Genomic DNA, 274,598 nt, shown 5'->3' with positions numbered 1-274,598 from the left:
AAGGTAGAAGATCTACTCTGATTTTTATTAATGAGGCTTCCATCCTTAGTGCTGACAGTATAGGTTAGATGACAAAGATAAATGGAATTTTCATTGAGGGCAACAGAAAGAACAGGGATGATGTCATTCTCCTCTGCTTTTTTTTTTTTTTTTAATTGAAACACATTTCCAATGAATTTCAATTATAATATGAAAAGGAGTGTTAAAGCAGGAGTGAGAAGTGCTTTAAAGCTTTTCAAGGTAAATAGGTAAGAGTAGAGGCTTTTCCTTTTCCGCTGATTACCCCCACCCCCCAGATTTGCTGCTAGATATTTAATGTATGTATCTCCAAAATTTTACCCTCTACCTCGTATGTGTAAAATATGCTATAGGTGAGGTTGTGCAAATTTGTCAGCCTCTGTCCTCAACTAGAACAAAATATTCAAATAGCTATAGTGCCTACCAGACCATAGTGATTCCAATAAAAGCTATAAAGTATTAAAAGTGTTAGAGAAAAAGCATGTCTGGTTGAGGAAATTTTTTTTTTTTTTAAGCTTCATGGAGAGGGAGACATTTGAATGTCAGTAGAGATTTGACAGGAGGGAATGTGTAGAATATTTTAGGCAAAGGGAAAACCTTGAGGGAAGATATAAATGCCCAATATGTGCTTGGGAGGTAGCCAGAGGGACAGTTTGTCACTTGAAAAAGGCAGAAGGAGAGCTGGGTGAGATAACACTAGATGGCCTGGTTGGCCCAGATCATGGGTGGTTAGGATTCAAGGCTGAGGAATATATTTAGTAGGCAAGGAGGAAGCACTCAAGGCTGTTTGGGGTTGGAAAGTGATGTTCTGGGAATGATTCTTTAAGGAGATTTAGTGGTAGGCTCTGTCCAGCAGAGGGTGAATTCGAATTTGGAGAGCAGTTCTGTAGTATTATAACCTCAGGGAGGTCTAATGGAGTAGATCTCAGGTCAAACTTCAGTGCTGGAATCAAGTCGTCCTGTAACTTGGGCCAGGAAATGAAGCTTTGTGGCCTCAGTTCCCTCAGATATTGATGACCCTGCTCTAAATGATCTTCCAATTCCTTCAAGCAATAACATTTTATGATTCAAGGTAATACAGAGCCTGGAGTAGTACCACAGAATTGGAGTGGAAAGTGGAAACTGAGAATGAGAGGCCTCTGAAGAGGTGGATTCTATTCATATTTCTCGGTAGGGCCACTCTTAATATTTTGGGTTCCACAGTTCTTCAGTGTGAAAAAATCCTCCCAGCCCTGAAGGGATTGCAGCACCTCTTGCCCTTTCCCACTAAGTCTGAGTAACACCCCGCAGTCATCACGGCAATCCATAAACCCCATAGAGTTCCAAATTTTTCCTAGAGGACTATGACCCCTGGACTTCCCCCATCCACCATCCTGTGCATAATCATCATTTAATATTTGAATAGGGTAGAGAACTGAAAGTCTGTTGGTGCCACGGATAGCCATAGAGAATTCATGTTGAAAAAGATTATGATTCATATTGGGTATATCGAATTTGAGGTGTCAGTAAGATATTCAGACACCCCGTTGGTATATGGGGAGTAAGGAGATTAGAGGAAAGGAAAAAAAACCCAGCAACAACAGTTCAATAATTTGTCTACTGAACCTTGAGAGATAGAGGAGATGTTCCTTGTTCAGATAGTCAGATGTTTTATTAAATAAAAAGAAGTGTTTTGGCCTTGCTGGAATCTGCCTGTCTGCTCCTCGTCCACTGAAACGTATGGCATCTTGGGCATCTACACGTATCCGATGCGTGCCTGGTGTTTCATACACTCATATATTTTACACTGTCACTGTATCTCAGAGAGGTCGAGTACCTTGCTCAGACGCAAACAGTGAAGTAGCACAAGAGGAGGATTCAAACCCAGTTCTACCCAGCTCCAAAACCTGGGTTCTTTTCTCTACAAAGTGACAGCTGATTTGAATTTTAAAAGTCCATGTTGCCATGCAAATTGGTATTATATATTCATGTATTACTCCCACAAGGCCTCCTGAGGCACTATTACACTTAAGGCAGAGTGACGGGTGGGGATTCTAGGCACCACACTAGGTGGGTCAGTTGCAAACGGTTCTGCATTCTCATCAGGAAACACAAACTGCAGTTTGAACAAGGACGGGATTATTTAGACCTGTTCGTTTCACTTACAGTACCTTCCCCGTGACAGAAATAGATCCTTTTGGATCCTTGTAGTGAAAATTTCAGATCAGGAGACATTCCTTGGCATGATGGGGGACTGTTTTCCCTAAGCTTACTGTTAAGCACAACACACATTTGTGCGTCCCCTTGCTTCCTTAGGTATGGCTTTATTCCATCCATTTCTACTTGACCATGGGTGGTGTTGATGTGATTCCTGTATCCACGTGTCATGCCTTGGAGGTAGCAAGGGCTCCATGACCTTTGTGATTGTTGCTTTATGGCCTTAGTTAGATTTAGTAGATGTTTTTTTAAAAGATTTTATTTATTTATTTGAGAGATAGAGAGAGGGAGTGCACAAGTCGGGGTGGGGGAGGCAGAGGGAGAGGGAGAAGCAGGCTCCCCACTGAGCTGGGAGCCAAACATGGGGCTTGATCCCAGGACCCTGGGATCACGACTTAAAGCCAAAGGCTTAATGGACTGAACCATCCAGGTGCCCCAACATCTACCAGATGTTTTAAGATCAACTTCAGTAACCTCTATTTGCCATTTTCTATTGAATTATTTCTCTTTGGCTTTTTCTTTCTCTTTCTCTTTCTCTTTTTATTTCTCTTTCTTTCTCCCTCCTTCTCCTCCTCTTTCTCTTTCTCTTTCCTCTCTCCTTCCTTCCTCCCTTCTTTCTTCTTTCCTTCCTTCCTTCCTTCCTTCCTTCCTTCCTTCCTTCCTTCCTTCCCTCCCAATGGCATCATGCAGCACACACACATCTAGATTTCAATTCTGGGTTTGAGCACTGTCTTTAATGCTGTGCTGTCATCTAAAGCAGTGCATTAATTTGCTTTCTTCTCCTGTAAAATTGGTGGTCATCATTTTTTTTTTTTTTTTGTCCTTTTATTCCCTTCAATTTAATAGATCCTAAGGTCTGGACTGAACTCCACTAGTGTGAGAGGAGAGGTATCCAATAAAAATAAATAAATGTGATTGATTTGAATCACCTCTCTACAGTCCCACTGGTGGTTAATATTAATACTTATTTTCAATGTTTACAAAGCAAACCGTGGGTGCATATATAATACAAACAACAAACTATATATTTCAATACATTTATGAACATGTAGGGGTTACAAGAGGGCCAGGTTGAGTTCAGTTGGTTGATAATTTCCTTTCTGCTTTGTACAATGGTTTACTGAGGAAAGATATATTTTTAAAAATTACTCTCCTGGAAGAAACATCTGTCTTGTGATGGTGTCGGGTGTCTTGCATAATACCTATGATACAGTAAATCACTCAATGAATGCTTGTTTCTTGAAGGATACGATTTGGACATAAAAACATTTATGTGGTCCAGGTTAGAGGATAGAAAAAACACAGCTGCTTTTGTCACATGGAGCAGTCCACATGAAGATTTAAAGAGGAGAGAAAAGAAAACCAAAACATGTTTTCTCATTTTCAGAAGTCACAACAAAATGTGATTATATAATGAGTTTATATAATCATATGAGTTTATATAATTATATAACTCATATAATATATGAGTTTATATCTGACCATTTCCAAACAGGTCCACATCCCAAAGAGAAATCTAAATGGAATCCAAAACAGGTACTTCTATCCTTAGAGAGACAGGTAGATAAAAAGGACTTTCAAAGTGATAGCTAACCTTGCTAATTCTATCAGGTAAAAAATGCCTTGATCTTGGGCGATGTATCAATTAGTTCAATCTGCATGTATGAGCATATATGCTGTATGTATACACTTTCAATCATTCGGATTTTGACTTATTTCCTGTCAAAGAATGACGCATATTTTTGTCTCACTGCAAGTAACAATTGTAACTTCCCACTGACTGCTAATGCAAAAATAACCTAATTAAAATATCCCTCTAATAAATTTAGTAGTGCACTTCCAATAAATAATTTCTGACGGTCTTTCTACATGAGCATAACGGACTGGAAAAAAATCAATATTTTGTTTCAGATATGCATTTTTCTAGGACAGACCTACTAGCAAATGATTTTAAATGTGTAAGATTAGATGTTAATTCGGAAGGTCAAACTTTTAGAATTGTGATATTGTGTTTACACAGCAATAAATATTCAACAAATAGTATATATCATTACTGTCATTGATACATTATTTTCTATGTATCCACGCCATATATACATCCCGAATATCAGCTGCTGGCCGATGCAAAGCATCCAATATTTTGAGATGCCTTGTCTTTCAAGATTTTAGTAAAACTTTGTCTCAAAATCCTACTCGCAATGTCTCTGGGGATTGATGGTATGGGCTTGGTCAGACTTACATTTTTCCTAGACACCACAGTTCTGCATTTCTTCTAAATCTTTAATTACCTTCATGTCTTATAGCTTCCAGCTATCCTGCTCTCTCTCCCCTGTGTAGCCCAGTTATAAAACAAAGCCCCTTTTCTTGATTACTTTAACACACCACACACAGAGAGTTATGAGCTTGTATGTTAAGAAAATCTGAAGGTTTCGTCTAAGTGTTGCATAATTTCAAGCATTTTCCTGGTAAATAGGAGACATTCCCACTGCCATTCTCATCAACTCGAGCATCCCACTAGCCAACTCTTTTCTTTTATATCCTCAACAACCACACCTCCTGGTACATCCCCAGACCCATCCCCAGAGTCCAGCTTCTTTCCATCTCCAGACCCCTTCTTCTCTTCCTCTTGGCTACCTCTGTAAGTGAAAATGTATTATGCAGAGCCTCCCACCTCTTTTTGTAGAACTCTTGCTGCATTCTAGTAACGTGCAGAGGGCTATCATTACAGAACTAATACAGACCCATATGTTATTTTGAGAAACAAAATAAAATTATCTTTTCTAAGATAATTCTGATGCCATCCTTGAACTAACAGGTTTTTCTCCTCTGATTAGATGTGCATTACCCAAGGTTATACATGCATATGAATGAACTGTGTACGCATATATATTACACTTCCATCTTATTTTTATTCCACCCTCTAGCATTGCATCCCTCTATAGTTAATTCCTGCTAAAAAATGTAAATGTTCCGATTTCCTTAAGCTTTATTTAAGTTACTAACTTGGTGATGCTAACGCTCGCTATTGCACTCAGTCTGTTTTCTCCTTGCCCTTAATGATTGAGCATTCTGCTGGTGCTTCTCCTTACCACGTTGTCCTTCCTTAATCCTCTTGGCTTGGTCTCTGTGGTGCCACTCCAATGAAGAGACTCACTAATTCATCTCTTCTAGGAAAATCCTTTTTTTCCCTTTTTCCTCTCTATGAACATTCTTTTCATTTTGAAGCTCTTCTGCCCTGTAGTTGCTCTAGTATTCGGCACTGGTGGTTATCCTCTACTTGATCTCAGTTTCTTATATTTTACCATACCACACTCTTCCTCCTGCTTTCCGTGATTTCATTGTCTAACATTCTTTTACTTCTATTCTTACTCATAAATAACTCATCCATTTGTTTTGGTCCAACTGCCACCTCTAGACAAGTACTTCCCAGGGTTACAATTCCAGTCTCAACGTCTTTTCAACCTAGCATTTCAACTCCGTCTAGATAAAATATGAAGTATCAAACATTAAACTCATTATTTTCTCAAACAAATCTACATTTCATACTTCTTTCATTTTTAAAAAGATTTATTTATTTATTTATTTATTTATTTATTTATTTATTTATTTTAGAGAGGGAGAGAACGTGAGTGCATGCAAGTTGCGGGGAAGGGCAGAGGAAAAGACAGAGGAAGAATCTCAAGCAGACTCCCCACTGAGCACAGAGCCTGAGGCAAGGCTTGATCTCAAGACCCGAGATCCTGACCTGAGCCAAAATCGAGTGTCCACCACTTAAAGGACTGAGCCACCCAGGTGCCCTTGTACTTATTTCTTTATTGTCATTGCTCTTTCTGCTCAATTTATTCTCAATGCCTTTGTTCTATCAATTGATCAAGTCCATGGGCTGTTCCTTTAACTGCCTATCGTGTTAAACACAACCTTTAACTTTTCTTCTTCTCCATTTCTACAACAACCACACTAGCTCATACCTAATCACTACACGCTTTAGTCTTTATATTTTCCTCATTGATAGCACTATTTCTCATACTAATCTCCATTAAAAAATTACTACTTAAATTTTTCTTTATATGCACTTATATGATCCTGCCGGGATCATCTCACTATGTTACAATCGGCACCCATTTACCTGTATATTTTGTCTCAAATGCAAATTTAATCACACCATTTTCTGTAGTCTGAGATTAAATTTCCATTGCCAGTTTGCCATTTTGGTCTGCTCTACACACTTTAAGGTCCTTTGTCAGGGAATTTCCCTTCCTCCTCAGCAGGAAAACTGGTCTCAACAGTTTTTACACATTTGCTGCTTACTACCCCTAGTCATGATATTTTCCCTGTAGTGACCCTTCTCACCATGTCCTTCTCTCCAGCTGATTCCCTCAGTAAGGATTTTCTCAACATTTACTTATTCCAAACAGCCTATGCTGAACATGTGTTCTCCAAGATGACCACTTTCCATCTTCCACTTTTCCTCTGCACGTGGTGAATGATTACCACATATCACATCCAATCTTTATAAAGAATAATCCTTCTAGATTGCAAACTCCACGGGGCAAGGAGTATGTCTCCTCCATACTTTTTAAGCCTTATTACACCAAGTACAGTGATGTGTATCCAACAGGTGTCAAATGACAAGTGAGCTACAGAACTAAGCAAAATGCAGTCCAATGGTGAGTCATTAAGAAAGTCACACAGTCTTTTCCTCCTATAGCTTGATGCTCTCCCCCTGACATATCCCACCCCATCCCACCACCTGCTTTTAAAGCTCAATTATTAATTTGAAATAAATGAACAGTCAGGGAAGAAGAAATACTAAAAATCACTATTCATTCTGAAGCCCACCCAGGCTGAGCAATGGAGAGGTGACACTCTGCATCAGCCAGCATATCTTTAATTTCTCCCCACTCCAGCTCCTATTATCTCTCTACTGCCACAGCTGCATACTGCTATTGTCAGTGGTAAAGATGAGACATCTCTAATTAGAGGGCAGGGTAAATTGCTTTTATCTACTTTTAACATGCTTTTACATGGCACCTGGTACACAAGCCTTAGCTAGGCAGCCATAATTTGAAAAGCAAATGAATGCTCAGAGAAGTACGATACGTTTTTAAAAGAAAATTAAATATATAGAGTAGCAAAATCAACATGCTGGAGACTGCAGAGTTTTAGAGCTGTCAGAGTCTTGTACACTTATGCATTACAGTGAATTAAAATAAGCAGTCAGGGGCCATGGACCCTGCCGAGTCCAGTGGCCCTGTCTTTCTTTTTCTGTTGGGAATAAATGGTGATATTTAAAGTCTAGAAAAATTATCAGTGCAAATAGCAGACTGATGAAATGGTGAATGAGCTAGAGTGATGGTTAATCTTAAGTAACATTTTTTGGAGATAAGCTTCTCTTAAAGTTATCTCCTTGGGGGTCTAGAAAAGTTGATTTTCAGGTGAAAGAGAGAATTCAACAGAATTACTTTTTTTTTTAACTTACAGACAACTAATCACCTTCATAATAAATAAATCTACTGTGTATGAGTTTCTATTTCTGGTTTTAGATTCAATTTTTATTTCTTTAGCAGTCCAGAACATTTTCAACAACCAGGCAATTTATCAGATTTGAAAAATAAAACAAAGAGATTTCAACCACAGTTAGAGCCGTGGTGTGTTGGACAGTAATGTCATTCAATAAAATATCTGACATTTATTATTGGTTAGAATACAGATCCTATAGTTTGGGGATTCTGAGTCTTATACAAAGTCCACAGGCTCCTCTCCTTCTGATCATTATCAGCAAAAATGCATCAAGTGTTTCCCTCCAGCAGCATCATGGAGATCATGTGCTCTGCACTCTGTGCCATCATTATAGCCCTACCTCATGCATAAGTTCTGTTACTACTACAGGAGCAAGGGTATTGCCCTCCAAACTTTGGCTACTTATTTCCTTGGAGATTCCTTGATTACTGACTATAACTTTCAGGCTATAAAATCTGGCAGCTCTAAATAATAACTGGGCCACACTGTTTATTTATTGCTGCCTTGAAACAGAAAAACAACCAGAGTCCTTTAGTGCATTGGGTAAAAAGGACTTTCAGCTAAGAGAACTGTAAACACGGTGGTTCTGGCCAGGGAACTGTCTGATTAAAGATCCCTAGTTTCTTCAATTCCCATACGCAGGCCTCTCTATGCATATAGAATTGTGAATTTCTTTTATTTTTAATTTACTATAAGTGAGAGGTTACAATTTAAAAGGCTAAAGAGGCATATTGTAGAAGTATCTCTGATTTAATTAATTGAGCCACACGCAAGATTAGAACCTGTGCTTCACCATATTAAACACTCCTTAGACTGCATTGATTCCTATTTTAATCTTTATGGTAGTCATTAGCATGGTTGCTTAAAGAGTTCTCTGCCTTCCACACATAAGTCAGGATTGCACTCTCTGGCCCTTCCAGAGAGTGTGGGTGTGCCCACGTGATGATTTCTGACCAGTGATGCATGAGCATAAATGGCAATTAGCGGCTGATGGGAGGCCTTCCAGAGCTCTCTTCCTCTTTCTGGCTAGGCAACCACTAGTGTTCAAGATGGTGGCTGGTCCATCAGTTTGGATCCCGGAGTGGAAAACAACATGAACAACTCAGAACTGCAGTGTTTGTCATGTAGCATAAGCAAGAAACAGAGTTTGCTGTTTTAAAGCACTGAGACATTAGTGTTTTTTGTTATCACAGCATTGTTTTGCCCACACTAATAACTATGCTGTTGTTACTCATTTCACACTCTTAGTGTGGTTCCACCTACTGTACTTTTAATTTAGTTCCCCCAACACACTTTGATTATGGTACTTAACAAGTAAATTGCATTTATTCCCTCCTCTATTGGTTTATAATATTCTTGAGGTCGGAGGCCTCTCACTCATCTTTATCTTTCCAGGCCTTACATTGCTGTTTTACAATAGATCCTCAACCCTGGATTTGAACTGAATTCATTTTTTAAAGATTTTTTATTTATTTATTCATGAGAGACACAGAGAGAGAAAGAGAGGCAGAGACACAGGCAGAGGGTTCTAGCCTGTGGGAAGCCCTATGAGGGACTTGATCCCAGGACTCCAGGATCATGACCTGAGCCAAAGGCAGACGTTCAACCATTGAGCCACCCAAGTGCCCCCAATCAAATTCAATTTATCCTGTGTCCATGTTTCAGCTCTGTGCTCAAGTGGTCAATGAGCTAGAGCAATGGTTAATTTTAAGGAATTTTTTTGGTTTTTTTGGATATGTACCTCTTCTAAAGTTCAAAAAAGCAAAAGTGATAGAGTCAGTTGAATGGAATAGTATCTATATGAAATTTAACAGGTTTGGCTTTAATTTCTGATTCTAGCTAGGTGACATCCTATGATTTGTTTTGGAAAATATTTATTAGTCACCCACTGTGCTATGCCAGACAATATTCTAGACCCTGAAAATACTAAGAGTAATAAGTGCTCCTGAAGAATCCACAAGGTCATGGCAGGTCACATGAGTTAGATTCGTATCCTCTAATAAGTTCGACAATAGTATCTACTTTACTTACTAGATTTGTTATAAGATTTGAAATAAATGAGTTTTATGAATTTCAAATCACTTTATCAATGTAAACATATGATATTTTATTTTAAAATTTTGAACAATACTTTTTTACTAACAATTACCCACATGGGTATAGTTTAATAGTGCACTATCCCATGTATCTGATGATTCATTTCATGTGACTAATTTGGCCCACAACAGAATAATTTTTATGCTATTGTAAATTTTAGATTAGTGTTTTAGTTTGGAAGGGGATGTATGTCTAAAAGAAAAACAAGAGCCACAAATTTACCTTTCATTTGGCAGAATGCAAGTTCTAACTTCTAATTAAAAAAAAAAAAAAAAGACAACTGCCTCCTGGAAATAGGAATTAGGTAATTAAGAGTGGGTAAAAGGGTAGGAAGGGAGAAGACAATGATTGGGTCGACCAGGTGATATAAATTATAACCTCTGGACATAAAACGATTGCTACAGATGCATATCATTCATTTAAAGAAGAAACACTTTGACTCTAAAGAAACAACAGATATTCAAAGACACATTTGTGCTTAATGTGCCAGAGTCAACTAATACATATATAAACACCTACCAAAAAACCACCTTCACTTTTCCGGGCAGCAGATTTAATGGCGCATTGCCTAAACTGTAGTTTATTTCATAATATTTCAGCAGCAGGAATGAGCCTGCCTCACATGCTCCCAGGAAAATACGCATGCTCTAACTGATATATCCAACACACCAATTTATTTATTGTGCTTTTTAGATATGTCATCAATAATGAGTCTTCAGGATTTACTCATTTGTTTATTCAATTGTTTATTGAAAGAAATGTTAATTAAGAGTCCTATTCCATTCCAAATGTTGTGCCGGGCCCTATAAATACTAAGGTAAGTTTCACAGTTTCTGGCCTCAAAGAGCTCGTGATGTTTTACAAATGTTTACTGCTTTGTACAAAGACATATATTGGGTTGAACTTGGTGACATTGCTACGGTCATGATAAAATTTTTTTTAAGACCTGTAAAATGAAGATCTAGCTCTTAAGAAGACTAAAAATCTAGCTGGACACAAACGAAACAACCAGATAAGTGTGTGGCTTCTTCATACTTTTAAAATCTTATTACAAGTAATAAATTGACCACAGTTTAATAATCCAGCAATTTTTTTTCTGTGCTTGTGTATATTCTGCATAACAAGGCTAATCTGTCAGAGAGTGTAGCCAAAGAAACAGGTATGTCCAATAACACATGTAAATTCACAGGAGAATTTGGAAAACTTGACCTGATAACGAGATTTAAAAAAATCTTCCTTTTGTCTGAGACAGGTAGTCAGCAGTACAGCTTAGCCTGAACTCCGTAGATAAAATAAACTGCCCTGAGTTTGGGGGTGATGGTGTGAGTTGACTTTGTTATGTGAAGGCTGGGCTAGAGGTGGCAGGGAGCCAGGCAGGGACACAGTTCCCTGTAAGATTGCAGGACAAGTGTGGAGACCATTGCTGTCCATTCCATTCTGTCTGCACGTACAGCAGCCTTCTAGATGAAATGAATCTGACCCTGTGTCCACTGTCTGAGTGAGTCCAGATTGGCTGGGCTATTAGGTAACTTCTCAAAGTTACTGATTCAGGGGTCACCTGGGTGGCTCAGTGGATTAAGCATCTGCCTTTGGCTCAGGTCACCATCGCGGGATCCTGGGATAGAGCCTTGCATCAGGTCCCTGGCTCAGTGGGGACTCTGCTTCTCCCTCTGCCTCTGCCCCCACTCATGCTCTCTCTTGCTCTCTCTCAAATAAATAAATACTCTATTTATTTAATATTTATTTATTTATTTATTTATTTATTTATTTATTTATTTATTTATTGTTACTGGTTCAGGAATGAGCTTGTAAGCCAGGCCTGAACCAATCAGTCACAGTATTCTCCTAGTTATAGGGTTTGGTTCAGGGAAGGGCATATGATCTGAATCGCTCTAATCTGAGACTCCCACTTGGTGTTTAGAGAAAGAGAAGATATCTCCCTCCTTGGAGGTGAACCACAAGCACGTACGTCTGAAATCAACGAGTAGTCATCCTGTGACAAGGGAGAAGCCATAGTAGGAGAAACAGAGGAGGGTAGAGGCAAGAGAGCGACAAGGCAATGAAGCCAAAGACCTGTGATACTGTGAACTCTTGTTTTCCCACCACCTTCTAATGCCAACAAAGTCTTGTTAGTTCAGTAGTGCTCTGCATGAATTAGAGACAGGTCTAATTGGGTCTGGGACAGAAAACATGGTGTCCCCTCCCCATAGCTGCTAACCAGTAAAACAACGATGCTCACCAGGATGGTCACTAATTGTTAAGAGCTACCTGGTGACACAGCTGGAGGGGGAAGAAGGAGAGACACTGCCCGTCCCCCCCACCCCAGCAAGTATGTAGCCCAACCCTAGAAAACTCTCAGACTTATCTGGACAACACTTGGTGAACAAAGTTAATGGGGCACGTGCCATTATACTATGAACTACCCAAGATATTATTGTTGAGAGAACATTGGTTTTCAATCCGCTATGTATGTAATCTGTGTACTTTCTACAACTCAAGCTAATTTGTGTCTTTTCTTCCTCCTGGAAACTTAATGCAGTCAATTCTAGATTTTCCTATTTAAAATCACTGAAGGATTTTTCCTTTTATATAATCCTCTTATAAATCCTTCCTCACTAGGTGTTAGAATCTCTTTAAGTTTTTTTTTTTCTTTTTAATTTATGATACTTTACAACTCTTCTCTTTAAGATTACTTTACAATATTTACCTTCTCTCCCCTGCCCCCCAGCATTGTGGAGTGAAGAACAAGGAGATCATAGGTGGGTATGATCCTCAGGTATGGCCATTCCCTATACCCAGATTCTGGTGACATGGCTGCCTTCTGCAAGCCTCCACTCACTGGTACCCATACTCTATCCCTCGGTCACGGCACTGAAATACCGGATATGGTCTTTCAGCTTCTTTCATTCTTCCTAGCCTTTCCTTCTCTTCTCCTCTCTTTCTCCCCTCCCCTCCAAGACCAGAGAGAATTAGAATATAGTTTTGTTTTGTTTTTTCCTCTCTATGCCATAGTAAAAATGAAACTCATTATGAAAATTCTTTATTTCCTCCAAATCCATGGCTTATCCATCCTAGGAAAATGACAATCAACTTAATTTGTCTTCCTCTGCATTTGCCTGTGCCTCACTTCTCTGTGGTGCTGGAGTCCAAGGTCTAGTTTACAAGAGTGTGTGTGTGTGTTTGTGTGTGTGTGTGTGTGTGTGTGTGTGTGTGTGTATAATTTGGGGTGGAGATAAAAAGGTGTTTCAAGGATTAATAACATCTTTTGTAAATATTATACTACCACAAGCTATACAGTAGTGATAAAATATTTACAAAATGCACATTAGTGCTAAAATCCATGGCATAGAGATAAATGTTCTAGAATGTCACAGAGAAAGAGGAATTCAGTGAGACCCAGGGCATCAAGGAAGTTTTCATAGAGGACAGGGGAATTCAGTGAAATTACAGTAGACATATCTAACATGTCAGGGAATTCTAAGAAAGAAGAGCAATAGATGCAAAAGCACAGATGAGGGAATAAATGAATGTGCCCTTGGAAAAGTGAAAAAGTTCACATGAGTCTCTTGGTGATATTTGGTGGACGGAATCAGGAAAGCATATATGTGGTTGCAATGGGTTATAAAAGATCCTGAAAATAAGGCATATTGGTCTAGATTTCATGAAGTCGACATTTAGTATATACTTGAAAAATTTTCTATATAATTATAGCTGTCTTTTGAAGAATGCATATGTCGTGTTTAGTGAGTTGCTCTTCAGTGAGTACCTCATTAAAAAAAAAAAATTAAGCAAAGATTTAAAGAAATGGCAAAACTGTGGGAAAGTTACCTAAGCCTCTGTAACAGATACAATGTAGCCCAGCTTCTGGTCAGCAAGGACCAAAGTGAACTTGATGTCTGTGTGTTCTGGGTCAATATTGCATCATTACAACTAACTCTGGCTGTTCCTTAGATCAGTCATCCAATGGCCAAAAGTTAGAGATGTTCCCCTACTTTTCTTCAGTGAACCCAGACAATTCCCATATTAGAGACCTTCTATCCAGCCACACCTTTACAAACTATAAGTAACGATTCTTCTAGAAGCATGAGTTGTTTGCTGTACTTAACAGGCGACTTTTATGACAAAGTTGTTTTCCGCTTATTACTTCAGTTTTTAAAGTTAACATTAAATGTGTTAAAGATATAAGCTCATAACCTAGTTCTTCCTTGACTGCTTAAATTCAAATTATATAATAAAACTTAAGAACTACTGCATTAGAATTAACACTAAGGTAGTTAAAGCTGATCTCAAATTATGAAAACTGACCATGTTCCATAAGTGAGGTTTTTGATAGGATGTACACTAAATAATGTTATAGTATTTAGCAATCAGTGTTAAAAGGGCTTTTTAACTTGAGTAATTCACTTTACTTAGACATTTTGAGCTGCCTTAATAAATTCAATGTTTTAATTTCCTTGTCAAGTAGTTCACATTTTTTGATTAACAAATAAAATCTACTTGAGTAGTTAAATAACACTTGTAGAACTAATACATTAAATTTATGGATATGATGAGTCTGAAGTTATCTTCTATGTTCCAGAACTCTTTAATGTATGGAGTCTCATAACTTTCAAATAAAAACAACAACCAAAAGCCATCACTCAATCACATGTTCAAATTTAAATCTGTTAGAAAATTCACTGGGCTAAATTCTCTTAAATAGTACAAGTCCCTAAGTCATCAAAAACACATAGATCACTCCTTATCACAAAATATTGAGCATATGAGTTTGATTTGGTTCATCATTTCTCCATGCTTAAAAATTATTCACTCAGGAAACCAATTGTGTCACTCCAAATAGCTTGGAGTTACCTTTTTAGACAAATTCTCAAAGTTGCCTTCTCAGTTAGTTGGGTTGTTTTCAACCAGAGATTGTAGCTAATGTGAGATCTGGGGATGCAGATGTCTGAGGATAATATCCTCAACATCTGGAAGGACAGACTGAGCTGCAAATGAAGAGGTCTCTGGCTTTGGGTCTATAGTAAAGTTGCACTTTGCTAAATTCTCCTTTTCATTTAAAGAAGCTGGCAACCATCCCTGAAATTAACTAACTTCCTTCATACTGCAGGTTTTTAATTTTTTTATTTTCTTTGGCTCTTTTAAGATATTAAGTGACATCAGATTGGATTTAGCATTTTCCTTCTACTTTTCTGGCTTCATATCATACTTTCTAAGATCATTCTAACATTCAAATGACAATACCAAATGGTGAAATGTTGTCTAAGCAAAGTGTAAGATAAAAATCTGCCCGTATTTTATATTCCTTTAATATACCAATAAACTCATTACACATTATGCTCTGATCAAATTCAATGTATCTTGAGAATATTATGGTGAACAAAAAATAGTTCTTGTCCTCAAGGCATATGTGAGGTTAGGGAAATAGACAAGCAAAGAAAAATTTGCAAAGCCTCATATAAGTGCTTGCTCTGGAACTAATAGGAAAGAAGCCTGAGTCTTTTTTTGGAATCATCAAGGAATTCTTTCTAGAGGAAACACCTTTGGTTGTTGCATTAACCCTTCAAATCATGTTAAGGCTTTCTATTGGCATAGTGCTGAAGAGTATGTTCTCAGAGTGCAGTCCTCAACTTGAAACAACATGATCATTACCTGGAAACTTGTTACAAATACCAGCTTATCACCTCACCTACGGAAACAAAAAATTCTTAGGTGGGGCCCTAGAATTTGTATTTAATAAGTTCTCCAGGTGATTCTGATGCACACTGAAGTTAAGAAACTATTGCATTAAGAATACCACTAAGGTAGATATGGTTGATTTCAAATTATGTGCATTTGAGAATGATCATGTTTGAAAGTGAGGTTATATATGGGATGTAAACACTGAAGAGTCTTATATACAGCTGACTCCTCAGTGAAGACCACTAATTCTAGTTTCAGATACTGAACTTCACTGAAACTAAAGTCTGAAAAAAAAATGATGCATGTTTCTCAAATGATCAAATGTGTATTTAAAAAATAAAACTTCAGTGCTCATTTATAATTTGTAATAACCCAAAAAGAGTGAGTTTAGTTTCTAAGACTAATTCCCCTTTTTACCAGAAAATCTTGATGTTTATAGATAAGACAATGTGATTCTTACTACATTAAAAAAAAATACCTTTCTGAGAACACCCCCCCAAATATGCACTTATGTGTCAATACTTATATTAGTAATTAGATTTCCTGATCAAATCAATATGCATACAAACTCCTGCATGGAAATAGTCCAGTGTAGAAAGATAAAGAAGCCTCTGTACAAGTTACAAACAAGAGTTTCTCTGGGTTTCAGCAAGAATGTTTACAGGTTGAAAGAATAAAGTAGTTTCTACTCTCTTCCTATGAGCAGTATTACTATGGCAATTGCTGTCAGCACAATGATAGCATAAGAATCTCTAGAGCCCATCCCCTCCTAGAAACATCAATTTGAACAACTGGCCATCCATGAAAATACCTTCAGAAGAGTTAAGAATGCCAGGTGAGGGATTACAGCCACAGGGCAAAGCACAGAAATAAGAAAAGACACATGAAGGAGGATAGGAAAGATGGATTCACATCACCCCTATTGCTCTCCTACAGGCACATGTAGCCCAGCATGGAGAGAGTCAGCCTGGTGCTAAAGCAGGCCAGCACTGGATTCAGTGGTGAATCGGGCACTTGCTTCACTCACTTCACTCATGTCCCATATACTGGGCTGTTTGGGCTCAAGTGGCTTCTGTAATATTAGGTTCCCAGTGGGCTCCAGCAAATCGAGTCTCCCAGCCTGTATGGAACTAGATTCCAAACTGGCTTCCTTGTACCTAGGCTCCTGGCCCATTCCAGCATCAGGCTACCCTCTTCAGCCCCAGCATCAAGGCTTCCTCTCATACATCCAGACCCTTGGATGGCCCTAGTCCCAGACCAGCTTCAAGAGACCCAATCCCCAGCCAAGCCATTCAGGGCCTAGGTTAAAAGCTGAATCCCAAGCTTTTAGGTTTATCCTGGCTCTGTCTGGCCTACATTATTCTAGCCTGTAGGCCAGCTCCCACAAAAACAGGGTTCCAGCTCTTCCTGATATCAGACTGGCTCTTATAGACCAAGAGGCCAGGCCTGTTGCAGTGGTCCTTGGTGCCTCATTGACCCCTGTGGACTCAGGCCCAGGTCTACCCACATAGACCCAGGTCCAAGCCCATTTCCACTAATTCAAGCACCAGGCTACTCAGTGAACCCAGGCTCTGGCTCATTCCCAAAGACCCTTCACTCACTTCACTCATGTCCCATATACCGGGCTGTTTGGGCTCAAGTGGTTTCTGTAATATTAGGTTCCCAGTAGGCTGGGAACTTATTAATAAGTGGGAGGACTTATTACCCAGTTAATACACTGGCTGTTCCCTGGTATTCAAGTGTGAGGCCTGCCCATCCAACCCAAGAATACCAACTGAATACTGGTCCTAGGATCTCAGCAGAAAGCCTGCCTTCGGATAATACTAGACAGCCCACCCAGAATCTCTGGACAAGCCAACTGATGAAGAGCTTTGTCTGACAAAGTGAAGTCTGTAAAGACTGGAGGAGGTGCCTACATTCTCAAATGTGGAGGCATAAACATAAAATCTTAATAATTATGAATAATGAAGGAAATATTTTTTTAAAGATTTCTTTTTTAAATTTTTTTAAAGATTTTATTTATTTACTCATGAAAAACAGAGAGAGAGAGAGAGAGAGAGAGACTGAGAGAGGCCAAGACACAGGCAGAGGGAGAAGCAGGCTCCATGCAGGGAGCCAGGATCAGGCCCTGGACTGAAGGCAGCGCTAAACAGCTGAGCCACCCGGGCTGCCCTAATGAAGGAAATATGATACCACCAAAGAAGCTAATGAAGCTTTAATGACCTAACAGAATGGAGATCCATGAACTATCTGACAAAGAATTCAGAATGATACTCTTAAAGAAATTCAGTGATAGGAAAACACAGACAATTAAATGGAATTAGGAAAACAAAGCATGAGCAAAATGAGAAGTTTAAAAGGAAATAGAAACCATTTAAAAAGAAAATCCAAATACAAATTCTAGAGTTGAAGAATATAATGAATGAATTGAAGAGTTCAATAGAGAGCTTCAAGAGAAGACTCAATGAACAAAGGAAAGAATTCATGAACTAGAAGACAGATCATTTGGAAATCAACCATTCAGAGGATTGAAGAGAAAGAAGAATGAAAACAAGTGAAGAGACCTATGCGGAAGATGGGATACCATTAGGAGAAACAATCTATGTGTTATTAGAGTTCTAGAAGAAGAAAGGGAGAAAGCTTACCTAACAAACTAATGTCTGAAAAGTTTCCAAGTCTGGGGAATGATCTGGACACACAAGTTCACTAGGGTAATAAGTCTTCCCAAAATCTCAACCCAAAACAATCTTTTCTAAGACATATTAAAATAAAACTTTCAAAAATTAAAGACAAAGGAAGAATTTTAATAGTAATAAGAGACAAAAGAATCCTTACATATAAGAACCTAAATTGGCCATCAGAGGATTTTTCAGAAATATTGTAACCCATGAAAGAAAGAATGATATACTCAAAAAGCTGAAAGAAAAAAAGGCCAACCAAGACACTTTATCTATCAAAGCTGTCTTTCAAATATGGAAGAGAGATAAATACTTTCAGAGCAAACAAAAGTGGAGGATGTTCAACACTTGCCTTACCAGAAGTAGTAAAAAGAGTTCTTCAAGCAGAAATAAAAAGACAACAGTTAATAATATGAAAATATAAAACATACTGCTAAATTTAAGTGTAAGGTCAAATTCAGAATATTCCAATACCATAATATGTAACATTACCCAGGATAGATCATATGTTAGGTCATAAAATAAGTCTTAGAAAATGTGAGAAGATTAAAAACATGCCAAGTATCCTTTCCAACCATAGTGATATAAAACTAGAAATCAAAAATAGGAGGAAAACTGAAAATTTCACAAGTATGTGGAAATTAAACAACATACTCCTGAACAACCAATAAGTCAAAGAGAAAATCAAGAGAAAAAAAAATGTTTTCAAATCTTAAGACAAATGAAAATGGAAACATAACATACTAAAATAAATGGAATGTAGCACAAGCAGTTCCAAGAGGGATACTTTTAGTGATAAATGCCTACATTAAGATTTGCATGGAGCTACAAAAGACCCTGAATAGGCAAACTCATCCTGAGAAAGAAGAGTAAAATGGGAGCCATCATAATTCCTGATTTCAAATTTTATTAAAAAGTGACAGTAATCAAAACAGTATGGTGTTGGCATAAAAACAAACATAGACCAATGGGACAGAATTGACAACAGCCCAGGAAAAAAATCTATGCGTATACAACAGACATTTGACAAGGGAGCTGACAATACCCAATGAAGAAAGGGCAGCCTCTTCAATAAATATGCTGGGAAAACTGGACAGAAACATGCAAAAATGAGACCATTATGCTGGATGAAATAAGTCAGACTGAGAAAGACAAATACTGTAAATTCCCATCTACTTATGGAACCTAAGAAACGTTGGACTCGTAGAAATAGAGGGGCAGTTGCCAGGGCCTGGAGGGTGGGGAAATGGGAAGATGGTGGTCAAAGGGTACGACCTTCCAGCCCTAAGATGAAGACGTTCTGGGAATCGAATATAATGCATGGTAACTACAGCGTTGTACTATATACTTGAAAGTTAAGAGAGTAGTTCTTAAATGTTCTTGCCACAAAAAAAGAAAAAGGTGGTTCTATGAGAGGATAGAGAAGTTAGCTGACTTTTCTGTGGTAACCATTCTGCAGATGATTCTATTATGCAAAATCACTGCATTGCACACCTTGACATTCATTACAATAACACCTTGGTAAAGCTGGAAACAATGATTAATATGACAATGTTTAGGTGGGATGGCTTTAATGTGTGATAACATTTGAGGCCTTTAGAAGTTTAGAATTTATTATCCCATTTCATGATTCAGTGCGGAACACAGTCCTTGGATTAGTGAACTCACTTTGGGTTACCTCTTCATTTAAGAGTTGTGTCAGGGGTATCAGAAAAGAATAGAAGGGCGCCTGGGTGACTCAGTCAACTAAGCATTAGTCTTTGGTCAGGTCGTGATCTCTTGGGATCGAGCCCTGCTTCTGCCTCTACTTCTACCCTCCTGTCCCACGTGCTCTCTCTCTTAAACAATAAATAAAATCTTTAAATAAAAGAAAACATGAAAAGAATAGAGCAAGATTTTGTTACAGCCTTCAAAGTACAAAAAAGAGGGCATTATATAACCGGCTTATAAACCTTGTTTAGATTGCAACTGAATAACTGTTTTTCCGATAGAGTTAAGGCACATAGGCACACCCGAAAGCAAGGAGGAGATTTTTATCAATAAATAGGAAAATCACTTCTATACTGTGAATAGGTAATTCTCCATCTCATAGAAGCTAACCCTCCCCACCCCAAATCTATTACATAAACACAGCATATTAATTTCTGACACAGACCACATTAAACATATTCTATCATGTTCCGATTTCTATACAATATATTCTGACATGAACTATAGGAACCAAAAACAATTAGTCTATAATAATAAACAGTATTGCTATTTAAGTTCGAGCGCCTAATAGGTAGCAGTGAATTAGCTCTATGATGGACAGTAAATAATGAAACTTGCTATTGCTCCTGCAGTGATATTTTAATAAACACCATAAGGGTAGATGTCCAAACTAAAACATTCTGTGTGAAAGTTATTGAATGACATCTTATTCAAACCTGTTTGGGGCGAGATAAAAAATACGCCAGATTTCTTCACATGCGTCTCTCATATGGAATTATTTCCCACAGAAAGCTGCCACTCCCAAAGGAAAACACTCCTTTGCCAAGTTGGTCCTCTTTCTGGAATGGCAGGGGTGCTTCAAAGCTTACTGCACCCCAAATAATGGATCTCTGCAGTTTGCACAAGCTAATTCCCAGGGCAGCCGGAGCTCCCAGCTCTTCACATCCATAAACTGAAAATTAACAGCAATTTTTCATTATGACACCGGGACTCCAACTGTGCTCATAAGTGTTTCCGAAAAAAAATACAGCATGATATGATTTCCATACATACACATATTTTTTTGAGGTTTCAAGTACAGCATTTTTCAGAGCCACTTATGTAAATACAATGATACTCTAATAGAGGGGGAATTATCATTATATTTCATTTTAAATGTTTAAGAAAGAAAAACCTCATAGCACAAGTCTGAACTAGCGCATTGTTTTCTTGATTTACAGGGTTTGAAGAGATACTGAATGAATAGCCCTCCCTAAAGCAATATTTCATGTACTTTCTATAGGTCTGTGAAATTTCTATAATGCAGCAAAATAAGCCTTGCCTCAGGTTTAATGTCTTCTGTTTATTAGCAGAATACGGTGCACCTGCTCAAGACACCTGCACACTTTAACTTAGCATTTTAAACCAAATTCAATCAAGTATGCATTAGCACACTGACTCACCATCTAGTACATTAAGGATTTAGGGTTCAATTCATAAATTGCTTAGCAAGATGGATGTCCCCTCTCGCCTGCCTCCTTGTTGCTCCTCCGGTCCCACCACCCCATGCGGGGGATTATCTATCACAGTGGAACAGTAGCTTTATCCTTACTGTCAAGTGGAATTAGGAGGTTATTTAACTCTTGGAGGCAAATCCATAAGACTCATGGTCTGTTGTTCATGAGACAACAGGAATTTTATTTGTGATTATAAATAGGCATATTTTCAAAAGGAAATGTCCATCAATCACGAGAACATGAACCTTGTGCATGACAATTTTTCTTTTCATTTGTAACAGCAGCTGCCAAGTCCGTTTCCTATAGGTAGCAGAAAATAAAATAAAATTTAAAAACCCTGGAAGCCCCTTTTTATTTCCTCTAAGTCAGGTTAATTGTCATTGTTGTGTGCTTTCTCAGAATATGTGTATTTATTTTTTTCAAGTAAAATATGACGCATTAGCACAATATGGTATTTCTTATTTGAATACATTCTCTCACTTCTCTTCCCGCATCTGTGAAAACTCATTTTTGGTTTCCTTCATCAGATACTGCTTTTTTTTGTCTACCTTTTATCATCATTCATTCAACAAAAATAAGTAAATAAAATTTAAAAAAATACACACACACATATATATACATACATATATATGTATGTGTATATATATGAATATATATATAAATATATATAGAGAGAGTTATTACTATCTTCCCATCACCATTATAGGTGCTGGTATATCTACAATAACATCCAATAGGATTGAAAATGTTCTTTGCCCCGGTATTAACTTGCATTCCGGTGGTGATGAAGGGTGAAAGCAAATGAGTAAATTCATTCAATAAATGAGTGAATAAGCAGATACAAGCTTAAGATGTCAGTTACCATGACGGTAAGTGATATGAAAAAAATAAGCAGAGCAATACAATAGGAGGACACTAACTTGAGTGGATTTCACAGTTTCTTTTTTTAAAAAACTTAATTCAATTAATTTGAATTTTATTTTTTATTGTGTACACTGACTTTGAACCATGTCCTGTTTGATAATGAGTCTCCAAAGGTAAGTTGATTTGACCTGTACCTCGACAGAACTTACATTCCAGCAGAGAGAGGGAGAGATGTAAACAGTTACAATAGCCTGTGACAAGGGCTAATAATAAGTTCTCCACGGTGAATGGAGTGGGGAAACCCTCTTTCCAGAGTCAAGGACAGTCGAACCAGTGAAGGAGCAACCAGCATTAATTCTATCCTGAAGTTAAAGAGCATTGTGGGTGGACATGCAAACGCGTGCACATTTACACCATGTGCATTTGAGGTCTCCTGTTCAGTATGTAGAAAGAGCATCACCTTATCAGGTTTATCGGGTCACAATCATTCGCACTTTGAAATGTTTGCACTTTGAAGGGAACTGGTGGAGGATTTTAAAAAGACTAGAAGTGAGATCATATTGGGGTTTTAGTGAGATCATTCGATCTACTTGGAGGAAGACATCATCCTAGGAATGGATGGAGGCTGGGGAAAGGCAGAGGCCATGGTGAGGACACACCGTGGCAAGTGCAGGCAAGATCCATAGGCTTCTAAGATGGCCCGCACGGTGATGTCTCTCTGTAATTTTTTTTAAGAGAGGAATAATAAAATGAATGCCTGAATTAAAGGAGGGCTAGATAAGAGAGTGATCTGGGGATGAAAAGGGCTTATTGGTTGAAATAAACTCACTGATGGCTTGTTCTAACGCAGCCTAACGTGAGTCGTAGTCATAAGCAGAAACACTCATGGGTGGAATGTGCTCAAGTGCTAGTCCTGGTGCAGTGGTTTTCAACTAAGGGTGACTTTGCCCTTCAGAGAACATTTGGCAATTTATGGAGACATTTTTGGTTTTCACAACCTGGAGGCACATGGAGGTGCTACTGGCGTCTGGTAGGTAGAGGCCAAGGATACTGCTAAGCATTTTACAATGCACAGAACAGATGCCCTGCCACAAAGAATTATCTAGATCAAAACGTTGGTAGTGGTTAAGAAACCATCGTTTAGAAGAATAGTCTCACTGGGTGTGGGAAAGCCTATTTAGTGTAAAGTTCTAGGAGAAAAGCCATTGCACTGAGGGTGATGTGTGGAAGAGGTCTCATTCGAAGATTTGAAAGGACTTTGATTCCAGGTCCACAAGCTCTGTTTGAGCCAGTCGGGTAACGAGGCTGATTCCTTCGTCCCTGCCCTTATTTTCTACGCCTTCAGAAAAGACACGGCACAAAGACCTCTGTAGGACACATCTCTGTGTGACATTTACTTCCTTGTAATATGCACACATTTTGTTCCCGGTCATGATGCAATGGAGGAATTTGCTGAGCACTCTGGGGGAGAAAAACAACAGTGCATCACATACACGATAACTAATAACACTCAGGCTTCAAAACATGTGTTTAAAAGTGTGATGCAATCAATTACCAGAGAGGGACTCAATAATGGAATTGGAATATCTGCGAGGGCTACCATTAACAATGACAATGGCTACTATTTATTGAGTACCTCCTTCTACAAGTTCATGCGTGCTGGCTCACAAATGCTTTTCACTTGTATAAAAAAAATCTAGTTGTTCCTAGAAATGAAATGGGAACACCCATGCAATGGTGTCACAATGTCTCCTCAGGAGATTCCATTGAAGAATCCAAATTTGGCAAGTGACTCTGAGATCAAGGGTTTGTCATTCTCCCCCCGATCATGCACACTGGTGGCGAGTGGGTGGATGATTTCACTTGGAAGCTGAGGGGACAGCTCTTCCTGATTTCCATTGAACAGGAGAATTCTTAGCTGTCAGAACACTTGAAATAAAAGAAAAATGGAAGCAGTTTCTTTAAAATTGAAAAAATAATATAATATTGCCCCATGTAAATATTGTGTAGCTTCTTTGTTTGTGTGGTAAACCTTTTGAAAGTGAAAATACATATAGCAATGAAGAAAAATCCATATAGGAATTAAGCCTTGTTGGAACCTACAAAGCTGGCAATAGGTAAATTCTGTGTTGATTCTGTCTCTATGGATAAGTAAGTACGGAAACCAAGCATATAATGCATTTATAAATTAGGCCCCCCAAGTACAAAACACTTGGTAGTGATAATCTTGAAAAAATATATATTTTTTAAAATCTTGATCAAAGTAATAAGACTGTGACAAAATTTTGTTTTCTGTTTTTCTTTTGGAAATTATACTTCAATGGTTTATTTTAAAAAATGAAATAAAATAAGTTTGCCGCAGCCTTTACATATTCATGGTTTTCTCCCAGGGATACAAAAAAAACCACAAATGTTTTGATAGAAAATGGGCAACTTTAAAGTAATTCACAGAAGTTCCCAGCATTTGGCATACAGTCTAGCACATAGTAGGTGGAAAGTTTTCTCACAAGTTTGAAGCAATAAACAGGTAAAGGTCCGGTGTGAGATCAACAGAATGTTGTATCTGAGAAGGATGAAGGAGAACTCTAGGAATTTATCAGTAACTTGACTGATTTGCCTAAACATTCAGTGGCAGAACTGAGGTCAACGTCTCCAGAAGCAACTAAGGCACACGTCGTAATGACGTTTCACGTAATTCACCATGAAGCAAATTCACCCAGATGATTTCACATAGACCTCTCTTGTTCTTAGAAAGGCGGGGTTACAAGTATCCCCATTTTATAGACTCGGAAAGGTTCAATAACCACCCTCATGCCAAAAGAGAGGATGTGAATCTTGGTCCTCAATTAAGCCAGCGTGGCCTTCCACCTTAGAGGCTTTCTTTACACATTTCCCTTAGGCCATTCGGACACCTTCTTATTTTTCAAGGGAGAACACTCACTTCTACCTTCATTTGGGCATTCTCCACTCAAGCGTGAGAAGCAGCCCAGAGCTTCAGGAAAGCAAAGGGACTCAAATAACTTTCCACCATCTCCTCCCAATCCTGCAGACTGTTCTAGCAACAATCCTTCTGGTTTTAACCATCTTGGAAACCAAGCTGGCAGATTTATGATGTCATCCAGCAAATAGCTCTCTTTTATCCATTTCAGAGCTTGTGGTTTTCTCTAATCCCTTGCACTTGAGTGGTCGGTGAGGCCTCGTTTGCTCTGTGCATCCCGACTCTCCCCCATCACAGGTCGCATCTTTGGAGCAGGACCTAGAGGAAGGTGTTTGTTGGCACGTCCCAGTGCCGTGTCCAGTGGCACGATGCTGGCATGGTCACACTCCTCAGCATCGGTTCAAGCAGGTGAGGCCGGTCTCTTTCACAGTTAGCTGGAAAAGAGCTTGCTGGTTTGGGGGATGCAAGGGGTGGTGGTGTGACATTATGGTGAGCGCTTTTCTTCCCTTCCTGCTCACGGAACACATCATATATTCCAAGCTGTTCCCTGTACTGAAGGAGAGGGTGTCTGTGCCTCTAGATAGAGGGGACTTGCCCTCTTTAATAACTTTACCAGGACCATCAAGGAGTGTCTTTTTCTTATCCTCTCTCTGTTTTTTTTTTTAATTTTTCATTTTTTCTACTTGAGAATAGGAAAAACAGACAAAATTGCCCACAAAATATATGTGCACAGTAAAAATTATGACAAGAATGCTCTCCAAGATAAACAAGCCATGGTTCCATTTCCGCTGAAAATCCACCTCTTGCTGTCATACACTGGTAATTCAGGCTTACCTCTTGGAATGATTCATGAATCAATGCCTTCAACTGTAACTGATTTAAGAAACCAAATGGCAAATCTCCACTAGAGAAGTTCAATGTGGTTGTTCAAAAATAAGGTAAATTCTGAACTAAAGCAACCAGAAACGGTCCCATTGGGAAGCCTTTTCTTTTACCAAGTGAATATTTAGATAATAGATATTTAAATATTTCAATGTTTATGTTAAAGCCTGCCCATTTTAGATTAAATTTGAATTTTCCTAGCTGGGAATCTGCATTATTGACTGCCAGCTAAAAATAACACAGAATAAGAACATCATGGGAAACAAGTCAAGGCAAGATAGAAACATGAAAGATTACAGGTTTTTTTTTTTTTTTTTCAATTTCTCTCTTTGGGGACAATAGAATTTGAAGTGAATAGACATTCTAGGGATGGGTACACTATTTTGCCCCCTTTAAGTCTGATCATTTTATTTTTAGTAAGCAAGTATTCTTAAGATTTTTTCTAGTGCTTTCTTCAAAGAAATAATTGGAATTGTTCTCTTTCATATAACAATGGGAAATGACTTGAATGCTCGTTTTACTAAACCTGTGTTTAGACTCTCCTGTTGCGAAATAAGAGGACAAATGGCTAGGATCCTATGTTTAATTCCTGCTTTTTCAGCCCACTTTCTGATATATGATAGCTGGAGTTCATATGCTGCAATTAGTTCACTATAACATTACCTTGAAGAGGCAGTCAAGTCAAGGAGTTAGAAAATCCATGATTTGAAAGAATTTGAGATTCTGTGGTTTGCTTATTGTGGGTATAATTGATTTTCTTTTAATCACTAGTATTAGAAGGCTTTAATGAACCTTAAAAGCTAATCATATTGTGATAGATTTTCATTATGGAGTGGTTAAATTTCAAGGAGTCAGATTTTAAAAATTCATTTGATCCCAAGGTGAGTCCCAACTTTTCGCTCCCATCTCTCTGACCTTGGCTCTACTTGTGTCTACCTTTAGCTCAGTATTGATAGGACACATCCACAAACACTTTAGGATCTTTGATTCATAGAATTTAAATATACGGTCGTGTTATTTAAAGTCAAATATCAATTAGAACCATAAGAATCAAACTAAAGCTACTCTAATAGGCTGTCTCTAAATATTTAATAGTCTTAAAATATTTAACTAGTATTAACATTATGAGTCTTCAGAAAAATTTTATTAAAGACATTATTAAATTGGTCTATAGGCTGGATTAAATACAGCATAAACTATTATCTATTTCATATGAGTTTTTTAAAGACTTTATAGTTTAAGAGTGAAAAAATACATCTACGGGTTGTTATTTAATCTTTTTACTGTGAAAGAAGATGAGAGGCAGAAAGTGAGTCCTTCATTTCAAACTTTTAAGGGAAAAATCCTAGAAAAGGAACCATCAGGAAAAAGTAAAGTGTGTTTTTAGTAGACCTATCAGACAGTGTCAGGCTTGACTCATTCTTCCCAAATCATTACAAAGACAAGGTGGCCCTGGACTCAAGCCCACAAAGTTGGCATCAATCTTCAACCACGCTTGAGACTTTTAGGATGTTTCTCCTTTCCATATAATGCTAGTCTCTCCAACCAATTATTGTACCTACCATACTTAATCCCTGTCTCCAGGATCCCTCTGGTTAAATATTAAAAACACAAAGAAACTGTTATTTTATTTAAAGGCTACTCCAACGGCCGTGGGCAAAACTGTTCCCTGGATCTTCTGCTGAGCTACTAAGACATCTTGCTCTTAAAGTATGTAACTTTTGACTCTACTACTAGGCTATGAACTTTTTAATGGTGATGAACCATGTTCATGGAAATGCCCACATACGATTCTCAGTAAATGCATGAACAAATGAGAACAATTCCAAGAGACTTTGTCTTGTTTGAAAATGCCTCTGAAGATTTTTTTTGCCTGTGAAGTATTTGACTATCTGTAGAGGTGGTGAAGCATTTCAGATGTTCCCAAAATGAGATTCAATTTCAAAAACACATGATTTATAGATGCTTCAAGGTTAGGCATGAGCAAAATACGTAGCATACCTGTTCACCACTTAGCGACTCAAAGAATATTATTTAGATCCTTACATTTATTGATGAGGATGAATGGAGACAGATTTTTGAAAAGCAATTTGGTAAACTATGTATTTTATCTACATTACATAAGTAAAAAAACTTATGCATAAATTTTAGTTTTCAATGAAGTATTACTCTAAGCTGAAAGCAAAATATATAAACGACTATCTAACAATAGATAATAAATTCATGAGATGGAATATCAGGGAGTTTTTAAATAATTTGTATGGAAGTGCTAATGCGATGATATTATGGGCAAAGAAAATTTTTACATACACTGTGATCATAACTGTCCAAAAAATTGTATGGGAAAATGTTGATTAAAACAAAAATATAACATGGAAAGATTTCTTTTTGCTTATTAAATCTGATTTTTCCCTTAAAACAAATTTATGTTTTTTTACTGTTAAGCAAAATTTTAAAAAATTTGAACAACAAAACATACCATTAACTTCGGAGTATTTTTCTAAATAGAGTTCTAAAATATTAAAGTTGTAGTGGAAGTTAAGAACAGGAGTTTGCGGGATCCCTGGGTGGTGCAGCGGTTTGGCGCCTGCCTTTGGCCCGGGGCGCGATCCTGGAGACCCGGGATCGAATCCCACATCGGGCTCCTGGCATGGAGCCTGCTTCTCCTTCTGCCTGTGTCTCTGCCTCTCTCTCTCTCTCTCTCTCTCTCTCTCTGTGACTATCATAAATAAATAAAAATAAAAAAATATTATTGGGGTTATAAAAAAAAAATAAAAGAACAGGAGTTTGCACACTTCTTTGAGAAAAATTCAGGTCTCCCATAGGTGTGGGAGCATGTGGTGGGCAGTGTCCAAAGTTGCAGCCTCTGTCCCCCACCTTCCCATTCTATCGGAACACCTTTATCTATTTTATTTATTATGGGTCTGTCAACTCTATTATTTGAAATAAGAATTCTGCCCATAAGATCAAATATGCTTGAAACCTAATTTGGGCACAGAGGTCTTAAAAGTTACAGTAAAGACATTGAGTCCTGGGAAGACTAAGGTAAGTGACCCATGGTTGTTCACTGAGATTAATGGAGGTGGTGTAGGAAGATATTAGACCTCTTAATTTTCCAGTTCATCATTGTTTCCATTACACCCAAAGCCATGCTTTTCCCTGAACTACTGCACCAGCCTCCTCCACACATTACTCTGTGGGAGGAAAAAAAAAAAATCACATCAACTTAATCTAGAATCTTAAGTGTCATGTCAGGATCTGCTTTCTTGATTAACTCCTCTAAACCCATCCAGTGTGTAGAAAGTTTCCTTCTGAAATGCAAATTCACTCTCCAGTAAGCTCCACAAGCTCGACAAATGGCCCAAGTCCTCTTAGGTAGTGAAAGGCGAATTCGCAGACATTTAACAAATGAAAAGAGAAAGAGAAAATTGAAGTCGGTTATATAAAATATCAAACCACAACATACTGAAATGATGTTTCTGATACTGATGCTTTCAAAAAGATCAGCTTTATTGAGGTATAATTTATACACGATGAAATGTATCCATTTTAATTACTCAGGGCAATGAGCTTTGATAAATGTACACACTTGTGTCATCACTGTCACAACAAAGGTAGATCACATTTCCGTTACCCCAAAAACGACTTTCATGCCTCTTTCCAGTCAAACTCGTCCTCACCCCAGACGTGAAGCAACCACTGATCTCTTTTCGTTACCATTGATTTGTTTTGTCTTTTTAATAATTAGCTATTACTGAGGCTGTTTCCATGTTGTTCCAAAGGCATCAGTTTAATAGTATGTTATGTATAGATTGTGCCATCATCATTAAAGCACAATTAGGCAATAGCTGGCACTTGCTATTTAGTTATGAGTCACATGAAATGCTAGAGAGGCCTGAACACCAGTCCATCAGCCCAACGGTTACAGAACCACTTCAGGGACTGTGCTCTCTGGCTCCGACATTGGGACAGGTTGGATCCAACCCAGGCTAAGATTTTCCCCAACCAGCATTTTGCATGGAGTTTCATACTAGAGAAGACATCTCTCCCCCGTTCTCAAGTACAAAAATGTAGTTTAGAATGTGACCCAGCGTTGAAAATAATCATAGGGCCCATCTATATCGTCGAAGAAGGACATTTACAATCAACTATGAAATGACTCTGCTTCCCCCCACCAACTTCTCATATTAAAATATTGCCAATTGGTTTTCAAGATTTTCTCCTACTGCAGCAACTTAAAAATAATTTGGATATCAATTTTTTTGCTTACTGTTGTGTTGTGATTCTTTCCTCTGTTGTCACAAGTATGAATATCAGGTAATGGGCACCATTCATTTTTGTGCTTAGCAGTTTTCCTGGGGTGCCAGTGACAGGAGAAATGTATGCATTAAAACAAGCGTGATGAAAAGCAGCTCTCTTTATAATTTCAGCCCAGCTGCTGTATTGATGGATACAATCTCTAGCACATGCTCCAGGTGGCTTCTAATGCCTGACTCCCTGCAGAAGCCTCTATTTGCACATCTTAAACCACTTATTGGATTTGAACAGGATTTTTCAGCCTGAGTGCAGTAACAGTGTTCACTTGTGTAATATTTGTAAATCCTGGCTTTACATTTCACTCACCAAACCATCGTCAGAAGACATTCAACAGTGCTTTTGTGCATCCTCGAGTCTCTTCCTTGGTTTAGATGGTACCCATTTCGTGTGACTAAAAAGTGTATTGATAAATATATTTCCGTCACCGTTGGCATGCACAGTGAAGAGCAATTCAATTAATCAGCCTTCTCGAATGGTGCTTTTCTTTGTCTCTCAAACTTATATACAATGCTTTCAAGGGTTTTGTATTCGGACTGCACAAAGTTTAACTTTTTATTCAAAATACGTATCTCCAAACGCTCTGCCCGACGCATTTGCCTTTGTTCAAAGCTCTACTTACTCTTATATCAGTTGCTCGGAACCATGTGCTTAGGACTTTCGTTCAATGCTGACAACAATTTAGAATGACCCCCTGTAGCCGGCACAATTTGAGGCTTTTCAAGTTATGAGTGGGAGCTGGCAATGACTAAAGCAAATGCCCTCCTTAAGTGTGAACTGAAATTCAGCACAGCAACCTCCAGGCAGGTATCTTGCTCTGCTCTTTGTAGGCAAGTCGTACAAATTTCAGGATTCCCCAGTATAACGGATCTCTCTGCTCACATATCTAAATCGTGTAACACTTAAGAGACTTGTTAATAGGTTAGTTCACCAATTAGCAGGAACGGCACACACCTGTGATTTATAGGCACTGCTTCACGTGTGATTATGTTGCCGAACCACAGAGAAACCTTATTCCTTCACTGTATGCCACCAGAATTAATTGTACGGCAACAGATTGGTAGCTCTGAGCCTGGTAGCTAGTTAAGGATTCCTATCCCTGAGAGGTTGGGCCTCTTCCATCTGAAGAAGGTCTTTTCCTGGTGAACACCATTGGTATTCAGAAGCACTGTACGTCACGTGGGTGATAGCACAGCGTCTCTAGGTCCTCTGTGCAGGATAAAGACGTATCCTCTCGTTGAGTGGTGCTTGCGAGTTGGTATTCCAGAGCAGTTGGCTTGCATTGTGACCTGAACTCAATTACGCGACTGTGCGACGTGGATTATTCCAACAGGATACCCTGAAGAGTGCTGGGGAGATAGAGGAACAAGAATTGGGACCTAATGATTGCATTTAGCTTTGGAGTGGGCTCACATCAGTGCTCTTCGCTCAACTCTCCAAAGCACAAAGGGGAAGCATGCCTGCGTGGTTGCGGGCTGGATGTAATGAACCAAGGAGCCTGTATACATCGTGGGGGGCAATAATTCTTGGGCTGAGAGGGATTTGCATCCTAAGAAGAGCTGTGCCTTCACCAGTGCTACCGTCTGCCAGGTTCAAAGTCTACTTTCGGAGAGATACTAACACACAGTCCAGTGTGTGACTCATGTTATCTTTCCAGTTATTAAAGTATCCATGAAGCACGTAAACCTAAGAGAATCCCCAATGTGTTTTGGGACCTTTGGGAGTTTGGTGGGGGGAGAAACAAATAAAGCACAAGATAAAACTGCCACATAAAACATGAAAAAGTAAGTGTGGTGCTTCTCAGTCCCGGGAAGCCCTCTCATGTTACGTGTGAGCTGGGTCCACATGGATGTGTACACTCTATAGCTCACACGCTTTTTGCAGTGAAAGTTTCCCTGGCTTAGGTGGGACTTTTTAAAAATAAAACGGAGTGAAAAGCCTGCCTTCAAAGTGATTTGTGTATGAGTATAAACTATGTTAAGCCGCACAGCTAGGCACTTCTATGAGGCTCTCCACATTCTGAACTGACTACTTGGGACCGAGTTAGCTTTTATGATGTCCTTCCCTATCAGTTGTGACCATATCCTGCTTTTTCCTCAGTCACAGAGGCCTGAAATTCGTCAACGGTATTATAATTACCCAACCATATGACTTGGCATAACAAAGTCACACATCAGGAGTAAGAATCCACGACGAGTTAAGTGGGCCAATAAGGATTTCACATTTGTTTCTTCTGAGTCTTATCTGCATCTGACATAAATTTCGAATAAGAATTCTATTTTCTCTGGTTGATGGGGCCAAACACACCGAGAGAGATTGGCTCCAAACCAGGCCATTCTTTACTGTTTGGAGAATTCCAGAATACCACTCTGCTTAAACCAGAGCCATGAGGCGGTGACGTCCTTTCCTATCAGTTGTGACATACTTTGCTGAGGATGAGATGGCACTTTTGACACATTCCTTCCTCATACGACTGTCACTTAAGGGAACTATCCGGACAAATTCCACTGTACATCCTTGGCATTTGTGTATTTTTAGCCACTCCAAAGATACCGTCGTGCTCTACCTTCACAGTCTCGTGATAGTGGCTGCTACACACATCAAACTTCCAGCACGGACAGGTCAGTGTGTCTTTCCAAAAGCCACACACTCATCGCCTCATTATCATTCAGCAAGGCAGAGGAGAAAAATTGCTTCTCATTCAGAGTAGACTAGACAAATGGCTGTTAAGTCTTCTCACTAAAGACCAGTGAGCAAAAAATGGGAGGGTAAAACCCTGTAATTACTCCAGTGCCACAAGCCAAGATAACCACAACATTTTAGACAAAATAATACAGCGAGAGCCACCATATGCTGAGACATGCTTCAGAGAGCTGATTTAAGTGCCATTATGACCAAATTTAGAATTTGGGAGGATTCTTATAAAAGGCACTTTGCCACTCTGTGTCCCCTGCTTTGCCTTAAGACACCATTACGTCTAACCATATTTAATAAAGATGAGTTTTGAAACCTGATCCTAGTTATGCATGTTTTTCATAATCAGTCTTCCCTCCACTACACACACACACACACACACACACACACACACAGAGTCATCAAACAAAGCAGCGCAGAAGAAAGAACTACACATTCACGAGAACACTAGAGCCTGTGCATTGACCAGGGGATTTCTACTCTATCCGAGGCAGTTCAGAGCTTCACTTTAACTTTGCAGCCTTCGTGAAACAACTCATCAAGCCACAAAGATCTGATTCTATTTCATCACGTACACACAGACCCATGTTGATGTCTATTAGAGAGCAAGAATACGGCACCACAAACAATGGTCTGTTAAGAGACTGGCTCCCTGGGCTGCTAACTCAGAAGCCACACTTTCCCATCATGTTGCCAGGAATCTCAGTTTTCCATCATAATGGGTGTCTACACAATGTAAACCTCTCTTCAAGGTACACTCTGTTCTTCCAAAAAAGAGTTTTCATTATGGCCATCGAGAAGTCGCCCTACAGTGAGAAGTCGTCTTAAAGTGTGCTTAGTCCAAAAAAGAAAAATAATTGGGGGGGGGGGGTTGGTGTACATTTCTATAGTGAAATCTACAGAATCATGATAGGATATAAGAGAATCAGTATTGGGTAAAGTCCTCCAAACAGCAAACAATCCAGAAAAGGGTAAAAGACACAAATGCAAGTCAACAATTACGGAAAGCAGTCGAACATAGGTGTATTTAGAACTTGCTGGCCTGGAAGTACAAGTGCAACATATGTGAGATTGGCTAAATGAAAACAAAGTTTGCAGACACTGCAGAGGGGTTAGAAAAATATGTGCATTTGCTGTATCAACCAGTCAAGGACTGATGTTCTCATAGTTCCTCACCCTCCTACGTTACTGTCTTCACAACATCCCTATTCAGTGATTGGGTATAGTAGCCATTCATATTGTTATCTCCTACGTACCCTGTGGGGTTGCATTTCCTGATCACATGATGTTTGGAGTCAACTGGCTGGCTCTTGCCAACGAGCTGTACGTGGAAATAATGTGTCACTCACAGGCTGCAGCATTTAGTTGTCCATCCATAAATGTTTGCACCACATTCCTTTTTCCTCAGCCATGATGATGGGGCAACATTCAAGATGATGGTTGTTCCATCATCTGGGTCCAAGTGACTCAAGTGGTCAAAGCATCCCTGCCAACCCATGATGGATACAGACAGTGGAAGACATTGTTTGGAGTCCTTGAATTTTTTCAGCATTTTTCGTTATTGCAACATTTCCTCATTTTTTTTTCCTGATAGATGCAGTAACCTCTGCTAAGAAAAACTCAGTGATCGCAAAGACATTATTTAAAGAGGCACCCTGTTCCATTTTTTGGATTTCTCATAGGTTTAATTCTCATCTATCTGGTATTGAACCTCTACTTGTCTTCCTATGATGTCCTATTACAAGCATAGTTTTATTTCTGGAGAGTATACAAGACAAGCCTAATTGGCCTTCACATGATTACCTATCATATTCAGTTAGCTCTTCATTCAGCAAACAGTACCGACCATCTATTACATGTCTGGTAACAAGGCAGGTGAATGGCACCACCAATAAGATACAGACCCTGCCTTAGAAGAGTTTACACTCTAGTAGGCGTCTTCCTAGCCTCATATGCAAACACCACAGAGTGGTGGGACACGGTTGGGATAATGGGCCTGACAGCCATGCCTGTGCTGGCTGGTGCTTTAGGGCTGTTAAATTGCCTTGGTAAACATTATCCTACTCATTATTATCATCATTACTATGACTGAGAGCTTCCCAAATCATGTAAAGAGGGAGACTAGAAAGATAATTTTATGATTAGTATTATTATTATCTACCTTTTAGACCGATGAGAAACAGAGTTAGATGGACGTTTGAGTGGCTCAGTGATTGAGCATCTTCCTTTGGCTCAGGGTGTGATCTCGGGGTCCTGGGTTCGAGTCCCGCATAGGGCTCTCCCAGGGAGCCTGCTTCTCCCTCTGCTTTGTCTCTGCCTCTCTCTGTGTCTTTCATGAATAAATCAATAAAATCTAAAAAAAAGAAAGGAAAGAAAAAGAAAGAAAGAAAGAAAGAAAGAAAGAAAGAAAGAAAGAAAGAAAGAAAGAAAAAAGAAAAGAAAAGAAAAGAAAAGAAAAGAAAGAAGAAAGAAAGAAAGAAAGGGAGTCAGAATGGTTAAGGGATGTGTTCACACCCTGATACGTAATGACTTCTGAAGGCCAAGGCCAAGCTTGCCACCCAAGATTTCTAGCTCCAAAGAAGGCACTTTCCCCGGGACCCACGCTTCTCTGTCACTCTCAGGGAGTTGCACCAGACTGGGATGCCAACCAGCAGAAGGTGGAGCAGACATTTCCAGGTCATAGCATGATCCATGGAAAACTGTTGGAAGAACCAAAATAGACAGTTTGTTTTATTCACCAGAAACTGTAAAGAACTTTAAAGGTACTATGGGGAAATCGGAGCTCTTGTCATTTTAATTTTTTTTCTGTCTTTTTACATTTGTTGTTGTCTATTTTTAAATATCCCTCTGGCATAGCTTGATAAGGGGGCTTTGAAACAAGGATCATTGTTGACTGGAGGTTGGGTGAACAGCCCAACTGGCCTAATGTTGAAAAGTTTTCAAGCCAAGGAATAGGATTTTGGAGAAAATTCCTGCAACCCTTGTCCACTGGCATCTTTGGTAAAACGCTTACATGACATCGTGATTGCCAGAGCTTTTTCTTGTGACAGCACAGTCTGGTGGAATATATATACACACTCAGTTGTTTCCTTCCACCCAGCTCCTCCCTCCTCACCACCCCTTCCCTCCCATTGTAGCTGACATGCTTCCACGCATAAAAATTAATGTTCCCATTTCAACTAACTCATTTGGCAGGAACAAGTTTGTAAGCCAAAGCAAACACGGAAGGAGGGAAAGAAATAAAGCATAGACCGAGAGGCATGGAGAGGACATCTAGAGACTTTACAAAATGAGTTCCTGAACTATGTACTTTACAAAAACAATGACAAAAAAAAAAAATGTTTACTATTTCTTAAACTCTTATAAAACTGATGCTAAGCAGTTCACAACAACAAAGTCATCAACCAAAAATAAAGAACATTAAAATCAAAGGCAAGAAATAAAGTGTTTATAGAATCACCAAGATATAGGGGACATAGAATTTTAGATTTCCTGTTGGGGCTATGTATTTTTTTTCCATTAGAAATTTTATCTAAAGATTAATCATTCTAACTTTTTTTTAATCCTTGCCCATTATAAGCTTTACAAAATTTTCATTCTAAAATTGTCCTGTGTACAGGCCTCAACCAAAATAGGAGTTTAACTTAAAGTGCTAATTCTACTTATTGTCATTTCCTTCACCCTGAAAAAAACTGATATTTTCCACAGTTATGAGAGCCCCCGAAAGAGTATACTATGGCCCTTCAATTACACAGGGAAAACTCAGTGGGTGGTTTGCTTGCAGAACACCAGGAGACTAGCACACAGCAATGCAGGTCATTAAAAATAATAGATATGGAAAGTATAATTTTAACATTTTATGTAGAATAATTATAAAATACACGGATAATAAATAATCTCAATTAAATAATTATTCGCATTTGGACTCTGCATAGTTCCTATTAGATTTACCATTTAGCAGAATGTCTAGTAACAATAGCTAATTATTAGAATTACAACTACAGGAAAATAATATTCAATATCATTTATGTATATGTTTAATGAAGAAAAATAGATTAAGCAATTTACCGGCTATACCTATTCTTGTTTCAAAAATTAAAAATAAAACCTCCCAGAGAAACACTTAGAGATGTGAATAGAAGTTCAATTAGCTGCCCAGACTAGGGCATCCCAGGTTATGCCCAGACACCACACAGAGTTAACCTCAGCATGGATATGTTGCCCTGTTCCAGCACAGTGTCCTCCGAGGTCATAGAAATAAGGCGTACTTTTCTCCAAAAAAAAAAAAAAAAAAAAACCAAACTGAAAATTTATATCTCTCCCCTGTCACATCCTATTCTCTTAAGGAGCCTAAACAAAATATACGGCACAACTAATGCCAGGCCCAGTATTTTTATTCCTATATATGCCGATCTGTAACCGCAGCAGTAAAACTTTCAAAATCAAATGACCCTTTTTATGTCTACTTTTATTTGTCTTGTATTCCAATTGCAAAGAAAGTCTATAAAGCAGTTGCACTCTGTAACTGGTGATATTCAATTCGAGTTGTCAAAATAATGAACGAATGGCTGTCGTTTAAAAATAGATTTGTCCGTGACCATTAGCGTTAGGTGAAAGAACTTCATTATGGAAAGAAACTACGCTAATATATAAAATTTATCTGGACTTAATTTCTAGGCAAGGAAACACAGAATTCAGGACATCCTATTTTGTACAATCTGATTTCTAATTAAGTGTTTTCTAAGATTTTGCTAAAAGTCAAAGATTAATTTATTTAATTAATTAAAAAAATGTTTTCCACTACTCCAGATCTTAGAGTTTTCTTTTAACATTTTCTAGAATTTTTATGAGGTAAATGAATGAATAATGCTGCATTTAATTTTAATTTCTCAGCAAGTGACCACATTGTATGATCAGCAAATAGCACAATTAGGAACGTGTCAATAGAATATAATGTTGTGAGCAAATAAAACCTACACAAATCAGTGTGTGGCACAGTTTACCTACACAAGCAAAGTCACAACTGTACTGCATGGTAGTCATTAAAATTATGCAATTTACAACATTGACTCAAAGTCCGACTACGTTTGCACATCAAAAGAAGATGTGTGCCGTTTCCTTTCTCGGATATTTCTAGAGAATTTGGTTTGCTTGTTTGCTTGCTTTCTTCATTTGATCATTTATTGGCTTGGGATACAAAAGTTCAAACCACCTGTCTCAACTCCGACACAAACGTTGCTTCTGAGCCTCTCGTTTCTTATCTGTGAACTAAGTGGCTCAATTAGCTAATCCCTGAAGCCACTTCCAGATCTATGACTCAAGAATACTTGATTAGACCATAATGTCTCCACCTTTCCCAGCTATAAAATGTTATGTTTTTCAATACCTCATGCTCTTAAATTCTTACAACAGTAGCTAATCCACAATTTATCTCACAGAAAAGAGTGAACACTTAGTACCCACCCCCCAAAGTGATCCCCAATGATCCACACCTCTAATATCTATAACCTTGTGTAGTCTTGTCTCAAAATGAATCAAGACAGGCCCTGTGTGATTGAATGAAGAGGGCAGAAGCAACAATGTGTGAATTCTGACAAGAGGTCATAAAAGGCATGCAGCTTCTGCTTTGGCTTCTTGGATCACATACTCTGGAGGAAGCCAGGTGCCATGTGGTGAGGGTACCCAAGCCACCCTACATATATTGGCATTTAGCCAACACCCTGGGAATGAGGATCCTCAGCCCCAGTAGAACCTTCAGACAACAGCAGGCTTCTGACTTCCATCACTTAACCCCAGTGAAAAATGCACTGTCAAGTCCTTCCTCAATACCTATCCTACAGAATCTGCAAACATAGAAATAACTGTTATATCATGAAGATTGGAGTCATTTTTGAAATAACTATAGGAATTGGTATACAGGAACACAGGACATTTATTTTTAGATAGCAGCAGGAAGAAGAGAAAATTATAAAAGGGAGGAGACAAATACCTTCCTATCTTATCAATTCCATGTTACTCTAAAGAAAATAAGTAAGAATTTCCTTAGTGCAATTCTGATAAGTAGATATAATACATATTCAAAACACATTAGTTGCCTAGTATTCTAAAATATCTTGAGATATGTATTTGCACAGAGAAATCACAATCACTAAGATGTCATTGTTAATCTTCAAGTATGGTGGAATGGGAGAGGCAGGATTTTGTACTATTGTTCCCAAATCTCCCTTCTCCATAACCACCACACAACTCTTACACACTATAGACAATTGCAGTTGAGGTTCTCTGACTTTCTCAGCCTCCTAAGGAAAGTGCTATTGTTCCCTGAAATTTTCAAATTGCAAAATCAGGAGGAAAAAGGAGAGATGAGGAAGGTAAAAGTCAAATGGAACAGGACACGTCAAAGACTCTCCAGGAAGTTTGGAAGAAAAAGGTGTTGTGGAGTGTGGATTGTGAGAAAACTGGAAAGAGAAAAACTTGGGAGGATGGGTTCTGTGTATGAGAACTGTCTTTAGCGTTCTCCAACAGACATAAGAAAAACAGGATTTATTGTATTGAATGATTCTTGGCCAACTGAACTGTACATCTTTTAATACTGTTATTCCAGTACCGCAACCTTTAAAAATTTTCATAATAATAAAAGCAAGAAAGTATGAAACATAGTGGAGGCAGAGTGTTTGAGACTACTGCAGAAGGAGCTGCCAACTGTTCCCAGAGCCATCACCAGGGGCCACAAAGGGGAGGTGACTACTAAACCAGGAGTGAAGTACCCACAGAGTTTGGAGGTAGAAACTCCCACTAGACAAGACTAAATATATGGAAGTGGAGAGAGACAGGCAAGAGTAAGTCTGGAGAGGGTTTGTGTATTTTGCCTTTTTTTCTGGCAAATGCTGGTCCATGGACTGGTTTCATCAAAATTTCTAGGATTAGATTCTGAGCTCATCAAGTGCATGCTGAACCAACATCTTCAGAGACAAAGAGTTGGACCAGGTGAGTGTCATTGGGACTTCTGCTGAGGCAATGCAACACTATTAGATCTCTGAGCACAAGAGTGGCATGATTGGAGATGTTTTTTGGGAAGCTCATTCTAGATGCAGTGCAGATAATGAGACATAAGGAAAGGAACCAAGCAAGCTAGGAAGCAAGGAAGGAAACTTTTCAGAATTTCTGGTGGCAAGTGATGAGGCCAGGAATCAAAGCAGTTGTGCTGAGGATGTAGACAGAAATAGGAAAAGATTGCTGGTTTAGAATCAATAACTGTTTGGGACTAATAGGACGTGGAGCACACCTCTCCACTAACTGAAAGTCTTTTAAATGGAGGAAGTGCATTTAGTTTATCATTATTGCAAAGAGTTTAAAATCTAACCATGCCTGGTTGAAGAGACACAGTGCAAATCATTCACAGACACAGTGCAAATCATTCACAGACATACAAAATTAAGTAGAATATCAACTAAAAAGTGTGATAAACTGACATTAGATTACTTCTCCTTTAACTGAAGACTGATTACAAAGTAAGAAGATATTAGGAATAATAAAAATATATTGCATTGATTTCATAACTTTACCCAAAAGAATAAAGAGAAGCTATGCTGATTTGAAGGGATATTGATTGTCAATATGGTAAATATCATCTTATTGAGCTCAAAACCTAAACTCTCATTCAAATTAAAAGTTGATTTTATGCAATGTTAGGCATTTACAGGCTAGAATAATATCTGAATATTTTGAACAAAGACCTTGCCTTGCTTTATTCTCTGTGCTGGGAATTTTATCACCTACCTATATTTACTTATCTACTTATAAGGCACTTACATTGTACCCAGAATTACTCTAAATTCTTGATAAATGCCATTCCTTATAATGCTTCATGAGTTTGGTATTAGCAGTAGTTACAGTTTTTCCATTTTACAGAGGAAAAAACTAAGGCACTAAGAGTTTAAGTAATTTTCCCTGACTCACACAGCTGGCAAGAGGTGGAGCTCATTTGAACCCAGAGAATCTGGCTCCAGAAGCTGTGCTCTCAGCCACTTCCATAATATATGCTCCATTATTATTGCAGAAAGAAAAAAGAAAAAAAGAAAAGAAGAAAGAAAGAAGAAAGAAAGAAAGAAAGAAAGAAAGGAAGGAAGGAAGGAAGGAAGGAAGGAAGGAAGGAAGGAAGGAAGGAAGGAAGAAAGAAAGAAAGAAAGAAAGAAAGAAAGAAAGAAAGAAAGAAAGAAAGAAAGATTTAAAAAGAAAGAAAGAGAAATATCGATTCACCACATGGTCCATACAGCCATTAAACAAATATTTTGAATTCCTATTTGGTACCAGGTGCCATATTTTACCTTACCCTGCAATATGGTCATTTTTTAGACAATACAAAAATATGCATGAATGATGATGATAGCAGCAGTAGAGCAGGATTTGCCTGAGCTAAATCTGTGAGATTATTATTCTCAATCCATGTAAATGGAGTCTTCCAGAACCTTTTCTTTTCCTTCATTAACTTGAGGGTAAATTATTGATTTCCTGGGTTTGTTTTTTAAAGCACCCATAGTGAACCTTTGGCCATAAATATGTAAGATCGATACTGACTATTAATAACAACATGGATTACCTTTTCTCTTTAAAGGAATCCCTTTATTTAAATAAACAGGTGGTGTTTTAGAGACTAGAAATTTAAGAGGTACCATTTTCATGAAGAGCTGCACTCAAAAAATTGAGTTTCCAAGGAAAGAAGAGTCTGAAGATGTGTATTTATTTACTGATCTGATTAACATCTCCAAAGTATTAGGGATGTTAAAGAAGTTTAGGCAACACAGAAGATGTTATATGGAGACATCAGACTATAAATAGGATGTTCCAGAAACAGCCATTATCATCAGTAGGAGAGTCAAACTTCAGTTCTGAAAACCTGAGACATGAGCATTTACTTGGGCTTCAAGTTGGTTATTTTATACATAGATGATGAAGATATCTTTAAAAAAGATAAATATAAAATCCACAATCTGGTTTGCTAAGAGAATTCTTAAGATCTTGCCTCCCGGTTAATCCATAGAGCTCTTCACTTACTTTTCCCACCCATTTTTACCAGCCCTTATGTCTGTTAACAATGAGTATTAGATTGTAAATATAAAGAGAAGAAAGTGCTCAGCGATATATCATACTAGAGAGCCCAGAAGGCAATGTTATCCGATACGTGGTAAATAAAATTATGCTTGGATATCATCTTGTTGTGATTATAACTCTACAACTTTCAGTGCCATCTCTCATTGGGGATTTTTTTCTTTTCTTTTTTTTTTTTTTTAAACCATTGCCTCATTAAAATTGCTTGGTTGGAGGAGTGGAGAAACAGATTTCTTTTATTTCCCTTGGAATATTCTGGGTTACCTATTTATCCGCAGAACTTTGAAACAGATTCTCTTTGCTACAATGAATATGAGGTAGCAATTTAGTACCTGGTCTATACCAAGAATTATTTATGACAACACTGAATAATGTATGAGTTTTGACTGTGACAACAGTGAGATGTCTTTGGATGACTATAATGAAGGAGCATTATTATAGAAGAACACCTTAGAAGCTTGTGAAAGAAATTCCAGCCTAATAGAGTTATGAGGAAATATCAAATATAAATGAGTTAGTTAACGTGAACTGGGGGGGAGGGGGCGCTAAGTGCTTCCAGTGTCAGAGAGGTTTGCAATTTGGGTGATTTTATTCTTTCCTGTCTCTACTCTCTTGTGAAATGCTGACGGATCACCCTTTAAATTAGATCAAATCAACTTGAGATCTAAACCTAAGATGAACCTGGGGATCTTGATGACAACAAATGGGTTGATAAAACTCCAGCATCATTTCCCAACCTTGTTGCTCAGAGGGTTTTTTTTTTTTTTTTAACTTTCTTTCCATAGTGATTTCTTCTCCCTGAGAAATATTTTTTTTTAACACGGGTCTACCACTGGAAAAAAGGCATAGTTGAGATGCGTGCAATTTAGAAGTGTAAGTTAATATTTTAATATTAGTAATTAGTGACATATCAATATTTTAAAATTATTTTAACGTGTTTTAATACTTTAACATTAATAATTAATACGTTTAATATTAAGAAGTCATTGCAATATTCAGTCAATGGCGTTAAAACAGACAGTAGATTCCCAGATTACATCCAAAACTATGAGAATGAAGTGGGTTTTTCAATCTATCAGTTCTCCTACGTATTCTGAGGACCACATAGATATTGGTTCTTCAAGCTCTGTCTGCAGGTTTGCAGAGTTTAAAATGAGGACAGATTATTGCCTTTCCAATTTCTTTTCCTCTGTTCACAACTAGAGGTTCACTCCTGGTTTCTCTTCTTTCTCCCTCTAAGTTCATTGAGCGCAACTTAAAAGAAATTCCTAACTCTTTTTTTTTTTCTTTATCAATGTCTCTTCTCTAGATTTTTTTCTTCCTGAAAGGAAAAGATTACACTGCAAAAAGTTTCATGGCTGTTATAACCTCTAAAGGAGGAAAAAAAAAATCAAGCTAATGCAATGAAAGAAAAAAAAATCAGTAGTTCCATGATACATGTCAGATTTGTGGGGTGAAAAATTGATGTTATTTAGACATTTAATACCTTTACTGAATGATTTCTTTTACCTCTAGAATGCTAATGCAGAGCTTGATATGACATCATGAAAAGTCTATTTAATATCAATAAATTGTGGCTGCTGCAAGCCAGGCCTCATACACACTCTGAATCAAGAGGCTTAGTTACAAAGCTAATCACCTCAGAGTGCAACTCCATTGCAGGCTTTCATTTCACACCCAGGGAGCAGACATGAAAATCCCAAATGGAAGAGATATACAAACAGGTTTCAGTATGCACACACTGCTACCCTGGGGCTGGGTATGTTGCATATTTGTGTACACAGTATACGAATGTGTGCGGAGCAAGTGGGGATTACAGCTGAAATACAGCATAACTAAATACCCTGCTACAGGAAAAACTTTGCAAGAACAAACTAAGAGTGAAAAACACCTTTTCGGGTGCGTTTCCAGGTGAAATGCGACAATGTTTTCTAATTATTACGATGTGAAAAACATTAGAATAAATAGAAACAAGCTTACTCCCCCCCCTCGACGACAATACACAAGCTACAGATAATAGCCTTTTTCTGTTGTCACCACGCAGCCACTTCGAGCCAGTGTTTTAGCAGTCCACCCTCTCCATTATATTATGCTATAAAACCCAGCACAATTCAGCACATCAGAGTATAATTTCCCCAAGGTTTTATAAAAATCATTAATATGAAACATTAATGTGAAGGACCTGTAGGCCTTTTTTTCTTTTTTCTTTCTTTTCTTTTTTTTTCTTCTTCTTCTTTTTTTCTTTCTTTCTTTTTTTTTTTTTTTTTGGTGAAGAGTTTAAATCCATTGACTTGTAACTGGCTTTTAAAATGACATTTTTCCTTGCTGCCTTCAATTCAGTCCAAATTAAAAAAAAATAATAAAATAAAAAGATGCCAGATGTCACGAGGCCAATAAGCAGGTGGGCTGAAGCTTCTGTACCAATTCAAACTGGCACCGCATCAAACCTGGTGGGTATAACCTTTAATTCACTGCTTCCCTGGCACCAGATCTAGCTCCATCTGCTCAGCCTTGCTAAGCTGTGCTTGTTTCTGTGCAGGGACGATGCCAACAATGCAAACTGTCTCCTACATGTGCAGGGAATCATCAGTGCAACTAGTTTTTCGAGACCCATATGGTGGCATCTGCGAATGCACACTGTCAGCATCGCTGCCTGTACCACCCTTCGAGTTTTAAGAATGGGAGGAGAGAACGCCAGTTTGTAATTCACTATCGAGAGCCAGGAGGAAACTTTTTCCTTCCTTCTGAGTGCTTTTATTAGGGTCTTTTGAAGTGAAGACCCAAGACATTGGAAGAGGCTTGGCTTTGTTTTAGCTCAGAGGCTAAGAACTCTGGGAAGACCCTGGTCTCCTTGTGTCCTGACTCAAGAAGCTTGGCTCGACAGAAACCAAAGTCTTCCCCATCCATGCACCAACATTTGAGAAGCTATCTCTCGCGAATTCATTCTCAGTTCCATTAAGATCTCAAATACTAAGATTTAAATAGATTGGGGGCGGGGGGGCAGAGATAAATCTCATTCTACCAGAAAATAAATGAAAATGGGAAAACAAATTTGTTTTATCACTATCTGCACTCAGCATGCCTTAGAAATACTGAGCATCCTGGAACTCTTATTTTTTTTAAATGACAAATGACCCTTAACCTACTTATCCATTTTGTATTATTTGCTGAGCACTGATGAGGTGATTTGAAGGAAACGTATAGGGGTGCACAGTTGTGCTTTGTAAAATGGTGAGAAAGGCCTAAACTGCGGGGTACAGCCAACTGCCTTGGAGCCCAGAGCTCCCAAATGAAACAGTGAATTTTCTAGATCCATGCCTACTGACAATTTCCCACTCTGTTCCATTTCTCGGTACAAAGGCCCAGAGTCTGATTTCCAGTAGCCTTAAGGCAGGAAAATCCCTGATCAGCACTCTACTGCTAACCAGACACAAAAATATGCGGATTTGTTACTTTGCTTGTTTACTATCTATTTCTCCCACTGACCACAATTTCCATGAAAAGAAGAACTGTACCTAACTCACCATTCCAAACTCAGCTTCTAGCGAGGTATCCGGCACAACTAAAGTAGTTGTAGTTACACTGTAGGTATAGTTATTCAATAAATACTTAACAAATCATGAATTTATAAACACAGAAAATTCTGTTTTTAGATAGTGTAAGAGAAAACATTTATTCCAGAATATACAAGATATAGGGACCAGGAACTGGATTGACCTTGCTATTAACAAGTAATAAAATACCAATAATACGACTTACAGAACCCAGATTCTAAGCTAAACATTGTGCTAAGCAGTGCACATTCTTTACCTTATTTTATAATTTCAGCAGCCCTATCCGTTACGAAGCCGATCCCCATTGTACAGATGAGAAAACCAGTCCTGCAAAGTTTAGCAGCTAGTAAGCAACAGAAGCAAGAGCCAAATCCAGCTCTGACTCCAGAGTCTAAGCTTTTAATCACAACATTAAAAGGCCTCCCCTCTATCAAAATATTTGGTAAATTCAGTCTAAATCAAATGGAAAAAAAAGTGTCAGACAAATAGGTTTATGTTTCTACCATATGTTAGGTATTATTTTGAAAATCTCCTCTCCATCAAACTATTGTTATTATTATTAGGTTAATGATTTGGGGCAAGTACATATTCAACCTTTTATTTGTTTAAAAGACATTCATGTTATATCATACATGAAACATATAATATCTTACCAAGAATCCTAAAATTCACAAGTATGAAAAATATAATTCTCACTCTGTTAACACCCATCTCTGATGGTTACATTTCTGCATATATGGGAACTCTTGATTGCTGTATTAGTGATCTCAATACCATCTGGCAAAATAAAGATCTTGAAATACGAGGCAGAAGCATTTAGGGAAAGGATCATGATAATTGTAGTGCAATATTTATCACACACACACACACATTTAAGAATGTTAATTCACCTGATAAATGTTAACACACAACTGAAACTAGGAAAATAATACCTTTCCTAAACATAAAAGTATTGAAAATTCTTTTTATTTTCACTGATTTTAGTTGTCATTGTATTCCATGAAATGATTTAAGCAGCGCAACGAGAGCCTGATGACATTGCCTCACCGAAAGAAATATGTCCCATAAAACCATAGTTACTATAAATACACACCTACGTAGATCCCACCTTTAACCTGTAAGGATCTCTTTGGGAACTTGATGATTTCTTCACTTCACTTCAATTCGATCCATCCTCTTCCTTATGCCTCAACCCAACCTTTCTTTAGCCCATGTGTGCACGCGGGGCCCAAACACGGAAACACACACACACCTTTTTTCCCTAGAAACAAAAGGAAGGAAGGGAGAAAACAAGGAAGAAAAATGTTAGTGCCTACGCATAGGGAGCATTTCCAACGGAAATTCCACCAAGAGTCCAGTACCCCGGTGCATTTCTTCTCAATCAGTATCAGAGGATAGGGAGATTTTTAAACAGGCAAATGGATTATGAAAAAGTAAAATTTAAATAGCAGAGCACAAACACTGCAAACAGAAGGGAGGTCACTGTACCCAAAGCACAGGAGCACACACTCTAAACGAGTGCTAGTGACCGTGGGTTCTGTAAGAATATGGTTAATCTCAGGCTGCAGTAATTTTTCTAGTTCATTGAATTGCTTCAAGGATCAAATACGATAATGGATATGACACTGCGTTGTTCAATGTGGCATGCGACACAAATGTAAGGTGACTTTTTATAAGCATTATTATCATTCCTTATTGCCAGTCATGGCCCAAACACTTCTGTCAACACAACAGGGACGAGCAAGACTCTCATCACCAGGGAAGTCTGACTCCAAATGGCAGATGCCTTGAAAATGACCACTTTGCACATTTAAGTTCCACTTCATCTCACACCCGAGCTGCCAGGTCAACTGACTTGAGCTTCATAAACCTAAATCAGCACATTTTGGTTCTCAGTGACCACCATCCTCATTTGCATTCAGGTAGGTCTTGCAACTTGGAATCTGTTCAGAGTTCAAACCTCAATGGAAAAAATTTCCTTGACGGAGATTCATTGCAGGAGCTTAAATATCACCCCAGGGCAGCTTGGTAAAAAGTAGGACTGAAGGCATACCCCCGTGTAGAAGCCCTGTCCTCCCTTCTAACTCCAGCCCTAACCTCGACTGCCAAGACCATCCAGGTTATACACAAAAGTAAGAAGAAATAAGCAAGCTTGTGCTCTGCTCTTTCTTCTAGCCTCGGGTACGCCATCTTTGCCTTCCTTGACCTTCCAGTGCCTGTTCTTCCCAACTCCTTCAGTCTCTTCACAAAACCGGGCAAGTGATGGCACCAGCTCTGTCCAGTTCCAATATAGAATGAGAACGTGCTCATTAACCAAAACATTGTAAGAGGAACATAGCTGAAAACTTATGTACCAGACCCGGTGCCCAAGCACTTCATGTATTTCATCCTCATAATAATCCTGTTTAACAGATGAGAAGACTAAGGCTTGAAGAGGCAAAGAGATGGGTCCAAACCTGGATATGTCTGAAACCCACACTTGAGCTCTGGAACCCAGTGCTGGTGCTCTACAAACTGGGGAAGACGTGGTAAACTGGGAGGTCATGAAGCCTGGAATCACATGGCACATCCTGCAAGGCTCTTTTACTTGAAAACTTTTTGTAAAAAAAAAAAAAAAAAAATTATATCAAAATAAACAGGATGTATTATGGAGTAGAAAGCCATGAGGACATGAATTTTTAATTTTAAGGATGTAAGAATTCAAGTAATTGCATGCACATCATGGCCATCTTGTCACAGAAGTTTCTGCCCTTCTGCCCAGTGAAGGGAAGACAGACTATGAATATGGCAGGGGCCCCTCACATACCACTAAACTATTCCTCTGTGAACTAGTGGGTCTCAAATCTGTCCATATATTGGTATCATTAAGGTTTTTTTTTGTTTTGTTTTTTAAGTACTCCTGTGTTGTAAGCTCTACCCTCAAACAATTTGATTTAAGTGGTCTAGAGTGGGTCCAGACATCCATAATTTTCCAAATTCCCTCAGAATGACTCCACAGACAAAAAGCATGTGTCACATTATCAATTAAATAAACACGGTTTAAAATGCTTCTCAATCATTTCAGACATACCTGTGTATGTCTACCTGAGTGGGGCTCTGGGCTAGGCCCATGGTACTTGTAACCAGTACAGAAATTGGGGCCTGAAATATGCTTCCTGTAGGTCTGAAAGATTATAATTAACTGAATTGTCTTGTTACTTTTCATTGCCTCGCTTCTGCCCTCAGGTAGACAGTCTTAATAGTAGTGTGAATAGACTCTTTTTTTATGGCCCTTATTTCTACCTGGTGGCAAATAAAATGGTAGAAGGAAGAAAGACATAATTCCATCCTAATGTCATCAGGAGACAAAGCTATTATAGGATCAATCTAGATGAAGGCAGGATAGAGGCAGAGGTAACAGAGAAAGGAGGAGGGAGGGGTATGGGTCACCTGCTGATGCACCATACTGAATTCCAAATTCCTCCAGGTCAGGTGTTGAATGATCAGTAAGCCATAATGAAATGAAAGATCACTGGTGTTAAGTCCATAAGACATTTGTCCCAAGCCAATAGTTCCAGTGGTGACAACCAGAGTGAGAACAAAAATTAGCACAGGAATATAGGGAGAAAGAGAGAGGGAGAGAGGAGAAAGAGGAAAAAAAAAAACATATAAAAAGACACCAACAAAGGAATTACAAAAGTTTTTTGTCATTTTTAGGAATTTGTGCTTTGAGGTAATACTAAAAGAAGACGATGCATGGCTATTCAGATTGGGAAGTTCCTAGTTCCAGTTTCCAGCATTCATAAACAGATATTTTGCGGGATTTTGATTCATGAGTTTAGGACCCATTCCACCTTCCAGGTGTCTGTTTCCAGCTTGGGATTTGAAGCGACCTAGTTAAGTGGAGTAACACAGATAATCCAGGCATTTCAACGCATCCTTGTGTTTCCTGACAGATGATAATAACTGCTGTACTCTTTTGAGCCCCTTTATGCGTGGGGAACTGTTCTAAATGCATTTTATGGATTAAACTTTTTGCTTGGCTAGCTACTCCCAGCTCCGGGTGTCATGCAGGTGTGGTCAGATGGTGGCTGGAACTGGAGCAGCTGGGAGCTGGCAGGGCTTCTCTCCCTTCATTTAGCCACAAAGATTCTCCATGCGGTCTCTGCACATGGACCAAGCTGGACTTTCACAGCATGGCAGCCTCAGGGCGGTGGCCCTGGCTACGCGGACACTTGTGCACCAGCACGGGGTTCTGTGCCATATTCCCTTTCCTTAGCAAGCGTCGGAAGGCGTGCAGCATCACTTCCACCACATTCTCTTGGTTATGAGCAAGTCGCAGTCCCACTCAGGATTTAAGAAAGGCCAGTTAGGCTCTACCTCTTTCTAAGAAAATGTCTGGGTTCTAGAATAACATATGGCACTGTTATGGCCTCTCTGGAGAATACAATCAGTCACAGATAGATAAGATGGGGTATGTAGATATAGATGTTTGAACCTATTGAATGCATCAATCTATTGAACTTGTATGTCTATTACACACACACACACACACACACACACACAAGTATGGTCTGAAGATCCCTTCCAGTAATAGAATCATCTGAGTGCAAAAATTGTTTGACGGTCATGCTATCCTCCCCCTCCCCCATTGGTTTGCGTTTCATTTTCCTTAAGTTGCAATCAATTCTGGTCTCGCCCTATCTGCAGCAAGGTGTATGACTGTGGTATGATAAGAATTATTTCCACTTGACCCTGGAAGCCCAGGCTGAGAGTCTTGGATAACGGTATCAACCCTGCCCACTCCCGCTGCCCCACCACCCCCTGGGAGAAACTAGACGGGATTGATTCCCACCCTCTTCTTTCCATAGTGGAGGTGGCACCTTAACTCCGTATGTCATAGAGTCAGTGTCTTCTTTCTCCCTACAAGAGAAGCTGTAATTTCCCCCCGAAGCCTCCAAGTTCCCAGGTTGACCACCCTTTATTACCAGGCAACTCCCATAAATAACTGGCACCAAATAACTTGGACTCCTTGCTCTATGGCAGCTTGCATGTCCCAGTCACACTTACTTTCAACCTTAGAGATCACTGAGAAGAAAGGTCCCTGTCCTGGAACACAGATTCACACTAGACACTGCATCACATCTAATAAATCCTAAATCAGGCCATCCTTTGTTCTGGCCATTGTGATGTTTTCTTTCCCAGAGACCTTTAGAATGCCCATTTATTTTTGGAAGTAGAAAACTATGCCCACTAAAGTTTGCAAATTCTGACATTGCTCCTGTACAAAGAACATCGGTAAGAAAATGAAAGTGATTCCCTAAGAATCCAGAGTATAAAACCAAATAATAGTGGCTTCCTTGTTTATTATCTCATTCACCTTGATGACTGGCAGTCACATTATGCCTAGATGTTTACTTACTAAGTGTATTGATGTGGCTCAGTCAGCAAAGCATGGGACTCTTGATCTCAGGGTCAGAAGTTCAAGCCCTATGTTGGGCATAGAGCTAACCTAAAAAAAAAAAACAAAAAACAAACATTTAAAAAAAGTAAACAGATTGATTATTTACTAAAAAAAATGTTGGTCTTTATATTAGAATTCTTTACTTGTAGGTCCCTCCAATTTGATATGTTAATGTGTCTGAGCATCAGAAATTGCAAATTGCAAATTTCACCAGACAAATGCAACTTACAGTTATGTTTTTGTGGCCTGTAAACTTTTTAAATATTTAATAGCCAGGATATAGGCATAGAGGGATAGCTTTAAAAATTAGACTTCTAGCTTCTCTTAAAAACAAAAAAATCACTGGAGCTGGCACCACAAGGCCCATGTTGCTTTTTGCCAATTATCAGTTAGTTGATGCTGAGTAGCTGTTCTCTTTGCACCTGGCTGGTGGCTAATCTGCTTTACTTATTTTGCATAACCTCCTTGGCCCCTGAGGGCATTAAGTTTGAGACACTTAATAAATTTCATATCGAAAATATTCAGCTTATCAAATGATAGATAGTAATAAAGCTTGTATTATAATTGGCATATCTATTGAAATACAGAGAAGCAATGGAAAATGTCAAGAGAGCTACTCAATGTACAATCACCCAAGAGTAATAGTAGAGCTATTTGGTGGTAATTTATCTGTCAACCTCAATACATACCTAGGATCAGGAAGGGAGATAAAGAAGCATCTGAGCAGACTGAAAATATGGCATGAAATTCATGCAATAGAATGCATGCACGTTCCTCATAGATGAGTACCCTAAACCCTCATTCAACACCCATTTGCTTTTCTTTTAGATCATGTAAGTAGAAAGCTTAGAGTGACAAATATTCTACAAATAACCCATAATCCTTTCATAGAGAATACTGTTCACAGTATACTATACCATCTAGGCAACTGCATGCAGATTTTTAAAAATATCAGTACCACGTCATGTATGTACATGTATATATACTATATACCATCATTTTTAAATATTTTATTTATTTGAGAGAAAGAGAGATAGTGAGAGACCATGAACAGGGTAAGCAGGGAGAGGGAGAAGCAGGCTCCCCCCTGAGCAGGAAGCCCACTGTGGGGCTTGATCCCAGGACCCTAGGATCATGACCTGAGCTGAAGGCTGACGCTTAACCAACTGAGTCACGCAGGTACCCTACGTATCATCTTTTATAGCATTTCTTTTCAGTTAGTGCATCCTTAATATTCCCTTTGTCTTATTTCCTTTCACATGTTTTTTAATAACTGCACTATTCGACAACATAGATCCACTATGTTTTAAGTGGTGTAGCTTTTTAATCTAACTTTTATTACTATTGACATTATTTAATAAACAACCTTGAAGATGAATTTTCCCTCTATGTTTATGATTATTTTCTTAGTAATGCATGAATATAAACACTTAATATAAAGTACAAAAACTGGAGATTGCTCATTCAAATGATATGCTTATTTCTAACATTTTTGGATACTTACTTTGGAAATATCTCTTAGCTTGTTTGGGCTACTTTAACAAACTTCCATAGACTTAGTGGCTTATAAACAACAAACATTTATTTTTCACAGTTCCGGAGCCTGAGAAGTCCAAGATCATAGTGTCAGTCTGAGTGTTGTTTATAAGGCACTAATCCCATTCATAAAGGCTCACTCTCATGACCTGGTCAGTTCTCCATGGTCCCACCTCAAAATACCATTACACTGGGGATTAGGTGTCAACAAATGAATTTTGGATTTCAGCTGTTACACAATTGGTTTGTTTTTAAATAGTGAAGTGAATAAATATGTTTTTCTGATCTAAGTTGTAAGATTCAATTGTCTGGAGAAATTCTCACCAAAGTTCAACATGTTATTCACCATTGATAACAGATAAATTAGATATTACTACTTATGAGATCTCTCCAAATTATACCTGCATTACTCTATAGACTACAAAGGTATTCTGGTGATAGCGTTAATAAGTGTGCCATTGTTTTTGGAGAATCCCTATGCATATCAATTATCCATTGCTACGAGAATGCTACATTAGAAATGACCACAAAACTGGGGCACTTGCGTGGCTCAGTCAGTTGAGTGTCCATCTTTTGGTTTCATCTCATGATCATGGGATTGGCCCTGCATGGGGGTTTGCACTCAGTGGGGAATCTGCTTAGGATTCTCTCTCTCCCTCTCCCCTACCCCAACCTCCTTAAATAAATAAATAAATCTTATAAAAAATGACTACCAAACTTAATGGCAAACAATAATAAATATTCACAAAACCCATGAGTTTGTAGGTCAGTAATTTAGTCTGGGCTTGGCTGGGAACCTCTTGTATGGAATTAGCTTGCTCACATATCTGGTGGTGAACATCACGTGAAGTCTTGGCTGGGTGGATTTACTACCTGGCTTTTCCCCACATCTACCATCCTCACACAGTCATGTTCCCATGATGTTGCAAAAGGAAAAGTATCAGCATAAATGCTCAAGTGCTTTCTCTAGATTCTTTGATCACACCTCATTGGCCAAAGCAAGTTGCATGGCCATGCCCCAAGGATCAGGAAGAGACACAACAGTTAGACAGCAATGGCAGTGGTTTCAGAGAGGTGTGATAGATTCAGCTTTTAATGAAATAAGTCTTCCATTCTATAGAAAACATTTACAGGTCTTTTTTTTTTTTTTTTTTTTTAGATGGTTATCCCTGAGCTGGTGTTATTGTTAACACACCCTTCCGGTATACTTGAGAATCCATTAAACCTGAGAAATGGCTAGCAAGTCTGATTCCTCTTCATAACTCCATATTATAGGGCCAAACCAAAAAATTCTTGTACCCAAATGGAAAAAACATTATGGAAGAAACATCTATTGGGATGCAGCTGGACAAATCTGATATAGCTGGGGAAAATTTCTCTTGGCCTTAACTGACATGTATTCATTTCAGAACCAAAAATTGAAAAGAGCATCTGGTATTTTATAACGAGTCTTTGTTACAGTTTATTTTTAAGCTTGCATTTTATCATCCAACACAAAGTTAATTTCATACAAAACTAATTCCATGAGAGCATCGGGATGGATAAATGCTCATTGAGTAACTGAATGCTGGATTTAATCAATTGATATTTGAATTATGTCCTACAAATAATTAATAGTAGAACTCGCTCTGTTTTATAATTCATCCAGACAGAAATGGACTTCATATGCTTTTTCATTTCTCCCCAACATCAAAGTAATTTTTCTTATGGATAGAAAGAATGAAAAAATAGATATGTTATTCCACTCAAAAATATGTCTTATCATCTGGGAAGTCTTACTAATATAAGTTTGAGGACAGTATTAGATAAGGAAACTCAGGAGATGAAATGTAGAAGGCTGTTAGTGGTAGGAGGGTACCCATATTTTCTCTACAATCGCCCACTGAGATAGCAAGATGATAATGTTTTAGAATTAGAAAACACATGTTTATATAACTTGTTTCATCATTAAAAGTAAAGACATAACTGAATTCATTTTAAACTTTAGTATGTGAATTGATCTATAATGACATTGTAAAACAAAGAAGCTATTTGTACATTTTTAAAAGGCAAAATTATCTTCATTATTATAAGAAGGTATAAAATCTTTATACATGAAACAACATGAATGAAACGTGAAGCATTATACCAAGTAAAAGAAGCCAGTCACAAAACACCACATGTTGCATGATTCCATCCATAAGAAATGTCCAAAATAGGCAACTCTACAGAGATAGGAAGGTTAGGAGTTGCCTGGGGCTGGGATAGGGAGTAGGAATGAGGAATGACGACTAGTGGGTACTGTTTCTTTGGGGATTTAAAAGAGTTCTAGTACTAAATCATAGTGATATTTGCACAACGCTAAATATACTAAAAAGTCATTTCTCTATACATTTTAAGTAGGTGGATTGTATGGCCTATGAAATATAGCTTGAGAAAGTTGTAAAAAATGTAAAGTTGAAAATCTGGCAGATACTTAGAGAAGAGGCAAACATGAAGAAAACTGGATACAAAGAGAATATTAATCATTAATAGTTTAAATCAATTGGAATTATTTTACTGAAATTATATGAAAGATTTAAAATAAATCATAATATCACTTAGATTTAAGTAAACCGAACTAAGAATCATTTTTATCATTAGTGTAGTGAAAATTAGATACATGGAGTTTAAAAAAGACAATGAGAAAAAAGAGAAAATAGATCATTGAAATATAATGAAGGGACACGGGTAAATTCCAAAGAAGGAAATGAAGGCATTTGAAAAAAAGGAAAAGATCAAATAGGAAGGAAAGAGGCCTGACAGGAAAATAATGAGTCCTACCTCAGGACTCAAGTTTCCAGGAACATTATTAGCATGATGACTGGGGTAAGACAACATTCTCTTCCAAGTTGAATTATCACAGCATAGCTTCTCCTTTGTTTTAAATATTTTTTTTTCCTGAAAGAACCACGCGTGTCTATAGTCACAAAAATTTGTGAGACAAATATAAATAATATACCTAATGTCCTGATCATATTATGTGTTTATAGATTCACAGAACCTACCTAGCTGAGGGAGACCTGAAGAAGGATAGCTAATTTACGGGGAGTCTCCAAGTGTAGACTCATCGCTCCGTATTTTTGTTTTTGACTTTTCTTCAAGGTTCTCCTGTTTGTCTTCGTAATTCTCTAAAACACGTGAGATCCTTTAAGAGTCAATGCAGGTACTAACATACCTGATTACAGCAAGCCACACCACAGGCACGCACATTGATCTCTGAACCAAAAAGCTGCATTACGGACAGTCAGCTCTCACAACCTGCTTCACTTCGCCTCAGAACACCCAAAGATTCTGGAATAAGAATCGATCTCTATCACATATCCCCAGTCACTTTTGTTGAAATCACAGGCCCATGTCACACACAACATTCATATCGAATTACTTATTTCTTCTCTGTCAAGCAACAGCTTAACCTTGGATTGACTTCTTAGCTTACAAGCTACGCAAAGTTATTATGTGACCGAGAAAAGCTAAAGTACATGCGAAGAAAGCAGACAGGGAAGGCCACCCAGTTCAATCAGAGCCAAGGAAGCCAAATGACAGTTCATAGCTTATATTGTCCAAGGTGAAACCTTTTAATCGCAGTCAGTCTTCAGTGTTCTGAGCTTTGGAATGCATTTCAGGAAATAAAAATTTTTTAAAAAGGTAGGTTAAGACTGAATATTTAAAGTACACTAAATGAGCACCTGGTAACAGCAACGGATGAACCCAATAAGGATTTGTCCTTGTCCGGAACATTTTGAGTGTGCTACACCCTGAAAAACTGCTGAGACTGATATGAATGGTGGTGAGGCAACCTAAGAACTCCTTCTGGAACGTTCTCAGACATAAAGTGAGACCGATCTCTTGGCATCTGCATTGTCGACTCCTGTTAGCTCTTCCTATTCCTTCTACTCTTAGGATCCACTATACTCAGACATGGCTTGATCCACTTTGGGAATACTCTTATCTTACTTCTTTACTTATTTCTAGAAGACACGTTTCTGTTCACCACCTTACCCCATATCTCAAATAATAATAAAAACGTGTTTACGTTTAATGGTAAAAATAAGTGGTAAACATTTCGGTGATGACATATCCTAAAGAGAACAGCAGAGAAGCAAAGTTAGTAGTGAAGTTATATAACCACTCAAAGTAATCCTTTCTTATTTGATGGAGTGAAAGATTTCAATTTGTTGCAATTAAACAGTGTCTCTTTATTTGCATTGAACCAGATGTATTCTTTTAAGATTTTTTTATTTATTTGAGAGAGAGAGCAGGGTGTGAGAGAGAGAGAGAGAATCTCAAGCGGACTCTCCACTGAGCATGGAGCCCCATGGGCTCGATCTCACAATCCTAAGATCATGACCTGAGCTGAAATAAAGAGTCCGTCACTTAACCGACTGAGCCACCCAGATGCTGCTAGCCAGATATATTTATGCTACTGAGCCCACTTGAATTTGGCTCTCTGAAATACAAACTGCAGAAACATGCTAGGAATACAGCATTTAGGTTCTGGGAAGCATCTGGGAAGTTTACGTTTGCATAGCTTGATTCATATAAAGCAGACCTAAACATTCATTAGAAAATTAAACGTGGCTTTAGAGGGTAGTACTAATGAACTCTGGAATGAGAAATAGAAAAACATAGTTCATATGAAATGAATGAGGGAAAAATAAAATCAAATGTTAGACACACGGGAGACAGAAAGGAAACATTGCCAGAGTTATTGTAAAAAGAGTGACTAAACATGTCAAGGCATTTTAGAGATAAATGGAGTTATTAATAGAAAGCCTTTCAAATAGCCTTGGTGCAGGATTTTAGATATGGATAGGGAAACCCAGAAATCAGAGAAATGATAAATAAAAACTTTTTACATTGAAAGAGAGATACACACACAAAGGGAGTGTGTAAATTGTATCACCTCATCTCATATCACTTTTTGACAAGGTAGGATATAAGCGATAGCTAATTAGTTAGGAGGAGACCACTGAGATGCTCTAGTGACAGTACTCGTTTTTAAGAAAGAAAGGGAAGTGTTAGAGAAAAGTGGATATTTTAGATTATTCTAGGAGCAAAAAGATTTACTGGAGATATAATCTTGGAATCACTTCGTTATTGTTAGGTATAGTCACCGAAATAAAATCATATTAAGAATGAAACAACAGTTTTATACTATGCATTATCATTTATATACTATATTATGGAATAGCACAACATATCTTTTTACATATGACTTCTACTAGGATAAAATTTCACTACAATTCCAATTTTTTTCAAATGACAATATGACAAGAATCTAGATTTTTTAAATTTAGAAGTAAATCTTGGATCTAAAGCCAACTTTACAAAATTCAGATGGAAAAACAGCTACTAGCTCAGCCACCTGAGATATTTGCCAAGAAGCCAGGTGCTTTGTGGGAACCTCTTCCATAGCTTAGCATCTGGGTTTTCTAAGTTGTTACCAAGGGAGGAAAAGGGAAAAAAATCCACCACAGTGTGTAGTGCGGAGGTTACCGGCCTCTTCAGAACAATCATATGAAAATGTTTTCTTTTCAACAATGAGACTTACAAAATGGGAATAGACATCCAAAGGTAACAAAATATTATATGCTTTAAAATGTCTTTTCTGCATTATTTTTAATTTATGTTAAGACTGTATTAGCTTCAGAGTGTTTATCTATGTCCCCAAGAGAGGATTAGCTAGGAACATTCTTTGAGATAAACTAAAAGAACTATTTGGTGCTGGCACTGTTAAATTTTTCCGATGTGCAGGTGTTTGTAGTATTTGTACAGTTGCCTGATTGGTTTCCATCCAGGTAAATCCACAGAGAATAAGGTTTATCGTTTCAGGATGGAAGGAGCAGAGGCTATTGCAGGGTAGAGTGAAAACCTGCCACTAGCCACTTCCGAGCTATTTTCTAAGAGTTTCATGTTCTGACTCTGAGAACATAAGCAAGCCTTCACTTGCTCATTAAATGTTTCTTGCTGATCTTTGCTGAATCCCATTCATCTTACTTCCCCCCCCAACATCTTTCACAATCAACTCCGCATTCATAGCTCTTCATCAGTATTACAAAGTAAGAATATATATTGTTACTGACAAATAAGAAAATACACCAAGAAGCCTGTTATTTTTACATATGCTTTAGCAGAGTACTGGGAAAAAAAAAAAAAAAAAAAACAGTCCATTCCCTCTATTCCACTGACAAAATTTTGTAGAGTGTCTGAAATTTTTCAGGCACTGTGCTCGGTGCAGAGGATAGAAGAGTGATAAAACCAGAAATGGTCCCCTGCCTTCGTGGAGTTTATGGTTCACTGGGAAGGCAGAGAATAACTGAACAGCAGATTAAAGGTTTCAACCATGACAACCAATGGAAATGCAATGCTGCTTTCCACAGGATGTATTAGACCCGCAGGCTGAATTAATACACGATTTAATCAAAACTCCCTCACCCTTGAAACTCTTCATCCACAGCAGAAGCCATTGAGTTGGAGGTTGGGAAAAGATTTGTTAAGGTTTCTTTGAATCTTGCTATGAGCTCCCCAGACCAAACAAACAAACAGAATGGTGGAGATCAGAGTGTCCCTGTCTTTACCTCAACCTTTGAGGCACAATGGATTGGTGGCTAACTGTAACCTAGAAAGCCAGATTGTAGGAACAGGCTAGCCAGCTGCTTCTTGTAACAGAATGAAGAAGAATTAATGCTGTATTGGGATTGTGTTGTTAATCCAGAATTTGTCCTGTAAAAGAAACCTAAGACTGTTTTTATCAGAAGTGGGCCAGAGGAGAGAGGGCTGGTCAGGAGTTGTTCTAAATTCTACATTAGAGGGCAATGCAGGAGGCTGATAGGACCCCAAAGATAAATTCGATGTGGTATAGACATTTTGTAAATTTTTATTATTTTTTATTTTTTTGTTTTTAAAGATTCTATTTATTCATGAGAGACACAGAGAGAGGGAGAGAGAGAAGGAGAGATATAGGCAGAGGGAGAAGCAGGCTCCTTGCAGGAAGCCTGATGTGGGACTCGATCCCAGGACCCCAGGATCACGCCCTGAGTCGAAAGCAGACACCCAACTGCTGAGCCACACAGGCATCCCAATTTTTTTTTTTTTTTTTAGAAGGTGCTAAGAGGTATGTGACCAACAAGAGAAAAATGCATTTCCTATCTCAGGCAGTACAGAGAATCAAGATTGGAACAAGGTGATATGAAAAAGGCACAAAATTTAAGGGGGTACCAAAAGCAAAAACTCAGTAATCATGATAAGTAATACTTAATGAAATATTTTAAAACATCAGAATTAATGCAAAGCAATCCATGATGAAAATAAATAAATAAATAAATAAATAAATAAATAAATAAATAAAAAGTTTAAAAGAACAGGAAGGCTCTAACCCTGTACTTATAGATCCCTGACTCATTTGCCTCAACTTAATCTTGGCCTTGCAGGGAAGATTCACAGAGAGGCCCTCTGAAGAATCAAAAATCACCCAAGAAAGAATCACCTTTAAACATCTGGCAGACCCGGAAGGAATGAAGCTCTCTTATACTCGTACCAGCTGGCAAGACTAGACCGCTTCCCTTGTCTTTTATCCTTCCTCCTTTGCCAATAAGACCATCAGTTCTCATTCCTGTTGGGGTCCAAAACTATTGTAAGTGGAGAAGATGAGCAAGAGCTGCGTGTAAGGAGGGTTGATGAAACCAAGTTGAGTCTGTCTTCTGTGTCTTAGCGTAATCACAGGTTTTTGTATATTATTTAAGAGTTACAGTTACTCTCAGTTTTTTTTTTTTTTAATCCATTGTCCAGGAAAAGGATAGCCAAATGAGCAATCCAAGGGGACTATAGGAAACAAAGATTTTCTATTTGTTCAGTGTAACAGTTATATGAGAACATAAATAAGTTTATAATTACAAATCAAAGCACATGTTCTATGGAAAACAAACATGGTGTTAAGCTGGGTGAGAGTGGGGACTCTTTGAGATAAGCTGGCTGGGAACAGTGTATCTGAGCGTCTCTGAAGAGATGCCAGGCATCGCAAGAGTTGGAGGAAAAGTCCAAGGAAAGGCCCCACAGCAGAAGATGGCATGTCTCCTTCCATATCCTAAACGCCAGATTGACTACAGTGTACCCATTGGTGGCATTAGATTAGAAGGCGGAAGACAAGGGCCAGAACATATGGGTTAAGGCAAGGACTTTGAACTTTTTTCCTAAGTTCCATAAAGGTCAAATTAAGGGCTTTGAGGATAGGAATGATATGGTCTAGTCTTACCATTGAAGTCCTAGACAGTGCAATAAAGCAAAATAATAATAATAATAATAATAATAATAATAATAATAATTAATAAAGAAACACAAAACATGAAGAATAGAAAGAAAGAAATAAACTGCCTCTATTCACAGACAATTCAGAATATCCTAAGGAATTCTTAACTAGTAAAGAGAATTAGTAAATGGATTTAGCAGTCACAGAATTTAAAAAAAAATTGTTAAAAAAACTACTTTTGTTTCTACACATTAGCAGAAAAGACAATTGGAAAACAAAATTTACAAAGCAATATTGCTTACAATAGCCTCAAAAACCATAAAATACTGAGAAATAAAATTAACAAGAGATGTAGAAGACCTCTTCAATAACAAGCACAATTAAAAGAAAGTAACAGACCTGAATAAATAGAATTATGTCAGGTTCAAGTATAAAGAGACTCAATAACATCAACATCAATTCTCCCTAAACTGATCCATATATTCAGTGCAATTCCAATCAAAATACATTAGGTATTTTTGTAGAAACTGGAAAAATAATTATAACATTTCTGTGATACAACCAAAGACCTAGGATATTCATAACAATCTTGAACAACCTTGTAAGATTCACAATATCTGATTTTTCAGTTACTTTCACACCTATAGTAATCAAGACAATGTGGTATTGATATAAGTACAGGCAAACAATGGAATAGGCCCAAATATATATAATCAATTAATTTTTAACAAACGTGCAAGTTAAATTCAATGGGGAAAGGAAAATCATTTCAATAAACAATCCTGGAATAACCGGATAGCAATATTATACACACAAAATTAACCTCAGCCTTTTATACCATGAACAAAAATTAACATGCCGTGGACCACAGACCTAATATGAGAGCTAAGATTACAAACTTCCTAGAAGAAAACTTATGAGAACAATTTAGAAATCTTGGATTTGCAAAGTTTTCTTACAGAAGACACACAAAGTATTAATATATGGATAGATTGGACTACAACAAAATTAAAAATTCGGCTAAAAGCACTCTATAAAGAAAATATATGATATGCCATATGCCAGGAGAAAAAAAATTTTTAGGAGAAATTTTCTTAAAACATATATTTATGATCTTTACCTTTAAGTAAAGAACTCTGATAAAGCCATCACCGAAATACAAATGGCCAATAAAAAATTGGACAAAAGAACTAGTATAAGAAGATGTATCCATGGTTAATAAGCACAGGAAAAGGTCCTCAGTGTAATTAGTAGTGATGAAAATGCAAATGAAAAGCGAAATGAGATTTCATTTCCCACCTACCAGGATGGCTAAAATGAAAACTAACGACAACACCAAATGCCGATTTGGACGCAGTGGACCTACAGACTCTTACCCATTACAGGAAGGATGCAAATGGAACAGCAACTTTAGAAAAAAAGTTTGGCAGTTTCTTATTAAGTGAAAAATACACCTACTCCGTGACCCAGCAGTTACACTTCTATACACTCACCCACAGGAAATGAAAACATACTTCCACACAAAGAAATGTGCATGAATATTCATAATACCCAGAGATTGAAAACAATCCAAATGCCTATCAACTAGTGAAAGAGTAAATAAGATGTGTTACAGTCATACAGAGGAATAATACTCAGAAATTAGAAGAATACATTTTATGCGCACGCATACCCAATGAAGGCTTAACCTGTTGTGTTTTTTGCTGTCGTTGTTGCATTGCATCTAGATATCTACACAGTTTTGGAGGTTTCAACATAACTTACCTATTCATGTTCTAGAAAAAAAAATAAAAATATTCACCCTTGCGGTCATCTCAACGGTAAGAATATAAGGCTAGTGTAATAAACCAAATTCTACATCTTCTCTTACGTGCTTAAAACAGTAGTTTGAACCTAAGTTTCATGTATTTTAATGTGAGAGATTGAAGTGAGGAAGAATGCTATTAAAACATAATTATACTAAAATAAATCCTATTTAACTATAATATAATGGATCACTTAGATTTTATAACAGATGAAAGTTACATGCATTTGTGACTTTTGTTTAGAGTCTAAATTAGAGGGAAACGTACGTTTACCTCTGTGAATAAAAAAAAAAAACTAATGAAACTGGGCTTAATAGGAATTAAGGGGAAATCAAAGAAACACGATTTACCAAAACTTATTATTTATTTACAATGGGTTTAAGCCTTTATATTATATAAATTATACATATCAATAAAGGGCCTTTCGGCTTCTCTCCAGGACCCTTGGCACACCTATAAATTTGAACAAATCTTTCAATGTTCCTTTTTTTTTTTTCTGACGAATTCTTTCACTACAAATTAAATACTTATTGTAAGCAAGTAATATTTTATGTAGTTATTATATTTCTTCATTTCTTCATTTCATGAATGCGTGTATGCCTGGGATTCATTCTAGACAATCCCCATATGGGGTGTGTTACAGCTTTTGTTAATGTGTAATTATGTACCATTAAAATAATAACAGCTGTCACTTATTGAGTACCTCCGCTACCTGACGCTGTGCTAAACACATTACCTACATTATCTCAATTAATCCTCGCAACAGGCCTAGGAAGTAGGGATAATAATTAATCCCCATTTTACAGATGAGGATTCGGTAGCTCTGAGAAATTAAGAAATATAACCAAAGTCTCACTGTTAAGAAATACTGGCATGTGGTTCGAACTGAGTTCTGCAGGACTTTGAAGCCTGTGTTTTTAAATGCCAGAGTATTACCGACCCTCGCTTCTCATAACTTGATATACATTATTTGTGCAGAACTCCTGTTGCCCAAAAGGGTGTGAGAGCAGATGTCCTAGAAAACACAAAGAGAAATTGTCCACTGCTGTAGGCAGCTCTTCCCACAGCCCTGGAGCTATCTGGCTGAATGGCACTAAGCAATATAAATACTGAAATTACCTAGATGTAAACATAACCTGTCACTAGGCTTCAGCTACAAGTAATTTCTAGTTGTATTTTACCTTAAACTTTGCTCATAAAGACCCTATTACCCAAATGTCAGATTGATTACGCACTTATTTCTTCTGTATATAAAAGCCCTGTGTGTGGAATAGTCAATGTGTTTAAAATGGGTTTAACCTGCGAGAACAATAAGAGGAGATGCAACAGAAAAGGAGGCTTTGAAGATGGAAGAGGGAAAGTAGGGATTTTTTTTTAAATTGCAAAATAGGGAAATTGACATACGAAATTGTATTTGGAATAAAAATCAAAGAAATCACATGGCATTGGAACAAGGAGACAAAAATACAAAAAATATAAAAGGAATGGTAATAAAAATGTCCTGATATCTATATATACTTCTAGAAAGAGAACAGAAAATAAAGAAGAAATGGTCCCATGCAAAACCCAAGAAGTTATTTTAAAAGTGAAACACACAAATCCCCAGACTCAAAGTGAGTCCCAACCAAGTGAGTGGAAAAAACAAAACAAAACAAAACAAAACAAAACAAAACAAAAAAAAACAACTCACTATCCCAAAGCATCCCATCTTGAAATTTCAGGATGCTGGAGACTGAAAGTTCCCAGAGGAAATAAAGAAGCCTCGTCAGAGGCCCAGGAACTCAAGTGGCATCAGCTTCTTAACAGCAACATGGGTTTTGGAAGGCGATGCAGTCATGTCTTCAGCATTCTCAGGGAAAAGTTATTTTTAACCCCAAGTCTTACGTACAAGGGGAGTGTGAAGGCAAAAGAAAGGGATTTGCAAGCGTGCAAGCATATTGCATTGGGTATGCTGTTGGGACATTAGTGTTTGTTACAATAAGACAATACGAATATGCGTGTTTCGTACTTACATATGCATTGACTCCAATATAATAGTATTATTCCTCATCCTTCTCACAGGTGATAGGAGGTATTCGTGCTGCTGAGCAGGACATTTGTCTCTGCGGCCGTTCAGGAGACCCAGGCTAGAGGAGGCCCTGCCCCAGGCAGCTTGCAAGGCCACCACCGTGTCTGCCTCCCCGTCCACACTGTGCCGAAGTTGCCGGAGGCCCACCAGGAGAAGTCCTCCTAGAGCTGAAAGTGGCACCTGTCACTTCTCAGAGTCCACGCATCATCCTTTAGTTTCATGGAAGCCCTGGTCTAGTCACAGGCCTGGGAAGAAGAAGACACGGATTCTGGTGAACGGCTAGCAGTCTTTGCTATCAAAGCCTCCATGCTATGCTTCCGATGCTCATTTGTTTTTTGTAGAAAGTGAAAAAATAATTTAAAAAAATAAATAATTAATAAATAAATAAATAAATGAAAGAAAGTGGAAAATGTGAATTCTGTCTATCGATGTGAACAAGGCTGCTCTGTGGTTACCACCAACTCTTGGGGAATATTTGTTCTCCACTCAAAGAAATTTCGAGACGGGCAACTTTCCTCTTCCTCTTCCGGGGTGCAGAAAAGGCAGTTGTGTTCTAGTTCGTTTCTTGCGGTGACAGTGTGACCCCAGTGGTGCTCTCTGTACGGGGCCATCCTGTCACACTGCACACTCTGTGTGCCTCGGGACTCTCTCCTGCCCGTCCCCACATACCCCATAAGAAGCTGGGAAAACTGGATTTTTTGTTTTGGCAGCACTTTGGGGATGTGGGCACTGCCTCCCACATCCCGTTCCCATTTTAACTGCCCTTTTAGTGGGTCTCTGAGCATTCTCTAGTTGCCAGCCAGACCTTCTGTGTGCTCAGTAGTGGAAGAGCCACCCTCGGTACAGGTCATTCAGGATCTCTACTCCGCCGTTCTTAGGAAAATGCGGTGGGTACTGCTCTTTTTAGTTCATCCTTTCAATACCATTTGGTTATTTGACTGTGTGTCCACGTATTCATAAATAAGGCTTCATTACTGATTATTTGTTTGCTACTTCCAGCGCCATAAACCTAAACTGGAAATTGAGTCTTCAACCCTCGCCAAAGCAATTGCCAAAAGGGAAAAATGTGAATATGATTACGTCAGTCTATAATTCATCTTTCCAGGTAAACCAGGTGAGATTCCTTTAAAATGTAATTCCTTATAAAACAAAAATTACCTTTTTCCAAAATAATTCCTTGCCAACCCCAAACACCCTTGGGGTGGGCAATTTGCCACGTGCACTGGATCTCTGGCTGAAACTCATTAGACATATCCCATAACTAAGCCACTGACATCATGTTTCCTGGCAATTTGAAACTGGGACAGAGGGACCTGAATAAGGTTAAAGTTGAGCGCTGAGACTGTGAATTCGGGTAGGGCAAGGGGTGGCTTTTGTGAATTTATTGTCTTTTATGTCCACCAAAGACACAAGAGAGTCAGTGATAAGAGACACATTTGGTCACAGAGAGAAGTGTAGCTCCTGTTGACTTGGAAAGTCCCTTCTGAGGCCCAGCTGCACTTGCTTCGCTTTTGTGGTTAAGATGGTTAGCTCTCAAGCCAGACGTAAAATCCTGGTCCAACCAGCAATGTGATTTTTGCCAAACTACTTAGGCTAACTTTGTTCCAGTTTTTATCATGTGTAAAATGAGGGCGATGATAATACCTAACTTATGAGGTTATTGTGAATGTGGCAGATTGGTTTTCACTTGTCTATTGCCTTCCCTGGAAGAAAACTATACCTTCCCCGTACCCCATGGACAAGTGACTGATAGTGCATCCCTGGGTCGTGACAGTCAGACGCGGTCGTGTGACTTGCTTCAACCAGTGAAATATGAGCAAGAATAACAGATGGCACATCTCAGCAGAAGCTTTAAGGATGGCCGACTAGTTCAGGTATTGCTTCTTATGCCACCTCTGCCCCAAAACCTGGATCCTCAAATAAAGAAAAGATTTTTGGACAGTGCCGTATAGACCTTCAACTGACATGTAACATGGGCAAGAAAAAAAAAAGTCTTCATTGTGGTCAGTCACTAGAATTTGGGAATTGTTTGACACCACAGGATTATCTGGCAAAAGCTAGCCACCCATTTAATTGGTACATAATTGCTATTGGGGCTAAGAGTACATGGAGATGATTAGAGCCAAAGAGATGGAAAGCAGACAATATTTTAGAGATGGTTGTATTGCAAAGAATTGCTTGGGGAAGGTCCACGTGTCACTGTTGCATCTTGAGTTTGTGCATGGAAGATGATTTTTCTTTTTGGTTCATAGGATGCTGAATGAAGAGGAGTCCCACTGGATACAGAGATAGGAGAGAAATAGCAGAAAACAGGGAAGCAATTATTCTGAAGAGGAAGGACTGAGGATGATTGGATTATTATTTTCAAATAGTTTCTGGTCTCCTCCTGGGAGAATGACACACCCTGATGTGTTAACATTTGATTTACGGAGTCATCTATGGAAAGGACTCATTGACCCATTCTACTGCTTGTTAGGTGTGGCCAAAGAACTTGCATTTGTTCCATGTACCATGGCCAAGTGGAAACTTTAGGAGACATTTCATGGTTTGGCTATTTCTCTATTTTCCTCTGCCTTGAAACTAAAATAAGGACTACTGGTTCAGCTGGATCCTTAAATTAAAAATAAATTAATTAATTAAAAATAAATTTAAAAAGAAAAACAGCCAACATGTAACGGTGCAAGATGTAAGCCACTGAGATTTGGAGTTGTTCGTTACCACAGCAGAACCTAGGAAAGACTGGCTACAAAGAAATAAATGAGTTAGGGGAGAGCTTGAAATCGTTCCTGGCAAGTAGCAAGCACTAGGTACGTATTTGCTATGATGCCTCCTTACCACCACAGTACTGTTTCCAATAAATGACATTTTTTAAAATCAGATTTTATTTGAGAGAGAGAGAGAGAGAGAGCACAAGCAGGGGGAGCAGGAGGCAGAGGGAGAGGGAGAAGCAGACTCCCTGCTGAGCAAGGAGCCTGATGCTCCAGGCCCCGGGATCATGACCTGAGCTGAAGGCAGACGCTTACCCGACTGAGCCATCGGGTGCCCCAAATGTCTTTTTCCTTAAGCTACTTCTGTTCTTTGAAAAATCAACACTCTCTACATATGATCAAAACATTCTGTTAAAAAATACAACCAACTAGGTGGTAACTGTTTATAAGTTGCTGTGTGATCCCAATAGCATAAACGATTGACAGTGTAATTACCAGCGTGTTATCCTACTACATGACACAACGCATGACCTTTCAAACAAGGGCTATTGTTTCTTTGGGATAATTTCTAATAAGCAGATAGTTGGCTGAAATGAAATTTCCTAATTCAGCGAGCAATAACATAAAATCCTCACAAAGGACCATAATTTTGCTCTTTACTTCTTTCTAATTTTAAAAGGGATGGGATGAAGCACCAATGGAGAACATTATAATATGTGGGCAAGCTGACAAAAAGCTCAATTTGATGTCATAGAACCTTCGTAAAAACCACTTATCTCACCATCATTGTAGATAAAGGTAATTCCATTATATTTATAAAGATCTGCCAAATTTTTCCAACAAAACAACAGTTATAAATGTTCAAATCTTTGAATTTCAAGATTAAGTTTAGACAGACAAGTTGGATTCTTTATATGCCTAAAATGTGTCAAGTCACACTTAAATTGTGTTATACTGACCAAAATTCACCATTGCTAAATTCTCAAAATGTAAAATCTTACATTTGTGTTAAATTCTCATTCCTTAAGAAAGATAGGAAATTAAATACCATGTTTTATTGAATATGCCAATTAACTGAATTGCATGTTATCTACAAATCATTATTTTAAAAAATACAGTATGTCAGGGAGCCTGGGTGGTTCAAGTTGGTTAAGCGTCTGCCTTCGGCTCAGGTCGTGATCCCGGGGTCCTGAAATTGAGCCCCAAGTCAGGTTCCCTGCTCTGCGGGGAGTCTCCTTTTTCCTCTGCTTCTCCCTTTGCTCCTACCCCATCTCATTCTCTCTCTCTCTCTCTCTCTCTCTCTCTCTCTCTCAAATAAATAAAGAAAATCTTTTAAAAAAATGCAGCATGTCTTAATCCTGATGTTGTCTATATTTCATTCTTTATGAAGAATAAAGAATGTTTCTTTTCTTCACACAAGGATATCATCACTATTAATTACTACAATATGTGTCTATACACCTACGATGTGTAGAAGATTGGTATGAGTCCATCACATACTACAAATCTTGCTTTTTAAGGAAACGAATCACTGCCATCACCAATCTATCTTTGAGTTTCTGAAGCAGCTAATATATGCAAGCTATTGTCTGGGTGTTGTGTGTGGAAGGAAAAAAAAGAAGATATAATCTTTGCTTTTAATAAGTTTATTACCTAGTACAGGTTATGGAGTGAAGAACTCACAGGACCACACAATTTCATTCCCTTCCACTCAATCTACGAGAGTAGCCACTCTCTTGACGCAGTTCTACTTCTCATTACCTACCCACTTCCAACCTATCTACGAGGGGCTTTCACCTCCAGGAAATTGCTCCTTTTTGAAGCTGTTCTCACCAGCTAGATCACCCTGTTGCTAAATCCAGTCTCTACTTCCCAATTCTTATCCTTATGGGTGTGGCTAGTATTAACCACTTGCTCTCCTTGGAATGCCTGGAATTCTAGGCCTCAACGGTACCATGTTCTTCATCTTCCTTTCTCTCAATGGTGACTTTGTGTCCTCATCTTCTGAGCTTCATTCCCGGACACTCTAATTTTTGTGCTACCTACGCTAACGTATGTCTTCGTATCTTCTCACACATTCTCATCCACCCCGAAGTTTATATTTCTACTCCTGTATGAATGAATCCCAACTAAACATTTCTAGGCCAAATCTCTTTCTGAATTACAGACACAGACCTCTACCTGGAGGTCCCACAGACACCTCAAACTAAACATGTCGGAATAAGGTCCAAACCCTCTAAAATGCCATATTCTTGCTTCTAACTTTAATTCCCTAACACCATCCTTTTTCTTATCCCTGGGTTGTTGCTAATGCCTGTACACCCACCCCTTCCTGATCCATTTTCTCTGACCTAATCTGCCTACCACATTTTAATTCCCCCACAAGCCTTAACTTGGACTCCAAGGCACAAATATGGGCCCCTCATAGGTAGTCCCATCACTCCCATTATGTATCATAATGCCCTACGCCCTTCATTAGACTCCAAGCCTTGTGAGAGCATGTCCGTGGTGCTCTGCATTGTCTCCAAGGCCTGGCACGGTGGCTGCAACCTAGGAGCTGTTGTACCGCCTGCAGTGTAGTAGAATGGCTTTGGGTTAAGGCACCAAAGCATGCCCTGGCTTCAAGTCCTGATTCTGCCCATATTACCTAAGGAATCTTAAATATATTTTTTTGAGATTTTATTTATTTATTCGAAAGAGAGAGAACGTGCAGGAGAGGGGTGGGGAGAGGGGCAGAGAGAGAGAGAAAAGCAGACTTCCCGCTGAGCAGGGAGCCCAATGCAGGGCTGGATCCCAGGACCTGGAGATCATGGCCTGAGCCGAAGGCAGGTGCTTAAGCGACTGAGCCTCCCAGGTGCCCCCTTACCTATGTAACTTTAGACAAGCTATTGACTATCTTGGTATCCAGATCATGGGTATAATAGTTTCCATTTCGTGGAATTATTGTGAGGATTCATTTACAAAACTTAACAAACTGTGCAAAATAAGGGCCTAACACATAAGAAGTACTAAATAAATATTAGTCACTATTTTCGTTGAAAACTATTTGTATCGTGTTCTTGCTGTCCCTCTCCATCACCAAATCCACCTCAAACAACTTTAATCTAATGCTGGGCATTGGCCTAGGAAGACAGTGCGGTCCAACTGAAGAGATCCTTAACCATAGCAGCCACTTTACAATGCACACAGGGTAGGGAGGAGTCAATTTTATAGCCTCTCTCACGTCCTCGCTGCCTAGACCCTTCTATCTCCTGCAAGAAAAGACCAGATCAGTTAGAGCTTACCCCTGACTGGACGACATTTGCTCTGACAGGGCTCTCAAGCATTCCATAAGGCTAGATGGGGAAGTGTGATGTGCTCTGGGTTTGCAGCATCTACTCTCCTACACTGCCTTCCTCCAACTCAATAGTCAAAGGAGGAAAGGGAGAAGCTTTGAATATAAGCCATGCCTTCCAGTGTAGCCTTGGACCAGAATTCTCCTTTTGGAAATCAGGTGCTTGCATAGCAATTAAAACCCTCTGGTTCACATTCTGCACCTGCGTCTGCATTCATTTCCCAGAGTGATGCAGGAAACTGATGGGGCAAGAGTCTAGTAGTCCCATGGCCTTGACTGAGCACCATTAAGATGGGACACTGACAGGTAAATTCCTAACAAGTGCCGCTGTCCACCAGGGGCACCAGACTGGGGATGGTGGATTGCACGGGGCTGGGTCTGGTCCTGGATAGAGAGAATGCAAAGAGGAGGAGGACAGCCCTGCTTTCAGAGCATGTGGGCCATCTGCTAAGGGGGGTAGAGATGTGTAACACTCCGTAGCAAGTGTTCTAATAGGGACGTGTGCCTACAGACGTAGATGTGAGGGAGTGCTCAGCTCTCCTTGAGAAAGTCAGAGAAAGTTTCAAAGGAGAAGGCACTCAGAAATTTTCGAGATTTAGAAAAGAAGGCAAATGCTCTCTAAGGAAACAAGTGCAAAGCCACAGAAAGGTTGAGCAGCAGGATGGATGTGAAGACACAGAAGGAATTCCATCAGTGAGGGGACTAGCTCGCCGTGACACTGGAGAAGTAAGCAAGAGCCACCTACATCTCGAACGACTGCATCTGGTTGGACTTCATCCTAGGGGTGAAGACCCAGCAGAGAGTTTGAGGTAGCTCTGTTTTAGTTTTATTTAGTACAGTCCTTCAGACGGAATGTGGCCTGGGGAAGGAAGTGCGCGCTTCCCAGCATGAATTTTGTTTCCAGAGTATGAGTTGAACGTTGAAAATATACGGCTGAAATTTCCTGAGAGGGGAGATAAAGATATTAATTCATATTGCCATAACCACGAGCAATAACTTAAAGACAGAGGACTCTATAAACACAATTCTAATTTGATTGCCCCCTAAAAATGAAATGAACCTAACTAGCAAAACAGAGACAATTTCAAACCGCTAAAATTAGAAATGAGCTCATGTTTAAGTTCAATTTTATGGTCTTTTTTTATGTGGGTTTCAGAAAATCTAGTAGATTCAATAAAATAAAATATCCCAGACACCTGGTATAATTAAAGCAAGTGAACCAAGCGGTAAAAATATCTCTGATTGAGGCTATGTTTGATGTCTAGCCAGAAAGACTACAGATTTCTGTGACTCTGGAGTCTGAAATAAATCTATTGGCTCACGTGTGGCTAGAGCAGAAATACATTAATTATTTCTTCAGAAAGCCACTACCTTATTTTGCAGAAAGTCACTACCTTATTTTGCAAGGACGAAGAAGGCCAGCAGGTTTTCCACTGGCTCCTTAAATGGTTCAAACCTACGCATCCTCCTGAGTTTATCCCGTGAAATATCCAGAGGAAAACTAGTTCGTTTGAGGAGAGCCCCCAGCTGCTTTCCTGTTCCCCTTTCCTTTACGAGGACAAACTCATCTTCCATATCGATTGTCTTTTCCTTGTTGGCCAAGTCTAAAAGAGGTTGGTTGCAGCTTTCCATGCTGGCTCCTCGTAAATGCTTCTCGGTTGCAAAATCTTCATTCCCCATCACTTTAAAATGCTTCTCAGTTGCAAAATCTTCACTCCCCATCATTTTAAAGGTCACCTTTCACTTACATGCCACAAGGGGGGTCACATTGTCGTAAGGGATACAGCTGGCAGATAAGATTGCTTTGAAAAAGGGTTTTTAAAAGAGTAAGTTCATTAAGAGCTGATTTTTCCTTCCAAAAGTAGGAAGATGGGTGACAGGAACTGCAGAACAGCCGTTAATGTAAGGTGTTTATAACTTACAACTTTTACCCGCTGCAATTCTGCCTCAAATGCGCAGTTTCCATAGCAACTATCGTGTCATCTGAGCCTACAGATATTTTTAAGATGCAGATAATTTTTTTTTTTTTTTTAAGAAAAAGGATCAGGATCTCAAGGTAAATTTCTTCCCGAAATCCACCTTGTTCCCAGTGACACCGGCAAGAGTCTATTTTTGACAGAAAAATGTGCTGAAGCAAGTATGTCTGCGTAGGTTCTATTTACTGACTTTACCAGTTATTAAATTAGTGTTCAAGTTTATTTTAAGTAAGCATGTTTACTTTTTCATATTTAACAGCTTAATTGAGATAGAGTTAATACAGCAAACTGCATATAGTTAAAGTGCAAAATCTATTCAGTTTTTTTTATAGGAATACATTGTGAAACTGTCACACCCAGGTAGTGAACATTTCTGTCACCCCAAAAGTTTCCTAATGTCCTCTGTGATCCCTCACTCTCTTTCCTGTCCAGTCCCCCACTGTTCCCAGGGAACTGCTGATCTGCTGGTTACCGTTAATTAGTTTACGTTTTTTAGAGATTTCAGTAAAGGAAATCATACCGTATGTACTACTGGTTGTCTTAATTGTGGTTCCGCATAATTATTTTTAGATTCCTCTATGATTTAGTTTGTATCGACAGTTCATTCCTTTTTCCTGCTGAGTAGTATTCCATTGCACATACAGGCCATGATTTCTTTATCAGTTCATTAGTTGATGGATGCTTTTATTGTTTCCAGTTTGGAACAGTTACAGAAAAAATGGTCCCGAGCATTCATGTATAGTCTTTACATGAGCATGTGCTTTCGTTGCTCTTGCAAAGTTAGTGAGGAATGAAACGTCCGAATGACAAAGTAGGTAATGTTAATTTTTTAAGAAACTTTCAGTTCCATCCACGTTGAAGCAAATGGAACTGGAGGGTATTATGCTGAGTGAAATAAGTCAATCAGAGAAGGACAAACATTATATGGTCTCATTCATTTGGGGAATATAAATAATAGTGAAAGGGAATAGAAGGGAAGGGAGAGAAATGGGTAGGAAATATCAAAAAGGGAGACAGAACATGAAGACTCCTAACTCTGCAAAACGAACTAGGGGTGGTGGAAGGGGAGGAGGGCGGGGGGTGGGGGTGAATGGGTGACGGGCACTGAGGCGGGCACTTGATGGATGAGCACTGGGTGTTATTCTGTATGTTGGCAAATTGAACACCAATAAAAAATAAATTTATTATTAATAAATAAATAACACTCCTATAAAAAAAAAGAAACTTTCAATGTATTCTCCTAAAGAATTTGTTCCATTTCACATTCCCACTAGTAGTGATGACATTTCCAATGGCTATCCTTGCTAACAATATTTTAACATCTTTCATTTTTCAATCATCCCATTCTAAGAGGCATGTGCTGGCATATTATTTTCATATTAATTTGCACTTCCCTAATCACTAATGATGTTGAGCATATTTCTGTGTGTTTATTTGACATAAATATTTCTTCTTTGATAAATTACCCATTCAAGTATCTTGCCCGTTTTTTAAAAACTGGGTTATTTTCTTTATTAAATCTTGAAAATTCTTTATATAGTATTGATAGAAGTCCTGTGTCATATATAAGACTTGTAAATATTTTGTTCCAGTCTGTTGCTTGTCCTTTCATTCTTTTAATGGTTTCTTTCAAAAAGCAGAATTTTTTTGATTTTGATGAAATCAAAATGATCACTCCTTCCTTTATGGATCATCCTTTTGATGGTGTGTCTAAGAAATCTTTGCCAAACTCCAGGTTAAAAATCTTCTATTTCCTCTGGTTTTATAGTGTTAGGACTTTTATTTAGAAATGCAATAAATTTTAAGTTAATTTTTGTCTTTAGTGCTATAAATTATTCTCCAGATTCTGCATTTCACAAATTTTATATGCTGTATTTTTATTCAGTTCAAAACACTTTGAAATTTCCCTTTTGATTTCTTCTTTGTATCTTGAAGTTTTGACATTAGGTGCATAAACATTCAGAAATGGTTGTTCTATGGATAAATGGTCTTTTTCATTATGAAGTGAACTTCTTTATTTCTGATAACATTCTTTACTCTGGAATCTTATCTGATATTAATATGGCCACTACAGGTTTCTTTTGATTAGTGTTAGTATGGTATATCCTTCTGAATCCTTAATTTTTAATATGTTTTTGTCCTTATATATAAAGTAAGCTTCTTGTAATCAAGTGAGCATCATACACGGCAAAGAAGGTCTCACTTTTGCATACATTCAAAGATTCTCTGTCTTTTAATTGGAGTGGGTTTTTGTTTTTGTTTTGCCATTACTTTTGTCTTACTTTTCTATTGCTGCATGATAAATTACCAGAAATTTAGCGGATTTAAACAACACTCATTCATTATCTCTCAGATCTGTAGGTCAGAGGTCCAGGTGGACTCAGATAGGTCCTCCACTAAGGCCTACAAGGCCAAAATCCAGGGGTTGGCCATGTTGGGCTTTTATCTAGAGGCTCTATCAAATAATTTACTTCCAGCTCATTTAAGTTGTCAGAATTCAATTGATTGTGACTGTAGAACTAAAGTCCCATTTCCTTGCTGGCTGTCAGCCAAGAGCTCTTTTCAGCTACCAGAGGCTTCCCAGGGTCCTTATCACATGACCCCCTCAATCTTCAAGTCTTCAGTGGCACATCAGATTTTTCTCTTGCTTTGAATCTTTCTGAATCCTCATACTCCCAACAGAAAAATCTGTCTGCTTTTGAAGAGTTCAGTGATTAGGTGTAGGACCTACCTAGCTAATCTCCTTTGCCCTTTAATTTAATACAACCACCAGCTTGATATCTCATCATATTCACAGTCCCAGGAATTAAGGAGGGAAATCTTGTGGGGCTCTTTTAGGATTTTGCTTACCACAACCATTAATATGATCATTGATATAATCCGGTTTGAATCTATGATTTTGTAATTTGTTTTCTTCTTGCTCCACTTATTCTTTCTTTCCTTTTTTTTTCCTTTTCTTATCTTTTTTCTGGATTGAGTATATTCTTATTATTTCCTTTTATCTTTTCTATTAGATCTTTAGCTATAATTCTTATTATTTTAACGTTTACTTTGGGGCTTATAATAGAAATTTTTGATTTATCAGAGTCTGCCTTCAAGTGATATTATAGCACTTCATAGAAAAGTACAGTAATGTGATGATAGTGTACTTTCACTTTTTCTCTCCTGGCCCTGTATTATCATCACCATTCTTGTATATTTGATACAAAGTTGTACTATAAGTCTACTATTTTTGTTTAAATGGTTAACTGTCATTTAGTGGTTTTTAAATACTAATAAAAAACTTGCTTATTGACCCACAGGGTTAACAATTTCAGGACTTTTCATATTCCACTGCATAGATCCATATTTTCATGTGGTATTATTTTCCAAGAAATTACCTTTAACATTTCTTACCGTGTGGGTTGTTGCCAATGAATTCTTCTGGATCTTATAGGTCTGAAAAAATTCATATCACTTTAATTTTTTGAAATACATTTTCCATGGGCATAGAATTCTAAGGGTTTTTTCTCCCTCCTTTCAATACTCTAAACACTCTGCCCCACTTTCTTTATTCTCAACAACAACAACAAAAATCAGTTGGCGTGCTTATCTTTCCCTTCTTTATGTAATGTGTCTTTTTCCTCTGGCTACTTTTAAGATTTTCTTTTCATCCCTGGTTTCAAGTAACTTGCTTAATTTATGTTCTGTAGTTTTCTTCATGTTTCTTATGCTTGGGGTTCACTGAGCTCCTTAAAACTGTGTTTAATAGCACTGTATATTTACTATACTTCAATAAAAAAAATTGAAAACCCTGTGTGTTTATAATTTTCATCAAATTTGGAAATTCTTTGGCTATTACTTCTTTGAATGTATTTCCCTCTGCATATCCCTTCATGGCATCTAATCACATGTGTTTTAGACTATATAAGGTTGGCCCAGAGCTCTCATATTTTTTCCCTCAATGTGTTTAATTTATATCTTCAATTGCTATGTCTTCAAGTTTACTAATATTTTCTTCTACAATGCCTAATCTATCATTAATCTCATCCAGTTAATTTTTCTTAGACATTGCAGTTTGATTTTGTGATTTTTCATGATTCATACAAATACATACATTCATCCATGTCTTTACTCAACCTGTTAAATCTTTCCTGTGGTTTCCTGAATATGTAAAATATAGTTATTATAACTACTTCAGGGTTCTTATTTGCTAATTCTAACATCTGTGTTAGTTCTGGGTTGATTTCAATTGATTGATTTTTCTCCTCATTATAGGTTGTATTTTCTTGCCTCTTTGCATGCCTGTAATTTTTTATTGGATGCCAGACGTCGTGAATTTTGCCTTGTTGAGAGCTGAGTATTTTTGCATTTCTATAAATACCTTGAGTCTTATTTCTGGTATGCAGTTAAGTTACTTGGAAACATTTTCATCCTTGCTTTGAAGATTTGTTAGGTGGGATCAGAGCAGTGTTTAGTCTAGGGCTCATTATTTCCCATTGCTGAAGCATGATCCTTCTGAGGACTCCACACAATGTCCTATAAATTATCCATTTTTCCAGTCTGCCTGGTGGCAACAGGCATCATTTCCAGCCCTGTGTGAGCTTCCCCTACTTTCCTTCTAACCATTTCATCGAGTTACTCTCCCAGTCCTGGTTGGTTTCTTCACATACATGTGCTGCTCAGTACTTGGCTAATTACTAAAGGGGAACCCAATGCAGATTTCAAGAGTGCCCTCACTGGTAGCTCTCTCCTCACAGTTCTCAGTACTACAGCCACTTTGGTCTCTCTGAAGTGTCAGTTTCATCTCCTCAACTAAGAAAGCCTATCAAGTTCAGCCTGGGTGGCCCGGGTGGCTCAGCGGTTTAGCGCCACCTTCAGCCCAGGGCCTGATCCTGGAGACTTGGGATCGAGTCCTACATCAGGCTCCCTTCATGGAGCCTGCTTTTCCCTCTGCCTGTGTCTCTGCCTCTCTCTCTCTTTCTGTCTCTCATGAATTTAAAAAAAAAAAAAAAGTTCAGCCTGAACACCCTCTCTGTGTCAGAGCTGGGAAACACTCTTATGACCATAACTCGGGCAATCATGGGGTCACTTTTTTTGCTTCCTATGTTTCAAGGTTCACTATCCTTAGAAGTCTAATATCCAATATCTTGAAAAACATTTTTCCCTAAAAAATACTTCAGGCAGAAGAGGAATCTGAATCCCTCACTCCATCTCGTTTCAGAGTAGCTATCTAAATATACACTTTAAAAGTCTAGTAACATTAACTCTTCAAAGTATGAAAAGCATATGCGATTCTAAAGATGGAGTTCAATTGAAATAACTAAAGAATACTCATATCACAGAAACTGTCTTAGCTACAATGATAAGAATTTGTGCTTGTTCAACTCAAGTGTAACATTTATACATTGTCTTATCTAGAAAGAATAATACCACTCAGACCTGAAGTTGTTCGGAATTTGGTATTTATCACAGATGTAAAAATACTGAGTTATGAAATTCTGCTCTTCACATTTTCAAGGGAGGCCAGATCTTGCCAAATTATCTGAAAACTGAATCCATCCAGATAGAAATCTATCCATCCAAATGTATCTGGAGTATGTGAGCGTGTGTGTGTGTGTGTGTGTGTGTGTGTGTGTGTTTGTACATGTGTGTATAAGGAGACAGAGAAAGAGACATTTTTTTAAGGGCAAATAAGGAAGCCAGTAAGTCCAACTTCCTGAAAGTTCTCTTTAGAGGATCAAATCTAGAATTTATGATAGGGATCAGAAAACTTTTATGGTGAAAGGCCAGATAATAAATAGTCCAGGCTTTGCGAACCATAAGTTTTCTGTCTCAACTACTCAAGTCTGCCCTCGTGGTATAAAAGTAGCACAGACAATATGTAAACAAATGAGTGCAACTGCGCTTTAATCAAACTTTATTTACAAGAATAGGCTGTAGAACTGATTTAGTCCAAGGGCTATAGTTTGTGAATCCCTGATCTAAGGCATGAAAACTTTGAGTTAAACAATCAACGGAGACTCTGTTAGTGTAAGTTGGTATCAGTTACTTTATAGTTTAGTGTAAATGAAGACTCCAAAAGTAGGTTATAATAGAAAGGAGAGAGAGGAAGGAGAAAACACAATGAAGATGCCTGAAAACACAGGAAAATACCACCTCCATCATGACTTTACTTGGGCCAGTACTAGGACATGTGATTCAGTGGAATTTTGCATTTCCAAAGGCAATTCTTGTGCCATATGACATGCAATACATGTGACAGCAATATGCATTTTAGTGAATGAAAGAAAGCTCTGGAAGCAGAGTAACTTTACCTGTTAAAAGACCAACACATTTTATTTTATTTATTTATTTTAAAAAACCAACATGGGCAGCCCTCGGTGGCTCAGTGGTTTAGCGTCGCCTTCAGCCAAGGGCCTGATCCTGGAGACCGGGGATCAAGTCCCAGGTCGGGTTCCCTGCATGGAGCCTGCTTCTCCCTCTGCCTGTGTCTCTGCCTCTCTCTGTGTGTGTCTCACGAGTAGATAAATTAAAATCTTTAAAAAAAATAAACAAAAGACAAACACATTTTATTTTACATTTTCACCAAAGAAGATGGTGATAAATTTAATGAGTCACACAGGTCAAAAGTGTTCACTAAAATTTTATCCCTAAAGAAATAAATATGTAGGGTCGATTTTTTGTTTTGTTTTGTTTTGCATTTATGAGCTGAGAATTTCTTGGCCCTTTCATCTTAGAAAATATAAAATATTGTGCCAGATTATTAAATATGCATGCTGCCTAAAGTTACTAAAAAAAAAGCAAATCATCTCTTTAAGTTTACTGAAACCTACTCAATCGAATATGCCATTAGTATCCCAGTAAAAGAGACTATAGAATCTTTTTCCATCTGTATCACTAGTCAATAATTAGCACAAGAGAAAATCGATTTCATAATATTTAAAACAATAAGAGCTAAAGCTAATTAAAAACCTATTATGCATCTGTAAAGAATTAGTCATAACAACTCTATCAGGTAGAAAATATAATTACCACCCGATTTTACAGATAAAAAAAATAAACAGAGACACAGAGAAGTTAAGTAACTTTCCCAGGGGTACACAGCTGTAACTATTGGGGCTAGGATTCAGACCAAGTCAGTCTTCTCTCAGGAGTCTCTCGCTCTTATTCAAAGAGACTATACCATTTATCCTTTTTCCCCTCTCAAATAGTATATATTCAGGCCCCGACTGTATGTAGTATTTAAAATTAGTCACTGACTAACTTTACCTTTTTTTATTTAGGTTTGAAATTTCACATGAATTTTTTTTTTTTTTAGCACAGTCCACACACAATGTTACATTAGTTTCAGGTGTACAACATAGTGATTCAACAAGTTTATGCATTATGCTGCGCTCACAAGTGTAGCTGCCATCTGTCACCATACGACGCTATTATAATACCACTGACTGCATTTCCTACACTGTACCTTTTATTCCCATGATTTACTCATTCCATAACTAGAAATTTACCTTTTAAGAGATGAACATGTAATAGAGATTTGATGCTTTAAAGAAATAGAAAACTTCCTGCTGTGTCTGTTACTAAATAGTATGTTACCAAAGAAAAGACACTCTCCTCATATCTAGAATGACTTTGTTGAGGACTCAGTGTTCGTGTGGTCCCCAAATTCACATGTTGAAACCCTAACCCTCAAAGTAATGGAATTAAGGGGTGGAGCTTAGGGAAGCGACTGGCCATGCAAATGGAGCCCTCATGAATGGGATTAGGGCCTTCAGGAAGGAGAGTACTCCTACCTCCCTGTCATACGAGGACACAAGAAGACAGCTGTCTATAAACAGGAAGTGAGTTCTCACCAGACACTGAATCTTAGACTTCCTAGCCTTCAGAACTGTGAGAAATGAACGTTTAAGTCACATAGTCTATGGTATTTTTGTTATTGTGGCCTGACAATAAGGCAAACTTATTTGTGGATTTTTCCAAACTCTGTTCCAAACTGTTTCCTCCTCCTCCTCCTCCTGGCAGATTGGCCATGCTTTCTAAGCACCTTGTTCCCACTGCTAATATGGCACTGATCACACTGGGTGGCAATAATTTGCTTTTTTAGTTGTTTTTCTCTCTGGACTGTGGACTCCTCAGGGACAGAACGTATACAACACTTCTCTTCAGGTCTCAAGAATCCTCACGGGGTCTACTATGGAAAACACTCAGATGTTTGATGAATGGTTAATGAACTCATGAATCAATGCATTCCAAGTGATGGTTCATGATTGCAACTATCCCCCCCCCAAAGAAGAGATAAGCCAGTGTCCAGCAATTCTAAAAACAAAACAAAATCTTTTGCAAAGATTCCTTCTTAACTGAACACACCAGTTTCACTTACCGCAGGAGTGTACATGGAAGCACGACTGGGAAAGGGTGCTGTCCTAAAGACGGGGCTCTGCAACTAGGAAGGTGGGGCTCTGCAACTAAGAAGAAGTCATGCTAATACGTGCTAGCTGTCCCTGCACGGCATTCACGATTGCCTTGTCTTTTCAGAGAATCTTCCAGGGACACAGCCAGAGTCCATTTACCCCCTCTCAAGTTTTAGTAATATTGTTAAAAAATCTGTTGTAAGAAATTGCTGAGAACACTTAGGGGAATTGCTAAATAATTCCACAGTGGTTCTGCTTAAACATCTTAAGTGCTAGGCTACAGAGGACCACGGCTTTTTCATTCGATTTTGGGTTTTTTTGTTGTTGTTGTTGTTTTGCATGAAACAATGTGAACATCACCCCCGTTGTTCTTCCAAATACAGTGTCAGTGTCGAAAGCACTTGGATTTTTCAAAGCTTTCATCTTGCTGGATTAAAAGTTTAAAATTTTAAAAAGGGTGTTTCAACTGAACATGGGATAGGCTTTTTAAAACACTACAGCAGAGGGGAAAATTGCAAAGTAATTATTTATTCTTTTGCTTTGTCTTTCATGACATGAAATCCTTTGCTGAATTATTCTACTTAGAAGGTTCAGGGTTGCTTTTTTTGTGATGGCATGTATATATTTTTTTTGTTTGTTTTTGTTACAATGAAGGATTATTGCTTTTCAAAGGGTGGTGTCACAAGAGGATGCTGTAAAAATCCGGCGATGCTGCCAGTAATTAGGCAGCTGGGTGGCCTAGAAATCCTCTCCATTACACTCTTGTTTCCCTGCCAGTTTTCCCTGTTCTCTCTTCTGGAGAAAAGGGGAGGGGAAACAAAAAAAAACCCAACAATACAAAACAAAACAAAAAACAACTTTGTTTTCCTTTACATAGTTCTTAGAGGCAAAATGAATAAACCTTTTCTTCACTTGCCAGAGTGTCCTACACAACATCAATATCCACGTTTATGATTCATGACCTTTGCTTTGATTTATAATCATTTGTCAAAAATATGTTTAATGAACCATCAGGGCTATGATATTTCACGAGTTAAGGGAGTTCTCCTCACGAATCCCTGGGCTTCCCACCTGTACATATGCTGTCCACACAGATTAGTACTGTGTCCATTTTTTAAAGCAAAATAGGTCTCAAGTATGCATCGCTGCTGACCAAGATAATACATACTCAGTGCTTCTAATCGATGAGTATCAGCCCAAGGGACAGGGCAGATTTTGCTCTGCTCCCTCTGTCTCTCCTTCCCTGTCTCTGTCTCTCTTAATCTCTGAAGTCTCTGTCTATCTCAATCTCTGATGTCTCTCCTTTCATTCCTTTTTTTTTTTTTTTAAGATGTATTTATTTGTGTACTCATGAGAGACACACAGAGAGGCAGAGACACAAGCAGAGGGAGAAGCAGGCTCCCTGTAGGAAGTCCAACGTGGGACTCAATCCCAGGACCCTGGGGTCACGACTTGAGCTGAAGACAGATGCTCAACCCCTGAGCCACCCCGGTGCCCATCTCCTTTCACTCCAACATGTGGTTGTAAGAAATGAATATAAATGTGTGTGTTTGTGTGTTTTGAATTGTCTTATTAGGGTTTGTGAGGGAATTTGTATGGTATGTGTGATGGTGCTTAGTAGGCATTCCATAACTGTTTGTTGAATTGAATTATGAGTATTTGGATTCCTTTTCCAGAACTTTTTGAGACTGGCTGCAGTGGGCTGAATAGTGGCCTTCAAAAAGATATATCAATGCCCCGATCCTTAGAACCTGTGACTATTACCCAGCATAGCAAGAGTGACTATTACCTTATATGGTAAGAGATGTGATTGAATTAAAGATCTTGGAGGAAGAGCTGATGTTGGATTTTATCTCATGGTCCCTAAATGCAATCACACGTACCCTCATAGGAAGGAGGCAGAGGGGGGTTTGAGACATACACACAAAGGAGAAAGGAGGCAAAGTGAACACACAGATGAGTTTGGAGTGATATAACCACAAACAAAGGAATGCCAAGGAACGCAGGACAACCCCCAGAAACTAAAAGAGGAAGGAACCAATCCTCCCCCAGAGTCTCTGGAGGGAGGGAGTACAACCCTGCCGACACCCTGATGTCAGATTTCCGAGCTTCAGAATTGTGAGAGAATACATTTCTGTTGTGTTCAACTGCCCAAATTGTGGTAGTTTGTTTACAGCGGGGCTAGAAAACTAATATGCTAGCCAACCTCTTGAATCAGTCAGGCCATTCTCCGTTCTACTGGGAAAGCAGGAGAAAAAGCCCTGACCTATGAGGAAGGCCAGGAAAGCTCCAAAAGGTAGAAATTGCAAGAAGGCATCTTGACACAGACGTTCCCCACATAGGAACACAACACATCAAGTGGGATCTAGGCGAGCACTGGTATTTGAGGTGACCCAAAATAGTGCTGAGGAACTGCAGCCGTAATTCAGAGAGCTGAAAAAGAAAGGGAGTGGGCATCTGTAGGAGCTGTGATTGATGGTAGCTGTCAATGGGAGAAAGCTTTAGCTGAGAACTCAGTTTCCCAGGTTTTTGCTTGTTTGTTTGTTTGTCTTGTTTTTATTTTATTTTTTATTTTATTTTATTTTATTTTATTTATTTGTTTTGTTTTGTTTTGTTTTGTTTTTTTAGTCTCCCAGGTTTTGAACTAGTGCTCACCTATCAGGTAGGTTTCTTTTTTTCCCCATTTTACCCATGAGAAAAAATGAAATTCAACAGAGATTAAATGAAGACATTGTCCAAGATAAGAGATGATAAGTAGCAAAAACAGGATTCCAACTCCAGTTTGCCTGAATCCTAGAATAGGCTTTCCAGGCTTGCTGTAAGCTCCCACTCTGCTTCATCACCCTAGTCAGGAGAGTTGTAAAAGCAACAGGATCCGGGCCTTGTGGGCAGCACGTTGACAAGACCTGGGCAGTGCTGAGGCCTTGTCTCATTCTGGACAAACCTCCAGACCAATGAAGGAGGGAGGGTAATGAAGCAGAAGAGAAATGAGTGTGGGGTTCAAGGAAAGTTCCATTCAGGCTCAGCTTTGACCAGTGGTTGACTCTCCGATCTCTGTCCACCTTCTCCATCTTTATAAGGAAACAACGTCTATTCCACAGAATCAGTCTATGAAGGGATATATGTAAATAAAATTCCAAGTTCAATATCTATTGAGAAAAACGGCTTCCCGTTACATGACAGGGTTTGAAGAAAATTGAACAGAATAATGACCGGCGTAGTATTGGCTACTCTAAGTTATAACACAGACTATGCTTCATTTTTTGAAGTAAACATCAAATTAAATTAAAACTATAGAAAATGAGAGATGGTTTGTACGGTAGTCCACTTGGGCTGCTATAGCAAAAATACCATAAGCTGGGTGGCTTATAAATAACAGAAATTTTCTTCTCACAGTTCCGGAGACTGAGAAGTCCAAGATCATGGTGCTGGCAGATTCTGTGTCTGGTGAGATCTTCCTGGTTTAGAGCCATCTTTTCCCCGTGTCCTCACACAGCAGATGGGGAAGGGAGTTTGCTTATGTCCCTTTTATAAGGGTACTAATCCCATTCTTCATCCTCATGACCTAATCACTCCCAAATTTCCCACCTTCTAGTACCATGACCTTAGGGGTTAGGTGTTAGTTCAACATATGAACTTTGTGGGGACACAAACTTTCAAACCATAGCGGTTTGGCTTGATGAAATGGTCAGGTCATTAGAAATCCAATTCCCTAAAATCCCTTGGTTTCCTGTGTACACAATTAACTAAATGGATTTGGGAAGTACTTGGGTTTCATCCAAAAAAAGGCATGTTATTTAGTATAAATACAGATGACTATTTTAAAGGACTGACCTATATTCTGACATTCGACATATATTGGGCTACATGCCATGTAACTCTGATTGGCCTTCCTCACCAAACTTTTGGGTTGCAGATTTGGAATCAACCTCTTGGGGAGTTTCAATCTTCCAGGCAGAGCCTTTTACTCACATGTGCACAGCATTAACATTTCAAAGGAATTATTTAATAATTTTTAAAAACATATTAAGTATAAAGCACTTTGTGTTTCTTGAATTTTTTTTCAGTTGAACACTGCAGACAGTTGATTTGAAAAATAGATTATTTGACATTGAAGAAGGAATAGTTATGTGTTTTTTTTCTTATTTTCTAAAATAAGAGAGTAAATGGAAGCAATAATGGAATATATATATATATATATATATATGCCATAGAAAAAATGAATAGATCCTTCAAATAGAATTATTTGATGGATGACTTAAAAACTTAAACAAAAACTTTATGAAATCCTCTATGTGGCTTTAAATGATCACTTAACTCAAAAAAAAAAAAAAAGACATTCTGAAAGTTTATGAGCTGTTCATGCTTCAGAAGTAAAGATAATATCATCGACCGACCACCAGTAAGACATGTTCTCTGAGTGATTTTTGTTTTAATATTGACAATGTTTTCTGATAAATGTGAATTCTCTCTCATGCTTCCTTTACAAGGAGCAGCACGCATTTACAAATGGCTGACTTTGGTTACCGAGGCCATCAGAAGCGTGGAGCTAGAACAAAGCATACTTGAACTCGTTCATGTGAGATCAAATCAATGACCTTCACCTCATTAGCACATTTTCCAACCAATGGATAAAGCTACAGTGAACTTCTTCCTCTGGGAGGAGTTGTCAAAGCTGACTCTTACATGAAGGCCTCAAAATCCTTTCTAAAGAACAAAATGAGAACAAATAATAATCCAGTCCTTATAATCTGACTTTTAGATCTACACTCAGTCACTGGCTGATCCAAGTTAGTGAAGGATGATGATAGCCTCATTTTTATAGTTGGATGTTTCATAGATATCAGATTTTTAGGGGCATGAAAGGCTAGACTTTATAGTGCTTTCTTGGGAAGAGGTAAAATATCATGTGGCCAGGAAAGAAAATGTAATAATAGGGATCAGAATCACTTATTTGTATACCAGAAGATGCATCTGTAATTATCTTAAGTGATTACAGGCTGTAGCTTACAGTGATAAATGGTGAAAGTCAGTTAATCCATGCAAAACGTTTTGGAAATGACTCATAAACACCTTGGCATCAAGTGGGTTCCACCCAAAGGTATGTCATAGGCTTGATTGAATTAATATAACTTAGTAGGACCAGGCTGAGAGCCTGAAATACCCCATTTCTGAAAACATGAGACTCTCATATGTAATAAAGAGCTTTTCCAAACTTATTGTCTATCCTCTTGTCTTCATACTGGAAGCAAATAATTTTTTAAGTGCTAATTGGCAGTTCTGCAAAGATTCCACAGTGCCCCCACACTAATTGCATCACCTGCAGAATTCTCAGTTTGACTCCACTTCCAACCTGTACAGTCAGGAAGTCTAACAGGAAAATGGATACTCAAAGTTCTCAACAAAGGGGAAATTACTTTATAGTCTGCTATAAACATGTGGAGATAGCTAAAACTTATTTCATTTCATTCATTAGGGATGGTCTAACTTGGCTAATCTACACTATGTTTAAATTATATAGCTGTTTTTCCTAATTTTTGGATAAGTGCTATATTTATGGCCCACATGCTGAATATTTGAAATAGTTTGAACTGATATATATGGCACGATGGCTTGTTTATAGTTGAGTTGATTAAATTGCCCACTCCACATTTTACATGGTTCTTTCTCATAAATTATTTCGATCAATGTAAAAGTTGCTTAGGCTGAAGGAATTATGTGTTTGACAGCTGGTTGTTGGTTGTTGGCTCCAAGCAGCTGATCAAAAAAGAAACTTCAAATTGGTGTGGGGGTAGCCCTTTGCAAGATTGAGAAGCTGATGTGCTATAAAATCCACGGAGCACATGGGAAAGAAAAGTTTAAAGCCATTATACACTTCTTTTTTTGTGGTTCTAACAGTTATAACTGTGACCTACAAAAAGTTAATTTCTTTCATGCCTCAGATTTTTCATCTGTGAAATGAAGTTAACATTTTCATCAACCATATGAAAATTGCCAATTTTGTAGATCAAAAATTGTCAAAATCCAGCAATTTCATTTGGTTTATTCTAATAGCATCCATACCATGGGATTATAAGGTGAATTAAATAAATTAATGTAGCTACAACACTCGATGCAATTACTTAGATGTATTAAGTATGTGCACCATAAATGTTAATAATTTCTAAAATATTATTATTGCCATGTTTAAGGCTGGATAAATGTAAAGAGTATATACTAGTACATACCAGTAATTTCTGTTCCAAATGTTGCTTCAATACCATCTCACTTTTTACTGTGGGACCAGGTGAAATATTACTAAGCAGTAATCCAGGTTGAGGCAGGGCCACTTGTTCCATAAGGCTGAAGTAGGTCCCTGATTCAAGAGAGGACGATCCACAAGCAAAGCTAAGTGCAAGCAGGCAACAAGTGTAGATGCCGAGGATTGAGTCTCGGAGCCATTATTTCATTCGAGAATCTGGTCACTGATGACAAGTTTGGAAAATTCAAATAATGTAGTCAAGTGTGGCTAGTGAGTCAAGTTGTAGTCATGGGTCGTGAATTGGAGAGGACGTCAGAAAGACTCCAAAGCCTCAGGTATAGGGTGGAATGGACAATTTCCAACTGGCAATGTCACTGATAAAGTTTCAGGACGAGATGGTTTTGAGTCACCACATTGCAACCCAAGTCATAAAGTGTTGACTAGTTGGGGAATTTCTTTTTGCTTTTGGATTCCCAGGCTCCTGGGAGCTTCCTGAATGATTATTAGCCCTAATGTTATAATTATATTTATTCTGTGGACATGAGAGCACTCTCTCTGTTACAGTTTCTATAAGACGTTATCTCCCCAGAGAAAGACAGATGAGGTCAGGGTATGAATTTGATAAACGTTCTTGCTGTTCAATCAAAAGACCACAGCACCTTCTAAGAAAATTGCCATGAGCCTTTCAATATCCTCAGAGCTCTAGTTCCTCCGCAAATCATTTACCCAGCATGTTTCAAATCAAAGAGAAATATTTGGTCTCATGTAAACTAGCCACCTGCATCATGAGGTCACTTCAAGATTTAAGAGATAACCAAAAGAAATGTTAAATATCTCTTGCCTTGATTTTAACATAATCCAAATGTAATATACCATATTAATAGTAATACCTATAAATATTAATATCTCTTAGTAGAATTATTGACACTTTTCCATACTATACCAGATACACTGAATATTTTAGTTATATACATGCATGTATGTGTGTGTGTGTATATATATATATATATATATATACACACACACAATTGGGGAAAAATATTCTATTTAGTGCTATAAAGTAGCTTGCATATAAGCTAACCAATAATACATCACCTCATATTTTAGAGAAGCATCTTGTAAGGCTATCAACTCTTCATTGTTGATTTGTCAGTGATCTGGTGTATATTTTGGTGGGTATGTTACTATCAACAGTGAAGACTATCTGTGGACCTGTTCTACATAAGCCCACTCTAGTTCATGCTACTTTATACCAGCTATTTGAATGGCTATTATCTAGAACGGTACAATGAAGACAGCTCGAGATAGGCCCAAATCTGACTCTGCCAATTACTGTATCAATGACTAGCAAAGTAATGGCTTTTCCAAGTCTTGGTTTCTTCCTCCATCATTAAAGGGAACAAATTCACCTCAGGGGGCTGTTGTGAAAAATATATGGGAACCAAAGCTACTCCCTCAGCTCTGTCAAACAGGGATATATTTGGTAAACCTTAATCTCTTCTTCTCATTCCTCAGATCACAAGTCCACCTAGGGGTATGCAGTAAGCACTACCAATGTAATTAGAATTAAATTCCCACAATAACTTTGGTAAGAATAATAAAAATTACCAGCTGCATATAACTCTATATAACTTGCTTAGTAAAAGTATTGAATACTCATAAAAATACTACCGGCTTCATTTTACTATTGAAAAAGTATTGTGATTCAGGAAGCCTAAGATCATAGAGTTAACAGCCTCATTCGGAACTAAGCCCAAGTCTTCTGACTTGAAGTATAGTAATCTTGCAATCTAGTCTCGTAAGTGGGGATTATAATAAATACATTCACATTTCTTACCTGAAGAAATGGGTTGTCTCATGAATGACCACTTTACTAGGCAGAAATGATGTGATACTCATCATAAAATATTAATGACATTATAATAATATAGAAAGTAAGAAATGGCCCGGAGATTGTAGGGAGCTCTAGGGCTGACCCCTGACTTCTTAGCTGGGCTGATTCTGCTTCCCAGCACCTATGTTGCTAGGTGCCTTTCCTTTAGGGACAAGCCAGGGTCACCTACCAGTAAATCTAGAACATTTTCATTCATCTAATTAAACTTCTAGCCAGACATAGGACATTGGGAAAATCCAGTTAACTTGCCAATTATTAACTTCCTCCTTTTTGTGTGGAAAAAGGAGAATAGAACCTGTTTTGTACCATAAATAACCAGAGGGCCAATTCCATTGGAAATTTTAAGTTCAAGATGTTGATGTTGAGTTGTAACCACTATTTTCCGAAGATGCAGGTAAAAACACATTATTATGTAACCTTAAAAATCACTGAATCTTTTTTTGTTTTTGTTCATTTTGTTTTGTTTTACCGGACACACCAGTTTCATCTTTGCTGGCCCTTGACTCTACGTTTTTCAATGTTACAATAGCTCATGTACCAAACGGAGCAGTGTGATATTACTGGAAAAAGATGAGACAAAAAAGGAGCTTCTCTCCTCTTCCTGATACCAAGATTATCTGAGAAATAACAGGCCCAATGAAGAGTAGAGGAAAACAATACAATTTGTAAATGTTTGGACTTGCTAAGTTTCTTGAGACTTCTTAGTTGAGGATGAATAGATATTAATTTCAAAGACATCCCTGTCTTCTAGCTATTACCATAAGAAAAAAATATTTAAACATTACTTACGTATTGGGCCTTGAAAGGCAAAGCATACACATAAATTGTGAGATATCTGTCCCGGCTTAATTTAATAAGGTCAATATCCTTTTTATGTTTCAGAACATCATTATTCACCAGCACTTGCTTAGGTGTAGAAGACACAGTCTTTGCCAAAGTCATTACATCTTGTGGTAGCTGGAAAGCTTTATCCAAGGATGCCTCCATCTTCTCCTTAACATGTCAAACTACACCAACTGCTACACCTACTGGCAGTGGTGAAATTGCAGGGGTGCCTCCTGTCTTTCTTGTCAAGCCTACATTGGTGCTTGGAGGAAATAAACTGGGCTTAAAAAGGGCTGGTGCTGCTCTTGCTGGTTTGAACAGAAAAGTAATCTACATATCACTGTCATCCGGCACCTCTGCAGATGTCAGGAGGCAGGTCATTTCTCTCTGCTGAAGTGCTTTTTCTTTTATTACCAGCCCTATAACAAGATTATTGAAATGATTCCACAATAGTCATGCCACAGCTATAGATACTTGTTGAAAGTAAACAATAAAAGCATTTTATCTGAACGGCTGTCATTTTCCTGTTGAGGGATACATGTGGTCCATAAAGTCCATTTGTATGCATGTCTGCCGTCCGTGAACCGCTCTAATTTCGTTATCCTGATGGGTGCCATTGTAGCTTCACTCTAACACTATCAGCAGAGAGGAAGAGGTCGGTGGTTTTCAAACTGTTATTTTTCAGCCACTCTAGTCAAAGGGATTGCAACAAGATCGGAACCTAGTAAGAAAGGATTTTAAGGAGACTCCTGGAAAGGATTCAAACACCATACCATAATTTGACATTAGGTTCACATAAACCAAAACTCCATTAGGACAAGGAAACCAGTTCTCTGCACTGAGATGAAAAAGTCATAAGTGTAAGTGACCCTTAAAGTTAGAAGGTGAAATGTTTTATATGTAACTGACTTTCTTAGTTGTAGGAGAGCTGGGTCACTTTTAAATAATTAAAGTAATATTTGTAGCTCCTTTTTAGTTTTCTCAAATACCATTTTTTTCGTTACTTAAAATTTTAAGCAACAGGGACTCAAGGTTATGTATTCATGTATTTCATGTATTTCATAATTTTTTTCTATTTTATTCATTTTATTCATGTATTTTATTCATGTATTTCATAATTTTTTTCTATTTTATTCCCAACAAGAGACCAAGAATTTTGCAGAGATTTAATTACATAAAATTTTCATTTTCCTTATATTTCAAGTAAATAAAGTTATCAGAAACAACTGCTTAGATCAATTTACTCAGTGCAGAGAAAAAAAAATGTCATGTGTATCTGGAATCAATTCACCGCATTCTAACAACGTTTACTGAATACATCCTGTGTGTCAGGCACATTTGTCAGGCACTGAGCAAAGAGCTTTGTCTTTATGGACCTTACTGCCCATCTGGAAAGAAGATATCAAATAAACAAAAACAATTAAATGTGCTAAGCGTTCAATGAGATTGAGGGCCTAAAAGTCAAGCAACCAGGAAGATCTTGTGGAAGAAGTTCAAGCGTTTAACTAAATGATGAGTGTAGGTTACCCCAGGAAGAGATGGGGAAGAGGGCATTACGACGAAGAAACAACATCTGCCCGAGTCCATTCTCCAAACAGAGTGGAAAATTTGAGGAAGGAAAATAAGTTTCAAATAGTAAGAGCATAGAGTACAAGGTGAGGACATGTCACAGACCTTAAGGGCTGAGTTAAAAATTGGAATCCACTGACCCTATTGAATGGTTTTAAACAGGAGTAACATGATAAGATGTGAGCACTGGAAAATCATTCTGTTCAAGAATCATTGCAGTTTCAAGAATATTTTAGAAAAGAGCATGACTGGGAGAATGGGAATCAATTAGAAGTCCATTCCAACAGTCTGGCTGAACACTAATGGTGGCCCAGGCCGGGGAGCTGGTAATGGATGTGACTTAGGATATGAGATATATGGGAGTTGGTGAATAAATATAACAAATGATGAAGGAGAAATAAAAATCATGGGCCTTTGGGGGTAACTTCATGAACGGCTGTGCTCTTACCTGAGATAGGAAATATTGGGGACAACTGAGATTGATAAAAATTCTGAAATATTAGGCTTATGACAGAAATAGCAAATATTACATAAGTATTTAGTTCTATGTGAGTATATACTGTATATAAAAATATATAAAGATATAGAATGTTTTGTTTCAGTTTTTCAGAAAACCAGACTGCATAATTTGTCAATCACACCATTTTAAGGAAATCGAGATCTGGAACTATTTAGTTTGCTTTCCCAAAAAGGAAAACATAAAGCACTGAACCAATAAGTGGCCTTTTAAGAAAAACATAATGAATCGAAGGGTTAGATACAACACAAGATGATAACTTTTTTTTTTCTTATATGGAATTCAAACTTTCAAGTTGAAAATGTTGGGAAGACCTAACTTGTGTCTCCAGAATACACCTTCTGTTTGTGGCACTGAATACCTAACATCACTATGCGCAGTACTGCCTCCAGGCTCTGTGAAGAAAATAAAAAGTACATACAAATTGTCTCTGACTTAAACTTTCTTAAAGTTACTAATTCGTTCATTCATTAGTGCATTAAATACATATTTTGAACCCCCACTCTTAGCCAAGTGTTGGTTTGACCCCTGCCTGGGTTTACAAAATACAAACGATACACTCCTTGCTTTCGAAGAGCTCATTATCTTGAAAATAATTAGAATCTTTATCTGTACTCAGTGCAATGTCAGTGATTAAAATAGAGAAACACGGAGGAAGGACTCTCGGGGAAGGTGATGCTTGAATGGTGGAACCGAACCCTAAAGATAAATAGGAACTGACCAGGAGAAGGCTGGGGAAGGAGGTCAAGAGGTAGCAACCCGTGGAAAAGGACAGAGATATGAAGTCACTGTATGTATTTGGAGAAGTGCAAACAGTTAGAGAAGCAAGAAGGCAGGTAGAGATTCTGAAGGGCAATGTTGTTGTTTTGTGTCAGGGAAAAGAGATTGATTTTGTCCTGACCATCCTGGGAAGCCATTCCAGTTATGCGACATGTCTGTGTTTCCTCAAATAGAATATCTCTAACTTGGTAGTTAACCTTGAGCCAGTGTAGAAGTAGGAAGACCAGTTCAAAGTCCATTTCATGTGTTGGTTGTAAAAGTGCAAAGGTAGGGGCAAATTTGAGAAATGTGATTTAAACATCCTAGGTTGGGGATGCCCAGGTGGCTCAGCAGTTGAGCACCTGCCTTCAGCCCAGAGCGTGATCCTGGGGTCCTGGGATCGAGTCCCACATCGGGCTCACCACAAAGAGCCTGCTTCTCCCTCTGCATCTCTCATGAATAAACAAATAAAATAATAAAAAAAAAAGAGAAATAAACAGCCTGGGTTTGGTGACTGAATAAATACGGAGAGTGGGGCAGGAAGAAATGACAGTCCGAGGTATCTAATAGGCATGCAATGAATGTTCTTTTCTCGCAGTGCTTCCCAAGTGCCAATGCTATAAGTATTGCTGTTAAACTGACTCTTTAGCTTCTCAAATCTAATACATGACAAAGTTTATTGATTTTTCACTTCAAGATATTTCTTAGATTGGGCTCTCTTTGTTTTTCCAACTACCACCCTCTCATGGCAAATTTACTACAATTTTCTTGACCTCCCTGTATATCCCTTGATTTGATGTGCTAATTTCTTTAACCGTTTTCCTTTCGGTGGAAAAGTACTTTGTTCTAAGTATGTAACTAATTTACCCTAGAGAAATTTGAAGAAGGAAGAAAGTAATATCTTCTTGGTGACTGTTTTTCTAAAATCTTTTCAGTTAGGGAAAATATGCCCCTTGACTTTGTTATTTAAGTGCATTGAAATGATTTCAACGGTTATTTAATACTCATGGATCTACCATAAGATTAGGCACATTGCCAAGAAATCATATGATTTTGATGTTTCTTAATTTTCAAAGGTATAGCTCCTGATATTTCCAACTTGTCCATGGAAAACCACTATAAAACACTGTAAGACAAATTTTCAGTGCCAAAACCTATCAAGCATAATCAGACACTATATTTAAGATTTTCCTTGTTAAAAGGAAAAGTATAATACTTGACTAAGAAATGAAACATTTTTTTTCTCATAGTTCTAATTATAGTAAAATTTTATTCTTGGAAGCCATGTTCCAAACTTGATTTTTCAGTACTGAAGTGAATAGAAGCCGCGGACCCATTACCATCATTCCAAAGGTAACTTAATTGTCAAGAAAATGGGCCCCTGGGTGGCTCAGTGGTTGAGCGTCTGCCTTGGGCTCAGGTCATGATCCTGGGGGCTTGGGATTGAGTCCTGTATTGGGTTCCCCACAGAGAGCCTGCTTCTCCCTCTGCCTGTGTCACTGCCTTTTTCTGTCTCTCTCATGAATATGTAATAAAAATTAAAATCTTAAAAAAATTATCAAGAAGGTGATTTAAAATATTTTTTTTTCTCAACATCTCATTCTAAGTCACACACAGTCACAGGCCAGAAAGGATTTTAAGGTACAGAAGTGAATGGACTTATTTCTTTAGTTTCCAATGCCACCTTAAAAGTGTATTTTCCAAATTTAGATTTATAAGTCTATGAGTTGTAACCAGTTTTAAAACTAAACACTTCACACAAGGTAAACTTGAATAAAGTGTAATATATAAATAGGTTGAAAGATCAGAAAGACTGAAATGCTATTGTGGGTGCACACACACACACACACACACAGCATCAGAAATTATGACTAAGAAATGAGATATTTCACAATTCACATATAAAACAATTTAGCCTAGAAATGCTGTCATATTGTGTTTTCCATGCAAAGATTATAAAAACACATAGAAATAGAAGTATTTTCCTATCTCATGCTCTACTGTACATAAGCATCCATCAGCTGGCCACTTTCGATGAAGAAAGAAGCTGAGTTGACAATACTTAATGGAAAACATGAAGGGTAAATCTTAATGGAAAGAGAATTTCCTCTGACCAGGAGTCTTTTATCCATTTCATCCCAGTGGTGCTGTTGTTACTTTGACATTGACATTCACACGAGTTATAAACTGAAAAAGAATTTCCGCAAAAACAGCTAGCCAGCTTTGTTAAGTAAAACAAGTCCTTTTACCTCCGCAGTCTAATATAGAGGTAAAGAAGAGTGAAGGGAGAAGAAGGAACCTGCTTTCTGATCTGTATCCTCTTAAATGTTTACATTTCATGTAATTAGGAGGTTGTTCTTATCATTGTATAGATAAACCCAGTGGTGCCACAGCATTTAATTTGCTTTACATTCGAAAATTGTTCTTTGTTGGTTTAACATTTCATACACCACATATAGAAACAAGTGACTCGACATAGGCATTCTGGTTTGTGTCTTTTCTACTGGACAAAATTGAGCTAGTGCTCTCTGGGAAATCCTAAATCTGGGTTTGGAGAACAAGAGGCAGTAAAGCAACCAACGCTTATTGAACATCTAGGCTTGGATGGAGTGTTTTCCTATCAGGGAGAGCCTGTAAAAGCAATGGAGAGGGCAACCCTTGCACGACTTTCCAAGGAGAGGAATGATAGTATCGCGAAGGCACAAATCACTTTGTTCGTAAAGAAATAAATTCTAAATACGTAGGTCGTGAAATTAGAGGAGCTTCATTATTTGTGTTCTTCCAATAATCTACTTCATGTCTACATAATTGTCGAAGAATCTGCATTCACTTGTCAAGGAACAGGGACATTAATGTTTATCATACGTACACTTCGTTATACCCTGACATATATCATTAATAAACTAAAAAAGAGAATTAGTGTGAGCCCAAGCTTGTTCATCCCATTTAGAGATAAAACTTGTGGAAGAGGATGGCATTGGCTGAAGGTTAGTTTACTATGGGGGCGCCACCGTCCTCGTTCACTAAATACACAATCTTACTGTATCCTCATCGTTCCTGTCCAGCTATCATCCCTACCTTTTTCATGAAAAAAAGTTAAGTTTCAGAGATTTGATTACATTGGCATATCTCGCATATCATCTGGGTTGACCTGGCTAGTTTTTTTCCTGTTATATGTGCTGAAAGTAAGCTTCCACTTACACAAGAGGAAGAAAAACATTTGTAATTTATAATGCTACTAAAACACTTAGAGAAAGAACTTTGTCAGAGTAATGTTAGCTTTAGAATTAATAATAAAAGTGGAAAGCACATTGATGCTGTAGTGAGATGCAGAGTTCATCCTCCACAACTATCAGCTGGGGAAATTGAGAAGAAGAATAAATGTTAAAAATTTGCTAAAATCTGTAAATACTCTGAAATTCAGTGAACTTCTATTCATCCTTCAAAGACCAGCTCAGAGGTGACCTCCTCAGGCAGAGTTCATCACTGCTACCTCTGCACAGTTAGGTGTATTGCAGCACATGGCACCCTGCATTATAATTATTTGTGCACCTGTTTCTGTTTTGGTATGTTGAGTCTCACAGAATGTGGGTTTTCCTTTTGTCCCCAAATTTGGGACTTGGATGAAGGTGTGTGTGTGCTGTACAAACGAAGAGATTATCGCATGCTAATCAACTGGAGCATGAACATTTTTCAGTCGTCAGAAACACATTCCAAATAATTTTTTTTAGCTCCCTTTCTCTTTGGCCGGTAGTTTGTTCTTTCCTAATCCACCTCAGGACTTTTGTTTTGAAAATTCTGAATATGCTTCTATTCTTTATTTAATGTCATGACATCTCCATGGTGAGCTGACATTCTATTCAACTGTACCATCCATTGTTGAAATAATTTCACCAAAATTTATAGAGTTTTATGTCCACATCATTGTGTCTAAGGATAACACTGATAGACTTTTTCCCTTGCAGTCCTAAGAGAAAATAGATGGTCAAAATTTTAAAAATACAATGCACTCAAACCTGTGTAGTTCTCCCCCTTTCTATGAAATAAAGGAGAAGAAACAAGGTCAGTTATGAATTCCCCATATCATCTGCTTTTTAAAAATTATCCAAGTGGTTCAAATGTAAGGAAATTGCTTTAAAGAACAAACATATAGTGGGGAAAAAAGCAAATGTGTAGAAAAAGAAAAGCTTCAGTCTATGGTACTGTTCTTCAACAAACCCTGTTTTCTTTATTTCCATATTAAACAAAAGAGCTAGTCATATGTAAGTTAATAAAGTGAACACAAGGGAGATGTACCTCCAAATTAGAGCCAGACGGTGAATAACAGAGCAGGAATGTACTTAAAGCCTGGTACCAGCTCGTGACAAGGTCTGTTCTCTGTCTTAGCCCTTGATTTTTGGAAAAGCTTCAGGAGCTATGAGAAAAACTTTCAACCTGACAAGCACTCCAGGGCTGGGAAAGGCTCCTGTTTTAATTCAGCCCAGATGTGATCTCTAATGAAAGCATTATGGTTCTGCAGCTGCAGTGGATGGTAGAAGCATTTTTAAAAGAATAAATTATTTTAAAAGATTTTCTTTTTCCCTTTTACAATTATGCTTGACCCGAGCTGGAGAGAAATCTTAAGATACCCTATAAGACAATTTATCGTTTCATGCCTTGTACAGCCTGAATATTGTACTAAACTTCATGCAAAGGAGAGAGAGGTGAAAAGTCAGGGTGTATGTGCTATATAAATCTGTTTATCATCCTGAGATAGATTGCCTCATCCAGTAACTCTCCAAGAGCTAAGTTTCAAGCATATGTAGCCTGAAAATATTAAGCCAACCAGAAAACTGATTCTCATGATATAAGATAAATTATTTACACAGACATTGCTTGCTTATTCATATTTGCATTTTATCACAGTCCCGAGGAGATATGCATGCACATATACAAACATCATGTTTTTTCATTTAAATTTTTAAAAGTAAATATAAAATGAATATCAGTTTTGAAAAGGCAATGATAAAAACAAGGTATTAGATGGAGAAAATGCACTTGAATAATCTGAGTTGCTCCTTCAGTATTTCAGAAACATAATATGCCAGGGCACCCAAATGTCAACCTGCCTTCATCTCTACGTGAGAGGAAATCCTCCACTCAATATGATTTCTGTTTTCTCCAATAAAATAGAAAAATAGATGAACAATGTTTGGGGGGAAATGTGAAATTATGATTATTTTGAAGCATTCTTTGTTTGCCTTGTTTATTGTTTTGGAAATGCTCTAGTTGAGAGGCATCCAGTGGGGACTCAGGGAAGAGCATTTTACATATTTATAGAAACATTTGCTAACCATATAACATTCCAGCTAAAGAAAAACCTCCATTAAGCCCATAAAATAGTTTCCGAGCTGTTATAGGAAGTTATTTTCTAAGAGTAACAAGAAAAAAGAAAAAAGAGGGAAGAACCAAATGATTGAAAGGTATTAAATGATTCTGTTTGAGAGCAGGAAACACAGGTTATTATTTGCTGACGGATTATTCAGAATGAATTTCATCATTCTTGTTACAAATGTGTTTTTTGACACTTTAATTATGAGGGAACTATTCTGGAACACAATATGAGCAGAAGATGCTATAAGTTTAAGTAAAATGCTATTACATCCTCATTTTACAAAATTCACAATCACACTGAAATTAAACAGCATTTCTCTTTTGTAGAAAGAAATGCTTATTGCAAAAATGGAATGCATGTGGATCCAGTGACATTTTAATCATTTTATTTTAGACAGTATTTAGAAATAGTGAAAATGGAATGGGGAAAGCTTTGCAATTTAATGCATATATATAGCACCATGTATATGGCACACTCTTACAGGCCACAAAATGGAACCTTTTCTATTGCTGTTTAGTGAGAAAAGATACTCAATAGAAGACAGGCGAGTAGGTAACTGATGTGGGTGCCTGAGTACATCTATCCTCAACTAATCTCTGTGCGCCCAGCTGGTTTGACTTTCCCACCCTCCTGCCCCCAATTTACTAATGAACATCTCGGTTTGTAATTTATTTGGGCACATTTACTCTAGAAGAGCCAGCCAATCAGCCCAATGACCATAATTTAAACAAATAATCTACAAATCATTTTTACAAGCTATGCCTATTAAGTTGTGATGTGTTGATAAATGTAACAGAAAATATAATGGCATGCAAGGGGTTCAGATACACACATATTGAGAATAATAAAAAAATCAACTGTTAATCAGTAGATTCTCAGAGACTCCTCAACTTGACCTAATGTAAGAAATAGAATCTTTACAGTAGAAAATCCCATTCTTACTTTCAGCCAGTGGGGATAGGCTATAATAAAAATTTGACCCATAAAGACTGATTTCTCTTTAGAAGTTTCCACCTAAATTGAAGGATGATCATTTCAAATGTTCACTTCTATGTGGTTATGTAGGCACATCTTCAACGTCCGGCAAGATCTGTGTTGTCATTATTTTAAACCGAAGTAAAAGATTACACGTATGACCTTAGGATAGAGCACCTGTAGTGTCTGTCTTCAACGCATTTCTAGGCAGCTCAGGAAATAGGCAAGTTGCAAGAGTACGGCCACTGTTATCACAAGTCATCCTTTCATGCATATAAACATGTCTGCTGCAATGCATGGTAGTTCTCAAGACTGGAGCAGAGCACCACCGAGGTCTGCATGTCAAAAAAAAATGCCACTTGAGCAAGTTAATTTTACTTCTACACAAGCTGGGAAAATCTTTGGCTAGGACTTTAATTTGCTCAAGAGTTAAAAGGCCATTTTTTGCTTCCATTCCAGGAAAGGACTCCAGCTTACAGAAGAAGAAAAGCAAAAACTGGAAAGACTATTCCATAGAGTGGGTTTGGGAACACGACCTTCTGAAATGTTTATTTTAATTAGGCCTACTTCTTTAAGTATTTCACCCCAAAATGGTAATGCTTTAAAATATCATCTCCTTGAGGGGGAGGAATATTGAGGTAATCCACTTCCTGCCACCCTCCCAGAAGCAATTCTATAATGGTAATAATAATAAATTATATAATAATATATTATTAAATATTGTGAAACACATATAGAAGTAATTACCCGTTTTACTGAGCCTGCATCTATAGAGACTTTATGTTTAAGCAACGTATATTACCATGATTTATAACATCAATCAGTAAATGCTTAATGTAGGTTCTGAGTCAATCTCATTTTACAGGTGATCTATTCATGAATTCTCTGTTTTCAGAAGCTGGTTTTTAATATTTAACACATATATGATCAAATATATACCCTCATAAAAATTATTCATATGATAAAGCAACTATTGAGATATCAAAACATAGACACACATTTTTTTTAATTAAAAAAGAAAAAGAAAAGTTTTTATCTTTGGAGATTACAAAAAAAATTCCCTAGTATTCTTCTTTTGTTGTTTGTTTTTTAACAAAAGAAAGTATAATTTCAAGCTGCTTTGCCTCTTTAATCCCTTTTGTATGACTGGAAATTAGTGACGCATATGGTTCTGAAATTCAAATATAATGCAAAAGACTTTCTACATTTCAATCATTTGAATTCATATTTAATGTATTGAAAAATTAACATAAGTGGAATATTTCCAAAAATGTACATATCATACGTGAAAATAGCATGAAAAATTCAATCTTCTTGGCTTTGTCTTACATTACTAAAGCTGGTTCCAGAGAGTTTTGACTATGGCAAGACAACAGTATTTTTATCCACTTCAAAGAGGCATGAAGGCCATCCTGCTTCTTCCTACATCTTTCCTGTGCCATTTTCATAGAAGATGCCCTCATTTAGCAGCTACACCTCCACTGTGCAATATGCAGAGAAACATAATTAAATTTAATAGAAGCTGCCCCTGTTTTGAAGACACACTTGATTTAGAGCCACTCACAATTTAAAGCTGCAGGGAGATGTAATTAAATTTTATAGAAGCCACGGCTTTTAAATGAAGACACATGATCTATGTGCATGTGTGAACATATACACACATGCAGTAAAAATGAGACATTTAAAAAGTTATCCTTCTGTAATTATTTATATTATGATTCAAAATACAAGACATTATTGCTCAAATTATATAAAGGTTATTTTTATTCATATCATAGGTATGACTATAAGAATATGCTGAGATAACCATTATTGTACTATTACAACAGCACTTTATTGACTCAATTGATAAATAGTAATCAATATACATTTTACTCTTGCTGTTATCTATTGTTTATCTGGCTCTATATATTTATGGCAATGATATTGATGCAGAAAATACTTTAATTGTGTATCTGTTGTTTTTTGCTGCCTGTACACCAAAAGACTTACTAAAATCATGCAATGTTATTTTAAATAATCTAAGAATGAAATTTATATGTTTGCACGTGTACAGGACACATAGGTCATTTGAAGTTGGAAAGCATTACACATGCTCTGACTATATACGCATATATAAATATTTCTTAATGTATCTAAGAATTCTAATATATAGGAGGAATCAAGATATAAATCTGTCATAAACATCTCCTGCCCTCCAACTTCTGATTTAGTCCTTAGGGTTATCTATACCAGGTTAATATTAATTTATGTGCTCAAATTTGATCAGTTTTAAACTTTTACTAAAAGGGTAAAAGATATAAATTAAGACTCCTAAAGTCATTAAGTAAACGTCTAATGTGGAGGAAAAAAAAAAAAAAAACTCCTTTGTAGATTAAATCTTTGAAGAAGACCCTGTGAAAACTCTTCAGACTGGCTTTGTTCCTTTAATGTCTGTTTAATGCCTTGGAGAAGATATCTTCTGCTCTGACCCCCTTGAACCTTAGAGACTAGCTCAATAAACCACAGAAAGACCAGAAGTTTCAGAAAGAATGGTCTTTAAAACAAAAACCTTCCTCAGGGCTATAACCTCAGTGTGAGAATAAGCCCAAGGAGGGAGGGAAGATCTCCTAGCTTTGCCACCATTAATTATCCACTTAGTAATCTACTTCTGCCATAAATGTTCTCCTTTCCTAACAGGACTCTTCTTTCCCATGCCTCAAGCCATGGACCATCAACCAAATTCCAACTCCCACCGCCCCGAAAAATCCCTCCTTTGTTGTTCAAGATTATTAAGCTAGGTAAACTGTGTAACCAGTTTTTAAAGCAAACAATTAGATTCTTTGTTTTTACACTGAAGCTCCTATGGGGCCCATATAATGAATTGTGTGAAGTAAGGAGTGTGGGAATTTCTGGATTGGTTCAAGCGTATAGCACACTCTTTTATTTACTGTTATTCTGCAGTTAAAAAAAAATACCAATTCTTTATATTACAACTGTTTTATTGGCATCTTTTTGGGTTTCTGTCTTAAATTTCTTTCCTCTACTCCCCCTACTTTGTAGAATCATTGTAAGTTACATTCCATAATGCTCTTTATTATATTTCAAGCCACAAAGAATATTCAGAAAAGATCTGATTGAAAAGAAATCATATAAACTAAACTTCAAATATTTTTTTCTTTGTGGAAAGTAGTGTAGTAACCAAACTGTCCAGCTACATTACTAATGTCCTCATGAAGCACCCACCACTGCGTGTGCTAGGTGTTTCATGAATGAAGGGATCATAAAACTGTCAACAGCTGTTATCTATGGGTAATGGGATAACGAGTGACATTGTTGTGCTTGTATCTTCTGTTTTGAAATTTTTCCCAGTAGGTATTTATCATAATTATAAGCACAAAAATAGTATTTGTTTTATATATTTACTATATAAATTATGTTTATGTTATCAAAGTATATTTACAGATAAATGAATTTGATTAATACTTCAAAACTGAAGGAAATAGAATTATTTTATATAAACTAGTTGCTCTCTGTTTTTTTTGTTTTTGTTTTTGTTTTTTTGGGCTGGGGAGATGAATGAGATCTGTCGCCTCTTACAGTGTCTGGTTCATTATGCGTGGGAACTATTTAGGTAGTTTCTTTCCTGCTATCATTCTTTTCCATGTATTAATTAAAAAAAATCACTATCAGCCTAAATACTGGATAGTCTTCAACAATAAGTTTTTTTAAAAAAAACTAAGTTCCTTTTCTATTCAAATGTAAATTTATACACTTAATTTTGATTTTTTTAAAAAAGGTTTTATTTATTTAGTCATGAGACACAGAGAGAGAGAGAGGCAGACACATAGGCAGAGGGAGAAGCAGGCTCCCTGTGGGGGGGAGTCCTATGTGGGACTCAATCCCAGGCCCCTGGGATCACGACCTGAGCCAAAGAGAGATGCTCAACCATTGAGCCACTCAGGTGCCCCACTTAATTTTGATTTAAAACTCTTATTTCACCTTTATTAATCACCTAATTGGTTATTAGGTGTCAAAATCTTACAGCTCATATTTGGGACTTTTGCAACTGAGTCAAGATTTATTAACTTTTATGTGCTAAAATGTCTAATTAAAGTTCTATTTAAAAGGAAAAAAAAAGGCAGAAAATTGATCTTGATCAGAATTCATAACTGGTTTAATTCCAGTATTCTTATCTTTGTCTTTTCCCCAGAATTGATTTGTTTTTATTTGTGCTGTTATTTTTGTTTCCCCCTGAGTCATTTAGTATAGTAGCTAAGACAAAGGTTTTGTATTCGCACTACCCTGGTTTTAAGTCCCAGTTTCTTCTCACATTTAGTAAATTTTGATTGAGTGTCTAATTTGTGCTAAGCATTGTTTGACCTTGGGACTCAACTCAGTTGCATTTCCTCATCTGTAAAAGACAGATAAAATATAACTCATGAGGTTATTGTGAAGATTAAGTCAGATGATCTAAAAAAGGGTTTAGCACAGCATGTGCCACACAATAAACATAGAAACTATTATTGAATAGCATCTGTTTATGTGGATATATTTATAAACTGCCGCACATAGATTTATGTATATATTTTGTTATTGTTAAGCATACAACAGGACTGTTGATGAGATTTTTACAGGCAGCATGTGAAAGTCAATTGAACTAAATGTCTCTTCTTCAAAGACAAATTCAAGCTCTTTTCTACATTCTAGGACTAGCCTCTATGATTTTCAAGAGTCACAACATAAGAATATTTATAAATTTACTGAGGATAGGGAACATATTTTATTCTTCTTTTATTTTCTTCATCAACCCAGTGCCTGTCACCAAATTGGTGCTAAATAAGTTTTATTGAATTAAAAGCTAAAGTAGCAGAAAAAATTGACATTAATTTGAGTCTCTCTGTCCTGATGACAGACAGAATGATATATCAAAGACACTAATTTTCCTGAGAAAGAAATAATTCATAGAGCTACACATATGCTGAGTCTTGTAATAAAAGGTCTTAAATAAGACTTCAAATAATGAGGCTAACAGGTGTAAAAATGATTACTGTGAAAAAGTAAACATCAAACATAGCTTGTTGAAAAAAATTTTTAAGAATGAAAACTTCTGTAAGTGTCCAGAAAGAAAAAAATAGCTCACATATAAGAAAAGAAAAATCATTCAGATTTCCAACTTCTCCACAATATTTAATGTCAGAAGATAATAAAACAACTTCTTTTGAGTACCTAAGCGCAAAAGGATGTAACTGAAAAGTTTTATACCCAACCAAGTAGTCATGGTAGACAATCTCAAATAATTAATTATTCACAAGATGTACCACTAAAATATTTTTCCTGAAAAAAACTCTCACATATGTTGTTCATCTAACCAAGAGACAGTGAAATACAGAATTCAAAAATGAGTGTGATTTAGCTTTAGAAGAAAAATTAGAAGCTTTTAAATATACTATTATATCTAATTTATGATCAATGTGGTTATAAAACATAAGGCAAAATCTTTAACAGAAACTCATTAAAAATACAATAATTTATAATAAAATATACCAATGATAAGATCAGACTCCAAATTACATAAACAAGAGTTGTACACAAGAATTTATGTTGACTGAAGGTTGCTCAGTCAGTTAAGCATCTGCCTTTGGCTCAGGTCATGATCCTGGGGTCCTGGGATTCCTTCATTAAGCTCCCTGCTCAGTGGGGGGGATCTTCTTCTTCTTCTTCCTCCAACTCCCCTCCACCCCCTATGATTGTGTTCTCTCTCTCTCTCTCTTTCTCTCTCTCAATCTTTCTCCCAGATAAAATCTTTTAAAAAAGAATTTATGTTGAGGGCACCATAAATGTCATATTTTCTTTCTCATTGTTTTTCTTCATTAAGTTCTCTACAAGTGAAATATTTTACCTATTTAAACAAAATACATATAATGTAATTATAAATGAACAAATTTGTCAACTTAACATATTTTTATATGAAACATTAGTTTCTATTATTAGAAGGATTAGTATAATGTGTTATTCGAATGAATATAATGTAAACCACAGCAAAGGATATAGTCCTGACTCATTCTTGGAAGTTCCTATCTAAATCCTAGCTAGACTCATTTGAGAGAAGAGATATTGTCGAGTTTTGATGTTCTTTTTCTCTCTTGTATTTCCTCATTGGTTCTCCATTTTTTTAGTGGGCATATTTCCTAGGCTCTAGTCCTCTCCAGACACTAGGCTGACTAGCTGCTACCAGGCAACAATTTCCCACTTCCATTGAAGGACTTCATTCCTTCCCCATGTTTCATATGAATGGATGGCTCTGTTCTGACTGCTTTTAATTACCCAGTCTTGAATTTTTCAGTCTCATCCCTGGCTACCAACAGGCGGGACCTATCCACCCTACCTTCTTCGTCAAGTATGACCCTTCCCGAAGCTTGGCAAAGTTGTAGCACATTTCAGAGTAGTCCTTTGCAGTGGTCAAATTCATAGCCCTAACCTTTATTCCTGTTGACCTTGATTGTGGCTCCTGAGCTTTGTACATAAGTCCCTTATAGGAACTGTTTAGTATCACATTTCCTTACACTTTATGAATCCTTACTTTCTCTATAATCACAGTAAGCAGTAATAACATTGGTCAGTTTTTTTAAAACAACAGTTAAAATTTATTGGTTTTTTTCCTTTGGTGAAGAATGGAGAAAATTTAATAGACACTTGTATAAGGACTTGATCTTTATGTACGTTGATTTGCAAATGAAACATGGAGGCAGGGGAACAAATATAAAACAGAAATGAAGTTCATGAAAAAGCAAAGAATGTTATAAAATCCCAGCTTAGAACAGTGTCTGCTTAATAGCTTCTGATGTATTTTCCCTATAATGCCCTTTAAAATCTTATGAAGACACAAGGTGTTTTGGGTATTTTGTGTTTGTTTGTTTGCTTTATAATTAACACTATTACCCCAAATTAAGACATGTGGACAACCTTTGATTTATTTCATCAAAAATAAATATGGGACAGAAGGAATATGGAAAATCTCTGAATAGGCACATCATGTTTTACCGCATTAAAAAAAAAAAAACTGAAAAACAATAGAACTCCCTTTTGGGATTCTCCTATTTTGAGGGTGTAGGAAGGAATTCTCATGCCTTCTAACTGCTTTTATGGTTCAAAATTCAGAGCATTAACAGTCCCAGATCTGGTCACTGGTCCCTTTTCTTCACTATTGCTATTTTTTTTTTGTAAGTTATGCATTGCATTTTTTCCCTTTTTACTTGATTTTTAATATCCCTTCAGACAGGACAGTAACAGGAGTGAAGTGATAGGAACACCTTATAGTCATGGAAAACTTGCAGACGAGGTAGAGAACACATTTCCATCAAAATGATTAAAAGCTCTGAGATGGAAATAGGCATGGCATTTTTGAAAGAGGCTCATCTGGCTGGAGCATAGGGAACAACAGAGGAATGGAGGGTGGTGAGGTCAGCAATATGGACTGTGTACAAAGTTTTGCTCCAATTTTCCAGATACTGCGATAGAAGGGTATAGCCATGAGAATGATATAAGCTGGTTTTGCTTTTGTACGATCAATCTTACTGTAGGATGGAAGATAGTCCCAGAAAAGCACCAAAAGTAAAGGCAAGGAGACCAGATAGAAGGCACAGTCATAACAAATACCTTGAGAGGATGCTGCTGCTTGTGTCTGTGTGTGATATGACATCCCTAGCAAGAGAGGAAGCTAACACTGTTAGAACCAAGAGTAGAAAAATAAATAAATAAATAAATAAATAAATAAATAAATAAATAAATAATAAAAGAACCAAGAGTAGAGCTGGAGAAATAGGCAGCAGAGTCTAGAGTGTGGCTATGTGGTTGGTTTGGGGAGCGGGATGGGCATAGCCAGCCTTGATAAGGCAACTCAGTAGTCCACAATCCAAAATGGATAAGGAAGGTGTGAGAAAGAGTTAAGGTGAAGATCAATGACAACACAATTTTGTATAGTAGGGTCTCTTAGATTAACTATTTTCATTTACTCATTTGGTTGGCCTTTGTTATGTAACAGATCACTCCAAAACTCAATATATCAATCATTTATTTTCATTCATGTATCTGAAGTTTGGCTGGGGCTAACTGAGGTAGGCTGGTCTTAGCTGAGCTTACCTTTACATTACACATTAAATATCCCTTAGCCCTGGGTCAGTTGAGACATACAACCATGACAGAAAAGCAGAGGGACAAGCAGAGACACCTAATGCCTTTTTATGGCCTAGACAAACTAGAACATGTAATTTCTGACCACATTCCATTAGCCAAAGCAAATCACATGATCAAAACCAATGTCTTAGTCCATTTGGGCTGCTATAACAAAAATACCATAAATTGGGAGCTCATAAAAACAACAAACATTTATTTCTCACAGTTCTGGAGACTAGGAAGTCTAAGATTCAGTGTCTGATGAAAGCCTGCTTCCTCACTGATGGTCATCTTCCCACTATAACCTCACATGGCACAAGGAGCAAGGAATCTTTCTTGGGCTTCTTTTATAAGGGCATCCTTCCCATTAATGAGGACTCTAAGCTCATGACCTATCCACCTTTCAAAAGCTCCATTTCCTAATACCATCCACCTTGGAGATTAGGATTTCAACATATGAACTTGGTGGGGGGGGACACAAACATTCAGACCATAGCACCCAATATCAGTAGGATGGGGATACACTCACTTGTAGAGAAAGAACTGCAAAGTCATATGGCAAAGGCTATAGACAGGGCTCCCTTCATGGGATGTGCTACTTATACATCACACAAGGCTCCATGCCTAGAAGGATCCCAGGATTAGTTTAATGCTCTGCTGTTACCATCTTGAAATTTATAATTTTGACCAAGCAGCTATACATTTTCAATTTGCACTAAGCCCTGCAAATAATGTCGCTGGCCCTGGGGGAGGGTGCAGGAATAAGTGTAGAATCGGGACCAATAATAAAATCTACCCCAGAGAGACATACACATTTTACAAGCATGTCTTTCAAGGCACGAGCTTGCTTCTGGTTGTAGTTAAAAAGCAGCAAAAATAGAAGAATAAGAGAGTGTGATACTGATGAATAGAAGGAATGACAGACTATTAGAGGAAGTGAAAGACAAATGAAATCAAGGAAACTATAAGAAAACAAAAGTGAAAGTCTCTTGGAAAAGAAGTGCAAAAAGCCAGAGGTGCGGATTGACGGATGAAAGAGGGGAAATAAAATTCCAGGCAAACCAAGTTGACTGTAGTTAACTATGACATTCATTATCCAATTAAGTGTAAGGATAAAAAATATATTATTATTTTCTTGCAGGTGGAGAGGTGTTGAACTTAAAATATTCCTCTCTTGAATTTTATTCTTCTAAAAACTATAAGATAATATTTTTAGATAAATGATTAAATTGGTTAACAACTCTATAAAGGCAATTATGATAAGATGATTATGAAACAAAGTTAGCTTTTAATGGGATAAGAATGACTTCTTATTGATAATTTTGGCTGGCAATATTTCAAATACTATAGTAGGTGATGATCATATGTTTTATGACAGAATTATGGCCTGCATCGTAAACCATTCTGAAATGTATTATAATATTAAAATTATTAGCTACTTAAAACATCATATTTCAATTGCATTCAAATTTCACATCTGCCTACAAGCTAGCACATCAACTCCAAATACTATGAATCCCATATTCAATCCCTCATTCACCGTCAGAGTCAGAATGTTCATTCTAAGGAAGTTTGTAATGTGCCTACTATGTGTCCAGAGACTTTGCTTCACTATTTCAATGAGGGTCTTTACCGTAAGCAAAGGGTCTTTAAAAACTCCTCAACAAATAGCTGATGGATAGGAGTAGTCAATGTTACTATGATTTCCTTTTAGTATAGCACATAAATTCCACTAGATCAAGGATATCAGGAAAAGTTCCCCACGTCCAAATTCAGAAGGAGGTGTAAGAACATTGGGGTCTACTGGTTAGAAATCTATACAGATGAAGTGGTCTCTTCCCACCATATTCTGAAGTAACTGGGACTATCCGCACAAATCTTTCTAGGAGAAAATAGGTGAAAAAATAAGGTTGTTGAAGGAAATGTGGTCATTAGAAGACATCAGGGGACATATATAAAGGAAGGGATTAAAGGACATATATAAAGGGACACGCCTCCAAAAATTACATTGATGGTCATTGAGGACTATAAAATAGGAAGATTCAGCAAGTAGAGAAGGGGACTGAACTGATAAGAACAGTGAAATAAATGTACTTTTCAATCATCTTTGTTGTATGCTGAATACCTACTTTGGGCCCATTTTGTGGGGCTTTCTTGGTAGCAAAAATGTAAGCCATTCAGCAATTTATTCCTTTGCCAAGCTCACAAAATATTGTTCACTGTTCTAACATACCCCAATGAATATTCAATAAACATAAGATTGGGCTAAGAGGAAGCTATATATACAGAAAACCCCCTATTTATGCTATCACAATTTTGCATTTTCTCATTTCCTGAGCCATGAAGTTGTCTATGTTGCTAATGTACAGATTTCTTGCCATTTGCTATCATTTCTCAGAAACTGTTAAAACATAATCCCATGTTTGCTGTGAAATTAGCCTTGAAAAGAAAGCTGCTGAAGAGTACATAGCACCTTCTTGAGTAGTACACACCTCTCCAATTCCTACCGCCTTTCCATTTGGGTAGAAAAATATTATATTTCCCTAGTCAGTGAACAAACAGGCATTGTTCAACACTACTCTGTGCTAGGCACCGTGCTAGCTGCTGGGGTGCGGGACACTTGAGAGACAGCCAACCACACCTCCTCTAGGGAGTTATCGAAGAGTAATGAGCAAAGAAGGATTGCTCTGACTTAGGTTGTAAAAGTCTCACTTCTAATTGCCACTTGGAGAATAGACTGGGAGGCACAGGGCAGGTAGACCGGGAGAGGAGGCAGGGGTGAAGACAGAGAATGCTGTCTGGGGCTCCTGTGACAGTCCAGAGCTAGGACATGGCTTCAACGAGAGCATTATTAGTGGAGATTACCATGAAGTCATCAGATTTGAGATCCATGTTGGAAAGGCATCAAGGATGGTGGTACCATGGTTTCTGGGTTGGTCTGAAGAAGAACGATGTCATCACTGAGATGAGGAACATGAAGAGGGGGAAATGTTGTGGGAGGATTGATGAGAGAATCAGGAAGTCTGAGGTATCTATTAGAGGTCAAGTGGAAATGCTAGGCAGGTGGGGAAGAAATTGGAGCTGGACGTTGACCTTAAGCGTCACCAGCACACAGATGGTATTTAAAGCCATGAGGCAGGATCTTATCACCAAGCAAGTAATTTTACATCAGGAAGAGCTGTAGTGGCAAGATATCTCACTCCCCTATGGTAACTTGCTCTCACCTCGATGGCGGAGTGTGGTGAAACTGACCACTGGTTACTCCCTGGAACTCATGAAGGAGTCCACCTGCTGGCACCATGCTAGTCTGAGTGTGAGTTATAGTCCTCCCTTCACTGGCCTTTCCTGAGCATAAACAGAATTTCTTCCTTTATTCTCAGAGCCAGCGGCACCAGTAACACAGTACTGTGTTAAGTGTGTTAAGAGGATCAACAAAACCCAGCACGTGTCACAAGGAAATTTTGTTACAAAGAAGACAGACTTAAAAATCAGTGTCTACTATCATTGCTTCCAATGTACATGAACTCAACTGAGTCTCCTGGAACCTTCCTCCCTCCTGAGCTCAGGTAACAGACATCATTCTCTGCTGACTTTTCCCAAACCCTACTCCTCTCTCCTTCCAGTCTCAGGCCCAGTACCTCTGCCTTACTCATCCCCAAGGAGGCTACCTTTTTTTTTTTTTTAAATCACACAATTTCATTCTGCTTTTTCTTAACTTCCTTGATCTTATCGCAGGATATTCAAAAATTTTAGTGAAACATTTTCCCGAACAAAAGATTGGGGTTTTTTCCTATAATAAATTCTGCTAGTCCATAGAATGTGAAAAACACTTTGTCTAAGTGACATCTTCCATTTTCCTTTTATCTAATTGTATTCATATTAAACATGATTTACATATCACACTTTTTTTAAGATTTTTATTTATTTGAGAGAGAGAGAGAGAGCATATCGCACTTCTGAGAATATTCCTAAACTTATTCCTATTTGTGTTGAGGACTGGTACTTGAAAAAGTTCTGCCCGTTGCCTGATATAAATCAAGTTTAGAAAAAAAAATGTTCTATTTAAATTTGTAATAACCCAAATATTATACACAGTAAAATCACACATAGGATAATTGATTATTTTTAATTTATAGTGTTTCTTCTTATTAATAGTCCCTCACTTTTACTACAAAAGTGAAATAGAAATGATTGGCTGGAAATTACTGGAAAGCCAGTAACAGAATTTTAGAAACAACCCAGCTCAGGAGTTGGGTGGAGCCGTGTCCGACCCTAGCTCTTCTGATTCCCAGCTACGTAGCCCTGAGATGCTCATCCAACCCACCCTCAGGTTCTCATCTGCAAAAGAGTGACCATCACCTTGCAGGATTGTTCTGAAGATAGAGAAAATATTTATAAATATCTGCTATATAATAGGCACTCAATCCCAATTATTACCTGAGATGTCCAGTCTTTGCCTTTTTGTTAGGACTACAGATGATGGTCTAGCCACTGGGCTAGTTGGGTAGAGCCACAGACCTTTTACGTAAACTCTGACCCCAGAAAATGCAAGGGAACATTCCCCAGGTTGCCCATCTCACTTGTCAGCTATTATACTTGACTCCCATCTGCCATGTCAAAGTCACAGGGCTCCTGCTTTTGGCAGTGAGCCCTGCGCTGTCAGCAATTGCTGACAGGTGAGACCCACTGGCCCAAGATCAGAAAGCTTGCTTGTCTTGCAAAAGGACCCACCTCACCTGTCAGCTGTCACAGTCATTCTTTTTGCACTGCTCCACTCCAGGAAAGGTGATATCTCGTGCAGGAGAATAACAGTCTGTAGTTACAAAGTACAAATGAAGTGATGGCTGTGTGTTAATGACTGTGTGTGGTGTTTCTTAGAACTGGTTCGCTTTTGATGGGTACCATTAGAAATGGCTTCTTCCATGGCACTTCAGAGTCACACCTGAAGGTTGCAAAGCTGACTGCCTGGCTTTAAAAAATGGAATTTGTTGCTGAAAAGAGCCCAAATTCATCAGTGGATTCCACCTGTCAGGTGACAGGCCAGGCTCAGGGTATGGCTGCCGTGGCAACATGGTGGGTTCCACCTGTCAGCTGGGCTCCCAGCCAGTGTTTCTGAGTTTAGAGACCTGGTTCTAAACATGAAATACTGAGCTGCATAATATCAGTGGTCTGCCCTGAGCAGCCAACTGAAAGAGAGCATCTTTAAAACATAGTGAATAATGTGAAAGAACCAGAACCTGCCCCCATCATTACCCCATAAGCGTAATAAGCACCATCTTAATGCTACTGAGACTATGGACTGCAAGAAATATGACAATTCCATCTTCTCTGCTAGTAGACTCACATACACATGCACTTTCCTCTTTTTATTTTAAAGATTTTATTTGTTTATTTGAGGCAGAGAGAGAGCAAGAGAGCACAGAGGGAGGGGCAGAGGGAGAAGCAGACTCCCCACTGAGCAGGGAGCCTGATGCAGCGCTCAATCCCAGGACCCTGGGATCAGGACCTGAGCAGAAGGCAGGAACTTAACCAACTGAGCCACCCAGATGCCCACATCCCCACCTCCTTAATATATATATATTATATGTTATATTTTATGTATATATATTAACTACTTAAGATTAGAAATAAAATAACAATCACAAAATATTGGAGTGACAAAAACAAGAAAAGGAGGAAAATAGCAAGAGAGAGAGAGACAGAGATTAGCCCCAGAAATGTGAGAGGGAGCACGAGTGGGGATAAGAGGGAGAAGCAGACTCCCCCCTGAGCAGGGAACCCCATGTGGGGCTCAATCCCAGGACCCTGGGATCATGACCTGAGCCGAAGGCAGACGCTTAACTGACTGATCTCCCCAGGTGCCCCAATTGCATCAACTGAAAAATATACAACTTTTGTTATAACAGTACTTCATGGTCCTAAAATTTAAGAAATTAGTATAAAGGGGAACACTTACGTTTCCTCTTTCCTCAGTTATTTCCAAGCTCCCCATGACAAAGCTTTCTAACATTCATACTTTCACTCATTGCTGTCTTTCCCCGCTGGGGTTTCCCCTCAGCCGGGGTCTGCTGTGTGTCTAGTTCACCATAATTTCACCACTGTTGAGTTCAGGGCCTGGCACAAGTAGGCATTCCGTGTGTCTGTGGAATGACTGGATATTTACACTCTTTCATTGAAAGTCAACCTTTCTTTGGTAGTAGATTAAGAACCTGAAATGCAGAACTCTTCTCAATCAAGAACACTGAGTGCCTGGACGTAGTCTCATTAGTAAACTCTATCTTGTGTTGGCTGCCATCCAGCTCTGCCTGATATAAATCAAGTTTAGAAAAAAATGTTCTATTTAAATTTGTAATAACCCAAATATTATACACAGTAAAATCACACCTAGGATAATTGATTATTTTTAAGTTATAGTGTTTCTTCTTATTAATAGTCTTAATAATTAATTAATTAACTTAATTAGTTAAGTTTCCTGACTTAAATTATGCTATAAACTGGCAGATTCAAGATTTTTTTTATAACAGGCAAAACAATTTAGGGAATGCAGGAAACCACCAAGTCACCAAGGATGAGGTTGAGAGGAGATACGGCCATTGAGTGACAAGAGTTTTCTTGCTAGAATTGGGTTTGTGGTTGGGAAATAGGTTCCTGTCACCTGTTCTTAACCCCCGCCAGGCAGAGATTCTAGGTAAGTGTGAGATACATCATTGGTAATTCATTACTAGTAAGAACTAAGCGGGCAATGTAAATGCATTCCTTTTAATATAAATTAAAGATGACTGAAGGTCAATATTGTCAGTCTCACACCTAATATTAAATTTTTTCTTGTATTGGAGAGAACGGCAAGGCATTTAGCAATGTACCTACATGGGCATTTCTGCTGCACTAAAAGTGTGGCACACTTATCGAAGGCATCCTTCATGTGCCTTGTGGCAAAAAGTAGACCCAATAAAGGCTTATTGGACTAAAAAGGTATTTTCAACCATTTGTTAAAAAATGGTTTTTTAACCATTTGTTCTCTGAGCTGTATATCAGAGTAGGACATCAGAAGAAAACAATATGAATGACATTAGTTCCCTTGGTGAAAATATTTGTACGGGGCACGTAAATCCTTTTATTTTCATATGGGTTAATGGAATTGCCGTTTGTCTTAAAATACACAGTAGTTTTATATTGAGTGTTGTTTTCTGACTCCATCCATTTCCTTTGTTGGTTCATTAGCTATATATTTTGCATTTTGGTGGTTGTTTTAAGATTTATAGTATATATCCTTATCTTATCACTCCATCTTCGTGTAATACTGTAATACTTCACCAATAGCTAGAACTTGACAATAAAGTTCTATAAAAATGAAATATAAAAAATAAATATATAAATAATATAATAAATAAAAATAAACATAAATATACAAATAATAAATAATATATAATATATAAAAATAAATATAAAAATAAAATATAAAAAAATATATAAAGTTCTATAAAAATAAAAACTTGAGCCATCCAGGTGCTAGTCAATATTCTTTGAAAAAGATTTAAAAATAAGAAATGAACCCTGTACATTAACCCAATACACCCACTGCTTCTCATGCTCTTCATTCCTTTGTGTGGATCCCTATTTACTCCTGATACCATTTTCCTTCTGCCTGAATGGCTTCCTTCAACATTTTCATAATATGGGTGCACTTGTGATGAATTCTTTTGGCATTTGTATGTCTGAGAGTCTTCATTTTGCCTTCATTTTGAAAGATATCTTCCTTGGGTAGAAAATTCTAGGTTGATAGGTTTTTTTTTTTTCCTTTTTCTCCTTTAGTATCTTAAAAAGGGGCTACACTATCTTCTCATTTATGCTGTTTCTGGTGAGGAATCTGCTGTCTTCCTTATCTTTTTTTTCCCCCCTTGATTCCTCTTAAGATTTTTCTCTTCACTGTTGGTTTTAAGCAATTTGATTATCATAAGGTAGTACAGGTTTCTTCATTTCTGATATGCAGAATTTATAGAACTTCTTAGATATGTAGGTTTATAATTTTCACCAAATTTGGACATTTGGGGCCATTATTTCTTGAACACTTTATTCTGCCCCTCTCCATAGTCATTGCATAAAAAACAATGATATGTTCTTTGTTAGGCCATTTGAAGTTTTCTCAATGCTCTCTGATACTATATTCATTTATTTTATCTTTTTCTGTGTGTTTTTTTTTTAGATTTTATTTATTTATTTATTTATTTATTTTAAAATTTTTTAAAGATTTTATTTATTTATTCATAGACACACACACACACACAGAGAGAGAGAGAGAGAGAGAAGCAGGCTCCATGGAGGGAGCCGGCGCAGGACTCGATCCCGGTTCTCCAGGATCATACCCCGGGCTGCAGGCAGCGCTAAACCACTGTGCCACCGAGGCTGCCCTTTTTCTGTGTGTTTTATTTTAAGTGCCTTCTATTGCTGTCGTCAAGTTCACTAATTGTTCCCTTATCGACATCTAATCTGCTATTATTTCTATCCAGTGTATTCTTTATCTCATAAATTATAATTTTAATCTGTAGAACAAGGATTTGGGGCTTTTATTTTTAATATCTTCCATGTCTCAACATGTTCCATCTTACTTCTAGTTGTTTGAAAATATGAAATACCCTTATAAGTTTTAATGTATTTGGGAATTCTAACATCTGTGTCAGTTCTGGGTCAATTTTTGATTGATTTTTCTCCTCATTATGGGTTTTCTTTTCCTACTTCTTTGAATGCCTGCAACTTGTATTGGATGCCTTGCAATGGATAATTTAGTATTGCTATAAATATTCTTGAGCTTTATTCTGGGACAAATGAAGTTACTTAGAAACAGTATGATGATTCCAGGTGTTGCTTGCAAGATTTGTTAGATGGGACCAAAACAGTTTTCAGTTAATTATTTGGCTAATTATTCCCCAGGGTTGATACAGACTTTCAGTCCTCTCCTCAATGATCTGTAGACCGTGAGTTTTTCTAGTCTGCTTGCTAGAAACAAGTACTATTACCTGACCTGTGTGAGCTCCCTATTCTGTTCCTTTTAATACTTCTGAGTGTTTTTTCTCCCAGCTATGGGTAGTTTCCTCACATGTACGCATTGGTCAGCACTCAGCTAAATACTTAAGGGGAAATCTCTGAACTCTGGGGTTCTCTCTCTGTGTAGTTCTTATCTCTTGGGCACTCTTTTCTGAAAATCTAGCAGCTTCAGTCTCTCCAGAACCTCAATTGTTTCCTCAACTCAGAGAGCATGCAAGGTTCTGCTTGGCTTTCCTTTCCCTGTGAAATGGCCTGGAAGCTTTCTCAAGACAATAAGCTGGGATAATTATAGGGTTCACTTGACTTGTTTCTCATTAGGGAATACTGTCCTTCATTGCCTGATATCCAATGTCTTAAAACTATTGCTTCCTATATTTTGTCTGTTTTTTTGGTTGTTATGAATCAGTATGGTAAGTTTGGTCTCTGTTATCCCATAATGGTCAGAAGAATAAATCTTTCTTATCAGTTATCTAAATACATCAGTTGTGTAAATTAATAATAATAATAATAATAATAATAATTACTATTTAATTAGAACTTGCTCTTCTCCAAGGAAGGAATTAAATTATCTAAAAACATTTATTTTAAGTGTCTATTATTTTATTATTTTATTTATGCTTCAAGATACTTAGTTTTTCTTCCTGGGAGGAAAATGCAATTTCTAGCTTTCTGAAAAATTGAAGTGATGGCTGATTCTATATGAAACAACACTAATTCCTTCTAGAAAGCTACAAATTACTTGGGGAAAAGCTTGTGGGTTCTGTTTATAAGTTTTTGAGGCTAAGATGTAAAGATTTCAGAAGTTGTCTAAGTCATTGGGTGGCTTATATTGAAAATAACTGGTTTCTCCCTATGCTTTTATATCATAGGAAATTCCTCTAAGAAATAAGTGTATAATTGGCCTCAATATATGTGGCAACTTGGGACTTAATAAAGTATTGTGGAAACCTCTTTTTACAATTATTGATTGTATTAATGGCTTTTACACCTTTGTTCTTACTTCTCATAGCCCTTTAGGAAAGCACTCACTCAATTCTTCAAGACTCCATTTAAATGAAATTTTTTTTCTTACAGCTCTTCCAGACATATGTTAATCCCACCTTCTGTTGCTTTCATAGCATTTCGTAAATAGCATCACTAGCACACACAGGGCTATATGGTGATTATTTATTATGAAGTATCTTCCCACCAATAAGACTATGTTCTCTTACATGATAGAGCCCTATTAGTCAGGTTCACATTGGAACTTCTCACTCATCTTTACTATAGACAGGTGATAAATATTTGGGAAACCAAATAATATGCATAAGACATTTATGAATGAGGATAAGAAAATACTGTCATAGGAGCCATGAATGGAGAGTAGTGAGAAGCAAAGCTGGGTTAATAGGATGGGGTCAGATTAGGAAGGATGGAAAAGTTAGTAAGGCATCTGTATTTAAATCAGGAGATTAAATCACTGAGTTATTGAATACTATTGAAAAAGGAAGACCAAATAAATTGTATAAAACAATGCTACAAGTTTTTCCTTTCAAAAAAATGTATAAACTTAATCATCCTAAAAGTTTCTCACAATTTCAATATTTCAAAAATACTTGAAGCAAAGCACAAAATAAACAAACACCACTTTTGATCCTCCCCCTTCCTCGCTGTTCTCCTCTTTCCCTCTTATATCTTAAGGATATTTTCTAAGCATTGTAAAGCTATTTTTAGAACCACCTATGTAAATTTTCAGTATTTGCACTGAATACTGCGATTCTTTTAGAAACACTTAATATTTTACCACCATGATATAGACATCTCATCCTCTCTGGTAAAAAATCTGAAATGTTTTAAAATAGTCTCTGATCACCAGGAGAGTGAGAGAATTTGAAACAGACAGTGAATGCTTTATAATACTCAAAATGTCCAAAGCAGGATACTGAGATAATAAGGTCAGCCCATAAAGCATCAGGCAGCCTGAATTCAGAGAAATTTATTGCAAAAATACCTCTTATTTATTGCAATATGGTAATGAAGTTGTGGCACCTCCAAAATAATGACCTGTGTGAAGGATTATTATGAAATGAAATTTAAAGCTAACACACAAAAATAAAACCCAGGGCAGTACAAAGCCAAAAGTTGCTAATTTGGGAGCATTCTGTGGAAGTGATATAGTTGGATTCCTAGACTACTTGGAGCCTCTTGCTTCAGCTCTAAGCTCTAAATTCATACTACTTCATAGAATGTCTCATTGTGATTACACTGCCAGCTTATATTAAATATGCTTATCACATAATACATAACACTCCTTTCCCTCCTTCTTTCTTTCCTTCTTTCCTTTCATCCTTCCCTCCAACTTATACTGCTGCACAACTGCATGGTAAGGATATAGAGGTAAAAAGACACTTCTTTTTTTTTTTTTTTTTGCTCAAGGAGAGGGAAGATGGGCATACAAACAAAGTAAATCTGGTGTGATAAGTTGGATAAAAATGTCAGTATGAAAGTTGTTCTCCATTTGTCTCCCCTTTCGTACATCTATTCTCTTTCTGATGCCACAGAAGGCAGGCAGACCCCAAACTACACCTCTCTAACTCCTTTGCCACGTTAGTACAAAAATAAAAATAAGTATCTTATAATTTGTAATATAGCTTGTAATATTTTATCTGCACACCCAAGACATCATCTTGCACCACTGCTGTAAATCATAACCTATGTATAGGTCACTTGGGGCAACTTCTTCACCTCTCTGCATCTCCATTGTCTCTGTCAAAATATAGTCACTCCTATTGTAGCTTTGGGGTCCCAACAACATATTCCTCATCGTTTTCAAAGCCTAATAGTAAGGAACAGAAAAGGGAACTAACTGGAAATCAAAGTCTCAGCCTGGGATGTCTGCTACTCCCAGAGTATGATTTTTCACGGAAAGATGGCTAGGGATGTGACTACTAATAGGTCTGTATGGCTGCCTCCTACCCTCCCCACCTTTCCTGAGTCTAGACCTTAGCAACCTGCCATGGGGAAGAGCAGGGTCTGAAGACCCTGAAGAGCTTCAGAGTGCATGTTCCACATCTGCTGCTCGGAGAATCGATCTGCTTCACAATGATGAGCAGTGATGCTCACCAACTGCTGCTCCAGGGAGAAGGCACCAAGGAGCCCAAGAGAGCACAGTGAGTCCTGGGATCTTCCCTGGGTCCGTTACGTTGAGGGCAGAGGGAGCTGAGGAAGAGCCCCATCCCTCTCACTTATTTAAACAAGCAGCTCAAGAGAGCCAAGAAAGAGTCTCTCTCACTACTGAGGGGTGATTTTGGGTGGGGTGCATGGGAATGTGACTCACTGGTTGCCCAATAGTGTTATTACCTGTTCTTCCCTGCCCCCTCCCACTCTTGGCAGGAGCAAGCATGAGGTAGAGAGAATAAAGCCAGAAACCCTCTCTTCAAAATTCCCCAAACTGGGAGAAAATTTGAAAAGCCCTCTCTGTGGAATGATAGATCAAGATAATGGATAAAGATTCTTCCCTTAAAAGACCTTTTTGCAGGACTGGTAAAATGATTAAGTGAAGTACACATGGAAAGTGAACTAAATATGACCATACACATAGTAGGTATTCCATGAAATTAGTTTAAAAAATAAGAATAGTCTTGAACTATATTTTCTGAACTCTAGTGGGAAGAAGTTGCCAGTAATTACTAATAATGACTAATTTTCAACAAGCTCTTTAGTCACTCCTTATATATTATTGCTATTATTAAGTATCTAACAAGGTTTGTTGGCATAGAACAATGCATCGCCTCAAATTGAAAATAGGCAGTAATTCAATAGAAAAATTTATAGGCGGTGTAGAACCCCCTTAAATTGAATTAGATTCTTAAATATAGTACTTATAGTACCGTTGATGTAAGCTTTTTTAAAGCATTAGGGGAATCAAACAAACAAGGTCTATATTTTTGCATAGGGTGTTTTATGTTCAGTGCTGCAATATTTATGTTTGGCACTATTCACTCCATGAGAAAATATAGGCTGTGTGTCTTTTATTCGCTTGATAGTTCAGACTCGCTGATACCCAAGGGCTTTCTACACCCACAGATTTTGTCACAATACTTATATTCTGAAAAAGAATTTTCACCATTCAAAAGCAAGCCAAGTCTAATTTTGTAATTGTTATATACTGTAAGATGTTATTATTTAGTATGTGTGAAGTACCTAAAAGATCTATCATCAGTGAATATGACATAACATAATCTATTTTACACAGTAAAATTGCTTGCCAGGATCTGTTTCATTTCCAACTGATGGCCAATTTAAAGAGTCGTGTTTCTTTCTTTCTTATTTTTTTTCCGTTTTCTTAGTCAGTTATTAAATTTACTATCAAAGCAACTGAGAGAAAATAATCCAGTTCCCCTACACCTATTTAGAACAAATGGATTCTGATTTCATCAATTCAATGAATGTCTTATCTATGAACTATTTAAATATTCTTTTCCTTAAGGAATTCTGATAGTTCCGGTCTTGAAATAACAATAGTAAAGATCAACTCAGCAATATTATTTCCCAGAGCTATGTCATATACCAATTTTCTTTCAGTCATAGCAAAAGATGAGAATTTTATCTTGCTTTTGGTTGGATGAGCTACTGATGTCTATCAGTTGGGAATCAGGGATGATAAAGACAGACTACTGCATGGAGGACCCTGTAGCAAAGATCTACTGACCCAAAAGTCGGAGGCTGAGCCAAGAAGCAAGGCGGTTCAAGGCTTTCAGAAAGGAAGAACCTGCATTAGAGTCTTTCCACCAGACTGTGCTAGCATTTGCCTACCTGGGGTCTATGCTACTTAGAAAAAGTAGAAAGTAAAATAAGATAAAGATGCAACCAACAATACCAATAATAATACCCACTATTCACCGAGTACCTGTTCTGTGCCACATGCTTTATCAATCCATCCAAACGCTATTACACATGAAGGAACTGAAGCTCAGAGAGGTTTAAGAATATGGGATAAGATCACGTAGCTCTTAGATCATGCCACAGGGACTCAAGCCAATTCAAAACCTACACTTTTTCCATTAAACTATCATCATGTAAGAAAAAAAAAGCTGTTTTCATCAAACTGATCATTTGTATTTCATTTATGCATAAAATTTAAGCTATTTAGAATCCAGTCCACTGTCATTTACCAGCACTATTTTTGTAGGGACGAACCACACTAATTTCAGTTCAATCATGCTGACTCCATGGCATGCATGGGTTTATGACTACAAATACCTCTGTGATTCAAAAAGGCAACTGGTGTTCCATTTTCCCAATCCATCAAGTTGACTGTTTGCTTCAGAATAAAGCATTGCTACATGAGCTGTTGCATGTTGATATAAGCCTTTCTAAAAAGGAATGGAATTAACATTAATTGTGCCAGGTCTTGTACAAGAATTTGCTTTCTTGATCCCAAGCTAACCTTATGAAAGTTTAGGCCCATTTTATAGATGAGGAATTAAAAGCTCACAGAGAAGAAGCCAGTTGCCAAATAATACAAAATGCCAGTAGTCTAGTAACACAGATGCAGAAGGAATGAGATAGACGCAGGGCCCAAGTCCTAGAGATGCTCCTAACCCTAACCACTCCAGGCTCTGGACTAGGTCTAGGGATACCAAGAAAAAGTAAGTTTCTTGCACTTAACTTGTTCATGGTAGCAATTTCTTTGATGACTCAGTTCTGTATTGTGGCTTTTGAGAGGCATTCTTGAGACCCATTTCTCTGGCTCTCAGGATGATTTTATAACCCATCTCATTCCCTATAGAAAGTTCCTCCGTGCCTAAAGATACTGAAGTGGATTGATTCTCTTTTATTGAATTCTTCTTGATACTCATGTGAGTACAATAGATGAATGAAATTTGTGAATCAGCCCACATCGTTTACACCATAGTATTCCTTAGTGTTTTAGATTTTAGGTGTCGTAGTTCAGGAAAACGTGTGCCCCTATTGTTTGTTCAATGGAGTGTCAGAAGGTTTGACGTTTCCTTAAACTCTGGAAAGAGATAGGGCTAAAGAAAAAATAGAATACAAGTCTTTCTTTTAATAGAATAAAAGTAAGAAAACAGGGGAAAAAAAGAACAAGAAGTACCAGAAGCAGATCACACAGAAGGATTAAACATTGTTTAAAAATTATCTCTTGATGTTATTTCAAGACCAACAAATGGATTATGAAATGAAGTTTGAAACACACTGGAGTTCTAATTTCTCCATCATCTTTGGTTGGCCACAAAGTTTAACCAGAATGAGGAGATGTTTCTCTCCCCCAACTCCTGCTTTTTTTTATTTTTCTATCATTTTTCTAGAGGAAGTCTTAAGCGTTTCCTGCTAGCTGGAGACTTCCCACCAAACACCACCCAAACCATTTAAACTTGTTGACTTTGTTTTACCCCCAAGATGTCAAGAGACCACATTATTAAACTAAATCGTGTCCAAACTCAACAAAGTAGCAATTCTTTTTACAACATCCCTAAAGAATGGCCATTTAACCTCTGCCTGAATAGTTATGTTAATGCTTTTGTTGCCCAATTAATTAAGAGAAGGAATTCAGGTCAGAGGTGATGAATAGTCAGGTATTCTTCCCTAAAAGCAATTAGCCACTTGATTTTAACATTCATGTTCCTTGAAAACATTATGCTTATTTACACTGTGTTTCCCCCTCTCCCTCCTCAATTCAGGTGTAAACAAAATAATAAAGTGTTAGCCTTTTCTGGTGCATCTGTGAACGTAATATTAGCTTCTAACAGCTGAGGACGGCTGGACCTTCACCTTTACTTTATTTCCTCAAAATAACAGTTGTCAGATGCATAAATGCAAACACGTCTACATAAATAAAACCTTAGAAACGAACATATGCAGAGAATCATGTGCTCACGACAAAATATCTTAACACAACTCAATCAACTGATGCCTGATACTTTTCAAGTTCAAGCCGTAGTCAGATTTATTCTGACGCAAGTTGATGTGGTCAACCATATGCAGCTACAGCACAGCTCGGAGCCCCTGAGTGTCAGGGATGCTAGAAAGAAATGAAATCATTTTTCTATATTGGGAGCAGGAATCACAAACTCAAAAGCCCACAGGGTCCAGGCAGAAGACAGAAATGAGGGGAGTGGTGAAGAACTGGAGTCTACTGGGAGGCCTGGGCCCTACCAAAAGGAAGTTCCCTCTACTCAAGATTTCCCCACTAGCCAAGGTTTTCTGGCAGAAGATGTAGCTCAGTTTTCTAGATTTTTCTATTTTTTAAGAGAAGCCAGACGACTTCTTTTTGTTTTTCTAAGGAAATATTTTTATTTTTAAATGGTGGACACTAGCTCAATTAAAAACAAAACAAAACTACTGGGCAAACAAAATATATCTGCAGGCTCACGTGTCTCTAGTTTGATAAACTTGTTTTAGGCAGATGGGCCCCTTTCAGCTTCTTTTCTACAATTCAATATTTATGTTCATTTCTTTATATACTTAGGCAGAAGTAAGTTATTTCTCTAATGTTTTTAATGTGCTTAAGCTAAATTAGATAGGAAATGCCTTTGAGATGAATTATCTTAAAGCAGTGGCTGCTAGTTAAGTTGGAGATAACCTCTGGTAGGTTGTAGCAGGGTGGCGGCGGGGGAGAGGGGAACAGGAATCCAGAATGAAAAAGAAATATTTCCTTGTAGAAACTATTGTTAAATAGTCTTAGGGTCATCGCCCAACAGAAGTTTCTGTAATGATGAAATGTTCTATTATCTGCTCTGTCAAATATGATAGCCGCCAGCCACATGTGAGGCTGGCTATTAAGCATTTGAAATGTGGCTAGTATGAGCAAAGCACAGAATTTTCGGGGTTATTTAATTTAAATTAGCCAGATTTAAATTTGGTTAAATTTAACCCCATGTGGTTAGTGACTACTGTTTTTGACAGTACTGCTCTAGATATGTCAAAAGAGAACATCTGGTTCAAAGATAACACTCCTTTGTGGAACCCTTTTTAGATATTCTCAAATTGATTTCCAAATTTATTAATTGATATGTGTAAAAATTATTTGGTTTTCATAAAACATTAGAGAAATAACTTACTTCTGCCTAAGTATATAAATAAATGAACATAAATATTGAATTGTAGAAAAGAAGCTGAAAGGGGCCCATCTGCTTCTTCAACATTTGTCAGAATTCTAAGTTTTGGGTGGTCATATGAGCAGTAATGTCAGCTCTTGATCAGTTTTCCCTCCTTTTCCCGATTCTTAGTGAAGTTTGCCATCGTATTAAACATTTGGGTTTATACTTCGAATGGTCTATTCATGTGCTTTGATCATTTTTCTAGTGAGTTCTTTTCTTTCTTTGCTTTCTATCTCTCTCTTCTTTCCTTGCTTCCTTCTTTACTAATTTGTAGATGTAATTTAAAAATTCTCAATTTTACTCTTTTACCAGTTATAGGAATCACAAACATCTTCTCCTAATCTGTGTATTGTATTTTCACTTTGTTTATAGTGTCTTATTTGATCAGAGGTTTTAAAATTTTAATCACTTACTTTATGGCTTATGCAGTTTGTGCCTTATTAAAGAAATTCTTTCTGAACCAAGGTCTGCTTTATCTGATTTTAATACAGCCAGACTAACATTGTTCTCACTGAGGTTTGCTAGATTTTGTAAATAATTACAAGGCATATAGTTAAATTTGACTTTCTGATAAACAATGAACTCTTTTCAGTATGTTTGCTCATCAATATTTGGGACATACGTATTATAATAAAAGATATTCCTTATCTATCTGACATTAAAATTTAACTGGTCATCTTTTATTTCATCTGGCAATACCATGTTGTTTAGAAAATACCTACTATGTATTTTTCTCCCATTTTCTTCCAAGCTTTCAATATCCTTATGCATCAAGTATGTCTTTCATAACTAGCATTTAAATGAGATTTAGCTCCTTATCCAACATAAGGATCTGCCTCTCAAAAGGCAAAGTCCGTTTATTCATTGTGACTATTTTCTTTTAATATTTACTATAGTTTTTCCTACCCTCGTTTTTTCTCTTTCTCTGCCTTTTCCTATATTGATTGGGTTTTCTTTATTTTTGGCTTTATACTCCACTGATTTGGATGATGTGACTCTATTATTTTAATTATTGACCTTAATATCTTAAACAACCTTTTTGTTGTTGTTGTTGAAGCTATTTTTCGTTTAGAGAAATTCATGTTCCTTTGCCACAATTGAATGAAATTTTTCTCATTATTTAAATTCCTTCTTTCTGTGTGTATTTGTTTTAAAGTCATCTTTTCTCATAGTCTCTGTTAGGTTGCCCTATCATCTCAAGTTTTGAGGAAAACTAATACTTATCTTTTGTGCATTTTTATTTCGTGTTTCGATGTGCATTGTGCATACTGTGTATAACTATCTCTGACGTTTTTAGAGCTAGTACCTTTTTTTTTTTAATTTATTTATGATCGTCACACAGAGAGAGAGAGAGAGGCAGAGACACAGGCAGAGGGAGAAGCAGGCTCCATGCACCGGCAGCCCGACATGGGATTCGATCCCGGGTCTCCAGGATTGCGCCCTGGGCCAAAGGCAGGTGCCAAACCGCTGCGCCACCCAGGGATCCCAGAGCTAGTATCTTTTAATACCCCTTAATATTTCTCTTTGCAATGGTATGTTTATTGATGTCACAATATGTGCTAAAGTCTCCTCTGCTTAAGTAAGAATTGTGGTTGTTACAAGATGAGTGAGGCAGCATCCCTGAGCTCAAGATATTTATAGATGTTATTGCCTCATAAAATAATAGACATAAAATACATCTTTTCATGGAAGTGTATATATATATATGAGTATGTGTGTGCTTATGAATACAGGACAGTCTCACATAACACAATAGCAGCATTTTCGAAATATTTTCATGTTGCTTCTATCACTTAACTTTTTTGAAATTCTTATGGGAGTAGGAGAGATAGTCTAAGCCTTTATTTGTAAAGTAGTAAATGGAGACACAAACATATTTTTAAAAGATTAGTTCAGAAAGTGTATTTTTCTGAATCCTAGAAAATCGACTCCTCAGATTCTGTAAACCTCAACTTTAATTTCAGGCAGTATTTGATTTGTTACTACAGCAGGGCCTTTTTATTTTATTTTATGCATATTTTAAACACAGCTTAATGAAATAAACTTATTTTATCCAGAGTTTTTTTCTTCACAAAGCCTTCCCTGAAAGATTAGAATCATAAAGAAAGCCAAATGAAAAAATAGTCTATTTTCAGTTCAGAAACTCAACATGATCACATATACCATGTTTAAATTGAACATCAAAGTCTATGTTTGTTTTTAAAATTACAGTAAAATAGCTAACATTTTCTCAGATATATCTTATAGGCAAATAGTTTGATGATTGATGTTGCTATTTTAAGTAAAATCAATCTTAAAGGAAAAAATGACTTATTCATGTGTTTCATAAAAGGTTTTTCCTGGTTACGTTTTATAACAGAATCCTAACCTCGTGAGCTATGCAACCAAAACATTTAAAAGCCATCTAGGTGCAGACTTGTAGTAGAAGGAAAGAACAAACTTCCGGGATTCCTTTCATTATACGGGACCAATAAAGAGAGAATTTTTTCTTTCTTAATCAGGAAAATGATGCTGATGACCTTTAAAAGGATATGAACTAAAAAGAAGGGAACCTGTTAAACACAGGCATAGCCACAGAAACTATTTTGATTAGTTCAATAATGTAATTTGTAAGTAACTAAAAGCCATTCTCATTTATCTAATTATATGTGTCTTATCTGGGATTCGTTTGAAACCTTGTCCCTCACCCATATAACATAGACTGAAATCCAGTTGTTGGGCACGCTTCTATAAAGATCTAACAGATCTGACATTGTTAGAAGTCCATCTACGGCTGAAATGAGTATTTGTGTAGGAAAGGCGGGGTGCTATAGCAATGTCCTACTTGCTCATCCCAAGAGCAGAAATTGGAGACGTACATGTTAGGAACTGTCTTCTATGCATCTGTGGGTAGTAAAAGCATCTGTCCCATTCACTGCACTGTGCTCACTGCCCTAAACACAGCTTAACACATATAAACCACTTCATAGGTATTTACTGAAGGAACGGATGAATGATGGTTGAGCACCAAAGACTAAATTTTCCTTTTTCACTCTTTCTCCTAAGTTCAGACCCATCCAGGTAGACATCAAATAGACTTTCTAAGATTGTGCCAGTTGTTACCTATAGGACTTGGCATCAAGTGGGCTCCTAGGCATGCCGTGGTGTAGCAATCACACAGCTCTCTGATCATCTAAGTTTCCTTCATCACCATCCACAGGGATCCCAGTGTCCTGGTGACGATGCCCAAGCTCCCATGACCTGGGAATAACAACTATTCCATCTGCCCCAGTTAAATGAACTCAGGATCAGCTATATTTGCTTCTTCTTTCTCTTCTTCTTAATAGAATAACATCCCTCTAATTTGGAAACTTAGTTTTCCTTCTTATAGAATCTCTCTTCTGGGGGGCTGCTTCTCACCCAAATGGAATCCTCGGCCTTAGTGGAAGTTGCCCATCATATTAATCTTCCAACTCCTCCCTAGACAGTTTAATTTCCAATTGGATTGTGAGGTCGAAAAAATTGGAATCTGTCTGGAGAACTTTTTGAAATCACGTGGAAAGAGAAATAGAAGCCCTTTCTGTGTGAATCTGTGAAATCTGGAGAATGAATTTATTGATGATCAAATTGTTTTATATACGTGAATGGAAGTGGAAACAAAAACTGTTAGAACATAATTGCAGTAGATGTCATTATTATTAAAATTTTTATGTATTTCAATCCATATAAATAAAGTATTTGAATCGTGTTCACTATCCAAGTGGTATATCCCCATATCACTACCAAGATGTATAACTTATCAAGAGACATTTTACTTCTATTTGCCTCAATTTTTTATTAGTAAAATGTGTACACACAGACATACACAGATACACACACACACACACACACACACACACACACACATACCCCAACAAGATTGTTGCAAAGATTAAATGCAGTAAAATATATGAACGTGTGTGGTGCAAAGCAGGTAGAGTGTTGTGAAACCATTACTGTTCTCTGTTTCAGGGATTTTCAGTGAAATAGAAGATCTATCCATGCCTCATCCAGCCTACTTGGTAACCTGAACTCAGACCCACATTTTCTAATACTTAGAAATATAGAGATTTGTGTTTGTCAAAATGTGGTTGAGAAATCATGAACATCGGAGTCACATAGGGGGTTTATTAAAAAGGAAAGTTCCTACACTCTACTAAATCAGTCTTTCAGAAAGGGCTCTAGAATATGCATTTCAATAAAGCATGTCTTATCACTCTTGTTCCTGCTAAAGCTTGAGAAGCAGTCATTTAGGTGAAGCTAATGAATGCGGCCTGGGAGGCCTGACACCCAGCTGACTTTCCTCATTTGTGGGAGTTAAGCACCCCGGGGAACTGTCACACACTGAGACTCTGCCTATTGTGAAATATCTTAGCTGTGTAATGTCTGGCCTTTGAAGCCAGAGAGACTTGAATTCACATCTTAGCTTTGACCTGTACTTGTTGTTGGATTTTTTTTTTTAAGATTTTATTTATTTACTCATGAGAGACCCAGGCAGAGGGAGGAGCCTGGTTCATAGGGAGCCCGATGCGGGACTTGATCCCAGAACCCCGGGATCATGCCCTGAGCCGAAGGCAGACACTCAACCACTGAGCCACCCCAGGCGTCCAAATTGCTGTTGGATCTTGAGCAGGTTACTCAATCACTGCAAGCCTCAGTTTCCTCCTACGTGAAATATGGGTGAGATCAGTAACCACCTCTGAGGGCTTGGGGTGTTTACAAAGGGTAATAATGCAGGTAGAGCGTAATGCATGGCACCTGGCAGGAAGTGAGTGCCTAGTAAATGGTTGGCATCTTCATTAGCAATGTCATCTCCTTCCAGGAAGCACTGGACATGTACAACTAATAAAGCATCTCTTGAAAACATCCAATAGTGAGGCAGCGGCAGGGTGGGTCCCTCAGCAAAACAATGCAACTAGAAGATAAATCTTTGACTTAAAATTGAGATGCCAGAAAATTTACTGTACAACTAATCCATTTTTGTTCAGGACAAATGATAAAATCAATGGACTACCTACAAAACCCCCCGACACTGGTATCTGCCCAGGTGAATCAGGGGACTGTGTGGTCACCCTGCTTACAATCCAACCTTCACACTGCAGAGAGCTTGTCTCTGGGATGGAAAATCCCTATATTGCACGGTTTGTCATTTTCTGCTAGTATCTAAAACGTGTGATCCAAATTGCAGGACGAATCAGGGTTCACACTATGCTTTCAAATTTCGCATTAAATAAATTACTTCATTGTTTAGCAGACTGTATTTACCAGGAGGAGGTACCTTTTAGGATCATCTCCTATGCATAACAAATAATGTAACCGGTAAAATTACAAAATAGTTTGTAAGTAGGTCATAATTTAATTTCTGTGGCTGGAGGGTGAGGGATGATGCAGCGGAGAACCATCAATAAGTATTCAGGATGGTTAGAGTATTTGGATGCTCATTCTGGTGCCATCACCAGCCGGCTGTGTGATCACAGGGAAATTACTAAACTCTGCTGTGTTGCAGTTCCATCCGCTGCAAAACGAGAAAAATGCCACCTGCCCTAAGTCCCTGAGAGACTGGTAATAAGATCAAATGAGATGTCAGTGTAAGTGCTTTGAAAAAGTATGACAAAAGAACACTTATTTTTAGTAAAGGATGGAGCCTCACTTCTTAAACAGAAAGCACCCATATCTCCTTTTAAGCCACCAGATAGAATTGAAAGAGGCAATGTATAATTATAATAAAGCTCAAAAGATCTGGTCTCATGGGCCTCATCTTCCTTGCCCTCCCATTGTTGTGGCAGATGATTAATCATCAGGTTCTTGACTTCCCTCTTTGCTGATTGGCCACCCTAGGGTTGTAGCCACTTTTCAAATCCATCTTTGGGCTTTGCAGCTATGCAGGGCAAAAAGCCTTCCCTAGTGTTAGGGCATGCCAAAGCTGAACCCGGAACCCCCATTAGCCTAATTGACAGCATGACTTTCCCCTGGAGAGAAGAGTGATAATCTAGCTATTTATCTTGTCTGTAGGTTTATCACCACTGTGCTCAGGCAGAGATGTTTAAATATAAAAATGAGGTAAGGCACATTCTTGCCAGACTATGTGCCATTAAAGCCAGGTTGGGGGTCAGAAGCATGAAAGGGGAGCATCTGGGATTGTGGTCTTCTCTGTTGCCGCTTAATGTCTCAAGTGGCCTTGGAGTTAGGGGCTGCCCACGAGGGCACTAAAGGACATCTCTTTGTAATTGGGAGCAGGCTGGAGCTGTGTGGCCACTGCTACCCACGGAGCTGCTGCCTGCAAGCGGCTAGACTGCTGCTTTTCTGCAAGGCAGGAGAGGCCCATTAGAAACACGAAGGGGCGGTTTAATTCTGCAACAAGATGTGTACAAATGTATGCCTCCTATCGAAACCCATGCAACAGCTTCCAAAGTTAATTAAAAGCTAATTTTCTAATGAGGTGGCAACACTGGCAACAACATGATATCAGTATGAGAGCTGCAGCCAGCAGCCGGTGAGGGAACAGGCAACCTCCTTCTTACAGGATGGAACATCCTACCTGCATCCATTAATTAGCCTCCAGCTGTATTGCTTTAATACCAGGCACCAGTATAGACTGTCATAAAAATCATAAATTGTTTTGGCATTGCTGAGGTATTGTCGATACTTATTTTACAGCAGCAGGACTCTTTCCAGCCATAACACCATAGGCAATGAGATCCATTCCTGGAAATATTAAAATCCAGGGGGCAGTGCCATGGACCTTCAGTTATGTCAAGTGACATGGCATTTTAATCCTTTGGGCTATTGTTAATTGTAAGCTAGACTTGCAATTAGCTTTAATAAATAGAGAGAAAGTGCCTTAAATTAACTGCACTTATGTTGGTTTTGCCTCTTGTTTTGATTTCAAACACATAGCCAAGCAGGATGACTCGTGGCCATTATCCTAATGATATGGGTCTCCTGGCCATAGTCAGAGTGTGCCAGACACCTGTGGCTGTTCCTTGGCATTCTTCATAGGGAGTGTATAATGAAGTCGTGCAAATAGAGGCTAAGAATTGTGGAAAAATATAATAACATTTCTGAGAAACTCTAGGATTCTGGATATTTAGGATGTAACTTGTTAAATTCTATCCGTAAGTAACTAAAAGACATATGTAAGGTCTCCCACAGAATCTAAGAAATACAATAAAAACTTATTACATAGTCAGTCAATGGTAAACAGCAGGTAGAAATATCCAGTTTGAATTTTCAGCTTCTACAGGAAGGAAGCTTCTTGCTGCCAGGTCAACAGAAGAGTCATTTTTTTTATTTGCTCATCCTTTTAGAAAATAGTATAGAGTTAGGTCTTTTCACTTAACTGGTCTTTACGGACAGTTTTTCTCTCTTATTCTTGGACTCATTTTCTCTCCCTCAGGGCCTTGCTGGTAGCTTCTGTCTCTCGTTCTTGTATTCATTTTTTATTTTCTTAGTCACTTGGTTCTGTGGTTTGTGTCTCTCACTCTTGCTTTCTTATACTCTTCCATTCTAGTGCTCTCTAGAGCTCTCCAAAACTTATAGTATGGTGTTAATATCTACTTTCTTACCAGTTCAGGGAAATTTTAAGAAAAGCCCCTCACATCTCACTGGCCAGCACTGAATCACAAGTCCACACTTAAGTCAATCGCCAGAAAAAGGAACAAGAACATATGATTGGATTAGATTAATCAGGGTCCATGCCCTCGGGCTGGGGCTGGCCTGACCTCCCCCAGAACAATGGCTGTGTACCGAAGTGTGGATAACTGAACAGAACTTGGGTTCTGAAGGGAGGATAAAAGGGAAAAATGGCTGCTGGGTCAGCAAGCAATTGTGTCTGTGATGAGGATCACAAACGATATGGAAAGCACGGCAGACAGAGACAGGAGAACAAGATTTGGATAATAGCTCTCAGGATTGTTTCCAGAAGAGTAAGATGACCAAAGCTGGGCCCCCTGGAGAGGAAGTAGAGTTCCATGTTCTGTGAGCCTAGGACCTAAACATACTAGCAGGTGTGAGGAAAACCTTAACTAGTCGTAGGACGAATAAGAGTTAAGTATCATTCCCCTGTTCTTTTAACAGATGTTTGTTAAGTGCTAACTATGTGTCCGGCACTTCGGGTGACTTAGGGTCATGACAGGTGAATGAGATTAAAAAGTCCTTACTCGGGATCCCTGGGTGGCGCAGCGGTTTGGCGCCTGTCTTTGGCCCAGGGCGCGATCCTGGAGACCCAGGATCGAATCCCACGTCGGGCTCCCAGTGCATGGAGCCTGCTTCTCCCTCTGCCTATGTCTCTGCCCCCCTCTCTCTCTCTCTCTGTGTGTGACTATCATAAATAAATTAAAAAAAAAAAAAAGTCCTTACTCATAATATGGACTTTAACAGGAGAAAGAGATGATGAGTGAGTTAAATGCATAAAGTAATAGATTGTGAAGAATCTGAGACTGAAAAATAGTAGAGAATTCCTGGTTTAGGACAAGAGTAGGGAATCTTAAGCAGGCTTGCTGGGAAGGAATCTGTGAGGAAGCAACAACAAATGTAAAGTAGCAACAGGAACTTACAAGCTGAACCGGCTGCAAGTGGCATACAGTTAAAAGGCATGTTCCAAAGACGTCTTGTCTGTTGATTATTTCATTTCCGAAACATTATTGTAATCATTGTGGTTAAAAAGTCATTACTAAGGCCATATGATCTGCTAGGAATTTAGTGTGCTTTATTGATGCAGTCAACAAATCTTCACGACGCACCTACTATGTGCCAGGCACTGTTCTAGACTAGAACTAAGGAACAGCAATTAACAAAACCAATGATACTCCTGGGGTTGGGGAGCTGACGTTCCCACTTAATTCTCACCCATTAAAAAACAAACAAACAAACAAGCAATGAAGTAGATCCTAATCACACTCAGCAGATGGGAATACTATCGCTTAGAGATATTAAATACCTTGATTAACATTATTTTTCAAAGCCTTGACTTTTGCTATTACACACACTGCCTTAAACGAACCAGTAATACAAAACAGCTGTGTTAGAAAAGGCAGGTGGTAACCAAGTCTTAGGAAGGCGGTCTTCAAAATATTCGGAGTAAAGACAGGTATAAACTTGTGACATGAAGGGATCCCTGGGTGGCGCAGCGGTTTGGCGCCTGCCTTTGGCCCAGGGCATGATCCTGGAGACCCGGGATCAAATCCCACATCAGGCTCCCGGTGCATGGAGCCTGCTTCTCCCTCTGCCTGTGTCTCTGCCTCTCTCTCTCTCTCTCTCTCTGTGACTATCATAAATAAATAAAAATTAAAAAAAAAAAAACTTGTGACATGAGACTCTACAATTAAATATGTTAGAATTAAATTATTTATATTACCAGTTTAATTGCCTTGATATAATTGTGATAATGAAAATGAAAATGAGAACGTCTTCAGTAATGGTTATTTTATTTTATTTTAATAATTATTTATTTATTTATTTATTTATTTATTTATTTATTTATTTATTTATTTTAGTAATGGTGATTTTAATCAGGATTTCCTCCACAAGGTTTCATAGATGAATCTCTTTGGTTTGTACGTTTCCTGAAATTATATGAAACTTGAATGTCTAGGTGCACTATTTGAGGCAGGGGTATGTAGAGCTTTCATCGGATTCCTTAAAGTTGGTTCATTCAAAATGGTTTACAATCATCACTTCAGAAGTTACATATATCCCCCAAGACAACTTTCTAATAGATATCACTGTACAAGGGTATATTAAAGAAGAGACACTATTAGGGAATACCCTTAGAAATCTTAGCCCCTAAATGAACTGAAATGAGTGAAAATTGCTAAAGATGATATATTGAAAGTCTCACTTACCTATATTCCAAATAAGAGCAGGGAAGGTCCAGCTTTGCCTGTGATTCAGGTCCGATTGTACAATGCTGACGGATGACAAGTGGAGAACAGATCTGATAAGGTCTGATGATTTTTCTGCCTTGGTTGTCAAGGATTGTGATCTTCAGATAGGGAAAGTAGGGTAAATGCTGGTAAGAGGAAATCGAAGCCTGAAATCCATATGAAGGCTTTAAGAATTTCTGTCTCAATTGCACTGGTCTGATAGCCTTCAAATATTCCTGATTTAGAACTTCAAGGAAACTTCCTGTGAGTTCATCCATCTAACTTAGATATCCTTATGGAACCACTAAAATTCAAAATTTTCAAATACTGGAGGTGGGAAAACTTCACTCTGATGTTCCAAAACGGGTCAGACAACTTGATGCAGTCAAGGGTAGAGAATGGATTGTTTGAAATGTATTTTTGTGAGCACTTAAAATTAAGCCAGGCTCATTTTCTTTTAAGCTAGTGCTTCTCAAATCAAAGATTATGGAGATGCAAATGCAGTAAACATACTCCACTCCACAGCGTTTAAGATTTTATTTATTCATGAGAGACACACAGAGAGAGGCAGAGACATAGGCAGAAGGAGGAGAAGCAGGCTCCCTGCAGGGATCCCAATGTGGGACCCGATCCCAGGACTCCAGGATCACGTCCTAAACCAAAGGCAGACGCTCAACCACTGAACCACCCAGACATCCCATTCCATAGTATTTTTAATAAATTCCCTATTTGGGAACATTTTTTTTCATAGAGCCAAGTACAACAGGACCTTACCAATGTCAAATATGGAAACCAGCAAACCAGATGGAAGTGGTAACACCTACTCAAGTCTCTGTCTTACTGAAAGCAAAGATATCTGGAAGCTGAATAAGCATGGTTAAAAGGCCCTGGAATCAGGAAACCTAGAAATGGTTCTAGAAATGTTTTTTTTTTTTTTTTTTGAAACCTAGAACTGTTATTTCTAGACTGTGACCTTAAAAAATTTACTTCACTTTTCAAAGCTTCAGTTGCGATGTAAAATGGGGATAACAGTGTTATTGAGCTCCTTGAATAACAAGTGTTATCTTGTGAGGATCAAAGGAAATGATACGTGAGAAGTGCTTATCAGTGGCCCTCGGCTGGCATAATGCTCAATAAATGATAACTTCTGTTGCTATTTTTATTCCTAGCTAATTAAACATAGTAGTTTTGGTGGTTGTAAGCCCAAGCAATGCTCAAGAAAAAGGGGCCAAAATAATGGCACAATAAATTTTAGAACTCTTAAAGAAATTATTATATGAGGGATATTAGTAATAAGTGTAATAAGCCCTAATCGCCTCACATGTTAATATAATGCTCCATTAAAGTTATTAATAATCATTAATGTTAATTGTATTTCAGAGTGAACTCTGCCAAGGTACTCTGAACTGTGAAGTCATACATACTAAATATCTAAAACATTATAAAAACTTGTGAAATAACAGTATTGATGTACATATAAATGGTTCCTTGAAAGTACCTGAAGATAATCACTATAATTTGCATATTTGTAAATGCATTTCTATATTTTAGTGTCCAGTTATTCAGAACTGTTAAAAAGATACTTATTTCTCAATAAATTGTTACCATAACCATCCCTCACTGAGATGCTTTGCAACCACAGTATTTTCAACAGGACAGGAATCCAATAATCTGGGAGTGTGGTAGGCAATTCTGGAAATGGCTAACCAAATGAACTTTTGCTATGACTCTAATATTAGATATTCCTATTTATCTATTCTGTTTCCAGTCTATTTACTGAGTTTCAGCCATCCAAGGCCAAGGTAGGAAAGGAGGCATTCGACGCAGGGCCAGACTTTAGGGGAATAACGGGCTACATAAATAATTCTAATGCTTGATGAGCTGTGGTAAGTGCCTTATGAAAGGGACAGCTGAAGTGCTCTAGGGAGGAAGAGAAAATGCCATTTCAGTTGAATCCTGAAGCACCAGTACTATAAAGACCTGTGAGTGAGCAGGTGGTGACAGCAGGGAAAGAATCTGGAAAGTAGATAGAGCACCAGCAAAAAGCAGAGAAGGAAAACACAGGTGACCATTGGGGAATGAATAAGTTTATTTCGATTTAATTAGATTGGAACAAGGGGTTCATGTGGATTAAAGCCTGAGGAATGCTAAGGACCATACATCGTACCCCACAGGATACTCAAATTTAAGGCCAGGGAGAGGACAGGGAAGCCACAGAGGAGACTACAAAGAATCAGGAGGAAAAGTGGGAAAGAAGGATAATGTGGTGTGACAGCCAGGAGAAGAAAAGTGGCAAGCTAAAGATAGCTTCCAACAATGCCAAATCCCCAGACAGGCAAAGCAAGAACCGAAGAGCGTCCACTGAACTGGAGAGGTAGGCCACTGTCGGTAATCTCAGCTCGAACAGATGTGGAGATAGGAGGACCTACGTATGTCAAAGTGCAACAGGTGGGGAAAGAAAGGGAGAGTTAGTGAATGCAGGTGAGCCTAGAAGAGATTGCTTTTAGGACACCTGGTTATGAAGAGAAAACTGAAAGCACAGTATAAAGGGCCTGGAAGAAGATGCCCACTGTAGGGAAAGAGAGGACAGGAGATGGGAATGAGCCTGGGGTGAAGCTGGCAGGACGAGAAGCCAGCAGAGCTAGCCCCTTGGCTGGAAAAGGGAAGAAGAATCCGGTAGGGCAGCTAGGCTTCTACAGAAAAAAAAAAACAAAAAACAAAAACAAAAACAAAAAACCTGCCATGTGGAAAACAGAGGAGCAAGAGAACTGAGGAAGCAGGAGATAAATTCTTGTTGGGATGATCTCAATCTGAGGTCCCTTCAAGCCTTATTTTGTAGATCCACAATCTCTAAAGTAGAATCAGGGCATCTTGAGACATGACAGATATTTGCTATCCATTTTCAAGGCCATGCTGCAGTTTACGCATGCATTACCTGTGCTTAAACTTTATAAAAATTTGCATCTTTGTAACACTTTGAGATTTGGAGTGACAATAACAATTATTTTTATTACTTAGAAATACAGAGCTTCTCTTGTAGTATAGTACTTATAAGGCAATGAAACTTAAGACGTTGCATATTTATCTTTTGCAAAAAGATACTCAAAATTTGCTGGGCTTTTCTTTATTGAAACATATTCTTTGCTCAGATCACAGGAGGCCATGCTCAATGGGTGTTCCTACTTTAGTCTCCACTTTTCTCAGCCTTTCTCCCTGAAGCTTCCTCATCTTGCCGATTTCTTAATATTGACATTGCTAACAAATTTCCAATAACCTCTCTTCTTGTCCATTTTAACTCATTCCATAGATCTCTTCCAATTTAATTTTTTTAAGATTTTATTTATTTATTCATGAGAGACAGAGGCAGAAACACAGGCAAAAGGAGAAGCAGGCTCCTTGCAGGGAGCCTGATGTGGGATTTGATCCTGGGACCGGGGATCACGCCCTGAGCCAAAGGCAGATGCTCAGCCAAGGAGCCCCCTGGCATCCCATCTTCCAATTTTATGACTTAAAATGTCAGTCTACATGACTTCCGTGTTTGTATTTCTACCCTGGGCTTCTTCAAAACTTGACTTTTGGATATTCAACCACTTACTCAACATCTCCTCTTTAACCATCTCACATATATTTCTGAACACGTACTGTGTGCCAGGCACTAGTTTCAGCACTTGGAATACACAATTGACCAGACAAAAAAGTCTCTGCCATTATAGACCTTACATTCCAGTGGAAGGAAGCTGAGAAATAGATAATATGCAGAATAACCAAGTAAAATATGCAGAATGTTAAAAAATGTTAAGTGTTCTGAAGAAAAAGGATTGTGCTAAGTGGGTGGGGATGCTGGGGGCAGGAGAGGTGGCATTAGGTTGCAATTTAATTTAATTTATTTATTTAAGAGAGAGAAACATAGATAGTAAGAGAGCATAGGCAGGGAGGATAGGGAGAAGCAGGCTGGGAGCTGGGCAGAAAGCCCAATTCAGGGCTCCATCCTAGGACCCTGAGATCATGACCTGAGCCTAAAGCGGACAATTAACTGAATGAGCCACCCAGGTGCCCCCAGGTTGCCATTTTAAATAGGGTAGTTAGGGTAGGCCTCAATGAGAAGGTGACATTTGAATGAAGATGAGAGAGAGGAGGAAGAATGAGTCACAAAGAAAGAACAGTGAGTACAAAGGCCCTTAGGTCGAAGCATGTCTGGTGAAATCAAGACCAGTGTGAGCTGTGGCTGTGCCAGAGCAAGTGGGAGGATGGAAATACTCATTCTCCATCCCTCTCTCTACCTTCTGTTTCTCCAAAACACTGTTCATCTCCTGGCCTACTGTGTTTATGTATTTTTTCACTTATCTATTTTATATTTCTGCTTACCTACTCTTCCAGAATGTGAGCTCTGCATGGACAGGGACGTTACACATTTTAGTTCACTACTATATTCCCAGTTGCTTAAAGTACCTTGCATATAGTAGAAATGCAGTTAAGTATTTGTTGAGCGAATGAATAAATCAGAAAGAAAACGGCAATACGGTAGAGTTGTCTCTGCTTCCAAACTGAAAAATTGGGGTATTGCTGTAGTCACAGGCTATTGAGGGCTAGAAACTAATAAAATTACATATTTTTATTAGAATATGGATATGTAATATCCATAAACCCTAGAAGGCTAAAAGGAAAAGTACAAATATATAAATATTATTAGGGAATATTTCTAGATAATATGAATTGGATTGAGTTTTTTATTAGTTTTTGTATTTTTTATTTAATAAACATATATATTAAAGAATGATAAAAAATAAATATATATACCCTAAACCTGTGATATTTGCTGTATTGATTTGAACTTTTGAAATAGAGGCGGTTAGTGTATATTAAAGCTTTGCTTTGGGATTTTATTATAATTTTTGGTTCAGTAGACTGTAATTGTGGTATCCCTCCACAAGCCACAATTTAATGAACCTGAAGCCTCATTTCTAGGACCAAAGAGGATTGGGAAACCTGGAGCTCGATAATGCTGTTTTGTTTCATTAAATGTTCTCACTGTCTGTGTGGAAATAAATGTGACTTGTCCCTGACAGATGATAAAAGGCAGCAGACATCATTAGTGTCCATCACATGACTCCTGACACCTACTGGAGAGAGGGCCTCTGTTTGCTCATGATCAGAGGTAAAATCTTTCTACAGATTGATTTGAAATTGCTTCTTAACTTCAATGTTCAGATCTAGCCATGAAGCCAAGAGTGGCTTCCTATTCCAACCTTAAAAACCTTCTTCTGAGGTTTCAAATCATTTCAGCTCTGTATTTCAGGATGTTTCAAGGGGCAGCAATGTTCACAAAGGAAGAAGGCTCCGTGGAATGCTTTATTAGAATTTCAAAAAAGTGCCATCTCTCGAACTGCTCATTACTAGGAACAACCTGATGCCAAGTAATTTATGATTATTAAAACATATAATTTGCATATAAATTAAAAGAATTAATAAATAGAGATTACAATAATGTGTTATATTTCCTTATTGTTTGCTACTTTAATTTTTACATGTACTAAAATAAAGAACAAAATGTGTAAGTTTTCTTTTGTGTTTTTACAGAGAAGGTACTGAGAAAAATATGAATTGGAGAAATTACTCAGTTTCTATTATTTCATAAGAATGTGTTCTCAGAGAGGTATTTCCCTTAAAACATGGCTTCTTTGAAGAAATTGAACTATATTTTAATTGTTTCAGAAGATATTTCTGAACATTTATTCCAATGTAAAGATCTTTTTTAAAAAGATCTATAAATAACCCAAATGTTTTGCTTTAAATATATATAATAACATCTTCTTCCATCAATAAATGATAGTCATAATAACTAAATAATTAATATTTATTAAGAAACTATTATGTGTACAGTAATATGCTAGGTACTGTGGTAAAATCGAAACTACAAGACCACTCCCTTCAAATTATGGAGTCCAGTTAGGGATATGCAACTTACACACAGAAAATTTAAATTCAAAATATAATAAAACCTGTTGAAAACAAATCCAAAGTGACCTTATACATTTAGCCTAGAAAATAGCCAATTTCAAACTCTATTTCCAAGGAAATTCTGGGACTGGAAATAATGGTGTCCTCCTGAAACCAAATCTCTCCTCAAGTCTTCCCCCAAAATGATAATATCAAAATACAGTACAAATAAAACCCCAAATGACTGATGTCTTTAGCTTTACTAGGAAATAGAAAATATCATGATCAAGTTACCGTAGAGATATAAACACCACATTCCAAATGATCGCCTGGGCCTGTAGATGCCAAACATAGGGAAAAGGAAGCTTAAGAGATACCATTAAAAAGGAAAGGAAAGGAAGACACAGACAAACCAAAGACCTCAGAAAAAGAAAGTACAATGTTAAGTGGCAAAATCTGGCGTCTGGTATTTGGAAGGTCACAATATCAGCTATAGGAAAGAGGCTGGAAAATGAGTTGTATTGAAGAAGTCAGCAGCTTCAAAAAATGTTGCTTCCTGGAGACAGTCCTAAAAGTAGAGAAAATATTATGCCCTTGAGGATGTAGTGTAAGTGAGAAAGAAGAAACTAAGAGGGGACTATTGAAGATCTTTCAGGAATAAAAGAGACTAAGACATGTCAATTCTCTGTCTCCCCTACCGCTAGGGCATTCATATAAGAAACAGGCCTTACTATACTGACACTGAAGGGGCACTCCTGAGCTACTGACTCTACCCTCAAAGTACCGATGGATAGGATAAAAAAACTTCAAGCTAACTACATACAAAGCTAATGGAAGATGGAAACAGAAAATTCAAATAAAAATACTTCAGCTGATGAAATGCTCCCTACCAAACAAGAACAGAAAAGCAAGAAAATAAAAGAAAAATCCACAAAACAGTAGACAATTTTTCACTGAATTGAAAAACCTTAAATAAGAAGTTGGAGATTAGATATTAATATACAGATATATGCATAGATGTAGATGTTGATATAAATAAGAATCAGAAATTTTAAAACTAAGCCCATAAATGAGAAAAAAGAAAGTAAATCATTAAGAGTTAATTGATCTCAGTAAACAAATTAAAGAAAAAAAATATACATCTCAGAAATAAAGAATAAATGAAAAGGTATCCAAGGTATAATAGATTCGAGTAAAACTGAATAAGAGACTTAGAAGAAAAGAAAAAAAAAAAAAAAACCAAAAGGATAAACATGAGATAAGGTAACAAGTAAAATAGTCAAAGAGAAAACAGTTGAAATAGAAGATACGCAGAGAGTTCAACATACATATAATTGAAGTCTTTGAAGAAGGAAAACAAAATGTGTTATAACTGATATATAAAACTATAATCAAAGGCAATTTTTCAGAACTAAGAAAAGTAACCATTTTACATATTCAAAGGCCCACTGTGAGTCTTTGAAAACTCAGAAACAAACTTCGAGCACATATCCTGGAGAAACAGTATGAATTTAAAGACAGAAAAACATTCAGGGTATACAGACAATAAAATCAAATTACTTACAATCACTATTTAAAAAAATAGGCTGGCAACAAACTTCTCAAGGGCAACATACAAAACAAAGCAACAGTGGAAAAGAGTCTTCCTTGAAGATATTCAAGGAAAGAACTCGCAAGCCAAGTATTTTAGAAACAACCAATTGCCCCTCAAGTGGCAAGGCAATAGAAAAGCACTTTTAAAGGTTTATGAATCCACAGAATACTTTACACACGAGCCTTTCCTTGTTTGGATGAGCTTCACTTAACTAGGACATAACTTGAAGAACTCTGGCAAAAGAAATGATGATAAGCATTTCACATATTTAATTTTAGAATTAAATGTAATAATTAAATACCTAAAAGGAGGGTAGTAGCATGGGTGGAAGGAAGAATACTGTGTACATATTATGGTTACATATGATATACTCTGCCAAATTAGAAAGAAAACACCTTGAAATAGAAAGAAAAGACAAAGAAGAAAATAAGATTACTGACTATTTTATAGGCAGTGGATAAGAATCAAGGATATCATCTAAGACTGACAGTCTACAGAGTAAAACATTTTTTGTAAAAATGTTTTCATATGCAAAAAAATGTAGAAATATGAGAGAGACCTCTCAATAAAAATGGCAATGTTTAAAAGTACCAAAATAATCTTTTTTTAAAAAAAAGTAGAGATATATCAGAGAAACACAACACATATAACAAAATCAATATGGTAATTAGTACATAAAATTATACACAGAATTGATACCAATATATTAACCACATCAAAAAATGTGAATGGGCTTGACTCATCCATTACAAGAAAAAAATTCCTAGTTGGCTCATAGAGTAAATATCAACTCTATAGTTCCACGCAAGAGGCTCACCTCGCATACAGTGTGTCAAAGGTTGAAATTAAAGGTGTGGGAAAAAATTTATCAGGAAAACAAAACTATGAGAAAGCAGGAATTGTGATATTGACATTTTAAAAAAGTAGAATTCAGGCCAAAAAGTACAAAAAATTCTCTAGAATGTTAGAAGCCAAAACTCACAATAAAGATATAATAGCTATGAATATCAATATATCAAATAACAGAGCAACTACGTTCAAAAAGCAAATACTATAGAGGATGCATGAACAAATAAATACCTAATAATAAAAACCTTAATGTACTAATCTCAATATAAGGTAAATCAAATGGATGAAAAATAAGTAAAAATGTCGAAGATCTGTATAGCATAAGGTAGATTTTGTGTACTTATATATTGAACATAATACTATAATAAAATATACCACTTTTTAAAGTGCACATGAATCTTTCACAAAAAGGAATTATATATTAGGTCAAATAGAAAACATCAGCAAGTTCCACAAAATAGAAATGATGCAAACGACTCTGATTACCGTGCAGTAAAACTTGAACTCAAAAACTAAAACTTAAATACCAGGCTGTTCTACCTGTAGAACAGAAATATATAATATATATGTTAATTAATTAATTAATATATATTATATATATTACATATATATGTTAAATTTCTACTAAATAATTCTTGGATTAGAGGGAAAATGCAAACAATAAGGATGGGATAAGAACAACATCAAGTATCTATTTACAGATGACAGCAGAGTTTCCTTGGAAATTTTTAGAGAATCAATGGTAAAACTAATGCGAAACAATCAAGATGATCTGGAAACTGAAAATTTTAAAGTGAAACATCTTTATATACCCTTTAAAAAAGGCAAAAAGGTAAAATAGATAATAGCAAATGTCAGTAAGCTGGGCACTAGTTGCATGAGTATTTCTTTTTATTTACCTCTCTCAACAATACACATGTATACACACAGGCTTTTAAAAAATGTTGTTTTACATTCTAAAATGATAAAATGGGGGCTCAGACACTGCTTCCATGAAAAAGAATTTATACATTTAAGTTTCTAATAACTCTAAGAATTATGTATCTGTTTCTCAGGCTCGTTATTTAGCTACCTACATATGAAATTTCTCTGGCTGCACTGAATGGGTTTTGTTGAATGAAGAATGGGTTTTGTTGAATGGGTTTTGTTGAATGAAGAAAAGAGGAGAGGAGAAGAGAGGAGAGGAGAGGAGAGAAGAGGGAAAGGAAAGGAAAGGAAAGGAAAGGAAAGGAAAGGAAAGGAAAGGAAAGGAAAGGAAAGGAAAGGAAAGGAAAGGAAAGGAAAGGAAAGGAAAGGAAAAAGAAGGAAAGGAAAGGAAAGGAAAGGAAAGGAAAGGAAAGGAAAGGAAAGGAAAGGAAAGGAAAGGAAAGGAAAGGAAAGGAAAGGAAAGGAAAGGAAAGGAAAGGAAAGGAAAGGAAAGGAAAGGAAAGGAAAGGAAAGGAAAGGAAAGGAAGGGAAGGGAAAGGAAGGGAAGGGAAAGGAAAGGAAGGGAAAGGAAAGGGGAAAGGAGGAATGAAGGAAAGAAAGAAGACAAAAGAGAAAGAAAGAAGAAAAGAAAGGAAAAGAAAAAAGAAAAGGAAAGAAGGTGGAAGGGCCATCCTTTCCTGCTTTAGGAGTTTAGTCTCACAGTGTGTTGAAAAAATTCTAGATTGTTTGATAACATCAACATCTTAAAGTCCTTCTCCCTTTCCTTTGAAAAAAGAAACCCAGCAAGCTTGCAGTAACACTAGGGATTTGAGCAGCAGGTGGGTCCAGCTCAGACATGTCTGGGTTTTCCTGTGACCTCCCCCAGCACCACCACCACCACCACCACCACCACGCTCCAGGCAGAGTACTGGATTTGAGTCACAATGAGTATAGACTAGGAGTGCTGGGAGTTAACAAAAACTAAATACCTCTGAGAAAGGACTTGAAGTACCTCCCAAGAAAGGCCTGTCCACACCTCCCCACGTCTACCTTGTTCTCGATGCCATGGTGGCAGTCACAGCTCTGGGACAGTGGTGGTGCTCAGTGCTGCAGCTGGGGACATTCTGATGCCAGGGGACATTTGGCTATGGCTGGGGACATTTTTGGTTGTAGGCCTTACCTGGGTTCCGTCAGTGTGCGGTCCACACCGCTGTCAAGTTGCAGCCTTGAAAAGTGACCCTTCGGGCTGTGCAAACCTGCAGCGGGTGGAACCACGTTCCAAAGGCTGGGGTGGGCCTGAGGGGCCTCTGCTTGCCCACTGCTCCCCGGGCTGCGGGCTGCAGGCTGCTCAGGGGTCCACCACTGGTCATATCCTCTTGATGACGTCCCCCAACTATAAGGAGGGCAGGAGCAGGTGCTGCTGGCATGAAGTTGCCTGCTAGCACCTAGGTAGGCTGCAAAACCTCCTACAGTTCGCAGGAGGGATCGCCACAGCAAGGAATTACCTGGCCCAAAATGTCAATCAGTGATGCCCAGGTTGAGAAATCCTGTTCTAGGGAATGAGGTGTAGCACCTAATCCAACATATGGACTGAGGAATAAGCCATGGGTCTAGGGCAGTGCTTGGCGTTCGAAATAAAGCAATAAAACCCAGAGTTACTTCCTTAAAGATCTCAGGGCCTGGTTGGGAGGTGCATAAATGGATAATCATGGAAGAAATTCTATAGAAGAGGACAATCACCTAACTTAGCCTTGGGTGGGCAGGGCTGGGGGGCTTCTAGGGGGAAAGTCCAGCGATTTATCGGGGAACACATAAATCTTGGGAGGATAGATATGCAGGCATTTTTCCAGATTAATAAGAGAAAATGAAAAAAAAAAGGCTTTAGGACAAGGAAGGGAAGAAGGTTAACAATGAGACTGTCACCATGTCTGCAGGTCACATGTCATGAGAGCAAGAGTATCAAGTTTGCTTTCTCGTTCTTAATGTTCGTGGATTTGTTGCAAGCACAAAGTACAGTTCTGCCCTATGGCGAATGCTCAATCAATACTTTTTTGGATGAAAATGAATAAACTTAAATATCAGTTCCTTTCTGAAACATTCTAAATTTCTCCCTATGAAAAAAGCAGAGCTGCCTTTTTCCAGGCTACTTACACTGGGTAGAGATGGGGAATTTGAAAGATGACTTATTAGTACCTGATAGGTGCTTAATGGTTATTAAATGAATGACAAATAGAAGAATGTAGTGGGAAAAAAATGGACAGACCTATCAGGTGTCTGCACTCACGATATAGCTCAATAAGTCTTTCTAGTCCTCTCTGCAGAGTGGAGATGGAGTCACTCAATATAAAGAAGTAAAAATCACTTAAAATCTAATATCCGGAAATGCTTCTTACTTTTTTAAAATATTCTTCAAATGCACTCATATAGGTACACATGTATGTACATACACATTCAAGCAAACTAGAATCCTATCACAAGTATCCTACTTTTAAGTGCTTCTTTACCTCTCTCCATATCAATAGATATTAAAATATACTATTTTAATGAATTCATCACGTTTTATTTAATAGATGTAACACAGTTTGTTTAAAAAGACTTGTGTTGGACATTTACATTGCTTTCAGGTTTTTTGAAGTTATGAACAAAGCTGTGGTTAATGTACTTGGGTGCATTTTTGCACACTACAGGCGTTATTATCTTGAAAGAATTTCTAAAGATATAGGGAAGCAACTAAAGTAAATATGAAATTTTAGACTTTTAAAGTACACTGCAAAAGTGCCTTCCAGAAAGTGTGTGAGATTACCATTCCCCCAAGCAGTATATGAAAGAGACTGTTTCCTCACATCTTTAATTAACACTGAGTGCTGGGCTGTGTGTTAGATTTTAATTTAATGTGTTATAATCCAACAGTATTTCCTTTATGATTTCTGACTCATGAATCAATGCCTAGAAATAATTTCTGTACTGGAAGATTCTAAAAACACTGTAGTTTCTTCTAATATTTTATGATTTTTTTTCCATTTAGAAATAATAAATTCCATTAGAAACTAATCTTGTTTTAAGCCATGTTATAGGCATCTTTTAATTTCCAGATGGATACTCAATTTTTTAATATATTTAATATATAATCTATCTTTCCATCTTCATGACTTACAAGATACATTAAGTGAATCTTTATATTTGGATCCATTTCCAGACTGTACATTTTATTGTTTTGTCTACTTTCCTTGACTATGAGATTATTTTAATTATTATAACTTTATAATACACTTTAATATCTGGTGGATTAAGGTTCTCTTTCTGTTTCCAATTTAGAAGAAAGTTTAAATTTGTACAATATTGAATCATCTCATCCAGGGAGACAGTTGGTCTCTTTTTTATTAAAGTTTGATTATCTTATCCTGTAAGGTCTTTTTTCCAATGAAGACTCTTTATATTTCTTGCTGATTGTTTTTCTAGACAATTCATAATTTTGATTGTGACTCTAAGTTATATTTTTTATATTATGATATTTAGCTATTATAATTATTAGGTAGATAGAGCTATTAATTCTTATATAGTTATTTTCCATTGGATCATGTTATATAAATTTAACTCAATATCTTATTAGTTTTCCAGCTAATCATATAATCTGTAAATATTAGTCTTTTCCCACATTTACCACTTATTGTTTTAAAAATCTGACTGCATTGGCTGTCACTTTTGGAAAAATGTAAAATCATATAAAAGCATAAGACTTTCATGATTTTAATAATAATATCTCTAATATAAAGCATGATAATGGAATTTGTGTTTCATTACTGAAAAGAATGATGTTTGCAATGGGTTGAAACACATCAGAGGTGTAAAATCTATGGCTTTACAATGATAATAAAAGCAACAACAGGAACAGCAATGGGAAATCTCCATTGGCCACTATTAAAGAGTACTAACCTATTACTCTGAAATTTGATAAAGGGAAAGATTCAAGTATTTATCTTTCCTTCACTGTTAGGAGCCATGTTTTAAGGTAACCAAAAAGTTGATTAAGTTTTTTTTTTTTTTTTTTTTTTAATTATTTCACTTAAATGCTGAAGAAATGATAGAAAATTATCATTCTGGGGTGCCTGGGTGGCTCAGTCATTTAAGCATCTGACTCTTGATCTCTACTCAGGTCAGGATTCAGAGTCCTGAGACTAAGCCTCAGGGCAAGCTCTGTGCTGGGCACAGAATCTGCTTAGGATTCTCTCTTTTCCCCTCTTCCTGCCCCTCCCCCCAAGTGAGGTTCTCACTGGTGCACATGCTCTCTCACCCTCCCAATTAAAAAAATAAGTAAAATTAAAAAAAAATTATCATTCTGTAATGCCTCATGATATACTAGACCTAGGGAATAATCATAAACAGATGCTAAAAGCTTCAGGCAAAAATGTTGATATAAACCTTATTTTGGAGGGAATTGGGTTAGTAGCATATGAACCCGCTGGTAAATTTCAACATCGCTACAAATGAGACTAGAGATTATGTGTCTCATTACGTACTATAACTTTCTATTGCCTTAAAAACAAACAAATAACAATAACAAAACTATCTGGATCTAATCTAGCCTAAGATCTAAATACTAGTTCACAGAAAATATGAAAAAAGGAGGTATAGGGCAGACTGGGTGGCTCAACAGTTTAGTGCCTGTCTTCAGCCCAGGGTGTGATCCTGGAGACCAGGGATCGAGCCCCACGTCGGGCTCTCTGCATGGGGCCTGCTTTTCCCTCTGCCTGTGTCTCTGCCTCTCTCTGTCTCTCATGAATAAATGAATAAAACCTTTTAAAAATAAAAGAAAAAAGGAGGTATAAAATAAATAACAAAATGAAAATAGCCAAATCTAGAATATTGGACATTTAGGAAGACAAATAATGTGGTTTCTTCAACAAATCAATAGCGTTAAAGACAAAGAGATTTGCTACAGAATAAAAGAAATTTAAGAGGTTTACCATCAAATGCAGTACAGATCTTGACTCGAAAATCTATTATCTATCCATATAAATATATATCTTGAAAACAATTAGGGACGTTCTAAGATGGACTTAGTAGTAAATGATATGAAGAAATAACTAATCCTATTAGCTGTAATAATAGCTTCCTGAGAATTTATTACGAGAAAAAAGACAACAAATAAACAAAAAGTAAAGGTTCTTCTCAGAGATGTATACTGAGATATTTATAGGTAAAATGTCACCTTCTTTGAGGTTCACTTTAAAATACTTCAGGTTACAAAAAAGAGAAATGGGGGAAATGAGTGGCAAAATATTGGTAATTGTTGACTCCAGGTGATGGGTACACTGGGGTTCATTATACTCTTCTCTCTAGTTTGTGTAATGCAGGTGGTTGGTAATAAAAAGGAAAGGGCTAAGGAGTGAGAGGTGGTGGGAAAGATAGATGAGGATCAATCTTGGTTCTAAGCAAAAGAGCAGAGGTAGTTAATACGGTGAGTACATAGTTAAGAATGACCTGATGTACAGTGAGGTTCACACAAACTGAGAGAGCAAGTGTTGGAAACTGCCTAGAGTGTGGAGCTGGGGTCGGGAGAGGAGAAGTTGAAAGGTAGAAAAGGGAGCAAGGGTCCTCAAATAAGATGCCTACAAGGGCGCTGGCTATCTGGATCACCAATGTTTGCGAACTCGTGTAATAAATGATTGTTTATGCCTGGATTATTTCTCTGTGATCTACCAACTTCTCACACGCCAGTGCTTCGTGCAAAGCATCCTATTGCTGCTAAGACTGTGACCTGCTTCTCATGGACATTACAGCCAGAGTTCTATCTCAACATGGTTTATTTATAAAACCTTCTCTTAAAAAACTAATAGCTGCTGCAATGTAAGAGATGTACCGTGTCTTTAACCTCACTTTATAAATATGAAAACAGAAAAAAAAAACTTCTAATTTTCTTTTTGTGTGTGTTATCCTAGGATGTACAGAGAAGGCAATCCAATGAAAGACCTGCCTTGTCACATTCAGTAGAGCAACTGCAGTAGCAATTTGTTAGCAGATGGATAGCTGAACGCTAAAAAGGATAATAAACTAGAACGAAATTAGATATTGAAATCAATTTCTTTTAAGCTTACCATGAAACTTCAGATTTACACAATTGTATTTGAAGAAGTCAGAAAAAAAAAAAGGCATACTAAGATGGGTGCCCATGAAAACAGAACTTTACACATGCTATAGCCTTTATAGTCACCATTTACTTGGTTGGTTCAAATATTTATAGTTCATTGTTATGACTGCCAAAACTGGCAACCACAAGGATTGTTGTCTCAATTAGGACAGTAAACAGATTGTCTCTTTTTTTAATGAAAAAATCTAAAATGTAATACTTCACAGTTTAACATGTTTATTCATCTAAACGAGCTAAAAAATAATGGTGCGACATCTGTTCGAGAGGCATTGGTACCTCAAATTTTGGCTGCCTCCCCACCAATTTGGTTGTTGTTTTAAAAAATGAAGAATAGGAGGGGGTACTGTCATCAAAAAATCTTCTGGCATGTAAAGTATCTTATTTTTCTTGAAATAAGGATCTCATGTCTGTTGCTAAGGATAAAAAAAAAATTATTTAAGAATGAGGCACTATGTTGAATAGGGCAGCAGTTCAATTGTTTTAAATGAATTTACTGGCCCATTCTGGATATTTCCACACTGGTATAATTCTTTGAGTAGCTCTCCCAGTTTCCTTCATACTTACCTGCATCACTAACATACAAAATAAAATCGTAAGGATGTTTCTATTGGCACTGAATTCATCTGCTAGTTTTTTTTTTTTTCTTACTGTGGGTTGCACTGATTCTAGATATGATGTCAGTGAAACAAAATCTAGCAAACATCATTCTATCCAGGCTGCATTGGAGCAATTCTAATAAAAGAAGGCAGTGCTGCTAAGGGAGAAATGGTAGGAATCTCCCTAGAGAAGCCCAAGGTAAGTGCACTTATCTTAGATAGTCTCTGGCTCAACAACCTTACATTATGGATGAAATACATGAAAATTCTCTAAGTTTAATTTCTACAAGTTTTATTTCTGAAGCCCATCTAAATAAAGCATAGTTTATTGGATTATCATTGACTATATTGTTTTAGAATCTGGAAAATATACTGCTTGAGCATTCACGTAAATATAAGCATAATGACAATTTAGTTTTATTTTCATTGGGTATGAGGATGTATACTAGGTCAAATTAAAAACAGTGTGGTTTTTAACAATACTAAGATAAAAATAACATATTTGATTTCCTAGAAAAGAGCAACGTCTCTGTTCTGCAGTAAACTTAACACTAGGTGTCTTGATCTTAAAAAGGAACAGGATGAAACATATATTTGTCCCAGAACATTCGATGATCATAAATGCTAAATGCTGAGTTGATTAATATAGTGATTTCTAAGTTTTATTTATTAAATGCAAATAATTTTTGATTATCTGTTACATGCAGCAACTGTACCAGATTCTGAGAGGACTAAAAGAAATTAACTTAAATTTTGACATGCATTTATTCAATATGTGCAGATCACTATGCTACTGGAATTACAGAAATGAATAAGAACATATTTTCAGGATCTTGCAATCATTGGTTGGGGTAGAAGTATTTCAGAAAAATTGAAAAGACGGAAAATCTTCAAGTATGTGCCACCTGAAAACAAACTCTCCATGGGTACAATGATAGGCTTTTTGTTCATTTGCTTTAAAAGAAATCCTGGATGAGGTTATATTTTTTACAGTATCTCTTCTCAGGTGAATCTATAGATGTTTATTTTGCACGCAGAGTAAGAACCAGTAACTCTTCTAGCTCCATTCACAGTACCCCACAGGCTGTATGTAAACTCTGCTGCATTAGCTGAAATTGATCCTGCAGAGCATGTTAACAAATAGATTCTAACATTCTGAAAAGTCCTTATAATTTTTCTGTTTTTTGTCTTCTGAATCACTCTGAGCAGTGAATTGCTGGAGGAGAAAAACCCACACCTAAAATATGTGTCTGATGCCAGTCTTAGATTTTTGTCAGACATCAGTCACTATTCAGAAGTGTGGTCCCCTGAAAATGCAGGCCGGACATCACCTCTCCATCTTCAAAGATTCAAACCTGATTTCAAGCTGGAATTTCTCTACAGGTTGCTTCCCAGTTAATGTGAGTTTGAAAAATTTGCATTTCATGAAAACAGTGTTGTATAAACATATATTGTCTCAGTTTACCTGCTATTTGTTAAAATCAGAGTGGGACTTAACGGATTTAACGGTTCTCTGGAGCCATCATAAGTCAACTGCACAAATGAACTAGCCAGAGACTCAGGGTGTCGGTAAAATGAGGTAATCAAACTAGCCTATAATTATACTATGTATAGATCAATATTTATTACTATCAGAAACAACCTTTTTCCCTCAAGAGAATACCTCAAGAACAGAAGGGAAGAGTAAATTTTTTTTTCAGGGTAATGAATTTTCAGATATCGCCAAGAGCATATTCACCTATTTTAAATACTGTAAATTTGGTTATATTTCACTTGGATAGGTATCTAATAAACAATTATTACATATCTTCTCATTTAAATTACTACTGAAATTAGAAATAATCTCTATTGAATCTGACTTTTTAACACCATATGGGAGGTAAAGTAACTAAATGAAAATTGTTCACGTAAATGTGATAGGAGTGGGGGAAAAGCAGTATTTCTTGACATGTGGCATGTCACTCAGGAAAGGAAAAGGCCCATCATATCCAAAATGCCAGCTTGGATATTCCCTTTCCACCCACTTCTCGAACAGACATACCACATGGCATTAAATGCTGCAACCTTTCCTAAAAATGCCACTTGGATTGGTCTGCTGTGGTGAGTGTATAAGAACTCTTGGTCTGTCTCATGTGTTTGTGATTTCAAGGGGTAGGATCCAGTAAATAACACTGGCTAAATTTTGCCCTCAGATGTTTGGCATAAATGATCTGTGAGGATACTGGAACTTTGGGCTGTTTTCACATTGATGAAATAAATTATGCTATTTGAAAAAATTCTACAGAAAATAATGCTACACAGTCCTATTCAACTATTTGCAAAAGTCTCAAAGAATATCGAGGGTATTCATCAAAGCTTTCTTCTCTTGGCAAATATGGAAATAATCTTAACATTTTATTTGCTCTTCATAAGTACAGTATCTATGATATAAAACACTTTGTTGCGCATGTTTTAAACTATTAATCTTTTATACATCTTTATATAAGGCAGTAGCTAACAAGTCTGCTGTGGACACAGATTTTCCCATTTTCAAAGCTTTACGTATTTGTGTGTTCTAAAAATACCTTTTAAAAAAATCCATTACCCATAAAAATATTGACTATATTGATTGTTATACTCCAACAAATGCAAAGTACCTTGAAAATTCATGTAAACAAGAAATCACATATGTGAGTAATAGAAGACATATTATCTTCTTGTATTATTTATTTTCCACGAAACAGTTCTAATTGATTAACTCTCAAGAGACAAAGCGTAATTTTGTAAACCAACTTTGTATTGTTTAGATTTAAGAGACAATCCAAGAAAATGATTCTGAATAGGTAGGACTTCTGTTACTGTTGTGTGGGAAGGAGAAAAAAATCAAAACAGAACTGCACAACTTAATGACAGATTGTTACATATCTCCCTAACAAGAGGGGCAAACTGATACTGCAAGCAGCCAGAACAACGTAATTAAAATAGAATTCCAAGTTTATACTAATACAATAATAAGTTAATTAAAATCAAGATCAACTGAACTTTCTATTTACACCAGTTCAGACAGCCCAAGAGGAAAGGAACTCTATTTTACAGACATATGTGACTCTTTGAGCTTCTGTCATCCAGGTGCCATTTCTGATGGAGCACATGTGCACTGAACAGTTGGCAAAGAAGGAAAAAGATTACTGTAGATGTATGGCAGATAGTCTCTCTAATGATATAAAATATGTCTGGAAAGAAAGCAGGGCTTCTTTGTAAAATGAAAAATTTCCCATGACTTTTCATTCCTTCTTAGGTTCTGAATGTGATTTGAGAATGTTTCTGTAAATGAGGATATATACTTTTACTTATGATGTATATGGGACAAAAATAGATTTAGTAATCTGTAAGTGATGGAGTTATACACATAAATTGGCTGAGACATCCGAAGAATTTAGGATCTGTTTTCCATTTAATCTAAACGCACCATGAATAGGTTGCCTGTCAAAGTAGAAAGATTTATAAAAGTATCCAGTAGCATACATTATACTACGTTGCTAGGTAAGGTTCTTTTCTTGATATCCTATGCAACTATTTAAAAAGATGTTTCTGAAAACTGAAAATACCAGCAGAAAGAATTCAAGATGTTCCAGTTTCAGTACTTTAGAAAAAGTATTGGTCCCAAGGGGTACTTTTATAAAATTATTTCCCTTTAATGCATTGATTGCTGTTCAGCTAATCTTCATCTCGTTCCAGATCAGGGTCAACATCTGTGGACAGTCTGAGATAAAAGAAAGCATAGAAAGCCAGTAGGAGGGCCAATATAGCTGCAAGTACGAGGCCAACTTCCTGAGGAGGGGAAAAAAAAAAAAAGTAGGTTTGAAATTGATGAAAAGAGATTGGCTCATGTTATAAGTTTCATCAGAGAAAATAGCAACCTAATTCTATCATCCAGAATAATAATTTGAACCTAATTAATCACATTCTATTTGTTTAACACTTCTTGTCATTAAGTATACTTAATACCGACTGCAAAAACAAGTACATCAGTGGGCGACTGATTTCTACTATTATTTCTATGCAATTTGTGCTTTTCTAATAGTAAAATCAAACTTCATAATTTTAACATACTTTCATAGTTGGGATATCAAGGTGTTGAGTGCATGCAGTGTAGTTTGTGCCTACATAGTTTCCCTGTTCTCTATCTGAGTATGTTTGACTTTATTTGTTGCTTCAATAAATTTGTTATTAGTTGTAGCTTTTGGACACTGGTTTATCTTTCTTTTTCTAATGGGAAGAAACTATTACAACCAGTTTCTAAATTATGTCTCTGTAAAGCTTTTTTAAGTATTATTTTGTTGAAATTCTAATTTTTAAACTCTGAATTTTATAGTTCATAATGTAGGGGAACAAAACTGAGTACTCTTCGCTCATGAAGCAAGATACAGTATAATGTACCAGAACTGTGAAGGTTGATTCTGAATATTTCATTTGGTGATTTGATGTGGATTATATTAATTATGTTAAAATAGTGGACAAAAATTTTACTACATGTATTATGGTAAAAATCCTATTATCTCTTAAAAACTCCATAAACATAATATATATATATATGAAGTATATAGTATACAGTATGTAGTATACACACACACATACACTTTAAGGAATGTTCTCAATATTAACATATCATTTGGCTAAAAAAAGCAAAAAAAGAGCAACTAGTGCCAGTTCCATACCCTAAAGAGCCTAATATGCCTTTCTAATTTTCAATTGTGTATCATACCCATTCCTGGCATTGTTTTATGGAGAAGCAGTTTATTTGCATTTACATGAATATATTTTACATTTCATCAGAACGTAAAATTATTAATTCAACAGATGCCACCTAATAAACTTTAAAAACAGTAAAATAAATTTGGTTTATAATCAACATGAAATTTTTACCTGGGCGCTGAAATCACACATGGGTACCTTATGCAGACATTTTACATTTATTTAGATTTCCAGACTATGAAAAAAAATATTGATAAAAATCATGGGGTTGACAGACTCAGTGTCCACTATTTTTGTAAGGTTTCGTTTTTTAAATCTAATACATCAATTTAATGTCAAATGAAAGTGAATTTTTCTTTGTTGCAGTTGGAACACTTTGGCATCTCAAAAGGGCACGGCAGCATCAGACAGGTTTCATTTATATTCTTATATCCACAGCTGTGCTCCCAGACCCATCTGGTTACACAGCTACTAATTTTAAGAGGATGTAATAAACAAGTGACACACAACTGCAAACTCCATCTGTTCTGTATAGTGGACAACAAAACTGTTCAACAGCAGTCCCCATTCAGACAAGCTTAAAGCAAGAATAAAGTTTTTGTCTTGATTGGAGGCCATCATCCACATCTCATTTGATAATCACCTCTAACTGCTGCTTTTCAACTGCTCCTTGCCCTTCAAAAAACTCTCTGTAATCTTCACTCTACATTTTCAGGATACCCAAGGGCATGAAAACAGGTTTTAAGGGTAGGAAGTAGAGAACATTCATAGAATACAGCTTTAGAGGATCCATTAATTCAATTAAGTCTACTGAATATATGGTGGAGGGGGTAGGGCTAAAGACTATTGAATGGGGGAGGAATAGCATCATTTTCTTTTTTAAAAAGTTGAGAAGATGAACACTGTGGGGACTGGATATATAAAGGGTTAAAATAATGATAAAATTTGAAAATACTGCTTTCAGGATGCTGGTGACACTAACCATAAGTTAGAGACCTGTAGGCATTTATGACCCCCCCCCCACCCCCTGGCCATTTTCAGTTTTACATCTGAAATCACAAAAAAGAAGAAAAATAATGTTTCCAGATGGCTCATCCCAAGAGGTTCTCAGCAGGATCTGGTTGACACTTGAGTATTTTATTTATGTAACAGATAAATTAAATTTTTGATACTTATTCTCTTATTAGATTACACCTTTCAAATAAACCTTTCAAATAAACTAATTAACAAATACGAATTATCTTTTTCTTTCTAAACATTAGAAAACACGGATATTTACATTCTAAAAAATTTTTAATGAAACTACAATTCTTGAAAAATCACCTAATTATTTTTTAAATAGAAATGCAATAGGAAATATTAGTTGTGCAAATATTTCTTAGGTGGCACTAATTATTGGGTCATAAATTATAACATTCTGTTTACATTGGTAAGACATAGGAAATAAAATAGATTCTGAACAGAAATTAATTCCAGATTTTGATCCAGTAATATTCACATCTTATGCTGAATCATTATTGTTCTCTCAAAACATTTTCTATTACTAAACATAGTTTAAAAAAAGGCACTAAAAGTCTTTGAGCATAGAGACTGTATTGTGTATTCTTTACATCTCTAGTCCTAGATTTCTCAGTCAATACTGTTGATTTTACATGGTAATGAAATCTGGAAGTTATTTCTTGTATAAATTCCTCCAAGATGATCATGTCTTAGTCATCTCTCTTTCTACAGGTTCTACAACATCATAATACAGCATTTCTAAACAAATAATGAAGGATTAAGATTTATATAATCTATATATAAAGGATATTAAAATTATGTAATTCTCTGAAAACTTTACAACAGCCATATCACTATCTCCACAGCAAAGCTGAGAACATTTTATGATATATAATATCTAATACAATGCAGACTTAGTTGAAGCGGGGGATCTTGAGGCCGCTGACAAACATCCAAGTGAAGTCTTATTTGTACAAACCAGTAATGGCTAATTCAAAGAAATATTTTCTCAGCTAACAATTCATAAATGAATTCTATGTCCTGGGTTCAACGTTAAGAGTTTTCATGGTATTATTTAACGTTCCTGACCACCCTGTGAGGTAATGGTATAATTGCCATCTTGCAAATATGTCAGCGTATACTTAGCTAGATGATGGCAATAGTTAGAGGCAAGAGGAATGTGATCCTAGGCCTCTTTCTTCTGTGATCAGTGTTGTCATTGCTGTTATTTTTCTATTCCGTGCAGCTGTTCATATTTCTATAGATTTAAATTATTTTAAGAGATAACTATGATTCATTCTAAAAATAAGTAGTAAAGTGATAAAAATACTATAATATTATGGTCATCCTGTATCAACTAAATAAGAGTCAAACATGTTTGATGTTCATTAGTCCTTAGTTGCTTCTCTGGCATTATCAATATGGATAAAATCACTCACTGGGGAAATTAAACAGCATTAAATGGCAATTGCTGAAAGAAACTTCGTTATTTAAAATCCTATGCTAAAATGACAAGGCAATCAAAGTTTGACAGGGCAAACTAATTAGTATGCCAGATTTGAAATGTAAACTACCTCTATGGTTCTGATTCTAAAAAGTTCCATATCATTTTAATGGGCTCTTCATGTAATTTTTTAAGCAAAGTAAACAATGTTTAAAGTTAAGATTTTTATTTTCCATAGGTTTACATATCAAAATGATATGCCAGCTTATTAAAAAAGAGCTTTGTCTGGATGTCAGTCAGAAACTCTTTTGTACATACTTTAAATCATAAATGAAATCTAAGAACTTTTTTCTCATAAAAAAGAAAAGCAAATTCTGTAATATTCATAAAAATATATTAGAAAATTGCACTATATGGTAGATTTATCTCATTCTAAGACAGTCATTTCCTCAAATTAGAATAATAACAAAAATTATATGAGCAAATGAAAAAGAGAATATGTATATATTAATAAATGAATGGCTGCACCATTTCTCAAATTCTAATTTATAGCTGCTCATTATATTGTGCCACAAGTGGATTTTGCTACCCCAATATTTTTCTTTGAAAAATTCCAAGAGCAAAACACCATATTGTGAGAGATAAAAGTGACATAGTGCCTTGGTGGAAAATTACAAATAGCACTCCTACTACCAGAGACAATCATCAGGTAACTAACTGTAAAACAAAGAAGAAAACCCCTAAGTATGGCTTTTAGAAATATCATGTCATGGAAATAATTTTAAAGATGAATAAAATTTCTTGTGAAATGAAAACTTCAAAAGATGAATCATCTCTCTTTTAAACAAAAAGGCAATTTACTTTTTTTTTCATTAAAAACTGACACATAGCACTAACTGAGGGGAGTGTGTTGTGAAAACATACCGTATCACACGGCAATGCTTGATCAAAATCAGCAATCAGGAGTAAAAAGAAGGCAGTGTTTCGTGATCGTAATAGCAAATTCTGGAAGACAACCAAATATATCATCTGGCAGTTCAACAGCTGTTACAGCCTGGTAGTAATACCTTGGCATTTGTTATAAGCTATAACTTAGAAAAATTGATTTTTCATCTGCCAGATAAAAACCAAAATCTTCTTTTAACATTTTAATATTTCAATAAAGTATATATACTAATCGCTTTAATTTTATACATTTGACAGTAGAACTGTCAAGTTAATTTTTGTATTTATACTTTGATTCACCTCGAAATACTTGGCAAAAAAATTGACATGAGTAATAATGTAAATGTAATTCTGTTGAACTTCATTGTGCTAGCACATTGGATTAATATCTGCTTACATCATTCTCAGATCCATTTATCCCTCCCTAAGCAGTTAAAACACTGGTTTTCTAAAAGAACAAGTTTGGAGACATCGTTAGAATTTCATCATAGAGAGTACTGACAACAATAATAATACACAGAGTAAAATCATACATATTAATGACCTAAATATGTATAATTATAAAAAATAAAACTTCAATAACCATAAGATCAAATGTATTGAAAACAAAAGAAGTTTTTGATTCAGGCCACATAAATCACTGAAAATTCTGAACAATATTTACAGTAGCTAGAGAAAAAATAAATTGCAACTTTAAATAGAACTGGCTGTCTTATGTGACATTGTGTTTTATTTTAAGACCGGTAAAAATCTCAGGATCAGAATGATGTTTCCCATTAAGTAAACTCTTTATAAAAACCTTCAATTCTGGCATTGACTTTGATTTTGAAATGTCATAAAACATTTAGCATTCAACATTTATGCAATCCAGTTTTAGAAAATGAAATGGCATGCATATATCAAATTTTAAAGTTACCAAATACAGGTACCTTTATCCCTATTGCTGTTTTCTTTGCTTCTGCTTTTAATTTGGTTGCTCGTAAAATAGGTTTGGTTTTTTTATAATCTTGTTTACCTAGAAAGAAATAATTTCAGGCAATAAACTACGCATATATATAATTCAAGTTTAACAGCCATCTGAAATGTCAAAGAATGTTTAAATACAGTAAGACGGAGACACAGAGCTGCAAAGTAGCTCCCAGTTATGGAAGTCATAAATGTGTCACACTAAGGTCAATTTCTCTCTTACTTTTTTTCCAGGAAGAAGATATGACAGACATCTTTGATTCAGTGTGTAGTGAAGAGCTAAAAACATAAAAGCTTATTTTAGAGAGTAAGATGTTTAAAGTAAAGACAGTGAACCTTTTGGAAGCATTTAAAAACAAATGGGTAAATGAGTATATACAGGATCCCATTAATAGATAAATTAACTTTATCACCCTACAGAAGAGTAAGAGTTCATTGTACACTTATTTTATTAAGAATATGTAAAATATCCAAATAATCAACTTGAGGGGATATCCTCAAGTTTTCTGTAAGAAACTGAGGAAGATCTGTAAATACTTAACTTTTTGTCACTGAATTCATTAGAAAAACACATATTTAACTTTTGTTTGCTCTTACAAGAGGACAGAATAAATATGGCTAGATAAAAGCTACATTTAACTATGAATTTCAATCCTCTTTACCACATTTCACAGCCAAGATGAACAAAACTAAGCATCAACAAATTTCCCTTTTTATGTACCATTTGTGTTCGAATGAGTAACAAACCTGGGTTTGTATATGACCTGCATGTAACTGATGAGTTACATAACCTGTGAAGAAAATAGATTGAACAATAACAAAAAAAAAAAAAAAATCAAAAACAACAGTAACAAAAACATTGACAGAATGATATACTCTTGTTAACCAAAAGAACGTTTAGCTAAGAACTGGGTCAATGGGTCTCGAATACAGTATGTCACTCTGTGTGGGAGTTAGCTTAAGACCATATATTCTCTCAAAATTTTATAGTCTCCTTAGTTTGCCTTTTTCTCTTACTCCCCTTCCTTCATGATCAATTCCTTTCCAAATCTTACCCTGTATCTCCTTTATGTAAATAATGCAACTTTTAACTTTAATTTCCTCATCTTCCTTACACTGAAATAAATCTGAAAGCAGTGGATCTACATTATAGTATATCATAAAAAGTTAATGTGCAATAAAATAATGTGTTTGCTAATGATTCAAAAGTGCCTTTAGAATTCCATATAGATTTTTAGAATCAGAAATGGCAGGGAGAAGTGAGTCAAATGGATGGGAGTAATGAAGAAATGCTCTATTTGTGTTCATTAGACACATAAAAGTGTTTATTTGGCTGAAGAGCTATGTGTGTGTGTGTTTTTTTTAAAAGAGCCAGTATATTCTATTTCCTTAACTGCTATCATGTAGCAGTCATTCTGGATCTATGAACAACAGAAGCTTAATAAATATTATTTGATGATAAGGTTTAATGATCCAGAAATGAACCAATTGTAAAAATGTACATCAAATGATCTAAATTTAAATTATGAAATGAACAAACTACAGAAAAATATTACTCTGACCCATTTTAAATTAGCAACATTTAATTTTGCTGAAAAAGCCTTGACAAGTGTTCACTCTGATTTCACATCTCAACAGTCAAACTATTCATGTCATTATTCCTGCTGAGATATAAACAGCTCAGAACAATGAAAATGGTGACACATCAAATGCCTCCACTCAGGGTTACAAAGCAAATTTTTAAAGAGAATCTAAAGAGAAATTTGAAGATTATAGATCTGAGGCCAAAAAGCCATTTCTTGTTTTATCTTACACATGCCCTATAATAATCTCTGGGTGCAATGGGGAAAAATAAATGGAAAAAGGATCGTCTTAACCAAATTTTTTCATACATGTGTGCATTATTCTGGAAGATGTGTCTGCCGTAAAACAGACTCAAATATATCTTAAAGAGTCAATGTTAAAGTGAGAATTTATCACTCTACTTCACTTGCCATGGAACTCACTGGTTAAATAATGTGTTCCATTTCAATTTAACTCCTGATTCTTAGAGAATAATACCTCCAGATGCATATTAAAGTTGATACGAACATTTGAAACTGTATTTATAATAAATAGAAGGTTTTAAAAATTATTTGCACCTGGTACTTCTCCAAATAGTGCATCTGTCATTAGTTTAGCATTCTGCTTGCTAAGTATGATATCCAAAAGTATATAGTGAAATATGAGGTTTCAGTCTACTAGGTGAAAACGTTTACTGGGGTATCTGTTAAGTTCTTTAGAACTAAAACTAGATATTTCTATTATACCCAAATAAGTTTTCAACATTTAAATTTTTTATGGCTTCAAGAAGGATACCTATGCCTACACAATTGTAAAAGAAAAAAAAAAAAAAAAAAAGGTAAAACACAGAAGTCCCTGCCTTCTAAGTACTTAATTTAGAAAAAATACACAAATATATAATCCATATATAAACATCTAGATTTTATATGTAGATGGCTTCTTAGACACATTTGGGTTTGATTTTGGTTATATCAATAATGCAATAACCAACGTAGCTGTTTGGCAACTGCTCATTACATTTTATATGAGAGGAAACCTGGAGAATTTAAGCCTATGAAGCTGATCTGGGGCTCAATTATCTAGTTTCTCTGTTCAATGACACCTTTCAGCACATTTCTGTATTTTCATTTCCTATAGCATAGTTTAATAAGAGCTTTTTTTCCTCCATCACTGAGCTTCCTAATTGATTGATTTATGCCTCCTCTCTCCAATATAATCCCATAATACTACTTTATTATATTTTATTCTTAAATTATCACAATGAAATTGATTTTTTCCCCTTTCAGTATAAAGTTCTATGAATTTTAATGCTCTTGTATAGATTCATGTAACTACTACCATAATCAGGGTACAGAATAGTTCTATCTCAAAAAACTCCATGTGGTATCCTTTTAGATCCATGCCTCCTCCCACCCATAATTCCTGGCAACCACTGCTCTACAGTCCATTTCTATAACTGTCTTTTCAGTAAGATGGCAATAATGTGACAATGGCTTCTTTGACTCAGCATAAGGCCTTTAAGTATCACCCAAGTTGCATGAATCACCTATTCATTCTTCGCTATTGCTGATTAGTATTCCATTATACAAAGGCACCAGAGTTTGTTTATCCATTCACTCACTTAAGTGCATTTGGGTTATGTCTAGTATTTGGCAAGCTTATTACAAGAGCTACCTATAAGCACAGGTGTATGAGTTTTAATATGAACACAAGTTTTCAATTTATCTAGAGTAGGACTATTGAGTCAATATGGTATAAGTATATATTTAACTTTGTAAGAAACTGCCAAACCATTTTCCAGGGTGGGTGTATCATTTCATATACCCACCAGCAATGGAACAGAGTTCTGGTAGTGTCACATCAGAACTAGTATTAGTATTTTTTCCTCTAGATTATCTAATTTTTTAGCATACAACTGTTTGTAATATTCCTTTATAATCCATTTTATATCCATAAAGGTCAATATGCAATGTACCCTGTTTCATTAATGATATTAGTAATCTAAGCATTCCTTTTATTAAAAAAATAGTATAGCTAGAGGTTTTTTAACTGTATTGATCTTTCTAAGTGAATTTTTTTTTTAACTGTTGTTCTCTATGTTTTTTTCCACTCTAATCCTTATGATTTCCTTTTGGGCTTAGTTTGCTTTTTTCATATTCTAACCTTGTAGGCAGAAAGCTAGGTTATTGATTTGAAATCTTTCCTCTTCATAAACATACTGTTTAGCAGGTGTAAATTGCCATCTAGGTACTGTTTTAGCAGCATCTCATAAATTAGTAAAGAGAGGAAAAGAGTTACACACAAAAAATCTATGTGGACTTTATTTACCTATGCAGTTACCTATTTTTTGTTGTTGTTGTTTGTTTTTTTCTGTATATGGATCTGAGTTACTGTCCTGTGTACTATCATCCTAGCCTCAAGGACTTCTTTTAGTGTTTCTTGCAGGGCAGGTGTGCTATTAACAAATTATCTGGTTTTGTTTATCCAAAAACATCTAATTTCTCCCTTTTTTGGAGGACAGTTGTGCTGGATATAGAATTCTTGGCTGACTGTCTATTGCTTTCAACACATCATATGTAATATGTTACTTTTCTCTTGCTGCTTTCAGGATTCATTCTGTATGTTTGACTTTCAACAGTTTGACTATAATGTAGCCCAGAGTGGATCTCTTTGTGTTTATCCTACTTGAAATCTGTTGAGGTTCTTGGATAAAAAAAATTAAAGTGCTTCATCAAATTAGGGAAGTTTTTGGATATTATTTTTTCAAATACCTTTCTGATCCTTTCTCTTCCTCCTCTCATTCTGGAACTATTGTACATAGATTGGTTGTACTATTGTGCATAGACTGATATGCTGGATGGTGTCCTACAGATTTCTGTTCATTTTTTGTCATTCATTTATTATTTTTCTTCATGTTCCTCATAAAATATAATCTCAATTAACTTGTCTTCATGTTCCCTGATTCTTCTGTCAGTTCACAACTGATGTGAAGTCCCTCTGGTGAAATTTTTTAAATTACTGTATTTTTCAACTCTAGAATTTCTATTTGCTTTTTAAAAATATACATAATTTACAATTCTATAATAAGGTGCCTTATTTAATGAGGCATCATTCTCATATTTCAATTTTTTTAGGCAGGCACCAAACTGCTGAGCCACCCAGGCATCCCTATTGTTTGTTTGTTTTTTAATGACTTTTATGGTCTAATTCTGTAAAGTCTGTGTTCTCTTGTCATTTGCAGCCACTCAGCTTAATGTTCACCTAAAGACTGGACAAATACTTTCTTAAATGCCTTGAACCAATGTCTTCCAGCTTTGCTGGGGAGTTGTGTATGGTATATATGGGTGTGCGGGTGTGCATGCATGTGTGTGTGTGTGCATGTGTGTTGTTATACATTTTCCATCCTTTGACAGGGGTTTATAGTTCTGCCTTAGCCTTCTCTTCCTGCTAGCTTCATAAAGGTCATCAAGAGGTGAGAAATTTTATAGCCTTTTTGGGTATTTATTAGACATGGCATAGCCCTGCACAGTCTGTGGCTTTCTAGATTCCCAGAAACCTATGTTAGAGATTTTTAAAGACTCTACAGACATATCATTGCCCAGTTTTTCAATATTTTTAGGACAGCCTCCAGCTAGTCCCAACTAGTAATGCTGCTTCAAGTAGTTGTGATACTAACTTGCCACTGACTGTATTTGTCAAATGCTGGGAAGGGCTCTTCACACAGAGTGAGTTCTAAGTCTAGTTAAATAAGGACAAGTTTTGAGAATGAGGCTTTTCAGTGATTATCAGACAGGTCAGATAAGGACAATTCTGTGAGGATGGAATGTGGCATAGCTCCAAACTCATTCTGCCTTCTCCACTAACTACAGGATGCTGTTTTTCACAACTACCACAATTGTAAGGATAAGCAAAGATGGAATTAATACCAGTTAAAACTGAACAAAGCCAAATTTTCTTATTGAGATTCAGTTGTTTTTCTCAAATATTCCTTGGACTGTTGTAAGAGTTTCATTAATTTACAGATTTCTGAAAAAGTTGATTCTGACTTCTTTTTGCCATTGTTTTTATTGCTTTTATAGAGAAACGGATCCTTATGTTTTATTCAAAAAGTACTTCTCCTCTCTTTACTTTTAATGTTGTTGTATTTGAAGTTATTTCTTTCATACAGCCTAGATTTAGGTGATTTTATAAAATTTCAACCTGAAAATCTACTGTCTTTTAATTGGTATGTTTAGACCATTAACATTTAATAAAACTATTAATGTTTTTATTTAGATCTGTTTTATTATTGCTTTCTTTTTCTTCCCTTTGGTTTGTTCCTGCTTTACTTTTCCTGCCTTTTTTTGAATTATTTAAACATTTTAGTATTCAATTTAAACTATTATGATTTTGATATATTTCTTAATGTTTTAAAAATTGCCCTAGAGATTACAAAATGTATACTTAATTCTTTAGATTCTAAATCAATATTTTATTCAGTTTGCTATTTTTAAAAAGAACCTACATTATTTTCAAAATTTTAATATGTACACTGATAAATTTCATATTCTAATATAATGGAAATAAGCAATATAATGGTTTGTAGAGCTAGTTTTACTTGATTTTGCTGTGCTTATATTTGAACTTCTTGGACATGTGTCATGTTGATGTATACAGTGGACATCTATTAATTTAGGCCTTTAAATGTCTGCAAGCAAAGAATTATAAAAGTGAATAGACTGCTGTAGCACAGGTGTGTTTTCCTTAAAAATGCCAGGCAAGGGATCCCTGGGTGGTGCAGCAGTTTGGCGCCTGCCTTTGGCCCAGGGCGCGATCCTGGAGACCCGGGATCGAATCCCACGTCGGGATCCCAGTGCATGGGCCTGCTTCCCCCTCTGCCTGTGTCTCTGCCTCTCTCTCTCTCTCTCTCTCTCTCTCTCTCTGTGACTATCATAAATAAATAAAAAAATTTTTAAAAATATAAAAAAATGCCAGGCAAGCATTTTTAAGGAAAACATAAATAGGCTATATGTTCTTATATAATAATCTTGTATAACATAAAGCCATTGGATGTGTGTTCTTATTATAGCCTAATAGTTTTGAAATAAAAAGTGAAACACATATGTAAAGTTAGAAGGATTATTATATTCTTGTTACTGAAACTTTATATTCATGATAAAAACTATAACTTATCCTTATATAATATCTGTGATTTAGTTTTGAAATATAATTTCCTACTACTCTTCTCTCCAGTTTTGTGACTGGTTTAATTGAAGAGTATCCTGAAGTTGCTAGATCTGTACTATTAAAAAGTTACATTATTATTTTTGACAATTTATGTTAATAGATTTTTTTTTATATTGTGAGTCCAAAACAATGTACAGAAATAAGATGTAATGTTCAGGTTGATACATGACGATACATTCCATTCTTTTTTTTTAAAGATTTTATTTATTTATTCATGAGAGACCCAGAGAGAGAGATAGACAGAAGAAAGAGAGAGGCAGATACCCGGGCAGAAGGAGAAGCAGGCTGCATGCAGGGACCGCAATGTGGGACTCGATCCCAAGATTCCAGGATCATGCCCTGGGCTGAAGGCAGGAGCTAAACCACTGAGCCACCCAGACATCCCGATAAATGCCATTCTTAATTCCCAATCTCAATGATCACCATCAAAATAGCCATAACCTTCTCTTTAATTCTCTCTAAAATGACTACATATTATAATTTAAACTTATGAGATATATTTATATTAATAAAATGCTATTTTTGTATGTTTAAAATAAGGTTTCAAAATTAATTTTCTAGTAGAAAATTCTATAATATGGAAAACTGTTTTTATGGCCTTGTAAGAATACAGATTCTATTATCCTTGTGTACAATTCTTATTAAGGAAAATACATTTTGATAATTGCATTATTAAGATTACCAATCCAAACAAAAAATTTCTCTGAAAATCGTGACACTGAGAGTTAAAATTCTTTCAAATCAATCTGAGATTCTTAACAAATAGAGAGTGTATAAATGTGAATTACTCCTCACAAAACCTTTTTGCATGTAAAATTCGAGAGCATTTTTGGGGAGAAAGTGAAAAAGCCTTCCCCAAATATGATAATGATATAGTTAATGCAGTTAGAACAATAAAGTAAATTTATTTTTTATGTGAATGCTTGGATTTATAAGAACTTACATATGACAAAAATACATTTAAGATGTGTGAGCTTTAGTATTTATTCCATAGTCAAGTTTAGCTTTTTTTTTTTTTTAATGAATCTGGATTTAATGCTGAAAAATGGACATTTCAAAATTAAGAAACATTAAAACTTGCATTTTCATATAGGAAAATATGTCATAAAATTGCTCTTTGAACTAATATCAGCACTGATTACCAGACTATTAGTATATGCACATAGTTCTTGAGTAGAAGATGAAAACTCTGAAGTAGGGATATTTTGGCTAGCAAATAACAAAATATTAATTATTGTCCATCAGGAAACAAGAAAAATATAAGAAAATGTATATGATAGTTTATTTTCACCTGCATCCAAAATTTTAATTGCATGAGTCATGACTTCTTAAGGTTAGTAGATAGAATTATCAGAACCTCTGAGAATAGTGTGACATTAGATCATATCACTGACTATCACTTGTACCTAATTAAGCATAATTGAAAATGTACCCTTATGGTCATCAGAATTTTTATATCCCATTTCCTAAACAACTCATTTATTGATTCATTCATTCCTTAAAAAATATTTACTGGAGGATGCCTGGCTGGTTCAGTCAGTAGAGCACCTGACTCTTGATCTCAGAGTTGTAAGTTTGAGTCCGACATTGGGTATGGAGATTACTTAAAATCTTTTTTAAAAAATTATTTATTGAGCACTTACCATGTAATAAAAGATGCTAAACAATGTTAAGGGTACTGAACATACAGTAGTATGAGCAAAACAGATCAATTGTCTATTACCCTTGTTAAAAAATAAATAATAAGCAAACAAAAAATGTTCAGTTTCCTAGGTGATAAAATGCACCAAAAAGAAAAATGAAGTTGGTAAGGGGCAGAAAATAAAAGGGAGAGATGAACTGTTTCAGAAACAGTGGTCAGAGAAGGCCTCCTCGGTAATGTCACTAGACATTATTAGTTAATGTCACTTGGCTAGATACTTAAATGAATTTAGGGAGAAAGTCATGTAGCTATCTGTAGAAATAATTCCAAATACTGGGAACATCAAAGTGCAAATACTCAGGAAACATGAATCTCTGGAGGGCCAAAATGTCACTGAAGTCTCTCAAGTCAGAAAAAAAAAAGTGCTTTATAGGTAACAAAATGAAAGTCTAAGAGTTAGGTCAGCATCATGGCAGCATGCATTATTCCTTTTTTCCCTCCCCTTTCATTTACAACCAGATATCCCTCACTAAAGAAAAGTGCCTCTGCACCACATACCAGGACACTCAAGCTATTCATGCACCCAAAAACAGGTTGATTAGATGGCAGAGGAGGCAGGGGAGCCAGGGAAGTCGCCCCAGAGGTAGCAGCTGCACAGAAGGCTGCTTCAGGCATGGCTATGTGCCAGCACAATCTTTCTGACAGAGAAAGTGGAAGGTGAAGGTTGTGAGTAGGGTCTACCCAGTTGTGTGCTCTGCAGCTGGGGAATCTATTGCTTTCTCTTAAGAGGGAAGTAGGAAGACAAAGAGAAGTGTTTCCTGCTCTCTGCCTCAGGTTCCCAGCAATAGGATCACCTTAAGTCATATGGAACTCCTTCCTTCACAATCATGGAACCCTCTATAGAGACAGCTATGGGCACACCCAGAGCTCCAAAAGTGAAGTACACACCTTCACCCACTTGCCGCCAGTTTTTTTTTTTTTTTTTTTTATTGGTGTTCAATTTACTAACATACAGAATAACCCCCAGTGCCCGTCACCCATTCACTCCCACCCCCCGCCCTCCTCCCCTTCTACCACCCCTAGTTCGTTTCCCAGAGTTAGCAGTCTTTACGTTCTGTCTCCCTTTCTGATATTTCCCACACATTTCTTCTCCCTTCCCTTATATTCCCTTTCACTATTATTTATATTCCCCAAATGAATGAGAACATATAATGTTTGTCCTTCTCCGACTGACTTACTTCACTCAGCATAATACCCTCCAGTTCCATCCACGTTGAAGCAAATGGTGGGTATTTGTCATTTCTAATAGCTGAGGAATATTCCATTGTATACATAAACCACATCTTCTTTATTTTTTTTTAATGTCTGGACTCCCAACCTTGTGAATCAGCTGTGAGAAGGGAAACCAAAAAATTACGCTATACCACCACCTTCTGGAAGGCAAAAGGAAGACTCCTAATTATCAACCTGTTGAACCATTAGAATCACATTAAACAAAACTTTACTTAAATACAAAAGGTGTACACTACTTTCAATGTGGTGGCAGAGGCACTTTTCATCAAACATAAGAAATCATGATAATACAATGTCACAAAAAGAAAATGACACTTTCCTAGCAACTGAACACAAAGATATGGAATATCATGATCTAATGGATAAAGGAATTTCAAATACCTGTTTGAAGACATTCAGTGAGCTCCAAGAAAACTCAGAGAGGCACTAAAAATATCTCAGGAATAAAAATAGCAAACCAAAAAGAGAAGTTTATAAAAAATATTGGAATTCTAAATAAGAACAAAACAGAAATTCTGTAATAATTGTAATGCATTAGAATGTGTTGGAACTAGATCAGATCAGATAGAAGAGAGAATTTACAAGCTAGAAGACAGATATCTAGAAATCACTCAGGTAAAAGAGTTTGAGAAAGAACTTAGATTTTTTTTAAAAAGTGATGTAATCCTACAAGAGCTATTAGACTCCATTAGAAAAGCCAATATAAAAATAATGGGTATTCCAGAAGGAGAAGAGAGGGAAAAGAGGGCAGAGAGTTTAATTAAATAAGTGATAGCTGAGAACTTCCCAAATACAGGGGATTGGATATAGTTATATGAAGCTTATAGGACACCTTATCACTTAATGCAAAAAGATCATCTCCAAGATACATTTTATTAAAAATGTTAAAAGTCAATGATAAAGAATTTTAAAGGCAGCCAGGGAAAAAAATGGCAGTAACTTACAAAGGAATGCCTATTTCACAACAAGTAAGTTTCTCAGCAAAAACTCTACAGGTCAGGAGAGAATGGAATGATAGATTTAAAATACTGAAATATTAAAAACTGTCACCCAAGAATATCCTCTCTGGCAAGGTTATCCTTCATATACAAGGAGAAATAAAGGCTTTCTCAGATAAATAAAAGCTGAGGAAGTTCACTGACACTAGACCTGTTGCACAAGAAATGTTGAAATAAGGATATCAAGCTGAAAAAAAAAAAAGACAAAAGTACACAAAATTCTGATGAAGGTGACAAGAAGAATCTTTTTAGAATAGGGTTGCCTGGGTGGCTCATTTTGTTGAAATGTCCAACTCTTAATTTAGGCTCAGGTCATGATCTCAAGGTTATGGGGTCAGCTTTGGGGCTCCATGCTCAGCAGAGAGTCCACTTGAAGATTCTCACCTCTTCTCCACCCCTCCCCCCTGCTCCTGTTCTCTCTCTCAAATATATAAATAAATCTTTTTTTTTTTTAAGAATCATTTTTAGAATATATACTAAACTCTTAACTATACTGTAAAGGTCAAAGGAAAATAACATTAAAAATATAGCCACTATAATTTGGTAACTGATTTCAAGAATTCGTTAAAGGATTATACACCACGGCCAAGAGGGACTTATCCCTGGGATGCACGGATGGTTCAATATATGCAAATCAATAAATGTAATATGATCACATCCAAAAAACGAAAGATAAAAATCATATGATCATCTTAGTAGATGCAGAAAAAGAATTTGACAAAATATAACACCCTTTATAATAAAAATCCTTAACAGATCAGGTATAGAAGAACATACCTCAACATAATAAAGGAATATGTGACAAACCTAGAGTTAACATTATACTTAATGGAGAAAAATTGAAAGCAATCCCTCTAAGATTAGGAATAAGACAAGGATGCCTATTCCAACCACTCCCATTCAATATAGTATTGAAAGCCCTAGCTAGTGCAATTAGACATAACAAAGAACTGAAAGACATCCAAATCAGGAAAGGAAAAAGTAAACTATTTGCTGATGATTCAGTCTTGTATGTAGAATCAACAATTTTAAATTTTGGTAAATGGCAGGATACAAAATCAACGTACAGAAATCAATTGCATTTCTTTACACTAATTATGAAGCATCTCACAAAATAGAACTATCCCATTCACAACAGCATTAAAACAATAAAATACTTAGGAATACATTTAAGCAAGGAAGTAAAAGATCTATGCAGTGAAAATTACGAGAGTTGGCTGAAAAAAACTGAAGAAACTAAAAATGGAAAGAAATCCCATGCATGGATTAGAAGAATTAATATTGTTAAAATGGCCATACCACCTAAAGTCGTCTACAGATTTAATGCAATCCTCATCAAAATACCAAAGGCATTCCTCACAGAAATAGAAGAAAAAGTCCTAAAATTTGTGTGGAACTACAGACTCTAAATAGCTAAAGTAGTTCTGAGAAAAAAGGCTTCTGTACAGCAAGAGAAACAAAATGAAATGACAAACTGTAGAATGGGAGAAAACTTTTGCAAATCAACTTAATAACAAAAAACCCCAAACAATCCAATTAAAAAATAACTTAATAAAAATCTTTCCAAAGAGAACATCAAAATGGCCAACAGACACATGAAAAGATGCTCAATATCACTAATTTGGGAAATGCAAATCAAAACAACTATGAAATAGTACCTCATGCCTGTTAGAATGGCTATTATCAGAAAGACAAGAGACAATAGGTGCTGATGATATCATGCTATATGGTATCATTTATATGTGGAATCTAAAAAAGCTAAGCCTGTTAAGAAAAAAAAACAAACAGTAAAATGGTAAGTTACCAGGGGATGGATGGATGGATGGAAGAGAGGGAGAGAAGTGATGGTGTAAGTATACAAACTTGTAACAAGTAATAAATAAGCCATAGAGATTGAATGCACAGTAAAATGAATATAGATAAAAATGTCATTCTTTAATTATGCAACATGATAAATTTTGCTACATTAGCAGCATAATACATAAATGTATCAAAATCCTACGTTGTATACCTTAAACTTACACAATGTTACATGTCAAATTTATTCAATTAAAAAAACAAAATAAAGTAAATTTCAAATTAAAAAGTTCAATTCCTGATGCTAGGCTCAGTGGTCCATTTCAGGTTCTATGAACATTGACAGTTTCTGGGTGTATGCGCTGAAATGATAGGCAGGATCTGAAGCTTGGTTCCCTGATATGTACTGTGAGAACTATTTTGAAAGTAAAGGCAAAGCGGAAATATTACTCCCTTTCCTTACTAAAATCTTCATTCCTGGAGAAGTTTCAGAGATTCACTATTATCATCAAAACTAAATATTCAGTCACACGGATTATTTCCACAGATCTATTTATTTTTTTACTGTGACTAGTTGGTCTTCAGGGACCAAATGAGCTATTACATTCAAACTTGTGGTAGAATTTTCTTATTGTTCTTACAGTAGGAGACTATAAAAAATCCTTCACACATGATAACAAATAGCTAACTATTCTAGTCAATGTTTTTTTCTAGGTTCCAATCACAAGTACAAGAGACTATCTGCCTTTACTAGATAGGAACAGCAGTATACTTACTGTTCTGCTCAAGAACTAGAACAACTGTCTGTCTCAAGGCTATGGTCTCATTCCAAGAGAATTTAACTGTCCCACTACTACACAATATATCACAATGACAATGATATGACATAAGGTTGGAGAAGACATGACAACTGCCTGAGATGCCTCATTCAGGTATGTGCATAAGAGGGAAAAGAGGGAACATTCTGTTAAATACAGAAACTTGCCACCTAAATTCTGATTCATGGAGGTCCACTGATTTGGAGCATGTTAGGATTGTTTCCAAGAAAAAACGTCCACCTTTCTGTGCTTTATGCTATATCTACCATTAAGATAGGGACATAGGTCTAACTTAAGTACTTGGCATGATTTGATAACATTCTTCTATGATCTATGACACAACATTCTTCTACTAAGTATGTATTATAGAGAAACTCTTGTACATATCATCAAAGAACAGACATGTCCAAAAATATGCAATGAGTGTTTATAATAACATTCATAGAAAAAAAGAAACAGAGAATGATCCAATGTCAAAACCAGGAAAACAGAAAAATTCTGGTATACAGAAACAATGAAATGCTATAAAGCATAAAACATGAATAAACTATTATCAAATTTCATCAATAAGAATAAAACTCTAGGGGCGCCTGGGTGGTTCAGTCAGTTGTGTCTAACTTTGGCTCAGGCCATGATCCCAGGGTCCTGGGATAGAACCTGGCATCAAGCTCCCTGCTCAGTAGGGACTCGACTTCTCCCTCTACTCCCCACATATGCACCCTTTCACTATCTCTGTGGCTCTTTCTTTCTCTCTCAATTAAATAAATAAAATCTTTTTAAAAAAGAATAAAACCCTAAAACATGATGGTTAATCAGGGCAAATTACATAATATATATGGTATGATTTCATTGATATAAAATCCAAAAACAAAACAATATATTGTTTGGCACATAAACAAAATTATTACAAAATCAAAATTATGGTTTACCTCTGAGGCTTAGAGACTATTGCAGTTAGGAAGGGGCCTAAAGAGGGTTCTCAGGTACTGGGGTACGTCCAGTTTTTAAGCTGGATGATGGTTACGTAGTTGTCCATGCTATAATTGTGTTTTTAAAATCTACATACATATCTGAGATACAGAGAGAACCTGAAAAGCTGCTGGTGTTGAGTGGGGCATGGGACAATAAAAGGTTCTCCAGTAGATTGCTATGCAAGCGACTCTACCTCTTAGAGTTTATGGCATAGCAGAATAAATGAAGCTTGAAGTGCTTTTAGCTGTGACATAGAAATAAGCCTTTAGCAGGTCCCCCCAAAAAAGAAGTGGCAGTCTCTAGGGCTTTGGAACAGTGCCATACATCCTTCAGCAGGTAACAGCTGCTAAGAAACAACTCCTGGATTGCTACCAAGCTCTGATGGAGACTGACTACCTGGTCATGAGACTCAGAGACCATCTGGCCAGAGCTACCAGTTATGAATTGGAGGTTATCTAATTCAACAAACCATAAAATTGGGTGTACCATTTTAGCAGTTAAAAAAAAAAAATGTTTGTGGATGGCTCTTTGTAACATGCTGACACCAGCTGGAAGCAGACTGCTATCCTTGGAGATGGCCCTAGAACAAAACCTATAAAGGAAATCCTCCCAGTGGCCGAAGTTTGAGCAGTACATTTTGTTGTTTTACATAGGAAAAGAGGTAACTTAAGAAAGGCACAATATTAGTTTTCCTGAACTGGATACTGAGTCTGCCACCTGGTCAGTTTGGATTATCTATGCCTACAGGTAAACAGGCAACACGGAGAATCGCAGTATTGGCTAGGGTAATGGATGCTGGTTATCATGGATAAAATGATTCGTTAATACATATTGAAGGCCAAAAGAATTTGGAAAGATGTTAGGGAACTTCTGGGGTAATCTCAGGTACTATTATGACCAATAATAAAGTCATTTATTATTGTCATTATAAAGTTATGAAGACTTGAGGAATAAGTGTAGGAGCAAGTCCATTTGCTTTATAACTTTATAAATAAAAGAATCACATAGAAACTTTAGGAATGAAGACATGGGTTACCCACTAAAGACAAAGAACTCATCAGACTAAGACACTTGCTAGGAACAAGATTCAGAATGAATTTTGGAGGAGGGAGGTCATAAATTACAACTACTACAACCAGCTAGAGACCTGAGAATAGTAACCTCAACTTTCATTTCTTTATATATCAATATATATCAATTATTATTATTGATATGATATATTGATATATTATTAATAGATCAATTATATATATATATATATATATATATATATATATATATATATATATACACACATATATATCAATCATTGAAGATCCCAGACTTAGAGTACAGTAGTCCCAGGCTTGGTTGGAAAATATATAGGTAGCTGAAGATCCTTTCAAGATTATTTTAATGATAAAGGGCAGAAATCCAACCTGAAATAATGTAAAAATAAGAAAGGGCGGAGAGGGAGGGAAGAAGAAAAAGAAAGAGAGAGGCAAAGAGAGACTGATTAATTAATTTTTTTATTCCAGGAGATAAGAGAAGAATGAATTCAGCTGGGATTGACTTGAAATTCAGTCTTGATTCTGAAGGACTTTCTCTTTCCACTACCAGTTTGTATTTCTTGTTTCACTCTAGAATCATGGCTATTTCCTGCTCTGGTTCATATTCTTATAAAATGAAGAGCAAAGTGGAATGGATACTCCTTCCTTGGGATCACTTTAATCATTCTTAAACTCAAAAAATTATCAACTTTCTTCCAATTACAGAAGAGTAAGATGCACCTAATAAAATGCGTCTAGTTCCCAATTCCAGCAACTTTAACAAATCAAACTAGCCTGTCTCCGATTTCTCCTGTTAAATATAGATTAAAAATATATACTTGAAAACTCATGGCACATAATCAACAGAAGTTCCTGCTCCACGTCTAAACAGGGATTATGAGTATCAAGTAAAAGCAAAATCATAACTAAAAAGTAAAACACTGATGCAAAATAATTTCTGAATTACACCTGGATTTTTTGATAGCAAAGATGATTCCACACATATTCATAATTTTTATTTATATATACTTTGCAGACTTTGTAGTATCTGCTTTTAAAACAGAATAATTTAAAAAGTAATTTTCAGTTATAATTTCTAATTAGTAGATATTATCTGTGTTAAAGTTTCCTTTCTTATTCAGTATGTGAAAATATATTTAACTCTAACATTGGCACCATTTCTATAAAGAATCACAAGAATCACAAAAACATTTAATAAAAGTCATAAATATTTAGTACTTTAATATTGTCATATACTATTCCTCATATTACACTAATTTAGAAAAGAACAGAATAATTTATATGCTCTACTTAATTCAACTTAAAAACCTACTTTATGTAATAAATTATTTCATCTTTAAAGACATGCTTTAACTATGCCATAGTTTCACTGAGAGTTTTCTTAGTTGAACAAAATAATAGATTACTTAACTGCTCTTGGCTTTTTGCTTTTCAATTCCTTTACTTTGTCCAGAAACAAGACTGCATCTTTGCCCTTTGTTGATATTGCTGTCTAAGCTCATTATCATGTGAATATCTGCTTATTGTTTTATAAATGTTCATTTTTCAGAAGCTCACTGTTTGTCTCTTTCTCAACAGTCGACATTACACTAGCCACACTCATTATCATCATGTGGCAGTACTGCTCTTCCTCTGCCTTTGCTGCTTTAAAAATTAATGCACTGTTATTTTCTGAATACTGCATAAGCTGCTTATGAGTACATTATGCTATCAAGCAAGCACATGCAGAAAAGCTTCCTAAACTGTTATTCTTTCAATGAAAATACAGCTGGTTCTGCTTCAAAGGCACATCTTTTCACCTGCAAATGGACTTGCTCCTACACTTATTCCTCAATTCATTGTCTTTTATTTGTGTCTGGAAATCTTTAATTGCCTTTAATTAGAAAAAAGTAAATTCAGTGCTTTAATCTTGCAAATACATTCAATCATAATTCTGTCTGGGATGAATACCAAGTTCTATTCACTGTCTGATCTCTATAACAAAGATATATAATTTATTGTCCATTTATAGAGACCACACCAATTAAGATACAATAGAAAAGCAAGGAGATAAGAGTCAAAATATTTGAAAAGAAAAATTTGCAATCTAAATTTAATTACTCAAACGAATTATTGGAAGATGAGTTATTTACAGCATGCCAAAAATACTGACAAATAATATTTGTTAATCAAAGTAAAGACTTATATTTCCTTCAACATTTTTAGAATAATTTCCCATCAACTGTTTCAAATCCCTCCCCTCTTCTTCAAAAAGCAAAACACTATTTGAAATCTTACTTTTCTCATCTTACCATATGATTACCATATGGTATTACCATACCATATTACTTGCATTACATATAAAAGAGCAATGTAATTTGGCATATAAAGTAATTTCCCTGCCATATGAACACAAATTTAGGTTACTATATTATAAACTACAAATAACTAGAAAACTCATTACAAAAGCAAGGATCTATAGTCTTTCCTATGGAATCCTATAGCAAATTCTGGTAACTATGTCAATAAACAAATGATCAGCATTTTGATAGCTACAAAATGAATAAAATCAGAAATTTCCATGGTCACAGGCAAAAAATAATAATTTGAATGTTAATCAAGCTGATGTAAAACTTTTTACAAAACGAGAAACATAATAAAATAGATAAAAAATAAAAAATACAGATCCAGTGGATTATCACTGGTATAGTATACCTTTACATTTAGCCAGTTATACAATATGATGTACAATTTGCAAAAATTATATTTTTCAAAATTATTTACGGATATTTGGACTAAGGAGAGGAAATAAGTAAATTCATCCTTAAAAATAAAAATTCATGCAAACTTTAAAAATTGTGTTATAAAGGCAATTCAAACCAATTTTTTTTTTAAATACTGAGAACACCTTTATATTAGTCATATATTGCAGAGGATCCACCATGATATAACATACATAAGGACTAGGAAACAAGCACTATGCTTTGGGTTGCTAGAAAGATAAACCAGCAAGTTGCTCATGAGATATTAATTAATTTCTCAAAAAATCATACTAAGAATGCTGACCAAGCATATGTCATTCAGTAGAAGATATTATAAAGCATATCAGTCTTTAGTTTGCACCTAGCCAAAACAAGCAAATAAGTAGTTTTCAAAGTAACTGCTATGTGTAGTATATCCTTGCAGTTACAGAGATAAAAATCAATGGAAAACTTTAAAAAAGTATCACAGGGAAGATAAAACAGGAACTTTCAGAAAAGTTAAATAACAGCATATTTTAGTAAGTTTTCGAGTTAAAGATACTCATTATTTCAAGAGATATAATAGAACACTTAAGAGTAATATGAACAGAGTAGATTATACAAAGAGTATGTAGAACTTAGTTACCTTAGAATTAGGGAGATTTTTAAAAAAAATATTTTTAGGTACTTTCTATCATTAGAAGTGATCATCAGTGATGCAAAATAAAATTAGATAGAGTTTCTGTCTTTAATCTTTAGATCTCAGCAGGTATAAATATATATGTGTGTGTATATATATATATATATATATATACACACACACATACATACAAAAGAAAGAAAAAAAATACAAAAGAAAAAAGTAGTATGTGCTATCAGCCAAGTAAAATGCTCAAAAGACTTCCAGTTCTGAAAATTTGTTAGGCAGAGCTGAGGTGGATCCTTTTTTGATATAAACACCTAGAAACAGTAGTAAAAAGCCCATCCTATGAAGCTATAAATATTGAAGGTGTATATACTTACATACATACATACATGATAATAAAAGGAAAAATGGAAATGTTCAAATGGTAGAAACAAAGATAAAACTCAAAGCAAAACAGCTAGTTTTAGGGGATATCCTAATAGCCTTGAGTGGGGAGGTGGAGGATCGGCAATCTAAAACCTGCTCCTGGCTGTAGATATCAAGAGGCTTGCACATTTGCTTTTAAGGCCCAGGCATGTGCAGCATAGCTGTGAAAAAGAAGCTGAAACTGAAATATATGGGTAAAATTGAGATCTTCAAAGGACTGACTGAATCATACAAAAAAAGACAGAAAAATAACCTGTACTTATTTGGAGAAATAGCAAGAAATATTTCTACTTCCTCTAAGTTCTCGGTGTGGAGACAAGATGTGTCACCTGTGAGAAATACAATCCTTAAGCCTGTCAGACTAAAAAAGAAGTTGTGAGGTCCAAGTGCAAGAATCTTAGGCCAATAAATAAGTCAGAATAATGATCCAAAATATATAAAATCCCTACTGTGAGTAAGTAAATTAAACACTGCTCTGTAAGATTATTAAACAATTCAGACTGCAGGAACTCTCACAGCAGGAGAAAATAGAAAGGAAAACAAATGACTCTATTGAAGATGAATACACACACATGCACACACACACACACACACACACACACATACAGAGGAGGGGAGGAGAAACATAAACCATAAAAGGATTGAAAAAAAAAGAAAGAAAAATAAAATAGCATGAGGTACAATAAGCCAACATAACAGTTGGGCAAGTTGGTACCATAAGAAGGAACAGTGGAAAAGCCTGAAAGAATGATATGTACAATTGGTGTTTAAAATAATTAAAGAGGAAAAAAAAACACAAAGAAATAGAACAAAAAAGAATGATTTTTAAAGTGATTAAATGGTCCTTTTACACATGGCAGAAAAGGTCAGTGAAATCACATATCCATGGATACAAGTTAGACATAGTAATAAATAAATGATTGAGAAAGAATAAAAATTTTTAAATTCTAATCAAAGGGAAAATAAGTCTGAGAAATAACAAACCCAAAATATGACAGAAATTTAAAGAGAGAAAATATGTAACTATGATTTTAAGAGAGATGAATGTTGTAATATGAAGACTCAATTTATATAGAATAGTAATTCTAGAAGGAGAAATTAGAGAGAAGGGAGAAAGCCATTATTCAAAAGACTAATAATAATAATAATAATAATAATAATAATAATAATAATAAGATATTTAAATCTTTCCAGAACTTAAGAAAGGCAAGAATCTTTAGGATGAAGGAGCACACCAAATTTCAAGTCTTTTTTTCTTTTTACTAAATAAAAATAAGCATTTGCATTAGATTAAAGCTAAAAAGGTTAAAAAGAAAAATCTGAAAACAGGAATGAATAATTAAAAGAAGTGGCAATTACATTATTGGAAGATATCTCTCAGAGACACCAGAAACAGGAAATGAGCAAAACAGTATTTTCAAAGTTCTGAGGAGATACAAATATCAACCTAAAATTATGTACCCAGCTAAACTATAATTCAAGTATAAGTACAATGTAGTACTACTGCTTTATAAACACAGACCGAGACTAATAGATATTTGCATGAAGGCAAAAATAAGGAAACTTTACCAGAAGGCAGATGTGAAATACAAAAAGGAAAAAAAGCAAGTATGAAGTTAGATATAAGTAATTACTGGTGACTAAAACTACAAAATGATAGCTGTAATAATTGAGTTTGTGGTATTGAAAATGAGAGAAATAAAGTAATAAACACAATTACATGAGCAACAGGAAAGAGTAATAATATAGAGTTAAAAATCTTTATATTGCTTTGGATAAATAGACTTTAGATTTCACTAAGACCAAGATTTCACAAAATAAAATTTGAGGAATTGAAGAAGAGGAAGAAAATGAAGACAAAGAAGAAGAGGAAACAAGGGGGAGGAAGAAGAGTAGGAGGATGAACAGGGAAGGCAGGAAGGCAGGCAGGAAGGAAGGATGGAAGGAAGGAAAAAAGGAAGAAAAATTAAATTAAATTAAATGCAAACCTTTCAAAATTTGAACAAGAAGAACTCCAGATTTCTCAGGAAAAAAGGTTTGGGTAGAGATTAGCAAAGAAAACCTGCCACAAGTAAAGATAACAAAATAGTATTATGGAAATATATCTTGATTTTTCATTCACAGTAAATGATATAGATTTAAATTTGCTTGCTCAAAAACAAAGATTCTTAGGCTATATAAAAAACATAAAACATAACGCAAAAGTTGAAACAAGAATAAAGCAGTATGAAAAAAATTATCAGAATACTAAACAAAAGAAAGTTATTTACAAATATTAATATAAGACAAAAAAGCCCTAATGAAAAACTTAAATGCATTTTTCAAAATAAAAAGACCATTATTTGATAAATAGAAAAAGAGAAATTACCAGAAATATATACAATTTAGAAATACTATACAACAAAAAACATACCCTCAAAATATAAAAGACAAAAACCAATAGAATTACAAAAATTAATATCTCCATAGTTTTAATGAGGATATTTTAACTTTATTTCTCATGGAATGACAGCTCAAACATTCATAAAAAGTATAAAATAGTTTTGAACACCACAATTAACATAAACAGTGTAGGTTTCTAATATTAGAGAATACCTATTCCTTTCAAGCATGGATAGAATATACACGAAATTGACCACATACTGAGCAATAGAGAAAAGCTTAATATTGCAAACTGACATCATCCTGAAAGTTTCTGAACAAAAACAGTAAGTTTAAGAATCAATTAAAATTACATAAATATATAAATATATATGAAATACATATATAAATATATATAAAAGCTCAAGAATGCTATAATGTTATGTTGCCAATATGATATAAAACTGATCTATTACATGAATACACTATTTTTAAGAAGTTTAAAAACAAATAGCAAAGCATTCCACTCAAATAATTACAAAAGAAAGAAAAATTAAGGAATCGCAATGAAGGAAATCCTAAAGAGTAAAATTATGGAAAAAGAAACAACAGAATACATAGTACCAAAAGCTAATTCTTTAAAACGTGTAAAATATTAGACATCTCAGCTAATATTGATAAAGATTGCATCAACTAAAAATAGAAACTATAGTAGATATTTTAAAAATACTAAAAAAATGTACACACAACTTTATGAATACATTTGAAAGTTTTTCATTCAATTTTGTCACTGAATATGTTAGCTAGCATGGTTCAAAAATATAAGTCATTTAAACATTAAAAAAAGAGAGAAAATTGTTAAAGATCCATTCAAATAAAAAGCTTCAGACAGAGGTTTTGCTAGAGACTTTTAGAAACATTCTAGAAAGTGACATTTCCAAATTTGTATAACTGTCCTATAGGATATAAAAGAAGAGTATATCTCCAATTCATTATAGAAATCTTGTATGACGTTCAAACTAAAACTGAACAAAGATGATAAGAGAATGAAAAGACATATGCCAATTCCATTTTTTAAAAAAATAATGTATAGGGATGCTTAGGTGGTTCAGGTCATGATCCCGGGGTCCTGGGATCTAGTCCCACATTGGGCTCCGCACAGGGAGCCTGCTTCTCCCTCTGCCTATGTCTCTGCCTCTCTCTCTGTGTCTCTCATGAGACATACAAATCTTTAAAAAAAGGAAGGAAAAAAGAAAATCTATTACTATAACTTGATAGAAAAAATATTCTTCTGATAGAAAAAATCTTCAATAAAATGCAACATAATTCATTACTTTATAAAAGGGGGAAAAAATCTCTTAGTAAAGTAAGAACAAAGGGGAATTTCCTTAGCTCAACAAGTATGTAACCAAAAACCTAGAACTAACATGACACATAATGGCAAAATGATTGAAACTTTTTCTTTAAAGTTAGGAACAGAATATCTCTATTTCCAAGTGAAAAACAACATAACAAGATATAAAAGATGAACTGAAAGATTTTTTTCAAGTGTACCTATTAGAAAACTACACAGAAAATCAAAGAGAAATTACAAATTTTTACAAGTAATAAAATGTACTCAAGTTGCTTAATATAGGATTAACAATTAGAATTCAGTAGCATGTTTATATAGTAACAACCAATCGCAAAATATAATTTTATAAGATCTAGCCACAATAATAGCAAAAAATTGAGGTATGTATCACTTCTGTTTAACTCAGAAAATTCAACAACTTTATAAAGAAAATAATGAAAATTTATCAAATGCACCAACTATATGTTATTTAAAATGATAAAATTGATGCAATTTTCATACATAAAGATATAAATTTTTCCCAAAGTAATCTATAAATCTACTATAATCCCAAGATGACTACCAATGTCCTTTTTTCATGACTGTACAAAGTTAATTTTAAAATTCACACAAGAGGATAAAAGACCAAAATTAATTGACACAGGTTTTAAAAACAACAAAGAGAGGAGAGGATTTGTTTTACCGTTTGTCAAGATGTATTAAAAAGTTGTAGTAAGGGGCTCCTGGCTCAGGCAGTTAAGTGTCTGCCTTTGACTCACGTCATGATCCAGGGCCCTGGCATCCAGCCCCATGTTGGGCTCCCTGCTCAGCTGGAAGCCTGCTTCTCTGTATCCTCCCCATTCATGTTCTCTCTCATGATCTCTATCACTATCTCTGTCTCTCTCAAATAAATAATATTTTTAAAGATTTTATTTATTTACATGAGAGACAGAAAGGCAGAGACACAGACAGAGGGAGAAGCAGGCTCCTCACAGGGAGCCCAATGTGGGACTTGATCCTGGGTCTCCAGGGTCACGCCCTGGGCTGAAGGCAGCACTAAACCGCTGAGCCACCCAGGCTGCCCAAAATCTTTAAAAAATATATAAATTAGAAAAAACCCAAAGCTGTAGTAATTAAACAAGTATTATTATGATATAATAATATTTCCAAGGCAATAAGCAAGTTTAATAACATAATAAAGAAACAGAGGATTATTATCAGTGTACATAAAGAATTCAATACAATGAGAGAAAAACAACTTAATATAGTTCATTCAACTTTACCACAAAATGTGTTATCCAAATTCATTCTCGAAACTATAGATAAAAAAATTAAAAAAAGAAACTATAGATATATGAACAGATGAAAAAAAGAAAAGGAAAGAGCAGTTAAAAGCCCACTCACCAAAAAAAGGAAAGAAAAGAAATATGAGCAGCAATATATTCACAAAAGAAAAAGAATCCAAAAATCGGTAAATATATGAGATAAGTTTAACCTCAGTAAACAACACAGTGAAAACTAAAATAAGAATAAATACAATTGCATGTGCATGAGATTGGCAAAAATTTAAGTCTGATGATAACAAAAAGATATGGAGAAATAGACAACACTTTGTTCATAGGACTATAAAACAGTACAACCAATTTGGAGAACAACTTAGCAGCTAAAAATACATATATCCTATTACACCACAATAGAATATCTGGTATTTTCCCAAAAGGAGAAAAGAAGAAAACTGAAGTAAACACAATGGCTAAGAATTTTCTAGAACATATTAAAGAAATGGACCTACAATAACATATGCCATTACAATAACAATACCTCAAGTAGGATAAATGAAGTCAAATCTATACTTAAACTCATCATAGTGAAATTGCGGAAATCCAAAGACACAGAAAATTTTAAAAGGAGGTACAAAAGAAAAGGTTGATTATTTTTAAAGACATAACATTTAGATTGATTTCCCAGTGACCAAAAATAATAGCCAAAATACAGTGTGGAAATATTTTATGTTGAAAGATCACACAGGGGAAAAAAAGAAAAAAACCTGCCAAATGAGAATTCTATAACCAGAGAAAACATTATTTCAACAATAACAGTATTCCTCATAACCAGCCAAGAAACTAACTCAGTAATTAAAAAAAAAAAAAAAAAAAAAAAAAAAAACTCCCAACAAACAAAAGTCCAGGGCCAGATGGCTTTCCAGAGGAATTCCACCAAACATTTAAAGAATTAATACCTATTCTCAAACCGTTTCATAACATGGAAGTGGAAGGAGAGCTTCCAAACTCTTTCTACGAGGCCAGCATTACCTTGATTCCAAACCCCACAAAAAAGAAAAATTACAGCCAATATCTATGATGAACATGGATATAAAAAGACTCAACAAGATTCTAGGATACTGAATCCAATAGTACATTAAAGGAATCATTCACCACGATCAAGTGGGACTTATTCCTCTGCTGTGCGGGTAGCCAGTAACCACAAATCAATCAATGTGATATAGTACATTAATAAGAGAAAGTATAAGAACCATATGATCTTCTCAATAGATGCAGAAAAAAGAATTTGACAAAATACAACATCCATTCTTGATAAAAACCCTCCATAGTGTAGGGATAAAGGGAACATGCCTCACCAACATAAAGGCCACATACAAAAGACCCACAGCTAATATCATCCTCAATGGGGAAAAACTGAGAACTTTTCCTCTACAGTTAGAAATGACAGGGATGTCCACTCTCACCATTATTAAACACAGTACTGGAAGTCCTAGCCTCAGCAATCAGATAACACAAATAAAGGCATCCAAATCAGCAAAGGAGAGGTCAAGCATTCACTATTTGTAGACAACATGATTCTCTATGTAGAAAACCTGAAACAGTCCATCAAAAAATTGCTAGAAATGATACATGAATTCAAAAAGGTCATAGCATACAAAATCATCTGTTGCATTTCTATACACCAGTAATGAAGCAGCAGAAAGAGAAAACAATACCCTTCACAATTGCACCAAAAACCAGAAGATACCTAGCAATAAACCTAACAAAAGAGTTAAAAGATCTGTATTCTGAAAACTAGAGAACATTTATGAAAGAAATTGAAGAGGATACAAAGAAATGGAAAAACATTCCATGCTCATGGATTGGAAGAACAATAAAATGTTTATACTACTCAAATCAATCTAAACATCTAATGCAATCCCTATCAAAATACCACCAGCATTTTTTGCAGAGCTAGAACAAAAATCCTAAAATTTGTATGGAACCACAAGAGACACGAATAGCCAAAGCAATCTCAAAGCATGACAATTCCAGACTTCAAGCTATATTACAAGATTCCAGTCATCCAGACCGTATGGTACTGGCACAAAAACAGACACATAGATCAGTGCAACAGATTAGAGAATCCAGAAATGGACCCATAACTATATGGTCAACCCATCTTCGACAAAGCAGGAAAGAATATCCACTGGGAAAAAGACACTCTCTTCAATACATGGTATTGGGGAAACTATACAGTAAAGTGCAAAAGAATGAAACTGGACCACTTTCTTACACCACACACAAAAATAAATTCAAAATGGATGAAAGACCTAAATGTCAGAAAGGAAACCATCAAAATCCTAGAGGAGAAGATAGGCAGCAACCTCTTTGACATTGGCTGTAGCAACCTCTTAATAGACACGTCTCTGGAGGCAAGGGAAAGAAAAGCTAAAATGAACTATTGGGACTTCATCAAGATAAAAAGCTTCTGCACAGCAAAGAAAACAGTTAACAAAAAAAAAAAAAAAAAAAAAAAGCAACCTACAGAATGGGAGAAGATATTTGCAAATGACATATCAGATAAAGGGCTAGTATCCAGAATCTAGAAAGAACTTCTCAAACTCAAAACCTAAAAAATAAATAATCTAGTTAAGAAATAAGCAGAAGACATGAATACACATTTTTCAAAAGACATACAGATGGCTAATAGACACGTGAAAAGATGCTCAACATCACTCACCATCAGGGAAATACAAACCTAAACTACAATGAGATATCACCTCACACCAGTCAGAATGGCTAAAATTAACAACTCAGGAAATAACAGATGTTGCCAAGGATGGGGAAGAAAAGGGAACCCTCTTACACTGTTGGTGGGAGTCAAGCTGGTGCAACCACTCTGGAAAACAGTGTGAAGTTTTCTCAAAATGTTAAAAATAGAACTGCCCTATGACCCAGCAGTTCCACTATTATGTATTTACTCAAAGGATATAAAAATACTGATTCAAAGGGACACATGCACCCTGATGTTTTAGCATCATTATCAACAATAGTCAAATTATGGGGACACCTGGGTGGCTCAGTGGTTGAGCATCTGCCTTTGGCTCAGGGTGTGATCCGGGGTCCCGGGATTGAGTCCCACACTGGGCTCCCTGCAGGGAACCTGCTTCTCCCTCTCCCTGTGTCTCTGCCTCTCTCTGTGTATCTCTCATAAATACATACATAAAATCTTTAAAAAAAAAAAAGTCAAATTATGGAAAAAGCCCAAATGTCCATTGTTGGTGAATGGATAAATAAGATGTAGTGTGTAGTATATATACTAATATATAATTAGTATAATATAAAAGTAATATCAAAGTAATATATTACATTGTGGATACATACACACAATACACACACAATGGAATATTACTCAGCCATCAAAAAGAATGAAATCTTGCCATTTCCAAAGATGTGGATGGAGCTAAAGAGTATTATGCTAAGTGAAATAGTCAGAGAAAGACAAATACCATATGATTTTACTCATGTGTAGAACTTAAGAAACAGAGAGAGAGAGGAGAGAGGAAAACCAAGAAACAGACTCAACTATAAAGAACAAAAATAGTTACCAGCAAGAGTAGGGGGATGAGTTAAATAGGTGATGGCGGTTAATACATACACGTGTAGTGATGAGCACTGGGTGTTGTATGGAAGGGATAAATCAGTAAATTGTTCATCTAAAACTAATATTACAGTGTATGCTAAGTAACTGGAATTTTAATAAAAACTTTTAAGAAATGGTATATCAATATCATAAAAAGTATGATGAAATTTTAAAAATAGAGAAGAAATGGAAGCATCGTATTTTTGTCTTTCTAAATTAGGAGCGGAGTTACCTCAGAATCTCCTGACAGCCAAAGTGCTATTGTACTGTCAATTCCATGAACTCAAATCTTATAACTTAATTATCTTTCATCTGCTAGTACCTACTATAGTCTTCAACCCCAAGGAAGTAGTATAGTGAAGGGATTCTGTGGTCAATTCTTTGGAATTGAGTTCTGGCTCTACCTCCTACCAATTGTAGAAGCTTGGGAAAATTCTTTAACCCATCTGTGCCAAATCTTCCTAATCTTAATAATGGAGATAATAGTAGTTGCTCTTTTACAGGACTACTGTGAAGATAAAATAAGAGGTGTCTGGCACAAGATGCTTAATAATAGTTAGCAAACTTTAATATATAAGAAAAAGAGATTGACAAGTAAATTAGTTGTCTTTTTATAATGATTTACCTAGCACATATAAATATTATTTGGCTTGATATACTTAAAAACATATATTTAGAAAATAATTATGTTAAAGCAGTTTATAAAATTTTCTTCCAATTTTGAAATGATTTATCTCTAGAACAATACATGTAATATTACACAATCTTACTATCCATTTTTTCAATATTATATCTGAAGAAATGATAGGACCAAAACCAATTTGTTTTAGCCGGTAATATTTCAGAATATTGTTTTTCTTAGGTGCATTGCCTGGAAAGCAAGAAGGTATTTCATCTTAGTTCACTACACATTTCAAGATCATGTTATAGTAATTAAAACAGTGTCCATTTAGTGTAAAGATCAGTATCTACAAGGTGTTTCCACTCAGCATTAGCTCACTTTATTCTTACTTGAGCAAAGAATAATATAAAGAAAGCTTTTATGAAAGCCATTAATCACTGTCATTTAGTACCTAATTGAAAAGGCAAAACTTTTGGCAGAATATAAACATTAAACAGTGATATTAAAATCATCATTCAAAAAACAACACGGTATTACCAAATACAGTTCCTGATTGACCAAACAGAAATTATATAAATAAGTGAGATTTAGTAAGAGGACAATGCACATATGTAATGCCACTATTCTTTGTGAATGTTTATTAACTAGCAACTAAAGTAGCTTACTGATAACTTTAATAGTAAAAAAAAAAAAAAAAAAAAACACTATGATACTCATTTCTTTTGCTATTTATATTTCTCTTTTTTTTAACCACCAATACTAAAATATCTCTTCAAGATAATTTTAGCTGCTTTATTCTCTCCTCACACTTTTGATCAGATCTGGGAAACATCTGCATAGGACTCCATTTAGGGGAGACAGTGCCAGTGATAGATCTATCATCCTTAGTATGATCTTAGGCTTGTGGTATTTTCTAACTTTGATACAGGAAATCAAAAAATCCTTCCTTAAGAAAAATCCTTGAATTAGTTAATATCTTAATTAATTAGTTTGTATTAACTAACTGGTCAGTAGTCTTTTCTATTTCATCTCTCTGTCTTTAAAAAAACTTAGATATTATAATATTCTATAGTATATGCATATATACTTATGTATATACATATATGCATATCTTAAGACTGCAATGCATTATCCTTAAAAGTAGTGAAGAAAAGTATACCACCACTCTTTTACTTTTAGTATATTGTGTTTGATTATGATTACTATATTTGCAAAGTACACACACACACACAGGATAACTCGTATCCATGCAACACTGTACTTTACAAACTGGTCTAACCCTTCTTATGGATTTCCAAAGAATCTTGTGAGACAGGTGCATCTGTGAAGTTAATATTTTCAAGAAGAAGTAAAACAGGAAAGAGAACTTTGTATGGGAATATAATGCCTATCACAGCACCCTCTGAACAATTTAGTATAAGAACAGGGCTGAGGCCTTCATATTATATCACTTTGTCTCACCCTCCCTTGGCTCTAATAAATATGAATAAAAGTAAATAAAAGGAAAAATATGTCATGTTTATAAAACAAGACTTTAGATTTTAGTGTCTATTCTCCAAAATTGATCGTTACATAAAATTCAATTTCAATAAAAGCCTTTGCAAGATTTTTTTAGCAAAAAAAAAATCATCTATGGTGATAGAAATCAGAACAGTGGTTGCATATGCATATGGAGGTAGGTAAAGACTGACTGGAAGCAAATATGAAGATTTACCTGAGAAAATGGAAATGTTTCTATTTTGATTGGTATTTCTGGTTACCTGGGTATATATGCTTGTCAAAATTCTAAGAGTTTGTATTTAATATTTGGACTATGAATTGATCCACAATATGACTATTCTCTATGTGGTCAGCAGATGCCATTGGATCAGAGACTTTAATATGATCAAGTCAGTCCTATTTAAACGTAAATAACATAACAACCCACACTATTCATTTATCAGGCATCCTACAAGTGAAGGAAGAAAGGCTATACAAAAAAAAAAAAAAAAATCAAACATCATAAACCATCCTTCAAGAAATTAATCTAGTTATGAGATGACTGGGTGGCTCAGCAGGTGAGCGTCTGCCTTTGACACAAGGCATGATCCTGGAGACCCGGGATCGAGTCCCACATCAGGCTCCCTGCATGGAGCCTGCTTCTCCCTCTGCCTGTGTCTCGGCCTCTCTCTCTATCTTTCATGAATAAATAAATAAAACTTCTAAAAAAAAGAAATCAATCTAGTTAGAAATACTTTTGTAATATGATTTATCAGTTAGATGAGTCAGATCATTTTGTAAGGCTCTTTTGATATCATTTTTTTATTGTAGTAGCAGTTGTTTTGTTTTTATTCTTTTTGCCTATTTAGATTTCCTCTTTCATGAATTGCCTCTTCATTTTTTGTACCCATTTTACCACTGGGTTTCCAGATTACTTTAGTTATTTATAGTAAGACTTTATTTCTCTACATATAAATTTTCAATTGGTTATATATAGTCTAGATATTCTTTTCATTTTGCATCTCCTTTGTTTTACAAAAATATCTTTATGGAGTATTCCTTATATATCACATTTAGAAAATAAGTGTATTCTCTTTTGGTATTAATAATTATTTTCTGACTTCTGTTGTAACTTCTCTGTTTATCATTCAGTTTTTTAGAAGTTTTTTTATTAATTATTATTTTTCTATTTCCAAAGAAGTGGGAATGGGTGGGAATGAGTAGAACCATGTAAAAAGACAAGATGCAAAATGGGAAAGGATAAGTTACCTTTTTTGCTTCTGATTTCTAATTTCTAATTTTCCTACACTTTGCTCAAAGTTGTAGGATATAGATTCATTAAAATTGGGGGGATTTGGTTTATGACTTTGTATGTGGGTAAATTTTTTATAAACACTTCATGTACCTTTGAAAAGAATGGGTAGAAAATCTTGTACTTAGCATATAATCTAAAATAGATAAGCTTCCTGGTTTTTTTGTTGTTGTTTTTTTTTTCATGTTGGTAAGTGGACTTTGGTCCACCATTTGTTAAAATAAAATTTTAAGGAATTTCAGGCTTATTAAACTATTGTCATTGAATCAACAAAATTTTTACATGAAGAAAAAGAAATGATTTAATAGATGATGATACTAAAATATTTACTATATAGAAGCTTCTAGCCTTAATAAAAATAATAAAATGTATTTTTGTTTTTATTAAATTAATAAAAATTATAAGAGCTTTGAAAATCACAAGTACACAAAGTGTATTTCTGCATTAGTAAGCAGGGCTATACTTATTTTTTGCTCTTTAAAAACTATATAATCCTTTGTATTCATATTCTGTGTATCATATGTATTAGGGAAAAGTTATTTTCTTAATATCACACATAATTGCTTTTTTCTTTATCTTAATTCACAGGAATGTATCAAAGGGAATTCATTGCTTACCAATTTGCTTTCTGTACTGATCAACAGGAAGTTTTATAGTGGAGGCATCTTTTCTACCCATCTTTGATCTCCAAAATGCCTGCTGCAAAGAAAGAAAATAATTATGATGAAGTCCTAAAAAAATCAAAAGGACTATCTACAAACTTCAGGAATAATTTATTCCATAAAATTCATTTTTAAAGCAATGGGTAAAAATGTCTTTGACTTACTCCCATTAGATATCAGTAAAGAACACAAAATTCTTTCAAATAAATTATCCAGGATACAATTGCTGGTAATTAAATTTCCCAATTATTTGTTCTTGGTAACATTCATTTTATCAAGTATTATCAATACCCAATTAAACCAAAGTGTTAGAGAGTATTATCTGTAAATGTGAAAATCATGTACTATTTATTCAGACGGGTTGGGGTTATAGGCATGCTCTTGGCAGTATGCTATTGTTACACAAAAAGGCTAAAGTTTGAATCTCAGTTACTTTGAATCTTGTTTTAAAAGACATGACATTTTAAAAAAGGCATGACATAGGTAACAAAGTGCATAAATTTGAGTTCTAGTCTGTCTCTCCTATAAATAGTATAAATTGCTACCATTTCCTAATATTCTCATGCTTACTACATTATATGCACTGTTTGATTTAGTCCACAACACATCTTTCAAATCTTATTATTTTTATTGAATTTAAATATGTGGCAGACATGTGGAATTTAAGAAACAAACAAGCAAAGGAGAAAAAAAAAAGGATAGGAGAGAGAGAGGGAAATCAAGAAACAGATTCCTAACTACAGAAAACAAACTGATGGTTACCAGAGGGAAGAGGGGTTGGGCCACAGTGAAATAGGCGATGGGTATTATGGAGGGCACTTGCAAGGAGCACTGGGTGTTGTACGGAAGTGCTCAATCACTATACTGTGCAACTGAAACTAACATTACACTGCTAACTAGCTGGAATTTAAATAAAAACTAAAAAAACTGACGAGATGAGCACTGGATGTTATGCTATATGCTTGGCAAATTGAATTTAAAAAAGAAACTTAAAAAAAAAAGAAACTTGAAAAAATATATGGCAGAGATTATAACCTACTCACTAAAATTCAAATTCTCCTTTTCTTCCTGGCATGGAGATAGACTATGTTTCCTAGCCTCATTTCAAACATGTAAGTTAGTGCTTGTCAAAAGAATATGAATGGAAGTCATGTATGTCACTTCTAGACCTGAACATTAAAATCTTTGTTGAAGGCTGTGTTCTCTTTCACCTTCCAATTGGCTAGAACGGAAATTATCCCCTGACAAACCTTAAGGGTACCTGTATGAATGCAGTACCTTTGGTCAGCCTGGGGTGGAAGAGGATAAACTCTAGTTTGTTTATCATCTTAGTACTTTACCAAAAAGTAGAATGACTGAAAAAGGAATGAAATTCTAGAGTACTTATATATGTTGGGTGGTGAGGTCTATTTATTACAGACTTAATTGTTCCCAGAGTGGCGCCTAGAAATTGCACCTCACTGCTTCTAGTAAGGAACTTGGAATAAAGATGCGGTGAGGCAAGAACTGGCCAATTCATAATCAAAAATACAAAGTGATAGAGAGCTACGTAATTTGGGGACTAACAAGGTTGGAAAAGCCAGCTTCTTCTAAAAGCCAAATAGCAAGAAATAGAAGAGAAAAAGGCTTTGAAGAACAAAGGTCCATTAAGACTTCTCAAAGAGACAGAAAGAGAGATAAAAAGTAGATTGGGATCCTCTTCTCTCACCTGGACCTATTGTTTCAGATCACCTGGAAGCAGCCACTATCAGGTAGAAAGAGACAAGTAGAGGAGTTCTGAGGAATAGAAAATAAATAGGTGTGAGAACTATAGAAAGAAACTGCATGGTCATATGAAACTAGCCAGAAATATTAAGACGGCTACTAAAATCTGAGGGAATTATATTTACAAGGAAACCAAATTTGTCTAAAAAAAGTATGAGAATGAAAATAAATCCTTGGACCTCTAAACTTAAATTAGCCCATTGCAGCTCCCAAGGAAGGCAAACGCTATAGATCTGTAACAGCCACTTCACAGGTGACTAGGATCGCAGAACCCTCCAGAAGGCAGAGCCATAAAGAACAACGGACAAGGGAATTTCACTTCTAAAAAAATCATAATTATGGTCCAAGGAAGAAACTTCTGTCAGTACAATGAATGGGCCTTCTCAGTGTCCTCATGCTGGATCAGTGCTTCCTGTGTGGTTCCCATTTTTCCCATTCTTCCCTTTCTAAATGGGAATGATTATAGGGGATATGAAGCAGTTATTATTCTCTGCTTCACCATTAGGAAAGTTTGTCTGTAAACTTCAAGGAACCACATTCAAACCTGAGAAGGAGCACTGTGCACTGGCTTGAGATCCTTGACTTTGTTCTGGATGCAGTAAGTAGGGAACTTTAAGATCTTCCTACAAAAGAGATAAGAAAAATGTTGTGCATGGCTGTCTCATGACCAGAAAGGTGAACTATGGGAAAAATTGCTAGCTGCTTACTAAAATACATGTTCTCCTTTGTTTTTGCTTTTTCTTTTTTCTTGAGCTCCCTTGACAGAGTTTCCAACTTCTTCTAAGGCTAGCTATGGGCATGTGGTTAAGTTTCAGCCAACAGAATATGAAAAATTAGTGTTTGCTACTTCTAGAACCAACCTATAAAGACTTTCCATATGTGCTCATTCATCTGGCTAAAATGAGACGCCCCCAGAGTGGTGCTGAAAATAATCTAATGAAGATGGCAAGAGCCTATGACATCCTGGGCCCTGAATGACTACACAAAGGAAAGCTACTCAACCTACTTGTTTTTTCTCTTTCAGGCTGCTGTGAGGACAAGAAGTAACTTGTAGCATTTGAGCCTCTATACATTTTAGATTTATTTGTTACAGCTAACAGAATCACCCTAAGGAAAACAAGTATATATAGATGTCCTGTATAAGCTACTGGACTATAATTATCCTAAAGAACACTATTAAGGTTCTCAAATGCCAGATGTCTTTGAAATTGGTTTAGATCAAACTGTATTGTTTATTTACACATATGGTCATACAGGGCAATCCCAACAATGATACCACCTAATACAGTAAATGGCACCCCCAAATTAAAAATTACTACTTATGTGTAAGAAACTATAAATTCTGCTAAAAAGAAATCTATGTCTCTCTTTGTAATAATCTTCATATTTAACATTATGGTAATATTGAAGAATGTGCAAAGTAAGACAAAAAGTCAAATAAATTAAATCTTCACCTCTCATAAAACATGTAGTTATCATATCTAAGATAATACAACCTTAAAATTTCAAAAATGAAACTAAGTCATCACCTAATCCTATGTTCTCACTTGTTATTATTCAGAACATTAATACAAGCATCATAAAAAATATCAATAGATATGTTATAATTTATTCATATAGCAACCATTTGCATAGCGTTTTGCATTTACTAATTGTAAAGAGGAGTAAGGCAAGTTATTTTAATCTTGATTATTAAGGAGCTAAAAAAATATTACTCCATTTTAGGAGAGAAGTTGGCTTAAATAAATAAATACACAGACATTATTTCCTTTTCAACTTAGTTTTGTGTGCTGCCTTTATGGAATAGCTTAAATTTTTAAAAAGCAAATTACTAAGGCTAACTACCAAAATGGTCACTCACTGCGTCCCTCAATTCCTTCTTGGTCATTTGAATCAACATCCTAACAGAGATAACATTTTAGAGGTCAGTATTTTATTCATTCCTTACCGATAGTAAATAAAAAAGGAAGAGATTCATAGAGAGTATCTTTTCAACAAAGTGAATTAGATTTTACTTACTTTAAAATGTACTTTAAATAAAGTGATACCAAAAAAAGCTAAAAAAAAAAAAAAAACCTGGATTTTTATAAAGGCCGGTATTCTATGGATACATTTTATATGCATATAACCTGTGAATATAAAATCTTTAAAAGAATATCAACCTAAGAGATGCATTAAAGAAGAACTAGCTTTAAATTTTTGTTCCTAATGATTTTAGTGACTGATAATCCTTAACCAAAATTTCAAATTTTAAAACTTTATTCCCTGAAATTATTCTGTTCTATTCTTTATTTACCCTATTCTATTCTTTAAGCAAAATAAAATTTTACCAAATGTTGAAACCAGAACACGCCTAGAAAACACACCCATGCAAAAATGACTTACATTTTATTACCTGTAACAAACACAAGAAGGCAGAAAATATCTTACTTTTCTAATAAACACATTGAGGCTATTTTAAATGATCGAAAGAGATTCCCATTCATGTGTATGGTGCAAACTGTCAGTGCCTCGGACATCTAGAACCTCTAAAATGTTCTGACTTTTCTTTGTTCTTCAAAGCCTTGCAGTAATCATCATTCATTTCTATTGCTTTGATGGTAAGATAGCAAACTCCCAAGAAATCCAGGGAGACATTAGCACATAGAGCCGCAATTTCTAATAAGACAGCTATTTGCATACAAGATCAGCCACAATTTAAAATGTGTTGTGATAGATGCGGAAAGGGAATAACAGATTTATATTAGCATGTACAATACCAAGATTGTTTTCACAATTTAATTCCTTGGAGATTACATCTCATCACCTTCTTTTATAAAGAACACCGCATTCCCTGAGGAACTAACTTGCTCTGAGACCCAGCTAAACTAAAATATGGATTAATAAGATAATATTTATTATTTATGAATTTCGCTGTAGGAATGATTTCAGATTAAATCATCAGAGAAGTTTTTAACATTCTTGAAACTTGATAACACATACTTAAGGAAGAAAAAAATGCTAATTTTATTTAATGCCTAAATTGCATATTAAAATACTTCATAATTAATTTTTATTTAATTAAAACTTAACACTCTCCAGGACTTTTCAGATTAAAGAGAATGTTTTTGTTTTTAATATCCTTTCTTAACCTAATTTTACACAGCAATTTGCCACATGTATTTTTAAATATAATATGTGACCTTTAAAAACAAACAAAGGTAGTACAATATCCTATCACATTCTGACCAAGGTATTTTATTGCTCATTTATACCTTTTTTATGAAATCCAGAAAGAACAAGTAAAGAAATAAGAAACCTGAAGCCTTCACATATGTCTCTGCTTCCAGAAAAAGCATTCAATCCAGACTGTGACATTTAAATACAGATCAAAACACAGGTTATTAAAAAATTCAACCCATGACCACAGAAAAAATAATGATCTCAGTTTTTAAGGCTAAAAGACCCTTCCTTCAAAAAATTCTTACTTTAGTATGAAGTTATAAATAGGCAGAAAAGATGTTTGGTTATGGCTGGATCAGAATTGAGAACCAATCATGAAAATAAAATCTTATGCCAGATGTTGGGATGAACAGAGTAGTGGGTAAATAAAGAAGGCACTTGTCCCTGATCTGATGCATTCATTATTCCAGACTGATGTTTTAAAAATTCAAAGCTGATTGTGTAAGCAGCATATTTAAGTCATCCAAATAATGGCCCATTTCCTAGATAAAGCAAAAACTCTTAATATACAGAACCATTAATAACACAAGTGTCTGTTCTCCTTACTCATGTTCTGGTGTACTATCAAATTCAGCTTTTAGTTCCATGATTTTGACAAGCTCGTTCACATTTTTATGAATTTACTCATGCTCTGCAATGTACTTTAAATGTCATTTTCATATTCTCCCATTTGTGAAATCTATATTTTAATATTTCAAGCAAGGGCACATGATTCAGATTTCCAAAGATAATCCTCCACACTTAAGGAAATGAAAAAAAGAAGTCATTTGGGACACTATCAAAGTGTGACACAGTAGACAATGAATACTTTGACATAAATATATATATTGAGATAAATTATTACAAGTAGGACAAAGTCCTATTATGTAAAACTGGAGAGTTAAACAATGGTCTTCTAAGTGTTTTCAGGGATCAAAGTGTCCACCTCATCTTCACTTTGTCAAATTAATTTCTTTTAGAGCCACAGAAAGAATATGTCAACACTTGAGGGTCACCTAGGTGGGGCAGGTACCTGGGTAGCTCAGTCAGTTAAGCATCTGCCTTCAGCTCAGGTCATGACCTCAGGGTCCTGGGACTGAGCCCCACGTCTGGCTCCCTGCTCAGTGGGGAGTCTGCTTCTCCTTCTCCCTCTGCTTCTCACCCCTGCTCGTACTCTCTCTCTCAAATAAATAAATCTTAAAAAAAAAAAAAAAGGCTTGAATACGTGGAAAAGTGATTTCTAAAATCCTGATCATTTGACCACATTGACATAAAAATTCCTAAGAAAAGTAACTGCAAGATAATTGTCTGTGTGACCCCAAAAAGTCATATTCTAGGAAAGGAATCTTAGCTGTTGGGACTCATCCTTCAGCCATATGATGGAACTAAAATGAATACTATAATGAATGTATATCATTATGGGAAAACAAACCAAAATTGGACCCCTATCTCTCACCACATGTAAAAGTCAATTGAGGATAGGTCATAGACCTAAACAAAAGAGCTAAAACAATAAAGCTACTAGGAAAAAAAGAGATTATCTTTATGACCTTGGAGTAAGCAAATATTTCTCAGAACACAAACAGGATAGACCATAAAGGCAAAAAGTAAAAATGTATTGAACTTCATCAAAATTAGTTTTTGCTCAGCAAAAGATACCGGGAAGAAAAAAGAAAATAAATGTGTAATTTATAAACAGTTTGTAAATACTCGTAATATCTGTATCTGAAAAAAGAACTCACACTCAGGATATATAAAGAACTACTCAGGTAATATATAACATACAACTCAATAAAAACAAACAAACAAAAAAAAACAGGCGAAAGCCTTGAACAGAAACTTCATCAAAGAAGATAAACAGGGATCCCTGGGTGGCGCAGCGGTTTGGCGCCTGCCTTTGGCCCAGGGCGTGATCCCGGAGACCCGGGATCGAATCCCACATCGGGCTCCCGGTGCATGGAGCCTGCTTCTCCCTCTGCCTGTGTCTCTGCCTCCCTCTCTCTCTCTCTGTAACTATCATAAATAAATAAAAATTAAAAAAAAAAAAAAAAAGAAGATAAACAGATGACAAGTACATGAAGAATCTCAACACCACTAGTAGTCAGCAAAATGCAAATTAAAATAAGAATTAAAATTTCACTATACCCACTAGAATGGTTCAAATAAAGCTTTACTATACAAAATATTGGATGTGAAACAACTGAAATCCTGATACATTGCCGATGAGAGTATAAAATCACAATCACTTTGGAAAACTGGCAATTTCTTACAATGTTAACTGCCAGCAATTCCATTCTTAGGTATTTATCTAAGAGAGATAAATACATACACCCACAAAAAAAGCTTTGTATAAGGATGTTCACAGTATCTCTATTCACAATAGCTAAAATTTGGAAATAGCCCCCATGTTGATCAATGGAAGAACGGATGAACTGCGGTTTATTCATATATTCATACAGTGTAATATTACTCAGCAAAAAAAATATATATACTGATAATATACAATGAAGATAAATCTCAAAAATAGTATGCTGAGTGAAAGAAGCAATGGCTCCTTTAGACCTAAACCAAATGAGTATTCATCAGTTTTATGCCCTTGTGACATCATTTAACAATGGTGGTCCCTGCTTCTTTCCTGAAACACTCATTAAAACACTTACTTCCCATGGGTGAAGGAATATATGAGAGTTGAGAAAACAGAGATGGAAGGCATAGACAAATCTATTACAAAGTAAGTAAAGGGAAGGGGAGAGAGAGGATATTATACAGAGAGGAAGGGAGAGGTTAAAGAAGCTTTTTTGGTTATACTTTGTTTTGTTTTACTCTTGAGGGCTTGTTTTTGAATGCAGATGAAAACTGGAGTCCGTATAAATAATAAGTACAAGGAGCCAGTAGCAGAAAGTGAGAGGGTAAAAAGACAGGAAAAAAATTAAAAATTACTGGGCTTTTCAAGTATGTAGAAAGGGACAGAATTCAGCGCACACTTGACATAATAATCATAGCAAGCTACCTCTTTCACTTTAACAGGAAAGAGGAAAAAAAGAAAGATAGTAAGAATACGTGTTAAGTTTTGAGTTCTGGTAGCCCAAAGTAGGAGTTCCAACCTGGCAGCTCCACATTCATCTGAAGTAAGAGGCATGATTATCTTCTAAGAGTGAAACGGAAGGTAGAAACTGCAAATTTGAGAGTGCAGAGGCTGGAATTTATGCTGGGGAAAAATTATGCTGGGGACAAATAGAGAGGGCTGTCCGGGGAAAACAGGATTAATGAGAAACACTATGAGACTGAATTAATTTGGTAACCAAGAATCCATGGTAGCATTAAACTACATGATTGAAAATAGCATTTATTTTTTTCTGCATGCTCAGCTGCTCACTGCTGGCTTTGGGAAGGGACAGACAGCTGGATTAAGCAAAATTTAGGTTTTTCCCAGAGACGCATGACAGCAGGGCAATAGGGCCATAAAGCTTAGGATACTATATAAAGTGGATAAAGTGATATGCCGTGGTGTCTAAAGACAGAAAAGGAAGTGAAAACCGCAAAGGGTGTAGAGTTAGGCAGAAAGTAGACTAATTTTTGGACCTAAAGATTTGGATGAGATCAAATAACCAAAGTTTTGGGAAGAAAAGAACTAGAGTTTCTTTGACTAAAGAACAAAGGCTATTAACAGAGAGTTATGGAGTGACCGATGTTATTGCTGTGACAGAGCAGGTTATGATCCAGCAGGGAAGACAAGTTAAGGAAATGAGAAGCCAGAACAATACAAACCTCACACATGTGGTTAGCGAAGGCACCCATAATGGTTGAAGGATTTGGGCTAAGGTAGAAAGACTCTAAGTTAGGAAGACCGAGGAGTGACCTGCATAGCCACAGTTAACAGCAATAAAGAGAGGTCGAGGGTACTACAGTCAGAAGGAATCAGCTACAAAGGAGATGGGTTTCTTCCTTCATTTGTCTTGTTTGTTTTTATTTGCATGGAAAAGTAAATGAACTAGAAGTGGCAATAAGAAAATAAAAAGATAACAACCAGACTTATGGTCCACAGGTATGGGGAGAGTTAAAGAAAGAAGAGTCTCCACTTAAGAAGGCTTTAGGGAAATGGTGTCTATGAGAAAAATCAGGTTTCAATTAATGTCAAGAGGGTAAAGTGATAATCAATGGAGTGCTTGAGGGTGGATAGGGTTCAAGAGGGATATAAGGAAGAAAATAGCAAGAGATTGGTTCCGTAAAACAATGAAAATGAGCCACAGAATAACAGGGGCATAAGTGTTCAGGGGAGGACAAATGGTCAAATGTGTCATCTTGGACAGCAAAGAAAGATAACAGGAATGTGTTATTAGGTCATCTCCAAACTGCATCGAGTACTCAGGCCTCTCCTGAGTCAGCTGTGGCCTAGGTAAAATGAGGAATCCCAGTCCCTTTGGGAAGGGTCAGCTGGCTGGAACTGAACACCTCAGAAGAAAGACTCCAGTCTCTAGAGTCTAGTTAGGCATATCAACTCAACAGAACAACTAGAGGCTCTAGGTCAGCATTTGTCAAAAATGCTGTCCATCCATCACCAATGTCAAGAGTTGTGTGGGATGTTCATTAAAATGCAGACTCCCCCATCATGGTCCTACTGAATCAAAATCTCAAGGGCCCAGGTCCATGAGTCTCCAGAGTTTTGGGAGGGGGGTTTTTTGCTTGTGTGTTTTGTTCTTGTTTTTTGACCACTAATGTTTAAGAATCACTACTTTTCTTTTTAACCAGCTTATAGGTAATTCTGTGCACTAGCATTTGAGAAACGCTGCTGGAAGTAGATGGAAGGACTCAGCAGGGACCAGAAGATCCTTCAGCCTCTCTGGTGGAGGTTGAATGAGGCAGTCTGATAAAATTTTAGAAGCTTTTAAAAATTGGCTGAATCTTCAGACTTTTTCTAAATTCAACAGGGAACATTAAGAGGGTATTGTGCAATGAGGTAATCAAAGCGGTTACTTTTTAATGTGATTAGAAAGGCTAGAAGGTTGAAGATAATTAACAAGCTTAAAACAAATCTAGGTACTTTCCAAAGGCAATCTACTAAGAGAGCAACATAGTAAGTAAAAAGGAAGAGACATTTAGTGTTTGACTTTTCAGAATTTGGGAATAGCAGGAAGGAGGCACAGGGCAGAAGAAGAGCTAAAGATAACTATGCTTTCACATTTGAGTGATGATTAAGATACAAAGTCCCAGGCTTCATTGTTCAGAGATACCCAGTCAGGAAGGTTGGGGAGAGACCAAGGAAGCTGAATTTTTAACAAGCACCAACTCCCTGCCAAGGTTTTCAATCCCAGGTGGTACATGGACCACACTTGGCAAAATATCTAGTTAGAGAGATAGTATGTCATTAACAAAAATAGGTAATAAAAGGAGGTAATAGGGAAAAAAAGATAAAGGGTAGGTGGTGAGGGTAGGAGAGTATTAAAAATACACATTATAAAATATTTGTAATTGCTGTAAGGAAACAAGCTCTTGTTTTTCCTAAAACCTCGAAGAATTAGTTTATCTAAACATAATAGTATCACTAATTCCCTGGCCTCCATCAAAAAATCCCCACAAATATTTTACTTACTTTTATTTTAATGCCTTTTTAATGCACAGATTGTTGTGGCATCTGGACACATGGCATACTCGAAAACAACACATTAAATTTATACTGCCCAGAATAGACAAAAAGCTGCCTTGCATATACCATCAACAATGCTCATCACTGGGGGAAGGGGGTGCTGCAGTAGCTGGGTCCCATGGAATTATTATTATTTTTTTAATTCTGAACTTTGCATAAATATCAAAGGAATAAACACTTCAAATCTGAGGAGAAAATTTCCACCAAGTAAGTGGCCACGTTCTTAAGTGGAAAAATAATCTTTCCTATTTAGAGGGTTTAATTCAGCAAAATGGGACATGTACTTCAGTTAATCTCTTGTACTACATTTGCAAAAGGAGATAGGATAGGTTAGTTAAACTAGGATTGGCCTACAACATAACTTCTTATTGTCAATAAAGTCATTAGTGACCTAAATTATATTGTCTTTCAAACAAAGGATTTTTTGTCATTTTTTTATGTTTTTTCAAACATTTCTAAGGTTACAAGAATATGGCACCAAATAAATAAAACTGCAGACCCTGTTTTTACTATTTCAAAGTGCTGATTGATGAAGAGACATAAGGCATAAGGCAGAGAAGATCCTGAGGCAGAGAAGAGGCAGTTCCATGTCTACTTTGACCACTAACTAATTAATATACCTTTAGATTGGTTTGTTTTTTGGTTTTTGTTTTTGATGAGACAAAGAATGACTGAAAATAGGATTATAGATCTAAAGGTCACAAGCCTTGATATTTCAATACTTATAATCCCTGAAACTGGTTATTTTAAGAGAATTACATTGAGAGAGGATTTTTTATATTTTAAGAGAATTATATGAAACCCAAGATTGTTTCAATTATCATACAGATAATAGAAAGTTTGATTCTGTTCAGATGGCACCAAAAACTGGTAGCTAAAGGATGAAGGAAAACAATAAGCTCTAGATGCGAACATCTCAGATGGCATCTATTCTTATCTCTGTAATTCCTAAATAAGCAGATGTATATCTATTTTATCATAATTTCCTTTTTTTTAAGATTTTATTTATTTATTCATGAGAGACACAGAGAGAGAGAGAGAGAGTCAGATCAGAGACACAGGCAGAGGGAGAAGCAGGCTCCATGCAGGGAGCCTGATGTGGGACTCGATCCCGGGTCTCCAGGATCAGGCCCTGGGCCGAGGGTGGCGCTGAACCGCTGAGCCCCCGGCTGCCCTATTTTATCATAATCTCTTAATATGAACTCCTTTTTCTTAATTCTCAAGTAACATTAGTGAATTCTTATGATTCAGAGGTTTTGGCAAATTATCAGAGACAAAGGTTTACTGACAAAAAGGACTTTTTTTTTTTTTTTGCCCAAAAGTTTAAACGCATTTCACTGGGAATGTCCAAATAATATATCTGTGTTCAGTATACATGAACTGTTCTAATACACTCTAAATTTTTTTTTTAATTTTTTGATACACTCTATATCTAACAAAATCACAATAACCAAGTTTGACTTATTTAAAGTTAAAGTTTTCATTTTTCTTAGTTTGCATAAATTTTACATTGAAGCAAATATGAACCAAATTCTCCAAATATGGTCACGTTAAGACAATATATTAAGAACTTTGAGAAGTCTACTGAACGGTTTTTCTGAATCTCTTCAAATGCCTTGTCGATCTCTTAAAGAAGACTTGAATAGGTCATGTTTCCAATGTGACTTGACCAACTTTTCAAATTTTGCATATTATCATCTCATGAAGCCTCCGTTTGATGTAAAGTTTGGTGAAATAGAGGGATTATTGGAAAGCTGGTTTAGATGGATTGTAAGGGAAGTGAATAAGCATCTGGTTAATGAATAAAAGATGTCCAGAACTGGCTAAGAGACACGCTTATCAGCTCCCCAGGTTCACAGAGGATAGGAATATCCTGCCGACAGAGATCTAGCATAGAGTGACCATAAAATTTACCACCCAAGCCAGAACATTTTGAGAGTGAAAGGGAACTCTGTGACACCAGGACAGCAAGTATAAACCAGGACTGCCCTGGGCCAACTCCTGCCCTAGCGCACTCTTGCCCTAACTATAAAGTATACAAGTACAATTCACAATAGCACACTGTCCCTCAACTAGTTCTGTCATTCATAAGGTGTTGCAATAGAAGGAAGGAATGGAAAATCTCCTGGAATACTTCCATTTCAGGAAATAAGTGATTATTTTAGACAATACTTGCTGCATACACAAGACCATGGTATCAGATTGTACTATGGCACAAACTGTCCTCATTTATGAATTTCTCTGTGACGCATCACACTACTGAGTATTTGGTCTTGAAACTAAGCTGTTGAGTTTCCCAGTTAGCACTGTCCCAATTCTCCCTTATTCCAGCTTGATTTCTTTTTGATCATCTTCATATTCACTCTTCCTTAGTCTACCTGTTAAACACTGGTGCTCCCCATAGTTCATTCATTTCACATATGCTCTCCTTGGGTCCTGATTCCCTGGAATACATGTATCAAGGGCCTATATCTCTAGCCCTGGCTTCTCGATCATACATCCAGCACCATTCTGAGGAATGACAACATGAATTTCCCATTTCTCCCAATGATCAACTTGTTTTTCCTACATTCTATCTCATTTATTTTCTAACTAAACTCATAGGAATGTCAAAGAAGCAATGCTGTTTTCTTCTCATTGCATATTTTCCTTAACTGGTAGTGCTAACTTTGATCACTTGATCAAAGTGATAATGTGATAATGTGCCTGATTTCTCCACTGAGAATTTAGTCTTTTCCTCTTTGTAATTACTAAGTATTTGGTTGGGGGTACTTTGAAATTATATAAATATCCTATTCTTCCTCAAATTTGCAACTACTAGTTTAGTATTTATTGATGTTTTGTGATGAATTAATTATACTCATACAATTGTCAAATGATGATTTTCTAATTTCACCATTCCTTCTGCATTTATTAGCTCATATTCTATGGTATGAAAAAGTGTTTTCTTCTCCCCATTTATTCATTTTTGTGTTTATATCAGTATATACTCATAAATTGCTGTTTTATTCAATGGGTTAAAATTCACTTATATCATTTGTTTATTTTGATGCTCAAATTGTCCTGAAGTTAGCCAATGGAAGGTCCTTCAAGTAATCTGTAACTTTTGACATAGGCTGCTGTCATTTTTTAAACACCTGTTCTTTTTGGCAAAATAAAATATTCAAGGTTCATCTTACACTTTCCTTGATCCTGCCCTGGAATCTGCCATTTCTCCCATGAGCCCAGTTACCTTTCAATGAGGAATAGCATTTATACGTCAAGATCTGGGGACAGGTTATGTTCACTGCTAATGAGTGACACTGTTTCCAAGCTTGTCAGTGCACAGAGCTAGAGAACATATGTACTGGTATGAAGTCAGTGCTTCCAATTTCCAATCCAATGCCACACAATTTGTAGTAGTTTTGTGCTTTCCACATTTCTATTTGTAACTTTCTTCTCTAACAGTGACAAACCTATCGACATTATTATCAATGAAATTTGTCATGTTTAATTTTTGTATAATATTCAGTAATAAAAAGTTAATATCAAAGATTTTTTTAACTTGTAGATCACCTAAGAAACAATGGGCAAGAGCTTATTTGAACTAAATCTAACAAGTAACTAACCTGTGCTAATGTAGACCAACTTGAGGATAATAGTGTTATCAAATCTTAAATACCCCATAGATGCCAATCACATTATTTTATGGCTTACAGGCATGTGCTCCACTCTATGGCAAGAAAAAATGAGACTGCTCCTAAAACAACTTAGGCCTATCCCTAAAGTTGGCCATGGGGTCTATTTCTCATAAGCATATATTTGCATACAGGAGGGGCAGCTAGTGGAATAAAATCAAGGCTCTCTGAAGGTAAGGGTTAATAGAATTCTAAACAGATAACTAAAAGTGTCATTTCAATGTATACATAAATATTCATACATAAAAAAGAAATAGATTGAATTGATAACATTCAAGAACTATATGGTGTAATTACATGTAAGTATATGGTTTCATCACTTAATCTAAGATTTGAAAATGATGGTTTTCAAATTTTCTTTTTTTTTATTAAGCCTTTTATTTTCATTACAGTATAGTTAACACATAGTATTATATTAGTTTAGGTATACAATATAGTGATTCAACAATTCTGTACAGTGCTCAGTGCTCATCATCATAAGTGTACTCTTTAATCCTCATCATTTGTTTCGCCCATGCCCCCAACCACCTCCCCTCTTGTAACTATCAGTTTGTTCTTTATAATTAAGAGCCTGATTTATGGTTTCCCTCTTTTTTTTCCTTTGCTCACTTGTTTTGTTTCTTAAATTCCATGCATGAGTGAAATCATATGGCATTTCTTTCCCTGACTTATTTTACTTAGGATTACACTCTCTGTCTCCATCCATATTGTTGCAAATGGCAAGATTCCATTCTTTTTATGGCTGAATAATATTCCATTGTATATGCACTACTTCTTCTTTATCCCCTCATCTATCGATGGACACTTGGACTGCTTCCATAATTTGGATATTGTAAATAATTCTGTAATGAACATATGGGTGCATATTTCCCTATGAATTACTGTTTTTGTATTTCTTTTTTTGGTAATTATCCAGTAGTGCAATTACTGAATCATAGAGTAGTTCCATTTTTAACTTTTTAAGAATTCTTTATATTGTTTTCCACAGTGGCTACACCAGTTTCATTTCTACCAACAGTGCAGGAGGGTTCCTATTTCTCTCCATTCTTGTCAACAGTTGTTTCTTGTGTTTTTTATTTTAGCCACTCTGACAGGTGAGAAGTGATACCTCATTGTAGCTTTGATTTGCATTTCTCTGATAATGAGTGATATTGAGCATCTTTTCATATGTTGTTGGCCGTCTGTATTTCTTCTTTAGAGAAATGTCTGTTATGTCTTACTTGTTCTTTGGGTATTTAGTGGTATAAGTTCTTTATATACTTTGGATACTAACCCTTTATTAGAAATGTCATCTGCAAATATCTTCTCCCATTCAGTAAGTTGCCTTTTAGTTTGTGACAATTATTATGTATGGCAATTATAACTTATGCTAATTATTAGTCATTTCAATGTATATTATCTCTTTCAAGTAATTAGGTTTTCAAATTCAACAAAAACATCCTGGGAAAAGTCACTTAAGTCCATCTAGAGAGAGCAAAAATATGATTTCACTTACATGTAGACTCTAAAAAAATAAAACAAATCAAAAACCTGAAAAAAAAAAAAAAACCAGAAACAGACTCTTGGTACAAAGAATAAACTGTTGCCTGCAGAGGAAAGGAGGAGTATACATGAACATTTGTATCAGGTTAAGGATAATTATTTTCATGCCTAGAAATAAATCCTAGAAACAAACAAATTGGAGAGGCCCAATAATAATATTACCTACATCTTAAACATATCTTTTAAAACCAATGAAAGATATGTTCACTGAGATAAACATAATCTGAGTACATAAGAGGAAATAAACATCTCAAAGCAATCATCAGAATGTTCTTTATGATAATTTTGTTTCTAATAGTTTCATAATATTGTATGACTTACTAAAAAATAGCTTTATTAGTAAATAAGTATCAAAAGTATAAAAATAACTAGTACACATATAATTTCATAGAAGTTGCATTTAAATGCATTCATTATATTGAAGTCTCATGTGATTATATCATTACCATTTAACTAATATAAGGATTTCTCAGACTGGTAGTTTTCAAACAGATTGCGTTACTAAACCTTATATTTATAAACAATGATGCACATTACTCATTTTTAAAACCACCAAACTAAACTACCAGATTAATACAATAAAAAGTATTAAGTTTAAAAATTGAGAAAATAATGTGGAGAAAGGTTAATGGGGAGAAGAACTGGGTTATTAACTAATATAATTCCACTATGTAGAAATAAGAAAATAAAGAAAAATAGAGAAAAAAAGTACAAAAATACAAAAGTACATTTATTCTTTTTTAAAGATTTATTTATTTATTTGAGGGAGAGACAGTCTTAAGCAGACTCCATGCTGAGCACATAGCCCAATGTGGGGCTCGATCTCAGGACCCTGAGATCATGACCTGAGACAAAATCAAGAGTCAGATACTTAACGAGCTGTGCCACCCAGGCACACCCCAAAAGTACATTTATAGGTTTCTATAACAATGGATAAATAGAGAAAAAATATCCCAGGTATGAGCCAAAACACAAATGAGAAAACCATAAATTCTATTGTGTACCAAGTTCTATTTACCCTTGCCTATTCCTTAATTCCTATTCTATCAAATACGTAATATCTTTTTTAAAAGATTTTATTTATTTATTCATGAGACACACTGAGAGAGGCAGAGACATAGGCAGAAGGAGAAGCATGTTCCCTGCAGGGGACCTCAATGCGGGACTCAGTCCCAGGATCCCAGGATCATGACCTGAGCCATAAGTGGATGGTCCACCACAGAGTCACCCAGGTACCCCATGTCTTTTTAAAAAATATTTATTTATTTATTCCAGAGAGAGAGAGAGAGAGAGAAGAGAGAGTGTGTTTGTGTGAGTGGGGGAGGGGCAGAAGGAAAGAATCCCCAGGCAGACTCCCTGCTGTGTGGAGCCTCACCACAGAGCTCTGTCCCATGACCTATGAGATCACTGCCTGAGCCAAAACCAAGAGTTCAAGGCTCAACTGACTGAGCTACCCAGGCATCCCAGTAATGCCTTTTATAAGGCATTTCATTAAAGAAGATATCAAAATATTGCTTGATAGCTGACCTAGGAGCATTCAGTTTCAGAAAAAAGAAATAAAGGAAAGCGATCAAGTGAAAATATAGAAAATGTTGATTTGAAATAGTTAAAAAGAAATAAAAGACTTTACATTCCATCAATGTTATGGATTACTGACATTAAAACACTTCAACTGCAAATTACCAAGACATTATCAGGGTTCTGTTTACATGAGTGTTCATTTTGTGAAAGGTGAACATCTAATGCTCTTGTGTTATGTTGTTCTATGTATTATTATGTATTTATAATTTACATATTATACATCAATGAAAAGTTACAAAAAATATAAGATTCAACTAACAGAATACTTAGAAGAAAGAAATAAAAATAGACAAGAGACTGAAAAAAAGGAACTAAAAACACTAGGAAAAAAAGGAGTAACGCCCCCCACATTACAAGAAGTGATAAAATAAACTAAGAGCAATAAACAATGAAATAAAGATGCAAAAGAGATGAGATGATCAACATAGACAAAAGTTGAACTTTTAAAAAAGAAGAACATGGAACAAATGTGACAGAACAAGAAAAAAGGTACAAAAGTATTAGAAATATATAAGGGAATATGGCTAAACATTCAGCAACTATTACTATTATTTAACAAGAGGATACTATAAAAAATTTCTTGTCAATAAATTTAAAAATTAAGATAAAATATCATTTCTTAGAATACAGATTTACTGTTTTCTAAATAGTTCAAGAAGGTAAATGTAGCATAAAATTGAATAGAACGAAAGTCATTTAAAGAAACCAATCAGTGTTTAAAATCTACCCTTAAAAAGTAAAAGATATACACATAAAACGAAACCAAAAAGACTGGATAGTTTTACAGGTAAGTGCTATTAACCATTCAAAAGCAGATAATCCATGTAAACAGGCTATATCATATCCATAAAATGATAGGCTGTTTTGAAAAATACAAATAGGTACAACACTTCTCAAATCATTTCATAAGGCTAACAAATCCTTTCAATGACCCCAAGGCAAGGACATTATGAAAACGGGAAATCATTGGACAGACTCAATTATAAAGAGAGAGATAAAAATCCTAAATATAATATTGAAAATAAATAGAGTATTCATAATCATAATAACAAAATTTACCAGGATAAACCTGGGCAAATAACAAAAATGGAAGGATCGTTTAACATTAGATAACACACTAATAATACTCTCAGTATTAACTGATTTAAGGTGAAAAAAATTGGAAGTCCTCAACAGATACAGGGGAAAAAAAAAGTTATATTCAGTATTTATTGATTCTTACAGAATGAAAAAAGAAAAGAAGGGAGGAGCGGGAGAGGAAAGAAAAGAGAGAGGAAGGAAGTAAATAGCAATAGAAAAGAACTTTCTTACTTTGTTGACAGCAAACAGATAAAGAAAAGATTATCTCTAATAGTGAAAATCATGAACAAGACAAAGATAATCACTGTTATCAGAAATCTAGGTAATATAGCGAGACAAGGGGAGACAAGATATAGGGATTGGAAAGGGGAAAAAAGTTATTATTCACAAATAATATGACTGGGAAGGGGCAGAGAAAAACTACAGGCAAATTATTTGAATCTGCACAAGATTCTTCATAAAAACTCAGCAAAGTTACAATTTATAAAATTTATATGCAAAAATCATAATTACTATAGCAATACAAATTTTTAAATATCTATAAATACTATGAATACCTGTAAAATATATGCAAAAACTCTTATGGAACTTTTTTAAGAGAATAGGTTATAATAAAATAAGCGCAGTATTAATGAGCATTTGGGGGAGTGCAACAGCAATATCTAGTAAGATCTAAGATATGTATATACCAGAATCATCAATTCCACTGCTAGTTATATGAAATAGAAAAATAATCCTCTATGTGAACAGAACACTAATAAGACCATTTAATGCAACATTTTTAATAGCATTTGGGGGAGTGCAACAGCAATATCTAGTAAGATCTAAGATATGTATATACCAGAATCATCAATTCCACTGCTAGTTATATGAATTAGAAAAATAATCCTCTATGTGAACAGAACACTAATAAGACCATTTAATGCAACATTTTTAATAATAGCAAAACTTTAAAATTTGAAAAAAAAAATCCAAAGCCCTGTTAGTACACCACAATTGACTCATCAATGAAATATAATGCAGCTAAAATGTGTATGCCGTGAAGGGCACCTGGGTGGCTCAGTCAGGTGAGCACCCCACTCGTGGTTTCAGCTCAGGTCATGGGATTGCCCGAGCTCTGCATTCAGGGCAGGATCTGCTTGGGATTCTTTCTTCCTCCCTCTCCCTTCTCATTTGTTCCTCCCTACCATTCACTCTTTCTCTCTAAAATAAATGAATATATATATATTTTTTTACATCTGTGGACAATGATACACAAGTTAATACATTTATATAACATTTTAAAACATTCAAGGGGCACCTGGGTGGCTCAGTTGGTTAAATGTCTGCTTCAGTTCAGGTCATGATTTCAGGGTCCTGGGATGGAGCCACACAGCCACACGTAGGGCTCCCTGCTCAGTAGGGAGTCATCCTCTCCCTCTCCCTCTGTCCTTCCCCCCTCATGCTCTATCTCTATCTCAAATAAATAAATAAATAAATAAATAAATAAATAAATTCAAATCAATAGCTGATACTATTTAGGGAAAATATATAGTACATATATAAATTTTCATGCTTCTTAATAACATCAAAAAATCAATTTCTTTGGTTATCTGGTGGAAACAAAAAAGACAGATAAAATTGAGATTGCTTGCACAAAGATATTTAATTAGATCCAAAAACAGCATTCAGTTGGGTCGTGCTCTTGTACCCAATCTGAAAATATTTCGTTTAAATGGAGCATTAAGGGGCTCCTGGGTAGCAGAGTTGGTGAAGCGTCTGATTCGTGCTTTCGGCTCAGGTCATGAACTTAGGGTCGTGAGATTGAGCCCCACATTGAGGGGCTCATCCCAATAGAGTCTGCTTAAGACTCTCTCTCCCTCTGCCCCTTACCCCCTCAAATAAATAAATCTTAAAAAAAAATAATAAATGAAGTGTGACAATCACTTAATTTAATAGAATTGTGTTTGTGTTTATATCTGCTATCATGTAATTTATTTCCTATTTGTTCCATCTATTCTTTTTCTTATTCTTCTTTATGTGCTGCTTTGGGATTAACTGAACATATTTTAGTATTCTATCTTCCCTTTTAACTTGTATTCTTCTTTGTTTTGCATTGTTAGTGGTCACTCTATAATTTATAATGTATATGTATTGCTATCACAGTCTATCTTCAAATACTCTTTTACTACATATTATATAAGGCTTTACGACAGTAAACTTCCATTCCCTTTCCTCAATCCTTTGGGCCATTATTATCATACATGTTACATCTACATGTAAATTAAATAAGTCATAGCCAATATATTTGCTTTAAACAATCAAGTATATTTTTTAAGTATTTAAAAATGAGAAAAATACTTTTCATATTTACCAACATATTTACATTTCCAGCTCTTTATCCATTGTATAGATTGATGCCTCAATTTCCTTTTTCCTGAAGAACTTCCTTTAATATTTCTTGTAGTTTAAATTTTTGGCAATAAATTCTCTCAGCTGTTTTTCTGGATATAAAAGTATTTGTTTTGGCTCCCTGCATGGAGCCTGCTTCCCCCTCTGCCTATGTCTCTGCCTCTCTCTCTCTCTCTCTGTGTGTCTCTCATGAATAAAGATATAAAATCTTAAAAAAATCTTCAAATTTATTTTTTTTTCTTTACTTCATATGAATCCCCTGCTTTGACTATTTTAGATTTCTTTTGTCACTGTTTTTAGCAATTTAATTTTGATGTGCCTTGGTGTCTGTTTACGTTTTATCCAAGTAGGGGTTCTTGGGACCATTCAACTAGCTTTATCAGAGAACTGGGGTTCCACCCTACCCTGATCTTGCTAATGATGACAGCAAAATAAATGACAATAAGAAAATATTTTTCTAATATTTCTAATATAATTCTAATATGAATTCTATTGCAATTGTGTGAAATTTAGACAAATGGCTTCTGTCTATACCAGTAAAGAATACTGACCTAGTAGAATTCTCACATTTGAAATGCCACACATCGACAAGATCAATGTTTTTCAGTATCATGCTAGGACTCAATTAACAAAGGTATCCAAAGGAATGATATCTATTGCTTCCCATATTAATTATGATTGAAATATTTCCCTGCCCCCCAAAAAAATATCCAAATTCTGAAGAGACTCTAAGAACCAAGGAGATTATGTAAAAATTAAACTTTACAAGCATTTAATGACTTTTAACTGTGTCCTAGATGCTATCATATTTACATATGATAAAGAATCTTTAAAGAGGTTGGCCAGATGCAATCGCTATAAATCATAAATTAGACCTAATTTATGCACTTCCCCAGATTCACTGCCTACTATGGCCTCAGTCACTTGCCCAGTGGACGACACCAGCCATTACCTTCAACTCATCTTCTAATACCAGTCTCTGCCTTGACATCCTCTGGGTGTGAAGGTAAAAAAGCACAACTTCCCTACCATCTCCACAGTCACAGAAATACCTACTCTTGCACCCATAGGAAGCGTGGCTCCTCCCATCACCTCCAAGATCCTAATGATCCCACAGTATACAGTGTGAGATCTGACTTCTCCAACAACAATCTGAAAAGCACATAGACAGTAACATACCATGAGATGAGTTTTGACAAATGAGAAACAAAAGATAGGAAGATGTGGGCGATACATTTCTTTCTCTTCCTCAGTTCAGCTACAGTTGACCTCTGAACAAGGTCAGGGGTACCAATCCACCACACAGGGAAAAATCCATGCATAACTTTTAATTCTTCCAAAACCTAACTACTCACAGTTCATTATTATATGGAAGACTTGCCAATAATATAGTCAATTAACACATATTTTGTATATTGTATGTATTATATATTGTATTCTTATAATAAAGTAAGCTAGAGAAAATGCTGTATCTATTGAAAAAATCTGTATATTTTAAACACATAGTTCAAACTCATGTTATTCAAGGGTCAACTATAATTGGCTCTGTACAGCATGTCCAGAGATTTCCCACTTGACTAAACAAAAGTCTATGTTTTCTACTTGCAGCCACGGCCAGCTTAATAACTGCCTTATATTCACACTGGTTTTCTTTTTTCCATTATTCTCTCATGCCCCCCTTGTATTGCACCCAGCTTAACCTGTACCTCAAAATATGTTGTCCAATGACCTTATAAGATATTTCATTACTATACTTCTCTCACATCATTTCCTAAATATATTACAGCTTTTTGCAATTAACTGGGATACTCTGTGGTTTCTCAAAAGAGTTTTGAATGTCCAGTAGAGACCCAGAGTAACTTTGCCTAGAAATTCATAAGCTGCTTTTTAAAAATAGAAATCTCAGTGTGTGGATTCTCTATGTCTATCCTGTTTTAAACCCAGGTAAGAAAAAAGTATGGTAATATGGCAGAGATGTAGGAAGTGGTGTGTCAAATGTAAATACAAAAACGTTGAGTAAAGCAAGAAAGACTTGGTATTAGCTACAGAAATAATGAGGTGATCTTGGAGCACATAATAAATCAAAGTTTGAGTATGGGAATCTATGAATATGATGAAATATAACTTCTATGATTACGGTACATTAAATGGCAAAAGAAGTTTCACTGATTTAATTAATGGCTGTATCAGCTGACTTTAAAATAGGGATATTATCGAAGTGGGATTCACTTAATAATAAGAGCACTTTAAATCTTGATTTAGAGGTCATAGTCAGAGAAATTAGAGAGATTCAATCTGAAAGGGATTTAATACATGAGAAACTCTCCACTGCTGGATGAGGCCATGTGGCAAGACATATGAGTGGCCTGAAAGAGGTCACTTAGCTAAGAGGAAATGAGGACTTCAGTCCTACAACCACAAGAAACTACATTTGGCAAACAATTTACACGAGTTTAGAAGTAGATGCTGCCACAGAGCCCTAAGCATCGTGGTTGGCATTTGATTTAAGGTTTGTAAGATCCTGAGGAGAGAACTCTCAGTCAGGCCACGCTGGACTTCTGACCCACAAAACTGGGGCTAATAAATGGTTGTTGCTTTAAGCCATTAAGTTTATGGTAATTTGTTATGCAGCTAAAGAAAACTAATTAATATATACCTGGAATGGGTCACCTGATAGTAATTATTCAGTTAAACACAGCTATACAAGTTATTACTAGTAATTATTTTTAAACACAAAATAATGTGTAATTTTAAAGAATCCTTTCCTAAACTATATTTTTATTAATAAGTTAAAATGTCACTACATTAACATATGTTTTTAGGGGTGCCTACATGGCTCAGCAGTTGACCATCTGCCTTTGGCTCAGATTGTGATTCCAGGGTCCTGGGATCAAGTCCTGCATCAGGCTTCCTGCATGGAGCCTGCTTCTCCCTCTGCCTGTGTCTCTGCCTCTCTCTCTCTCTGTCTCTCATGAATAAATAAATAAAATCTTAAAACACAAACAAACATGTTTTAATGGTTTTTATTTTAGGATCAATTTTTATTCTACTGTAAGGCAGCTTTAGTACCCTGCAAGTTTTCTCTCTTTCCCACTGGCCAATTTTCAACAGTGTTGATAAAATCCTCCTACAGATAAATTAACATTTTGCAGGACACCTGGGTGGCTCAGCAGTTAAGTGTCTGCCTTCTGGCTCAGGTCGTGATCCTGGAGTCCCAGGATGGAGTCCCGCATAGGGTTCCCCGCAGGGAGCCTGCTTCTCCCTCTGCCTGTATCTCTGCCTGTCTCTCTTTGTGTCTCTCATGAAGAAATAAAATCTTTAAAAATTAATCAATTAATTAGTTAATTAATTAATTAACATTTTGCCTCTGAACCAGGTCCTCTAGAAGTTATTTCTAAAAGAGAATGATTATTGTCAGCTGTTTGCTATTTGCCCTCATGAACAAACAGAATAATGATCACTGATGTTTAAAGGCCACAAGCACAGGAAATACATAAATGTTTTCTGAATTTAAAAAGTCAATTATTTTAATATAGTTTATAAATATACATTATTTCATTTTCTCTTTATAAATATACTGTATTTCATTTTCTCTCATACACTGTTACTTCTATATTTATATGATTAAACATAGCATCTCCTTCAGTTATGTCATATAAGAGTTCATTTTATTTCTGCCCCTGCCATTTGTATCTGAACTTATATGTCATTCAGAAATATAAGGTACTGGTTGAAAAAGCATCTTTTCACCTTTATTATTTTCAAATAATTTGAAAAACATACTTTGGATCTCTTGGCTAAAGAACTAGAAAATGAATATAGACGACCCCAGTCACATGGTCCTTAAATGCTCACTCATATAGTTATCCATTGGGAACATGCAGTAATAACAAGAAAACCAGGAATAGTGACATGCATGATTTTTATTTGCACAGTTTAATACCTTCTGTAGAATCACTTGCTTTGTTACATGGTGAGAAGACAAAGCAACAAAATGTTAACTAACATCTTTCATTGTTTCATGTCGATTTGTTTCTTAATTTGAAAATTGCATTTAAATTTCTACTAAACCTACCTTAGGCAAACATCCATGCAAGGAAAGAACGGCATTTGTGCAATGAACTGTTATACTAGCATGAAAAGCGTTCCTTATGAAAAGACAAATAAGTGATAACCAACAAAGAATTCCCATGTCCTTCACTTAACACTTTAAACTATGAGTATCATTATAACGAATAAGAGAATAATAAAAGATTTGTAACAAATGGAACTGATAAAAATCAACTAAAGGTGTTCATATTCTACATAATAAGAGATAAGAGTGATAATTTTGTGAATTAAAGATTGAAGTTTACAGGATTTACTCAGAAAACAGAAACTCTCTGGAAATAAACTATCTGTAATAGATTTAGCAAATATGCTAGTCTTCATGATGTTAAAATAAATAGTTTAACTATAAGTGCTAAAAGACAGGCAATACAAACTTTTTAAAAAGATTTTATTTACTTATTTATTTGAGAGAGAGACAGCATGAGCAGATGAGGCGGAGCAAAGGGGAAAGGACAAGCAGGCTCTGTGCTGAGTGTGGAGCCTGGCACAGGGCTCTAGCCCATCACCCTGAATCATGACCTGTGCTTAAAACAAGAGTCAGATGATGCCTAACCAACTGAGCCACTCATGCATCTCAGGCAATAAAAACTTTCAAATAAAAGTTTTGGTTTCAATTGTTAAAAAGAAAAAATATATAAGTCTGACAATCATAATTTGCATAAAATTTCATATTCAAGAAGATAGTGGAGCTTGTTTTAATTTGACAAGCAAGCTGCATAAATTATCTCTAATAAATCAGTAATAACATTTATTCACAATGAATCAATATATTTACTACAAAGACACCCTTCTTTATGAAAAACTGTGTATGTGTGGGTACATATACAGGACAAATATGCACAAAGATTTTGTGTGTACAGCATATTCATTTAGTGTTACCATGTGCCCAAAGAGATAGTTCCATGTATTAAGTTTAGAGCATAAAATAAAATTAATTTTTAATTTTAATTTTATTTATTTTTAAAATGTCTAAACTATGCCACAGAAATGGTCCAGCAGCTTCTATTAAAAACCAAAGCAAAGACTAGAAAATAAAAAAGAAAAATAAATATTAGATGTTAAAAAAAACATTAAAAAAAACCTTAATTTCCCAGTGAAAAAGATGCTCTGAGCAGAAAGAAAATGACTAAAATATCAAAATAGAAAATTAGAAAATGGTTTGTTTAATAAAACAGGCCAGCTCTTAATAAAAGTCTACTATACTTCCTAGAATACTTTGATGATATGAAAATGATGAGTAAATTATTTTTCAAGTGTGATGTATCTAGGAAATAGATCAGCGAAACAAAAAGAGTAATATCATCACAGCATACAAACAGAAAATTCACATATAGAAGGAAAAAATCACAGTTTACATTGCATTCATGTTTAAAATCAAACATCACTTTTTCACATTCTGAAGATTCCCCCCACCCCCCAAATATGGAAAGAAAAACAAGCCAGGGCTTTAATATAATATTTTTTTTCCAACCTGGAACAGCTGCAAAAAACAAATCTTGCTGGAGATAAGCTTGGTTATAAATATCAACATTCCCTTTAAATAAGGGAGTCCAGTTTTCATACCATCTGCCTCTTTCTAAAAGGGAAAAAAAAAACATGAAAATCATAAACTAGGACATCCTCTTTCAAATAAGGCATTTAAAAATGAATGTAGTAAAAAGGCTATGAACTGCTCTGAGCCCCTGACTTTAAACTTACCCTGTTTAGCTCAGATCAGAAAACAGGATTTCATGAAAGTAAGCAACTCTTAGTCTATGAATAAAGTCCCTAAAGCAATTAATAAAGAAAAAAATCTTCTCAAACTTGTTCACATTTATTAGCCATGATCATGATTTCTGATGGGACCATATTTCTCCATAATGCATCATACTCCTTACTGTTCATTTTTTAACTACACTTGTCACTTTAGTTACCTCTACTTTTTCCAAAACCTTTCTACAGCCTGTTCCAAAGACTTTCATGTTATCTCTTCTATACAAAAATCTAGTTACTAACAGAACTGGACTTTTCTTTTAATACAGATTCTATCCTTTGCAGAAATCTTTCCAATGCCTCTCAACACAGTGGTCTTTTTATACGCAAGTTTGAATTTTATCTTAAAACCGTCTTTCTTCTTTTGCCCTTAATTATTTTTCATTCTTTGTTAATGACCTTGTGATTGAACATTTTAATTTTTCACTGTACCACATCATTACTACTTCAATAATGAAGTCCATAAACCATATCCATTATTTAACTCCTTAAAGCATTCACAAGAGAGAATTAATGAAAGATGGCCTACCAAATAGAGCGGTTCAGAGTGGTCTACTGGAGATGCATACATAAAAGAAGATCCTATTTAGCAATACTAAGATCGCTTAAGAGAGAGTAGAAGAACCCCAAGACACAGACAAATGGCGTCCTGTATTCTAACAATATATGTAAATGTTTAGTCAATTCCTGGAATTACAGTGGTAGGATTCTGAAAAGCTCCTGTAACAAAAGCACCTAGGGAGCCCCGGCATAATTCAATCTCATATTTATTCTTGCCCTTCCTCTTTTTTCTCATGCACACATAAAGACACACCGATAGAGATGAACAAAGAGAGCAAAATTGAATCTTCAACCATGAGCATTTGCAGTTATTTTAAGGTGCTAAGACCACACTTTAATGTGTCCTTCATAGGAAAAATATGTCCGAAGACTTTTTTTTCTTTTTTTTCAATTCACTTTCCTTCCATTTTAGCCACAGACCACCCAGGTCTGTAATTATACAAAACAAAGTTCTTTTACAAATGGCAAATGACATTTAATTGCTTTCTTGGAATGCTGCATCTTCAGTGTGTAAGGAGGGAGGAAAGGGAGAGATGTCTTCAAAATAATGGTCAATAATATTTAATCTCAAATTAATTATTTAAAATAAATGACAATCAATATTTCATCCTTTTCATGATTTGACGTAAGCACTATAAAACAATAGGAACAATTAGACTATCAATGTTGCAACAGAAAAGTTGTTTTTCCTTAGTTCTATCAACTATTTGAAAATATTAAAAAGGCTTTTTAGTATCAAATTTACTCTACTGTTTATTTTCTGAATTCCCTCCATTCGAATATAGTACCACAAGAGCAGGGATCTTTGTTTTTATATACTGAAACCCAAAACAATTAGAAAACTGTGGCACATAGTAGACACTCAATACACGTTATTGAGTAAATATTTTTCAGAAGACAGTTGTGTTAACTTAAATCACCCATATTTTATGATTAGTTATTGTAAAAAGTTAAAAACACCTGGAGGTTTAAAATGTAACTATTAATTCTCTATGTCTTATAGGAATATGAGCTTGATAAAAGATGGATTAACTTTTCTCTATTTTAACTTATTTCCTTCTGGTTCTATAATTTTTTACTTATTTACCAAACTAAGCTCATTTACCATTTTTAAAATAGGCACAGTAAGAATACCTCTCCCATACAGCTGTTGTGAACACTCAATTAAATAGCTAAAGATATAAAGTACTTAACATGGCGCTTCTCACATAGTAAGTGTTCATTAAATGTTATTAGTATCATTACGTCATGCTGTCATGCCGGTTTAATCGGTTACTCACTGTTGAGGTTACAACACAGTCCAAATGGCTTTTATAAACAAAAAACACAACCTGAACTTGATGACCTCACATTCATTTAAAAAGTCAATGAGTTCCTTTATAGTTCAAGGTTCTTAGAGTATGAGAATGGTCTCAGGATATGCTATGCCTATACTAACTTAATTACATATAAATTATACACTTGTCTGCTACTATTTGGTCTCCTATCTTCTATTATCAGCTAAATGGCTTCAACAAAAGTATCTGTGGATTAACTTTTAAGATGCCAAATTACATATGCTGTTTTATTCTCAGTATTCTTGGAAATCCTGGATTAAGAGAGTAGCACTTTCATGCTTTCATATGCTTTCAGTATATGCACATAATCAGTACTCAAAAATACTTTATAAAATGGTTGGCTTCTAAACAAACAATCAAACAGGCTTAAACACTTCTCTCCAGTTTTAAAACTGATAACTGTATCTCTAAGTTGTACTAAGTTTATATATGTGTATATATATATATAAAGTTAATATACCTATATCGATATCTGTATGTATCTATATTCCCACTACATGCATTGAGCAGGCCAGTATGGGTCCCTAGGGAAGTACTCTGCTATTAGATAAAACTGGTTCTGTCATCCAGGCCTCAAAACTTTAATTTGCAATAATAAATGTAGCTCCCAAATATCTTAACCATGGGTCTAATACACCACGGCAAACAAGAAACATGATTTTAAAATATCCTTTAAATTATAGAACATTCCAAACCATGTCTTCTAAAACCTTTAAGAAAAATATCACAAGTATTCCAGTCATTTCTCTATCTTCTCTTCAAAAATTAAACTTCACTGTCACATTACACTACTTTATTTGAAAGTGTATCATAAAAGAAGGATTTTACAAAAGCACTGGATAACTACCTCACTAATTTTAGAAATTTGTATTCCCTCTGTTGTGAAATGATTGGGTCCTTATTATCACATTAACCAAAATTCTGGGGCTGGAGCTAGATTACATCTCATGAGTCCCTCTAATGGAAGTAGTATACACAAAAGTCTTTTCAAGTGTACATTTTTGAATTATTACTGAACTCTAAACAATTTAAAGAAAAAGCAACTGAGCTTCCCAAAGCAATTTTTGCAGTAAAATGTATAATCTGATTTTTTTCAAGTACATAATGACACTTCCCAGCAACTTCTCTGCTCCAACTTGGCGGTATGTCCCATTTGACCCATTACAACTTGCAGGGCTCTCCTAAAGTCTTCAACCCACCTTCATTTTATTCTAGGCACATGAGCTGGTTCCCCAAGCCGCAAAGAATATACGGATCACTAGGTAAGAACTGCACACTTACAAGCCTACTTTAACTCACACTCTCACGCACCAACATACACATTTATATACACACCAAACACACGTAAATCCACACACACATGCTAAGGTATGAATACTGTTCATGCCATTACCTCTACTATCATCTCAGTGGACTAAGTGCCCTTTTTCCTACCAAGGCCCCCTCAGTGCCCTGGAGTCCACCACCCCCATGTATATACTTTTCCTGCCTTTTTACCCTTTGCTCTGCTCCTTTATCATTTCTCTGTCTGCCTTCATCTGGAGTCTCACCAGCATTACTGCATTAGTATCATAATTGGTTTTGCTGTCTCAGGTCTTGCTCCCCTCAAACCATCCCCCACACTGCTTCTAGCATAATCTTCCACAAATTAAGTTTAATCAAGAAACTTCCCTGAAGTATATTATATCATTCAGTGTTTCCCTATGTCCTTTAGGATGGAGTTCTAATTTCGTAGTTTGATGTGATCTAAACCCTGTTCTCCCTCCACTCTCTACCTGTCTTAACCCCACACCAACACTGTGCTCTGACTACTTTGAATTGCATACAGTTCCCTGAAATTATCACACAACATAACATCTTACTGCCTTTGCTCATGCTCCTCCCCTCTCTGAAATACTTTCAAGTACTTCTTTACCTGGATATCTTCTACTCCTTTAAAACAGTAGAAAGGTATAGCAGTCATTAATTCTACTCACATATCTTCCAATTTTTCTTTCCCTCTGGGTAGAGATGATATTGCATTTCACAGTCCTCATTTTGAAATTTGTTTTGACCAATAAAACTCTACATGCCAGTGCATAATTAGCCACTCTCTTCCCATTGCTGCACCTGGATCATGGAAGTACATGAGCCTTCCTATCAACACATTTTGGACATGTAATCTGTATGAGAAACAAACATTTGTTGTGTAAAGACATTGAATTGGGATGTTTGTTCCTACAGCATAACCTAGGCTATTCCAACTGATCAATAAAAATAAAAATAAAAAGTTACCTTTTTAAAGAAGCCTTCCATAAGCCCAACACACTCTGACTCAAATGCTGTTTCTTCTCCGAGTGATGACAGCACGGTATTCATACTCTTATCACAACACTACAGTGTAGTGAGATGGCTGCTGTGACCGCCCACCGCCCTTCAAACGGTACTTCTGAGGACAGGACCTGTGTATTTCATCCCTGTATCGTGGAGGCAGCTCTCAGGTAAACAGGCTTCAGCAATGGAATGTGGAAGGGCCCATCGGGAGACCCACCTCAAAATGCCCAGAGGCCCTACCTGACCGATGGGATACTTATAATTAGGCACAGAGACCAGAAAGGAGAAGTCCATCCGATGGCATACCTCCTCCCCTTCTCCCTTCAAAAACAGCCTCTTTGCAGGCAACCTCTCCTCTGCTGTTCTGCTCACCACTCCCTTTCAGTGTATTCAATAAACTTCTGGCTCCTTTGTTCTGCCCCAGGTGATTCTTTCACCTCCTGTGCCATGACTTCATCACCCCCATCGGATGGAGACACACTCCATTTAGACACCACATGTGTGGTCACCAATCAGCCTCGTGCCTCCCTCATGGTTAAGTGCTTAAAAAATGTTTGCTATATTAACTGGTGGTTCATTCATTCGCTCATCAGGGACCAAGGATGACTCCAGTTGCTAGAGATGGAGTAAAAGAGAACAAACAAACACACCTGCCCTCATAGGAAACAATATTCTTGTGAAGAATAATGTCATAAGCAACACAATTAAGTATTAAATATCCAGTTTATTATATCGTGTTAAATGCGGAGTAGAAAATAGAGAGCAGGGATATTTGGATGGTGACCAGGTAAGACCTCATTTAGACAGTGATCTTCATAATAAAGACCCAAAAGAAAGTAAATAAATTGGCTATGGAGATACCTAGGGAAGAGTAATTCAATAGAGGGAATAGTATAAAAACCCTGAGATGGGAACACGTCTGGTATGTTCAAAGAACAAGACAGGAGCCAGTATGGCTGAGCAAGTGAGTGATTAGAGATGAGATTAGAGCAGTAACAAGGAACCATCTCTTGCAGAGACCTATAGGCCAGTTTAAGAGCTTTAGCTTTTATCTTGAGTGAAAGAGAGAGCCATTGAAAGGTTCTGAGCAGAGGAAGAGGTGGAAGAGGACAGCAGAAGATAAGGTCAGAGATGTATGGGGGCTCATATGCTTTGATTGGGTAACATATTTTCTCTTCCCACAAAACAAGTGAAACGCAAATATACCCATTAATCAAGAAAGATTAAAAGTGACATTGAATGACATTTTATGATGATCCTAATCTGTTCATTACTTACTGTATAGGGACATTGATTATAATCTATGTATAATTACCAAAATATCGTGATGTACCAAAGTATCATAGTGTATCAAACATAAGAGAGATGAAGTATTTTATGGAGGACCAAATCCTAATAGACAACTAATAATACTAAACGATTTAAACAATAAGTCAGATATAGATTTATAGCTCTGCAGACCTTGCTTTACTTACTTGGATTTGCCCAAATGCCACAAAACAAATGTAAGTAAAAACATACCCCCATCTTCCTTAAGAAAGAACCACATTCCAAACTCAAGTTCATTGCCAGAAGCAAACAAACCAAAACAAGAAAAACAAGTGAGAGAAAACAAACCACAAGTCAAAACACCTTTTGCCAAATGTTAAATCAAATAAACACACCTTGTGCTGTGTCCTTGATGCTGCCAAGTCTGAACTCTGGAGAGCTGCCAAGGGGTAAGATGTTTCCAAAGGCGAGATCTTTACTGAGGAAGCTGTGCTTGCATTCCTGGCAAATTCAATTCCAGATACCAATAACAATGCTCTTGGTTGCTTTTTCTTACTGGAATTTGAAATAGAGTATATGGAAACATTAAAAATGGATGACCTCCAGTGCCCTAATACCCGCAAAATAAAATCACTGTGGTAGCATTTTCCAAGAGGTGTTTCTGGGTTTGCTAAGTCTGTTCTATATTCAATTGAATTAAGTTTCTTTGGTCAAATATACTCAGAAAATGTTGTATACTGTGTCCCTTTTTCACAAGGCACACCTTCAAAAAAAAAAAAAAAAAAGGTTCTGAGAAATCCTGTACTAAGTCTATTTAATTTACTTGACCCAATGTCTCTGAAATTTATTTAACTAAAGACCCCCTTTCCACTGTAATAAATAGTAACATTATTTCTGCAGATCATATTTTAAGAATAGTTGATTTTATAGTGATTATCTGAAAAGTAGTTAGAGATGTGTTCACTGTATTTTAGAGTTGAATATGATATAAAGGGACCAATTTGAATTTGTTCTCTGTTATTGTAATTTATACAGTATTGACCTATAAAATAATTGTATTTATTTAACCTTAAATGTTTAAATATGCTACTTTCTAAACTAAATGCCCATTAAAAAGCAATATAAAAATAATCAAATAACATATTATTTATTCATTTTTTGTTCAGCAACTATTTACTGAATACCTATTATGTGCCAGGCACTGAACTTACCTCTAGTTTTATGTTGCAACTGCTCTTTTATAGATAAGAGTATCAAGTTTAAATGGTTCTTAACCACTGTCTCATAATAATAACACCAACTCAAAATCTAACCCCAAGCATTTAAGAACACAAGTTTCACTAATTTTAATCATATCATTAAAAATAGCTTGCAATCTTTAGGCTGTTTTTAAGTAGTGATAATAATCCAGCTCAAGCATGATAATACGAAAGCATAGTCTTTTTAAAAAATGATGCTGCAGAAGAATAAAATGGAAGTCTGATATGGGAAAAAAAGGCAAAAAGAAAAATTAAATTTCCTTACTCTCTACAGCCCACTGCCACATCCTTGAAACAGGCAGAGTGACTTTCCTTTAGGAGCTCAGCTGCCTTGATGCGAACACTTTGCTAAGGGCAAAAGGCGATCTTAGCCTGACCCTCAGGATCCTATAAGTCCATTTTAATACATAAAAATTTCTTTGGAAACTTCCTTCACCTCTACCTCCTCGCAGGATACATGTTGGCAATCATCCCCCAAGTATATGACCCAATGATATACACTGGAAGGGTCTCATGACTAAGATTTTATTAGATAGTAATAAATGACTTTTTCTCAAACAATAGCTAGCCCCCTCAAGGTCCTGGAAATGTTGCATCCAAAGTTCCTTAGAGACTTATGCTGTCCTTAACCAACTCTCACCTTGAAAATTGGGATATAGTTGGCCACTGCTCATGACCCCAGTGCAGCTATTTCTGCCCATAGGTCCTAACCTTGTGCTTTAATAAAATCACCTTATTGGACCAAAGATGTCTCAAGAATTCTTTCTTGGCTGTCGGGTCCAAATCTTAACATCTTTCCTACATCAAAGTACTGTTTCATACCATACACAAAAATTAACTCAAATGAATCATAGACTTAGAAGTAAATACTGAAATTTAAAAATGCTTAGAAGAAAACAGAGGAGTAAAACTTCGTGACCTTGAGTCAGGCAACAGTTTCTTAGAAACAACGCAAAACATACAAGCCACTATGGGAAAAATAGGTATATTGCACTTCATTAGAAGAAAGAAAAACTTCTGTGCTCCAAAGTACATGACCAACAAAGTGAAACGACAACCCACAGGAAAGGAGAAAATATTTGCAAATCATATATCCAATATGGGACTTACACCCAGAATAATGAAGAACTCTTACAACTCAACAGTAAAAATGCAAATAATCCAATTTTTAGAAGGGCAAAGGATTAAATAGAGATTTCTTCAAAGAATAAAAACAAATTGCCAACAAGCACATGCAAAGATGCTAAATTTCATTAGTCACTAGCGAAATTCAAATCAAAACTACTTCACTAGACAGACAATATAAAGTGTCAGTGAGGATTAAGGGAAACTAGAACCTTCACACACTGCTGGTGGAAAAGTATAATGCTGCACAGCCACCTTCAAAACCATTTGGCAGTTCCCCCCAAAAAACATAAAGTAAATCATATGATCCAGCAACTCCAATATTTACCCAGGAGAAATGAAAACATATGTCCACATAAAAACTTGTACATGGATGTTCATAGCAGCATTATTCTTACAGCCAAAAAGTGGAAACAATCCATGATGAATAGATAAGGAAAAGTTATATAACCATACAATGGAATATTATTCCACCATAAAAAGAAATGAAATATTGATACGTGTTACACCATGGGTGAACCTTGAAAACATATGCTAAGTGAAAGAAGCCAGGCACAAAACTCCAATTAATACATCATTTCTCTTCTTCTCTTTCTATGAAATGTCCAGAATGAGAAAATCCACAGAGATAGAAAATAGATTAACAGTTATGTAAGGCTGAGAGTGAGAGTGGAAGAGATGGGACATGACTGATAATGGATACAGGGTTTCTTTTTTGAGCTTATCAAAACATTCTAGAATTACATAGTGGGGATAGTTGTACAACTATGTAAATATGCTACAAAACTACTGAATTGCACAGTCTAAAGTAATAAATGTAATGGTTGTGAAATACATCTCAATAAAGTTGTTATTAAAAGAGTCACAAATAATAAATATATTTATAGTCCTTAATCTAAAATGTTTGGTCCAGTTGTGTCTTGAAGGTTTTTAGATTCCAGAGAGGGAATATGTCCCATTTACTATAATTATGTAACTCTCCTGGAGCAAAGCAGGATCAGTATATTAGTAATTCATAGCAAAATCTTACCACTATTGACACTGACTAGAAAAGTAAACAACACTACATAAATAGCCCCACGTCATTTTAAATATGGTTATGCCACAACTGAGTTTATGTAAAACTTGGGGAAAAACTTATTTTGCAGAACTTTTTTTTATTTTTTCAGAACATTAGGGTTTTGAAAATATGACTAATGGGTGTTGGGCCCTTATTAATGATGACGATTAATATTAGCAACAATAATCTTATCAGCAGTCCCCATTTACTGTGCTTTGTATGTCATACATATTATCAGAAAGAAATTCTCATAACATGCCTATGGGATAAGTACAATTCACTCCAACTGGGAAAGATGAGTTTCCTAATGATTAAGTGACTTTTCCAGGCACACACAGTTAACAAAGAAAAGGGTAGAAATTTGAATGCAAATCTGATCACAGAGCACACTGGCTTTCTTCTACAGTGCAGAGTATGTTCAGATAATCTCTCTGAGATGTAGACTTCAAATCTATAAAATGGAGTAAAGAACACTTTTATATATATCACAGATTATTGTAAGGATGAAATAAGATCATTATTATGAAAACAATGTGGCAAATATAAAGGTCCATGTAAGTGTGAGACAATATTACCCGGAAAACTACTTTTATTACTATATCTAAATCAATGTTTATAGTGAGATATAGTTTTAGTCAGATTCTTTACAGGTGTTCAAAATAAATATGCTTATTTTATCAGAAGAAATGCTAAGCATTAATATTGTTTTTTTTTAATATCTAAGAAAAGAAAATCCAAATATGTTCAAGTAGTCCATAATTAAACATCTATCTCTAGGTTTTTTTTGTTTTGTTCTTTAAATATTTTATTTATTTATTCATGAGAGACACAGAGAGAGAGAGGCAGAGACACAGGCAGAGCGAGAAGCAGGCTTCCTGCGGGGAGCCTGATGCAGGACTGGATCCCAGGACCCCAGGGTCACAACCTGAGTCAAAGGCAGAATATCAACGACTGAGCCATCCAGGCACCCCATCTCTAGTTTTAAAAAGGTTTTACAAGCCACATATAAAACTGGTACAGTGTGTAAACATACATTGTTTGATTTTAAGGTAGTTCTGTGTACCCAGGAGAGGCCAGACAGATGATGATGATGATGATGATGATTTGCTTTACAGGTAACTTCTTAATATTTTGAAAATTTAAAATTATTTGATTTTATTTAAAAGCCTCCTCACAAAATTTACATACTATATAAATTATTAGGATAATTAGGGGATTGTGTATATATCCTCCCTCAAGGAAACTTTTATTACAAATGGGACATAGGGGGTATAGCCCAATGCTACTTTTGTTCTGTAATGGTATATTCCTAGCATTAAAAAAATTTAGAAAAAAAAAATTTAGAGAGTGGTATATTTGAAAAGTTTAAGAGCCATTATTTTAAGATACTGATCCAATTACATTGGCTTCATAGCATGAAAATCTAAAATGGATCCTTACTGCCTATAGATGAAAATCACTTTGTGTGGCATATAACAGCCTTCTCAGCCTGGGCCAGCAGGTCTTTATTGCCTCAACTCCAGTCACTTTTCTCCAAATTGTGTTCTAGCCACTGAATTTCTTTCATTTCCCAACTATGTGACCCTATTGGCAGCTTAGCAGCTTTACAGATCTCATTCTCTTTGCCTTGATGTTACCTTAGCCCCAGCCTCATCTACCTTAAATTCACAGGCATCCTTCAAAACCTCATTTCAAAGCCACTGTCCCTATATAATTCACCTATAACTGTACCTGCCAAACAAATCTTTGCTAATTAACTGATTGATAACCTAACTTACCTATTGATACAGTACATGCTTATCTCTATAAGCACACAGATTTTTGGCATACAAGAGTAAAACATTGCTATTTCTAATAAGACTGTAATAGCTAACTGAATGTGTTGGAAATGAAATTCTAAAATCTTTACATGAATATGTTTCATTTAAGGCACAGAGATGAAAAACAGAAATTTTGGATGATTAAATATGAAGAATATCGGACGTGTTTTTTAACACCGGTCCATAGAAGACCAAAGAAATGCTGGGGTAGATAGAACACCAAAGGGCAATTACTTAGTAAATTTGGCTACCTAAATAATAAGAAAATTCCAATCTTTATACACTAAAGTTTATGGTTTAAAGTTTATAGGGCAGGAGTTGCAAACTTTTTCTGTAAAGGGCCAGATCATAAATATTTAGGCTTTGAAGGTCAAGAGGAAAAATCAAATTACAACTGTGTCACAACAATCTGTAGTGCTCTGAGCCATGCAAAGCAATACAGCAACACATCTGCGTATTTGCTGCAATCATTCAACACTGCTGTTTTAGCACCACATATGCTATGTCAATAAATGGGTAGGTGTGTTCCAATAAAACTTTATTTATAAACAAAATTTGAATTTCATATGTTTACATCACAGAACATTGTTTTTCCCAACCATTTAAAAACATAAAAACTCTCCTTAGGTCATGGACCATACAAAAACAAGCAGTGAGCCAGATTTGGGGAGCCCGTGGATCATAGTTTGCGATGAATGATTTAGGTATATTTTAAAATCTGTTCATATTCTTAAATTACCAGGTTTCACTGCCAGCATAAATAAATCGGAAAAATCACAAAATGTTATTCAAATCTAGATTGTTGTTGCTGAATTAACTTTTGCATTTATACATCTTCTCATACAAGCAGTTTTTTGCATTTGCAATCATTTTCTAACTCGACTTAACAAAATTATTTAGAGCTACATCTATATTCTAGAACCCTAGGATATACCATCAGCTGTTTTTTTTTTTAATATGCCATGACTTTTGCATTTATATTATATAATTTTCTAATAAATTGTTGTAGGTCTTAAGTTCTCCCCCCATCTCCATCCCCAATCCAGAAAAGCAAACAAGGTGTAGTTCAGGGTCTCTTATAAACTTAGGAATGGTTTTCTGTTGTCATCACACAAGAAATACAAATTGCATGGATTTAACAACAACAACAACAACAAAAAACAACATAAACAAAAAACTAAAGATGTTGCTCTATTGTCTTCTGGTATTTACTGCTACAGAACAGGAGTCTGAGACCAGCCTAATTTTTGTTTCCCAACAGTATATGTTATCTTATTTTCTTTCTAGGTATATGAAAAATGTTTTTATCATTATACTAATTTGAAACTTTTTTGATATTGTGTCTCTTTGAGTTGTCACATTTTATATGTCCTTTCTGCATCTATATGCCTTTTTTTTTTTTTTAGCTCAGAAAAGTTTTGTTTCCTGTTACCTCCTTGCTTTTTTTTTTTTTTTTTTTTCCAAAATCTGTGTACTCTTCTTTAGGAACAATTACCTATATACCGGTCTCTCTTCTTCAGAAACTCCAAATATTCACATAATAGGCTTCATTCTTCTTCCTCTTTATATCACATTTCTGTTCATGAATTCAATATTTACAGAGAACTTTTCGAGTCTATTTTCCACACTGATTAAACTTTCTGCAATAATACCAATTCTGTTTTTTACTGCCCCAAATATGGGATTTTTAATATGTCATTGTGGGAGGCAGAAAAATATGCCTCTCAAAGATGTCCTGTCCAGGTCCTGATTCCCTAACCTGTGAATATGTGATTACCTGTGAGGATCACATGGCAAAAGGGACTTTAAACATGTGATTAAAATGAAGAACCTCAAAATGGAGAGATTATCATGAATTATCCCTGTTGGTCTTTAAAAGTGGATCTGTAAGATGATGAATCTGTGGTTTTTAAAGTCAGTAAATTTGTGGCAGTTTGTTAAAGCAGGAATATAAAACTAATACAGTTCATTTTTAGTTTTTTCGTCTTTTTGTTTTATCTTATCTTCTTATTGTTGCTTAATCATGGTCTCTTCTTTTTATATGGAGTTCTCCTGTCCATAGAGGCCATGAATTCTTGCATGTGTTAGATGTCAAACAATTCCCTCAAATATTCTTCTTTAGCTTAAAACTCTTGATTTTCACAGGTATCCCACTGAAACTTCTGATTACATTTTCCTTGGAGCTGTGGGATTTTGGGGTTCCACTTTATTATCCAGAATATTTTGCCATTGAGAGAGACTATACAGATCATTTCTACATAGCCCAGTGTTTTCCAAATGTAAGTATGTATGTATGGGGGGTGGAGATGTTGTGGAGAGAAGAGGCAGAGAATGGACACCTAGGAAATGACAAAATGGAATCAGAAACTGGTTCTTTTTAAAATTATACCTTTCCATCCTGAAAAAAAACAGATATGCTCCTGCCCAGAGACATTCAGTGCTATATTGAACCACTGTGAATAATGAGAATGTGTTATAATGCTCAAGTACATTCTTCATAAAAATGGAAGAATATCACAAATTTTCAAATATGTATATCCACATAAAATATGTATATCCACATAAAAGGAACTTGATGCCTGGAACATTGTAACTACCCTCCCTCAAAATAACGTATCTACTGCTGGTGACAAGTCTAAGACTTTCAGTCCCCTGTACCTTCTACCTAGGGTAGGTTATAAACTGTCATCCACAAGTAGGATTTTGTCACAGGTATCCACACGATTTGTTATTCTACATCCTGCAATATTTGGATATTTTTAATATCTAAAGTATGTTAAAATGTTTTTTGGGTTAAACCATCTTCCTTTTGTCTTTGCCAAAAGACAAAATTTTAAGTTGTTCAATTTATTAGGCTGCACCTACACCACCACATAATACTATTATGGAAGAACTAAGCTTCTTTTTATTCTTGTCATTCTCCATGTTCAGTGGTTTGAAAACCATGAAATTGATAAGATCCTCTCACTTATGGAACTGCCTCCACTTTCTGATTCAACAAAACAGAATTTATTAAGCCTCTGAGTAGAATATTTGTCTTTCTATCATTATTTAACATTTCCACATTAAGAAGCTAGGAAATCATCTTTTCTTTTTCAAGAAAATGCATACCTATTTCACTCCTTCATTGCAAAGATACTTAACAGGTGCGTATGAAACAGGTGTGAAAAGATTTAGCTCTAGGATTCTGATCTTTATCTGTTCATTAGAAATGTCTTAAGGATATCAAATATAAAATATGTATCACTATTTTCCATATTGTTTTAGACATTCTGGAAGAATGCCAAAAAATTATAATTTTTCTTAGCAATATTTTTATTAAAACCTTCACACCTAGAGCTAAATCTATTGATATCAAAAATACGAATACAGAGGAATAAAGATGAGCAGGAAATCTGGCCTAGCCACACATTTCCATGTGGAAGAACTTCCACTGGAACAGTGGTTCTCAAAGGAGATGTTTTTGGCATTGGGAGTGGGGGAAGAAAATTCTTCATTGAGCTGGACCTCTACATTACACAGGGCCCCCATTGCCAGTAGCTTTTAAACATATAGTAATAATTTGAAAACACCTCCACTTCCTTCAAATGACCCGAAGGGATGATCCAGATTGGAAAATCAGAGCACTAGGTTAACAGTCCCGGTCTCAGATCCCACTCCTTATTTGCAGCTTCCCAACAGGAGAGTTATCTGACTGGCGGCTGAAATCCATTGGTCCATATTGCTCCAACGGGTAGATATTAGCTATTATAACCCTGTAAATATCAGAGGTTTTCCTTCTTTTACTTCACTTTCTGCCCTGGACCATGCATATCAGTAATTCTGCATAAATGTACCTTTTCAGCAAACTGAAATTTTCTCTCACTGAAGTCTAGGTTCTGAGAAAAAGAAGGGGACGTAGAAATGGGTGGGAAGTACTCATTTTTGGTCTCCTATCCAAAGCATTATGCCTAGTCAGACATAATGCCTAGCATTATGCCTAGTCATTTAGTCATGAAGCTGATATTGTAAATTCCACCTGTCTACAAACTCGAGAAAAAAAGCTATTATCTATTGAGCCCCTAAAACTTTAACTTCATTAGAATGATTTCCCTAATCAATTTGTCTTTATATGTGCTTCTTATCCAGAAATGGAGTTAAGGAATAGTTAAATATTAAAGAGTTCAATAAAATTATAAATGCTAATAAAGAAAACAAGCACTCCTATATACTCTTATGTTTATTACAAAAGCAATAAATGTTTTCTCTTTTCAATGTTTCCCTATCTAATAATATCTACTAGATACCCACTTTTATTGGTAAACCTAGGTAAGGAAACCTAGGTGAGGAAACTTCAGCAAACAAAGTAACTATTTATAGCCTTTTATTTAAATATAGAAATCAGGAAAAGAACCACAATGCAACCACAATATATCTTAGCCACAGGAAAATTAAAATAGTATAAAAGATAACTCACTTAAGAAAAGAGATTTAGGAGTCAGGTCATAGTATTCAACTGGCATATCCTAAAAATAATCAGCTTTTCTTTGTCCAAAATGGACCTTTTGGGCAGTCTGGCTGGCTCAGCGGTTCAGCACCACTTTCAGCCCAGGGTGTGATCCTGGAGACCGGGTATCGAGACCCGCACCGGGCTCCCTGCATGGAGCCTACTTCTCCCTCTGCCTGTGTCTCTGCCCCCTCTCTCTCTTTCTGTGCTTTTCACGAATAAATAAATAAAATCTTTTTTAAAAATGGACTTTTATAGAAGAGACAATTTATGTATTGAATGTTTATCTCAAAATTACAGTTTCACATTTTCTCAAAATATTTGACAATAATTTCTCTTTCCACTTGCTTTTGAAAAAAGCATTTGAAAAAAATTATAGCTTACATGGTTTTGAAAAGACAGCAAAAATTTATCGAGCACTACTAGTTCCTGCTTATTAAATAGTTAAAAAAAAAAAAAAAGAAGGGTGGTGGTGGGATTGACTTAAAATCTTGAATTAAAGTTATGGTAAAATGCATTGTGGAAGAAAGGAAAAAGACCCATTCTGTTCCCAGCTACGTACTCAGTCTCTCTCTGGGTCGAGGCAATGGGGAGAGTGATTTCTTTATCCCTTAGGAAGTTGATCCAAAACAGGATCTTAATCCAGGACCACTTAATGCTTCAAACTGTGTCTTTTTCTCAGGGGAGAGTCATCAGTTTTCCTTGTCTTCTCAAGGTAGTATATGACACCAAAAAGGTCATTCATTTTTGGATCTGAAGGTCATCTTTCCCAGTCCTTGCAGGCTAGGTACATACTTTGAAAAACCTAGCGATGTCAATGGGGGGGGGGGGGGAGAGGGGGGAACGTCATGCAAGACATTTACGGTGCTATGTAACCAGAACTATCAGAGAATCAATAACAAATAAAGGAGTTTCTTCCCCAATTCTAAATAGCCCAACCATAAGTCACAAGGGAAGTGCGAAAATACTTTAATCTGAATCATCATACTTCTTTGGTGTCTACAAATTCAGATCATACAGACCAAAAGATAAAGTGTAACCAATAATACTTCACATCTGTGTAGATCATTACTAATATGTTCATGATCAATTATCCCTCCTTACTTTTTTAGGAACAAAGAGCACAGTAGCCCCACTTTATAGATGAGAATACAGTTACGAAGGTTATTGCCCAAGGACAAATACTTCCTAACCCTGCCAGGTTTCTAACTTCTAGGCCAGAAGTCCTCCACTGCCTTATCAAGCAGCACAAGCTTCCTTCCTTCTTGGGGATTTACACAGTAAGCCTAGCAGAAGGAAGTCAAAGCAGATTTTTAGCTCCTTTTGTGTTTTCTCTCTCCTTAATGTTTGTTCTGCTGAATCATTTGGGGCCAACTGATAGGAGCCAGGAGATCCAAAGGGGTTATCATCTGTAGTCACCAGCTCACAGTTAATCATTAAATGTGGGTCAATGGAGCAAAGGGGCTGTAGGCGCTGAGTATCACCCACTTTTCCACCGAAGGGTCAAGAAAGGGAGGTCATGGACTGGGGGGGGGGCCTGTCCAAACCTGAGTTGCTTCAACTTGTTGAGCTTGCCCCCTGAGCTCAAACGGGCAGCAGCAGGAAAAAAAAAAAAGAGAATTCTAGGTCCGAGAAAGCAGATGTCCGCACCTCCTGTTCCCGGCCATGCACAGGGACACCGACACTGTGGGTTCAGGGATGCACCAAGCAGCGGGCGAAGATGCCCACCCCATCCCACCCCATCCCACCCCACCGCTTCCTTGCACCTAAAGCCACCCATCACGCTGCCTGAGGCTTTTCCCTGCAAATGTGTTGGTCTGCAGATACTTATTAGGAAGGAAAGGCGGAGGGAAAAAAAAAAAAAAAGTAAGGAGACGGGGGGGGGGGGGGGGGGGGGGGGTGGGGCGGACACGGAGGAGGAGGGAGCAAGCACTACATACACACCCGCAGCGCTGGGCAGCGCGAGAAACGACAGCGAGGTAAGTGACAGCACGAGGGAGCCAATCCCAGGCCCCGTGGGGGGGAGGTGGGCGGGGCTAAAGTGTCCAGGGCCCCGCGCTGCCGCCGGACACGCTGGCAGGGCGGGAACCGCGCGTTGCTAAGCAACAGCGGCGGCCACGCCCCCCGCCGCCTCTCCTCTGCACCCCCCCCTCGCGCGAGCGTCCCGAACGCCGGAAGGGGTCCCTAAGGTGGCTCCGTACCTCCTGCGTTTCCCGGGCCTCGGGTTCCCCCCCCGCACAGCCCCGTTCCAGAACCTCCGCGCACGCGGCCCGCCCGAGGGCCGCTCTCAGGGGGCGGGACGAGCCTTCCTCAAGGCCTGTGGGGGGCCCACGAGCGGGGGGCGCTCGCTGAGGACGTGCGGCCGCTTCCAGGCCTGGACGCTCCCCCCCCCCCGCAGCCCGCCATCCCGCCCCGGGCTTCCCTGGCAGGGCCTCCCCCTCCAGCCCTCCTCGCCGTCGCCGGACACACACACCTCAGCTCAGCCGAGGCGCCCGGGGCGGACAAAGTTGGCGTCCGGCGGCGGCGGTTGCTGTCCACGGTGCTGTCACTCAGAGGAGGGGCGGGACCAGCGGGCCGCGCGGCCCTACTCCCGAGGGGCGGGGCGGGAGGGGGCGGGGCCCGGCGGAAGGGGCGGGGCCTGGCGGCGGCCGCGCGCGCTGATTGGCCAGCGTGTCTCCCGCCGCCGCCGCCGCGGGTCCCGGCCGCCCACGAGCGCGGGCTCCTGGAGCCCCGACCCCGGACCCACGAGGCGACCCCGAGGAATTGGAAGGAAGAACGAAGGGCTGTGACTTGTTTTATAGGCAGAAAACACACGCAGAAATGCGTAATTTCGCTGTTGAGGCCTGGCCACCCGACACGCGCGTGCACGCACTCGGCATCCGCGCTCCCGGGGAGCATCCCTGGAGGAGGCATCGGACCCCCCTGAAAACCGCGGGGGGGGCGGGGCTGAAGCCTCTCGCCCGAGGTCCGGCAATTAGGGCAACGGGACCCACAACTTGGATGGGGGTGAGCTGCCGAGCCAGAGAGTTTCGGGCAAGGGAGTGAGTCACACCTTCGCCCAGGTGCCCCTCCCGACCCCCAAGGAGAGCTCCAGGTGCCCAGGACCTCTGGACGATGGGGCGGGGCGCGGGGGGCTGCAGGGATTCATCCTCCAGCCACTGCAAAAGTGTCTGCGCTCATCATCGTTATTATTTTTATTTTTAAGACTGTGGTCCATCAAATTTAAAATTCTTTCCAAAAAAAATTTTTTTTTTTTTTTTTTAAATTAGAGACACAGGCAGAGGGAGAAGCAGGCTCCACGCAGGGAGCCCGATGTGGGTGGGACTCGATCCCGGGACCCCGGGGTCACGGCCTGGGTGGAAGGGAGGCGCTGAACCGCTCAGCCACCCTGGGCGGCCCCTCTTTCCAAAGGAAAAAAAAAAAAAAAAAAATGCGAGTTCTAATTTAATTCTCAGTGTTTCCCTTGCTCCAGTGTCAAGTCATTTTCCTGTATGTAGGGCCAGCGCTTTGGACCAAAAACAAAACAAAAACAAAAAAAACAACAACAACAAAAACAAAAACAAAAAACGAAAAAAATCCGCCCCGAGAAAGGAACTAGCACGCAGAATGCAGAAGGATTGAGACCAGGGTAAATAGAGACCCAGCTGGAAGGTCTCTGAAATCTCTCAGGGTATCAGGGCCAGGAATTGAATCCAAAATGGGATTTTATTTTATTTTCTCCTCCATCATTTGCTGGTCTCCAGTCTCTGTCCCAGAAATAGAGGTGGAGTTCAAGGAGGGTATCTTAACACTCTTAACCAGATTTGTATACACGAGGTTTTTAAAATAGTGCAACCCTTTTTCCTTCTTTTTTTTTTTTTTTTTTAAGATTTTATTTATTTATTCGTAAGAGACCCAGAGAGAAAGAGAGAGAGAGAGTTAGAGACCCAGGCAGAGGGAGAAGCAGGCTCCATGCAGGGAGCCCGATGCGGGCCTCGATCCCGGGTCTCCAGGGTCACGACCTGGGCCGAAGGCGCCAAACCACTGAGCCACCCAGGGATCCCACACCCCTTTTCCTTCTATCTTAAACCAATGCCCAGAAGTGTATTACCTTGTCGGATAAGGTTGTAATCATAAAGGAAAACAAAACAAATCAATACTTCTGGACGAGAAGTGCGTTGAGATTCAGTTAAAATATCCAGGGCAGCCCTGGGTGGCTCAGTGGGTTAGTGCTGCCTTTGGTCCAGGGTGTGACCCCGGGGTCCCAGGTTAGAGTCCCACATAGGGCTCCCTGCACGGAGCCTGCTTCTCCTTCTGCCTGTGTCTTTGCCTCTCTCTCTCTCTCTCTTTCTCTCAGGAATAAATAAATAAAATATTTTTTTAAATATTTAAAATATCCACTATACTATGATAAAATTGGGGGGGGGGGGGAAGAAACATGCCAATCGCAACTGATTTTATTCTCTTGTCCTGCTGAATTTTCAGATTCTTCTGAAAGCTCACCAACGATGAATACCTCTCCCCAGAATTTCTTGATTTGTATGACTCATGATCACCATTATGTTTCTTTAATCTTTTAAAAATATTTGGTTTTAGACTAAAAAGAAAGAGCTATGATTGTATATTAATAAGCACGTTACATAAATAAATACTGTAAGATTTAAAATAAAAGTGGTGAATTATTTATTTGAATCCTTTTTCAATTGCATATTCAAATAAGTACAGCAAATGCATTTGTTTGAATATTCTCACATATATAAGAGATTATACATTTAAATAAATGTATTGTATGCATGTAAATGTGTAATCATTGAAATAAACACAGCTGTATATTTCCCATATGTATAGCTCCAGATGTTTGAAGCATACATTCAAATTTCTGGAACTCTACACCTTGGTATCTATTTAAACATCCAGTAGAAAATACTGCGCTACAAATCCATAGGAATACACGTCAAAACTCTACCCGCAATGGGGAAATCAGGCCAGAACAATGAATAATGAGTCTCTGTCACTAATTTTCTTATCTTGAACATTTTCTCATGAAATAGCTTGTCCTGGCAAGTTGTGCTGCAAACACTTTGCTGTTCTGTAAAATGAGCACTAGCCACCTCACCCTATACGAATATGACCATTGCAATGTAGTTTTATAGTACTTCTATCCAAATAGTTAAACTCCAAAAAATAATGTTTCTAGTTCTCCACTTTGGAGTAGGAGAGTCTCACGTTATCCATGCCTCAGTTATTCATTTTTTAACTTATGCTTCTGCTCCAATACTTGGCACATATATAATTTGAAATTTCCCCGTAGGCACAAATATACATTAGAAGAAATAATGAAGTACAAACTAACCTAATATGAAATAAAATGTATCTTAGGGACATTGAATAAGAAGTAAATGGCTTAATGTAAAATTAAAACATCCAGATGTATGTTATGAATATGCTTATTCCTTTGCCATGTAATGACAGACATGCTTTATTTAAATTTGTAGTAGATTGAAATATAAATTGGAATCTAATAATTACATGTGCTAACACTTTAGATGAATATGCATATAGCTTGAAATTTGGGGGAACCAATATGGATCATTTGCAGAAATTATGGTTCTGTCAAAATATATGATATTCATTAGGCATATTAAAATAAATAGAATATCAAATTATTTGATATTTTTCAGCAGTGCTTTGCCTTAAATATTAAAGTTTAAATATCGAAATTAGTCCTCTCAGTAGCCAGAAAATGGCTGCTTAGTAGATCGGCTATACATATTACTATTTCTGTTCAGTCATCCTAGAATATAGGGAGGCCTTTTTTTTTTAAGATTTTATTTATTTGAGAGAGTGAGGATGAATAGGAGGGGAGGGGCGGAGAAAGAGGGAGAAGCAGGCTCCCCCCAATCCCAGCAGGGAGCCTGACGTGGGGCTCAATCCCAGAACCTTGAGATCATAACCTGAGTGAAGGCAGACGGTTAACCAACTGAGCCACTCAGGTGTCCCATAGGGAGGCATTTAAAGTGAATTTTGTTTAAGACATTTAAAGAAATGACTTTTCATGTGAATTCATTTAAGAAATCCCTGTGATCCCCAAAGTCTTCATTTGTTTCTATTTTAACTGCTCATCTTTATTGATAAAATAGGCTTCTATGCAATACACACTCTCAGATGTAAATTTAAGGTTCTGCTTTAAAAAAAAAAATATATATATATATATGGAAACCTTGCCATATAGCAAAGTAAATGTCTTTGTTTTATTTATTTTTTTAGTAAATGTCTTTAAACACCAAGATCTTAAAATTATAGCCAAATAAGAAGACCAAGAATAAATTAACTTGTTTATAAAAATAATTAATCAAGCAACATTGTGTAATAGAGCTTGAAAATCGTGGTTTTAGCCCATAATGCTATAATAAAACCTTGAAAATGGGTATGCTTTTCCTAAAGAAAAACTTCCTTCACAAACCTCATAAAATTAATAAGCCATAAAAAATAAGTTATAAACACATATTACAAAATATTTTGAGGATATAATTTCAATGTATAGATGCCAGCTATTTCTTTAACCAACAAATGACATGTCAGTAAAAGGTATATCTTGTAGCCAGTTGAAACTGTTTACATTTACTTTTTTTCTCTGTTTATTGAAAATTTAACCCAGTATGATAATGACTCTAAACCAAAATCAGGATACAGTTTATAAATAATTCCCCACAGGATTTTTTTCTCTTCTTAAGGGGACACATAATAATAATAATAATAATAATAATAATGGCCTTTCCAGTTGACAGCTGCCTTATATCCAGGTGGTGACTCATTAATCAAAACTGCTTTGATCTCATACCCCTTCCCTCTCAAAACAAAGCCTCTGAATTCCTCATATCAGGAGAAAAGAGCAACTGCAGGATTTTATAGTTTTCACTGCTACAGCACGGACTTGAGGCACAGCATCTGTATGTGCTTTTGTCACTCACTATCTCTAAGGCTCCTCAATGTCATATTCTTTGAGTATCACACTGATAACAGCAACCTTCCTGCGCTCCCCACGTATCTTACCCCCCACTTTCTCCAGCTCAAGTACTGCAGAGCCCACTTACCACGGCTTCACTTGCTCTTTTGTTTAGTCGTCCATCATTTTTTTAGTGTACTTTATACATAATTTACCTGTTTATTATGTGAATTAATTATCTTTCTCTACCTCAAGAGTGTATGTTGCTTGAGGGTAGAGATCCTGTCTGTCCTTAACCGGTGTACCCCAAGTGCTGAGATCAGTGTCAAGCACCTAATGGACACTCAATAAATTTTTGATTAAATTAATCGATCTGCATAGCTGTAATTGACTTAGTTCCTTATCATACTCTAGTGCACAAATATGCTACAATTCATCTATCTGTTCTTCTATTGTAGGGCTTCGGGGCTATGTCAGGGTTTGTTCTGTAATAAACAGGGTAGTTATAAACACTCTTATGTAAATTTCCTGGTATAGATTTATAAGAGTTTCTCTTTGGTTTATAATTGGGAGTAGAATCAGAGATTTTTGAGCATGTCCACATTCTAAATAAAAATGTAATACTACATTTTTTCCCCCAAGGTGTTGTATTTTGTCCTCCTAACTGAAGTATTTATGAGATTCATTGACCTTTCAGAAAACCAAATTTTGGCTTTGTTAACTTTCCCACATTTGTTTTCTATTTCATTGATTTGTTTTTATTATTTCTTTTTTTCTACTTACTTAATTTTCTTATTTTTCCATAATCTTAGGTGGAGAGTAAGATAATTGATTTAAATTGTTAAACTTTAAAATCATAGGCATTGAAAGCTAGAAAATTACCTCTAAGGACTGCTTTAGTGATATCTCATAAATTTTGATATGTTGTGTTTTAATTAGCATTCATTTGAAAATATTTTTAAATTTCTCTTTCTGTGAGTTTTATCATTGAATTATTTAGAATTGTATTGTTTTGAGTTCAAGTATTTGGAGGTTTTCTAAATGTCTTTTATTACTATTGACATTTAATTTAATTCCATTGTTGTTAGAGAATGTACTCTGTAAGATTTCAAACTTCTGAAAATTATTGAAATTTATTTTATTTTTTTTAATATTTTATTTATTTTTGATAGTCACAGAGAGAGAGAGAGAGAGAGGCAGAGACACAGGCAGAGGGAGAAGCAGGCTCCATGCACCAGGAGCCTGATGTGGGACTCGATCCTGGATCTCCAGGATCGCGCCCTGGGCCAAAGGCAGGCGCCAAACCGCTGTGCCACCCAGGGATCCCTGAAATTTATTTTATAGCCCGGCATATGATTTATCTCAATGACTGTTCCCAAGGTACTTGAGAAGAATGTGTGTTCAGCATTTATTGGATAGTGTTCTAGAATTCTAGAATTGATGATATATATCCTAAAATCATTGCTAAGATTCATATTATGTCTATACATTATGTATTTGAGTGATCCTCTGTGCCCCTCCTTCACACCCTTAGTTTTCTCCTCCACTCCCAGTGGCCCAGATCTGGAGTTCACAGTTGCACATTTCACACATATTACTTTACACTTCTCATTCATACATCACACTTCACAAATGTCAGAACCTTATGACAGTGTAATTCCATTCATCTGGCCCAACTCCATCTTTTGTATTACTGTTGTATATGTTTCCTTTAAATGCATTACAAAGCCTCACTTTAAAATGTATCTGCTTTTGACCTAGATGGTTAGCTGTTTTGAAGAAAACAGAGAATTGTCTTTTATGTTTTCTCAAATATTTGCCATTTCTGGAGCTTTCTGTTCTTTCCTACATCTTGAATAACATCAATTCCCTTTATATTGTAGAATTAGTATATTTTTCTATCCTCTCCAACTTTCAAGTGTCATTTCACACAAAATACAAGATTATAAATGATTCTGTTATTGTGTGCATATATGTCAAATAAAAATAAGTACAAATAAACACATACATACATTTTTACTTTTGAACATTTTCTTTGGACTCAACAAAGTATGTCGATAACATTTCAATTATTTCTTGCAACATTTATCTGAAGTTACATTTACTACCCTGCATCATCTTCAGAAATAAGGAAATTGAGGGTCAGGGAGATTAAATTTTTAACAATTACTTTATAAGCCATTAAAGCTTGTTGTGTATTTTTACTTTTTAATTAGCATCCATCTTCCCTAACCCAATACTCTTCAATAGTATAGTGCTTACTTAGCTCACTGTTGGGAACCTCCTAGGTAGATCTTCAAAAATGATAATGAATACATAGAAGAGTGAATCCAAGATTTTGATATAGATATAGATATAGGTATAGACATAGATATAGGATTAAGAGATATAGGTATAGATATAGATAGATATAGATATAGATATAGATATAGATATAGATATAGATATAGATAGATATAGATATAGATAGATGCTGGATTGAAAATGCAATTAGAGTACATTTTTTCCCACCCCCTGCCCCTGCCTCTGGCAACCACCAATCTGTTCTCTATATCTATGAGCTTGTTTTGCTTGTTTGTTTGTTTTTTGGGGGGATGGGGGTTGTTTGTTTCTTTTTCTTTTTAGATTTCACATATAAGGCAGATAATATGTCATCTGCCTTTCTATGACTTATTTTACTTAGCATAATGCCTTTGACATCCATCCACCTTCGCAAATGGCAAGATTTCATTCTTTTTTATGGTTGAGTAATATTCCATTGTATGAATTATACACGTATACACATTATATATATATGCACATATATATACCCGTAATATATGCATAGCACAATTTCTTTATCCACTTATCGATGGACACTTAGGTTGTTTCCACATCTTGACTATCATAAATAATGCTGCAATGAATAGTGGTGCTTGTATCTTTTTGAGTTAGTGTTCTCATTTTCTTCAGATAAATACTCAAAAGTGGAATTGCTGGCTCATATGGTAGTTCTATTTTTTAAGTTTTTGAGGCACATTCCATACCGCTTTCCACAGTGGCTACAACCAGTTTACGTTTAGCCAAAGCTGGAGGCATCATGCTCCCTGAATTCAAACTATATTCCAAAGCTATAGTAATGAAAACAATTGACATAAAACAGACACATAGATCAAAGGAACAGCATAGAGATCCCAGACATAACCCCATGTATATATGGTCAATTAACTTACAACAAAGCATCTAAGAATATGCAATGGGGAGAGAAGTCTCTTCAATAAACAGTGTTAAGAATTAGTATTCTTTAATAGTCCAAGTGTGTTGGTGATATTTTCTCTCAGTTTTTGTTTATCTGAAAAAACATATGTTTTCTCCTTCCTTTTTGAAAGTTCCTTAAAAATTTAAGGCCAAAGTAATTTTTCTTTGAGCACTGTAAATATGTCATTCCATTGTCCTCTTGCCACCATGTTTCTTTTGTGAAGTTAGCCATTATTTATCTTACTGTACCTGTTTGCAATCCACCTTTTTGTTTTTTCCGCACCTCTGACTGCTTTCAGGATGCTCTCCTGGTTTTTCTGTCTTGTGACTTTCACATGTCTAGGTGTATACATGTGCTTCTCTTTGCATTTATCTTACTTTGATTTTGCTTAACTGGGATTTATAAGCCAAGGCTTTGCACTACTTGGAAATTTTTCAGCTATAATTTCCCAATTAACTTTTCTGGCCCATTGTCATTCTTCTTTCATTCTTGTTTTTATCTTTTATTGAAGTATATTGATATGCAATATTATATTGGCCTCAGGTGTATAACATAGTGGTTTGACAATTATATACATTATGCAATTCTCACCAGAGAAGTGTAATTAACATCTCTTCTTTCATTATTTAATGCCAGTTACATGAATGATAGCATATCACCCAGATCACTGGGGCTCTGGTAATGTTTACACCTTTACTCTTTGTTCTTCAAATCGGATGCCCACTTTTGCTGTCTTTAATCTGCCCTTAAGCTTATTCAGTATTTTTTTTTAATTCAGCTACTGTAGAATAGAATTCCCATTTAAATGTTTGTTACATTTCTATTTCTATTTGTTATATTTCTTGCTACTGAGATTCCTTAACTCTTTACTCATTAAGGCTCTTTCCCTTTAAGTCCTTGAACATGTTTATAATATTTGTTTCAAACACTTTATCTAGTAATTAAAACACCTAGGCTTTCTCAAGATCAGTTTTTATTGACTGCTGTTTTCTTTGCTGTTGGTCATATTTTCCTGTTTCTTTGCATATCTGGTAACTTTTTATTGTATACTGAACATTGTAGATGATACATTGTAGGGGCCTTACAGTATGTTAAATTCCTCTGAGAAATGTTTTTTTGTTGTTGTTGTTGTTCTTATTTTGTTTGTTTGTTTGTTTGTTTGTTTACTATCAGCAAGTTCAGTTATATCCAATCACCTTGCATTTGTCCAGGCCTGGTTTTATACTCTGTGAAGGTGGATTCGTGAAAATTCCAAAATGATTCCCAAAACCCTTTGCATTGGCTATTCTCAAATTCTGAACTCTGTTTCCCCTCTGTTTTGTCCAAGCTTGGTTTTAAGCTCTGATGGTATAGGTCCAGAGCAGTTCTTACTTTAGAACATGGCCCTTGCACTTAAGTTGTGGTTGTTCTGCTGTCTCCGTTTTATTCCTGGAGTATTTCTGAGGTTTCTTCATTCTACTTGGGCTGGAATTTCAGCTCTCAGCTCTGATCAATCGTTAATATCTTTATTCTCCCAATCTCATAGCCACTGGTCTTTGGTAAGCCTTGCTAGGTCTTTCATTGCATGTGCCCGGCCTATTCCTTGGCCAAGGACCTGTAGGAAACCCCCAAACAGATTTTGGGATCCTTTCTAATGTGTCTTCTCTCCAATATCCTGCAGATTCCAGCTGTTTTGACAGCCTCAAATGCTGAAATCTGCCTCTGCAAATCAGTGAAACCGATGTGCTTTGCTTGTGCTCTATCTCCTTATGCTATGATCAGGAAATTGGCTTCAGAGAGCTGCAGTGAACCTGGGCTCATGTCAAGTGTTCATTTCTTTAAGGAATCACAGTCATGTGCTAAGTCTTGCCCAAAGCCTGGAAAATATTGCTTCACGTATTTTGTCCAGTTGTTAAGGTAGAAGGGCTAGTCTAGCACTAAACATTCTATCATGGCATGAAGCAGAAGTTCACATTGATATTTGAATTTTCATTTTGTCTCAAAACTCTGCTAAACTTTTTTTTAATTGTCTACATCATTTTATTTTTTTACACGATCATTTTGTAAATAATGACCATTTTTTCTTTTCAATATTTATCAGTTCTTTCTCAGGCTTTCTTGTCTTTCCCATATTCTCAAAGGGAAAGCTTACACATTTTTGATGTGGGGAACAAAGGAAAAAGAAAAAAATTAAATTTCCTTACAACAAGTCCTTGAGACAGGCAGAGTGACCTTCCTTGAGGAAGTCAACTGCCTCAATGCTAATACTTTAGCTTAACATTAGCCTGACCTTCAGGACCCAGTAAGTCTCATTTAACATGAAAAATTCCTTTGGAAGCTTTCTTTATTTGTACCCTCCAAAATATATGTTAGCAATCATTCTTCAAACATATGGCCCACTGGTATGCAACTGAAAGGTCTCATGACTAAGATTTTATTAGTCGGTAGTAAATGCTTTGCCTAACAACAGATAGCCCCTCAAGATCTTGGAAACCTTGCTTCCAAATTCCATAGAGACTTACACTATCCCTAAAACCCTTCCAACTTGGAAGTATATAATTAGCCACTCCTTCCAACCCCAAAGCAGCTCCTTCTGCCCATTCATCATGCCCCCATACCTTAAAAAAAAAAAAAAAAAAAAAACACTTCTTTGCACTGAATTCTTTCTTGACCATTCACTCTGAACCCTAACATTTTCACATCAGTTTTATCATTAAGTATTTCTTAGCCATGAATTTTTTTGTCGTTGTTGTTGGTATTCTCTACCAAGTTCAGGGAGTTCCCTTTTGCATCTAGCTTTCAAAGAATTTTTCTTTTGGTTTCAAGTGCATATTGGCTTTATCAAATATATGTTTTCATCCTTTGAAATCATCATAACGTTTTTCCACTTTTCCTATTGGTGTAATGAATTATATAATTTTCAATGTTGAAGTTAACCCCAGGGCCTTTCACACTATCTGACCAGGTGCAGTTGAAGCCCTGGCTATTGGCCTGGGTAAACATTGGGAGCCAGAAACTTTCTTCATCCTTTGGCATCATGTCACATGATATGACCCCAACCAGGAGGGTGACAACACTATCTTCTCTACTTGGGCCAAAGAGAGAAGGAAGTGAACGAAGAGGATGGATAAGGCCAGTTCCACTACGTGTTAGGCCAAGCAGTCCTTTAAAACCCAACACTTCCCCCTAATTTTTACTGAGCTCCGGAATATACCACTCAAGGCCAGAGTAATGGCATGAGAACTATATGGGTCCACAGGACCCCATGCTCAGAAAGGCCCTGTGCTTGCTCAATGCTCTACTGTTGCCATCAAGAAATTCTTAATAATTTTATCTTTGAACTTTTCTTTTGTAAAGGGAGTCTAATTGGATAATGGAGGATGTGCATGAACAGAGGAGATATACATGGTATGCATTTTGCAACCATTCCTTGGCGTCCCATTGCATGTAGAGTTCAGGATGCCCCGTGAGCCCATAATTCTGGCAGATGGTGACGTGTGAGAGTTCAGCATGACACAAAATACAACGTAAGTGTGTTATGAAAGTCACTGGTAATATCAGTTGAATATTGGCAGAATGTACACATATAAAGAAGTGAAATAGGGATCCCTGGGTGGCGCAGCGGTTTGGCGCCTGCCTTTGGCCCAGGGCGCGATCCTGGAGACCCAGGATCGAATCCCACATCAGGCTCCCGGTGCATGGAGCCTGCTTCTCCCTCTGCCTATGTCTCTGACTCTCTCTCTCTCTCTCTGTGACTATCATAAATAAATAAAAATTAAAAAAAAAAAAAAAGAAGTGAAATAAGAATAGTTGAGTTAGTTTTGTGTGGTGTGACTACTGTTTTAGCAAGAACAAAATGCATATGCATGTATGAGCTGTGACATATGAATTGTATAATTTCAGTTCTTCTGCATATCAGCAACTGACCAAGGAGACCTGGTTGTATAACATGTATTGTCCCAGGTGGTCTGCTCTTATGGCCTCCTTGATTTCTGCTGATAGGAAATTATATTATTTTACATATTACTATATTTAAAACAATATACATACACTTCTCAGGCTTTTTGTTATTGTCATGCATTTTATTTCTATGTATGTTATGAACTCAGCACTATGTTATTATTTTTCTTTTAATAATTTTCCTTTAGAAATATTTTTAAAATATGAAAAAGCTAGTTTATCTTTACCTACATATTTATAATTCGTAGTGCTGTTTACTTCTTTGCGTGCATGCATATTTCACTGGGTATTATTTTCTTTCTGCTTGAAGGACTTCCTTGAACATTTCTTATGATGCCTGTAGTGGTGAATCCTTTTGTATGACTGAATAAGCCTTTATCTTGTCTTAAGTTTTTAAGACATTGTTGCTGGGTATAGAAGTCCAGGTTGGTGGTTTTCATTTCAGCATTTCAAGGATATTACTCCACTTTCTTCTGCCTTGCAGTTATTTCCGACAAGAAGTCTGCTATCTGCTATCATTTTATATTTATTCTTCTATAACTAATGATTCTTTTCTCTCCAGATGCATTTAAAATTTTCCCTTTTTCAGTCCCTTTAAGCAATTTGATTATAATATAGATTTCTTCATGCTTCTTATGTTTGGGGTTTGTTGAGTATCTTGGACCTACGTGGTTTTGATTTTTGTTAAATTTGGAAATTTTTCAGTCATTGCTTCAAATATTTTTTCTATCCTCCTACTCCTCCTTCTCCTTCAAGGACTCCAAACACATACACATTAGGCTACTTGACCTGTTCATATTTTTTTCTCTGTATATACTTTTGATAGTTTGTATTGCTCCATTGCATTATTTTCAAGTCATTCATATTTTTTGTTGTTGATCCCATCCAGTGTATTTTTCATGTAAGGAATTTCTTGCTATACCTAGAAGTTCAATTTGCTAACTTTTTCTGTATCATTCGTTCCTTTCCCTAACAAATACCTCTTTTCCTCTGCTTTCTCTAGCATTTAGAAGATAAATTATAACTATTTCATCATTCTTATATGCTTATTTTATCATCTGTGTCACCTCTGGGTCTGTTACTATTGACTGATCTTTTGTTTTCATCATATGAATCATATATTCCTATTTCTTTGAATGCCTGGCAACTTTTTAAATTGAATGCCAAGTATTTTGAACTTTGCCTTCTTGAATGCTAGAAATGTTTGTATTTCTGAAATATTTTTGAGCTGTTTTCTTGAATACAGTTGTTACTTAGAAATAGTTTAATCGTTTTCAGGCTTGCTTTGCAGAAGCTGAGCAGACTTTAGTCTATTAATCTTTCTCCACTAATAACCCCAAATTTGTGTTTATTCCAACCAATGCCCTTTGAATTATGATGCATTTCCACTTTGCCTGGTGGAACATAAACTATTAATGACTGTGTTAGCCCCATAGATTGTTCCCTCTGCCTCTTTCAAGTAGTTCTTTCTCAAATTCAGGTTGTCTCTTGTCACACACTCACTGACAGGTACTCAGCTGAAATTTGAAAAGGGAACTTCTATGTCAATACAGAACTCTCACTCTGCAGGTTTCCGTGGTCTGAGATTCCTTCCTGTGAACTGTAGTTGCCTTGGCCCTACCAGATACCCAACTCATCATCTTGACTGAGGAGTACCAGCAGCCTCCGGCTGGGTCTCCTCTCCCTACACTGTAGCCTAGGAACTGTCCAAGCAGTAAACTAGGGCATTCAGAGCCCTGGCCTCAAAATTTTTCATCTCAGTGGGGATCAATGTCCTATGCTGCCTAATGTCCACCATTGTATTTGTATTTGATAGATACAGTTGAATTTATTTGTTTCAGGTGAAAATTAGCTCTGATATCTATTGCTTACTTATAACAGACAGCAGAAATTCTGAGGTACTCAATTGTACTTGAAAATAAATTATCAGAACCTTTTGGTTGTAGGAGAAAGGTGCAATCTTTCAGAGAAGATTTGTATCACCCTAGTAAGCGCGTTAGGGCAGTAAGACTATAGAATCATTTAAAACCTAATTGAGGGGTGCCTGGGTGGCTCAGTCAGTTAAGCATCTGCCTTCAGCTTGGGTGATGATCTCAGGATCCTGGGATGGAGCCCCACATCAGGCTCCCTATTCAGTGGGAAGTATGCTTCTCCCTCTCTGTCAGTCCCTCTCCCCTACTTGTGTTCTCTCTCTCTCTCAAATAAATAAGGTCTTTAAAAAAATTGAATTGAAGCATAAGAATGTCAACTTTCGTCTGCACCTACATGTAAAGTCTAGCTTGTCGGTACAATTTCTCAGGGATTTTTTTTTTCTTTTCTCTGCTTTGAAATGGCAACAACAGTTCTTTGAAGATAGAGGCATGAGTATATTTAACTTTGCTTCCTTCTTACACTGAGGTTCCCAATTCAGTGTTTGAGAGTTGCCTTGGATGGGTCCTGACTCCTAAAGGGTGTGAGAACCACCAAAAGTTTCTACCTTTGACATATAGTTTCTGGGCAAAAGCACTTTCAGTATTCCTGCTATTTGCTAAAATACAGCTGTTCCAATGAACTGTTACTGTTACACCACCACGAATCCAGTGGTATAAAATGATAATTTTATTAGGAGCAAAAATTCTGTGGGTCAGTAATTTGGACAGGACTCAACAGGAAGTGTCTGTTCCAAAGTATCTGAAGTCTCTCCTGGGAGTCTGAACTGCTAAGGAAGGATCTAAATGGCTAGTAGTTGGAATGGTCTAAGCCCTTCTATACAAATATCTGGTACCTGGGTCAGAAGTTTTGAAAGCTGCATTGCACTTAGCTGGAGCTGTTGATAGGAGGACCTATACAAAGCCTCGCGGTATGGCTTGGGATTCTCACAGCATGTTGAGGTCACATTGCAGATTTGTGGGGTGGAAGGAATTACTATACTCATCTTTGGAAAATCAGATTTGCCATACCTTCTCTTATATTTGTGGTTGTAAAATGCTTTAATCTTACTAACTCTTTGGATATATAGATATTTAAGCATTTTTCATTGTTTTTAGTTGTTTTAGGCATTAAGAATTAAGCAATGAATTCCAGAGGTCAATCTGGGTATTTAGGCTCAATCATATCACTAGATGTGGAGCTCTCAACTATTATATGTATTTTAAAATCAGTTTTTCAAATTCCATGAAAATCTTGTTGACATTTTGGTGGGCATTTCACTCACATTACTGATTTTTAGATGCCTTTTTAATATTGTGTTCTCATTTTTTAACATACGTATTACTAGTCTTTTTTATAGCTCATTAACTAAAATTTCATAATCTTCTCTATTCAGGTCATGCACATTTTTCTTTAGGTTTGTTTTTTGGAATATTATAGTTTTGTAGTTTTATGCATGGTATTTACTACACACTGCTATATTTTCTAATTATCTACTTCTGGTTTGTGGGAAAGCTATTGATTTTTGCCTATTGATCTTGTATCAAGCCATTCCACTTGCTGTTGCCAATTGTGCTTGCTAATTATCTTGAAATTTGGGATCATGTACAAATAGTAATGGACTATCTTGGAATTTGGCATCGTGTATGAATGACAGAGACATTTCTTCCTTTTCAAGTGATACTACTTTACTTTCATTATTCCAGTAACTAGGACCTCCAATATAATGTTGCAGAATAGGAACAATAGAGAGAATCTTCATCTTGCTATTAACTGTAATTTGAAATATTTTTAATATTTCACCATTGGAATATGGTGTTTCCTTAAATATCTGGTACTTTAAATTAAAGATATTCTATTCTAGATCTGTTTTGTTAAATGCTTTTATTATAAATGAATATTTATTTCTATTAAATGTTTATCATTACTCATTGAGATAAACAAATAACATTTTACTATCATTACATTTAATAGATACTCTAATATGGGAATATACTTTACCCTGAAGAAACACTAACTAGTTATGCCTTTTTAAAAATATTGCTTAATTTGACTTGTTAATATTTTATATGGTTTTCTGTCTATTTTATAAATATAAATGGCATGTTGTGAGATGTGTGTATGGTGTGTGTGTGTGTCTGTGTGTGTGTGTGGTGCTTGCTAGCATTGCTCACTTTTGGTAGCTACTGAGCACACTAGGTTAATAAATTGAGTTAGGAGCTTTATACCTTATTTTCTTTGCTTTGGAAATCTTTGCAGAAGAAGAGAGATAGTTTATTTTTGAATTCTTGCCAGAGCTCACTATCTAGGCAAAAATTTTCTGGGCTTGCAATTTCTTGTAAGGTTAAAGGTTTAATTCAATCGTTCTAATTCTTCTTGAATACACTTGGGAATTCACATTTTCCTTGAAACATATATACATTTTTTGTAGTTTTAAAATTTATGGCATATAATTTTGTACATTTTCTTATAATATTTTAAACTTTATTCAGTAACTTTGTCCATTTGAGTTCCTAATGGGTTTCTCCCTTTTTTCATGACCATAATTTCCAGTTAATTTTGTATTTTTCTCTCTAAAAATCTTGCTTTCTATTTCTGTTGATCAACTTTAGAATTTTTTTGTATTTTTCTATTTGTTATTTTATTAGTATGTTTTAATTTTCCTGACTTCTTTTTTTAAGCTTATGTTATTTTTGTTCTATATTTGTTACATATCTTTAGTGTTTATTGTTTTTAATAAAGAATTAAGATTCATAAATCTTTCTCTGACTTCTGTCATCAACACAAAGTATACATTTTGATAAGTAGTGGTTTTATTCTTTAAAAATAGTTTAAGATTTATATTTTTCTTAAATAATTATTAAAAAGCATTTTCTTTAATTGATAGGCTTGTAGATTTGGAAGGGGCTTGTAAGAGAGTTAATTTTTTGTGTTAATTTCTTATTTTCTTGTATCTTCAATGAATATGTCCTCTATGATACCAGTTTCTGGTGACTTTTTTGAGATGTGTTTTGTGGTTTAGTGCATAGTCAGTTGTTTTTTTTTCTTTTGGTGTCCCATTTGTGTTTAAACCCTCTATTGAATACAAACGTCTATAAAATTCTCTATGTATCTACTAGATCGAGTTTGCTAATTACGTTATACAAATATTTTATAACCTTCATTCTCTTCGTGGTGAATCTAGAATTAACATATATTATACCTTGCTTAAACTCTTAATTTTGTTTTTTTTGTTGTTGTTTCAAGGTTGGGTTGTTTTTGTTTTTGTTTTGTTGTTCTTTTTAGATTTTATTTATTCATGAGAGACACAGAGAGAGAGAGACAGAGACACAGGCAGAGGGAGAAGCTGGCTCCATGCAGGGAGCCTGATGTGGGACCATGACCCCAGGATCATGATCTGAGCCAAAGGCAGACACTTTATTTATATAAAGCCACCCAGTGGCTGAGCCACTGAACCACCCAGACATCCCTTTACTGTTTTTGTTTTGTTTTGTTTGTTTTGCTATTTTTGATTTTATTTATGTTTCAAGTTTTTATTTAAATTTGAGTTAGGGCTATCTGGGTGGCTTCGTCAGTTAAATGCCTCGGTTTCAGCTCAGGTCATGATCTCAGGGTTGTGAGATTGGGCTCCATACTGAGCAGGGAGTCTACTTGAAGATTTTGTCCCCCACTTGCATGTACCTGCTCACTTGCTCTCTCTCAAATAAATAAATCTTTAAAAAATGTTTAAATAGATTCCAGTTAGTTAACACCTAGTGTAATATTGGTTTCAGGAGCAGAATTTAGTGGTTCATCAGTTGTATCACAACAAGAGCCTTCTTTTATACCTATCACCCATCTAGCTCATCCCTCACCCACCTCCCCTCCAGCAACCCTCAGTTTGTTCTCTGTAGTTAAGAGTAGTTAAGAGTCTTCTATGGTTTGCCTCCCTCTCTCTTTTTTTCCCCTACATTCATCTGTTTTGTTTATTAAATTCCATATATGAATGGAATCATATGGTATTTGTCTTTGACTGACTTGTTTCACTTAGCTTAATACACTCTAGCTCCATCAATGTCATTGCAAATGGCAAGATTTCATTCTTTCACATCTTCTTCATCCATTTGTCAATCAGTAGACATCTGCACTCTTTCCATAGCTTGGCTATTGTTGATAATGTGGCTATAAACGTTGGGGTACATGTGCCCCTTCCAATCACTATTTTTGAATCCTTTGGATAAATACCTAGTAGCACAATTGCTGGATTGTAATGTAGTTCTATTTTTAACATTTTGAGGAAACTCCATACTGTTTCAGAGTGCTTATCCTTACTGATTTTTATATCCTCAATTCAGCAAATGAAAAGTTTTTAAAGGTATTTATTAAAGTTTCTGACTATGATTGCGGATTCTTTAAATTTTTGTGTTTATCAGTTTTACTTTATGTTTTTTTCAACTATGCTGATTGGTACATAAAGAACCTTTATTGGTCTATACTGCTAAAATTCCTCTATTATATTTCATATCATTTCATTTTAATGCTGATTACCTTAAATTCTATTTGGTTTAATGTTAATATTGCTATTTAATTTTTTCTTAACAAGTTTCTGGTTTATTTGTTTTTTATTTCTTCCATTATGTCCTAATATAATGTGTCCTTGGCTGCAGGTGAGCTTTCTTCTATTGAATGCAATCTGATTGGATCTTTTAAAGTTTCTCATAGTTTCTAGACCAAAAAGGAATATCCTTCTTGTTTTCCAATGTAATCCTGGATACTTAAAAAATATTTTTACTCTGAACTCTAAGAAACTGAAACAGAAGGATAGGATACAGCATTTACCTACTGTGTCATTTTGATCCTGGTATATTAATAGTGTTTTAGGCTATTCTATTACATCTTACCATATCTCAAAGGCATTATTTTTCTTTATGAAAATAATACATTTCATTTTATATTACAGAATATACAATAAAGTCTCATTTTCATAATATCCAGAAATAGGTAAATAAGATTCTATTTTTGTTAAGAATCTTAAAAAAATCAGTAAATGAAGACAAAATAGAAATACTTAAAATTAGCAATAGGTAGTAAAAAGACATCATTAATTTTGGAAATCTGGTTTCTCTTTGGTAATTTTTTATTTGAAATCTGCTCAATTAACAACTGCATCATTTGCAATATTACCTTACTTGGGGATTTTTCTATGGAAAACATAATTTTGAGATTCAATTAGACTTAAAAATGGAAAAGCTAGACAGTTGGTCCACTTTAATTTTAGCAATGTATATTTTCTGAATTTCAATGGAAATCATGTTTTTATATATAATATATTTGTTGTGGAATGTTAAACTATAATTGTACTCTGCAAACTCAATAAAGTGTTTTGTCAGCCAGCCGAATACATGATTACTGGATGAGAAAAAATTCCTTCAGCATTCTGACACTGAATTAACCATATGTTGTTCAGTTGTGGGAAATGTCCAGGATGAGGAAGAGATCATGATTGACTGCTCTCAGGGCAATTTTATCATGCTGGAACATCCACTAGAACTGATGCAAAAATCTGAGAGAAATAATTTTTCTACTTCTAAATGATTGAATAGATTAAGGATATACTGGTCTTTTAAGTGTTCCTGCAGTACCAGATGCCCCAGGTATCAAGGGGAGCTACTATATTCTCTTTTCTGTACAGCCAACTGTCCTCTGTTATGCTTCCTGAAGGGAGTCACATCATAAGCTCAGAAGGAAGGTAAAGTTATGATGTGATATCGAGGCTCTTCTTCCTCTTTGGTGGGGGTGGTAGTGCCTCGAGGAAGTATTAAGAGAAGGATGGACCTTGCTACAATCCATTTCAAGGAGCTTTGGGGCCTTTCAGAGTTGAATTTAAATGTTAGGTCTTTAAAATCTATATTGTGACAGATTGGACAAATTACTTAATGTCTCTATGCCTTAGAGTTCTCATCCATAAATTAGGATAATAATATCCAGTTCACAGTGCTACTATAAAAATTATACAAGATGATGTTTGAAAAGTTACAAATACAGTGAAGCCTGTACTATGAATTATATGGTTTTTAAATTTAAATTTACTCTAAATTGCTTTTATTTACTCTGTAAGACCTAGCTACACTGAAGAGAGGAGCAGGGTTGCTATCTATGTGGTAAGACACTACTAGTCTCTTCAAGTCACTCTATTGGAGTAATGCCACAGCAGACACAAAGTAGAGGAAGACAGCAGATGAGAGAACTTCACTTCAACTCAGGTCAGAACAAAATATTCCTCAGCTGTTCATATGTACAGAGTAGAGTAACTATTATAAGAAACAAGTGCCAAATTTCAGTGGTTTAACAGAGTCACGGGCTATTTCTTGCTGAGTCCATAATTGATACAGGAAGACAGCGAGGCTGCTGCTCCATGAAGTCACCCAGAGAATCAGGTTTCTTTACCTACAGGTGCCACTATTCCTAGGTATTGAAAATCTTGGGTGAATCTATTGCATCTGTCAAGCAGAAGTACAAAAGAATAATCAGAGAAACAAATGGATGCATTCTTAGGGACCACACACAGAAGCAGTATATATCATTCCCAAATTTTTCATATTGCATTGGCCAGAACTTAGTCATACATGGTCGCATGTACTGGAAGAGAGGAGGCTTGCAGATATACTCTGTGTGCCCAGGGTGGAAAGGAAATAAAGTGTTATAACTACATAACATTGTTTCTGCCACAGCTGTCATTTGGTCAATGACATTTGGTCTTTTTAATTTCCTCACCTAAGCTTTCGCATGCTCCTTTCACGTGATCTTCAAAATAAACATCCAATCTTTGCTTAAATTGAAGATTAAACTCAAGAATAGTTTATGATTTACTGATCAGCTCAGCTCAGCAGATCTTAGTTCAGTGCTGGATTCTTTTACTATCTCTTTGTAAAGCTGACATCACTCAACCTCTCTCCAAGTTTCATTCACCTGAAAAAATGTCTATCTAAATCACAGAAATGGAAAGTTAAATTGAAATAATACATGAAAATGTGTTTATAAATTAGGAAGCATGAGGCATTATTTTTACTAATGAAAAGATGGCTGAAAAATTACTGTAGTAACGATGTGGCATTCTATTTCCACTCGGCCCTGTCTTCATCCAGTCCATTAGCATCCTTGTGCAAATCATGGTGTTTAAATGTCAGATGTATATTTGAATTTCACATGTACCATACAAGTAGAATCGATATTTAGTTAACACTTTCTTATACTGAGAAGGTTCAAATGAGCTATGAGGTAAAAAATAATGAAGTCATCACAGGGGACAGGATCTTACCATTTTGTAATGAGCAAAGGATTTGGAAGACAAAGATTCAAATGAAGAAAAGGGAGAAAGAAGTTTTTAAAGGTCACATTAAGCAGAAGCTTGAAAAGTGGAGAATTCAGTTGGTTGTTAATATTATATTAGATATCAGAATAAGAAAGAAACCTAAGTATAGGGTCTTACTTAAGCTAATTCTTCATTAAAGAATTGAAAAGAGGAGCTTAATTCTTTAGTTCCCCTTTTTATTCTGTTAAAGACATTAGCCTACCTTTCAAACATACCTCCTTTGCAAAAAGTCATTACTTATTTAACATTTACAAATTTGTTTTTAATCACCTAAATGGAAACTTAAGATCAAATTGTTTTTCATGCAAATTGGAAAATGATGTGCCGGTTCAATGAAGTCCCAGGTTACAATTTTTAGGTAGGCTGAAAAAAAATTTTTTTTTCCTCTTTCTCTTCTCTTACCTTCCATTGTGGCTCTCCCTGTCTTTCCCCTACATTTTCTTCATTATTTTTCCAAAAATTTTCTTGACTATGTATGTCTTTTATGTATTTATTCTATAAAATCTGGAAACCACAACAGTAATATTCAACTATGATGCATAATGCAGCACTTGTTACCTCTAACTGAGCTTAATTCCATGCAGAATAAATTATTCTTCTGCTAATTATCATGACAAATTCCTTTCCACCTGTCATGTGTCCAAAGGTTAATAAATGCATTGTCTTATTTTTTCCTAGACTTAAGTCAGATACTACTATATATTTATTGTATTTTAGTTTTCTTTTTTGGAAGTCAACTGACACTGTAATAGATTTTGTATAACTATTATTATTCTCCAAACTTTATAATGCCATTTCTAAAATACATAGCTTTATTTTTTACTTAAATGTGAATTGAAGTATGCATGTGTCTAAATGTGCAAAAGAGAGAGAAAAAGCTAGTACTGTACAATAAATGCTCATTGCAAATTTTGCTAGTGACCATATTTTCTCTATTCCTTATGACTACTCAATAGTTTCTAGACTCCATCTCCTATTTCTTCCTCCACTTCTGTTTTTTATTGCCTTGACAACTCCTAGATGAAACTCTCAGTAGATGAAATCCAATACACCTATTTATTCCTGGTAGAAAAAAACAAACTGGGAGATAGCTTAAATTAGAGACATTAGAGGAGATTTTACTTTACTATATTTTCAGTTGCCATTCGCTATGGGAAACCAAAGGCTAACCTTTAATGTCATGTATCTAACTGTTTGTCCATGTCTGACATATCCTAAAGTCTTCCAAGTTTCCCCCAGGCCTTGTTGTCACAAAGAGTCTGACAAACTTGACCAAAAACATGTTAGTTAACTGAGGAAAATGTAAGTAAAATGCTTTTCTCTTGTTGTTACTGTTGACACAAATTGAACAAATCTTTGAGCTAAAAGTAAGAAAGAGTGCTTTATTCAAGCCCAAGTTAGGGCAACTGACCAGGAAACATACTCTTCACAGGGAAGAAAGTGATCTGAACAATGAACAGTTTCTACAGAGTTATATGCTCTTTTTACATCTTGTAAAAGCTCAAAGGATTATAGATTAGCATATAGGCAGAAATCACAAGTTTTATCCTAACGAATTCAGTGAGTAGGAGCATTGATTGATTATCTCAAGGACGAGATGGGTTTCCTTTAGGCTACTGATTCACAAAGCAGATGTACATATAATGCATGCACGGAGGGCCATAAATCAGGCTTTTGGTTTGAACAAAGTTTATATACAGTCATGTTGACTTTGAAAGAAATCTTAAATGACTTCTCTTGTATATCAGGCCTTTAGAGTTTTTCTCCATCATTACTGTTGTTATAAAACTGTTTTACATATTTCATGCCCAGGATAGTCGCTAAGGGGCTACATAAGGTGGTCATGAGCATAACCCAGCTTCTGACTCCTCATATTTACAGGGTAGGAACCTTGATTTGCCATTTTACCAAAATTAATAACAATCCAATATTCTCTACAGTGACTAATAATTTATAGTAGTAATTTAATTGCTAAGAACACGAGACATTTTTCTCTATTTGACTAGCAAATTTTCTCCCTATATCAGGGTTATGTGGGAAGTCGAATTACTGGAAAGGTATTTGTGGCCTTAGACCTAGCAAACTAGTTCTTATTAAGTGATTTGAATATACAATGATGTAGGAAAGAGTTTGAAGCCAATGGCCAAGAGAGAATTCTTGAGACATCTTTGGTGCAAAAAAGTGGTTTTATTAAAGTATAGGGACAGGACCCCTGGGCAGAAAGGGCTGCAATGGGGTCACGGTGAGTGGCCCATTGTATATTTTCAAGTTGTGAGGGGGTTAGTGTAAGCCTCCTAGGTATTTTGGAAGCAAGGTTTTCGGGATCTTGAGGGGCTAGCTATTATTGGGAAAAGGTCGTTTATGACTGTCTAATAAAACCTTAGTCATGAGGCCCTTCAGATGTATATCGGTGGGTCATATGCCTGGGAGATGATTCCCAACATGTATCTTGGGGTGGGAGGTTAAAGGAAGTTTCCAAAGGAATTTTTATATGTTAAAGTAGACCTACAGGAACCTGGCAGACAGGCTAAGATTGCCTTTTGCCCTTAGCAAAGTATTAACGTCAAGGCATTTGAGTCCCTAGAAGAATGTCCTATTTCAAGGACTTGTCAATGGGCTGTATGTAGTAAGGAAATTTAATAATTTTTCTTCTGCCTTTGTTTCCCACGTCATTCCCCCTGAGCAGTTTTAACCCTTAAATCTTTAAGGTTGCTGAGGGTGGAAGGTCTCATCTTCTGTAACTTCTTGCCGAATTGGGGCATAGAAATGTCCCTACCTATGGGTCAATATTGGTCACTTGGGGGCATTACACAAAGCAGAATATATACAGAATATATATTACAGAAAGTAGAGGCAGCTGAGTCCAAGAGAGACTGCATGTGTGGATCTCCCCAAGTGGAAAGGATCATCTGTTGCCTTGAAGTTATGACAGTGCAGGAGTCTTGACACCAAATGGAGAGAGAAGGGAGAAAACAGTAAACCATTGTAAGTATAACAAAAAGAAAAAACAAGCCCAAATAAGAGTCCTTCGATGCTTGAAAAAAAATCCTCTTCTAGTCCAGGAATTTAGCCAATCCTTAAAGGGAAGAGAGGGATCATTTGAAGCACTACTTTGAGCATCCAAGTCAGTTAGAAATCCAGAAATACTTTTGTGGTAATCTGGAATGTATATACAGCATTCTGTTTTTATGATATCACAAGTTCCACCTTGTACAGCAGTCAAAACATCTAACACCATTCTATTTTGTAAAACTTCCTTACTCATTGGTGTTACTTCAGTATTTAGTAGGGAAATGCTGAGTGTCATTTAGGACCATGTACTTACTGAGAGCTTCCATATGCCAAACAACATCATCCAGTCCCAAAGAGGGAACAAAAATGGATGTTAGGTGGTCATACCAATAAGACACAGAACATGTCCACCATCATTTTAAATTTGGAAGGTTGGCTGGGTTAGTATTGGTTTTAATAATGCATCTGTGCATTCAGGCAAAATCCAGAGTACAGCAGCCTATCCAGCTTGGAAGAAGCCATGGACACAAGTTAGAGTCACATAGCCCTTGGATTCCATTAGGAGACAGTCATCTAATTTGGGGTCTCCTTTAACTGTAGTTAAGATATCACAGGCTATTCAGTTTTAGAGGGCCCATTTTTTAATTTGTGTAATAACAGACAGTCCATGGTCACTTTGTAAGGACCAAGGGAGTCCAAATCTAGGGACAGTTTCTGTTAGCAAAGTTTTTGTCACCTCTGTGATCTTTTTACCCAAATCAGCAGCCTGTATAAATCCTGTATTACCTTCCATTGGTTACTTTGGTTATAAAGATTTTTCCCTCCCTGTTAACAAGCCAATCTTGTGCATTTTTTTTAATATCCTCATTCCTGGGCTACATGAATTTCTTGGTCTGAGTAGACTGGATTTATGGACTTGATTGGAATTAAGACTGGTAAAAGACTTACTATTTGTTAATTTTTTTTTTCCTGTCGGCTTGGCTGTACTGTCTACTGAATTGTTTCCTTTAGATTCTAAGGTCATATCCTTTGGATGTCCTTTGAGATGAATTACAGCTACCTCTTTAGGTAGGGTACAGCCTAAGGAAGAGTCATAATTTCAGGCCTAAATTAAATTGGGGGGTTATGACTTGATAATAATCTGCTTTCCTTCCAAATTGCTCCATAGGCATGTAGGACTAGGAAGACATATTTGGAGTCAGTATGAATATTCAATTTAAGGCTTTGGTGATTGCAAAACACAAGTGAATACTATAGCATATCCAGCTTTTATTATTCCCTTTTCCATGATACGATTGCCATCAGTAAACCAACTGTCATCTGCATTTCCAAAAGGGAATCTTTTAAATTTAGTCAACTAGAATAACCAAGATCAATAACCTCTCAACAGTTATGCTCTGTAGAAGTATGATGGTCAGGTTCAAGGATAAGCATGCTGGGTTTAAAGTTTGACAGGTTTTAAGTATTATTTTAGGCATATCTATAAACATAGGCTGGTATTTAATAAGTCAGTCTCCTATCCTCCATTGGTGGCCTATGGTCTCTAAGACACCTCTGGATCTAATGTGAAGTTATCACAGTCAGGGACTGTCCCATAGTGAGCTTTGGTGATTTTTACCTCATACTTATTTATATTTTCTGAAATTATTATATCCCAAAAGGTGAAATTATATTCTTTTTAATATGTTCTTCATTGTCACAAAAGGAAGGAGGAAAGGAGAAAAGTATGTATGTTTGTACATATACATGGTGTTTAAATTCCATGCCACATTTTCTGGCATTTAAATCAAAAAGGGCACTAGATTGATTAGGTACATTTTATGTTTTACTTTCATACTAGGAAACATGAAGTCAATCTTATTTTCAAGTACTATGATTAGTTCAGTGATTTAACTCATCTAAAATTATTCTGTTTTAGATTGACTGTGTTCTACTTAATCCCCAACATTTACTTGGGTAACATTTATACTTAATAAATTGGTCCTCTCAAGCATCACCTCTTCCAGAAGCTTCCCAAGATCCATTTGGCCCATGCATCAGTTCCTTGTATTCTCTTTACACCAAAAGATACTTCTCTCTGAACACTTAGCAAATTTTATTGACTGTAATTTTCTCAAAATTAGGGATTATGTCTTATTCAATTTCTGTTTTTTTAAGATTTATTTATTTACTCATGAGAGACAGAGAGAGAGAGAGAGAGTCAGAGACATAGGCAGAGGGAGAAACAGGCTCCCTTGCAGGGAGCCCAATGCAGGACTGGATCTCAGGACCCTGGGGTCATGACCTGAGCCGAAGCCAACAGCTCAAGCACCACACCACCCAGATGTCCCTGTCTTATTCAATTTCTTATACCTTAGAATCTGATGTGATGAATACATGTTAAAGTAAATTTTATAAAAATTAAATTTTATTAAAAAGATTGTAAAAATCTACCCCTTTTTCTCCAATCTGAAATTTTAATTCCATTCCAACCAAATATAGTAGTGATTTATTCACTTTTGGCAGTAAGACATATAAAAACTATTCTTAATCTTATTTAGAAAAGTAATGAACAATAAAAACTAAGAAAACTAATACTTACAGATGCAAAAATATGTGGACAAATCAGTGAAAGAGAACAGACAATGCATGAACAAACTCTTTAGCCATGAGGATTTAATTTAATATGCAATAAAGATAATGTTATATTTCAGCAATGAAAGGATTAGTCTATAAAATGTTTCTATTTTAAAATAATCAGTTTAGAGCTATTTCACCCCAAAAGTGAAAATAAATTTCATATGCATCAAAAGTAAAACTTAGAAGATATTGCAAATATATAGAATAAAATATGGTACGATATCTGGATAATCAGAACCATTTAAGCATAAAAGTAAAGGAACTGTCAAGGAATATAGATTTGACTACATCAAAGTATTTAAAAAAAAACTCTTTTTGGGACGTCTAGGTGGCTCAGTTCTTGAGCCTCTGCCTTTGGCTCAGGTCGTGATCCTGGGATTCTGGGATCGAGGCCTGAATCAGGCTCCTCAGAGGGAGCCTGCTTATGTCTCTGCCTCTCTCTGTGTCTCTCATGAATAAATAAGTCAATAAACTTAAAAAAAAAAAAAAAAGCCCCCTTGTTTGTTTTTAAAAAATCAAAGAATTAAAAGACAATGAATAATGGGAAGTTTGCCGTGTTAATGATTTTAATAAAGCATTTGTAATAACTAATTTTTAAAAAGACTAATACCTCAATTACTAAGGCCATGAAAAAGCAATATATAAAAACATAAATTAAAAAATTGAATAGTGCTATACCAATATTCAATATTAGCCAGAATGTGGTAAAATTGAAACGTACTGCTGGGAATCTCAAAGAAACTATGTATTATGCTCTTTACATCACATATTAAAATAACAAAATGAAGAAATACATTCCATGAAAATTTTCTCAAATGTTGAGAACTTCTTTTTTATTTGTCAATTAATAAGAAAAGTAAATTAGCCAGAACATCTGCTTCTCTAAGAATTTCAGTCAATTATGGGACTAAGATTGATGCTATTTTTACTGTGATGCTCCTGTTTTATTTCCTGTGATTTCTCGTTGTGCTTCCTCTGTAATTTTTTGGTCAGATTTGCCAAAGTTCTATTTGTATTTTTGGTTTTTAAATTTAAAAAGACCTAAAAGTCAACTTTTATTTGTTGTACCAGGTAGGATGTGTTACCTCAAGTGACAAAAACTGCCTTTCATTAACTTAGGCAAAAATAATTAAATGTATTACTGGATTATAGAATTGAGAAAAGTGAATTAAAGGAATTAAAGGAGCTCCAGGGATTTTAGAAGCAAGGGCCCATAATATTTTTTTAGGTTACTATTAAAAGAGTGACTCAACATTAATTTTATATACTACTATGGAGATTTGAATATTCCTTCAAATTCAAATTTCTGGAATAAAAAGCCAACTCCTGCCAAATAGCTCATTAGTTCTAGGAGCTCTTTAAATTTTCATTTTGAGTCCCTAGGTTTTCTTGATATATGCAGTCATCACAATAATTTTGTCTTTTCTAACCCAATTTTCTTATCTTATTGCATTAGTTATTACCTCAAAAATAAAATGGAATAAATTACTTACTTCTTTCTTTAATTATACTTACTTAATTTTTGTGCCAGCCATTGTTTAAGGCTCAGGGGATATAGCAGAGAATAAAACAGACAGAAAGTCTACTCCTGAAATTTACATTCTGGAAGTCAATATCACATAGACAGTAAAGCAGGAAAATACATAAAATATGCAGGGCATTATACAGTTTTACGTGTTGATGAAAAAAATAAAACAATGGAGGATCATAGATAATGTTGTGGGTGGGCTTAAAATAATGGTAACAGGAGAAATCCTTGTTCCTAATTTTAGAGTATAGACTTTGACTATTTAAAATGAGTGTTTTCTGTTGCTGTGAAGTCATTCTTTTTTATATTTAATTAGTTTCTTTCTATTTTGGTTTTTGGGAATGACAGCTAAATTTAATAAAATTACTTTAAGCATTTTCACATTCATAAAGATTTCCTCCTTTAATTCATTAATGAGATTAATTACACTTATGGATATAAGCTCATTCTAGTCTTTCTAGAATAAATAATATTTTCTAATAATGATTATTTTTAAAATGCTAGATTCAGTTTGCTAATACTATACTTAATATAGCTTTATTTATAAGGAAAATTAGTCTACAGTTTTCTATCTTATCATAATCAAATTTAAGAATTTTTTTCAATGAGGAATTCTCCATCTTTATTTTTTATGGCCTCTATCATTTAAATAGCATTAGGATTGTATCTTCTTCAATATAAGAATAGCTAACATTTATATGAAGTTTAATATATTGCACTGTTCTAAGCACTTTATGTATGTTAACTTAATCATCACAGCAACTCAGTGAGGTAGACATTATTATTTACATTTTACAGATGAGAAAACCTAAGCACAGAGAGGTTTACACAGCATATCAGGAGAGTGTGATGCCTTTTTAAAATTATTGATATTAAATACAGTTTTCAGTGTATTTCACGATCATTGATCTACTCATGCTTTGCACCCCTTGTTAGATTTTATTAACTTAAATTTTGCTGGAAAAATATCATTTCCTCCAATATTTCAAATTTGTTTCTTAAAGTTTCCATTTTCTTCTTAAAAATCTTTTATTATATCTCTAATTTTATATATATCTCTAATTATGTTTCTAATCATATTTAAATCATGTATTTTGCTCTCCTAATTTTGCCTTCAATAAGGTTCAGTAAGGGATTTAACTATTTTATTGGTCTTTCCAGATAACTTGCTTTGTACTTCTTAATATTTTATTAATCTCAACCTATATTTTTCTAATCCCATTTTTCTAATTCCATTTTTCTACTATTTTTCAAATTTTTTAAATTTACTAAGATGAGGATTGTGTTCCTTTATTTTTATCTTTTTTATTAATATTAAAGAGTGTGTATAGCAGTAAGAGTTTTTTTCTCCCGTTTTTTTTTTTCACTTGCAACCTGTTTAAGTCTTTGGATCCCAAATGAATCTCTTATAGAGATGACTGCTTTCCTTTTCTCAGTATATCTCTGGTATCTATTTTTCACCTTCTTAAAAATCCCTTTGTTTCAATTACGTTTCATAAAAAATAATCACAAAGCTGACAACTTCTTTCTTTAAGAGGTGGAACTTACCCACTCATATTTAGAGGAACAAGTTATATGTTTATTTTTTATTCTTTCAACATTAACGTATTTTTATCATTTATTTTATTTTGTTGCTTCTGTTTTTTTCTTTTTCTTCCCTAGATCATTTATTCCCTTTTTTACTGTTGTTAGTTTAGAAGTCCTAATATGTCTCCTTGTCCTTCACATTCTTAACACTCAATCAAAATATATATTTATTGTATTATATCAAATGAGATACTGACTCTGTCGTTACAGCACTCTTTTTACTCACTGCTCCACTTTTCCAACCCTTGTCAAAATAATTCTCTTAGAATGCTATTAATTTTCCTGTACCCACTGCCAAACTCCTTATTTGGATAGATTAGAACTTTAATTCTAGAGTACTGTTGATTTTCTATCATAATACATTACTGCTCTTCCAAAAATCCATGTTTATTATGTTACTATTTCAGTCACAATATTATTAATTATGTTCACTAAACTATATTTATTGAAAGTTTATTGCTTACCATATAGTTTCCTACCATTATCTGGGAGTCTGGTTTGTAATTCATTCTTTATTTGGTTATAGTGGAGTTTTTTGTTGCTTTTTTTTTTTTTTTATTTAAATGTCATTTTTTATACCCTGATATCTTTGCTAAATATAAAATTTTCAGACAACTCTCCTATTGTCTTAATGTATGTTATTCCAGTATATCTTTGTCTCCAGTATTGCAGATAAGAAGTCTAATGTCAATCTGATCTTTCTTCCTTTGTTTTCAATTCAATTGTTCTGATAGGAAATTTCTACATTTTTCTATTTTAGTGGAATTCAGAAATATTATCAAGATATGTGTCTTTTTTTCCATTTACTCTGCCTAGGGTTTGGTGAACTCTTTCAATCTGCAGGATAAAAACAATGCTAAAAGCAAAGAATTTTTGTCTGTGTTTTGTCTTTCTCCTTTCACTTCAGTTTAGATCCTCTATGAATCTTTTCCCTTTTAGCTGTTTCCATAAAATTTTCATTTGGTTTTTAAGTAATTTTCCTCTTAGTCTTCCATATCATTGATACCATTCTCAATTGTAATTATCTTTTTTCAGTTCATCTACCAATATTTTTTTAAATTTGAAAACAGGTAGTCATTTATATGTTATAATTTATTATATTTAAAATGATATTATTATTCTGGTTGAAGTTAGTGAACATTGTTGTGTATATGTCTTGCAATTCTAGTTCATAGGGGCATCTATATTAAAGATTTTTCTTCAGGCAGCCTGGGTGGTTCAGCAGTTTAGCGCTGCCTTTAGCTCAGGGCGTGATCCTGGAGACCCAGGATTGAGTCCCATGTCGGGCTCCCTGCATGGAGCCTGCTTCTCCCTCTGCTTGTGTCTCTGCCTCTCTCTCTCTCTCTCTTTCTGTGTCTCTCATGAATAAACAAATAAAATCCTAAAAATAAATAAATAAATAAATAAATAAATAAATAGTTTTTCTTCATTCCTGTGAAAGTACCAATATTTTTCTTTACCTACTCATGTCTTCATTCACCCCTAGCAGCTAGGTCGGGTTTCCTGGAGTATTCATGTGATAGGAAATCTAAGAGTAATAGAAGGCACATGAATTGCCATCCTGTGAGCAAATGGTATGTAATTTAGCAACTGTCATGTTTCTGTTAAAACACTAGTAGGAGGCTTTTTCATCTATATTTTCTCCAAGTAAAAGTCTTAATGCATTCCCAGTCTTGACATAAGAATTATCTTAGTCCATCTGTGTGACTTTCCTTGTAGTCTTTCTGCATCCTGGAATATCCTGAATTCCAGTGCCCTTTCCCCCACCCCCAGGATAACATGTTCTACATGTTTTCTACTCCAAATATATTGGCAAAGGCCTTGAATGAGTACACATTGTTCCAGCTCTGTCAAGCTACTTACCCTGTTTCCTGCCTTTCAGAGATATAGTTGATAAGAAATTGGGGAATGTTAGTGTCCTGGGCTTGAGTTCAGAATGCAATTTCCCCAGAATTTCTCTGAGTGTGTTTTAACAATGTAAATCAGATCATGTCACTCCCCTAATTAAAATTCTTCAATGACTTTTCATTGTACTTGAAATGAAATCTGAGTTCCTTTCCATGGTCTGCAAGGTTTGAATGATCTATGTTGTCTGCTTACCCAGCTTCAGCATGCACCGTGCTAACCCTTGTCCTTCTATTCCGTTGTCTACTTTACAAAAATTCTTGAAAATTACTGGTCTATTGATTGTACCTTTTTATTATTTTCCAATGTTCTTAGGACATTTTAATTTTTTTGTTATTTTAATAAATTGGGGCGGGTATATTGATGTGTGTAGCCTACTGCCTTGAACCAGAAATCAAGACAATCTCTTGGACAATATAGTGTAGGGTGTCCTATAGATGCTATTATAGTAACATGGGAGGAATCATGTCGAACATCAAGGAGCAAGGAGCTACTTGTATATGAGGTTAATGGTTGATAAGAAAATGAAGGGACAAACACAAATGAAGGGACGTGAACAGCTAGACTGTTATCACGTTGACATCAAGAAATGTGATTAATTCTCTGAATCATCTGAACACCAGTTATTTATTAGTGTAGTGAAATAAGTGAGAGCCTGACCTCTTCTAAGTTCTGGAAGATTCTACTTGTTTGCATTATTAATTTGCAAGAGTTTGGACCTCAGATAGACTGGTCAGTTGTTTTTTATTTTATTTTATTTTATTTTATTTTATTTTATTTTATTTTATTTTATTTTTTTATTTTATTATTTTATTTTATTTTATTTTATTTTATTTTATTTTATTTTTGAGAAAGCTTAATAAGCAACCTTTGTAAATTTGCACAGATAGACCTAGAATTATGACCAGAGTGGATACTGAGACTAAATTAATTATATTAGGTTAATTAAACTGAAATAATCTTCAAAATAAATTAATAGAAATTCTTAACTAGCAAGAGGAAGAATGTTGGTTAAAGAAATGGAGAAATGGGAAAATCACTTTGAAAGAGATGAGGTGCACATAATTAAGATGGATACAGAATGACACCTATGAGCATTAGTATCCACTGAGAAATTCCTTATGTGGAGGACAATTAGATAATTTTATAATGACCAGTACTCAGTTACACACTGTCTCTCTGCAGTGCTAGAGTATAATTTCCCTTCATTTCCTATAAACCTTCAGTAAAATATTTTAAAAGAGGGTATTTTTGTAGTAATGTATTAAGGAATGGTTAAACTGAGAACTGAAAGAGGAGGCCCACAGGAAGTAACATAGTAGACCAAAATCAAGAGAGTGGCACTAGGAATTCAGATTGTGTAAAGGAGTAAAGAAAAAAGTCCTCTGTGAAATTCTCAAAATCACTTGATCTTGCTGGTATTTCCACAGTGCTTGTGATAGGATTTTTAGAAATATTATTTATATATTAAAAGAAAAGGCATCTTAAACTTTATCAAGCTTAGAGGGCTAAAGGACTCTGGATATCTAGGTCACAATGTTATTTCTTTAAGTGAATCATGGTAATGGTATATCATCTTAAATGCAGCTAAATTTCTGTCCTTACATCTAGTCATCAGAAGTGAGGTTTAGTGTTCATGATTTACTCTTAGATTTTGAAATAATGGAGACCATTTCCTTGATGTTTTCAATCCTAGTAAATAGGCAGGAGGGCATTGAAGAAAAGATACTGGTATCTTAGTACCTACACATAGTAGATTTTTATGTATATATGTTGAGTGAATGAATCAATGCATGAATGAATGAAAGAATGAATGAAAAAAGAAAAGAATGAACAAGGAGTCTAGGAACTGGGTTTAATTCTGACTTTTAGTCTTCAACTTTCTTACCCATTAATGTGGAAAATTTGAATTTGATCTCTGAAATCATTCTAGTTCTAATAGACCAAGAAAGAATATTAAGAGATTTCTATCAATAAAACAGTACTTACAAAAATGAAATAAAGTGAAGCCTAGAAATGTTATAATACCCATTAATCCAGACAAATTAATTAAATAGTTATAACATTAATTTTCTGAACATTTAAATAGATCATATATAGATAGATAAAGGTATATAGTATGAGAAACAAGAGCAGTTATCAATACAAGTGAAAAAAATGTAAATGCTCAGTCAATCCCAAGACTAAAACTTTTTCTGCTAAAACTTTAATAAACAGTAACTTTAACTTATTCATTTTTTAATCCTACAGAAAGTCCTCAACCCAGTGCTTGGCCCTTAATAATCCCTCAGTAAATGTTTGTAGAATAAATGAATAAATGATTAATGATCACATTATGTAATCAAATATTAAATATTTAGCCTACTTAATATTGATATATTTTAATTCTCTTTCCATATCCATTTTAATTCTTTCCATTAATTTTCAGTGTTATAATAAAAATGCAGAGAGAGGGAAATGGGTTTAAGCTTCAGTGTGAGGACTTAGATTCACTTTAAGAAAGACAATTGGCAAAGAAGATTGTTGGATAAGAGAGCAGTTTACTGAAAGAAATTGAGAAATTTCTAAGGGGTTAGTGTTAGCACAGTAAAAAAGCAGAAAATTAAATTAAATCAATACTTTTTAAACTTTTATATTTCTCATCAAAGACTGTCTGGTACTTGAAAACTACTACGATAAAAATGAAATTCCCTCACTTTGTGTAAGGGCAAGTATTTTATGTATAACAAAAGGTCAGCTCTGGAGCACTTGGGAAGAATTATTATTGATACCTCAAACGCAAAGAAAATAGTAAATTTTATTAGTTTTTATTCATTTTAATAGATAATTATTAAAACTATTATGTTAGCATTTTAGAAGTGAGGCTACAAAAGTAAAATAACAATTTTAAGGTACTCATACTTTTCAGTGGGAAAGTCAAACAAGTAAATCACATTTTCAAGAGAGGTTAATATGTTTTAATAGGTGAAAACCAAGGGATGCTAGGAGCAGTGAAGAAAATACATCTATCTCAGTTTAGGAAAAGAGTTACAAAAAAATTCTCTAGAGACCATTAGAATATCTCAGGTAGGAAAAGGATGCCTTTAGCAGAGGAAAGTAGACTTGTAAGACTATCAGATTCAAAGACGTAAAGGCATGAGACATGTTTATCCAAACACAAATGAGTATTTATTTGGTGCTTACTATATTCTGGGCATCTGAAGTGCTGGAAAATATAATGAAGAATCAGTTTCCAGCTTCAGGGAGCTATGAACTAGTAGTTAGAAATAGTTTAGTAGCACTTAATGAAATTCAGAGTTCTGTGTGTGTGTGTGTGTGTGTGTGTGTGTGGTTGAGAGAGATAGACAAAGAGACAGAAAGGGAGAGACAAAGGGAGAGAGAAAACAAGCATACCGATATGAGCCAGATCACATTCTTCTGGGGCATCTGAAATGTTGAATAAACAAATATAATTGCGTTAACAGCATTTGGTAGGCATTTCTCTCCAGCTTTCCAGAGTACTGCTACAGTCAAATTTGAATTTTGACATATTTTCAAGATGTGGCAAACCCAGACAATTTTGATCAAATATAACTTTTAGTTACTTTGAAGAATATTATCACCATAAGCATAGTTGAGGCCATGTCTCTTAGTAATCAACTTAAATTATGTGCCATTTATGGCATAAATAATTCTAGATTGTTGACCAAATTCTTCCTTCTTCTTTATTAACCATTTCAGAGTTACTATCATAGAATCAACAGTATTCGCCTAAAATTGAAAATCTTTTTTCTCTCAGTTCTTTACTTGAGTCAAAACAAATGTGTTTTATAATAAGTGTGAAACTAATGAAATAGTCATTAACTTTAAATTACTTTTTCTTCTGCTGCTGCTAACTCAACAATACATATAATAAATATTTCTTGTTCAATTTGACTTTTGTCCTTGGTGCACTCTGGTTGATTGAGCAGTATTTAGTTTTTAAAATTTCATGTATAATTTGTTTTTCTTTTAAAGTGTTAATCTCATGTTGAGTTTTTCATTCTGGATAGTGATTATGTCTTCCATTATTTTTTTACCAGTCTTATGTGTTTGTCTCTTCCAATATCACACTTTAAAGTTGTTTTTACAAAACTTAAAAGTGCTTCTTATTTTTTGTAGATACTATTCTGTTAGTGCCTGAAAGCATTATTGTATATGGCTTAAAAAGTCTATTATATTATTGTTTTACAACCATCATGCCAATATACAGCAGTGTTTGCTTTTATTTGTTGAATACTAGCTATTGCTGTTTATTAAATCTTTATTATAGCTCTAGTAGTAGCTTGTGTTTTATTTGCAAGTGACATTTTAATTTTCTTTTAATTGAAACCTTAAGTGTTTTTGTCCTATTGGCCAATAACAGACTTGACTATTGATTTGAAACTTATGACAAAAGTTAAAAAATACTTAGTCCCTGGCCATTTATATATTACATATCCTAATTTCTTTCTCCATTTTAATGGAAGTTGGTAAACGTTTATCCAATGGAATATTGTAATTTTAGTTTAAACTGGAGCATATTTTGCTAGAATAGCTTATGAAGTCAGAAGGTCTTGATGGCCATCCTCTAAGATCATCACCAAAAATTAACAGTGAAGTTCCAGAGATCTCATTTTTCTCACTCCAGTTTTTTTACTTCATTAATATAACTTTCTTCATCTTCTAATGGGCAGACCAGATTTGGAATTGTTGTTTCTGAGTGGTGATTTTGATATAAATAATTTTTTATTCTCATTGTTGACCAGCATTTAAATCTTCTTTCAATAAAGAAGATGAGATTTCAACTGATTAATTCAAGTTGTAGTTTGGTGAACATAATTTTATTTCTCATCATTGTTTTGAGCAGTAGCTAAATCTCCATTAAATAAAAAAATATATAATGCTTTATATATGAAGTTGATGTGAGTTACACATTGTAAAAATTGCCCCCCTCCCATTTTTCCAACTTCTAAAAACTTAAGGAAATTTCTTCTTGTAGATTTTCTATTTTTTAATATATTTTTTTTCTTTTCTGAATTCCACTTTTATAGTTTCAGCTTCTATCATGTTCTCCACTTGTATTCATTCCCAATGATCTAGACATATTAAGGAATTTTTTAAAAATATATTCATAATCAAAGTAGAGAAATCTAACCTAAAAATTATTTTGGTATATCTTTGAAGTCATATTTTTATTTTAAAATTTTCAAAATTATTGAAATTTAAAAGTATAAAATTAAACTAATACATATAAATTTTAAATTGAAATCATTTAAATAAAGCTAAATTAAAAATGTCTTCTTGAAAATATAATTAAATCTCTAATATTTTAAATATTTTTAGAAAGATAAAACCTTTGCAATTCTGTTTTTAATACCATTCATTGCTGGTGTATCAGCATTATATTCCATAAAGCTATATATGTGTGTGTGTGCATATACATAAATATATATAAAAATTTTGGAGTTATATAAGTAGTTAAATATTGTAAGATGTTGCCGGCCACTATGTGCGCCTAAATACTGTATTAATTGATGAAAAAAATTTAGAAACAAACTGAAACATGAAGAGAGAAAAAAATGGGTGCTTGGATTCTTAGAAAATAATACTTTATTGTGCAAGTATTTGTCACATTCATGCTATTTGAAAAGAACTTAACAATTAATTCAACTTTCCCTGACCTAAGTCGTTTTGCTACACAAATTTTCCATGCACTATGAAGCATGTCACCTATGGCATAGCCCATAATACATTTTAGCTTAGTATTTTACCTGAATGGTATTACAGGATTGGATGCTTCAGTTTAATGGCCAATTTATACCAATGCCATGTGAAGGATTCTGAGTATCATGGATGTCCATGTGGTCTTTGATAAACTCTGTGTGTGTGTGTGTGTGTGTGTGTGTGTGTGGTGACCCCTCTATCTACAGGTGTTCCTCTTGTTCCTCTTTCCTGATCTAAAGCAATGGAAGTGAATGGAAACCTGTTTACACCATACCTACTATTTTAACTATAAAATTGCCCCCCTACCAATAATGTCTTTATGAGGGAAGATGCAAATAAGGAAAGCTGATAGTTTAACAAAGCAACTAAAGAAGAAACTTTCTAGTTTAGAAATAAACTAAAAATATTTATTTAGTTTATTTCTAATTTCTATTAGTTTATTTAGTTTATTTCTTTTTAAGAAGATATCATCCTAGATTACCATTATCATTTTCAGGTTCCCCTCATGTGTCAGAGGGGTGATGGAAGGGATGAGAAAGTAGAGATCCTAGCAATGTAGCTGTGGTCGAGCACAGCTTGTGGGAAGGGGAGAAGAAGAGAAGGAAATTAAGTGTTTACTTTGTCCCAAACACTGAGCAGTACTTTACAAAAGTTTTATCACTGGATCATTACTAACATAAACTGTAACATGGAAATGAACTCTTTTTTATAAAGGAAGCAACTGAGAACCAGAGATTAAGGAAATTTGACTCAAGTAATACAAGTACTATCATAGATGAGATTCAACCTTAATTGAAAGTGGATGATGGGGAATTGGGTGGGGAGAGAGGGGAAATATTCATAAGATGGAGAAAAATATCTAGAGAGGGTGTGCAGTAGATGTTCAGCACAGAGGTATGAAGGAAGACATTGTGAGGTGGGGGGTGCTGGGAAATGTGATAGGAATTAGAAATGGGTAGGTGGAAATATGGGCTGATTTTGGATTCTCAAAATTGATTAGATCAGTCAAGACCTGTAGGTCTTGAAAGGGCAAAGGTTTGGTTTGTTGGGTTTCTTTTTTTTTTTTTTCAACTTTTCTTTGTACATTAAAAATGACTACTATTCTGTCCTTTCTTTGTGCCAGAAAACATCCTAAGTCCAGCCAAATACATAGTTTGAAATATCCTTGTTGATGGTCAGGTAAAACAGAGTGTCCAAGATTTGGTCCATGTGCCAAGATCTTATGAGTATATAAACTGGAGGGAGAAGTGGTAGTTGCAAGTGGACAACAGTGGTTTTGGGAAAGTAAACTCTTGATTATAATTGTGAATATCCAATGCCCCATTTGGTCACCCC

General features: G+C 36.0%; 1 protein-coding gene and 2 long non-coding RNA genes across 21 annotated transcripts; 1 reads left to right on the top strand and 2 right to left on the bottom strand.

Annotated features, from left to right (window-relative positions):
* Nucleotides 1-51,145: 51,145 nt before the first annotated feature.
* On the bottom strand, nt 51,146-139,221 carry LOC144300328 (uncharacterized). Its single transcript, XR_013366904.1, has 3 exons — nt 134,590-139,221; nt 64,811-65,111; nt 51,146-51,239 (listed from the first exon to the last, which is right to left on the bottom strand). It is a non-coding gene; the product is annotated as an uncharacterized LOC144300328 (long non-coding RNA).
* Nucleotides 139,222-151,289: 12,068 nt separating this feature from the next.
* Nucleotides 151,290-236,137, bottom strand: TRIQK (triple QxxK/R motif containing). 19 transcript variants are annotated; one of them, XM_077876275.1, is made up of 9 exons: nt 236,001-236,137; nt 224,173-224,332; nt 193,864-193,942; nt 193,264-193,331; nt 191,511-191,592; nt 159,692-159,777; nt 158,742-158,822; nt 156,018-156,077; nt 151,290-154,450 (listed from the first exon to the last, which is right to left on the bottom strand). In XM_077876275.1, the coding sequence occupies exons 5-9, from the start codon at nt 191,569-191,571 to the stop codon at nt 154,337-154,339; spliced, it is 402 nt and encodes a 133-aa protein (XP_077732401.1). In that variant the 5' UTR covers nt 191,572-191,592; nt 193,264-193,331; nt 193,864-193,942; nt 224,173-224,332; nt 236,001-236,137; the 3' UTR covers nt 151,290-154,336. The 19 variants fall into 19 exon arrangements, with proteins under 19 accessions (XP_077732401.1, XP_077732407.1, XP_077732410.1 ...); XM_077876281.1 differs by having other exon boundaries at nt 191,511-191,589; XM_077876284.1 differs by lacking the exons at nt 224,173-224,332; nt 236,001-236,137 and adding exons at nt 218,017-218,121; nt 222,172-222,353.
* LOC144300329 (uncharacterized) lies at nt 236,121-238,152 on the top strand. The gene is made up of 3 exons (XR_013366905.1): nt 236,121-236,568; nt 237,025-237,155; nt 237,992-238,152. It is a non-coding gene; the product is annotated as an uncharacterized LOC144300329 (long non-coding RNA).
* The last annotated feature ends 36,446 nt before the right edge of the window (nt 238,153-274,598 follow it).

This window comes from Canis aureus, chromosome 28, assembly GCF_053574225.1.
Source record: "Canis aureus isolate CA01 chromosome 28, VMU_Caureus_v.1.0, whole genome shotgun sequence".
Classification (NCBI taxonomy): domain Eukaryota; kingdom Metazoa; phylum Chordata; class Mammalia; order Carnivora; family Canidae; genus Canis; species Canis aureus.
Note: the sequence above shows the minus strand (reverse complement) of the source record. Positions and strands in the feature narration are given on the sequence as shown.

Coding starts and splice junctions, on each gene's coding strand:
- TRIQK (XM_077876272.1), bottom strand. CDS start 222,231: ATGAGGACTGTGAAATGCAATATCATCTCTACCCAGAGGGAAAGAAAA. Junction 191,593..222,171: donor AAAGAAAAATTGGAAGATAT/GTGAGTAGAATT, acceptor CTTTCTTTGCAG/CAGGCATTTTGGAGATCAAA. Junction 156,078..158,741: donor AAGCATTGCCGTGTGATACG/GTATGTTTTCAC, acceptor CTGAAAATGTAG/AGTGAAGATTACAGAGAGTT.